This window comes from Cavia porcellus, unplaced genomic scaffold, assembly GCF_034190915.1.
Source record: "Cavia porcellus strain 051 isolate PalLab524CR breed Dunkin Hartley unplaced genomic scaffold, mCavPor4.1 scaffold_6, whole genome shotgun sequence".
Lineage (NCBI taxonomy): Eukaryota > Metazoa > Chordata > Mammalia > Rodentia > Caviidae > Cavia > Cavia porcellus.
In genome coordinates this window covers 60,871,048-61,150,940 of record NW_026947489.1, presented here as the reverse complement: position 1 = coordinate 61,150,940, position 279,893 = coordinate 60,871,048, and the positions used below count along the sequence as shown (strand labels likewise).

The 279,893-nt window shown below is 43.7% G+C and overlaps 4 protein-coding genes, 3 long non-coding RNA genes and 1 pseudogene across 13 annotated transcripts in view; 4 read left to right on the top strand and 4 right to left on the bottom strand.

Moving 5' to 3' along the window:
- The first annotated feature begins 47,761 nt into the window (after positions 1-47,761).
- Positions 47,762-50,293, top strand: LOC134476267 (uncharacterized). Its single transcript, XR_010047849.1, has 3 exons — positions 47,762-48,861; positions 49,024-49,184; positions 49,960-50,293. It is a non-coding gene; the product is annotated as an uncharacterized LOC134476267 (long non-coding RNA).
- A 3,553-nt stretch (positions 50,294-53,846) lies between these two features.
- Positions 53,847-58,439, top strand: Mnx1 (motor neuron and pancreas homeobox 1). The gene is made up of 3 exons (XM_063250838.1): positions 53,847-54,728; positions 57,052-57,212; positions 57,695-58,439. The coding sequence occupies exons 1-3, from the start codon at positions 54,092-54,094 to the stop codon at positions 58,013-58,015; spliced, it is 1,119 nt and encodes a 372-aa protein (XP_063106908.1). The 5' UTR covers positions 53,847-54,091; the 3' UTR covers positions 58,016-58,439.
- Positions 58,440-68,378: 9,939 nt separating this feature from the next.
- Nom1 (nucleolar protein with MIF4G domain 1) lies at positions 68,379-84,303 on the bottom strand. Of its 4 annotated transcripts, XM_013152289.3 has the most exons (12): positions 83,353-84,303; positions 82,977-83,104; positions 80,969-81,164; positions 78,384-78,410; positions 78,087-78,281; positions 76,781-76,891; positions 76,076-76,240; positions 75,108-75,229; positions 73,317-73,449; positions 72,764-72,895; positions 70,958-71,067; positions 68,379-70,364 (listed from the first exon to the last, which is right to left on the bottom strand). In XM_013152289.3, the coding sequence occupies exons 1-12, from the start codon at positions 84,301-84,303 to the stop codon at positions 70,190-70,192; spliced, it is 2,445 nt and encodes an 814-aa protein (XP_013007743.2). In that variant the 3' UTR covers positions 68,379-70,189. The 4 variants fall into 4 exon arrangements, 3 of the variants coding, with proteins under 3 accessions (XP_013007743.2, XP_003469485.4, XP_013007744.2); XM_003469437.5 differs by having other exon boundaries at positions 78,087-78,410; XM_013152290.3 differs by lacking the exon at positions 78,384-78,410.
- Positions 84,304-84,339: 36 nt separating this feature from the next.
- Positions 84,340-107,707, top strand: LOC106027683 (uncharacterized). The gene is made up of 4 exons (XR_001201267.3): positions 84,340-84,483; positions 85,378-85,424; positions 85,857-86,710; positions 102,913-107,707. It is a non-coding gene; the product is annotated as an uncharacterized LOC106027683 (long non-coding RNA).
- Positions 107,303-110,203, bottom strand: LOC134476462 (uncharacterized). The gene is made up of 2 exons (XR_010048142.1): positions 110,109-110,203; positions 107,303-109,782 (listed from the first exon to the last, which is right to left on the bottom strand). It is a non-coding gene; the product is annotated as an uncharacterized LOC134476462 (long non-coding RNA).
- Positions 110,204-110,238: 35 nt separating this feature from the next.
- Positions 110,239-253,160, top strand: Lmbr1 (limb development membrane protein 1). 4 transcript variants are annotated; one of them, XM_063250834.1, is made up of 18 exons: positions 110,241-110,489; positions 136,115-136,187; positions 138,558-138,625; positions 139,755-139,794; positions 149,587-149,726; positions 171,092-171,195; positions 194,728-194,854; positions 195,792-195,860; positions 196,625-196,689; positions 200,754-200,826; positions 212,075-212,155; positions 214,657-214,733; positions 215,353-215,430; positions 229,929-230,002; positions 230,241-230,331; positions 231,558-231,624; positions 247,739-247,900; positions 251,101-253,160. In XM_063250834.1, the coding sequence occupies exons 2-18, from the start codon at positions 136,117-136,119 to the stop codon at positions 251,184-251,186; spliced, it is 1,473 nt and encodes a 490-aa protein (XP_063106904.1). In that variant the 5' UTR covers positions 110,241-110,489; positions 136,115-136,116; the 3' UTR covers positions 251,187-253,160. The 4 variants fall into 4 exon arrangements, with proteins under 4 accessions (XP_003469511.2, XP_063106904.1, XP_063106905.1 ...); XM_003469463.5 differs by lacking the exon at positions 138,558-138,625 and having other exon boundaries at positions 110,239-110,489; XM_063250835.1 differs by lacking the exons at positions 110,241-110,489; positions 138,558-138,625; positions 149,587-149,726.
- Positions 178,619-180,530, bottom strand: LOC106027617 (spermine synthase-like; annotated as a pseudogene).
- A 9,482-nt stretch (positions 253,161-262,642) lies between the features above and the next one.
- Rnf32 (ring finger protein 32) overlaps positions 262,643-279,893 on the bottom strand; it is a 23,943-nt gene continuing 6,692 nt past the window's right edge. The window contains exons 4-9 of the mRNA XM_003469436.5: positions 278,219-278,361; positions 276,614-276,646; positions 275,962-276,086; positions 275,696-275,804; positions 263,611-263,778; positions 262,643-263,101 (exon numbers count right to left, since the gene is read on the bottom strand). Of these exons, the coding sequence (XP_003469484.1) occupies positions 262,880-263,101; positions 263,611-263,778; positions 275,696-275,804; positions 275,962-276,086; positions 276,614-276,646; positions 278,219-278,361 (800 nt within the window). The 3' untranslated portion in view covers positions 262,643-262,879. The remainder of the gene's footprint in view (positions 263,102-263,610; positions 263,779-275,695; positions 275,805-275,961; positions 276,087-276,613; positions 276,647-278,218; positions 278,362-279,893) is intronic.

The following is a 279,893-nucleotide window of genomic DNA, read 5'->3' as shown; positions in this document are numbered from 1 at the left end:
AGCCTACGATGCCCTCGAACTTGTGGCAATCCTCCTGCCTGTCTCCTGAGTGCTGGGATCCCAGACATGCACCAACACATCCAGCTTCTGTCCAGTTTCTGTGTGATTCCAGACCTGTCCTCTTCCCCAGAACAACTTGTTCTGTGACCAGCAGGCCGCCAGGGTACAGTTTTTAGCAATACATATCCAGCTTTGCCTCAAAGGGACCTATAAAACTTTTTTGTTTACTCGGGGAAAAAATGCTGTAAAACACGCTGATGTACAGACAATAATGTAAAGAGCACTTCGCTTAAGTAGTTTCTGATAGTTAAACATCAGGGCCACAGATGCTGCCAAAGAATGAGGACATTTTATTTAAAATTACACTGGCGCTAGACCATCAAAGCACCCTTAACATTTTCATTAAATTGAGATACAGAATAGTTAGGGTAGTAAATCTCTCCCCAAGCAGGAGTGCCTCAGGGAGCCAAGCCTCAAGACAGCAGTGAGCCTAAAATAATCACCGCTGCCCAAGCCCAGAGACATCGAGGCCTCATCCAGACCTCTTTGTGCCTGGCCAAGTCACACCGGCAGCAGATGGTGGCCCGACAGGACCTCCGTGGTCATGGCTATCAGAGTCTCAGAAACTCTCATCAAAGGATAGATTTAGGGAGCTGTGAACATGACAGTCCCTGTCAGCAGCCACAAAGATGCTGCCACATCCTGCCTGCACCTCTCTCAGCCCCTCCCATAGGAGAAGCAAAGTACCATGGAAGTCAGGAGGACACCCAAGCAGCCCCCCAGAGAGCGAGAAGAGTGTAGGCATTCTGGAAAGGAATGCATCGGCACCACTAAGTCCTACTTTGATGCAGACAGGCTCCACTAGTTATTCAGTAGAAGGGCAAGCCAGGCATGGCAGCACACACTTATAATCCTGGCGCCTGGGAGGCTGAGACAGGAAGATTACTGCAAGTTTAATGCCAGCCTTAACTCCATAGAGAGACCCAATCTGAAGAAACCAGAACTAAAAACCAAAACAAAAATGACAGTTACATCTGGCGCTTGACCTGTCGTGGGTCTGGGTGTCCACTATGTGGCCACAGCAGTTTTGGCTGCTGGACTGCAGCAGCTGCACTGTCTCCATGCAGATGCCTCTGGTCTCCTTGCAGGGGACAAGAACATGGAGGATCCTGGCTGTGGCAACCGGTGCTTTGGCTGAAAGACGCGCATGGTGCTGCTTCTTCTCATGGCCTGTGGATGGAGATCTGCCTCTCGGGTCTGGCAGATTCAGAAGTATAGCCATCCCGGACCCAGGGAAGAGGACCATAAAGAGATGATGGCCCAGGGCCCTGCTGCAGGGACCACAGGGCCTTCGGCTTGGCATGGCTGGAGCTGAGGGTGTGAGTACAAGGTCCCTTTCCACACCATACATACCTACTGGCTCCTCCTCCTCTCTCGTCATCATCCTCATCCTCCCCCTGCTTCTCTTCCTCCACCCCATCCTCTTTCTCATCTTCTTCCTTTCCCTTACTCCTTTCCCTTCCCTCCTCCTTTGCCGAGCAAATGTGGATGACTGGGGCGGGGGATTTAGCTCAGCGGCATAAGCACCTGCCTGGCAAGCGTGAGCTCGTGAGTTCGATCCCCGGTACCAAAAAAAAAGTGTGGATGACTGATGAACACATCTGATAAATCCTGTCTAATGGAGCAAATACTCTAGAAATGTCTCGGCTAATAGTTAAGGTTCCTAACGACTCTTGCTGCCTAGGGCCATTATAAACTAATTGGAAAATGAGGGAAGGGATTGATTTTTTAAAATTTATGATGAAATACTCCAGACACACAAAATGACTAAAAGGATAGAATATCAAGTTTCTCACACCCATTACCCAGGCTAAAAATAAAACAGCGCCTCCCCAGCTGCCTCGGCCTCCTTTCTCCAGAGCCGCAGCCACGTTTGGCTCTGCAGTGCTTACCAGGCCAGAAGTCACCTCACTGCCTGCAGGCTGCGTGCTTTAGTCTCCCACCCACTCCACCCCCATCCCCAAGTACCAGATCAGGTGTGGATACAGGTCACACATAAGGGCTTGCAGGGGATCCAGCCCTGGCCTAGCTGTGCTCTGGCTACAACTATGACACAGAGACAGCTAAGCTTGCCACCCAGTCATGGCTCACTTCTTACAGCCAAAGGAGTTAGCTGAGAGGGACTTGGGGTCAGGGCCACAGAAACTTAGCTTCCAGGTGCTCCACAGGACAGGGATGCCATATGTTTCTAGTTGAGATCTCAGCCCTCTCCTGCCACCATAGGGTCACATGGCCATGCCCAGCCAATGCTATTGGCTAAGCAAATGCCATACCCTGATAGGTTGGGCTTAACCTGAAGGCAGGGGCTCCCTGCAGTGGGGCTGAGGCTCCAAGCCCCCTCCAGTTCTAGCTGCTCAGTGTAGGGGGCACAGGCACCCTGTCCACTAGATTATGTTTAAAGGAAACATTCCTCACGCACCCGCAGTGTCAACTTGGGTTATTTTTTGTTTTTTGTTTTGAAACAGGGTCTCACTGGGTATCTCAGGCTGGCCTTAAACTTACTATGTAGCCCTGCCTGGCTAAAAATTCATGGTGACCCTCCTGCCTCAATCTTCCAGTGCTGGGATTACAGGCATGTGCCACCATTGTTACCTTTAAGTGTAATTTTATTTAAGCATAAAATTCTTCCCCAAGGCTTAAAGCCATGGTGCAACCATAAAATTAAATTACAAGTTGGAAAGGAACCAACCTCCTGAACCATTACACTTCAGATTACCAAATGGCTGTGGCCTGATATGCTGATTTGGCTAAAGCAAGATCAAGGCCACATCATGCGTGGAGCCACCTGCCAGGGGCAGCCCACACACACACACTCAGTGTCCTTGTCGATGGCTTTTCCCTTCTGCTCCAGTCCATCCCTTTGCTTCCAAATGGCTAAATGCAGTTATTCCTGGGGAGCCTGAAGTGGCTTCACCACCAGTCCCGCCACGAAGCTGTCTTCATCAACCCAGGGTGCCAGACAGGTCCCCAAGAAATGGGTGTCCAACATGAGAATGAAAGAGAGCCCCCAGCGGGTCCAGAGATGGTTCTGTGACTTTCCAGGAACAAAAAAGCAAAAGATGGCTGCTGACATTCAGTTTCCCAACAGCTGGACTCAGGCTGGGATGGTAAGTGTCCTCACTGAGGTCTCACATATAGTGGCACTGGAACCCAGAGGGATGGAGTGACTCCTTCAGGCTGCCACAGCCGGTGGAATGATGAGACTGTGACTCTAAACAGACATTCTGATGGACTGTTGTGCCCAGACCCACTGCTTCTCAAGTGCGTCCAGCTCAGAGCACCATCACGCTGTGGTCAGTGGTGATAATTGGCAGCCAGAGAGCACAGCCTCAGAGGTGCAGGGCTGAGCTGCGGGGGGCTGCCCACGGCTTCAGGTTATTCAAGCACAGCTCTGTGTGTGCGTGTGGCAAGGCCAGCCACCCATTCCCAAAACGTTTCTGTTTCCTCTTCCGAGGTTGAGCGACCCATTCGACGCTACCTCCTCACTCTGCCTCCCCCACCCTTCAGCTTTCTCTTCCGGAGCAGAAACTGTCACCCTGATTGTCAAATACCTCCCTACAACAGGCCTCCTCCATCCATCTGTGTCTTGTCGTTCCAATTATATTTGGTAAGTAGGTTTGTGATTATAGTTTTCCTGAGGAAATGTGATTGCTTTGAACTATTTTATGCATTTTTAAGGTACAGAGAAGGAGACACAGATATAACTAGATCAGTGTTTAGTAGAACAAAGATTGATGGCTATGGACCTTGTCCAGCCCCCTCATTTCACAGATTAGAACATCTGAGCTCAGAGAAGCAAGGAAAATCACCCAAGTGGATGCAATTTCCAACCTTCTCTACTTACATCAATAATGTGGTGCTGTTTATGATCCTGAAATCATCTCAGTCAAATTTTGGAGAACTTTCCCCTAATTTTCTGAATTGGGGGCTGCTTAGCTGAGCACCCCAGAACTGGCCCCAAGGTGGTCTCTCTTTCTTGCTTTTTGCTCCAACAGGGTCCCTGTCTGCCTTCAGAGGACATCCTGCTGCTGCCAAGGGTTCAGAGTCAGTCCTGCTCTCCCCAGCCAGTGGTCGGCATCTCTTTGGGATGCTGTGCAGTCCTCTCTGTCCCCCAGACTCAGCCGCAGGACTGGGAATGAGTGTCAGTGGTCACAACTTGTCATACCCAGGTCACGTCATTGAATTTTCGAAGTTTCTTTTTTAACAAAATAATGGACACATCTTCAAATTAGAGAGATGGACTGCAGATGTGACTGGATGGCAGAGAACTCAGCTGGCACCCACACAAGCCCCTGGGTCCATGCTAGTTCTGAGGAAAGAGGGTGAGAACGGTGAATCTCAGGGTCCCCAGGAGCTCTGGCCAGTTTTAGTTTAGAAAAAAATAACTCAAACATTAGCAGCTTTTTCTTAAAAAAAAAAAAAAAAAAACTAGTACATTATCACAGGGAGAGAAGTTAAAAATAATGACTTCATTCATCAAATAGCCAGTCAGTGTTTGAATTTCCTGATTGTCTAAAGTTTTTTTTACTGTGTTTGAATCAAGATTCAAATAATGTGCATTTGCTTCAATTTATTAACGTCTTAAAGTTCACTTGAATCTCTAGGTTTCCCTCTATCTGCTTTGTTCATCTAATTTTTACCTATTTTAAAATTCTTTAATGGTGACACAATTGTGTTTATTGTGTAGAACATAGTGTTGAAGTGTATGTGAAGGATGATAAAAAAAATGCTTAGGAATGTGGAAAGTTTTAACAATGTGTCACAGTGAAAGCTACATTGTCGTTAACTCCTATCAAAATCTTCTCCCCTCACCACACGCAGGGTCCCATGGTTCTTCCCCTTTCTGCAGTTCTGGAAGCCTTCTTCCCTAAGTGCCTTTATTATATTGATTTGAGTTGGGAATGGTTTCCAAACACTTCCCTTTCCTGGTGATTTTGACTCCAGGGAGAGCCAGAAGCCATGCTGTGCAGATCTAGTGAGAAAGGTGGGTGAGGACAGTGCCATTTTTCTTTCACCCTCTGCCCTTCCCTTCCACGGCACTCGGTAGCAGCATCACCGTACACTCCATCACGGCTGTGTGAGGATGCTCAGGTGCTATGCCCCTGCGGTGTGGTGGGCGTCAGGCCACGGCAGTGGGGAGTCTGCTCCCGAGCATCTGCAAGGCACACCCTCCTCCTGGAGTCAGGTTAGCTGCTGACAGGGAAGACTCTGGCCCACAGGTCTACTCACAGCCCCTTCCTCCAGCTCCTCCTTCCTTCCTTGGGAGGCTCAGTATCTCAGGACGCCCTGGGCATAAACATAGAGCAACATGCTCTGGGGCAGTGAAGGACTTCGGCTTGGCACATGGGTGTGTTCTGGTCACCTGGGGCCTGGGCCACCCACGTTCCTCATCCAGCCTGTTGCCAACTCCAGTGTCTCCCATCAGTTCCTCCATACAGAAGGTGCTAAGCCCGTAGGTGGGGAAGGCTGGGTGCCTCTGGGGGCTGGGGTTGGGGCCCTGTAAGTCATTCTTGTGCAGACTTCCAGTGAGGGCCTGGTCACCAGCTCTGCACGCTTGCAACCCTGATACCAGTGTCCAGAATGCTGGACCTTGTCCTTCTCAAGTCCTGGGCAGGGTAGCCCATGGCTCCCCTTCTTTCTGACCCCAGCAAGTGCTCCAAATTCAGATTCTTCCACTGTGTCACTCTGGATTCCAGACACACATTTGACAGCGGTGAGAGCTGTGAGCCAGGCATGGTGGTGCCCATCCATGAACCCAGCTACTCAGGAGGCTGAGGCAGAAGAATCACAAACTTTAGCACCACCTGGGCAATTTAGTGATACCCTGTTTAGAAATTTTAAAAATATTTTTAAAAGGGGGCTAGAGATGACACTCAGTTTGAAGTAGTACAAGAAAAAAGAAAGACAGGAGCTGTGTTCTGGGTGTTCATCTCCTTGTTTTGGAAAAAGATGTTTTGACTAAGGCTGAGGTAGAAAAGTCATCCCTCCATCTTGAAATTGTAAGTGTTTTTGCATTTTATAAAGCTCTCTCTCTCCTTCTCTCTCTCCTTTTTGAGACAGGGTTTCACTGTGTAGTTCAGGCTGCTCTCAAACTCCCAGCAATCCTCCTGCCTCAGCCTCCCAAGTGCGAGGATTACAGGGGGTGTGCCACCACACATGGCACTACACATCTCTCTGAAAAGTAGTTTATTTAATTAAAAATCTACACATGATATCTGACCGTGGTATTCTTTTGGACTTTCCTTTTTGGAAAGATTTAAACAGAAGAAGCACGTGCTTGGTACTGATCTGGTTCCACCCATTCGGCCTGGGGTCTTTGGCTGTCCTGAAATTGTGTTGCTAGGTTGGGCTGGAGTTTTTGGGAGGGGTGGATGTGAGGGGCCACAGAGACTCGGGGGGCTGGCCTGGTGTACTGGGCTGTGTGGCCTCCCTCTGTACCTCAGTGTTGGCAGATGGGAGGTATTTGCTCATGGAAAGTTGTTTTTGCCCCCCCACTGCATGCTCTGAAGATGTGAAGACCGTGGTATACAAGATGTACTTCACAAGCAGGGGTTCTGAGCCCACACCAGCTGTCCTTGGTCCCTAACATCCGCTAGCGAGGGGAGGAATCCTCACATAGGGAATCATCACACATCTTGTCTCTTAAAGATTGGGAAAGAGTACACTAGTTTTGAAAGAAGAAGAAAATACCCACGGAGGGCACGAAGGACAACCACAGCCAGCACCTTCTGATAATGGCCCTGGTGCCTGTGTCTTGGAAGGACAGGGCCATAGCAGATGCCCTGGGAATAGCACAAGGTCATCGGTGCTGGACCCTTTTGCCTGGTGAACTATTTGTAGGTCCTTAAAATTCAACCAACATCTATTGCTAGCCTACTATTTACATAGCTGAGGAGTTTGGATACATGCTGGGGATAGGGTACATATGTGTGAGCTTGTCATGAGAAGAAATATTTTTACCTCGCTAATATTGTCTTTTAAAGATTGGGAAAGAATAAATTAATTTTGAAAGAAAAAGAAGATACCTAGAGCTGTTGCTGGCAGGGCCTGGATCCTCCTGAGCTTCAAGATAAGGTCACTGACCCTAAAAAGAAATTCATTTTCAGAAATTATTTTTAAAAGCTATGAGCTTCTCCAGGAGTTTTGAAGCATAAATCACACCTTTCACAAGAACTCATAAAATATATCCAGTCTGTGAGATGAAATGAAACCCAGATCAGCCTAACCCTGCAACACCAGCTCTGTTCTCTGCTCCTGGAGAAGAGACCCATAGCTCCAGCAGTGACCCCGAAGGCACTGTCTACCCAGCAAGCATGTTGCAGCTCAGGGCTGGCCTGTGGGGAAGCCAGGATGACCGTCTTTCTGATTCACACACTCAGGATGATTCATTCGGATCTACCTTATAACAGTTTTTTAAAAGGTATTGAGCTGTTCCCAGCCCTATTTGTTCTTTGGGACAGGATCTCACTAATTGCTAAGCTGCCCAGGCTGGCTTGAATTTATAATTCTCCTGCCTCAGCCTTCCAAGTGCTGGGATTATAGGCCTACATCACCCCACTTGGCTTCTTTATAACAGTCTTAATACCAAAGTAGCCCATATTTGAGACACTTTATCATACAAAACTGATCAAGAATGGCTGAAGAAGGTGTGAAGTCTCTAACACAGAATGAGTCCCAAGATGCAGCCCACAACAGAACCCTGGCTGGGACACCAGGATGACAGGGTCTGAGCCCAAGGGAGTACAACTCTGCACCTGTGAGAACACCAGAGCCCTGAAACCAGGACAACTCCCAACTTTGAAATAGATCTTATGCTTGGGTGTAACAGAAAGTCCCCATAGTGGGTGCAGAGGCTGAGTGAGCACATCGAGCAGTGGAGTAGAGATGGGCAGTGTAGGTCCTCCAGTCCCAGAGAGGCTGGCCTGTCTACTCGGCCTATGACATGGTCCTATTGGTTATGCACTGGCTGCTATGGCACCAGCCCATTAGAGCCCACCTGTTGCTGTGGCCTCAGGGTCACCATGGAAGGAAGCGCCATAGGAAAAGCTCCCCCAAACCCCCCCAAGCATGGTGGTGCATGCTTGTAATCCCGGCACTCAGGAGGCTGAGGCAGGAGGATTGTCATCAGTTCAAGGCCAGCCTGGACTATACAGTGAGTTCAAGGCCAGCCTGAACTACATAGCAAGGCCCTGCCTCAGGAAAAAGAAAAAAGAGGCTCCTTCAATGGCATAGACCCAAGTCACCGTTGTCATAGGAAGTGGCAGAGATGCCCATGACAACCGACTTCTCCTTGCAGCAGGGAGGTCCTCACCTCCCAGCAGCCGTAGATACTGGCCGAGCAGGGCCAGACCATCAGTGGGTTGTGGGAGCCTGGCCACTGCCCTTGGCTCTCAGGAGCTGCCACATTCCCAGCTTGGGTAGCACCCTTCAGCCTCTGCTTCCATCTCCTCCTTGTACCCTTCTAGCGCTCACACTCAGGACTCGGACTGCTCACACCTACTATGAGGACTTGTGAAGACTCTGGGCTAGTACAGCGGATCTGGGGTAGTGTCCCCTGCCAACGTCCTTAATTTAGCCAGCCACAACATCCCTCTGCTGGGTGAGGTGACAGAGTCACAGGCTAGGATGGGGATGTCCTGAGGCCATGATGCTGCCAACAGCACAGATGCCTAAGTGATCTGACAGATTGTCGTACTGAAGAAGGGTGGGGGACTGAGGATTGCCGGAGCAGTGTAGTCAACCAGTGATGCCACTTCAGGTTGCTCCCTGCAGGTTGTACATCTAGGCAGGAGGTGGTGAATGGCTCCACTGGATAACCCTTTGCAGTTATCTCATAGAAATGTATCACCAATGACATACTGAGGGCCTCTGAGACCAGAAGCAAAAGCATCCATTCACTCCCCTGAGCAAAGCTATCTGTCAGCAAAGCACCTACTGTGTGTGTGGGACTGCAGGAGCCCACTGTAGTGAGATACTCTCCCAGGAAGCAGCATGGACTTGCACCTGCCCACCCTGAGGAGTCCCAGCAGGAAGGATGTGGGGATGGCAGTCTGCAGCAGGTACTGGACTAGGGGAAGCTGTACAGAGAAGGGAGCGGGAAGGTCTGGGGTCCTGGCTCCTGCACCCCTAGGAGACAGTGGCTCCATCCAAATCTTCTCTGCAGAACTTCTCCCTACACTGGACCTGTAGTGGCCATGTGGTCTCAAGTCTGCTTGCCCTTCTCTGCCTGCAACCTCTGGATGCTGTCCTTGTCACTCTAAGTTTGTAAATGTCCCCAGGATACAGGTCTCACAGTCACTCCCTGGCTTCAAGAATGAGGTTGCACACTATGTTCTCCAGCAGCAGGAAACCTCACTGTCCCTTAGCACTAAGGGGTGGTGGGTGCCGAGCCCCTGCCTGCTAAGAAGAGCTCCTTCCTTCCCTTTGCCTGGATACCTGGTATGACTCAGAGCCCATTTTTCTACTCCAGAGAAACCACAGTGGCTAGCAGTAGACCATATTCTCCTTCCAAATAGATCCCCCTACTGAGACTCACAACTGAACATCCAGGTGCCTGCCATCTGAAATCATCAGAAAATTTCCAAGTGCCATGGAAAACTCATTTTAAAGTAAATCTTCAGGAAGTGCCCTCTCATGTGCCAGCAGTAATTGTGGGCTGGCAGGAGAAACATGAAGCACCCTTCCCATGAGCCAGTAGTGACTGTGGGCTGGGGGAAGAAACAAGATGTGCCCTTCTTGTGAGCCAGCAGTAACTGTGGAGCAGGAGGAGAAACAGGAAATGTCCTTCCTGTGAGCCAGCTGGCACAAGGGCTGGGAGATAAGAAGCTGAGTCCCCTTCCTCTACCCCATAAGCAATGGGCTGATTCAGAGAAACACAGACTGAGTTGATAGCAACTGAGGCACAAAAACAATTTAATGCTTATATTGTTGGATTGACTTTGTAGGCCTAAAGCCAGTAGTCTGAGCATCTATTTAGAATAACAATATGCAGTACAGCAACCATGAGGGATTTTCTTCTTTCTTGTTTTTGAAATCCAATATTGTTCTGGTTTTTTTTTACTCCATTTTATTGTTATGTTTTATTCAATGCTTTGTTTTTTTGGTTCTATTCTGTTTTGTTTTGTTTGATTTTATTGTGTCTGATGATATGGGTATCAACTTTGAAGATAACAAGAGGCATTATGGTAGCATGGTTGATTTCCTATTATCTTGTTTGAGGACTGGTATCACACTGTTTTGTTTTGATTGGCTTTATTCTGTTTATGTTGTTGGGATTTGTTCTCTTTAAAATATATAAATAAATAAATTTTCACCAGCAGACAAGAAATGAACACATATCATTCCTTGGATACTGCAGGCTGAGCACCATGGAGCATAGAGCCCCATGGAGCCTCCTTCCTTCTGTCCCTGCCAGTTCCGGGCCAGAGCCTAGAGACAGCCTGTACGTATCTGGAACTTGGCAATTGAAGGACCCTCTATCCCTGTGATTTTGGGCACATGTGTGCTGCCTTCCATTTGTGATATAAATCAATACCCTTTAAGAACAAAGACTGCGTGATTGTCAAAGCCATGAATTAGTTTGTGTGCTACCCGGGGATCACAAAAGTACAGTAGTTACAATTAATGGATTTAATTTTAAATGCATAGGCCTCCATATCAAAGTACTAAAGCAGTCCATTCTGGCATTCTTATTACTCTTTAATTATAATTGATATACCTGGGAAGGATGTCAGCTGTGTCCAGCTTTACACAGGTGTCCACCCCTCCCTACTCCCCAGTCCTGCTGGCCATCACCAGTGATAGGCAACATGATTTTGATGAAATCCAAATTTATTAGGGTTATTAAAAGTCATTAATTACTTGGCACAATCTAGATTTCATTTGCTTCATCCTTAATGAAAACTGACAGCTTTATATTTTTAGGTTTAAAAAGTGGGATTTAGTTTTAAATGTTTCCTGTTCTGCTCACAGGGCGACAGCCTCCCCAATCTTTCCCTCTACCCTGCCCCAGCCTCCATGCCTAGTATTGATTTTTGCCCTTTCCCTTTCAAACATCAGATCATTTGTCTCCCTGAGTGGAAACTCCCAACCAAGCCAAGGACAATGGTCTCGGTGTAGGGGGACCTCTGTGGGCTGAGGCCAGTGACCCACAGAAGATAGAGCTGTCACCCAAGAATGAGCCTGGTCTTGCCACCTGGCTCCACCCAGTGGATGTGCCTCAGGTGTGTCCACCTGTAAATGCTAGCTCTGGGCTTGGCAAGAAGAGATAGATAACCTCAGGCCTGTGGCTCAGTCTCCGCCAGGACAGGAATAGCAACCATGGCTGTGGGCCTGACCTCCTGCTGGACACTTCCCAGGGTGCCGAGTTAGGTCACAAGCAGCCACTGACCTTCACATGCTAAGCTCAGACCCTTTATTCACATGAGCTACTTCTGGCCATGTCTGCATGCTGCCCCCCAAGGATGACTGATTGCCCTCCTATAGCTCTACACCCTAGTCAGTGTGGCAAGAGGATGCAATTAAAGATGCCCTGCGAGGTATTGCCCATTTAACTGGAAAGGGAGAGCAGCTGAACAAGAAAACTTAAATCTTGTCTAACTCCATAAGAAGTCATTCTTTTACTTACAAGTGGTAAAATATCTACCAAAAATACTAATATAGTCAGCCAAATTACTGGCATTATTGTTTATGCAGGAGATAAATAGGTAGATAGGTGAATAGGATCTAGAAAGACACAGATACAGCAAAAGAATAGTTTCAAAGGAAACAAGTTTCCCCCTGCTGTCTACACAGAGACAGGAAAATGAAGAACGGAGCCCATCTGATATTCACAGCACTGAGGTGGAGGCTGCGGAGACTAAGAAGCATGTTCAACTTGCAGTTGGGGCTGCAGGGCTGAGTGCCCATGGGAACACATGGCTACTATCTGAGGCTTAGAAGACAAAGTGTCCTAAGAGCAGGTCACACAGAAGCTGTGACCCCAGGCTCCTCAGGCTTGGCACTGGTGACATTTTTTCCTTTCTCCAGGTGCTCAGTATTTAAAGTTTATTTTCACTTTTTAAAAACTTATTTTCCAGGGCAATTTAGATTAACATGCACTTCTCGGATGAAGAAACACAAACAGCAAATGAATACATGAAAAAATGTTTAACATCATTGGTAATTTGAGAGATGCAAATTAAAACAACACTGAGATTCCATCTCACTCCAGAAAGAATGGCTATCATCATGAAATCAACAAATAACATATGCTGGAGGGGCCATAGGGAAAAAAAGAACCCTTTTCCATTGCTGGTGGGAATGCAGACTGGTACAACCACTATGGAAATCAGTGTGGAGATTCCTCAAAAAACAAGGATTAGGAGCCAGGTATTTAGCTCAGCAGCATAAGCACCTGACTGGCAAGCTCAAGGTTCTAAGTTCGATCCCTGATACCACAACAACAACAACCAAAAAAAAAAAAAAAACCACAACAAAACAAAACAAAAAAGAGGATTAGAGGTCCCACTTGATCCAGCTATTCCCCTTCTGGATATTTTCCCAGAAGAATCAAAAACATCATTGCACAGTGATATATGTGCATCCAATGTTTATAGCAGCACAATTTGTAGTAGCTGAATCTTGGCTACAACTCAAATGCTCATCAACTGAAGAATGAATAAAAAATATGTGGCATTTTTATACAATGGAGTATTACTTAGCCATAAAAAGGATAAACTGGAGACTTTCAAAGGTAAATAAATACAACTTGAGACGATACTCATAAATGAACTTAATCAAACTTGAATGTGTAAACATTGGATTGTCTCTCTAGTGTAAAAAAACTGAAAAATAAATAAGATCCAAAATCTATAATAGATGAAAATGAAAGGGGAAGAAACTGCTCAAAATGAAAGAACATCGGGGATGGGAGAAAGGAGAAAAGAAGAAAGGAGAAAAGAAGAACATCGGGGATGGGAGAAAGGAGAAAAGAAGAAAGTGAGTGAGTGGGGGATTTAGCTCAGCGGTATAAGCACGTGCCTTGCAGCGTGCAGTGGTGAGTTCAATCCCCGGTAAGGGGGGATGAGGGGGTTATTATATTATTATATACTATATATCCATAAAAGATAATTATACTACTAATCTCCACTAGTTGATCAAAAAGAATGGTTTGTGTTTTGATTGTTTAATCAGTTTTGCATGCTTGTAGCTTGTAATCTGAGCAACTGCTTTGAAGATAATACACAATATGGTAACCATTGTTGGTCTCCTATTATTTCATTTTGAAATGCAGTATTGTCATTTTTATTTTTTTCTTTTTAAAATAAAAATAAGTAAAAATTAAAAAGAATCATACAAAGTTAACTTCAAAAAATAAAATACAAGGGGCTGGGGATTTAGCTCAATGGCATAAAAACCTGCCTTGCAAGCAGGCGGTTGTGAGTTCGATCCCCGGTACCAATAAAAAATAAAATACAATAAAACAAGACCTTATCTTTGATTGACAATAATGACATGTATTTGAGGGGAAGCTGAAGAGGGTATTTAACCAGACATGGATGAGACTCGAACATCCTCTAGAATTGGGGAGTCACAGACAGACAAAGATGGGAGAGTCCTACTTTCTCTGTGGCTGCCAGACCCATTTATTTTCAGCTCTTTGGGTCAGAAAATGCAGAATTCTAAATCCTGAGCTTCTAAGGCACAGGCTTTTGGTGCATGCAAGAATCGACAGTGATTTCCTTAACTGTAGCTGCTGTCCAAGCAGGTGGCATTTCTGAAGGATGCGCAACATCCAGTCATGAGTGTGGCGGAAATTTTCCCCCATGAGAGCAGATGCTGGCCACCAGGAGAAGGCTCTCTGGGAGGTGTCCGGTCCCACTCTCTGGCTGTGGCAGCCTGCCAGGGTCAGAGCCCCTCCTTTGATCTTAAGAGAGTTCCCTGCAGCCCTCTCATGGGGTCACCAACACAAGAACTCCCAGAACTCCTAAATGGGACATGTGAGTTCTGGCTGCTGGGCAGGGTGGCATGGTAGAGGACCGCTGCTCATGGTATGGTGGCCAGTGAGCGGAGAAAGTAAGTGGGGGAAGAGGGAAATGGAGTCTTGTAGTCCTCGGCCCCAGTGACCCACTAACTCCAAATCAAGTGCACCTTCCAACATCATATTCAGACAAAAGCTCACCAGTGGGCCAATCCTCTGGTTAGTACAGAGTCTTCATGGTCCTGTTACCTCCCCAAACTCCACCTCAGTGGGGACACTAAGATAAAAACCTACATCAAAGGTGACATCTAAAGATGACTGACATGTAAACCTTACATCTGGATATAAACCAAAGCCACACTGCAAAGCAGTTTGTTTGTATCCATGTCTACACTTGCTCCTGCTCTGCACGCACCCACACCTGCCTCTCTCACCTGCTCGAATCCCTGGGACTCAGCCGGCCCTGGCTGGAGGGAGACGTGGGGCCCAGGGCCGCAGGGTGGTGTCTGGAGGTCCAGAGTTTCAGAGAAGCTGTGAGTTCTGCTAGCACATCCGTAAACATTAAGTAAAGTACAGCTCTACCTCGCTTACACACACAATGCCATGTTCTCCAGACGTCTTCCATACTTACTCTCCTGGTTTCAGTCATGACCCTCTGAAGAGGCAGTATTACTCCCATTTGCATATGTCTGGTAGACGCAGCTTCACAGTCAGGTGACAGTAATCTCACAGCAGCAGGGACGACCTGACATCTGGATGACTGGAAGTGTCACGGAGTGATCTCTGAGGCAGGCCACGGGCAAACCACTGTCTCTTGGGCTTCCCAGCTGGACCTGCCTCTGCCCTACAGCAGCCACTCCTGCTGTAGACCTGCGATGCGGCTTAGTGCATTGAGCCAGACCTTCACACAGCAAGAGCAGCCCATTTCCTTGGAGATAGTCAAAGTCACAGAAGACGCAGACATGTGTGTAGGGATCAGCTGCCGTCGTATTTTAGGATGGGTTTGTGGATGAGGTTTTTTTTTTTTTTTTTTTTTTTGGTCTTTTTCATTTTTATCGGTACCAGGGATCGAACTCACAACTGCCTGCTTGCAAGGCAGGCGCTTATGCCGCTGAGCTAACTCCCCAGCCCCCAAGAGGATGATTTTGAATTGCTAAGTGAAAAAGCAACTCTGTCTTCGTTTGCCCTCATCTAGCAGATGCTAAGCTGAGGAAGGGCAGTGTTGCTTGGGAGCCTCCTGCCCAGCCCAGTGTCAGCAGGGTCCTCGGAGCAGAGTACCAAAGAGCAAGCAGGTTGCTTCCAGGGTCTGGGGGACAGCAGTATGCTCCCCAGGGGGACTGGGGTCATGGTTGTCCTGAAATATACCCTCCAAATACATATCAGCCACCTGCTGTCTCTCACCAGAGAAGAGGAAAGGGTTGGGACCAGAGAGGTGAGCGGGGCTGAGAGCAGCCGACCCTCCTCACAAGTTCACCCCCATTTGACAAAAATTCAGCCTTCTGTGTTGGGAGCACGTGCAGAGGAGCCATGCCCGGCCATCTGGTGATGACGGCTCAGCCTCTCACAGCCACCAGGGCCAGGCAGACTTGTTCATTACAAGCCACATGGCCGTGGAAAGAGAACAGGGGGCTCCTGAGTGGAAACCTAACACACAGAACCAAGACAGCATCGCCTCTCTGTTCTGCCTCACAGGTGGAAAAAAAGACAAGAGCGCTCCCAGTGCTTCAGCTATAAATTTTGTGATAAATAGGGCATCTGTTAAATTAACTCAGTATGATATCAAAGTGATTAGGTTTGCAAAAAAAAAAAAATCATTAGCTGAGTGTGTTCCTGCCAGGGAAGTGGCCCGATTTCCACTGGGGTCACCTGACCGACTCCAGGGCCAGGCCAGAGGGCACAGAGTTGGCTCCAGGTGCCGAAGTGGGTCTCAGGCAGGCAGGAGGTTTGGGAGCAGCACATATCATGGGAGGAGCAAGGCTCCATCCATCATTCTCTGCAGGGACAGTGGCAATTTGAAGAGTTTTAGTACTCTGAAGGTCAAAATTATGAACCGAGTAATTTATTACCACTGATTTAGAGATTAACATTGTGCCAATTAATCAATTACTCAATGTGAAGAATTGACAATTAATTGACATTCTCCTCCAAGCTGGCAAAGCTTTCTGATTTCCACAGTGAATGATATGAGATCTCCAAATTGAAAAGAGAGTTTCCTCCAAGCTCAAAATGAAGAGGACTTCAAAAGGGTGAGTGAGAACACCCTTTTGAACGTTAATATGGGAAACAGGAACCACATGGTTTAGCTCCCTAGCAAAGCAGTTTCCCTGGATGGTCAGGCTTAATGAGCACACTTTCTTGCTGGCAACTTATGGGTGAAAGCCTGCTTTATTCCTTAAGCAAACTTGCTACTCTTCACAGACACACTGCTGGAATTAGGTAAAGTCCTTACAGCTGAGAGTAGAGAGGCTGTGTCTCAGCGCAGGCAGAATCTGCATGAACATCCACAGGCAGGATTTCTAAAGGTGACTCACAGGCCACCAGGTCCCCTGAACAGCACTGATGGGGTTCACTGGGCTCAGGATCAAGCCACGATCAGGACAACTACACTGGCACTGTTCCTCCAGGATGGTAGGAGTGCCCACGGTGGGGATGGGGACAGCAACAGAGAGACCAGCTAAGGTGCAGCGAGGGGTAAAGCAAGGGGCCCAGCACAGAGCACCCACAGACACTATGGGGCTCAGCAGGCACGTCTCAGATGGTCATGTGTGGAAGGAGGAACAGGGAGAAGCCTGCAGTTAGGAATGGCTCTTAGCCCTTCCCCAGTCTCCAACTTACTCTCAGTCACCATTGTTCCTGCTGGTCTGGCAGTGCCAACAACCTCTCCTTGCTGGGTTGGCAGCCTCTGCTTCCCAGCAAGCACTCCTGTCTTTCCATCTTAGTCTGGGCTGTCCTGCTTTGTGGGAAAGATAAGACACAGCCAGTGGCACCAGCTTCTAAGAGTACCCTGTGAGGTACAGTTAGGAAGAGGGAGCACCCATGCCACGTTGGGAAACTGAAGTCTTAATAAAAAAAAAAAAAAGTATGCATGTACTTGGAAACTGAAGTCACAAAGACAGTTCCAAGCATGCTTTGGAGCCCACAGACTTCCTCCTGCCCTCACAGCAGCTCCCTAAGGCCAAGAGGAATCCAGCCCTGGATCTAATAGTCAGCCTTCCCCTCCCTCATGGTTACAGTCAGGATAGTGCTGGAGAGAGGCTTCCAGTCAAGGTGAAGTTAAGAGACAGAGGTAAAAGTCAGAAGACAGGGGAAGGCCTGTGGAGGAGGCTGCTCTGCCAGGGCGGCCCTGCATGGCCCTGTCCTCCACAAGCCATGGCATGGCCACTGCATGTCCAAGGTACAAAACACCATCTTCATGAGGAAGGCAACCTGCTGCAAGGCACAGAAATCTGGGGGCCCTTGGTCCCAGACTATAAGGGCCGAGGCAGGTGGCTCGCCACGGGAGCAGCTCAAACCAGCTGCTGGTCATCTGAGCCTTTCTACCTCTGGGTCTGTCTTGTCGGGCTCCATTCTCATACTTTCTGCCTGATAGTGGCAAGGTGCAGGCATATCTGCCCTGATGCTGGGCAAGGGAGAAAAAAGACCCAAAGCAAAACAGAGGAAAGGAGGAAGGAGCCCTTTCAGTTTTGGGCTGGTGGAATTTTGCAGACACTGTGTGAGCGCGATACCCCGCTCCTCTCTTCTCATTGGTCAGCACTGTGTCACATGGCACTTATCCTCTCTTCTCATTTGTCAGCACTGTGTCACATGGTACTTCTCCGCACATCATACTGGTCAGTATTGTGCTACCAGGATCACCTAAACAATTCTAGAAATCACCATTGTACTTCTGCCCCCACATCTCATTTGTCTGAACTGGATCACGTGTGGGCTGAATTCCCACACTGCCCAAAATGGTCACAGGCCTGGCAGGGATGTAGAAAAGTCTTTGGAGAGCTGCTTTTAGTGGGCATGAACCCCCTTCTCCAGCTTCGCATGGTGACAGACCTGGGCCTCAGAACTAGTACATGGCTGCGACTTCAGTCCTAATATTAGGGGATCCCTTGGATGGAGGTGGGAAGGGGTGGCTTGATGAGGAGAAGGAACTGAGGTGTGTGCGCAGGCACAAGGCACCCCATGCCACGCCAACTGCGGTGACCTGGAAATCCCGGTTCCCCGGAACGCACAGCTTTCAGGCCAAACTGTTCTAGAAGTAAATGACAGAGGAGGCCAATTGCATCATTTCTCCTAATTAGCAAGCAGATCCTCCCAGAGGCCGAATCCAGGGGCTAGGTCTGCCCTTCCCTGTCCTCTCAGCCCGCTGTCCCAGCATGCAGGGGAGCTGTGCGGTGAGCGCACACACAGACTCACGCATGCATGCCCTGGGCCACACAAGCCCACCCAGAGAGGGCCAAGAGCCCCAGAAATAGCACTGGGGCAGCCTGGGATGTCTGGGAACCTTAGCCGTCCTGCACAGCAATAAAGCAGCCGCTCTGGGGCTGCTGGAGCCCGTCCATAAGGAGGATATAATGGAAAGGACTGCCCGAGTGTGCGAGTATAATATAGTTAATGTATTACTTCTTTTATTATTTTATCATCTTTCATTAATTGCTGGCAGCGCGCCTGTAGGAGCTGGTACCATGGAAAGGGCTTTTAGTTAAATGTCTTCCACAGAACGGCCACTTAGAACCTGTGAGCAAGGTTGAACCAAGGTTCACTCAGCTTCAGTAAATCTTGTCAGAGGGATTCCATGAGGGGAGAGGAGGACTCACTCTGGGACAGTCTGGCCATGCAGGTGCTTGGAGGTCAAAGCTGTTCAGAACCAACTGCCTCAAATTCTAAAGTATGGAATTATGATTTTTGAAGGAAAGAAGAAGAAAACTTCCTGCATTGTCTGTCACTACCAGCCTGCTGTGTGGCGCTGACCAAATGCCTGGCAATCTCTGAGCATCAGCCCCCTCCCGGCACCTTGCTAGTGGTCCTCCCTGGCCCCAAGCTAATCACCTAGTGATTGGGGTCAATAGGCTGATGAATGAAGAGGCAGGAGGGCTGTGAGCTATGGCTGGAACCAGGGCTGCTGTCTGCTCTTTTGCACTATTGCGGGGTCCAGTCACTCCTGTGTGGTGTCTAATGTCCCAAACTGCCCTTCCACTTCACCTGTGCCCCCTTCCTAGACCAGAGAGCATCACAGGACTGGGCAGGACCAGGTGCTGCCAGTCTGCAGAAAAGCACCAAGGTCTGCCTGCCTGCCATCTACCCTGGCACAGAGCCACCTCCTCTCCACATTCACACAATCCCAGGTCCCAGGCAAGCACAGCACATGTGGGCCAAAGAGAGGCGGGTGCTGTACCTGGCTCAGGCCTGGGTGAGCTGGACCGGGTGGGAACCCAGGACACTCCCAGATTGCCCTCTGGGTCTGCTAGGCCTTTGCATTTGGGCCCAGATTGATACCAAGATCACCGCGCCCCAAGTCTGACTCTCCTTCCAACACTAACCCCCTTCAGGAGCGCTCTGGCTTTCTCCCTCTCCAGCCTCCCCATGGCCTCCCATCTAGTTCTTTATCACCATCTTAGCAAAAGGGCCCAGCACCACTCTGAGAAGGTTTGATGCACACACGCAGATGCTCCGCTATCCTCCACAAACTGAGTGACAGGAGCCCTGCCTCGGCTGCTCTCTGTCCCTCTCCCTCCCTCTCCTCCTGAGTCCCCTGGCTAAGGAGGATCCTCTCCAGTCACTGTGCACACTGCCACCTCGAATCTCCTTCCATCATAACTGTCCTGGTCAGCTCTTCATGTTTCATTTGACTCTTCTGTGACCGCACTGGTCAGTTTGTTAGCTGCACTCTCTGGCTTATGCCATCTCCTCTGTAATCATTGCATAGAGCTCGCCTACTTGAGTGTGACTTTTTTCTCCAGTTCAGGTTCACTCCAGACTCACCCACACTCACCACCCACCTGCTGCTCTGCATAGAGACACTCCCAAGCTCCAGGCCCAAGCATACCTCTGCCCAATCCTACTTTTCATCAGAATTCTCATCTGGCACAGGAGCCAACTACCACTCTCTTCCACTGCAGGATTTGGACCCTGGGTCCTTCCCCATGACACTGTTGAGATGGCAGGGGGTGTTCAGGAAAGGAAGGCAACCCAAAGGGGCTTTCAACTCAACCCAAGGGGGTTACAGTTCAGGGAAGTCTTCTGGAGGAAGCAGGATTGCATCTGCAGTGAGAGAAGTGAAGGACCATCATTTGGGAAGGAAGAGAGAAGATAGATCAGTTTGGAGGGGCTGGAGCTGGTGACTTCAAAACTGAAGGGGGTCTAAATGAGGAAAAGATTTAACTGTGAGGGGGAAAAGCCCAGAATTATGGTGGCCCCTGCTTCTCAAGAGGCTGCATGAGTTCCAGCCACCATACCTGTACTCTGAGAACCAGGAAGAGAAAAAAGGATACACCACTTCCACCAAGTGTCTATTTTAGTGACTACAGAAATCCCCCTTAAAAACCCAAATCCCAAAGACACTGGAAAAGCTTTCTTTGCTCTGAGTTGCAAAGAAGAATCAAGGTCCCTGTTACTAGAGAAGACAGAACAAATCTTGGGTGGAAGAGGTATGGGTCTTGGACACAGTGAAGCAGGTTGAGGATAATAAACTCAGAGGACTTTGACAGAATCAAAAGGGTTTCCACTCCTCTTTGAAGCTTACTGTTTATTTACATTGACCATGAGCTGAGCCTAGTTTTAAAATGACTTTTAACTTTGCAATAATTATTGATTTGCAGGAAGTTGCAGAGAAATGTGTAGAGTTCCTGTCACCCCACTCAGTGCCCCATGTTAACTTCCTGGACAATGTAGCATCCAGACCAGGATCCAACATTGGCACAGCCCATGCACTGTATTTGATTTCACCCCTTACACATGTACATGCGTGTGTGTGCATGTGTGTAGCATTCTACAAACTTTTGAGATTTGCTTTCACATCCAGGGCGAGGCACAGCCGTAGGGCCCATCAAGTGCTACATGCAGCAATGATTTGTCACTGCTAAACATTTGTCCTTGTCATCACTAACACTGTTGCATGCTGTGGATGTGCCTCAGTTTACTTGATCACCCACCCAAGTGATGCCTAGGTGGTTCTTGATGTGGGACTCCTGCAAATGAAGCTGTCATGTGCATCCCAAGCTTTTCTGTGAATATGTCTTCATGTCTTGGGACAGCAATGAATCCAAGGGCTTGTTGGCAGGGCAGTGCGGTAAGCTTACATTTCAAAGGGATTGCTAAACCCAACCCCTTTTGGCAGGAGCAGTTCACCATTCCCAACTGTGAGCGCTTCCCTGTGTCTTCCCCAGCACCTGGAGTCATTCCTACTTTTTTTTTTTTTTTTTTTTTTTGCCCTTCAGATAGCTGCACAATGGCAGCGTGTATCGTGTTTCCATCTGCAGGTCTCTAAGGAGTGATGCTGTGTTGTGACACCTCCTGTATTCAGCTGCTGCCTCTGTATCAACATCAGGTGGTCTGGAAAGATGCCGCATCCACCGAGGCTGCGTGTGCCTTTCCCACTAAAGGAAATCACAGAACTCTCTGGAGAAGCTGCAGTAGAGGAGACCCCTGCCTGGGGATGCCTGGCCTGGAGAAGGTGTCTGTGCTGTCTCCCTTGCACCCCAGGCAGGAGGGGCTATGTCCCTGGGTCCTGACACGTAAGAGGTCACTGTCCCCAGGCCAGCTGACCAGCTGGGAGCTGCAGAACTCACTTCCCTACTTTCCTCTAGTGGAGGGAGACACTGAGGTGAGCTCAAGCTCAAGGGCAGAGGTGAAACCCCCTCCTTGGGGGAGATTCTGTGGCTGTCCTGTTCCACCTTTCTTGGCCATGCTGCAGAAGGAACCCAGGGCCCCGAGGTGCCAGGTGTGCTCCCCACTGAGCTTCACCCAGCCCTACTGCGGGGGGGGGGGATGTTAGTGCCTTACCCCTACATGCACATTGGCGGCAGCCAGGGAATGCAGGATTAAGGAAAGGCCTGCACTGTGAGACAGAGCTCAAAAGAAAGATGAAGAGATCTCAAAAGAGAAGGATCATAGAGGACAGAAGAAACTAAAATCCCAGCCCCATAATAATAAATACCCTTGAAGAAGAAAAGGTGTTGGGTGCTGATCTAAGGAGGGAAATGGTTGTCTGTTGTCAGAGTGATTTCAGGTACTGATCATACAGGGAGCTGAAGGAAATGTGCAGAAAGTTTGGATAAGAATGTTGAGGAAATCTCTAATGAAAAAAGTATTAAAAGACAAGGAGATGGAGTAGGAGAGAAATAAGAGATGGGCTAGGCCTGGTGGTGCACTCACACCTGTAGTTCCAGCACCCTGGGGGGCTGAGGCAGGAGGATCACAAGTTTGAGATCAGCCTGTGCAACTGGGTGACTAGGTGAGAACTTGTCTCAAAATACAAAATAGAAAGGGCTGGGGATGCAGCTCAGTACGAAGACCTTGGATCCAGTCCCCTGCACACCAAACCAAACCCAATCAAACTGCTAGAAATTACAGGACCAACTCAAAAAGTAGAATGTTAGGTGAACTGGAATTCCAGAAAGGAGAAGCAGTGAAACAGATCGAGCCCTTCCCAAGGGTGATGCTGGCTGCTCGCTGGCGGGTGGGCTGGACCTGAGGCTCTGGGCTGAAAGGGCATGATGCACGTGCTGTATGGTGCAGTTCTGAAACAGACTTCGCCAGTCAGAGGAGGTTCAGGTTTGAAGATGGCTAGCAGAAGGTACAGAAAGTGGACCATGCCCAAGAGCACCCTTGCCCTGGGGTGTGCTGGGGGTGCCGTCACACTGTGCACCTTGAGGCCCAATGGTTCCCACAGCCGCATGGGTTCCGCTGCTGGACAGCACTGAGTTCACATCTGTGTCGTCATGGCATAGTTACGTAGCTGCCTCCTGGTGGCCTCGTTTCTGTCCTCAGCTGTTCTCCAGCCCGTTGGGGCCCAGGTGAGAATGCAAAGCCTGCTCCAGCCCAGAGGCTGGGAACAGACTCTTCACAGCCGTGTGTGTGTATGTGTGTGTGTGTGTGTGTGTGTGTGTAAGATGTAGGATGTGAATTGTGTACATAAAGGCATGTTCTCTTTTCCCTATCCAGGTTTGCTTTTCTTCTTCACTGATGGATGTCTTGTCCACTGGCTGTCACCTACGGAAGCCTGGGCTTGAGGACGTGCCCTAAGTTGTGGACCATGCCCAAGAGCATCCCAGCAGCAGCTCCACATGCCGCCCCACAGTGACCCCAGCTCTGAACACTCTGGAGCTCAATGGAGAATCAGAATGTCCAAGTCACCAAGGTGACTGGGTCCCTTCCAGGCAGTGGCTTCACTGAATGACCCTGCTGTTTCTTTGCCACACGTCAGCAGTCAGCAGCCACCAAGCTATTTCTTCATGACAGTCACCCAGGTGATTTCCCATGGTAGCTGCTTGAAAGACCCCAAGGCTGGTCTAACGCTGGTCAAGAAGAGACTTCACACTGGAGTCAGCCTGACTCCAATGCAAGGTCAGTCCCTGAAGCCACCCGGCCTGAGCCAGAGCCCCAGGTTGTGACATTTCTGCAGTATCCGATTTGAGAAGCCAGAAACAGAGGCAGCTCGTGTGTCTGTGTGGTGCCGAAGGCTGGCAGTTAATCACAAGGGTAAGTGGAGAAGTCACCCTGCTCATTTGCAAATGGAAATCAAATGAGAGCTGCCTGGGCCAGCTCTTCACTTCAGCTGCAGGCCGTGGGGACAGCCGACCTTGGGCTGCCCGGCAGGCACGCAGCCACGGGCTGTAACAAGCGTCTGGGTCAGCCTAGGGACGTCCTGGACTGGCCTGCTTACCTGGGCGTGGTCCTGCTTGGGTAGCTAGCGCTAAGTGTCTACAGAGGCCAGGAATGCTTGTGCACAAGCAGATTGCATTTTTCTCTTTTTTATTGCCTCCCAGGGACCACATCACCATTCTACTTTGGTTGAAGTGCCAGCAAATCACACTGAAATCCTTCCAAGAGCCGGGTGATGTGTTTATAAATCCTCTTGGCTGAACTGTTGGCCCAAGAAATTTTATAATAATAAAGCACCGGCATGGTGGAGAGCTGGATGGCTCCTTCCTCTCCACCCCATGCGTGGTGCTTTCTGTTTATGGGGTAGTTTGTTAACTCTGCCTTTTATGCCCGCCGCCCACTGCGTGAAGTCCTCAAGGAATGGCCCTGTGGATCAGATGGGTAATGGATTGCTCCCCACACGGCGAGATTCATTACTGTGATTTATGGATGTTTTAATGTACACAGCCTTTTTAAACAACTTAAAGTTGATTGTTCTGGAACTAGACCTGGTCCAAGATATCTCTGGAGCAGTGCCACCATGCAGGAAGTTGCCGGTGTCCCTGAGGAGGTAAACAACCTTGGAGCAAAAAGTGCAAATGAACCTTCACTGGCCCCTCAGAAGAACAGCAGAAGTGCCCAGAGTTATGGGGAAGCCATCCCTAGGGAAGGGCAGCATGGCCCCCAGAGGGGGTGTCCTCTGAGTGCTTATGCTCACTTGGGGTACATCCCCATTGCTTCCCTGATGAGGCTTCCTAGACCAAGGGACAGTCCTCTGTCACTGCTGGTGACAACCTGTGTGACTTCCTTGTGGACTCACAGAATTCTAAAATTAGAGAAAAAATACTAAGAGTTTTAAGGAGAAGTAATAAGATTTCTCAGTTTTTACCAGCAATGATGTACAATATGCAATGAATTCAAGCTTTAAAAATCAGAAAGACAGCCTGGCATGGTGGCATGCACTGTAACCCCAGCACTCAGGAGGCTGAGGCAGGAAGATCACTGAGAGTCTGAGGCCAGCCTGGGCTGCATAGTAAGACTCTGTCTCAAAAATCCAAAAAGAAACATTTTAAGCCTAAAATTCTCTAGCACATGAACAATTAACCATATGGACAATTAAAAAAATGTTTATATGTTGCACAGGGTCTGGCCATAGTCCTCTAGCAGAATGGAAAAAGAATTTACAAAAAGAGATCGCAGGAAATATAGGAATCTGGGCCCTAAATAGCTGTCGTATAGTGGCCAGGAGAGCACGAAGCAGGGTTGAGAGGAACGAAAAGGAATCTGCACACATCAACCTTGAGACACCAGCTCGAGGGTCACAGACAGAAGGGGGCGTGACAGAGAACAACAGCACTGATGCTGGGCACACAGGTGCAGACACAAAACACCTTACACTTCCTAGCCACACTCGGTGTACAAAAATCCACAAGTAAAGCTCTGGAGTTACACACAGCAGATGAGGTTGGGGGTGGGCGAAGAGAGCGAGCTTTAGTTTTTATTTTTGTTTTTTTGGGCCAGGGTCTTATTCTGTAATTCAGACTGGTCTTGAAATTACTATGGAGCCCAGGCTGCCTTCAAACTTGGGCAATCCTGCAATCCTCCTGCCTCAGCCTCCCTAATGATGGCATTACAGATTTGTAACACCATGCCTGGCTGCAAAGCTGTTTCAGAATTTTCTATCTCTAAAAACTTTGTAAGAAGCACACACACACACACACACACACACACACACACACACACATACACACACTATTGTAAAATTTAAACAATAAAAATAGCTAAAGCAAAACACTAGCTTGCCTGAGCATAAGTGCAATGCCAGAAAATAATTTTAAAGGGTCACCTAGCCCGTAGCATGTGGAAGAGTCCACTTGGAGCAGCCAGGCTGGGAGAGCAGAGATTCCTTTCATCTCTATGCTTGCAATCTTACTATTGCATTCAGAGTGTATAGTATTCACATAACTATAAAATCATAAACATCTTTTTGGGGGGAGTCATTTTTGAGACAGGGTCTTGCTATGCAGTTCAGGCTGCCTTGAGCTCACTTTGTAGCCCAGACTGGTCTCAAACTTGCAGCAATCTTCCTGCCTCAGCCTCCTGAATGCTGGGATTATAGACATGTGCAGCTTAAAATTATAAACATCTTTTTAAGGCAGTTTCATGGGATGTAACCTATGTACCACACAATTCATCAATTTACAGTGTATAGTTCAATGGTTTTGGTCTGTTTTGAGTTGTGCAGGCCACTCTGAACATCTCAGTCAGCCCACAGAGCCCCCCATTACTCTCTGGTAGCCACCCTTGTACTGCCCAATGCCTTGTCCTCCACCCCACTTCTAAGCACCACCCACCCACCTTCTGTCCCTATAGGTTCACCTTCTGGGCTCATTTCCTATAGACCCATACACAACAGTCTGTGACCTTTAGTAAGCACTTCAGGGTCAGCCCATGTTGCAGTACATTGTAAGAGCTGCGTTGTATTCCACTGTGCTGATGGACCACCTCTGTTCACTCCCTTGCTGGACACTGTATTCTTTCCACCTTTAGGGTATTAGGAACACTGCTGCTGTGAGCAGTTATGTCCTTCCATTGCTCTTGGGCTTTTACTCAGGAGTGGACTTCCTGGATCACAAAGAGATTATTCAGCTTTCTGTGGAGCTGCCAACCTGTCTTCCAGAACTGCGCCATCTTTCCTTCCCGGCAGCTGAAAATGCATGGTCTGTTTTCCCACATCCTCACTGACCCAGGATGGGCCCATCCTCCTGGTGATGACAGCCCAGGACAGCAAGCTTTTTAGATAGGTTCACCACCACTGGCCTGGGGGCAGGAGGCAGTACCTCCCCAGATTGGATTCACTTTCCCCAATTATAAGGGAGCCTGGGGCTGAATTTGCAACATACGTTACCAGCCCATTGGCAAAGCAGTAAACACAATAATTACAGAACCAAAGGTGCAGAAGGGATGACTAATAAAAGCAGAAGGCAAATGGGAGAGAAGGACAGCAGGAAGAACTGGGAGAAGGGACAGCTTTCCCCAAGAGCCTGAGGAGTTTGAGGGGGTAGTTTGAGGAGTTTGAGGAGAAGGCTCCCCAATCTTCAACCCACTTTCCTTGTCCCACATGGAGGGCGGGATCCTTGGGCCTCAGCTTGATTTAATTATATTTAAGTTACATTGTGTCCCAAATCATGTACAATGTAGCCTCTGTTGTTAGGGATTTTATACAGATTATGAATAATAACCAGAACCACTCAAGCTGTTGTGAGCTGTTAACAGTGGAGTGGGTTTGGAGGGGGGATTGAGAGGTGAGACCTTCAAGTTTGATTTTAACCAAAGCCTAGGAAAGTCACTGCTGTGCGTTTGGTTATTGCAAACATGCGCTAACCACATGTGTATGAACAGAGGCTTGTTTGTGTACACGCAGAGGAACACATGACAAACTCCACACAGTGGCAGGGTTGGGTGTGGTCCTTAACTCAATCCAGACTGAGACAGTATCTAAATATTTTGCTCAGAAATAAGTTCTCTGTGCATAAAAGTACCTCTCTCCAGGAAAAAAAGAGAAAAATTCCTCTTTTGTTTCCTTGCCACTGTCGTTTTGCCGAGGGACGAAAGCTGAGGAACACTGCCCTGTCATCCCACAGTAGAACCCTTGGTCCCTGTAAAGAAGACATAGCGGGTAAGCAAGGGTGGCACTTGAAACACTTCAGAACCGGTCTGACCTGGGTGGGAGAGGAGACAGTGGGAGAGGACACATGGGACGTGCAGTGACCACCAGATGGGAGACCACATGCTGTCCTCTGCATGTGGCTTTCCATTCCCACACAGAATAAACTCGAAAGTACAGCGTGTGTGTCTTTAATAACCTCAGAGTAGGAAAGGCACTCCTGCCATAACAGACAACGTGGAAATCATAAAAGAAAAGCCCTGGCTGAATAATAGTACCATATTTTCACAAAGAAAAACCCACAAATCAACAGACCAGAGACAAACTAAGAATAAATATTTGTAACACATACAATATGCTGAGAGCTAATTTTCTCAATTTGCAAAGAGCTCTTACAAATCAGTAAGAAAAAGACTAATAAGTCAGGAGGAAGAATGGGCCAAGGACATTCACGGATGGATGGATGACTCGAAGGGTTCCCAGCTGATGCCATGCATGTGAACCGGCCCCCACCCTCCTCACAATAAAGGATAAATGCGTATTAAGAGTCCATTGGTGAGTGGTGGTTCTCCTCTCCTGGCCTTCGGGGTGAGGAGTAGAAAATCAAGCTGTTTTACACACGGCCTTGTCCAGGGGTAAACTTGTGCGGCCTTTCTCAGCGTGCAGCTTGCACGATCTATCACACTCTCAGGTGAGCACTCCTCTGACCAAGCTTGCTGTGTGGATCGCCTCATTCGCGCCCACCAAGACATCTTTATACAGCTGCCCGCACAGCACAGCATTGTGGAGTGGTCTGAGGGGCTCTGCTACTGGGCAGAAGATGTGTACTCAGTAAATATTTAAGTTATGCAGCCTGACATTGCCTGAATCAGACAGGGAGGGAGTGATAAAAGTAGACCTGCAGGGCACTGAAGGCAGTGTCCACCTTGCTCACAAAATCACAGCAGCGAGTGTTATGGTTTAGATCTAAAACGCCCCCCAAAGTGCACTCATAGGTGCAAGGCTTCTGCAGGTGACTGGATCATAGAAGCTGAGGTGCTGTGTGGAGATGGGGCCAAGTTGAAGGAGGCGGATCACAGAGGTGTGAACTGGCAGGATTTATCTCCCTCCAGCTCTTGCTCCTCCTCTCTTCACTTCTGCTTCCTGTGAGCCACACCTTGGGCAGCTCTTCCTCTACCCAGGTCCTTCTACATGCTGCTCTTCTTTGGAGCCCGGTGACCACAGACTGAACCCGCTACAGACTGTGAGCCAAAATAAACCTCTCCTTCTTTCAGTAGTGGGTGGTGGGCGTTGTGTCAGGCATGGAGTAAGACCCAACCCTGCCATGGTCATAGCACAGCAGTGCCCAGACTATGAGTTATGGAAGAGCCTTCAAGGTGACCTGGTCTTTAAACTCATCTTCTGCCCTCCACAGCCATCACTAGGTCACTCACTCACCCCAAAAATCTAAATTCCAACTATTTGAGGTTCTTGACTGCAAGAAACAGGAGGTTTGATTAATTCAAGCAAAATATGAATTGATTGGAAATACAACAGATATCTCTGGACAAATAGATTGGATAACAATGGACAGGTGTTAAGCAGCAGGCTGAGGTGACAGACAGCTAGCTCCATTGGACCTGATCCCATGCCATAGGCTTCAGGGCCACACAGAGGTGCTTTGTAGGACAGAGAGTGGAAGCAACCAACAGGAACATTTCACAGGGAAGGATCTGCTTCACAGGTTTCCATCAGACTCCACCACTCCGACCCTCACCCCATCTCTCTGAGCCTAGAGTTCAAAGCTGCTCTTAAGCCCGGGAGAACTTGACTCACAAGTAGTTCCCGAATCCTACTGTGCTCTGAGATGCAAATGGAGATGGTGCTTCTGCTTGGAGAAGCTCCCTATTTCCTAAGAAATGCTGCATACCCTGGCTGGATTATACCCCCTAAATTCATACACAGGGAGCACTAAGCCCCAGTTCCTGTGACTGGCACTTTTTTGGAAATAAGCCTTTGCAGGTATAATCCAGTTAAAATGAGGTCATTAGGATGGGCCCCAATCCAGCACGACTGTGTCCGTATGCGCAACAGGGCTGTGGACTGGCAGGCAGCTGGGCACAGGGTTGTAGATGTTCGGGGACAGGGCTACGATATCCCTGTTGGGGAGGAACACTGAAGGTCACTTGCATGGAGGAGCCCTGATTGCACACTTCCTCCCTCGACCTTTCAGGGGGAGGTGGCCTGCCCACATCCTTCATGCACTCTTCCTCTACCCCGGAGGGGAGCCAGCCTGCCCACACCTTGCCCTGGGCCCTCCAGATCATGGAACAAGATGTGTCGGTTGTGTGTGCAATGTTTTGTTTCAGTAGCCCTGGAAAAATAACAGCAAATAACAACAACAATAATAATAATATGAAGAAGAAGAAATAATATTATCATTATTATTAGTAGTAGTAACACAGCTCCAGAACCAGACTCCAGGACCCTGTGAGTAATCTGGCCAATGGAGGATCTGTGTGCATAGCCATGATGATAACTTCTACCCTTGACCAACCAGTTCACTGAAGGAAAGCCAAGGAAATTTGGCTGAGCTGCAGATTTCACAGGCTTCCTTCTCTCTCCCATCAGCAGTCTGTCACAGCCAATAGAGTCTCAGTGGAGGAGCATTTCTGGCCCCCGGAGCCGTGTTGGGCAAAAGGGTCCTTCCTGTGGGGACGGCTGGGATAGAGAGTGCCAGCTTCCCCCCCTCCTCCCAGGAAAACGTCCATCTCTGTGACCCAGTTCTGAAGGCCGCAAGGCCAAGGATGCGTGCGTAGGACTGCATTAGGGGAAGCTGCCCACGCTGCACTGACTAATGGTTTACTTAGGGCCAGGAAACTGTCTCCCACGAGGAAATATATTATTCTATAATTTCCCTAAAATATTAAAAGTGGAGTTCTACTTGGAGACCAACCCGCTCTCACCCCTCTGAAGAGGACAAAGCTGAAGGGCTTTGGAAGTGCAAACCCAGAGGCTGTCCTGGGAGAGTCTCATTTCTGCACAGCCAGCCATGGGCTCCATGAGAGTAGCTGGCCTCAGCCAGCAAGGGGCTTTAACTTTACACAGAGCCAAACACAGAGTGGCCAAGAGACCACAGGGGTCACTGAAACCCAGTGCCCACGGGGAAGACTTCCTTGACATCCACTGGATGTGTGGGGCTTCCGAATGACCATGTTAATCCAATTTTGGAGACTCTTAGGAAGTCTGTGGAAAAAGTTCAGGAATCTAGCTGGAAGGAGAAATGATTCTATCTTTATTTTCATTAACCCTAACTTCAAAGGGTAATTGAAAAATATAGTGAATGTTTAGGTTTTTAAAAATATATGAAACACACATTGCTGCAAATTCCCCTCGAGACACTGCCCCTCACTACTCATGCTACTACTCACTTCTCCCCTCTTCTTGCCACTTTCTGAAGCAGTTCTGGAAGTGCTTTTTCCTGAGCATCTTTATAAAGTGTGACAAAAACAGAGAGTGTGGCTGCCAAGTGCCATCCAACAGAAAGGCAAGCTAATAAAAACACGGCATGACCTGCCGTGTTTAGCAGATCTGGATGTGACTTTCAGCTCTTCCCCAAAACCAAACTGGTCATAAAAGCGAAACATTTTGGATTGATCCAGGACACTAAAGTAGGCAGGACAGCACAACTAAAACAGAGGTCTTCCAAGGCTGCTTCAGAAGGTGATGAGGATGACGGGGTAAGCGTGTTCCAAGTGAGGAAGGGGATTCGAGGGGTTTTGTGGCAATGTGTCTGCACCATAATCATGTTTTAATTAAGCATTTGGTTTATTTTTAGGTTGCAGCTTTGAATCGTGAATGTGAGCAGTGACCACGGCTATGTCAGCTTCCCTCACTCCTGTCCCATGGCCATAGACATCTGCTCCAGGCTTCTCAGGAGATCCAAGAGCCTTGTCACCCACAGGGCTCCCCGAAAGCAGTGGATGTGGCCCTCCCAAGTGCATGTCACCTGCTGTGTTGATAGAAGTGCCTGTGTCAACCTGTCACACACTTGTTTCAGTGGGTTCCTTCCTGCACACTTTTCCCTCCACACCCATGTATTCTGCCTTTGTTCTGAAAGACTCTCGAAGAGTCATCCCTGGGCCCCACCCGATAGCCCAAGCCATGCCTGGCACCTTGGTATCCCCAGATCTGGGGTTGGGGAGTCAGGAAGGAGAATAGGATCCTTAAAGAAGACGACACAGAGGGCATGGGGCAAGGGCTGAGCTGAGAAGCTGAGATAAGCTGCAGCCCAGGGCCTCTGCATCCCGACAGGCTTGGAACACAGGGAGTGGAGATTGCCAGAGGCGGAGGCAGCTCAGCCAGCGACCTACCCAGGGGCCTGTGACTCCCCTCTTCCTGGCTCAGCACCCCAAATCCAGTGCTGCCTTACGACCCACATGGTTAAGAGGGATGACGCTGAGTAACAGTGCTCTGGTGGAATTGTGCGTCCACACAGCATGGTCAGCAGCACCTCCAGGAACTAAAACCATCGGACTCATGCCAGACACACGTGGTACCTCAACTGTGGTCAGGATTAATGTCCTGGGATTCAGACTGCCCCTCATTTTATCTATTTTACGAGTGGGCTCTTTGCTTTTCAAATTTGTTGTCAAATTTGCAGTTTTACAAGCATTACATGTCCATTAGCATTGTAGACCCTCGTGGGGCACCAAGGGGCTGCAGACATAGGCGGTCAGCATTGTCTCCCACTCATTATGCTGACTGCACTGGGTAGCGGCCCTTGCAGAGGTCCACTGGGTGCTGCATTAACCAGCAGTTGTCCTGTTCCTTCCACCACAAGTGGCCTCCTGCCGTGTTTGCCCAGGAGACCTGCTCCTCACCCCCGCATCCCTCCTCCATCACAGAGCCCGAAAGGAGGCTGCCCCTCTGCTTGGTGATCACTGCCCTTCCACTCTGCCCTCAGAAAGTGCTGATAGAAACGATTACATAGAGGGAATAACAGCACACCCTCACATCCAGAACTCGTGTGCCACTTATGTTTGACACCTGTCTTGCTTGTCCTATGTCTCCATCTCCAGTGGCTCTTGTCTCCTATGACTCCAATGAATTCTAGACATGAATATAAAGGCAGCTGAACAGCTAGCTAGGCAAGGTGGCGTGGGCCTATAATCCCAGCATTTGGGAGGCTGAGGCAGGAGGATCACTGCGTGTTTGGGGCCTCCTTGAGATACCGTAGTGAGGTCAAGGCCAGCCTGGACTGCATACTGAGATGTACTGAGATGGTGTCTCAAAACAAAACCAAAAGCATACCACAACAAAAGGATATAAAAATGGGGGCTGGGGATTTAGCTCAGCGGCATAAGCGCCTGCCTTGCAAGCAGGCAGTCGTGAGTTCGATCCCCAGTACTGATAAAAATGAAAAAGACCAAAGGGAAAAAAAAAAAAAAAAAGGATATAAAAACAACTAGTCACCAGTTGGTCACCAAAATGGCCCTGCAGTGAACTCTTAAGTAGCATACATTTGATGTCCTCCTTTCTTCTCTTGCAAGCCAGAGGATCAGGCTGCCCCTGTCCAATGTTTCCCAGAAGCAGTGTGTGACAGCAACGGTTGTGGCCTCAGGATGTGCCCTGCAGGAAACACCATGTGGCTGAGTGGCAGGGGGAGGGTGGGGCTCTGGAGGTCCAACAGGCGTGGATGCCACGAAGGCCGCCTTAGGCTGGCCCTGAGATGGGGCTGCACCATCAGCTACCCCTGACCAGGCCGGGCCTGCCTTGAGGTGAGGTCACAGTCCTTTGTTCCCAGCTCTAAAATGCTAGCGGCCAACACAGCAGACCTGGGTGCTTAAGCCAGGTGGCCAGTGTCCCAGTGGCTGAGTGGCCACATCTATCCCATGAACCATGACCATTTCCCTTCCCTGTCTGTCACAATCTTGCTGGAGCAGACTCCCCAAGCCTTCCAAAACCCCAAGCTCTGTTCTTCCTCCTCTACCTGTTTAGTTCTCTGTCAGCCTCAGGCTGAATCACCTAATTAATCATCTTTCCACTGTATTGCATGGTCCTTTGCTGCGTGCATATTAGATTTGCTGCTTCTACGCACTCACAATTCCTTGGTGTGGTGCTATAAGTGGATTCATGTCCTCCAGAAAGATAAGTTGGAATCCTGACCCCGGACCCCAGATGTGACAGTGTTTGGAAACAAGGGTTGGTGCGGGTGTGACTGGTTAGCTCGAGGTCACTTGAAGCAGGGCAGGTCTCTAACTTGATGGGACTTGAGTCCTTTGGAAGAGATAGACACCAAGTTGGAAGATGTCATATAGTGACAAGGACGGAGAGCTAAGATATCCCCTAGAGGCCTAGAGAGGTGGCCCGGGACACCTCAACCTAGGAGTTATGACCCCAGAAATGCAGTGGAACAACTTTCTCTTGCTTTAAGGCTTCGTTTGCAGGACTTCATCATGGTGGCCCTGGCAAGCTGACTGAGTTAGGACTGTGGCTGTCACTGAGCGAAGTGTTGACATTTGGGGTCCTCCCAGCCACTCTGCCTCTGCCATCCCACAGGGGTGCAGCAAGGACTAGTGGTATTTCCCACCTTCTGTCAGGCCCAGATTGCCTGGGCCCTTCCAAGTCTGTGCACTGAGTTGATGAGCAGGTGACCATGCAGCCACTCAGCTGAAACAAAGGTCAGTCCCGTGGGGAAGAAACATCTTCTTGACAAAAGGTGCTGAATGACCTAGCATCCATATGGGAGAGAATGCACAGAAGGTAAAATGGATGGCAGAACCGGACTGGGGGCACACATCTGTAATCCCAGTGAGGATAGGGGAGGAGGAGCATGCATTCTAACCCAGCCTAGGTACTTAGTGACTTAGGCTGACCTTGTCTGAAAAGAAGAAATAAGTCTGGTGCAGTGGCACACTTGTCCTACCCTTCGTGCTACTTTCTGAAGCCATTTCGGAGTCCTCTTTTCTACATGGGAGAAGTGTGCTCAAAATCAAGTGAAAGTATTTCACGGGAGGTTCATGGCAATATATCTCTTGCCCTAACACAGTTTAAAAAATTTAAACATGGGGCTGGAGATTTAGCTCAGCGGCATAAGCACCTGCCTTGGAAGCAGGCAGTCGTGAGTTCGATCCCTGGTACCGATAAAAAGGAAAAAGACCCAAAAAAAAAAAAATTTAAACACATGCTTTGTCTTCTGATCACATCTCCCATGCTTTGCTTAAGAGAGTACAAAACAGAGAAGTCACTCTGAAAACTCTTTGTAGCACCTCAACGTGTTTGTAGAAACTTCATGCTTAGGTATGAACTCTGAAAGCTTCTGTGCACACAAAAACTTGCCCATGAATATTTAGCCCCTCTTCCATGACAACTAAGAGATGAAGGGAACCCAGGCCCCACCAAACAAAGAACAAATAGGACACATGGTGTTCACACCATGGGCTATTGTTACTCAAGCAGGAGGAGGGCTGAGCTGTGTCACAGGCTGGATGAAGCCTGGTGTCATGTTGAGTGAAAGAAGCTGCACAGACAGAAAAGCTCACACATGGAGACTGGCCTAGGAGTGCACACCAGTAATTCCTGCACTCAGGAGACTGAGGCAGGACAGTGTGTTGGAGGCCAGCCGGGTCCACTTAGCAAGACCCTGTTTCAAAATAAAATAAAATGTGCATGCTATGTGAATCCATTCTATAAAATGTGGAGAACAGAGACCTCTGTGGAAATGAAAGCATGCAATGGCTGCAGGAGCTGTGAGGTTGAAGGGACATTAGGGATTAGATGTTAGGGATCAGGAAGAGAGCCATGCAATGGCCCTTGAGGACAGCAAGGACGTGCATGGGCTATAGCAGCACGGCAAGATGTGATGTGACAGGTGTGAAGAGCCAGCCCAAGTGGCTCCATGACATCCAGCAAAGGTGTAGACACAGAGAAGCTCAGAATAATCCAGTGGAGCATGACAGGGAAGAGCCCAAAGCCCAAGGGCTGAGAGTAGGAAGACATCCTTACAGCTGCAGCACTGCTGGGAGTAAGAGACTGGACCTCCTTGGAAACCATGGAGAGTCATTCCCAGCTTTCCTCCTAAACTCCCGTCCAGTACGACCAGCCACTTCTCAGTTTGCTTTGCATTTTTTCCCGATTCACCAACTCCCAGAGAGGGGAGAGGCCCCTGGTCATCCTGATGAAAATGACACCCAGGCTCTGGACTTGGACAGCCCAGAGATCAGCTCTATATCTTTTTGGCCATTATGTGATTAAAAATTAAGCTGCAAATAAAGATTTGGGATAAATACATGCAAGATATATGGTAACTAAAAGGTGAGCTTTTCCACGTGTAGTGATCCTGTATAAATTGGTGAGGAAACGCTGACCACTTATAGGGGAGATGCAAGAAAACTAAGGAAGTGTTACTATGATGGCTTTTTCAAAGGATGAGAAAGAGTGGACATCATGGTGGAACCTCAACATGATTATTCTGGTGTGAGATGGCAAAGCCGACTCCATACGTGATTTCATTACATAACACCAGAAAACGGGAGCTATCAAGCAACAGAACGTGGGGCAGGGATTGCCTGGGAGTGGGGTGAAAAGCGAGGCAATCCATGAGAGAAGAAGAAATCACAGAGGAACAGGGAACTCCGGAGGGGGAAGCACATACTTCTTAGCATGACTTCAGGGCTGATTTTGTATAAACTGAATATTTTAAACATGTGTGCAAATTGTGCCCATGGAGATATTACAGAAGAGTGGAATTATCTAGGCAGAAAGACAAACGGCCAAAATGCATACTTTTTTTTTTTAAAGATAGGGTCTCACTATGTAGCCCAGGCTGGCCTCCACCTCACAGTGATCCTCCTGCCTCAGCTTCCAGAGTGCTGGGAGTACAGGAGTGTGCCACCATGCCTGGCAGGGCAGAGATCTTTATGACATGGCCTGTCCCCTCAAAGCTGCTATTTGAAGTAGAACTGATACTGAGATTCCAGCTTGGCCAAGTGACCTGCAGGACCAAAAGGAGTCCCTGTGTGGGGACCCTTAGGCTGCACACACAGGGTTGGCACCGTGGAAGTTGGCTATGGGGGCAGCAGATGCTACTAGAGGTCACAACTCTGCCAGACCTGCTGGGCTGCTGCCAGGGAGGAAAGGAGCTCATGGCAAGAGCATGGCTAACCTGCCAATGTGGCATAACCTGCCAACCTGGATAATGGAGACATGACAGAATATCAGTCAGAAGCCACATATGTACTGACCCATCACAAAAGAATGGACAAAACTGGGGGCTGGGGATTTAGCTCAGCGGCATAAGCGCCTGCCTTGCAAGCGTGTGGTCATGAGTTCAATCCCAGGTACCAGAAAAAAAAAAAAAAAGAGTAGACAAAACTGCGCCGGTAATGATCTTCAATTGTACTCAGACTTCCCTGCTGAAACTGTCGATTAAGATAGTGCTCAGAGAGAACTGTGGATTCCCATCAGCCTGAAAATGACTTGGAACTAGCATCTCAAATCTCAGATGCCAGGTAACTTGCAGATGGCATGTGTCCAGGTAGCAGCTACTGACCAACTCCTTACCCCAAATGATGCTATCTGGAGGAGATGCGGACCTTTCGTCCTTGCCTCTCTGCTGCCCAGGGACCTGGACCCTTCATGGCTCTGCTGTGTCAGATATATTCACATGCCCAGTGCCATATGAATGGCCACAGCAACTGGTCCCATCGGAAGAGCTGAAGGTCAGGGAAACAGCAAGACTGCAGATGCTCCTGGGGCCAGAGGGGACATTGGGTAGTATCTCTTTGTCCTGATGTGCTGTGCTGGAGCTCACACTTTAAAGGAGATGCTGTAGATGCTTGGAGCCACATGGGCACCATCCTGGGCATGTGCATTCCGTTCTGTGACAGGGCATAAGGCTCCCAGGCTGGGACCCATACTCCACCACCATCCATCCCCAACTACTGCCAAGCCCATGATCATAATTCTTACAGCCCTAGACTCCAAGGGAGCCAAGAAAATCCTCACTGAGAACTGGAAGTGGCCTGGTGCAGACTCACAGATGTGGCACCAGCCTGCAGCTTACACAGCCAAAATGCATGTCCTTGTGGTCTGTGGGCCAGAAGTCAGGATCACATCATCAGGGCCACGCTCTAGCCATGGTGCTCTGGAAAGAGCTGACCATGACCTCTCTCCAGCAGCTGGAGCTCCGGATGGCAGTAACCTCTTACCAACCCAAGCACAGTATCACATCCGGAAGTGCCCCATCTCTGTGTCCAAATTTCCCTGGTTTGTGAGGGCATCTGTCACACTGGATTAGGGCCTGCACTGATGGCTTCATCTGAACATGATTCATAAAAACCCCATGTCCAAATACGGTCACAGTCCAAGGTACTGGACCTAGGACTTCAACTGGCGATCTGGAGGGACCTGATTTAGCCCACAGGCAGGACAAAGCAGAGGTGAGCCAGCAAAAGGCAAAAAGTGAAGAAGTTTATCAAAAAATACAACATTGTATAATCCAGATACACACACCAGGAATGAACAATCCATGGCATCTGTGGCAACCCAAAATCAGCATGTTGCACAGAAATATATGTTCCTGTCTCAAACACCCCAGATTGATCTGCAGAGAGTACGTATGGACAGGGTAGATTTACCTCCTTCTCTCCCCGACAGTTTGCCTTGAGGACCAAGGCAATGGATGAAATATACAGCTCGGGAAAGCTAAGTATTAAACTGTCATTTTGTCAATAAAACGTCATTTCATCAATATAATGCCCGTGTGCCTGAATGTTTCTGCATAATTAATTCTGCTGATGCATTATGGAATGTTATACACAATATTAATCAAAAAGTAGTGTCAATAGTAAGGTAATATATAAACCCAGATATAAGGATTACAAACCTCTTTGAAAGCTGTATTCCCACCGAGACACTTCTCATCTAGAAATATTCGTATTTTTTTTCATAAAACTGCAATTTAAAAAATTAGTCAGTCAAGGAAAAGCAATTAGAGTAATATAGAGAAACCTCCGGGGAAATTAATTTTTTTACAAAACATTGTTTGATAAATTGCACTTAGTGTTTGGAAAGTCCTGGACAGATGAGAACAGCCATGTCCCCAGTGCCCATGGATGATTCCGCCACCTGTGAGATGCGGTTGTCACTCCTGAAAGCCCTCATGTAATCGTTACATTGCACAGCCAGCAGCCAGGAGGGACCGGTGGAGATGTGGGTGTCTTTACAGCCACTGGGGTGTTCTGGAACCTCTGTGACCACCTTCCACAGCCAGGCAGGTGCTGGGAGAGCAGATTATCCTGTCTTCACCACTTCAGCTCTATCCCCTGCCCTGGCCTGTTTCAGGTTTAACTCTTAAGCACACACAGATGCTGTGGGGCGACGGATGCTCACCTGGATCTCAGGCAGCAAGTCCTCTGGGAGCAGCGCAGCAGGTGACAGTCACTACACACCTGGGCTGCCGCCACACACACACACTCTTAGGTCCCAGTGTTGTCTCCTCCTCCTCCTGGGATTGACAAACATTATCTCCACTTTACAGATAAGATAAGGACACTGAAACCACAGGGACTAAGTGACATGCTGAGGTCATACAGTGACCTGGGTGAGAGGGGCCACGACCCCAGCCAGCCAGGCCACAGCCAGGCTTCCAAGTGGCGTGGGCTCTTTTGGAGGTGCATGTTGCAAGTGGGGTGTAGCAGTGGGTTTTCTGAACTTCAGAAACACACTAACTCACATGATCCTGTCCTGGAATGCTTCCACACTGATTTGGCAACCTCTACAAGATTCCTAAATTTCTTTTTTTACTTTTTTTTTTTTTTTTTTTGAGATAGCATCTCACTATAATGCCCAAGCTGGCCCTGAACTCCTGGGCTCAAATGACTACCCTGTCTCATGTTCCAGAGTAGCTGGGAATAGAGGTACTGAACAATCTTGCCTGGCTCAGATTCCTAAAGTTTAAAAAGCCACATTTTATGGAAAAGTATATAGTACAGAGTCGCATTTTTATTCACTACGGTCAGATGAAGTTATTGTTGTGAACTGTTTTACATTTTTCCTTTGATATTTTCAGAGATGACACTTGAATGCATTTTAATATAAAGGTTAATGTTGCATTAATAAAGGTCAGATGGGCACTCGATTGTAGATCACCTGATGGACTCTTTTAAAACCTCTTTAGCTGGCAAGAGAGATATTATTGCCTCTGTATATCATTAAGATGCTCCCGTTTGAAGCAAATAGTCCTTATTAATTTAATTATTAAACCAAATTTGCAATCATTACAATCCCTTTCAAAAGAAAAATTGTATTATCAATATATTTCCCATCAAGTATTCCTAGGAGCTTACAATTGTCTATAGATCTATCCCTGCTCTGAATGAGGTCCTATGTGTTAAATATTTTATCTTCTTCTCTGATACCCCTTATCATCTAAAAATGTTTTATAATAGTTTGGGGAAGGCAAGCCCGGTCTCTTAAATTATAGGCCATCAGTGAAATAGGAGGCTATCTTGATGTACTTAAGTCATGCAATAACTCCTACTTTTCATCTGTGTAACAGGCAAGCAAGCATTGCTCCCCTGTGGCAAGATAAGTGTGAAAGATTCACTAACTAGAAATAAGTACGGCTCCATAGTCACTTAGGACAATGAAAAGGTGACAGGGACGCAGACTGGGAGAATATTAATAAAATGTGTACAGATTGCTCTTTAAATCAATAGATTCCCACAGCAGGGCTCCAGTGCTTGCTGGAGAGGCCACTGGTGGGCTGAGGTGGGGTATGGTGGGCAGTATCCTTTACATCATGGCTGCATTTTAAAAGCTTAAGTTCTCCCCACCCCATGTAGTGGCCTTAACTGGAGTCTTCAGGGTCTCAGCTTGGAACTGGGATTATTTAACCCACTCCCTACAGCTCTGCACAGTTCTCTGTCTGTGTCTATGTCTCTGTCTCTTCTCTGTCTCACTGTGCTGTGGACTAAAAGCTCACTACGTACTGATAATTTTAAAGAAAGCAACGCATTGTGTTAAATACAGTTTGCTATACTAATATAAGGGGGAAGTGGTACAATGCTTAAGAAGCAACCAGCTACATATAGAAAGGTTATATCCACCTAAATCCACTTATTAAAATAGATTCTAGTGAACAACAAAATGCATAGACGGCTACTTCTTATAACATGGCTCTTTACTGAAGAACAAGGAGGCCAGAAGACAAATTCACAGACACCAAATAGAAGTGACAACCAGAAGTCAGCAAATTGTAGTTGTCCCTGTTCTAATAAGTGACCACCTGCTATTTAGAACACACCAGTCCACACTTAGGGACTGTCACAAATCAAGAACGGTGCCCGGTTCTCATCCACAGAGATTGGGTTCTAACTGCTTGAGAACTGACATGACGCTTGGCCTGGTCTCTGAGGTCCTGTCTGTCTTCTCTCCCCACCACTTGCAGAATGAAGGACCACAGTGACAGCAAACCTGCCTGTGTCTGTGAGACCAGGCAGGGCGCATTCAGGGCAGTGTGGCTGCAGACTGCCTGTGTCTATCAGAGCCTGAAAACTCCCCCACTTCCTCCAGACACATTCCTGGTACAGAGCAAGGAACATGACTTTCAGGACTCTGTAGGAAATCATGAAAGGCAGCCGATTATGCCTGACACAGAGCAAACCAGGCCTCCAGCAGGATGAGCCTTCTTTCTTATTCTACAGAAGCCAGAAAATCCAAAGAGTGAGCGTCTGCAGAGATGTGCTGGACTGTGTAGTACTCTACAGCTTCCAAGTAGTCCTTGGATTTCATCTACATGCTGACCACCGAAAGCCAAAGAGCAGACAGCCAGCCATTAGCCCCAGACCGGCACCTTCACTGGCTCCCTAGTGAACCCCCAACTCTAGGTGTCTGGGTCCAGTGGCTTTGGGAAAAGCAAGGTCGAGCTGGGTTGATTTAGTGCATTATTAGCTGTTTATACAGTACTGAAGCGGCATATGACGTATGAAAAATGACTTTCCGATCCTAGGGAATAAATCAGGGCTAGCAAGTGATTCCACTTAATACTTAGCTTTAGCCAGTAAAATATTACACCTGCTATTACTCAGGGCAAACACAGCCCCTTCCATTTGTTTATTGAGGCAACCATTTATTTGAGGACATTTAATTGCAATAGTGAAGCCTGACTTGGGGTTAATCCCAGTTTATCGATGCAATTAAAAGCAGTGTGTGCTGGGTCTCATATTTATTATCTCAAGGTAGAATGTTGACACGGCCCGGTGTCATGCTGGGTGTGCTCAAGGGTATCCGAGCTGTGCAAGGTGTAAGGTGGGGTGGCCACAGGCAAACAGCAAACAGGCTGCGTTCTGTGACAGCGTTTGCATAATCTAACTGGGGAAAGGCTTCTAATTTGATTTTACTTGGAGCAATATGAGTTCAAATTGTTCTATAGCTCCAGCACTGTTTGATTTCTTGTCAATGATTCTTGTCAATGATTCATGGTATTTTAATGCTCACCAGGCAAACACAAAAGCTTCTCATGGCACATTCGGCAGCATTCCACAATTGCCTTGGCCTGAATTCCACCCCCTGTTCCTTCCTCAGCTGCTAGATCCTTGCTTCCTAAACTGCAGGCTTCCTAAGCTCAGGTCTAAGTCACCTGCTGGGCATCCACCCTGTCTCAGCTCAGCAGTCCTGGCCTCTTACCTGCTCGGCTGAATGGTCTGAGCGGGGCATGGATCAGTCTGCAGCCATCCTGTCCCAGCTCCACGATGAGACACGAGCAGAGATGGTGACTGCAAAGGTCATATAGATTACTCTCTTTTAGGAAACGCCTCCCAGCTCATTTCACCAGAATTACATGGACTCCAAAGCCAAATACAAATACTAAAGGAGAGAAAAGTCCTCAGGAAAATGCTGGAAAACTGAACTCAAGAACACATGAAAAGGATCATTCACCCACCATCCATGGGATGCAAAGGTAGCTTAACAAATTGATAGTGTGATATGCAACTTCAAAGGAAAAAAGGACAAAAAATACCCTGTATTATCATCTCATTAGAGACATAAAGATATTTGACACAATTTGGCATCCTCTTTTGATAAAAACACGTATCATACAAAGTTTACAAGGACTATGCCTCAAAATGGAAATAGCTGTATCTGACAGATTCCACACTAGCATCATCGATCAGTGACTAAAGCTTTTCCTCAAAGCTCAAGAAGACAAGGACATCTGTCCTCTCTCCCATCAAGCATGGTCCTGGAGGCTCTAGCCAGGGCTATTGGATGAAAGAAAGCTTTCCAAATTGGAGACAAAGAAATAAAACTTTCTGTTCACAAATGACATGATTTTAAATAAAGGTAACTCTAAAGAGTCTACCCTTCTCTCCTTCCCTCCCGTCCCCTCTCCTCCCCTTCCCCCTCCCCCCCCCCAAAAAAAAGAGTCCACCAAAAAATGTTATAACTAATAAGAAATTCAATGTAGTGACAGGCTATAAAACCAACATAAAAAAGCAGCGTTTCCATACACTAATGGTGAATTGTCTTGAAAAGGAAATTGTGAAATAATCTCACACTAACAGTAAAGAGAGTAAAATACTTGAGTACAAATTTAAACAAGAAATTGAAAAATATGTGTATTAAAAACTGTAAAGCATTGATTAGAGAAATTGAAGACTACAAATAAATGGAAAAGTATTCCCAAGTTTACAAGTCAGAAAAATTAATATTGTTAAAATGTTCTTACTATCCAAACAGATCTATAGATTCAACACAATCCCTGTCAAATTCCAGTGCACTTTTCACAGAAGTAGGAAAAAAAATCCTAAGATTCATATGGAACTACAACAGACTCCCAAAGAGCCAAAATCATTTTGAGAAAAAACAAAGGACCCAAGCAGCTTCCCACAGCAGACAAGCAAACCTATCACAGGTCCTCGGAAAGGTGCCTGCCCACAGCAAGAAGCTCCCACCTCACACCCAGGGGAGGGTTGTTACCCAAACGACCAGAGGCAGGAGCCGACAGCATGTGAAGCACGGACTGGGGGTGCACTGTCGGCGAGTGTGTAAACCAGCACAGCCATTACCAGAAAACATTAAAAAAAATTTAAAATGGAGTCACAAACGGTCCACCAACTCCCCCACACACGAGGGGCGGGGGATGGAGTCAGGTGTCTGCATTCCAGCGTTTACTGCAATGTTATTCAAAGCAGCCCTGCAGTGGACAGATCTTAAGTGCTCCCCATGGGTGAACAGAAAGAAAATATGATATATGCATCAAGAGACTGTCAGCCATGGAAAGGAAGAGCATGACACAAGTGACAGCAGGCTGATGAGCTTGCTTGGGATACTCGTTTCACAATGCAGGCCAGTGAATTACTGCATTTTCACCTTCCATGTATACGATTCTGATTCTTTTTGTCAATTACACTTGAACAAATCTGGTAAAAACCTAAACTCGCTCTTCTTCTCCTTTGGTTATGGTTTTCATTTTTCTGTTTATATTTCTATAGCCTTTATTTTGGCTTTGAAGTTTCTAGCTCTGACTGTGTCTGCATTTAACATTTGCCTGCCAATAGTGGAGACCATCTCCCCACTAAATTCTGCTACCTTCATACAGGAAATGCCACAGCAGAACAACTTGTGGTCTCTGGTCTCCTCCTGTGACCTCCTTCCCCAACAGCATACAGCTGGCACCACCTGCTCCATCCCCACAAGCAGTCACTGGCTTGTAGTGTCCTTGGCCATCTCCCTGCTGCCTTGTCCCAGACAGACAGGCTTCTGGGTGACAGAGCCCTGCCTGGACAGGACGTGGAGCTCCAGCTGGGGGTCAGAGAAGATGGGGCTGCAATTCTGTCTCTGCCAGTTGCTGGATGTGCGATCTGGGGGAAAATCAATCAACACTCTGTGTCCTCATCTGTAAAATGAGAGCCAGGACATATAAAGCAACTGCACTGGGTTCTCAGTCAACTTAACCCACCCTTTTCTCCACTGAGTTTTGCTGTTTTAGATTGGGAAAAAAGATTTTTGTTTTTGGTTCTGAGGATCGAACTCACGACTTCATACTTGCCAGGTAGGCACTTGTGCCACGGAAATAAATCCCCTGCCAGTTTCTGCTGTTTTAAAAGTCACAGATAAAAGGGGATCCCTTGTACTTGAGTATCCAGTCCCCTACGTAATAACTCTTCAGGATGGCAAAGCACATTTTCATAGGTGATGAAACTGAGGCCCAAGGAAATTAAACAAATTGCCAAGAGGATCAGTGATACATCCAGGGCTGGAACCAGGACCATCATCCTGCTGTCCGGTGATGCAAGGAATAAGGTCCTGGTGCTGCTGCTTAGCATTCAGTGCTGTCTTCCTTCTCCTGCATTCATTGGAGAAAAAAATCTCAGATGCATTCAATGCCATGCAACTCCAGGTTCAAGGCTGGTTTTCTCAAGGTGCGGCTTCCTCCCCATTCCTGTCCTTCCTCAAAGCCTTGGATGGAGGCTTCTCTCCTAGTTCACACCTGAGTCCTTCCCCTCCTCCACAAGCCACTGTTAGCCTCTGGTACCAAGCTGCCTTAGTGAGCACTTGCTGTTTGCATCATGGGAAGCACCATGCCTTATGCACAGCAGGTGTGGGGAGGTGGCAGGAGTTAGAATGGCAGGGGTCGGGGTTCAGGGTAACCTCAGTGCACCCTCTTAGCTTGGCAGGTCTGCTTTGAGGACCAACCTGAGCCACCAATCCGATGCCACTTAGAAAGGCCCTTCTTCTGCCTCTAGTTTCCAGGGGCCACCCCCATGCTAGGGGCTGTGCAGATGTCTGCAGATCTCCATCAGCCCTGCTGTCTGATCGCCAAGGATGTCCCGTTCCACTATCAAGGGACAGACACAGCTGTCAGCTAGAAAGTGGAGAGGGCCTGCCCTCTACATATCACCAGAGGAGTTTACCTGGGCTGCCCAGCATGGGGATTCCTGAGATGCCTGTGCCCCTGTCCCTCTGGTGGCTGCCTCCTCCCTACACCTCAGCAGGAAAGGACTGCCAGGCCCAAGGACCTGACATTTGCATTTTCTGTCCTAGGACACTGTCTTCAAGACACCAACCTGAGCTGAGCTGTGGAGCGGTGGGGAGGTCGTCTGATTCTGTCTCCCAGCCCAAGGAGGGCCACAGAGACCCTGGACAAGAGCAGGGAGCAGGGCAGGCGGCTGTGGCTCCAGATCTGTGGGTGGTGGAGCCCACACCCCTAGACCAGGACCTGGGTGAGTATCAGGGCATTGCCCAGGGATCCTCGTGTACCCTGGGCCTGAAGAAAGGCAGAGTCTTCCCTTCCCAAGCAGCTGGGGCCTCAGTCACCTCACAGGGTGGCGCAGTTGGCTGGAGAGTGCAGAGTCTGCGGCAAAGGTGCCGGCCCAGGCCAGGGACACTTATTTAGAAAGTGACCTAAGGCTAGGGTGGTGGAACCAACCGGGAGGGTGGGGCAGGCACTACCCTCTGTTCCTCTGCCGGCCAACCATCCAGTCAGGGCTGGAACCAGGCTGCGACAAAGCCCGGAAGATGCCACCCACCTGTTGGGGTGGTGTCAAGCCCCCGGCCAGATGTTGAAACAAACTGATTCCTACAGTTTTGCCGGCATAAAACTGTAGGCGCCTGGCCCCTATATTCAAACTGAAACGGACTCGGACTCGAGGCGCTTAAAATATTGCAACGTCGATAGGACTAATTAATTGGAAATAAGAAACGAAAGAATACAATTAAACGAGAAGAGAATCATTTTCTAATTTAATAGAGGGACATTTATAAAGATCACAAGCTAAAAGGCATCGAATGATTCTATCGACATTGTATTAAATCAGCGCCAGCCGTGGGCAGGAGGACCCCGAGAGGATCCCAGCGTCCTAGTCCCGCTGGCCCGCCGCCTCCTGCTGCAGCCTCCCTGGCCCTGTCCTGCCAGATAGGACGGGGTCTGCACAGTCCAGTCCCCAGTCCGCAGATTGGGAGCGTCTTGCTTCTTGAGTCCCAGGGCACAGATATATTACAACCAAATTACTAATTGCAAAATGAAATTGTCAATAAAGCTTCCCCCTTGCGTATACAATATCCTTAAATATTAAGATATTTTATTAGACCCATTTCCTAACAATAATTTATTGCAATAAAACAGACACTGCAGGTCCCCTGAAATTGTCTTTTCATAATGAATAAATTCAAGTGTGCTAATTAATATATAAACTAGCCCGATTTGTCAAGTTGATTTGTATTTTAGTTAATTGTGAAAGTAATTACCACATGGTCAAATTAACAGCTTTCTGGAAATGACCAAGCCTGAGGTTTTATTTCCTTCCTGGGTGAAGAAAATTCATTTTTCCAAGCTCTTGATGTGATGAATAAAAGTCATAAATCTGGGTGATTGGTGCAGGCAGAGTCTAAATGGCTTCATATTTCATTTTAGGTTTAATAGAAATATTCATGCTCTGTTTTAATGAAATTAAATTGAAGGGGGATGGGGCTCTGAGGCAGCGGGTGGGTGGCCAGGCCCTTAAAGGGACCGTGCAGATTTTCCTCCCGCCCAGGCCCAGGTGCCTAGGTCACCATCTGTGACTGACCTGCTCCCTCCCTCAGCTGAGACCAGGTACATGAGGGTGCTTCCGGGCCTCTCACCTGGAGTGCAGATGGAGACCCACATGGAACCCAGGTCAGATAGACTGTCTTGGCTCCTCACACCTGTGTCATGCCCTTGAGGGGTACCCCCAGCAGTCAGGATGGTCCTGGGTGGTCCTGGGTAGGGGTATAGGGATGGCCTGTGTTCTGTGGGTGCTCCAGTCTCACTGCCATGGCCCCTCAGCCTCAGGGCCCTGGAACCTCTTGAGGACCGAGGAGGGCTGTGAGACCTCGATGTTGCCCCTCAGACCCTTGAACCCTCCCCTGCTCTCTTTCTTCCCAAGGACTGCAAAGTCCCCAGGCCCAGCATCCCCCTCCCCAGAACAATGCAACCAGGTGACCCCAGCCAGATCAGGCACAGAGGCCATGGGGGGTGGGGGAGTCTGAGACAGGAAAGCGCCCTAGACTCAGCCATGCTGCATCCTCACTGTGTCAAGTACCTGAGTTTAGGGGCCCCCGATGTTGTGCCGCTGGGGCCAGCATGGACCTGGCCAGCCAGGCCCCTTAATGGAGCTGATCTGTGACTTGTTGATTTCCCCTGAGCAAATCAGGGTTTGATGCAGTTCAGCAGGAGTGGTGAGCTGATGAATTGACAAAAACTAATCAGCTTTATTGGGAAACAGGTTAAGGGCACAGGCGAGCCGGTCACCCCCAGCCTGACCCCCGCGTCCATTAGCCAAGCAGCTGATTGGAGTAGGGAGGCCTCTCGCTGTGTGCTCTGAAATTGCTTTCATAAACTAACCATTATTAGCAGTCAATGTGGGCAGCTAATTTAGAGAAGACATCCCAGCACATCACGTCTGTCATCCAGGTTTATGTATCATTATCTCATTTACAGAATGTCGCAGTGTAATATGTGTTTTTGGCAATAGGCTTGGACCCATGTGGGGCTCTTTTTAGTGACACAGCAGGGACCCCCTCGAGTAGCCACCTGGTACTCTTCTCTTCACTTCTGTGGGGCCTGGGATCACACGGATCAGAGATCTGGAGCCCCTTGCACACACACACTTACATACATGTATCAAACTCTTGTGGGCACACACAAATGTACATACACCCACCCACACATGATATGGGCTCCCAGCAATCTGCACCCCCTGTCTTGACCCAAGGGAAAGGTGCCCTCCAACCTGGGAGCTAGGAGTGAGTTCTGATTCCTGCTGGCACCCACTTTCCCCAAGTGTGGCCTTGAGGTGCATAAACTGCTCTCACCACCCCCTCCGAAGTCTGAGGAGCCCCGGCTGCCCCATCATGCACCCACCGGGGATGGCCCATTCCATCCCAGCAGCACTGGCAGCCTGACCTTCCAGCCCTCCGGCAGGTTGTGCGCTCCTCCTGCTGGGGCTCCAGCACAAATGCGCCCAGAGAAGGCCACCTGTTCGGTGGGTAATTATTTTAATGTGAGGGGCTCAGAGTCACAGACGGTGGCTTGACTACAAGGGCCCCCAGCCTTTCAAAGGAATTTCCCAGATGGGCAGGGGAGGAGACTAGGGCGGGTCACCAGGGGCCCTTTAACGAGTTCATTAGCCAAATGATCTCCCACAGCCCAGGGCAGGAAAAGTGCAAGAGGGGAGGAGAGCTGGGCGGTCCTTCCCCTTGAGCTGGGTCTCTGCGGGAGCTGGGAAAGAAAAGGCTCCCCTTGTGCAAGCGGGGTGCGGCTGGCAGCAATGTCCCACCAGTATGAGCCTCAGTCTCAGCCACTCTGGAGAAAGTGGTTAGTATCTCAAAAGGAGGCGAGAGTAATGTGGCATCTCAGGCTTCATCCAGGAGGCAGCTCCTGGCCAGGGCTCCAGGACTAAAGTGGAGCCTGTGGGTTCTCAGCTGCTGGGGCTTCTCTAAATGGGGCTTCTCTAAGTGCGCTGCCGCTTTGTCACAGGTAGGTGTGTGAGGGGAACCAGAGGAAATCTCCAGAGAAGGACTGTCAAACACCGGAGTGCGGTACATCCCAGCTGGCTCAGGAGGGGTTAGAGTCCTTCTTAAACGTGTCCACCTCCAGCACTGGCTGTGACCCTGGCTTCCTAGGCCACCCACTCTCAGGTAACTCCTGCCCACCGGTTCCAGGGGTAGTGGGCAGAGGGCCCTTGATGAGACCAGCTCCCTTCTGCCCGGCACTGCACAGCACAGCACAGCACAGCACAGCACAATCCCAAGTGGAACAGAGGTGGTACGGGGAGCAAGGGCAGAGCAGCTGCATAGGAAAGAAAAGGTGCCCACTCCTGTGGGCAGGAGTCCCCTCCTGGGGTCCCAAGGCTTTGGCCACAGACACCTTGTGCCCAGTGGGCACAAGGGGCACAAGTGGGCGCTGTGGCCCTCCAGGGTCTCTCTCCCACTGGTTCTCCTCCCTCCCTTCCTCTCTGCCGCCAGCAGCCTCGGCTTCTGCCATCTCAGCAACTCCTAAATAGACCAATTACCCGGGACTTCCTGCCATTATCTAACAAGGATTTGGACATTAATGCTTACTATTCTGCCGTAATTTCAAGTCAGAATGCACTAAAAAATTCACTCACTGAAGCATTAAAATGTTCCTGGACAACATCTGCCTTTGTGTATTTGTGCTTCTTCCCTGTATATTTCACCCCTTCTGCCTTTGGGTCCTACTCAGTCCAGGAGTGTGGTAGCCCGTGGTGCCCTGTTTGTCAGTGTATGTTTGACCTGGGTGGCAGAGGGGTCCTGCAGTGTGACCACCTCCTCCTCCTGCCTGGGCGGGTTAGGCAGATGGGTGGGTTAGAGGCGAGCACATTATGCTACTGGACAATTCCAAAGAGCCTTTGCAAACCAAGTCTTCAATTACTCAACACATCTTCTTATGCAGGAGCTGCAGGAGCTGAGAGCTGGGTACCACTGTTTTGGCCTTCAAACGCAAGCACCTGCTTGCAGGGCTCACCAGCAAGTGGCCAGGTGCTGGTGCTCTTTGGAGGGACAGCAAGCATGATGCCACATGATGCTCACCATGTGAACACCTGCTGTCCACTCTGTCCTGAGCCTTATGACCCTATGATGAAATGAATTAAAACCTTGCAACAAAACCACAGCTTCCAAGCAGTCTTTCTTTTCTGCTGACAGTATGGTTCTCCAATAGTGCTCAGGTGACCCCCACCCCCATTTTTTCTGTTCCAGGCCCAAAACTTCGAATCTGTGCCACAGAAGCCAAGAACACTTGGGTCAAGAGGAGCAGGCAGGGGAGCTGGAAGCTGCCCATGCTCAGGGTGGCCTTAAGCAGATAGCTAGATGCTTGCAGAAATTTCCCAGAGGCGGAGACCCAGGAGCTACTGGGCTGGACACATTTGTCTGCAGCAAATGTGTCTCCCTAAACTTTCCCAGGCCCAATGGTCTAGCTGCTTGCAGTGACAACATAGGGCCCAACATAGGTGTCCCCAGAAAGGTAAGGTCAGGGATGAGGGCTACAGGAAAGCCACCTGTGCAGAGAGAAGCATGGGAAAGGCCAGAGCTGTGGCAGACACCCTTGAGTGGGGGTGGGGGATTGCAGGTCCTGAGTCTGCTCCCAGACCCCTTTAAAGGCTGCCTCTAGAGGTCCAGGGGGAGATCACAGATCAAAGCATGGCACTAAGAACTTGGTGCCTTTGGTCCCTGGCTCTGCAGAGCTGAGGTGAGTGGTGAGAACTGATAGATCTTCTGCCACAGCTCACCCTCCAGTGACCCCAGCTGTGGCTGCTCCCCCATGCACTTCAGCACAGCTAAGGAGGCTGGAGGGAGTCTATCATGGGGTGGGTCTAGCACTCACCTCCTCTTCCTGCTCCACTGCTTTTCCAACAAGTCCCACTGCCACTCAGTCCTGTGTCCCAGCCTCTAGTCTGGTCAGTCACACAAAACCCCAGCCAGTCTTCCTGGAGGGAGGAAGCCTCTCAAGTGCTGACACTGGAAAGTGAGTTATATCCAGGGAGATACACAGGACAAACCCTCTTCTCAGGAGGCCCTGGATTTCAGGTCTTCAGCAAGGGGAAGGTGGCAGGTGCGCAGAGGGACCAAGGAGAGCCACCCTCTTCCCTGGGTTCAGCCTTGCAGAGGCTCTCCTGGTGCCTTACATGTTTCACTGCAGGGAAGAGTGGCAAGGGACCTCCTACCTCCCAACTCTACTATGCGAATATCTAGGCTTTTGTTCCAAATCCTTGAGGTTGTCTCAACTTCATGCCTAAATCCAGAAGTGAACAGCCATGGATTTACTGCCGATTTGATTTTTCTTTTGCAACTATTTGTATAAACCATGAAGCTCTCACCCAAGGAGCAGCAGGAGGCACGGCTACAGGCCAGTTATTTGGTGACCTGACCCCCCACCGCCTACCTAAGAAAGAAACTTTGAGTTAGGTGAGAGGGTGGCAAGGGACACTAGGTCTTCTGTCTCCATGGGGAGCCAACTCACCAAGGGAGCCCCATCCCAGCAAGGCTGGGTGCAGCAGGTAGGGCTGGCTGGAAGAGACCTAGAATGCCAGCTTCACACCTGTAAACCACATAAAAGATCAGAAACTTCCAGAGGTCCCTCTCCAGCTGCCTCCCAGCACAATCCAGAAAGCCCTCCACTTAGAATTCTGAGCCTCAAACACAGGCACTTCAGGACCTTGTCTGATCCAGTCTGTCTGGCTTCTACTTTTCCAAGGAGAGGCCTGAACTCTGACATCAGGGGTCACAAGCAGGCCCTGACCCTGCAGCAGAGGCCCCACAGTATGGCTCAGGTCAAAGCTGGGGTTCCCACGGAGCTCTTTCTCCCAGTGGCACTCCCCAAGGACCTGGCAGTAGGTGCAGGGCTGAGCCATTTGGGAGCACAGTTCTGCAGAAGAGCCCTGTGGAGTCTGAACGCCCCCCCCACACACACACACCAGGAGCCCTGGTTTTAGGTCTGACAGGTGGGAGAGCAAGTTCCGGGTCCATCTCAGGAACATCTCGGGAGCAGTCTTTGCATCTACTCCCTTTTTCCCTCTTGGGCACCTGTCCCCAGGGTGAGGTGAAGAGGGTGCATCCTGAAGGAGGTGGGGCCTGGGCTGCCCCCTGCCCAGGGGGAGTGGTAACAGTCTCTGGCTTCCTGTCCAGAAGGGCAACCCAGAATTTCAGCCTCCTCTGCCAGGGGGGTGGATAAGGCTGGCAGTTAGATTTGTCCTAACCCATCTGAGACTTTCCTGTCCTTGAGGCCAAATCTCAGTCTACGAGCCTGGCGAGCCTGGTGTGGTGGCTCACGCCTGTAATCCCCAGCACTCGGAAGGCTGAGGCAGGAAGATCGTTGTGAGTTCCATTGTGAGTTCGAGACCAGCCTGGGCTACAAAGTGAGCTCAAGGCCAGTGTGAACTGCAAAGGGAGACCCTGTCTCAAAAAAGACAAATAAATAAATAAATAAACAAGTCTACGGAAGCCTGAATCCTAGAAGACAAAGATGACAAAAAATTCTTTTTGTGTCACAGTGGCAATCAAGGATGATGATTGTAGGTGTGTACACCTGTGATCTCAAGACTTAGGAGGCTGAGGCAGGGGAATCCTTGATACTTCGAGACCAACTTGGACTACACAGTATCAAATGACAGTAAACAAGAAACAAAAAAGAAAAGAAAGCATATGGCACAGAGGAAGGGTTGAGGACATACAGTGTCCCCACCCTTCAGAGGCAGACTAAAAAGAAACGCCCTTCTTGACAGCAAAGCCCGGGAACCGCCTCTCACCCTGCACCCGGCTCTCAGGCCTGTGGCGCTAAGGTTTCCCCTACAAGGTCTTCCCTTGTCCCGCCGACAGCCCATCCTTCTGGCCCCCTCACCTGCACAGGAAGCCCGCTTCCCACCGCTTCCCACTTGGGACGATCACTCTAATAGAGTTGTTGACACAGCGTGGTGCTGCTGGTGGCTGCTCTCCTTTCCGACCTGCCTGTGGTTTCTTTCGGCTTCGAGCAACCCTTGGAAGTGATCATACTGTAAATATTTGATGGGAGTGAAGGGGTCTGGATTCTCTTCCACTGCCGTGCCCAGCCCTTGGAAGCCCTTTCCTCCTAATTCCCCAGGCTGCTGGTCGCCAAGGAGCCTTCCTCTACCGCCCCCCGTTGAAGTTGGTGGGCCGCCTCCTACTGCTCACTGGCCACCTCCACAGGGAGGTCCCCAGGACCAGCTTGGTGGCACAGGGGCCAAGTCTCCGAGCTGGATCGAGTACTACGTCTCCGAGTGCACAGCCTCTGAGCTCCTTCTCTTGATCGGAGGCCAGGAGAGAAGTTCCCCGAGATAATCCGTGGACGCCAAGGTCCCACGCACATTCACACACGCACACACACACGCACGAGGCACACAGGGTTTTTCAGACAGGTACGCAGGCTTAATTTTTAAAGGCTGGCGACAAAGAGAGTGCCCGGGTGAGCCCTGGAGATCTAGGAGCTCGAGGCCTGGACTGCCCGGCTCACTGAAATACTCGTGGACAAACTCGGAGGCCCCTGCCCTGAGGGTGGTAGACAGAGCCCTCCTGCATGTCGGGAGCTGGACTCCAGTGTGCAGGCGCCGGCTGAGTCTCTCCACCCGGGCCCCTGACCCTAAGTTGCGGGCTCGCAGCGCGCGCCGGCGTTTAGGACCTGGCGGCGTAGGGGTGGGGCAGCGGGCGCGACGGTGACAGGTGCGGCGCTCGGCCAATCGCTGGCCCCGCGCCCCTCCCGCGCCCCCGCCGCGCGCGCCAATCCGCGGCCTTGCTTCGCTTCAAGTGCGCAGAGGGGCGCGGGTCTGAGCGCAGCGGCTTCGGTGCTGGAGGCTGCTGCAGCACAGCCTGCACCGGCCAGACGCCCGGCGGCCGCGTGGGAGGCGCTGCGGGCGCGAGTGGGCGCGGGAGGCACGGTCCACGCGGGGCCGAAACGGGGAGGCGCGGGCCATGGTGGCGCTCGGCTGAATCCGGCGGGGACTTCGATTCCCGGGAATTCGGCGCGGTCGCACTTTGAGCAAGGCACCGACGCCTCGCATCGCCCAAGCGCGCCCATGGAAAAATCCAAGAATTTCCGCATCGACGCGCTATTGGCCGTGGACCCCCCTCGCGCCGCCTCAGCGCAGAGCGCGCCGCTGGCCCTGGTGGCCTCGCTGGCCTCCGCGGGCTCGGGCCCGGGCAGCGGGACGAGCAGCGAGCGCAGCCCGGGCCCCTCCGAGCCGCCGGCCGCTCGCGCGCGGGCCGAGAGCCCCGAGCCGCCGCGCCTACCAGCTGCACACTGCGCGCTGCTGCCCAAGCCCGGCTTCTTGAGCGCGGGCGGTGGGACTGGGGCCGGACCCGGGGGTCCCTCTCCCCACGCGCACCCCGCTGCCGTGGCCGCCGCCGCTGCCGCCGCCGCGGGGGGCCTTGCGCTGGGGCTACACCCGGGAGGCGCGCAGGGTGGCGCGGGGCTCCCAGCGGCGCAGGCGGCGCTCTACGGCCATCCGGTCTACGGCTACTCGGCGGCGGCGGCGGCGGCGGCCCTGGCTGGCCAGCACCCCGCGCTGTCCTACTCGTACCCGCAGGTGCAGGGCGCGCACCCCGCTCACCCCGCCGACCCCATCAAGCTGGGTGCCAGCGGCTTCCCGCTGGACCAGTGGCTGCGCGCGTCTACCGCGGGCATGATCCTGCCCAAGATGCCGGACTTCAACTGTGAGTACCGAGCCGCCAGTCCCCAGGCCGCGCCTCCCTTGAGCCCTCGGCCCTCGCCTGGGCGAGCTGGGGGAAGTGTAGTGCAGCCGCCGTCTCACGTTCTGCGTGGGTGGGTGCGAACGATCAAAATGGCCACGCGCAGGCTGGGCCTTCTCTTCCTCTCTTAGCGGGAAGGGGTAGCAGGAGGTGTGAGACTGAAATGTAATGATTAACCTGCAGGCTGCAGAAGGAAGTGGCCAGGAACGGAGGCGTGGAGCACCCTAGGAATGAGGGTCACGGACCGCCCCCATACACACAGGCGTTCATCTCAGGGAAAAGGAGTCGGCCTGGTCTGGGCTTCCGATCCTTCCCAGAAAAGGGAGACTGCGGGCCAGCAAAGGAGAGAAATGGGCTGAGAGAGGTTCACTGCCGCCAGGCCGGGCCAGCAGTCCCTGGCCCTTGCCAGAACCCGCCTTCCTGCGGAAGGTCATGGGGTCCCCTGCGATGCCCAGCAAGGCCTGGCTCTCAGGCCGAGCAGCAGGTGCCTGCATAGAAGCCAAGCAGAGTGAGGTACTCTGGAGGATGGGGGCCAGGAAGGCAGAGCCCGAAGCCAGAGTGGCTGAGCTGCGGGGAAACCTCTTAGAGGCCTGGGTTTGGCTGTCTAGCTCATCCTCCCGCCTGCCTGCGCTCTATGCGGGTCGGCTGCCCTCTGGTCACTGGGGAGCGGAAGATGTGTAAGGCTTTATGCCTCCAGCCGCCCAACATCCAAACAAAGAGACCCCATTGTTTCCGTCTGAGTGGATTTGTTTAGACTGAGGAGATGCAAGTCTAGGAAGGAAAAAAGGCAAAAGAGAAAACAGAAATAAACACTTGCCAGAATTCAGATTCCTCTGCTAGAAGCCGAGGTTGTGACTAAACAGAGAAAAGCTAAGACCCTAGAGGGCTGGAGAAATCGCAAAGGGGTGAGAGAATCCCCACGGACCAATGTTTGCCCACCAGCACCCTCAGCTTTTCTCAGGATAGCTCAAAGGAGACCCTACTGGTCTGTGGCCCTTCCCCACTCACTGTCTGAAAAGAACAACGGAGGCTCCCCCAGCTGGGACATCTCCCTAGCTTTCAGATCGGTGCCCCAAAGCCAGGGCACCCTGCAGAGTGCTCCTAGGAAAGGAAGCCACCCAGTGATCTGTGTTCCCTGGACCTGGGATCCTTAGGTACCCATGCAGGGGCCCCACGAAGCAGGACGGATTCCCAGCCCACCCAGGTCCTTCTCAGGGCCACGGTAGAACCCGAAGTGGACGAGGGATCCCTTGGCCACACACTTTATCCACCTACAATTGCTGATCTTGCTGAATGAAACTGCAGTGAGCTCTCAGTTTGGGAAAGGACTCTGAGGCCCGTCACCCTGAAGAGCTGTCAGCAATGCAGGCCCCGTTCGGGAATGTGCATTCCCAGGCTCCTCTCTCCCCGAGGACCCGCTTGGTTTCCTTTAATTGGTTGTCTCTGCCTGTTGGATGGCATTTCCCAAATGGCCCCTCCGGAGCCAGTGTTTTAATTAAAGTTCTAATGTATTGTCAAGTTGGGAATTCAGGGCCTTGTTTGACTAAAGCAGGGGGCGTGTGCTATCCCATAAAGCAGATTGCCCCTCCCCAGGGAACCCGAGCTCATCCCGGCTGGGCTGGCCTCCTTTCTTTTCTCTGCTTTTTTCTTTTATTGTCTTAACACTTGTCAGACTCCTGGGAAATCAAGGGAAGTCTCCTTTTGAGGTCATAAAATTCTCTGTGATGTAACCGTGCGAAATTATGTAAATAAAGCCACCAAGGCCTCCGGGAACACACAGAAAGCCGGATCCGCCCACGCCTCGGCCTGTAATTTGTGTAATGAAGTTCGTCCAGAGCAGGCTTCCCATCTCCTCAGCCATGGCACCCCAGCAAGGGAGCTTGTCAAGAAGTCCAGCTGAAATGTGGGAGATTCCCAATGAGCATATTCAGTCCTTCTCCTTCCTCTTTTCTCCGTTCCCCTCGCCCTTTCTAATTTAAGGAGGGGCACTGGGAACCACATCCAGAGGAGCCCTGCTCTCCCCCAGCTTGTAAGCCTAAATTGGGAGGTGAGGGCCGAGGTTTAGTATCCCCAGCGAGCACTTGTCTGGCTTCTGCAACCCGGTACTTCCCCAAGCTGACCCAGTGCAAAGCCAGAGAGTGCGCCAGGCAGAGAAAGCAAAGTCTCACTGCGCTTGGCTGCCCCTGCTCCCATAGCCCTGGGTCTGGAGCGCTGTTCCCTGTGTGGGGTGGGATGGGGGCACCCTGAGCTCCCCCACGGGGCTTCACGGCTCTCACCCCACCCACAGCCCAGGCACAGTCGAGCCTCTTGGGGAAGTGTCGCCGGCCGCGCACAGCATTCACCAGCCAGCAGCTGCTGGAGCTCGAGCACCAGTTCAAGCTCAACAAGTACCTGTCGAGGCCCAAGCGCTTCGAGGTGGCCACCTCACTCATGCTCACGGAGACCCAGGTGTGCCGCCACCCCACGCCCCATGCAGGTTGGCCTCCAAGGATATGTGGTCACCACTACCTTCTTGGGGACCGGAGATGAGCCTCTGGACTCTGGGATGCAGATGGAGACTCCAGGCGAGGTTCACAGCCTGCGCAGGGAATCTTTAGGAGCACCCAGAGGGCTGGCTCAGTAGCTAGGCTGGGACGGGCAATGTCCCTCTCTAAGGAAGGCTCCACCAGCCTCGTGCACTTCGTGCACTTCGCTCCTGAGAGGAGGAGGGGACGCTCTGGCTTTTCTGTAGGTGGAGGGTGTGGGTAGAAAGCTGAGCCCATCTCTGTGGACCCTGCTCTGGGGATGTGGTCTAGCCCAGAGGTGGGCAGCTGCATTTGGGGGGCGGGAAGCAGGGAGGTCCCGTCCAGGTTGCCGCTTTGCACCCCTCCAGGGCAAAGGCACCTCTGGGGCCATGTGTGAGTCCCTCACGCTGCTGCTTGTACCTGCAGGTTAAGATCTGGTTCCAGAACCGGAGGATGAAATGGAAGCGCAGCAAGAAGGCTAAGGAGCAGGCAGCACAGGAGGCCGAGAAGCAGAAGGGCGGCCCGGGTGTGGGAAAGGAGGACAAGGGTGAGGAGGAGCTGCTGGGGCCGCCTGCACCTGGGGACAAGAATGGCAGCCGCCGCATGCGGGACTTGAGGGACAGTGACCCTGAGGAGGAGGACGACGACGATGATGATGAGGACCCATTCACCTACAGCAATGGCGCGGGCGCCCTGGCCGCCTCATCTGACTGTTCCTCTGAGGATGAGTGTGCCCCGCCGCAGTAGGGTCTCCTCCGCTGGCCACTGGGCCACCTGAGGGACAGAAGGATGGCCTGGACCGGCACTTTCTAACTCAGTTTCAGGTGGTGCTGGCAGGAGGCTTAGAGAAGCAACGAGCTGCTCTGACCCGGGCCCCTCCTTCTGCACTGGCAGCGACTCCACAGTGTTAAAGTGACCTCTGAAACTTGAAACCTCTCTGGAAATGCCATTCTCGGTACAAAGAAAAAGGGTTTTATGCTTCTGTATCTTAGGGGGAAAACGTATGTCATGAGCATTCAAACTGCTGGAAATCTCAAAACTGTACTGTCTTTATTTTTGTATATTGTATTTATATATAAAGAAAGAAACGTCTACTTATGCATGCTAAATTATTATTTAGCTTCTCCCATCTCCTAGGGTGGAATGTAAAATAAATTGGTTTTTTAATGGATGCAAGTGCAAATTTTCTGTAGGTGCTTGAGGCGGGTTTTTGATTTTCGATTGATGAAAGGACTCTCAGAAGGTCTTCCCCAGTGCCCAGACTTAAAGGAAGTCACTGAACTCAGCGCCACTGAATTCCTCTCCTTCTGGGCCCCTGTTGAAACCTGCTTTTCGAAGTTGAGGGTCCGCAGTGTCAGATGTTAGTAAAAAAAAAAAAAAAAAAAAACCTGGAGTGTGGGAGATATTTAGCTCAGCAGCACAAGCACCTCCTGGCCATCCCCAGGGCCAAGTTGTGAGTTCAATCCCCAGCACCAAAAAACAAACAAAAGTACCTGGGGTCAGTGTCCGAATGCTAGTGCCCAGCTCATACCTGTCCCTCAACAGGAAGCTTGGCCCTCCGTGGCATAACTTTGGACTCAGTGGCTTTATTTTACGCTTTCCTTGTTGGGTGTTGCTTCTTCGACATTCCAGAGTGGAAATAACAATATTTGAACGTTTCTGGAAGTAAGCTCCAAACGGAAGCATTTGTGCTCCCAGTGACCTGAGGCACTGCTCACACAACAGTTCCTGTAAGTGCATGGAATTGCATGGGGCTTCTTCATCTTCTCCAGGCAGAGCCTTCCGAATGCCAGCCAGGCATGCTTGTCTTGGATCTTTGCAAGTGTCTGAGAGGATGGTGGTGCTAGTGCTGAGACGCTCCATGGGACAGGACAGTAGGGGTTAATCACCAGCTGGCCAAACTACGTGCCAGGTGTGGGGTACATGCTGGCCCTTAGGGTGGGTCCTCCTCACCTGGGGCTGTTCCTGCCCCCTATTGCTGGCCCAGTGGCCAGTCCTGGGCCTGGCTGGCTGGAGACACAGTGTCTGTGGGACCATAGCTCTTCTGCCCAAAGTCTCTGCCCTTCCTCTGGCTGTCACTTTCCAGTAGCACCCTGGAGCTCCCCACCTGTTCCTCCTTGCCACCAAGGAATAAGTTCAGAAGGGCCCAAGCATCTCATTTGGGTGATTGCTGGGGCAAACAGGGCACCCTTCACCTTTGACAGGGGAGATTAATATCCTCATTGGCACTTCACTATCTTCCGGACTCCCTGCTTAAAACCCAACTCAGCGAGGTGCTGACAGCTAGGCAGACTGACTGCTGGGCAGGCAGGGCTCTGGCTCACAACAGGACTGAGTTTGCAACCACTGGAGAAGGGAAAGTGCCCAGGAGAGAGTGGGAAAATCAGAGAGGGAAAGAGAAGAGAAGGAAGACAGAGCTTTGGGGACTTAAAAAAAGCTGGCATCAGAGTACATATCTTTTTAATTTCTAACCTATTGGTAAGGTTCAGCCTGCAGCAATATCTTCCTGGCTGGGCCCACATCTGTGGTTATTTCTTCAAAGCTTGGCTGGCCTGGCCTCACCACCCTCTGCAACACCTGGGCAGCAGGGAAGGGGGCCAGTGTGGAGAAGGGGTGTTGTGGCACCCTGCCAGCTTTGAATGCCAAAGCTCCAGTGAGGTTTGCCCTCCAGCTCAGGGACAGATGCCCCCCAACACCCGGACAGAAAATGAAGAGCACTAAAGACTCAGCCCTGAGCCTCCAGCCCTCTGGTCCTGCTAGCAAGGCCTGGGTCTGGCACAGGGACGGTTGCTGGCCCCAGCATCTCCAGCCAGATGCTTAATCACAGTGGAATTTATCTCACTAATAAATTTAATGATCAATTCGTTCTTGTCACAATAGCTCTTCCCCAAATCAATTATAGCAAATTTAAATATAATCACTGGTTCATCCTCACCCACTCCAGGGCACCTCAAACAATTCATTCTGCGTAATGGACGGTCACCAGTTTGTCTCTGTTCAGACTGGGTGGGCCTCAGGGTACGGCTCTGTGCTGCAGGAGTCTTTACAGTCCCAAAGACTGGATGCTCAGGACCCAGAACCACTCCGGTCTACACAGCAGGAGGAGGCAGGAAGATTCTGGACCTGGTTCCTTGGCAGCCCCTTCACCCTAAACCCCAGCAGGTGTGTGCCCTGCCCTGGCTCTGTGACAATAGGACTATGGCAACAGTAGGACTGGGTCCTGACTGAGGTCCCCACCCTAGGATGATCACCTCTGGGACCCCAGCCCCAGCCCAGCTCTGCTCCTCCCAAGGCATGACTCTAGGATGGAGGAGGGGTTCTCAGAAGGAGGCCGATCAATGCCTTCCTGTAACTGGAGGAAATGGCAAGGCCTTTCCAGCCCCAGTGCAGGTGAGAGGCTCCACACAGACAGGTGAGTTCAAGGTCAGGAAGTGCAGAACAAAAGACTGGAAGGAAAAGGGAAATGGGTCTGATTCCTTGCGCTAACCTCTCTCTTCCTGGGTGTCAGGTCAGACTATGCTTGGAAAGAGCAGCTCTAAGATTCATGGACTTCAAAATCCCAGATAACAAAATCAAAAACAGACAAATGGGCTACATCAGATGCCAAAGCACCCCATCCCAGAAGTTTCCTGGGAAAGGAAAAGTGTTTGACCACCATCTTCATCTGGTGATAGGTTAACACCCAGAGCACATAGAAAGCAACGACCAGAACCACAGGATGTAAAATGTGCACAGAGGACCCGAGCAGACAATCCTCCCCGGGAAGACAGACAGATGGCCAACAGGAACAGGGACAGACAGCGCGCGTTAATCATCCCAGCTAATCATCCCACAAGTGCTGGCACGGCTATGGTGAAACCAGAACCGGCCCATGTCCCTGGGTGGGAACCAGACGGAGTTTCCACAAGTAAGCCAGGAAGGGCAGGGTCTCACAGTGTGGGAAGCAGGACTCCCAGGTTCTGCTGTGAACCCGAGAGGATTCTGAGCAGGGCCTCAAAGCGGAGCCCGCGTGTCCAGCTCCTGGGTGCATCCAAGCGAGAAACAGCGGTGTGCATGTGCATGCCCATCAGAGACCAGGAGCAAGCAGAGTGCGTCCTCTGGGTATTACTTGGCCTCCGCAGAATGTAACTGTGCCATTCGCAACGGCAGGGAAGGACCTTAGGACCTCGTGCTAAGACAGACCAGCCACAGAAGGACGGAGCCCGCAGGACGCCCCTTCCGGGAGGTACTGCTGGGCACCAGAGTTAAGCCCCGTATAACGCGAATGGAGGTGCTTGGGGCTGGCAGAAGCCGACTGGGAGCTCCTGGTTAACGGACTAGGGTCTGAGAAGGCGAAGCGTGGCATCTGGCCGCTGGCGGCAGCGTGCAGAAGCAGCCGCGCTCCCCGACGCTTGCACGCCGAGGCTGCCTTCCGCAGATCGTTTTTCTTTACCTTTCTTCTTTTCCTCCTCTCCTCTCCCCATTCCTCCCTCCTGCACGACTGCGCTACACCCCCAGTCCCTGCAGGCTTGCCCTTTCTCCTTCTCTGCTCTCTCTTTCCTGGTGCCCTCCCAGTCCTGGAAGCCGAGGACCGATGTCTAGGAGGGGCGCAGTCCTGCCGAAGACACCATGCGCTCCTCCAGAGGTCCCCCGGTTATCCCGTGGGGCTGGGCCCTGGGCGCGGCGTGGGGAGGCCTGGGCCGCTGGGCGTGGGCGGGGTGGGCGTGGGTATCAAAGTCCCCGAGCTGAGCGCGGCGTCTCCCTCCATAAAACTAATCCCTGGAAGGTGTGACCGCCCGAGAGCGCTCCTGACTACAAGGGCAAATATGTTTTTCAGATTTAGATTTTATGGTAGGATTAGAGTTTATTTTCCATAATAGGACACCTAATAAAAAGCGCAGGGCCGGCCGGGCCTACAGCTGGTGGCCTCGTGTGACACTTTCACTTCGTAAATCACTCCGAGGCGCCAGGTGCTCCGGCGCGGGCCCGCGGAGGGGCCGGGGCCCGGGGTCACTGCCGGGGCCGCGCACCGAGGACCGCTCCGCTTGGGCCGCCATTGTCCGGCGCGGGCGGGAAAAGGGTCCCCACCCACCGCCACTGGCCCCGCAGGAGGGCGCGCGTTTACCCAGCTGGGCAGGAACAAAGGCGTGCGCTTATCTCGCCGCCCCGCCCCGGCGAGCTCGGGGTCAGGTGGGGGGCGCGGGGCGGGAGCCCGGGTCCGGAGCCCAGGTAGCGCACAACCTCCGGGCTCTGGGACAAGCCGCGCAAGTTACGGCCCCTGGGCACTCGGGGAGGCTCCCGAGGCTGAGGGACAGCAGGGGTGGAGGCCTGCGGGGCGTGAGATCCTCCCTCTCCAGAAGGAAGGAAAAAGCAGCAAGCTCCTAGAACGCTCCGCGGGGAGTCAGGGTGTCCGGGAAGGAAGGCGCGGGCGACAAAGGAGGAGCAGGGCCTGATCCCAGCCTGGACACACCCTGGTTCCGCGGTCCTTGCTGTTGGGTTTTAACGTTCCTGGTCCTCCTGATTTGGATCCTTCCTCCGGAGCATCATTTCCTCTTCTGTATTGAGGAAGAGAAACAGAAAGGGAGGGTAGTCCCAGTGGAGCAGGGAGGGTGCCCCTGCTTCCTGCGGTTCCCGGGTTCCCCAGCCAGGTGCCTGCTGAGCGCTCTGCACCTCCTGGTCCTAGAGATGAGACTCTGCCTCTGGAGTCTTGAGACTAAAGCTGAGCAGGAAGCTCTGGGGTTTGTGCAGTGTTTGTGGAGCTGGGGGCAGAAGCCTGGCCCCCTGGATGCTGCATCCACCCTGGGGTAGGTGGCCTCAGAGGAAGGCTGGCTGTCCCTGCCCTGCGGTGTGCCCACGTGGTCATACACACATGGGACAGTGTGCCCGGGGCTCCCTGATGCCACCTGTGTTCACCCCACGCCTGTGACAAGGCACCCCTGACCTTGAGTGATGGCCTGTGTCCTGGATGCTTTACACGGACAGTGGAGATGGTGATGGCCACCTATCCAATGGGCACTCAGTGGGGTTTTTAGGGCACTCACCCACTACAGGCCACACAAGCTCAGGCACTGAGGACAAAAATGTCTCCCATTCTGGAGTTCAGGGAGACAGTGAGGAACATACCCTAAAGGAGTCTGCACAGGGACACAGACGGGGTTTCCCTGTGCATAAGGGTGCAGCTTACTAAGCTCAAGGCCACCAAAATGGCACATTTGGTGCTGCCCCTCACCAGGTGCTGCACCTGAGCCTGGCCAGTTGGCCCTGGGATCAGCTCTGCTGCAGGACTCTGGTGGGAACGGGACCTAGGGTTAGTGAGCAAAGAGAGGACTGGAGACCTGGAGAGGACATTTTTCCTGCAGCCACACTCACTCTTGTGTGGAAAGACTCTCCAGAGGACAGAAAGGCTGTGTGATAGAGGTTGCAGCAGGATTTCCAAATGTTAACATCTGATCCACAGGGAGATAATGTCTCAGAAATACGATGCAAAAGATGCCTGACTGCCTTTGTCGAGGTATTTCCAGGCCATAGCAGACAATGCTGCCCACCTTCCCAGTGCAGTGTCCACCAGCAATCACTCCCCCAGCTGGATGCAGGCTTACTGGGGTGCTGTGTAGCCTCCAGGTCTGCACAGCCTGCCCTCACCTTTGCCTTCCCACATGCTTTATGGGGTTTCCCTGTGCACAATTGCAGTGTGGCGTCTTGGAGTACGTCGACAAGGGTCCGGACCCTCTGCAGGGCAGCAGATGTTTTCACCGTGGGATCCACATCTGGGACATGGGGACATGCACAGTTCCTGTCCTTGGGTAGCTCATGGTGCCACATCTAGCTCACTGAATACTTCCTCATAAGTCAGTTGCTTACTCTGCCTGCCCATTGTACCTCCCCAGCCCCTGTCTCTGCCCTTGGGACCTGGCCTGTGCCTTCCCTGGGGTCTGTGGAGAAGCAGCCTGAGCACCTGAAGCCACACCTGGAAAGGAGGCCCTGTGAGGCATGCACAGTGAAATCAGGCTCCAGGAGGGAGTGTGGAATAGCTCGCTGGTGGCCTTGGCCCTGGAGTGTACCTCTTGTCCTCAGTTCCTGTGTGTGCAGTGGGTATTGCAGCACCTGTGTCCTGGGCAGCTGTGGAAGGTTTTGGGACCTCAGGAAGGGAAATTCTGTCTTACATGCATACATGCACGCGCGTGCATGTGCACACGCGCGCGCACACACACACACACACACACACACACACACACACCAGTGCCAGGGGTCCTGGGCCCTTCTGGGTGTACTGCTGGGTCACAGGCATTACCCCCTATCCCCCTGCTGGCCCCAGCACTGAGTCTATCAACACCTGTGCCCATGCCTGGTGATCTGACCACAGAACCTCGAGATCAAGCTGTAAGCCCCATGGTCAGCCCCAGGCCTGGTCCTGTCCTTGGGTGTCACTGTGTACATTGGACAACAGGACATTTGCAAATGTGAGGAACTAGAGCTGTGGATGGGCTTGAGAGGTGGGCATGGTGGTGAACATCTGCAGCCCCAGCACTCAGTGAGAGTGAGGTGGGAGGGTTATAAGTTTGAGATCAGCCTGTCTTGAAATAAAAACATAAAGGTTGGAGATGGTGCAGTGCAAGGGCCCCAGGTTCAATCCCCAGTGCTGCACCCACACTGTATTTGTGATTTCAGTCATCTCTGAGGTGTGGCCCACACTGAGCATGCCCACGGTATCATGTGACCATCACAGCCCACTGCAGCCTAAACCCTTCCTCACTTGGCACCCTCTGTGATGCAAAACGCATGCATAGGCCTGGGTAGCCTTTGCTGTATTCTGCTTCTGTGTTGCTCCCTGTCTAGTGCCAGGTTCTTTCCTGACTTCATCCAGGCGGGGCATCTGGTTACATGTTACAGGGACACATGAGTAAGTGATGGGGACTTGGTCCGTGCTGTATGGCCACAGCACCACTGCCAGCACGTTCCCAGGCTGAGCTCAACCTCACTATGTAGGGTTCTGAGCGCCTGGCACAGGAGAGACACAGTGAACTGGGGGAGCAGGGCTCTTCTGTCCCTGCCACAGTTTCGACTATGAGACATAGGCCCAAAGCCCAGGAAGCAGCCCCAGGCAACTGGTACCCTGGCCTTGGTCTCCACAGGCATGGGAAACACCCCGAGTTCTGACATTGCCCTACACCCACAGGGTCCCAGGGCCCTAGGCTGCAGGTGGACCAGGGGCCCTGTCACCATGCTGTCCCCCCACCCCAGCACCCCCAGTGCACACCTCCATTCCCTAGGCTTTCTCCGCCTATCTTTGGAAAACAAAGTAATTCCCTTTTAATGACCGCTGGTGTTTTCCTTCCTGCTTCTATTGGGGCAGATAAAGTCAGGGGCCTCCCCATGGGTTAAACCACTGTGACCTTCATAATCAGAGAACAGAAATAAATTATGTTTGCTCATAAATGTCACCAGGGCCCAGCCGACTTCTCACAGGTGGTGATAAGGTGCTGCTTTTATCAGGCCTGGGTGCTCAGGTGACAAAGTGCTCCTTTGTGCTGTTGCTGGTGGAAGCCTCAGTATGGCCCGCTTTCCCACCGAGGCTGTGGTGACGGTAACTTGCCCACTGGGGAACACTGAACTCCCTGGCACCTACCTGGGGTGTCCTGTGAACCCCTGAGGCCTTCAGACCCGGGCAGCATGGATTTAGTGCTGATGGGGCTGCCCTTGCATCCACACTGGGCTTGCTGATCTCAGGGTTCCTGAGGGACATGGCATTGTGCAGTGGCTCGGGTGGTACCCATAACCCAGAGGGCTCTTCCTGGGACCGACCTGGCTTCAGGGTGGAACCAGTGTTCCCAGCCTGCCTGGCACAGTCCCCATGACATAGCTACGGCTTCTGCTGCCCTTACTGCATGGGGCTCAGTCTGGGAGGACTTGGTGCTGGGGTGGCAGCAGTGTGGCAAGGGACCTTCTCTCCAGGTGCAAGGATGCCTCCCAGAAGCCCAGAGGTGACAGTAGGCCCAGAAAGCAACTACTGTGGAGCCTCCCTGCAACAAGGGACCCTGGCAGATGGCAAAATGATGATGCAACTTCCTACAACCTCCCCAAGGGCGTGTCCAGACTCTGAATTGTTTAGAACCTGCTGTCCTGACAGTTGTTTTTATTTATTTATTTTTTATTTTGAGGTAGGTTCTTGCTACACAGTTCAGGCCGACCTCAAACTTACTATGTAGCCCAGGCTCATGGTGATCCTCCTGCCTCAGCCTCTTGAGTGCTGGGTGAGCTATTTTAACAGAACTGCTTAGGCTCTGGCCTTGTCCCCATTGTCCCCTCCTGCAGGTGGCAGCTCCATCCTTCTGCTGCCTGTTGGTCCCCACCCCCACCCCAGCCCCAGGCTTCTCCCCTGGGAGGTATGAGGCCTCACTACCACCAGAGGGTGATTTATCAGCATCTGTTCCTGGTGGCTAAGTGAAAACACAGACTCCGAGGGGCCTGCCAGATCTGACCCGGAAAACTGAGGGGGCTTTAAGTCCTCCCTGCCCAGCCTGTCCCGTCAACAAGGGCCACGGTGCAGGTGACCGTGGGGAGGCATAGCTGGGCCGGGCGGAAGTGTGTTTCCTTCATTAATCAGACATTGGCCAGCAAGGCCGAAGTAAATCTCAAATAATCACATTGTATTTTTGCCGAGTTAAGTAAGTGTTTTATGCCTGGATAGGGGAAGCTGCCTTTCTGTGGGTCGGCTCTGGAGAAGCACTTACCAGGTTGCTTGCCCCTCACAGGCGATGCCGCCTTTGGGCACATCTGCTCAGCTGAGACTCTCTAGGAAAGTGGAGTTGGGCCACAGCTGTGCAAAATTAAGTGCTAACACTGTGGTCACGCTGCACTGTGGATTGCGGGGGGGTGGGCACTGGCAGCAGCGTCCTGCATGACACTAAACTGCAGAGCCAGACTCACCTTCGGGGCCTCAGCTCTCAGCCAAAACTTTCTAGGGTCTTGCTTTAACCCCAGACTAGTTTTCTGCTCTCAGCAAAGAGATCCTGGGCCATTCATCTTTTAAGAACCATGAAGCAGATTCTGACACAAACCCTCTCGATGACATTCGGCAGGTCGGGACAGGAAGAGGTGGGCTCAGCCCCCTCCCACTGCAAGGTAACCAGTTCAGCCCCAGCCCAAGCCTGAGCCAGCTTGGTGTCCATAACCCACCTGCAGACGGCACAGACACTGACAGCAGTGGAGTGGGAGTGGCCCCTGCAGCCAGGCTGGCCAGCAGGTGAGGGTGCCAAGTCGTGGTGGCTGTGGACAGATACACAGTCCCTGCAGCTATTATGGCTGCCATTTGTCCAGGAGCCCTGCTAGAGCTCAGCAGTACCACGCTCTCGCATGAGTGGCCACAGCCTGGGATCCAGATACCCCCATGTGAGCCCTGGAAACCTGGCTGTCAGATCAGCCGGGTCAGGGCTCACCTGGCTTGCCTGTTGGCAGTGTCACAGAGCAGCTGGGGAGGGCCTGCCATCGGCAGCCTGGTTTCGACTCAGCCCCAGGGGCCAGGTAGACGGGATGCCCAGGACACTGAGCCTGCACAGGGAATGATAGTACCTCCTGCCTTCTCAACCTGCCAGCCCTGCTCAGAGCAGCAGGAGGGAGGCCAGGCCAGGTAGCCAGGACAGGACCCCGCTGGCATTGTGCAAGGGACAGGTAAGTCAGCTTCATGTCAGGGAATGAAGGCTGGAGTGTTGTGTTCTGTTTTGGTTTTTGGTTTTGAGACAGGGCTTCACTGTGCAGTTCAGGCTGGCCTTCAACTCACTATGTACACAAGCTGGGCTCAAACTTCTAGCGATCCTCCTGCTTCAGCCATCTATGTGCTGGCATTTTAAGTATGGCATTACCTCACCCAGCTCAAAATATTTTAGATTTTGGAAGAAAAAGTCCTGAATTACAGAAAAGTCATATGGATACATTTCCCCTGTGTAAACTTCACCCATCCCCATCTCTGATGGAGAACCTGCCTCCTGTCTGCCCTTGCTTAAGACAGGGTTGGAGCCCTGGGCTCCCAAGCAGGCAAGCACTGTACCTCTGAGTTACTTCCTGGCCCAGAGGAAGATGTAGACTGTGTTCCAGTGAAGCTCTGCTTTCAAAATAAACTGAAACTTACACACAATGTAAGAAAATAGATTTTATTTACATCTTAGCACTATGAAATCCCACACAGAAGGCTTTAGTCACTGTACATAGCAGCAGTTCTCCACCTGAGTTGGAACAAGTTCCCAGATGAACAACACACCAAGCATCACCCACCCAGCTGGCAGCACCATCAGATGCGGGTGTCACTAACGTATTTAAAGCCGTTTCTTTACGAAGTTAAGCTCATTGGCATGTTGGGGACACAAAACGATCCCATAAGGAGTAGGCCCCTGTGCCTGCTGTGACTGATTCTTTTTATAAAAATCCCCATATTTAAAGCAACTCTAAACCACAGGCCTCTTGGTCAGGATGGATATATCGGCCACACTGGGGAGTGGTGAGCATCACACAGTGACATGTGCTCCATGCACACTCACAGGCAACCTGCCACCTGTTGCACATGAGGCTCAGCCACTGGCAGAGCCGCACTTAGGGTGCATGGTGACTTGTGCTCTGGGCGGGGGGGGAGGCAGTGTGGATGTAGGGCTGTCTGGGTGCAGCCTGGATTCACTGTGCCATGTGAGGAAGCCGCCTGGTGCCATGGGGCTCTCTTGACCCTGGCTACTGCCAGTGATGTCAGTGCTGTTGACCTGAAGTAGGCACGGTGCACAGGCCACTGCTGCCTGTGAGCTCCCCAGGGAAGAAAGGGGGCCAGACCAGCCATGCCCAGTGGTGAGGACAGGAGGCTCTGATCAGGCCCCCGAAAAAACACTGTTGCCCTGTATCCACATTCGGAAGTGGTGGGAGGTGGGTTTCACTCTGGCTCCAAAGCCTGGCTGCTAGAGCCGGTTTTCCACATTGCCTGTGAGTGCCCCGCCCCGAGACTGGGCCTGGCTACTGGGTGACCTGTGACCTCTAACTCACATCTGAGCAGCCATTCCAGCAGGTCACTCCACTGGCAAGGCTTGGGCAAGTGTTTGGATCTCAAGCGCTGGCAAGCAGTGAGCACAGTGTGTCTGCTCCTCAGCACCCAGGCTTCTGTTCCAGGTGTGTGCATTTGTGTTTGCTTCTCACACACGTGCGAGCTCCAGTGTGCAGGTGACACCTCCACGACCTGTTAGAATCAGGCAGCCGGGGCCTGGCAGCAAGCGGCACCAAGTGTCCATTCCTATTTGGAGACTTCAGAGTTATTTAAGCAAACACTTCCCATGGGGAACGGATGGGTGGGAAGGTCTGGAGATCTCCAGAGTGCTCCCGCCCAGCAGCACAAGACACAAGAGGACTCCCAAGGGCTGACAGCAACTGACTGTTCAAAATCCACCTGTGCTCCGAGCAGTAAAACAATCAATCAGACATCCTGCATCAAAAGTAGCTGATTTGTTTTAAGCTCATGATTTTTAAACTTTAAACCAATATTTAAAAAAAGAAGAAAATTAAGTCAGGTGTGGTGGCACATACCTGTGATCCTAGCTATGCAGGAGGCTGAGTCAGGAGTATCTCAAGTTTGAAACCAGCCTGGGCAACTTAATGAGACTTTGTCTTATATAAAATTAAAAAAATAACAAAACAAAAAAGGCCAAGGTTGTAGCTCAGTGCTTTCTAACTTCAATCTCCAGTACTGACAAAAATAAAGTAAATTAAGATTACAAATCAAGCCTTGCTGTGTGAGAACACCATCCGTGCCCAGCCCTGCCCCTCCACTTAGGCACTTCTTGATCTATCTAAACATGACTGGAATGCAATCCAACATCCAACGGAAAGTCACCCCAGGGCCAGGGACACTGCTCAGCAGCGCAGCGCCTGCCTGGTAAGCACAAGGCCCTGAGTGCCAGTGCACTCCGGTTGCAGCTATATCCGTGGAGCAGCCCTGCCCTGCAGAGCCTTGGTGGCGAGCCCCGCCCTCTCTCTCAGCATGGCAGCCTCTTCGGGGCTCCGCTGGGCCTGTGCGGGCCTTAGGAGGAAGTGGCTGATGAAAAGCTTCAGGCCCTCCCTCAGCACGCCCAGCTTCGGGTTGTCAGACACCCTGCAAGGGAATCACATAATGTCAGGCCAGGTTCCTCGGTCCATGCGTGGGGAACCATGAGCAGTAACCTCATTGATTTTTATTTCTCATTTGTTCTTTGTGCTGCTTGGGATCAAACCCAGTGCCTGGACCAGACCAGGCCAGGCCAGGCCAAGTGCTCTATCTCTGAGCTGTGGCCCCAGCCCCAGTGTCCTCTGAAACTACTTTTTTTGAGTGAGGGTCTGTGTCCCTCAGGTTGGTCTCAAACTCCTGGGCTTGAATGATTGTCTTCCCTTGGGGCTGGGGCAATAGGCCTGTGGCACCATACCTGGTTTCTTTTGCAGCAGAATTCTAAGGGCTGGGTATAAGTGCCTACCTAACGTGCATGAGTTGCTGGTTCAAGCCCCAGCACTGCAAAACCTCAGGATGTCATTACAAATCGTTGTTAGTTTGCTATCCAGCAAGTCTTATGGTTTCTAAAGTTAATGCCTAAGATTAGCTTAAAGTTAAGGTTGAAATGACCAAGTTACCCATAAAGTAAGCCACTGCTTTTACAAACTAGGAGCGGTCTCTTCTCCCTGTTACCACACAGTAAGAACAAGCTTGCTACATACCTTGAAAAAATCAAACTCAAATCTTCAACCTCTGCTTCCATCAGCAGCATGGTTAACACTCTGCGTAGAAAGTGGACTCGGGGCTTGTCCAGTTCACTGAACTCAACCACCTAGTCATCAGGAGACAGAAGACAAAAGCACACTGTTGGACCGACTCTTCCAATGACTTGAGCGCAGGTAACTTGAGTAACCTAGGCTCTACCCTCTCCTCTATCTCCACTGGTAAAAATGAGCAGCTGTGGCCACTGGGAACCCCCTCCACGTTAGGCACTGGTCTTGCAGCTCCAGGACACACATCTGCCAGCCAGGATCTGAAACATACATTCTTTCACTCCGCTGGAGAATGACCTGCTGCGTGTGAGAGGCTCCCCACGTTCAGAACAGAAGAGATGCGTCAGGCAAACCCACTCTCTCCTAGAAAGCTGCACCCAGAGCTAACTCAACACTCTCAGTGGAACTGGTCCACAGCCTACACTTACTAGTGAACGCTACATCTCAGTGATACAGTCAGAAACTACAGGCATTAATGTGGCTAATTTTAGCCAGGTGTGGTAGCACATACCTTTAATTTCCACACTTGGGAGGCTGAGGCAGGAGCAGTGTTGTGAGTTCGAGGCCAGCCTGGGCTGTACAGGGAGTTCAAGACTGGCCTGAACCACAAAACCATGCCCAGGAGCGAGGACACATGCAGGGGGACACATGCAGGGTTAAATGGCAGTGACTCTGTGTGTGTGTGTGTGTGTGTGTACAGTAGAGCCCAAGGTGTCAGGGTTAAATGGCGGTGACTGTGTGTGTGTGTGTACAGTAGAGCCCAAGGTGTCCCCATGAGTAAGCTTCCAACAGCTCCCTGTTGCCTGGGGTGGCTGGTAGCCCGGCCTGTTCCATGCTGTGCTCTGCATACCAGTGAGAGGAAGGTAGGACTTAGTCCGACGAAGAAAGGACAATCTACCTTTTTTTCTTTCTGGTCTTCAGGAGACAGGCTCTCACTATGTAGTCCAGGCTGGACTTGAGCTCACTTTGTAGCCCAGGCTGGTCTCAAACCCCCAACAATCCTCCTGCCTCAGCCTCCTGAATGCTGGGATAGGCGTGTACCACCACACCCAGTGAGAGGACAATTTTTCATGCTAAAAGTTGTTCCAGCTTTCAGGACATGGTATGAAGAATGAGCACCCCTATGGTCAGCACATGGCTGGGATCCTAATCCCAGCATACACTAAAAGACTTGAGGAGCTCCTGAGAAGATGCTCTGATGAGATGTGGAAGGCACAGGGCCACATCCATGGCCACCAAGCAGACTACTCCTTGGGCCACAGCCAGTCCTCTTGCCACCCACCTTCAACCCTCCGAGTTCCCAGGATGCCACTGCCCAGGCTGGACTGCTTGCCTCGAGCCCACTTCCTGTCTCACAGCTCCACCATCCCCTTGTAGGATACTGGGAATCTGCAGTTTCTGGCTCTGAAGTCTCAAAGCCCAGTGAGAGGCAGGGACATCATTTTAAAATACCCTACACTAAGACCCTACAACATGTCCTGACCATCCTGCCTCACTGTATTCACCCTCCCAGACCCAATCAAGACCTCAGTGAGGGACAGTACACTGGCCTCAACCCAGAGGATATCCATTTGGACCAGCAAAAGCTCTCACTGGTGTTACTTCACAAGGTCAATTCCCTCCATGTGAGTTTCTACACTGGCTGCCACTGGAAACAGTTTTCGACATCTTGGGAAATGCATTTTTAAAAGTACAAAATATAAGCGATTATATTAATATTTCATTGCTCTAAATAACTTCATGCATCATACAAACCTTTAAGATGGAAAGTGGAAGTGACTTTGTCTTCAACAAGTGTGCCACCAAGTGAACCAAATTTAAGAATTTGGTGTCCGGTAAATTTTCTAAGTCCCGAAACTTGTCCCATATGCTGAACTGGAAGGTCATCTAGTGATCATTAAAAAAGTTAAAGAGCAGCAATCATTAGAACGGACCATTAAGAATGCAGTCCACTAGGATCACACTTCTTCCCCTTTCCTTTTACTCATTTGTTTCTAGTACCCTAAAACCACAACTGTCAGGTAAACGAACTGCTCTGTCCTTTCCCTGGACAGGATGGAAACAGCTTTTCCCAATGGGCCTCTTGCTGGCGCCCCTTGTCACCAGCAGCTGAAAGAAGGCTTCCTACTCACTACGGGGCTCAGTGCAGTGACAGCGCTACAGTCTACCTCTCCTGACTTGTGACCTGCCCATGTCTGTGACAGCACAGTGACCACTTTCTCTGTCTCCACCCCTCTCGCTGGTGGGCCTGGCTGCCCCTGAGGGCCCACAATGCCTGGTGTAGGTACCACACCGTGCCCCAGGTTACCTGGAATCTCCTCTCGTAGCCACAGAACTTGCTGGCCAGGAAGGCATAGAAAGGGTTGTAGCTTTTCTCCTGCAGGCAGCAGTCCATGAGCACGTGGACGATCTCTCGCTCCTGCTGGTCCTTCAGCCCAAGCCTACACACAGGAGCAGCTGGCTGAGCTGAAATCTTTTAGAGACCTTCAAAGTGAGCTGGTTATGGGAGTTGGCAACAGGAGCCACAGACAGGGCCACAGCCCTGACCCCATCTAGCCTGGTATCATTCATTCCATAATACAGTGAAATACTGGAAGGCACATGACCCCCAAGTTATGAATCAGCCACAGAAGCCATGGCCAGGACTCTCCCATGTGCACTTAAAACTCAGGTTCTGGTTGAGGCAATGACGCTTTTAGTTTAGTACCTGAGGTAAAACTCACAGTGAAACATGCTCTGAGTGTGCACCAGCCACAGGGTCAGGAAATACCATTGTAACAGACACACCAAACCCAAGCCCCTCTGTGGCCAGCATTTCCCTGGCCACCCTCAGTCTGCCCTCTGTCTCTCCAGCTCAGCCACTGCCAGACATAAACAAGCAGCTCTTGGCACACGGCAGAACACAGGTGTAATCACCCATGCCAGGGTCCTGGGCCCTCTCGCTGTAATATAGTGTGAGTGCCCCTCCACCCACCAAAGGGGAGCAGCTTGGATTCTTCATCCTCCCAGTCAGGCACATGTGGGGTGTTCGAAGTTTCTGATGATTAGAAGTAACTGTTGTTGGGCTGGGGATTTAGCTCAGTGGCATAAGCACCTGCCTTGCAAGCAGGTGGTCGTGAGTTCAATCCCCGGTACCGATTAAAAAAAAAAAAAAAAAAAAAAAAAAAAAGAAGTAACTGTTGTGTGTGTGCTGGAGATGGAAGCCAAGGCCTCACCCACATGCTAAGCAAGTTGGCTGAAGATGTGGTGAATAAAAATGGGGAATGGCATTGTTAACAGACATGGTGTTTTGTTTTGTTTTGAGACAGGGATTGGTCTTGAACACATGGTGATCCACCTACCTCTGCCTCCCAGGGAGCTGTGAAAGGAGGACTTCCTGGCACACAAGCTGGATAAAGCCACACTCTCCGAAGTGAAGCTGTACCAGGCTCACCAGGACCCAGGAGTGTCAGCCAACTGCCAGGTCCTAGCCCACAGAGGACTGTAGGTTTCCAGCCAACAAGGTCCTCCAGTTGAGAGGGTCCCCACCCTACCCTAACTTCAATGCAAACCCCAGGAAACACAGAAAGGAAAATGAGCTGATATCATATTGCTTAGAAATATTTTGTAGAAGTCTGCAGGTATTTAAAAAAATGTATCACAACTAACTGTAGAAACTAAAACGTTTCAAACTAAGCATCAGAAGGTCAGTCAGGCATGGGAATGCATGCCTGGAATCCCAGCACTTGGAGAGGCTGAAGAGGAGGATCAGGAGCTCAAGTTCAGCCTGGGGAACTCAGTGATTTTAGTAGAACCTCTCTCAAAATAAAAAAACATGCAAGGATTGGGAGATAGCTAAGAGGGAAGGCCTTGGGTTCAATCCCCAGGACCACAAAAAAGAAGCAGAGATCAGAATGCTGATTTTAATATGAGGGTTTCCACATCTCCAAGCAGCTCTAGATAACCAGCAGCCCTTGGGACAGTGCAGTGACCTACAGCAGTTCAGCAGGGATGCCTGGCCTTCCATAGAGGGGACAGAAAGCCCTGTTACCCAGGAAATCCAAACCCACACACAAATAACATCTGACTGAGAGCTACAGACATTCCCACAAAGGCTCACTTGAGCAGCTTTTCAAAGGCATCCAAAAAGTCCTCGCTGGTCATCACTGTGCAGAATATGTTCCTCCTGACATCTGTGTTCATCCTCTGCTTCCGGGCAAGTTGCAGCATCTTTGCGCTTACCTAGGAGGAAGCAGTGTGGGCCCCACCAAGTCGGGACTGATGCCTTTGGAGGAGCACCATGCTGGCCCTGGCTCTGCTCAGTACTCACGGCTGGACCAGCCTCATCCCAGGGAAAACGACTGGACAAAAGCCCAAGGGAAAAAGAGCCCAGCCTGGAGACTGCTCAGAGGGCAGCTCGGAGGTGAGGTCAGACGAGTGTGGCTGTGGGAGTGGGAAGCTACAGCCACCAAGCATGACAAGGCCAGGCCAGGAGGGGCCAGGAAGGGAAGAGGAGGACATCTGGGCCAGGTGCAGACACTGGCTAATGGACTGAAGCCACATCCCTGGGCAACGACACACATCTGCATTTCAGGGATAGGCATCAGGAGACTCACACCATCCCCCACTCCCTCTACTCTGAGATCTCTGGGACCTTAAAGAACTCTTTAAGATGTGGGGTGTGTGGTGCACACCTGTAACCCCAGTACTTGGGAGGATGCGGCAGGAGGACTGCTCCAAGTTTGAGGCCAGCCTAGGGTACATAGTGACTTTAAGGCCAGCCTGCCTATACAGTAGACCCTATCTCAAAAACAAACAGAACTCTTTAAGGAGAAACGACAAAAGCTGAGGTAAACATATCTTTTTGTGTTAACATGTTGCATAGGGTGGCCTGGAACTTCTGGGCTTAGGTGACATTCTGCCATGGCCCAAGCAGCACGGATGCACACAGGTGCCCTGTGCCTGTCTTTACATTACACCTGACTCACTAACACAGCCACTTCTCCGAGGCCTTTAGATTGTACCGTGCAGCAGCAACATTGCGCTCCTGCAGGGAGCTGGGACCGATGAGAGTAAGGGGCTCCCTACCGTCCCGAGTGGCTGCTGTGGGGCTGCACGATGACAGCTGTCAATCATTGGGGCCCCGCTCCAGGCGGAGCCCACGATCCACCAGCGACCTGTCTGCTCTGCATTCAGGATGCTGTCCCAGGAGACTCGGAGTTGTGTCTCGGAGCCGGAGCCAGCACTGCGTATCTGTCGAGGAGAAGCCCTGGTGAGAGTGCCACTAGTCACTCTGTGTGCCCACCGCATGCCTTGGTGTCCTGTGACACTTCTCTGCCATGTGATGGTGGTGAGGAGTCCCTGGATGTTGGGCTAAATGCCAAAGCAAACAGGAAGCGCCAGCATTTTGTTCTTAGGGCCTGAGTCTCTCACCATGTCTGCGGAAAACTGTCATTAAGGGACCTGACAGCCACCACAGTTTTGGTGACAGAAGCCTGGCTATGCAGAGCTGATGCCAAGTAACTCAGGCAGAATGAGGCCCACCCCAGATGACCTCCTGGGCTCAGATGTGCTGAGGGCCCCAGGGGACCTAATGCACCATCGGTGTCCGGCAGCTCACACCAAGCTCTAGTGCAGGCAGGAAGCGAGACCGCACCAAGGAAAACCCACCGCTTGCCGCTCAGGCTCCTATACACAGGATTGGCCCTGCCCCAGGCCACACTGTGCCTGTGTTTTCTCAGGACACCCACGTGACACAAAGGCTGGAGAAGGACCAGAGTAAAGGTCACTGACCAGCGTCCTCTGCAGCTTCCGCAGCCTCTCCACTGGTTCGGGGTCGTAGCCTGGGATCTTGCGCATGTCGTTGTTCTTTAATGCCAGCATCGTCTCCAGCATAAACCGAATCTTTACGGAAAACAAGGAGAAACAGGACCTGTCACCCTCCATCATCTAACAGTGATGACCCCACCCAGGTGCCTTGTCTCACTATTTCAAAAGCAGAGTCCGATGCTTCTGCAGATCTGTACGGCCGCCACATGCCCTCTTGTCTACTGAAGGGTGACTTGACCTTTGTCTTCCTTTAGCCTCCTCTCCACTATGCTGGGTCACTTCTGACTCCTGACCCATGGCACTGTCTCTATACACACATGCACTTCCTGTGTCCCCAGATCCAGCAACACTCCCACCTTCCCACTGACCAGAAAGGCCACAAAAAGGGAGCGGTCACAGGTTGAGCACCAGCCAATACCTCCAGATACGCTAAACTCTGCCCGCCCAGGGGTCCCCACGACTCTCCACAGCTGTTCCTGCATCGTTCCTCAACAGCAGCATCTCTTCTTTCCTTGGGTATATCCACATCTCTCAGCCTCAGAACAGCAAATAAGGTTGGAGCCGAGGGGCACTGTTTTACAGAGGGAGAAACTGAGGCCGGCAAGATGCAGGCAAAGCCATGAATCCGGACAAAGTCACAGCCTGACATTCAGGCCACAGGCACTCAGGGCTCCCGCCACAAAATTTTCTGAATGATTGAATGGTAAGTAAGCTGACTTTTAAATGCATAAAATAATGCCAGGCATGGGGGTGTAAAACTGTAATCCCAGCACTTGGAAGGCTCAGGCAGGATTGGCACCAGTTCACATCCAGCCTGGACTACACAGTGAGTTCAAGACCAGCCTAGACTACACAATGAGACCCTATCTCAAAAATAAATAAATAAATAAGTAAACAAATTCACAAAAATTCCCATAGATTCTCAGTAATAAAAAGGTGAGCCCATAGGTTAAAGATGACTACCGCCAGGTGTGGCAGCACACTTGTAGTCCCAGCTATTTCGGGAGCAGAAACAGGAGGATTAAAAGTTTGAGTGTAGCCTGGCTACAAAACAAGACCTACCTCAAAATAAAAAAAGGTCTGGGGATACAGCTTAGCACAGCCTACGTTCAATTCCTGCCACCCCGCTCCCCCAAATAAGGATAGAATCACAGAACTAGCTAGCTAAGGCCACGGAGACCCAGAGTCAGTAAGGAAAGAAGAGGAATATTTACCCTAAACACTGATTTCTAAGCTCTGGAAAGTCTGTGGCAGGGAAGTGATCTCGTACCCTGGTCTGGTCCTGAAACCTGCTGCCTGCAGCGCTGGCCTTGGCCTGGGCCTCGGTGATCAGCTCTTTCAGTGACAAAGCGTTGTCTTTTCGTAACGAGAAGCCCACGTTCTTCAGCATGAGTAGAATCAGCTCGATGTCTTTTTCTGTGAAAGTTTCTACCAGTTTCTTCAGAATGTCAAAGATGAGCAGGGACTGTACCACGTGGAAATTGTACAAGTGAGCGACGATGATGAACAGGTTGTCACACTCCTTCCCCTCACCTCCATTCCGATAGACATCATCAAACTTCCTCACCACGGCTTCCAGGAAGCACGCACCAACCTAAAGGGGCAGCAGAGCTGTGCTGTCACACTGTCTTCAGGACCTCCTGCTTTAAACTGCTAAGCGCCTCCAAAGTATCCCAAAGCATGTACATACGGTGACCACAGGACACACGCACCAAGAGCACAGCCTGCGGCGACTCCAGCATGATGCAGCGGGCACAGAGCATGAGCAAACAGCAGCAGCGTGGGTGCCTCCTTGGTACTCAACCCACACAACCTGGACACGTTGGAGGTCAAGCACCAAGTGGGACTTTCTGGCCAGCAGCCATTGTGGTTGCTTGGAAAAATGAACTTAAAAAAATTTTTAAACGCTGTCAGAAACATCCATGTCTCTAATAATGCTCTCTACCTAACAACACTTATTTTGCAGATAACTTTTCCAGTTTTCCTCTCAGTCAGTTTCCTACACGGAAGTGATAAAAGTGAAATCCAAAGTACAAAACCACAACATACCCTTGAATGGCAACCTCTACTCCAAACAGGCAGGTGACTTCACCCTGAGGTCACATGCACGGCACATGAGCTCTCAGCTCCACACAGGGAGTCCACACCCTGCCACACGTGTGTACTCTGCAGAGACAGAAGGGAAGCTTGCCTGCGGCTGAGGGAAAGCAGGGGGGTAGCATCCTGCTGCTGGCTTTGTGCTGCTCGCCACAGTCTGATCCGTGTCCCTAAGTATTGGGGCTGACTCTGAATCGGGTGGTCCTGGGCAGGTTCCATCTTTTCACTTTGCAAAACTGAGTCAAGGAAATCCAAAAGCAGAAATGGTAATTGTTGGCTTTGCTAGTGTAACTGTCACGTCATTGTTTTTCCTCTAATCTCAGCTCAAACGGAAATGAGAGAGAAGAGACAGCAAAGGGACACTGGTGACATGGAATGATGTGGACAGTCCAGCCGGGAGACAACAGCCTGCAGGGGTAGCCATGATGGACTGAACATACAGAGCTGGGACCCCAAGGAGACTGGCAGGGTATGGCATGTCACTGGACATGGAAGAAGTGCCCCTGCTTCCCACATATTCGGTCTGTGCCATTAGGAGACACTCAAGGAGAAGCAGGTTAGGGGGCTGACAAAATTTGCTTAAGTCTTATTGGCTTTGACTGAAGGACATTGGGTAGGATGGATGGAGAACTATGAACAGTGATGGGCGTCTCAGAAATTAATGTTAAAAGAATCTAGAAAAGGCCACCAGAGCAGCAGGGGCAGTTGACTCCCTGGAAGCCTGCTCCCAAAGACTGGACATGCTCTTCTTTACAGGTTAAGTGAATGTAACCTGCAAACTCCCAATTCAGGGCTCTTCATTAAATATAAACCCAAAGATGCTAACTCCTAGTATGCTTATTGTATCAAGAAAATTCCCCCTTTGTGGGTCCTGAACGATGAACCCAGGACCTCATGTCTGCCAAGCAAGTGCTCTGCCACTGAGCTAAGCTCCCAGATCACTGGCATTTTCAACATATAGATGGAATTATACCAAAATATTAAAATTCTGTATGATGATTCAAAATTACACATCACAGTACACTAAAAATATGAACATTCACACTGCTAAAACTGCTTAAGTATGTATATTAATTGTGATGTGTGAACGTTGATCATAAATTTACATAGATACTTTTAGTGATTCAGAGAAGCAACCCAGCAGAGGCCATGGTGGCTTTTTGTGCTTAGTTTTTTTCCTGTGAACTCCTCTGAGGCTATTTGTCTCAGTATAGCATGAAAGGAATTTAATGGAACTGACATCCTGAGAGCTCATCACGTCTGGCAGAAGTTTTAGTGGCTGTCATTAGCTAAGTACTGTAACGACTTCCCCTCGGAACAAGTCATCTCACTGTCCTTCATGCTATTAGCAGAGGTCTCAATGAGAAGTAGGACCAATAATTTGTGTTTTCAAATCAAGTAAATTCCTGATGTACTGTAGACAGTCAGGGTCTACGACTTTCCAATCCTTATTAAAACACTGCCTATAATAAAACCATGTTAATTATTAAGTCACTGAAGTGTGAGCTGAGAGGATGAGGATGTACTAAGTTGGCCACACAGCACTGAATTACAGCAATCACATGCACCAGGAAATCTGTCCAGGCTTCCATTATGCCTTGTAATGGCCAGAAAATGGACTTGCATTTGTGTGGGAAAACCAGAAAAAAATCACTGCCAAAGGGAGTCCCACAGCAGCCGGCGCAGATTTGCTACCACAGAGCTCACAAGGTGGCTGAGGAGTGCTGTGACCATTCACCCTGGGCCTAGACCACCTCCCTCCTGCCCTCAGGTTTCTGTCTGCAGGTCTCAAAGCCTCTCATCTTTCTGGACATTACCATAATAAGACTACTGCTACGTAAGAAAAATGTGGTGTAGGCTAGACCCACAGCTAAACCTACAGCAGGGGGAAAAGCTGGCCACCAAAGCAGGGGATGACCAGAAGTTCAGCAGGAGCATCTCCTTCCCCACTAGAAACAGTGAATGCCTAAGAAACTGTGAGCACAGATGGTGGGCGGTCCCTGCCCCCACACCTGCCACAGCTGGCAAGTGACAAACCGTGCGATGTGCCAGTACCTCAATTCCAACTGTGTGGTGGAGAATGCTGACCAGGAGGACGTGCTCCATCATCAGGCGGCTCGGCATGGTTGAGGAGGTGACGCAGGCGTCCATGAGGGTAGCAGTCAGTGTGTCACTCATGTCCTTCCTGCTGTGGGCCATGTACAGCTCCTCCAACTGTCCACTTATGAATGCCATGTTGGGCTCACTCAGCCTGCAGAGGGACGTGAGCAGAACAGGGACCATTTTCTAGCTCATTTAAAGGGTAAGAACTTATTAATATTTACTAATATTCCCTACGTTATGTACTTTTGACCTAGAAAAAAACTCTCACCTTGCCACAATACCCCAGGGTACATTGCCCATCACCACTTCATACTTTGTAGTCACTAAATACCTGTGCCTTTAGCTGACACACAGCCAGTGAAGCACACCCTGCATTCTCAATCTGCAAGAATGTATACGAGGGTACGCTCTGGATATCCTGATCTGCTACCTCCAGGGGAAAGGACTATCTTTAGGTTGTGTTGCTAGCAAAAACACTAACTTCCCCATTTGTCTTTTTTTTTTTTTTGGTCTTTCTGACACAGGGTTTCACTGTATGGTTCAGGCTGACATCAAACTCTTGAGTGGACTACATATAGGCCTATGCTACCACGACCAGCTTCCCATATCTTAAGTGGCACAAACATCTTGGCTTCTCACACTGAGCAAAGGCCATCTTATTTGCAGGGTAGGATGAGAAGATGAGAAAGATGACTCGAAATATCTCCATGCTTATACTGAACCAACTATCTTAAACAGTATACCACTATGTGGTAAAATTCCAGCACATTCCATGAAAAGCATGTTTGGGTATTAATTAAAAAGAAGTAAACAGCCAGGTCTGGAGGCACATGTCTGTGATCCCAGCACTCAGGAGACAGAAAGGAGGACTGCTACCAAGTTTGAGGTCAGTCTGGGCTACAAAGTGAATTCAAGATCAACCTGAACTGCACAGTAAAACCCTGTCTCAAAAAGACCAAAAAAATCCCACAAAAAACAAAAATCCCAAAACAAAACACCCAAAAAACGCCAAAACAACAAAGCAACACAGGGGAAAGGAGGACCCATGACAGGTAAAGGGGTGGTGTAAGAGCCTGACTGTGGTAGCCATTACACAAATCTTCACATGATAAAGCTACACAGGATTTTATGCACACACAGAAGCACAATGAGACCAGAACCAGAAAAAGTTCTGGAGGGCTGTGTGTCACCTCCTCACTGTTTTTAACTGTATGCTAGCCACTGAGGATGTTACCATCTGTGGCACCCAGATAGGGACAGGAGGTCCTCACTCTGAACCTGGAATCATTTCTGAATCATAAGTTAACCCAAAAGGAATGCAACTTTTTGGGAAAACCAGGTAAGGTGTTGGAAGTCAGGGTAGTGGTCACCTTGACGAAGGTGACGAAGGGCTTGACGAAGGGGCTCAGGATTCTGAAGAAGGTTAATGGAAGACCTGCAGAAGGGGATTAGGGAACAAGGTCATGTCTAAGCAGCATGTCCAATCAAACTCTTAGACAACAAGAAACACAGACCTGAATAGTGACCAGAGGGATGGAAGATCACAACGCCCATCAGTGAGTCTGGAACTTTGGCCAGGCCTTCTCTGGCTGTTCCTGGGGTGACACAAATGCCCTGCCCTTTTCTTTCATGCCCCTCACACTAATGAGGTGAGCCCAGGGGGTTGCCTTCAGACACCAAGGGGACTCCCAGTGCTAAAGGGCCAGGCATCATCTCCTTCTTCAAGTATGAGTCTGGATGCATCAGACCAGGAACACGAAGGATCCCAACACGGCTAGTCCTGTGATTCTGGACCAGTATCTGCATTTTCAGAAGCAGACAACCCACTGCAGTGACAGAACTATGTAAAGTTACCTATTTTTTTTTTTTTTAATTGGTACCGGGGATCGAACTCACAACCGCCTGCTTGCAAGGCAGGAGCTTATGCCGCTGAGCTAAATCCCCAGCCCCGCAAAGTTACCTATTAATGAGGCCTTTAACCTGTTTCTTCAGTCTTTCCAGTTCCAGCTTCTTGTGGACGTCCACCGTCTCCAGGGCCTGTCTACCCTGAGGTGGGATGTACTTTTCACTACTTTCACAAAGACTTTCCTTGAAAAAAGGAGAATAAATGGCAAATAATTGAAGCTGGTCAAATCCCACTTTTTCTCTTGCTTTATGCACATTTAAATAATAAAATCCCAAGAACTCGCGGTTGCTTTTTTTTCACCATTTCTGTTTAACAACATGAGAGGTCTCCGGAACACTCTGCAGGCTCTGAAAGCTCATTTCTACCCCACCGCCGACACTGTACTGTGCTCAGCTCCCCACTACTTTGAAGGACCTGAAGCTGCCTGTACCTGTGGAGCTGTGTCCTCATTCTTTGAATTCTCATCTTTCAAATCTTCATCTACAAAACGGACTCTCTTCCTCCCCGTCGTCTCCTGCGCTCCGCTTTCCACATCCTCATGGGCTTCCTCATCCTCCGCCGAAGGCGCTTGCCCTTCCGCGTCGTCCTCGCTCTCGCTCTCGCAGTCGCCATCCAGGTCGCTCTCGGGCAGCGTTTCGTCCTCCTCCCCGCTGCTCTCGTACAGGCCGCCGCCGCCTGTCCCGGGCTCCAGGGCCCCCAAGATGTAGTCCAGCCCGTCGCGCGTGAAGCTCAGTGGCACAGAGCTGCTATCGCCCTTCTTCTTGCGCTTGTTCAGGCCGAGGCAGCGCTCCAGCTTCCGGATCTCGCGGTCCTCCTCCTCGTTGGCCGCTAGCAGAGCCCGCTTCCGGGCGGCCGCAGTGGCCGAGGGTCTGGCCTTGCCTGGGCGACCCTCAGCCTTGAGAGGAGGCCCGTTAGTCCGGGTAGCCTTGGCCTTGCTGTGGGCCGAAGGCGCTGGGGCTGCGGGAGCCTTAGGTTTGGCCACGGGTACCTTGACCTCGGCTTTGCTGTGGGCCGGGGCGGCCTCGGCCTCCGGAGCCCTGCTGACTGAGAAGGCGCCACTCTCCTCCTCGGCAGTCCTGAGTCTTCCAGCCCGCTGCAGGCGGCGCGCCTTCCGCAGCTGCAGGCGGCGCGCCTTCCGCAGCTGCCGCTTCTCCCTCCGCAACTCCTTGCGGCTCTTTCTTCCAAGCGTCCTGGAGCGCTGCGAAGCAGCGCGTCCCTCATAGCCCCCGGGAGCCTCGCCCTCAGAGTTGGTCCGCACGAAGCCCTCCACGGCCAGTTTGAGCCGCTTCAGGGCTCCTTGCCCGCCGGGGCCGCCACCGTCGCGTTTCATGCTGGCCCCACCTTTACGGCCAGATAGTGCCAACTTCGTGGGCGCCGCCATGTTTGAAGGAAGTCGGTAGCGACTTCCGGTGGGGCGGAACTTCCGGGCGAGCACGGCGGCGGGGCAGAGTGGGGCGTGCGGTGCCCCCTGCTGGCTGGAGGGTAGCAGTAACGAACACCGCTACAGGTTCCTGGGAAAAAATGAACCTCTTGCAGACCTAGGTGGAGACCTGACCTGAAGGTGTGTGGCTGCTGGTCCGCGTGCGCCGCTAGATGTGTGTGCCAGCGGGGAAGCATCTGTTGCTGTTGCCCTGGAGGTCCTACGGAACCTTCATCCCCTTGTTAGAGACCGCAGCACCGCAGTCTATCTGGACCCCAGTCTGAGGCTGATCTAGATACGTTGTGGTTTCCAGAAAAGCGGGCTGAGTCAGGAGCCTCAACGCAGTTACCCGCGTGGAGGTGGGATGCCGTGGCCGCGAGCCCAGGGAGCCAGGCAGAGGCAGGGTACCAGTTCTGTCAGGGAATCCTACAAGGAGCCAACGTGCCGCACACTTTTGGATTTCTGGCCGTGAATCAGAGATAATATCGTTTTTTCCTCCTTTTCTTTTTTTTGTCTGTTTACTTGCTTATATTGAGACAGGTCTTGCTATAGATTCCAGGCTGGCTTTAACTTGTGGCAGTCCTCTTGCCTCAGCCTGCCAGACACTGGACATATAAACATGTGCCACCATTCTGCACGTGTCTATATGTGTCCTCCCGCCTCCCAGCCTGGAGACTGTGCTCCCTTTGTGCTGCTCTGTTACTGGGCAGTTTGCATTAGGACAGGACTGCAGCTCACATCTAATTTGTTTACTTGCTCAGTTTCCAGCCAGCCCAGGTCTGTTTCCCCCAAGGCTGCTCTGCAACTTCTCAGAAGCCCTCCCTCCCCAAACTTCCAGTTCTCCAGGCTTGATGTTTTAAGAATGTTTTGATGTCTGCCAACTTGTAAGCTCCAACCGGTATCTCATTATTTTAATTCCTCTTGAAAGCATCAAATATTTTAGATATCCAGTGACAATTTGCGTTTCTTCCTGTTTCTGGTCATGGCCTATGTTCCTTATATAATTTTAACTTTTTTTTTTTTCTTTTTTAACAGGAAATGTACTGTGCACTCAGAATGCAAAGGGAGAAAAGAGATGTAAGGTAAGAGCCAGCCTGCCCTATCCCAGCTGCTGTGTGCCAGGTTCCCTTGGGGAAGCAGCAACATTATGTCCTCAGCCATCTCCTAACAGATTCCATGGTACTCTTCCCTGTTTCATCATAAATGCTGGCCCACATCTGGGGGGCGGGGGCTTAGTTTTGTTCTTGTTTTCTGAGTGTTTCACTCAAGGATATGCCTTGGGAATGGCCCGAGCACAGATGGGCTGACAGCGTGCCTTCCTATCTCACTGTCTCCTGGGTTGGTGCAGAGTCCTCTGTCACGCAGCAGCCATGGTGACACAGCATCCTGTCTCATTGCCAGCTCAGGAAGTAGAGGGCTCCTGCCTTTGCCACCCTCCCCATGTTGCCGTTCTGATCCTGTCCACCTTCCTCTCCTAATTCCCTGGGTTTCTGACCCCAGTCTTTGTCTTTTAGGGGAACAATACTGCCACCCCATGCAAGAAGTCACCAATCCCTGGTGCCCTTGACCCCCATCTCTGTGGCTCAGACTACCTCCGTGGCCCTGCTGTGCGCTCTGACTCTTCATCACTGCAAGACAAACTGCACCAGAGCTCGGACTTCTCCAGGGGATGTAACACCAATAGTGCAATTAGGAAGTGTGGAACTGCTGTCCTCTACTTACCTGAGCCTGGTCATCACCCCAGGACCAACCTTTCTGACTTTGGTCCTAAGGCCCGCTACCTTGAGACAGGGATAAAAATAGAACTACCCCAGGAAGTTTCAAGTTCCAGACCAGGAGGCATGGATGCCAGACGTGCCAGCGTGACCTACAATAGCCTTCCTTCACCTGGAGCTCCTTGAAGGTTCCTGCATGTGGATGGCATCACAGGCACCCGATTATAACAGAGTGAATTCTGGGAAAGGACATGTGCAGTAGCCTCAGCACTCTGATGGTCACACTGTGCATCATGCCCTGAAAGACCCAGTGGGCACCGCCTTTCACCTGGCACATTCTAGATATTTGTACCCCCCCACCCCGCCTTCAGTGCTTCCTGCTGGAGTGTCCTCAGAGCGTACCATCATCTTATTAAACTCTGCTGCTGTTCCCTTCCTTACCTTTGCGGGCCACTTCTAATTTTTCACCCCAAACACTTGAGCCTCAAACCCGTGAGCTAGAAACCCATTTGCGATGCATCGCCTGTGGTAACACCAGAACAGTATGCAGCACCCTCTGTAGGACTGGCCTTGGGGTCAGGTGATGCACAGGAGCAGGAGTTAATGCACACGGAGAGCACACACCTGACTGACCCACGTGGAATCAGTGTTCAGTAAGTGTGTCCTTGGCTGCCATTGTTAATATTGGTATTAGTTAAGGCAGTGGTCCTGTTTGGGCCCGGTGGGGCTGGGAAGATGGAAGAGGAGGGCTCCGTGTCCCTGTGTAGAAGAGAAATGCTGTGGATTCTGGAGGACAGAGGGGCCTGTGGGGAGGATGGAGGGTGTGCTGCCATGGCTGGGATGCGAACATACTTTGGAGGCTGAGGCCGATTCTGAGCCGTTTCTGTGACAGACTGAGAGAGAAGGCCTCTGGCTTCCAAGCCTCTCATCCTTTAGCCCTTGCCTGTCGTTCCAGCAGGAACATCAGTCTCTCAGGAGCTGCCCCCGCTGCCCTGCTGCCCCTTGCCTACCCTGGCCCTGGGCTGTGTGCTGTGTGCAGGGAGCAGCCCAGGGTGAGTGTGAAGGCTGGAGGGAGAGTAGAGGCCTCCCCCACCCCCACCTTAGGCCAAGGCCTCAGGCTGGGGGCGGGCATTGCTGTTGCCGGACTAAAACACCTAACACCCCCAACTTAAAGGAGTTGAGGTTTCTTTGGCTCCTAGTTTCAGTGGTTCTATCCCTGGCCAGCTGCTCAGTCTAGATGTCTAGATGTCCCTCCCAAAACCTAGTGTGATGTTAGGTGGGCTTTTTCAGAGGTGGCTGGATCTTGAGGGTGTGACTGATGGGCAGCAGTGGTGGCTGGATCTCTGTGCAGATGTGGCTCCTTGTGTGGAAGTGCATTGGTTGTGATGCTGGAACTTCCCAGACCTGTTGAGGAGCCACCATGTAAGGGAGAGCTGGGGATTCTGCTTTTACTGCCTTGGAGACCTCCCCACCCAACCTGTTGTTGCAGTTCTGGAGTTCAGTTGTTGGGATGATCTCAGGTAAAGAAATATTTCTATGGTCCTGCTTGAAGGGGCTTGGGGAGGAGGCAGGAGATTTTTGTCCCCCTAGTTGGCAGGATGAGGAATGCCAAACTAGAACAGCCCTGCGGCAAGGGTCCAGGCTGCCATGCAGCCTGAGTGCAAGCTTGAAGGGCACATGCAAGGCATGGGTGAGTGACGTGGGCAGGGCCAGTGGGAACAGCCAGGTGCCCATGCTCCCTGTGCCCTGAGAGCTGAGTGTTGCAGGTGGAGGAGTGGGCACAGTGTGGGCAGTGACATTAAGGTATTCTTCAGGCTCCAAGCAGTCAAGAGGGTGCCTCAGACTAGAGGAGCTGCTGGCTGGTCCCTGCTGAGACAGCTCTTCAGAAATGATAGTGCCCGTGACCTGAAAAGAATACGCCAATATGTAATTTAAAATGTGATTTTTAACTCAGGCTCACAAACTTTTTTGTTGGTTTCAATATATCAGTTTATTGACTGTTTGCTCTAAAGTGTTGCTTTTTTATGATTGCAAAAATGACTCCTGCTCACCACACAAACTGAAATGCTACAGTTGATGTAAAACATGAGGGTGTTGGAGTCAGAGTTTGCAAGTGAACAGATTTAATACATCAGCTAATTTACAGGGTTGTTTTATAATAGTCACCCAAAAAGTCAAATGCAGAGAGTGCAAGAGGTCTATCCATGCACCACAGACCCAAAGAATCTAGCTGAGGGCCTGGATTCCACAGCAATGTCCTGTACAAGTCCAGCCAGAGGCCTAGAGCCCGCGGCAATGTCTCATGCAAGTCTATATCGAGAATCTGCACTGGGAAGGCCCAAAGTTCAGTGTGAAAGCTAGAAAGTCTGTGCCGGTGGAATAAAGGCATCAATGCCAGCAGGCTGAGGGATCTGTGCTGGAGGCAGGAAGTGAAGCTCAAAGTAAGGACCAGAGCTCCCTTGATAAGAACCACAGCCATCCTCAGGGACAGCGAGGACCCAAGATCCTCTGACGGTTAGAACTGCTGAGTTTGCTTCAGGAAAACTAGGGTGAGGAACTCCTCCAGGATAACCAGCAGCACCCAGCAGCTCCCCTTTTATGCTATTGGCAGCAATCCTCAGGTGGGCCACTCACACCCACCATGCTGACTCCGTGTTGCAAGCTGACTAATCCATCACAGAAGGAAAGTCTACCGCAAACTCCTCCTCCAGAAATATATCCTCTGGACCTTGAGTGATTACATTACCTTCAATTCTAATTTACTTATTTTTGTAATAGGACATGCGTGTTGTTCTGCATTTCCTGTTCTTTCCACATTGCCCATCTGGGCCCCAGCTACTTGCACTATGGTCCCCAGGGCCACTACCAAAGCCCATGTGGATTTGGTGACAAACCTTCAGGCCCCTATCCAAACTAATTTGTTTCTTGGCCACCTCCCTGATGGCCGTGTGCACATGAGATTCTGAACCCTTCATTCTTTTCAGTGATGTAATTTATGTGACCGATCCACGTATGGTGAATATTTGATTCCTTCCTTCCTATTAAAAACATATTTTTTGCACTATTAAGAATGCTAAGCCTGGTATGGTGGCTTACCTGCAATCTCAGCACTCTGGAAGCTTGAAACAGGATCATGAGTTTGAGCCCAGCCTAGGTAACTTAGTGACTAAACTGTCTCAAAATAAAAAAATAGGGGGCTAGGGATTTAGCTTAGTGGCATAAGTGCCTGCCTTGCAAGTGCGTGGTCATGAGTTCGATCCTTGGTACTGGTAATAAATAAATAAATAAATAAATAAAACAGTGGCTAGGGATGTAGCTCAATATGAAGGCCATAGGTTTGCCCCCAGTATTCAAGGAAAAAAAAGCTGTAGGAAATAAGCATGTGTATGTATCCACAGTTGTGCAAATGTCTCAGCAGGATTTCATGTAGAAATTGCTTAGGAAAAGTGTATGGATTCTTTAGGCTCCAAGCAGTCAAGGGGGTGCATCAGACTGGAGGAGCTGCTGGCTGGTCCCTGCTGAGACAGCTCTCTTCAAGTCTTTTAGAGCTTGATGGGACAGCCGAGTGTGGTGGTGCATGCCCAACACTCAGGAGGCTGAGGCAGGAGGATTGTTGCACGTTCGAGATCAGCCTGGGCTATACAAAGTGAGCTCAAGACTAGCCTGAACTTCATAATGAGACCCCATCTCAAACACACACACACACACGCACACGCATATATACATACATACACACACACACACACACACACACACACACACACACACACACACAAACTTGACAGGTAAAGCCATATTTCCAACCACAAAACTGCCGGTCTGCACACCCAGAGAGAAGGTGCGCCTTCCCTCTTCCCCGCCCTGAGAAAGTCTCTAGCCTTTTCATCTCTTCCCACCTGCTCCAACCACTCCCCTCACCTAGCCTGCTGGAAGAATGAGTGTCCTTCAGCCTCTCCAGGTGGGCACCTCCACCATCGTGGCCTCCAGGACTTTTGGATGGCTGCCTACAATCCACTGGCTGCCACACTCTTTCCTGTCACTCCCAGCTTCATATCTTTAGTGGCTACCTCTGTGTCACCTATGGAAGCACAAAGCTCCAGCTGAGATGCAGGGCCCATTGTGTTCAGCCCTAAGCCTGTGAGTGACGGGACAAGTGTTCTGTGGCCTTACAACCTCTTCATGTCCCCTGGCCACCTTTCCCCATTTGCAATATGTGGTGGTATCTGGCATCCCTGGGCGGTGGGGCCTCCGACTGGATGACCACTTGAGAGACTTCTGTGGACTCTGGCCCAGCTGGGGTCTCCACTAGTCTCTCTCTCCCATGCTGGACTTGGAGGAGAGCACAGCTCAGATTTGGTCTCATCATTCAACTTCCCACAGCCTTTGACATTTCTACCCCAAGCTCCGTCACTCCCAGCAAACAGTGGGCACTCAGACATTGCTGGGGGAGGGCAGGAAGGAAGGAGGCAAGGAAGAAAGAAGCCAGGAAGGGAAGAAATAGAAATAAGGAGACAGAAAGATAGATATAAAGGAAGAAAAGAAAGAAAGAAGGAACAAAGGAAGGAAAGGGAGGAACAACCTTCCCTGAGCAGCCAGGTGGCTCCTTCTGGGTGGGGAGGACTCTTGGAGGATCTGCCCCTACCTTTCCTCTTAGAATATTAACTACCCCAGGGATATCTCAGCCAGGAGCTGGGTTCAGTTTTCCCTCCATGGAGCCTGCAGCAGTGGTCGAGTGAGCCATGGAGAAGGACCCTTCAGGGAAGAGGCCTCTGGGGACACTTGGGTGACTTGGCTGAGTGATCAGCGGGGACCGAGGCCATGGTCTATCAGGAGACAGTAGCGGTGGCTCATCTCCCACAGCTCCGTCCTGTCCCTCGGATGAATAAGGAGCTGGCCCTGGACTGGTGGCCTGCACTGACATCCCTTGTGCAGGAAAGAAAAGAGAGAAGGGCCCCCCGTCATGTGTTGTGACTTCCAGTATTTTTAGTTTACAAGCCAACTCTTTATCACATTAGAACACTATCTATAAATAAATTTGAAAGCAGTAATACATCTGGGCCTTGGAGGCTCAAGTTGAGGCAATGATCTGTACATATATTTGCCTCTGTCATTGATCCCTTTATTATTAACACTGCGGCTTTCACTATGCTCATCAATCTCGCCCCTGATTACCAAAGTCCTCCCAAAACCTCTGTTCCCCACATACAGCCGGTTTCTTGCACAAAGTCGGGCTCATTTCTGGCTTTGTGTGGGATCCTTCCATTCTTCCTATACATTTTTCTCCATTTCCTGTGTAGTTTCCTATTCTGTAGAGGTTTTCTATTTGCTGTAAATATTACCCAGATGCCCTTGAATTATGGGGAACAAGATTTGGACACATGTACGCGTTACCTTCTCAGTAAAAGTTACACCTACGTGGTTAGTTATAAAAGACTTCTCACTACTTGTAATTACTTTTTTTAGTTCAAATTTTTTTCTTGAAGCTGGGTGTATTTTAACCAGTTATTAAAAATAGAGTAATAGGCAGATGAACATATAAGAAAACCTAGAACATCCAAAACAGTTTCAATAAATCAGAATGTATTCTTACATGCATTGGCCATGCTGGAAGATAATGCTTGTTTTTTAGTTTTAGGTTTAAAACTAGAGGGCTGGGGATTTAGCTTAGGAGCATAAGCGCCTGCGCGGCAAGTGCAAGATCATGAGATCTATCTCTAGTACCAAAAAATAAAAATAAAAAAGGTTTAAAACTACAGTCTAGTCAGAAGTTTCCTAGGTTTTATCAGTTAGCAGTTTTTTCTTGTATAAGTCATAACTGTATTTACTGTGTTAAACTACTCTGAGTACCTTTTTTCCTATAGTAATACTGTAGACATTGTTATTATTTTTTGGTACTGGAAATGGAACTCATGGACCTCACATGTGCTCATCCAGTGCTGTGCTACTGAGCTATATCCCTGGCCCAACACTAGAGACTTATAAACAATAACAGCGGGGGACAGAAAGAAGGCTGTCTGATTGCAGCTGGGGTCTGTGTTCATTTCCAGCTGCCCTGAGATGCCTGTGCCTGCATCACTACAGAGTCCGAATGTTGCATTGTTTTTGTTGCTTCTGTGCAAAGCTTTCTTGTCACATTTTACACTCATGCTGGATAATCTTGTGTGTAAGCTGTTTCCCGTTAATATGGCTCTGCAAGACAGCTGGTCTCAGTGCCTGGTGTTTACCGTCTGCTGTTATCACAAGTACTCTAAAAGTCCTTGTCTTTCTGAGGCCTACCCCAAACTATCAGCCTTTGAATGTGGCTCCTTTAAATTGACCTTGCCGCCCGCCAAAGTCACCACACTTCAAAACTACTCAGAACATACGCTGAATCCTAATGTGGTCTTCTCCATTCCCAAACCCTGGCGCTGTGACAATATCAAGTCACATTTTATTCTTTCTAAATGGAAAGACTTTCAGTTTTCTTTTGTTTTTATTTATTTTTGCCTCGTTTTGTTTTGTGACAAGGAGTTCAAAGTGAGACTTCCAGACAGGTTACAAGTATGGAAGCGAAGGCTGCAGGTGCCCCATGTCACCGGTGCACCCAACACTGCAGGGTCCCTGTCCCTGCTTCTTGCCCTCCAGCGTGCTGACTGTCCTGGTCCCTGTTGCCTGCGGGTGAGGGTCGTCATCACCCCAGCTTGTTGATGGAGACTTTCTGTTCTGTGTCAGTTCCCGCCACAGTGGGCCCTGGGTCAGTCAGCTACACAACCTGCAGAACAGTCTTTGTCTGCAGCTTTGCTTCTGGAAGAACCAGTTTAACATAAGAGTGTAAAAAAAAAAAAATCCCAACCCTGTAATAATAACTAGGCGATTATGCACAAGTAACCTTCCAGAACCCAAACCAAATTTCCTCCTTCCTACCCCACCCGTCTCCAAAATAGGAAAAGAGGAGGCTTCCACCCCATCTGATGGTTTCCTGAAGCCCTCCCTGCAACCAGCTTGTTGGCAAAGACCCAGCCTCAGGAGGATGCCTGAGTGGCAGTGGGGCCGAGAGGTGGGAATCAGGATCCAAACCCAGAGGGATGGGTTCCCTGGAAGGGCAGGAGGGCTGATGAGCAGTGACTTCGCTGGGCTTTTCACATGGACTTTATTTTCTCCACTGGATGCCCAGTGCTACACCCATGCTTTGCTGTCACCACCCCTTAGAATGTCCCTCTGCCTGAGCCTTGGCCCCCTTCCATGCCATCCACACTTTCTCACCTCTCCTGTCCCTGCCAGGTCTGACCTCTGTGACATGGTCCTCTGGTCCCCACTGCAGGATTCTCCCAGTGCCTTTTTGGTTCGGCTATGACTTCCTGTCATACCTCTGTGACCACCTGGCTAGGTCTTCATGCGTTTGTCTCTCACTGGCATCAAGGCCTTTAGAAAATATGTTTGCTAGATGATTGAACCAGAGATGTTTTCAATTTTTGCAAACATCCCTGAAGTTGGGAATTCTCAATCCTGTTAGTTGGCTATCAGGGTGCATGTGGGAAATCAAGTGTTTGCTTTGATTATCCTAGTTAGTCACACTGTAACATTGTAGATTCTTGGAAAACTTTAGTATCTCCTGTAAGTACATACATTATTTGCTTGTACTACCATCTTTAGCCTTAAGCTGTCTTGCATGTTATCTTGCATTAAGCATCTTTACTGCATGGCAAACCTGGTTATAATTTTGTTTTTCTGTGCCAAACATTATGAGAAGTGCTCATGTCCCTTGTGTGTTTATCAGGAGCTAAGAAAGAGCTTATTTATCTAATGTCCTCCTACCGCAGGTGGCAGCATGGGTATGGGGTAAAAGAGCTGCAGGGACTGTAAGGAGTAGGCTCGGTCCCCCCAGCCAGGAGCACAGAGAGACACACACATGGGCCCACATTGTTAGCCTGTGCTGTGGGCTCTGGGGCAAGTTGATTTTTTCACTCTTGGCTCAGGTTGCATTGCCCACAACTCCTGCTGCCAGAGGACTTTAAGGTGCCACCTAGGAGCACTTGTTGCAAGATCAAGAACTGTAAGAAGGGTGTCATGCTGGGGACAAGAGGCCCCTCTGAAAAAAACTCATGGTTGTATTGACCCAGGAAGGCTGTTACTATTAAGAATGTTATTTAAATGCAGTGCAGTTTAAATTACAAATGTAAGTCGAAGAAGTAGCAAAAGTACCTATCAGAAAGCCAATATCCATTACCTGACAGACAGATGTATTGGAAGGTGACTCTTCAGGGGCTAACCTGAGATCACAGATAGGTTACTTTTCTTATTAGCACCTAACAAATCTTTAGCAGTGACCAAGCAGTGCCTAACATTAGCTTTTAAATGATCTGTGCTTTAAATAGCATGGTTTTAAAATACACAATAATAAATTGGAGACCATTGTAAATTAAGGTCCCACATTTCTGAACTTTGGGCCTCTTTTGTGAGATGTTTGATTGATCTTTCTGCTGCCAGGAAGCTGATCCTACCTGTCTGCAAGACAGACAAAAAATACTTACACTGCTAGCTGGGTATCAGCTAGGTCAGTGAAGGTCAGTAAGTGGTCAGCAAGGTCAGTGAAGCATACTGCGTGCCTGTGGTGGGGACCTAGGGAAGAGGTGCATGTTTAGCTGAAAGGCCTCCCAAGATGGCACTTGATCTTGCTGCCTCCTGCAGTGTCCCTCGAGGACATGAGGGAGCTGCCAGGTTGTGTGTACAGGGCTGAGCCATACAGGCAGAGGCTGGATGTGTGCAAAGCCATAGGGGCGGGTCACTGGAGGAGAATGAGCAGGTGACCAGGCCACAAAGGGAAGGCCAGGGTACAAAGGGTTTGACCAATCAATCACACAGGGGACTTTGTTGCAGACTCTGAAAGGGCAGGAGGCCTTGAGGTCTGTGTAGGAGTATTGGGGCGGATGGGCTTAGAGGACATGGCAGGGCTTTGGTCAGATCAAGATGATGGCTGGCAGCTGGACCAGAGGGTACAGGGGACCCATGGTCAGATCTGTGTCTTGCAGATGAGGCTCCAACCCCTCCCCCCCCGGCCCAGTACTGGAAATCAAACTTACAACCTCATACTTGCCAGGCAGGGGCTTATGCTGCTGAGCTAAATTCCCAGCCCCATGTATCCCAAGGGGCTCCACATTCTACAGAGATGTGAGTAGCAAGAGCAAGAAGTTGGGTGGCCTCTAGGTACCTGAGGCAGAGTCCCAGCTCTGTGGTGGGTGGGGGAGGGAGGAGGGTTGGGGTAAAGGCTGGATCCATAAGGAACTGAGTTGGGGCACAGCTAGATAGAGATGCTGTCCTGAATCCACACTCAGGTTGGAGCCTCCCAGGTCTGGGAACCCCCAATGCATCGCTAGGGAAGGAAAAGGCAGAGAAGTGGGGCCCTGACTGAAGCTTTTGTTCCACAGTGTGGCTCATTGTCTAGGCTGGCACCTCTCAAACCTGTCCCAAGATGTGAGTCCCTGAGCTCCAGGCTGGGACCTGAGGAGCTGCCTTTCCAGGAAACGCCAGATGGTGGGCACCTTGCTGCCACCTGCTGTGCACAGATGGACAGGGATCCTGGGGCTGGAGGGAAAGGAGAGGCACCCACAGTGACAGAGCAATCAGGCTCATCAGTGTGGCCATTTTCATGGGGGACCACTGGTGCCCTCTAGGGCCTGATCCTGAATCCTTAGGGCTTCTCTGGAGGGGAGGGCAGAGACCAGCCTGGAGAGACAGCAGTCCCTAGGAGAAGGACGGAGGACCCTCATAGCAGCTAGCTCAGGTCCTGGGAACCTGAAAGTACTCCTGGGTCTCTAATGGATGTATCCCCAGGGATGAATCAGACATCTACGTGAAGATATCACATAAGTGGGAAAGGTGGGACCATGTTTAATGCAGCAACTTGGCTGGAGATGAAGGTGTCGCAAGTGGGTGGCACCAGGCACCCTGTGTACGTCAAGCTCCCCAGGATGGGAATGGATGGGGAGACTGAAGCTGGGGTGCAGCCTGCATAACTCAGCCCGCAGAATCTCTGTCCCCCTGGAAAAAGCAGCAGTGAGGATGGCAGCTGGTATTTACCCAGGTTCCTTGAGCACTGGATATTCTATTTGCTCCCACCACCAGCCATGCAAGGCAGTGTCCCTGTTCAGTACTATGTTGGTGAAGGAGGAGGGTCTCTGCTGCTGTCCCAAAGTCCTGTCCTCAGGATGAGTGCTGGGTCCTGTGGAGCAAAACCAGGGTGGGGGTGCAGGTCGCCTGTTGCCCATGATCACAAGAGCTGCTCGGCGTCTCTGTATGTGACACAGCACCAGGTCCTCTGCAGCCTGTGCCCAAGTGTTTTCCTGTCTACTGTCACTGCAGCAGGAGGAGCCCAAGGCCAGGAACTCAGGCTGGACCCAGTAGGGGCTCCAGAGAGGAGGACCAGGGATGCTCCTCACCAGGGTAATTTCTGGGCTTGTAGTGTGAGGAGCCCCATGTTCCTGTTACTGGGAAAGAAGGAATCCAAAGACATGTCCAGCTGATCAGGTCTGTCAGCATCAAGCACTTCCTTTAATGTTCCCTGAAGCTGGGGACATTAAGAAGCTGGACTCTGTGTTTCCAAGGAGCATAGTGGGTTTTGATAGGGGTGCTCAGGCCAGGCACTTTGGGCCTGAGGACCAGAGGCCTGAATGGTGAGCAAGAGCCAATTCTTTGTACTCTTCTTGCTTTATGTCAACAGGTTTATGAGCATTTGTTCTGTTTGGCAACACATAGATCTACTATATTTGAAGCTTGAAATCTTCACTAGAGGGTCTTATTTCCCTTTGAGACCGGGGCTCATTAAATTGCCCAGGCTGGCCTTGAACTCTCAATCTTCTTGTGTTAGCATCTCAACTAGCTGGCAACGACACCCAGCTGAGACAGTGTACAATTTATCCAGCCACCTGGCACAGCAATGAAGCTGTTCCCGAAAGGCAGAGGGCTGGCTGAACCTCTCCAATTGTCCCTGAGAACTGTAGTGCCGGGGGCCTCCTCTCTGGTGGTCGCCATGAGCTGGGGTGCTGGCTAGCCATCTTTGGCTAGTATCAAAGTCAGCTTCCCTCAGAGGCCAGCAAGCAGATGGCTCATATCCCCAGGCCCTATGACATAAACCCGTCACGAGCAGTTGTCTGTTGGTTTACTGCAAGGCCTTGCTGAGCCATAGGTTAATATATTAATGAAGACAGTGGCTGCTCCCCTACATTAAATAATGACTGTGAATGATTGGAAGAAAAACATCTTCACGTCCCCCTGCAGGGTGCGAGATTGATGAGAATGGATTGCTCTGCCAAGAGCCTCAAAAATATTACAACCTTTTATTCCTCTGCAGCATGCACAAGTGTGTATTCATTTCTACGTTATTACAAAAAAACCTCTTACAATGATTCTGAGCTAAAAACACATTAAATCATCACTTTAATTCTACTGAAACAGTGGGCTGAGATTCTGTCACTAATCTCGTTTAATCTTGGCATCTCATCTCCATCCAGTATTTTATTTCTGTTTGGGTCGTATTAGTCAATTGGGTGTAAGTAGCAGTATTTATTTATCTTACTAGTTTATTTTTGTAAAGTAGTAAATTATGATAGAATTACACTACTCCCTCAGTTTGTAGGTGTTTCACAATCACATAGTAACTTGATACTTTGAAAGGTGTCTGAATTCAATATTAACATTAACACTTCCACATCTCTGGATTTTTCTCTGAGTGTTTTATTTGTGACTTTACTCTTCTGTGCAAATGGAGAAAGAGCCGTGCAGTGTGTGACAGTGACTTTCAGGTTGAGGAGAAGTGCAATGGGCCTGGGATGGTCCAGGAGGGTGGCGGGGACGGGGCTGTGTGCACACGCTTGTCCCCTGGCCTTGTCCCAGGGAGGTGCCTGAGCCGGTGAGTCTTCCTTCTGCTCCTGCTTCTTCCCTTCCCATCGCTCACAGCCTGAGCATGTGCACCTGGCAGAGGCTAAGGCCAGCAGGCAGGGTTGGGAAGTTTTGGGGCAGAATCCTGACTTAGCAGTTCTACCCTAGTTTACATTCTCTTTTAGGTTCAGAAGCCCCACAGCACCAGAGACCTACAGCCCTGAGTCAGGAGTCAACATGTGGTATCCAGGATCAGGAAAGTACTGATGGAAGTAGTGTGGTCTGAGTTACCTTCAACAACATGTCTGCAGAGCCGAGGTGCTGGGGTTGCTCCCTACACCCCGCTCCTGTCTCCTGCACCCAGATCGCACTGGAAGTTTAAATACCATCAAGGGTGTCCTGGGTGTGGATTTAGGAAAGGAAGTTAGCTGCCTTCTGTGCCAGATGCCACTGTGCCAAGGGAACTTGACACAGGACAGCAGCATTGTCCTGCCAGTGGCCTCAAGGGCACATATGCACCAAAGGCGTCTCTTCCACAGTGCCAGCTGAGGAAGCCTTGAAGTGCCTCAGTGTGGCTATAGTGTGGAGAGCCCGGATGACTCTGCCCAAGCCCACGCTGACATGAACCCCTTTTTGATCAGTGTATTGATGATCCAGATCTATTACTGTAGTCTGTTTGTGTTTTTCAGGAGAGCCCTTCATCTCCCCATTCTGGCCTAGAACCCACTGCCAGAATCATGAGTTCCTTTATCCACAGCAAAGAAAAACATGACTTTCTGCTAAAGGCAAAACTGCTGTATACCAGTCTTGCAGTCACAGGCCAGCAAGATGTACCATGTCAACTCATTTTATTTCTTACCTTTCCTGGTGGTTAGGGTTTAGATCTAAAATGTCCCCCGAAGTCTCATGAATTTGTGATTCTCCTGCCTCGGCCTACTAGAGTGCTGTGATTACAGACATGTGCTACCATCCCTGGCTCATCTTAACTGTTTTAAAGAAAATTCTCGACTTTTTAAAAATTGAATTTTATTGGTATACTTTAGATATAAATAATGATTACATTCATCTCATGATTTTTCTTGGGCTGCCCTCAAAATTTTGTCTTTAATTTCCTGCAGTTGAATGACAATGTGACTTGGTATGGATTTCTCTTGGTTCATTCTGTTTGCGATTATGTTCTGCTTTCTGCACCTGTAGATTTGTGTCTTTTAAGAACCTTAAGTTTCCAACATCATTTTTCTGAAGATTCTTGTTCTCCTCTGTCTTTGTCACTGTCCCACGATCCCTGAATCTCTGCTCACTCTTCTTCTGGTTTATTTTCTGCTGTGCTCAGGGGAGTAAATTCTATTGAGCTAACTTCAAATTCACCGCTGCTACCTCTGCCATCTCTGTGTTCTTGAGCCTATGCAGTGAGTTTGCTATTCTGGTTATTCTATTTTCAGTTTGATAATACTGGTATTTTTTTTTTTTTTTTTTGTACTGGGAGTTGAACTCAGGATCCTGTGCTTGCCAGGCAGGTGCTTGTGCCACTGAGCTAAATCCCCAGCCTCACTGGTTCTTTTTAAGCAACTTTTTTTGGCCCAAGTTTTTAGGTTTTCATTTGTGTCCAGAGAACTGGCAGTGCTCATTGAAATGCACTTATTTTTTCACTTACTTGTGTTAAAGATGGAGCTGCAAACACCCTGGGCAAATGCTTTTCCACCGAGCTGTGCCCCAGCGCCTTGAAGCAGTTGTGTTGTGTCTACTTTCAACCTTGTCTGTTAAATCTAACATCTGATTAATCTTGGTGATGCATCCGTTGATTGGTGTTGCTTCTCCAGCAGTGATTTTCCTGGTTCTCAGTCCGATAGGTGAATTTTTATTGTCTTGTGGTTACTCTATCTGGAGACTTTCGTCCTATGTAAATCTTGCTTTTGCAGTCATCATCCTGTCCAGCCTGAAGATCCTGGCCTACTTTTGCAGAATATGGGTCTAGTGACCATTTAAAGTTCAGAGTCTTCATGGTGCCAGGCTTGTCTGTGGGTTCATTTGTGCTGCTCTGGTAGGCACATGTGCTACATGGCACATGGCTGGTGTCACCTGTGGGCTCAAGGAGCTTCCTCAGTCACCTGTGTGCTGAGTGGTAGGAGAGCTGGGGCTCCCTGGGTGGGGGAGGGGGTGTGTATCACTGGTCACTTACTGTCCAGTGTGTCTGCCAGGTTTCCTGCTCCTGTGGCAGAATCCCTACGTGGACCAAGAGAGGAACGGGCAAGCCCTCTGCTCTAGGCCGAGCTTTGGGAGGCACCTGGTTGGGTCACCTGTGCCCATGGAAGGGGAATCAGAAGCTGTCCCGCTGCCTGGCTGAGCCTCCAGTCTGGGTGCCCTGCTACTCATTTCCTCTTCCCTTTTTGTGTCCCTCCAGCCCTGGCCCTTAGACTGCCTACCTTCCTCTTTTATCTTTCTGTCCCTTGGTTCTTCTTTCAGTCTTTCGTGGTCACCTAATCTGTGCTTTACACCTCAGCCAATTAATGCCCTATAATGCATTTCTTAATTATTTGGTCTTTTAGTGAATTACTACATTTGTGTCTTCCTTCCTGGACCCCTCCCGTGCAGGAGTGTGAGTCTCACTAAGGTCTCACTAAGGAGAGTCAGATGTCCCTTCTTATTCTCACCAAGGAGATGCCATGCAGTTGGGATCACTGTGTGCCCATGGCTCAGACCTTGCTCCTAGCAAAGACACTGAAAGGGCTGAGCACAGTTGGCCAGCTGGTGGCCTGGACTGTCCCCCTGCTGGCCCCGCTGCTCAGGTAAGGAGTCAAGAGGAAGCTCTTCAGGGGCCTTGGCCACTGACCAGGTCAGTGGGTGGCAGAGCTGGAGAGAGCTGCTACTCTCAACTCCTTTTCTCATTCTCTTTTTGGGAAAAGAAAAACAAAGGAGTACACATTTTCCAACTGACCCAGGCACTGAGTCTGCGGCTTGTCCTTGAACAGCACCAAACCTGTCTACTGTATCCGTCTGGGCACCTCACACCAACCTATTTATTTCTGCTAATGAGACAGAAGTAGATTAGGAGTTTTACAGTGTTAGACATTATGCTTTGTTAAGTCATTGTAAGTCAGTGGAGTTAATTAATGTCCAGGCTCAAGGCTTTCACCACCACCACCCAATTTGGTTTGATATAATGAAGCAGCATTTAAATTCAACTAGAAAAGAGCATTCATGACTTCAGAACAAAGCTCAGCCCTGACAATTCTGAAAATGGATCTGATTTACTTCATGAAGATTCCCAAGGCTTCTGAAACGAGTCTCTCTGAATAGGAGTGCTGTGTGGCTTCTTGCCAGTGACCTGCTACAGAAGTGGATCCAGTACCTTCAAAGTGGTAACGGAATGCTGCATATTTATTTGCCTTTCCAATTTCAGACTGACTTGTCCCTCCATGCTGAGCCCTACTCCAGACACGAGAAGAGCTGCACAGACAGCATTGGAATGAAATGTCCAGGACTCAGTATCGCCTGCATCAACATTTACTTTTGGAGAGCCTGACACTCTGGGAGCTCAAACAGCAGGACTGAGTATTCCATTTAGTGGCATAATCTCTTCTCTAAGATTATCACTCACACAAGACTAGCATGTGCATACATATACATGTGCACATGCATGCATGCATGCACTCTCAACCAAAGGCTGGGCTGAGGGTGGAGTGAGTTTTGAGGCTTCTGCCGTTAACTGTTCATTTGTTTATTTATTTTTGAGATGAAGTCTCACTAAATTGCCCAGACTGGCCTAGAATATGCAATCCTCCTGCCTCAGTCTTCCATGTAGCTGGGATTACAGGAATTACACTGTGCTTAGCGTTCAACATTTTTTTAGCTACAGTGTCTCACTACATGTAGTTCAGGCTGGTCTTGAATTCACTTTGGAGCCCAAACTAGCCTTAGACTTTCAGTGATTCTCTCACCTCAGCCTCTAGAGTGCTGAGATTATAGGCGTGTATCACCACGCTCTACCATCTTTCAATTTTTAAAACAACTAAATGAAAAACCAAAAGAGACATTTTAATAATAAAATCACAACATTGAAAAGAATAATTACCAACTGAATTTAGACAGTTTAGATGTATCATTTTAACCCAAATACTCGATCTTTAAGTATCTATAATTTTTTTTTGTCTTTTTCTTTTTTGTTGGTACCGGGGATTGAACTCACGACTGCCTGCTTGCAAGGCAGGCACTTATGCCGCTGAGCTAAATCCTCAGCCCCGAGTATTTATAATTTTGTATAAATCTAAAATTATACAAAGTTATTTGCCTATATTGCAGCTATCCTTATAGTCTCAGAAAATATAAAGAACATACTGCGAAGGAAGAATGTAACATAGCACAGGTAATGCAACACAACACTATACACCATAATAGAGTGGTGCCAGATGAGGTGACCTAAGGTAACACATCTTGGCACAACTCTGTAATGCAATGTGATGTCATGACTCTAAAAGGGCCTCTTCTACCCATGCAGGTCCTTTCCAATCTTCCTGAACAGGCAGAAGCCTGAAAGTACATGGTGAGGTGCTGGGAGCAGGTGCAGGCTAAGGCAGCCCAAGGTCATCCCTAATAGTACAATGGTCTTTTTTTGATACCAGGGATTGAACTCAGGACCACATGCTTGCCAGGCAGGTGCTGTGCCACTGAGCTACATCCTTGGCTTCAATAAAGTCTTTACATTGAGAAACCAAGCAAAGCACAAGCACCTTTGTGTGGGTGATAGAGCCATGCAGTCTTGATAATGTGAGCCACAAGCATGAGGCAGACCAAAGGATGATTAAAAAAATGTTTTTCAAATAAGTAGTTTTCACAGTGTTCACAGTCAACATTTATCAAGGCAGTCAGCTCATAGAAAAACCTCAGCATCTACTTAGAATAGCAGAACATGTTCCACAGCATTCTGAATTCATAAATCAAGGTTGGATGTTTTTCCACATTCTGACTTGGTATAACTCATGCAGCTATTTCTCCTTGTGCTTAGAGCGCTCCTCAGAAGTGTGCTTTACATGGATGTCAGGTGGGATTTATAAGAATGAAGATTTCTGCAGGTGGTGTTATTGATGGCTGATGGAGGATTCACCAGACACTGGGAATTGGAAGTACTTCTGAAAATCCCTCTCTTCCCTTGAAAGCACTATAAATTTACAGGTAATCTTGAATTCACAAGCAAGCCTTTTATGCAGTAAGTTGATAGCAAATACATAATTGAAGAGACATATAATTACCTTAAAAATCTACCACAGTAAGAAATGTGTTACAGTGGCTACATTATCATTTAATTTTATGATAGTAAAAATATCGTAACTTTTTCTTCTTTATTTTCTTCCTTTGAATTTTATCTTGTATCCTCATGTACAAAAGAAAAAACCAGACTATTTGTAAATAAGTATCTCAGACTGTGCAGGAAGCCCCAAAGTTTTCTAGTTACATAAAAATCAGATTTTGATGAGCAAGAGAAAGGGGAGTTTTAGCGTTCCTTTCTGAACACATGGAAGCAGCAACCACGGAACTGTCTACCTTTGAGGAGAATAGGCCTGACCTTTGTGGACTCCTCTTGACCAGACCTGGATAGGAGAGGATGAGCCGGATCTGAGCTGCATAGACAGGAGCCTTTCAGCTGTAGGTTAGTTTTCAGCTTGCCCAGTTCAAGGGTACTTTATGTCTGTCTCTGACTCTTTTCAGTATTTACATCTACCAAGCAACTACAAAACCATGTATCTATGTCTGCACCATAGCTATATTCATAGAAAGAATGATATTGCAGTATCTCTAACATCATAGCCATTTTTTACCCCTAATCCTTTTTATTTTTAATGAACTAATTATAAGTAAAACAAAAAATAAACAAGTTTTTTTTTTTGATAAATGGAAAGGGAGGGGGCCAAGAGATGGAGGGAAGTGAGGGGAGGTGGTTAAAAGTTAAGATGCATTTGTACATGTGCTAGCTCCACATGAAGAATGTGATCATTATGTACTACAACAAGTTGTAATTAAAAAAACTGGAAAAAGATTTTTAAAAATGGATTTTGTGGTATTAAGGATCAACTCCAGGGCCTTTGTATTGAATTATATTTCCAGCCCTCTTTTGGTTTTTTATTTTGGGATAAGGAATTGCTAAGTTACTTGCCTGGGTTTGAACTTGTGATTATACTGTGTTAGGCTCTAAAGTTGCTGGCATGTTCAGGCCAGCATCATAGCCATTTTGTAACTATTTTGTCTCTGTATATCTACATAACCTTATGTTTATGTCAGTATCTGTAACTACATCCATGTCTGTAACTCTCTTATACACATAGCATTTAATGCTGAGAATCTTTCTGGTGCTGCTTTGCACTCTGTCTCTCTCCTGTTGAATCCAAAAGGAGCGGAAAAAGAGCGCTCTTCACTTGAAGCTGATGTCTGCAACTTGCAGTCAGCTGTGCTATTTATTACCTGTGAAATCCTGGATATGCTATTGGATCTTATTGTTTCTTCATCTGTAATTGTGAATTTACACAACAGATCACACGTGCAGTGTGGTTCCTTATCATCTGTTCACATTAGGAGCACCTGAGGATACAGGAGGAGGAAGGAGTCTGGCCACCTGCTCTCCAGCTCTCAGAAGGCTGTGCATGGATGACTGCTAAGTGTGCATGGTCTCAGAGCCTCTATTTTCTCAACTGTAAGGGTGTCAGTCCACTCTACTGGAAGACATAGCCTTAGCCAGCCACCAGGAGGCTGAGGTAGAAGGATCGCAAGCATGAGACTATTCTGACAACTTAGATCCTGTTTCAGAATAAAAAATAAAAAGGGTTGGGGATGTAGCTCAGTGGTCAGGTGCTTGCTTGGCATGTGCAGAACCCTGGGTTCAATCCCCAGTACTGAAAAGGAAGGACGGAAGAAGGAAGGGAGACAGAGCTCTAAGATCTGTATCAAATCCAAATCCACAGTTAAAGAGAATTTTAAGTAGGACTTAAAAGATCACCTTTGGTCTTAAATATTTTGATACTCTAATATATGACCGGCAGCTTCTCTGAGCTTCAGTGTTGCTGTAGCGCCCCCTGGCTGTACTTGGGCTCACAGACATCATCTTTCTGTCTCATTCTGTGACAGCGCTGGTGTAGCCCTGGTTAAATAAATAATGCCTTCTGCACAAGCTATATTTCCCAGCAGGCACTATCTGGGTGGCTTCTGCACTGGTGTTTCAAGTGTGCAGGGTAGAGTGCCCTTTGCTTGATCAGAAAACTTCTTGCAGAAGTGACAAGCATCTGTTGGAAGAGTCATTTCCCAGCACCATCTACGCGAAGTTACAGTTGTGACCTCTGCCCTTCCAGAATGACAACTGAGAAAGACAACAGAACTCCCAGTGTGTAATGTCACAGGAAGAAATCAGATACAACACTGGGTTCTATATTTGTGTGTGTTTGTCTTGCTGCCTTGAACAGTCACAGAAAACTTCCTGAAGGTCACTCTTCAGCAGTGAACCAACCCTACCTGAGCTAGTGCTTTTCTGACCCTCCCAGGTTGCACGACTTCATCATGTCCCATGTCAGATGTTCAGATCCACTCCCTGAGCGTCCTTTAGGTCCTGGAGGTTTGTTAACATGTTTATAGTGAGCACAGGGCAGTGTGCTGGGCATGCCTGCAGCATCTCCTGCTTTTGAAGTCTGTTGCAGTAATGACTCCGCAGACTTCCTGAGTGGAATGGTCTTAGCATGCTCACTGGTAATGGGTTTAAAATGCTGTAAAGGGACAGGATGGTTAGGAGCACCACAGTGCTGGTGCAATCTTTGGTGTTTCCTCCCCTTCCCCTGGAAGTATAATTAAAAAGCTGGTGTAAAAAGTTTGAGTCCAGCCCCCATTTTAGAGCCCTCATTCTCTCCTAGGATGGTTTATGGACAGCTCCTCACTGGAACAGTTTTCTGGTCAGTTTCTGAACTTGGCTTTGGGCCTCTCACTTCAAGGGGACTGAGTAGTGCTGGGACTTCTCCATCCCTTCAGGTTAACAACATGACAGGAAGGGTTCATTGCACCCCTTTGGTGCTCACAAGGAAAGCCAGGTCTGCAACTCCTGCAAGACATATCTTCTGTGCTGTCTGACACATTCCTCCTGCTGCCTCCTTGATACTGTGCCTGCTGGGGCCAATTGGTTCTGCATCCTTTGTTTTACTTCCTGCCATTCACATTCAGCATACCACCAGCTAGGAAGCTGATCCTCTGGAAGTCAGATTTTTTTTAAAGACAGGATATCACTAATAGAATTTTTGGCGCGGCCAGAAAGGTAAGAAATATGAAATAAAAGTGGCCTTTATTTTAAGAATGCGGAAAGAGACTCCATGACCTCAGGGGTCTGGCTTTCTCTCTGCTGGACATGTGTGGGGGCATACATGTAGCTTGGGTTTGGGGTGGAGCCTAAGGGGCATTACTGATGCACAGGTAGCCCATTGGAATTCATTTCATGCCACAGGTAAATTACTTAGGGATGGGAAAGATGACCTTTTGCCTCTCAGTGCCACCTACCACTACAGCTTCTCATTTAGGGCAAAATCCTTTCAATCACTACATAGCCCAGGCTGGCCTTGAACTCGTGGCAACCTTTACCTTTCTGCCTCGGTCTCTCAAGTGCTGGGATTACAGTATTCACCACAATGCCTGACTAGAGGTGGGTTTTACTTTAAAAAATTATTATTTTAAAAAAGACTAAAATAAAACAGAATAAAGCCAACCAAAATGAAACAGCATAAATGACAGAGAACCTCAAAACAGGAAACCAACAATTGTTGCTATGATGCCACTTGCCATCTTCCAAATTGCTGCCCATACCATTAGACACAATAAAACCAAACAAATCAGAACACTGAATAAAACAAAACAGTAAAACAGAAAAAGACAGTGAGAATATTTGATTTCAAAAACAAGACAGAAGGAAATCCCCCACAGTTGCTGTATTGCACATTGTTATTTTTTTTTTTTTCATATTGTTATTTTCTTAGACTACTGGCTTTAGGCCTGCAAAGTCAATCAAACAATATAAGCATCAAGTTGTTTTTGTGCTTCTCTTGCTAACAACTCAGTCTGTGATCCTCCAAATCAGATTGTTGCTGGGGGGAGGGTGCTTGTCTCCCAGCCTGCATCCCTGCTGGCTCATGGGAAGGACAAACTGGCTTCTTGTTTCTTTTCCTGGCCCTACCTGACTGCTGCTGGCTCACAGGAAGGGTGCAGAAGGTAGATTCTGAATCACAGAATCACACTCTGGGAGGAGTTTTTGAGTTATGCTGGTGTGTGTGTGAATGATGTCTGAATACATGCCTCACCTTGACGCTGGTGTGATCTTGCTCTTTGCCATAGTTACTTTTTTCTCATTACTGAGACAAAATACCCAACACCCAAAGTTAAAGTGGGAAAGGTTTATTTAGCTTACAGAAGACAGCAGAAGCAACAAGAGCAAAAGGGGAGGAGCAAATCTCTTTTACTCCCTTATATTGCAAGCAGACTACCCACCTTAGGATAGATGTAGTACTCACATCCCCCAATCCTAGTATTAGGCAATGAATCAATTGCAAACTCGGAGATTTAGTGTTTCCAAAAAGCCCACACCTCGTGACATGAGGCTTTGAGAGGACATCCAGACATAAACCATAACACTCTCCTAGACACCTGGATGCACTGCTGTGTGTTCTGCAGCCACAGCTTCTTGCCATCAGTAAACTGAGCCAACCATAGCCATACCATGGTGATAGACCTGGGTTCTAATCACACACCCGTTTTTTTTTTTTTTTTCTTTTTTTCTACAAAAATCTCAATTGCAAGTTCCTTTACACTTCAAGTTAAGGATAGGTGAACTTTATACTGCTAATCCTCTGATGAAATACTTGTTAAACAACTGGAGGCAGTGACCCATGGCTGAAGGGGACACCAGGGGAGGTGGAGTTACTGTGTGTGCCTTTGGATTCTCTGAGATGGCCTGTACCTCGGCCCAGTGAATCCCTCTCCAGTCCATTTGTTCCCTCTGATTAGATCCTTGCAGCTCCACTCTAATGTGTACTTCAGTCAGTATATTTTCTTACAAATTAAAGCTTGCCTTTTTCATTTTAAGTTCTTGCCATGAATTTCTTTGAAATTGTGACCATTTTGTATATATACCTCACCAAGTGTAAATGTCAGCACAACTCATGCTCAGTTCTGGGTTTTTTAGATGGTTTTCATCCTTATTTCACTTGTGGATTGTGTCACTTAGCTATAATAGCCTTGTCAGGTAAATGTCTCTAGTTTTTCCCATTTTACAAACAGGAGACCCAGGTACAGAGCAGATAAAAACCACCACATGAGAAACGGTGATGCTGACATTCAGATCCAGTGCTCTGATTCCTCAGACCATGCTCTTAACAACTCACCAAGTATTGTTTATCTAATAATTTTTACAAGAGCTGTTCAGGCATCTAACACAATAGGGTGTTGACCTGTCCAAGGCACCACCAAGCAGTGGGGTACTGGTATCTGCATGTAGCTAAATCCGTTAACAAATGAGGAAATCACGCTACCTGGAACTCATGGTGCATTTCCTGTGTCCACTCCTCTGTTCCCTACCCCAGGAGGCATCCTTTTCTGTTTTCCTTCCTAGAATCTCAATATCTGCCTCTTTCCTTTGGTGGTGGACCTTGTTGTTTGCCCCTGAGAAGAGAGGGACAGTCAGTCATAGGAGAGCTCTCATATGCTCCATTACAGCTGAGTTGTGCTCCCCCAGAACCCCACAATGTGTCCATTTTAGAGGACACAGGGTCTAAACAGAGATAAGCAAGTTAAAAACAAGGTTGTCAAGGTGGGCCTCATCCAACAGGATTGTAACCTTAGAAGTGATCAGGCTTCAGACACACAGAAGGCAGCCATGCATGGGAAGCCTTAGTCTGGAGGCCAAGTAGAGAGGCCTCAGGAGGCGGTGCCCTGAGACACTGGAACTTTCAGCTTCTATACTGGCTGGTCTGCAGTACTTCACAGTTGCTAAGCAGATGAGGAGGATGGTGTATCTCTATGTACCTCCTACACTTGTCTATACAGTCTTCTTCCTTAACTAGAAAAAGGAACTCTAAAAACCAAGAAGTCAGGCATGGTAGTGCATTCCTGTAATCCCAGCATTAGTTTGAGGCCAGTCTAGGCTACATACTGAGTTCAAGGCCAGCCTGAACTACACAGTGAGGCCGTTTTAAAAAGACCAAACCAAACTAAACCCGACCAAAATGAAATAACAAATGTTGGTGACTGCATGTGATTTGTGTGGTTTTTGGGCTCAGTTTCACAGATCGAAAACTCTTTTCCTCAGGAAAATCCACTCTCTGTAGAACTCCCTTGTCTCACCTCTGCAAATGCCTGGGGGGCCCAACCTTTCCATTTCCGGTCCATTTAAGGTACAAACCTAGCAAACCCCAACCGAAGGACCTGGGGATTTAGGACGTGTCACTGGTAGTGATGCAAGGTTTTGCTTCTATTGCCCAAGAGGAACCAGTGGAACTGTGAGGACAGCAGATGTTAAGGAACCAGATGAATCTAGGTTTGACTCTGCACTGTGTAGACCAGGTCAGGTAACTTAACCTGAGACTTGGTGTCTTCAATAGTACAAGGAGCTAACCATACCTATTTCACAGTTATTGTAGTGATTAAATAACGCAGGTAAAGTAGAATATAGCAGTTATTCAACCAAAGCCAGCTCCCCATTACCCTGTCTTGCTCATCTGCATCTTTAATTCCTTGTTTATCCAACAAAGACAATGAGCTTCTATAATGTGCCAGGCACTGAATGGGGGTCTGTAATCCCAGCGCTCGGAAGACTGAGGACTGCTAGTTTGAGGCTAGCACGGACTGCATAGGGAGAACCCATCTGAAAAGGCGAAACCAAACAAATTTTCGGTTTTGTAACAAAAACAAATGAAGACAATATGGGACTGGGGTGAATCATTATGCTTGGCTATCTGGCGGTGCAGAAAGCATTTTGTAGCCGCCTAGTCCCCCGCGGGTTGCGCAATCCGCGCCCTCCAGGGCCCGCCGCGCCCTTATCTCCCGCAGCCCGGCCCAGCCTGATCTGCACCTGCTCGACGCGCGAGTTCCCACTGAGCCCACAGCCTCCCCCGGGGAGGGTACCGTGAAGAGGAACTCTCGTGGGAACCGCGCCACCAAACTTCGGCGCTCCGGGGGCACAGACAGTACCTCTGGAGTGTAGCCTTGCGCTGGACGCCATCCACCTTCCCCTATTACTTCCCCGTCGCCAACCCCCTTCCCTCGCCCACCACCTTCGCGCCGGCGCACTGCTCCGACGCGCGGCGCTCGCGAGTGACGTATCCGCCCCACCCCGCCTGGCGCCCGCCCGCCCCCTGCAGACCGAGCGGCTTAGCCGGGCAGCTGAGGCGACTCTGAGACGACGACTTAGCGACCCCTCTGTGCGCTACACCGGTCCCAGCCCGCGGGCAATGGTGCGGCGGAGCTCGCGGACCTGGGCGGCGCGGCGGCGAGCATGAAGGGAGGATGGAAGGTCATGACGAGGTGTCGGCGCGGGAGCAACACTTCCACAGCCAAGTGCGGGAGACCACGGTGCGTGTCCCCGACCGCTTCCCCGCCCAGGCCTCGGCCCTCAGCCCTTGGCCCGCACCCACTACAGGCCACCTTGCGTCGTTGCCCAGCCACTGCACCTGCGCTGCCCCGCGGTCCGTGTTCCCCGCCTTCCGCCACGGCCGCGCAGGTGTGATCGGGAACGAGGGACCTGGGGGACAGCGGGATCCGGGGGCCAGAGGGTCGGAGGACAGGAGGAGTGAGGGATCGAGACAGGGGCCCGGATGATCAGGGCACAGGGAGACGGGTCAGGGGACAGGGTGGGCAGAGAGCTGGGGAACAGGGAAATAAGAAACAAGGGGACGGGGGTGGGTGCTGGGGACATGCGGATTAGGGGGTTGGGGGATAGGGTGACCGGGGCTTGGGGGACAGTGGACGGGAATCCAGAGGGTCAGGGGGGTGAGGAGTGCTGGAGGACGGGACCAGAGGACAGGGAACAGAGGAATCTGGGGAACAGGGTGGGGGATGAAGTATGGGAATTCAGGAGGCTGGGGACAGGGGGCCTGGGAGGCTGGAGGGCCAAGGCACCAGCCCTCTCTGGGTGCTGAAAGAATTCTGACTTAGGATTCACCTGCTTTCTGAATCCCCTACCATTCTTGTTTTTGTGGAGGGCCAGGTGGTGGTTTGAGAGACAAGATTTCACTGTGTTGTCCAGCCTGGCCTCAAACTCATGAGGCTGGCATTTCGGGCATGTGCCACCAGGCCCTGATTTCACAAATTGAGAATCAGCTTGCCAGCCAGACTTTGGAAGGTTAGATGCACAGAGAAGTATGCACATCTTTTGTGCGTGTGCGGTGGTGGGTCCAGTCTGAGAAACTGTTTCCCTGCATGCAAGAGAGCCGTCCTTGCCTTGCCTTTTCCCGGTATTCTTGAAGGAGAGTGATCACTGTTCTGGCTGTAACTCCTTGGATTAGTATCTGCTCATCTTTAAGCTCAGTACAGATGGGATCTTACAGTATGCACACTTTGTGTATTGTGTCTTTCAGCAATGTTTGTGACCTGTCTACTTAGCATGTGGTTATAGTTCATTTTCAGTATTCTACTTATGTGACTTTAACACAATTTATTTTTCCATTTTGCTGTTGATAGGTACTTCAGCAGTTTCAGGTTTTGACAATGAGTATTTTTGCACATATCTTTTGGTGACCTTGGGTGTCATTTCTTGGGTATAGACCCAGGAATCAAATTACTGGGTTAGATTTGTGCTAACACCAGTGGCTAGTTTTAAATAGTTTCTAAAGTGGTAGTACCGGCTTATGTTTTCCTCAGCACTGCATGAGAGGTTCACTTGCATTTCATCTCTACCAACACTTGATATTTTCCATCCATTTTTAGTTTACCAACCATGTCATAGTAGTCACTAAACAAAGCACTTGAACTTTCATTTTTCTAATGACTGATAAATTTAAGCACCTGCTTATATTTATTAGTCATTAGAAACCTTTGGAAAGTGTCTTCAAAAGTTTTACCCCACTCTAAAATTACTTTTTTTTTTTTTTTTTCAGTACCTGGGATTGAACTCACGACCACACACTTGCAAGGCAGGCGCTTATGCCACTGAGCAAAATCCCTGTCCCTTATACTTTTTCTTTTTGATACTGATTTGCAGGAGTTCTTTATTCTAGATACAGTGCTTTGCCTGGATGTATGTATTGCAAATATTTTTCTCACTGTGTATTCACACTCAGTGATATCTTCTGATGAACAGAATTTTTTCTTTTTTGAGACAAGCTCTCTGCACTTCAGACTGCCTTGACTCACTGTGTAGCTCAGGTTCACTTCAAACTCACAGCGATCTTTCTGTCTCAGCCTCCTAAATGCTGGAATTGCAGACCTGAACCACTGTTTCGGGTTGACCAGAAATTCTTAATTTTAACACAGTTAATTTAAAAGTGTTTTATTTTTTTTTTTTACAGTAGTACTTTTTGTATTTTCGTTAAAGCAATCCTTGCTTACTTAAGGTTATAAGCAAGGATTATACTTTTTTCTAAATACTTTGTTGAATTACTGTTCCCATTTAAATTTACACCCCATCTGGAATTTACTTGCTATGTATAGCTTGAGGTAGGAATCATATTTTTCTAATCCCACATGAATGTTTCATCACTGGCACCATTTATGATCTTTGTCTCAAATTAGGTAACTATGCATGCACGCAGCTTATTTTGGACTCTGTGCAGTTCCTTGGGTCTGTCTGTCTTTGGCTTTCTTTCTTTCTTTTTTTCTTTTCTTTTCTTTTTTTTTTTTCCCTTTCGCTTTATTTCTAAGTGATTTAGATATTTGTAATTTGGGTTGAGAATGGGTGTTTTAGTAGTCCAGAGCTCTGTTACCTTTGTCTCCTACCCTGGTGAAAACTCAATTTTGGCATAGAGTTTTTTAGTTCTTCCCCTCCTCATCCCCATTTCCCTCAATCCAGCATCCCTGTGTGCACTCCACCTTACACATAGCCAGTGTAGACAGGGACCAGGTTCAGTAAGTTTCCTGTTTGGCGTTTCTTTCTCATATTAGTCACATGTAGAGTAAATATAAATATTTGCTTTTTCCCTAGGGCAGACACATTTTTAAAAATTATTTAGCTCTTTTCATTTTTGCCATATAATGCTATAATTTTTGTTTAGCTTTTTTATTGTGACTAACATACAGTTTACCTCTTTTTTTTGGGATCGAACTCATGATCTTGTGCTTGCCAGGCAGGCACTTATACTGCTGAGCTAAATCCCTGGCCTTAGCATGCTTAAATGGAGCATTGAGTAATTCACAGAGTTGTGTAAACCATTGTCCATCTCTAGAACTTTTTCTTCCCCTCAAGCTGAAACTCTTCTAGTAAGCAGTTCCTCCTGATTCCCTACTCTCTCTAGCTGCTGATCACTACTGTGGTACTTTCTGCCTCTATGGATTTGGTTATTCCACATACCTCTAGTGAATTGAATCATTCAGTATTTGTTCTTTGTGTCTGGCTTATTTCACTCATCATGTGGTCTTCAGGGTTCATCCACATTGTAGGAGTTGCCTTCCCTTAGGCTGAAGAACATTCTGTTTTTGTCTATGCCATGTTTTGTTTATCCATTTGTGTCCATGTGGATTGTAGAGGTACAGTATTGGAGTTTCTTCTTGCAGTGTAGTACTGTATACCTGCAAGTGAGATTACCGGACTATATGAGAATCATATTTAAGTTTCGATGAACTGCTGAATTGTTTTCCACAGAGATTGCACTACTTTACCTTTAGAATGTGGAAAGGTTCTTATTTTTCACCAACACAGATGTGAAGTGACATCTCATTGTGGTTTCAGTTTGCACTGTCAGTTTGTCTTTTTTTGAGAAATGACCATTTATTAGCCCTTTTTTAAACTAGGTTATTAGTTGTTTTTACTTTTGAGTTACATATGTACATATATATGTATTTTTAAAAATCCTTTATTTAGAGGTACTAGATATCAAACCCAGGAATGTTGTTTCTGAGCGATATCTTCAGCCCTTTTTAAAAATTATAGTTTATTAGTACATGTGTGTAGTTCATAGTGTTTATATTCCTGTGGAAAGTTGGTATTAACACATCCCATTTCCTTCTTTTCATCCTTACTCCTTCCCTCCCTCCGCCCTCTCTCCATCTATTGATTCCCTTCCTCTTTGGGAATGATCTATCTCTCTACTTTCCATTATCTTTTATTTTGGCCTTTGATTTGTTTATACTTTGGATTTCTCATATGAGAGAAACCACTTGATATGTAGGTCTGTGTGTCTGATTCATTTTACTTAACATTGTGATCCCCATGTGCAGTCCTTTTAGTTTTTGTTATAATACACAGTCTGCTAAGCTGCCCAGGCTGGCCTCCAACTTGAGTCCTCCTGCCTCAGTCCTGAATACAGGGATGCACTACTGTGCCTGGGTTTTGTATATATATATATATATATATATATATATATATATATATATTTTTTTTTTTTTTTTTTTTTTTCCTCGAGGTATGGTCTTAGTGTGTGGTCTAGGCTAGTCTCACACTCTTAGACTCAAGTGATCCTCTTGCCTCAGCTTCCTGATTACTCTTGTCTACAGGGATGTGCCACTTTCCTCTGTTTCTTTATGTTTTGGATATTAAGTCATCAGCTATATGGGAATATTTCTCTCCTGTTCCTTAGGTTGCTTTTATACTCTGATGATTTCCTACTTTACTGTTTAAACTTTTTAATTTTATGCAGTTCCACTTTTTATTTTTTTTTTGGCCTCTGCCTTTGGTGTCTTATCTATAAAGCCATTGCCAAGACCAATGTCATGAAGATTTTCCTCTTGGAGCTGTATTTTAGACCATAACAAGTAAATCTTTAATCCTTTTTGAATTGATTTGTGTATGATGAAGCCCAATTTCATTCATTTGTTTGGATATCTATTATTCCCCAGGATCATTTGTTGGAGACCTATCCACTCCCCATTGTGTGTTCTTTTTTTTTTGGTACCAGGGATTGAACTCACTACTATGCGCCTGCAAGGTAGGCTCTTATGCTGCTGAGCTAAATCCCTGGCACTTTGTTCTTTAATTTTTTTTTTTTTTAATTTTAAAGAGGAAAAAAAACCAAGGAAAATAAAACAATAAAATCAATCAAAATAAACCAGAATAAATGATATAAGACTTACAAACCTTTTGAAATCAACAATAGTTACCACAATGCCTTTTTTGTCTTCACAATAGCTGCAGATACCTTCAGACATAGTAAAAATTGAACAGAGTAGGATAGAATAGGAACAATAAAAACAAAACAATGAATGCAATAAAGAGCCTCAAAACAAGCCAGTAGTAAATACATAATGGCTTCCATAGCATGTCTTGCTATCTTTCAAATAGCTACTCATGCCATCAGAGTTAACATATACAAAACAAAAGAAAATAAAAGCCCAACCCAACAAAACAATGAAAATGATACCCTCAAGGTTGTGGTTGTCTCCCTCCACAGTCTGCAAATGAGGCTGACTCACAGGGAGAGGCTTGGGGCTGGCTGGCCCCATACCTGCAATGCCTACGCATGGTGCATGGTGCATGGTGCATGGCGCTGGTTTCCAGGCAGGGATCTCCTCCCATGGGGCTTGGCTCTCTCCCTCTGCAATTGGCGAATGATGCTGACTCACAGATTGAGGCTTGGGTTTGGCTCTCTGCAATCCAGTGGCAGCCTACCCCATTGTGTGTTCTTTGTATTCCTGTTTAAGATTTGTTGACAGTGCGTAAGTTTATTTCTAGGCTCTTTTGTTTTTTCTTTATTTCAACATCATAGTGTTTTGATTATTGTAGCTTTGTAATATGCTTGGAAAGCAGGAAGTGTCATGCTTCCACTTTGTTATTCTTGCTTAAGATTGATTTGATTTTCTGGGATCTTTTGTGGTTCTCTCTTAAGTTTAGAGTTATTTTTTCTGTTTCTATGAAAAATGCCATTGAGGTTTTGATACGAATTGCATTGAATTTGTAGACTGCTTTGGCTATTATGGCCATTTTAGCAATGTTAAATCTTCCACTTTATAAACATAGATGTCTTTCAATTGGTTTGCCTTATTTCATTCATGTTTTGTAGATTTCAATATAAAAGCCTTTCACCTTGATCAAATTTATTCCTATGCAGTTTATTCTTTTTTGGTACTATTTAAATAGGACCATGTACTAATTTCCTTTTAGGCTAGTTTATTTTACTTTCATTTCATTTTATTTATTTTTTTTTTTGGTACCGGGGATCAAACTCACGACCTTACGCTTGCAAGGGAGGCACTTAATTTGCTGAACTAAATTCTCAGCCCATTTACTTTTATTTCTTTAGAATTGTGGTATATAGGCAAGGCTGGCTTCAAAGTTTTCATCTTTCTGCCTCATCCTTCTGAGTGTCAGCATTAATTCTTTTTTTTTGTCTTTTTCTTTTTTATTGGTACCAGGGATTGAACTCAGGACTGCCTGCTTGCAAGGCAGGCGTTTTTGCCGCTGAGCTAAATCCCCAGGTCAGCATTAATTCTTATTGTTACTTTTTTTTGAGTACTGGAAATTGAACTCATGACCTTGGGTTTGCCAAGCAGGGACGTAAGCTGCTGAGCTGTATCTCTGACCCCTGAGTATCAGAATTAAAAGCCTATGCTACAATGCCTGGTGAATGGTTTTAGTAAGTTGAAATGCAACCAATTTTTGCATGCTGACTTTGTTTCTTGCAACTTCATTGAATTTGTTTAACAGTTTTTTTGTTTTTGATTTTTTATTAGTACATGTTTACAGTACATAATGATTGGATTTATTATTGGAAATTGGTACATGTATTCAACAAATCTTCCCTTCTTTCCCTCCCTGATTCTTCCAACTCTTTACTCCCTTCTCATTTGCAAAAGCTCTGTTTTCACCATTTTTTCCCCATCAGATCTTTTTGATGAGGGTGTGTGTGTGTGTGTGCTTATTTTTTTTTTACTTTTCTTGTGGTACTGGAGATCGAACTCACGATCTCAAGCTTGCCAGGCAGATCCTTTTGCCACTGAGCTAAATCCCTAGCCCGTATGTGTGTTTTATATCTAAGATCATGTCATTTGCTGAGAGGGACAGTTTTACTTCTTCTTTTCTGACTTCAATACCTCTGATTTCCTTTTCTTGCCTAATTGGCCTGGCTAGGATTTTCAGGGATATGTTAGATGGAAGCCATGAGAGTTGGTATCCCTGCCTCATTCCGGATCTTAATGGCAATGCTTTGTTTTTCACCATTATGATGTTAACTGTGGGATTTTCATGTATTTGTATAAATAACCTTTATTATGTTGCGGTAACTTCTTTCTATTCCTACTTGGTTGAAAGTTTTTATCATGAAAAGGTGTTAGATATTTTTGAAGTGCTTTCTTTCTTTCCTTCCTTCCTTCCTTCCTTCCTTCTTTCCTTCCTTTCTTTTTTTGTACAGGAGATCAAACTCATGACCTTGCACTTGCCTGGGAGGCACTTAAGCCACTGAGCTAAATCCCCAGCTGAAGTGCTTTTTCTTCGTCTGTTGAGATGATCACATTTTGTCCTTTATCTTGTTAGTGTAGGACATCATATTTTCATAATGTTGAACCATCCTTGTACCCTGGGGATAAATTCCATTTGGTCATGGTTTATAACTTTTTATCTGTTGTTGGGTTTGGTTTGCTAGTATTTGCTGAGGATTTTTGTATGTATATTCTTCAGTGATATTGACCTGTAGTTTTTTCCTTGTGGGTCCTTGTGGTATATTTGGCTTTAGTGTCAGGGTTATGGAGACCTCATAAAATGTGTTTGGAAGTATTTCTTCCACTTCAATTCTTGAAGAGTTTGAGAGGCATTGGTATTAATTGTTCTTTAACTATGTGATAGCCCTCATCTATGAGCTCATGTATTTCTGGTCTTCTTTGTTGGGAGTTTTTTTTTTTTTTTTTTTTTTTTTTTGGTATCAGGGAGCAAGCTCACAACCTTGCACTGGTAAAGCAGGTACTTATGCCACTGAGCTAAATTCCCAGCCCCTGTTGGGAGCTTTTGATTACTGATTTAACTTTTGTACATCTGATAGACATGCTCAGATTTTCAGTTTCTTCGTGATTTAGTCTTGCTAGATGTATATTTCTAAGAATATATCTACTTCTGGGTTGTCCAGAGTATTGTATTGTAATTGTTCCTAGTATTCTTTTTTTTTTTTTTTTTTTTTTTTTTTGGCGGTACCAGGAATCAAATTCACGACCTTGCACTTGTCAGGCAGGCGCATATGCCACTGAACTAAATCCTCTATTTTCTAGTATTCTTATGAGCCTTTTTATTTCTGTGGTGTGAGTTGTAATGTTTCCTTTTTCATTTTTGATCTTACTTATTTGAATCTTCTCTCTTTTTTTGGTTAGTATAGCCAAGGTTGGTGAATTTTATTTCAAGAAATTCTTCTTAGTTTTTTCTGACATTTTTCTAACTTTCTATTTCATTTACTTTTCCTTTTTCCAGTGCCTTATGCTAACTTTTGTATTAGTTTTTACATTTCTAGTTCTTGAGTTGAGCAGTTAGGTTGTTTATGTGAGAAATTTCTTGTTTTTAAGTATATTTATCACTATGAACGGCTTTCTGCTGCTATTGCTGCATCTCATAAATTTTGGTTTGTGGTATTTATCTTTTTTTTGTGTGTGTGTCTTTTTGAGACAGGGTCTCGCTTTGCAGTTCCAGCTGGCCTTGAGCTCACTTTGTAGCCCAGGCTGGTCTCGAACTCACAACGATCCTCCTGCCTCAGCCTCCTGAGTGCTGGGATTACATGTGGTATTTATCTTGAGGTACTTTCTAATTTCCCTTTTGATTTCTTATTTGCCTAGCAATTATTCAAGAATGTTTTAACATTTCTGCACATGCATGAATTTTCCAGGTGTCCTTCTGCCGTTGCTTTCTAGCGTTGCTCTTTTGTGGTCAGGAAAGGTATTTGGTGTCATTTCCAGTCTCCTTACATTTGCTGACTCATTTCGGGACCTCACGAGTGATCTGTCATGGAGAGGGAGTTCATATGTGTTTGAGAAGAAAGCGTATTCTGCTCCTGTTGAGTGGAAATGTATTCTCTTTTTAAAAACCTACATCCATTTGATCTGTCTGTAGTATTATTCAAGTTTTGTTTTTTTTTCTTTTTTTTCTTTTTTATTGGTCCTGGGGATGCAAGTTTTGTTTTTTTATTGATCTTCTCTCTGGATGCTTTGAGAGTGGTGTATTGAGGTCTCTAACTATTGTGTAGTTTCTCCCTTCAGTTATGTTGGTTTGTATTTTAGGTAGTCTTATGTTAGCTGCATATATTGTATCTTTTTGCTGGATTGATCCTGTTGTCATAATGTTTTTTAATACTGATAATAATTGTTTTTGCATCTTGTCTCACTTTTAAAATTAAATATAGATATTCTTGTCTTTTTAAAAACATTATCACTGTATGGAATATCTTTTTTCTGCTCCTTTACATTTTGCCTTGTATCCTTAAGTCTTTAGTGAGTTTCTTATAGATAACATATGATTGGAATTTTTTCCAGTTAGGCATTCTGTGCCTTTTATTAGAGAATTTAATCTACTTATATAAAATAATTATTGATAGAGAAGGACTTACTATTGTCTCTTTTGAGTTGTTTTTCATTACTTTAAGGCTTTTTGTCTTTTTTTTTGCTGTCTTTTTTTTTAGTTGATGTTTTTGTGTGATGGATTTGTTTTTTCTCATTAATGTAAGTCCTATAGGTACATTTCTTCTTAAATTACTGTCAGAAGTATATCACATGAAAAGTATGGGCATCCAAAAAAACTCCATTTTTTCAGCGTGATTTCTAATGTTAGTCTTCCTTTTTTTTCCAAGCCAAAGATATGTGTTCAGGATGTGAATCACTGAGAGCGTTAAGCTTTTCTTTTGTTCTTAACAGTGTCTGCAGTAGGTATTTTAGATATTCATAATGACCTTAGGACTTCCGAGAATACAGTCTTAGACTTTTACAAGTTTAGGAAATGGTGTTGGTGGCCACAAATAGACTAATTACAAGTGCATACAGTAACAAAACGATATAGTCAAAGCAAATAGATAGAGAGCAGGTATTAAATGGCAGGACTGTCCAAGGTTTTATTGCCCATTTTATTTTATATGTTTAAAGTCCAGATGCAAATATGACTGCCTCTTCCAACCAGGTTCCACCTCCTATGAACATCACTTTTAGCTATAGTGCCCCTGTGATTCAGTCACCTTGTAAAAGCCCCACCTAAGAGCCAAGAGACCCCAAGAGACCCTTGGGGGACATCTAGGTATAAACCGTAACAGTGGGCATAATGGAAAAAAAATGAACATGTGAATTCCTGTTGTGTAAAATGCCGTTTATAGACAGTCAGTTTATTGTAGAGTAGAACTACTAGGATGCCATTGCAGCTTAAGTCTCCCATGGTGCTTTGTTTGAGCTCTATTCCCTACTCTCAGAAAGCTATGGTTACTTCCAGATACTGAAAAATCTAGTCCAGTCTAACAGAAACTTTCACCTTTTCTTCATTTTGGAGTGTCTATCCTTTCCCCCATCAGGTCTGACTGACACCAGGGAACTAGCAGTGAGGAAGGAAATATGATTTTCTGTTTTGAAAAAAATTGTGTAGGTACAGTACTATATGCAGGAAGATTCAACAGATGTGCAAGATAGATTCTGCTTGTGTTAGTGTCTCAGTTAACATACCTAAATACATAAATAGTTGTGGAGACGTGTTTGTGTGTGTGTATTTATGTATGTGTATACATAAGTAGTTGTGGAGACGTGTTTTATTTACATGAAGCTAATAGAAATCAGTTGTGCTAAAATTTGAGCTTTCATAAAAGGAGAGACAGGATAGATTGGCTGTGATTGGGATATAGAGCCATGTGACAGTGGGTGACACCTGCTGTTTGCTACCTTGATTCTTCTCCTCCATAGGGAGGGCTGTCATTTTTTACACTTTGCTGGAGCACAATCTCAGGAGGGATTTAAAGAACATTTTACTGGCGACTTGTAGTATAAGAAAATGCAGAATCTGAAACATTTCTTTTTTTTTTTTTTTTTTTTGGTGCTGGGGATTGAACCCATGACCTTGTACTTTTCAGGCGGGCACTTATGCCGCTGAGCTAAATCTCCAGCCGAGAATCTGAAACATGTCAAGAAAAAGTAATAAAATAATAGTGATGATGATATCAAGGAATCTGAAATTTGCTATAATAGTCTTGAAAAATGGGAGTATTTATTTCTTACCAGGGGTCTCAGTGTTAGCTGTTGTGGGAAGTATTATTTTATTGAAGCAAATTTGAAAGATACAACATAGTTTATGAAAACAGTTCTAGTAATTATTAGAAGAGTAGATATTACATGTGTTTTGTACTTACTTTAATTGTTCCAAAAATAGCATTGGTAATTTTCATTTTGATAGAAGGGTGGTTTGTTATAATTAAAAACAACAGAATAATGAACATCTTTGTATGTACATCCTTGTGTGAATGTACAAAAGAACTCTTTCAGCTACAAGTAAAAAAACAAAAACAAACAAACCCAATGTATTTTTAACCAAATTGGTTTTTTTCCCCCTAATTTGTCTGGAGCAATAAAATACTGATAAATGCTACAACATGGATGAACCTTGAAAAATTACGCTATGTAAAAGAAGCCAGAACCAAGTCATACGTTGTATGATTTTGTTTATATGAAATATCTAGGAAAAGCAAATCTGTCGAAAAAAAGTAGATTGGTAGTTGTGAAGAGCTAGGTAGGTTAGGAGGAATGTAGGGTATTGAATTTGTTAAACACATTTGTTTACTGGAGTAATTTTATTTTTTAATAGGATTTTATTTTTCAGAGCAATCTCCAGGGAGCTAAAGACAAAAAAGATTTTCTGTATCCCCAGGCTCCACACATGCATAGCCTTCCCCATTATCAGTACCTCTCACCAAGTGCTTCTGGGCTCCCCCTATGTCTTTGTCTAGATCAGTGTCCTAAAGCATCATTTAGTACTTCCCTGTGTTTTTCTTTTAGTTTCATAGTTTTGGGTCTTACATTTAAGATGTTTGATCCATTTTAGGTCTGCTTTGGTCCATTTTAGGTTTATTTGCTGTCACTGGTGAGAGAGAGAGATGTTTACATTCCTAGCACCAATTTATTAAAGAGACTTTTCCTTTCTCCACTGTATGTTCATGCTGCCTTTATTGGAAATCAGTTGGCTGTAGATATGTAGATTGATTTTTCTTTCTTTTCTTTGGTCTTTTTTTGTTTTTATCGGTACCGGGGATTGAACTCACGGCTGCCTGCTTGCAAGGTAGGCGCTTATGCTGCTGAGCTAAATCCCCAGCCCCTGTGGATTGATTTTTGGGTTCTCTGTTCTGTTTCATTACTCTGCATGTCTTTTTGATGTTAGTACCAGAGTGTTTTGGTTACAATCTAGCTTTGTGTTTCAGAGTCAAGTATTGTGGTACTCTTAGCTTTGCTCTTTTCACTCAAGATTGTTTTGGTTATTTGAGGTCTTTTTTTTTTTTTTTTTTTTTAGTCCATTTGATGATTGTGATTGCTTTTTCTAGTTCTATGAAAATATAATTGATATTTATCAAATACATGTCTCTGATATTTTGGTAAAAGTTACATAGATTGTAGCTTGCTTCAAGTAATAAGGACATTCTTAAAAACAGTATTTATTCTTCCAATTCAGGGACATGGAATATCTTTTCACTTTTTTTTTTGGTGCATATCTTCTTTAATTTCTTCCTTCATCCTTTTAAAATTCTCATTGTACAGGCCATTCATTTACCTTGGATTTATTTAAATTTATTTATGGAATTTTATTTTTTTTAAAAATTTTTTTTGTCTTTTTTTTCATTTTTATCGGTACCAGGGATCGAACTCACGACCACCTGCTTGCAAGGCAGGTGCTTATGCCGCTGAGCTAAACCCCCAGCTCCTATTTATGGAATTTTAAAAGCAACTAATGAGATTTCTCTCTCAATGTCTTTTCCAGCAATTTTATTACCTATGTATAAAAAGCTATTTTTTGTTTATTAATTTTTGTACCATGCAACCAACTGAATTTGTGAGTTCTAACATTTTGTTTTGGTGGAATTTTTAGTTTTTTCTATACATAAAGTGGTAGCATCTGAAAATAGAGATAATTTGACCTTCTTTTCCTCTTTGGTTGCAATTTATTTTTCTTTTTCCTTATTGCTTTGGCTAAGTCTTCCAGTACTGGTGAAAGTGGACATCCCTTGTATGACATGAAGTGAAAATTCCTGGTGTGAAAAGAAATGACTTCAACTCTTTCCCATTCAGTATGATGTTGACTTTATGTTTGTTAGATATAATATTTATTGTTGAGGTAAGAGTCTTTCATACCTAATTTTTTTAGGGATTTTTTTATTATGAATGTCTAATTTATTGAATATTTTTTCTGCATGTTGAGATAACTACATGGATTTTTGTCCTTCATCTTTTGATGTGTTTTGTTACTTGATTTCATATGTTGAGCTATCCATGTATATCCTTAGGGTAAATTCTTGTTGATTATGATGTACTATATCATCTTTTTGATGTGCTGTTGGATTCAGTTTAGTAATATTTTATTATGAAATGTTTTCATTACTGTTTATCACGGGTATTGATCTGTAGTTTTTTTTCATTTTTATCTCTCTTTCTTTTTGGCAGTGCTGGGAATTGAACTTAAGGAGCACTCAATTAAATCTCTTGCCCTTTTTGGTTAATTTGAAACAGGATGTCTTGTTCAGTTGCCTAGGTTGCCCTTAAGTTTGTGATCTTTCTGCCTCAGCCTCCTGAGTCACTGAGATAACAGATGTGTGTCACCGTGCCCAATTGTAGTTTTCTTTTTTTGTTTCTTGTATAATTTTGGTATGAAGAGAATGCCGGGCTGGTGGGATGAGTTTGGGGTGGTTCCCTGTCTTTGAGACTTTGCAATAGTTTGAGAAAAATTGGTATTCCTTTTTAAACGTTTGGTAAAATTCAACAGCAAGGCATCAGGTACTGTACTTTGCTTTTGTTGGGAGACTTTTTATTATTGATTTATCTTGATATCTGCTATTGATCTTTTTAGTTTTTCTATGTCCTTGTCATTCAGTTTGGTAGGTTTTATGTCCAAATGTTTATCATTTTTTTCTATGTTTTTCAGTTTGTTGGCATATTTGTTTACAGTAGCTCCTAATTATCTTTTATATTTCTGTGGTATCAGTTGTAATATCTTATTTTCATCTGTGATTTTATTTATTTGAGTCTTCTCTGTATTTTTTTCTTATAGCTAAAGGGAGACAAAAATGATATTTTTAGAAAACTTAGCTTTTTGTTTTATTAATCCTTTGTGTTTGTGCTTCATTGTTGTCACTTGATTTCGTTTATTTTTGCTCTGATCTTTATTGCTTCCTTATGCTAATGTTGAGTTTGGTTTGTTTTTTAGAGTTCCTTGAGTTGAACTGTTAGACTGTTTGATAGATAGGCCTTTACTGCTATAGATTTCTCTCATTGTATTGTTTTTACTGTATCCATAAGTTTTGGTGAATTATATTTTCATTTCATTTTTATGGAAGAAGTTTTAAAATTTCTATCTCAATTTCTTTCTTGATAAAACTGTCATTGAAAAGAATACTGTTTAACATCCATGTATCAATATAATTTCTAGAATTATTCTCGTTAATTTCTGGTTTATTTCATTGTGGTCAGATAACATACATGCTATGATTTTTCTTTAATTTTTGGAGATTTGCTTTTTAGTTTGTCCAGGAGAATGTTCTATGTGAGAAGAATATGTATTCTGCAACTGTTGGAATGAAATGTTCTATAAATATATGTTACATTTGTTTGACCTTTAATAAAGTTGAGCTGCACCTATTCTTTATTGATTTTTTTATCTAAATGACTTGTCTATTGATGAAAGTAAAGTGTTGAAGTTCTCAATAATTATTGCATTAGCATCTATCCTTTTGGATCTAATAATGTTTTATACAATGGATGATCAAACATTATGTATATATTTTCAGTTGTTATTTTCTCTTCTTTAATTGATCCTTTTATTATTAAATAATAAATTTCTTAGTCTTGCAATAGTTTCGATTTAAAGTTCTTGGTTTAAGATGGCTGCTCTTGTTTGCTTTTGGTTTCTGTTTGCATGATAATTTTTCCCCATCCCTTCACCTCAAGTTTTATGTGTCATTATTGGTAAAATGAGTTTCTTATAGGCAGTATATTGTTGGTTCTTGTTTTTTTCTTTCCTTTTTTTTAAAAAAAAGTTATTCAGTCATTTTGTTTCTTTTAATAGAGCAATGTAATCTATTTAATTTAAAGGGTGTTAGTGATGAATATGTACTCCTATCTTTCTGTTATTTTTAAAAATACCTATTCCTTTATTTTTGTTTATCTTTTTGACTTGTTACTCTTCTATGTTGATACATTTTGATTTTATTTATTTATCTTTTTGTTTATCTGTTCTAGTGTTAGTTTTTGTACTTTTGCAAATTTTCATGATAGTAGTCACCACCCTCTTGATTTCAGTGTATGGATCTTTGAAGGATTTGTTGTAGGGCTGGGCTGTTGGAGATGAATTCCTTCAGTATTTACTTGACCTGGAAGGACTTTATTTTTTTCTGGAGCATAGCTTTTGGGGTGTAGTATTCTTGACTGGTAGTCTTGTTTTTTAACTTTGAGAACTCTGGTCTATCATCCCATATTCTCCAGCTCTACATATTTTCTTCTGAGAAGTCTGTTGTTGGTCTAATAGGAATTTACTTATAATGTGACTTACTGCTTCTGTCTTACTGTTTTAAGAATTTTTTCTGTCTTTTACTTTCTAGTCTGGAGACTGACTCCAGGGTCTCATGTGGGCTAGGCATGTGCCATACCCTGAACTATGCTTCTAGCTTCATTGTCTTGTACTTTCTTTTTGTCTTTTGTTTTTTTTATTGGTACTAGGGATCAAACTCATGACCTCATGCTACCAGGGAGGCGCTTAAACCACTGAGCTAATTCCCCAGCCCTTTTTTGTCTTTTTGAGACAGGGTTTTGTTATACAGTTAGGCTGGCCTTGAGCTCACTTTGTAGCCCAGGCTGGTCTCAAACTCACAAGGATTCTCCTGCCTCAGCCTCCTGAGTGCCGGGATTGTAGACGTGTTTTACCATGCCAGACTGTTTTGTACTTTTGAATTGATTATACTGTATTTTTTAAATAATTGGTAGCTTTACTTCTACTCTTAAATGAATTACTTTCCATTCATTTTGGTTCCTTGATTTCCTTTTGTTCATTAACTTTCATGCTGTTTCATTTCCAGCCTTTTGTCTTTCTGCACTGAAATTTCTGAGACTATTATCCTCTACTTTTAGGCACTAATTTTAAAGCTTAAAAACATTCTCTGATCAAAACCTGCTTCCAGCTTCCTTAGCCAGCCAAGTCCTTTAATTGCAGCTGCTCCTCTACAGTGAACTTAGTTGACTGACATCTCTGCTCCTCTTGCCTGTCAGTCTATCCTTAGTTTTACCCACCCCCCGATCTTCTTAGGTTTCACAGGCAATCATTTTGCTTTCTCTTGCTGTTATTCTAAACCAGAGCTTCTTCAACTGTGGTCAAGGGGTTCTGTGGGGTGGAAAGTTAGAAACCTAGGAGTAGCTGCTGTTTCTACAGAGAGCTTGTGGGATGCCAGCAGAGGGATGGCAAAATTCATCCGCGGAGCACAGTGAAGAGTAATGAATGTGTAAAGGCTGGCTGGAAAAGAGATAAAAATGAGAGAGCCTGGGAGTAAAATCAGACAGAAGTTGACAGAAGCTGCTGCAGAGAGACTGAATAAAATTAGGGAGTAGAATTTGGCTGTTAGGTCATTGCTAGTGCAGAGCTTTTGAGTTGGCTACTGTGTGTGGTTAGAAGAGTGGTGAGGAGAAGGTAAGCGTCTTAATTAAGTACAGCTATTATTTTGAATAGTTTGTCTGTAAATGGAGAGAAAGTAGGTGTGACATTTCCTGAAGATCTCCTTGCCTCTGAGAACCAGGCTGTTGTGTTTCATGGCATCATCAGCTGTGGGTGTGGCTGAGAGGCTGGCTCAGCTTGGAAAAGTTTTTTTTTTTTTTTGTCTTTTTCCTTTTTATCGGTACCAGGGATCGAACTCACGACCACCTGCTTGCAAGGCAGGTGCTTATGCCGCTGAGCTAAATCCCCAGCCCCAGCTTGGAAAAGTTTTAAAGGGTATTTAGTTTTGGTTTGTCTAACGTTCCTGTTGTATTTTTCCATTTTCCCATATGACTTACATATTTTCTCTTCTCTGACCCTTCATGTAGAGCTCAGGTTTGAGAAACTTGGTTCTGAGACAATAGAAGCCAGCAAAAGGTTTAACAATGTCTGTATGTTTCTGCCACCCATCCACTTACCCACCTGCAAGTGAACTCAAATATTCTATTTCCTTCACTTCCTTTTTGCCTTGGATAAACTTTATATCACTCATTACTTAAGTACGTCTTTCCTCTTGTGCTTAGAATTTTTTCTCCAATGGAGTTTTCATTCCACTTTCTGTACCTTTTCTCATTTTGTAGAAAAGCCTCTTTGCTTCACATTTCCTTTGCTTCCTTACAATAACACTCTGAAGAAACACTGCTTGTCTTTCCAGTTTCCACTTGTAATTCACTTCAGTTAGAGCTTTGCTTCCTGACTCCAGAAAAACCACCCTTGTCAAGGTCACCAGTGCCCTCTGTGGTGCTGAACCTAGTTGTTGCCCTCAGTTCTTGTTGTGTGTGGCCTGTCAGCGCCATTTGACACTGGTAATTCCTCTTTCCTTCTTGGAGTCCTTGGACTGTCTCGTTTGTCCCTGGCCAACTGCTGACTGCTGCTTCTCAGCAGCTTTTGCAGTTTCCTTCTGGCATGTTGACTTCCAAATATTTGAGGGTCCCAAGGCTCTGTGCTCAGACATCCTGGCTGTGCGCACTACTTATGATGAGCATTTGTTTAGTCCCAGAGTTTTCAGTGCTGTCTGCTGCTGATTTTGTTTTTTAAATTTCTAGCCTGCCCCCTTCTCCTAAGCAGTATAGATTTTATATCCTGTTGCTCATTCACCTTTTCCATTGGAATAAATAATAGGTGTCTTAATTATTTTTTCATTGGTAAGATAAAATATCTGATATCCAAAGTTAAAGGAGGAAAGTTTATTTCAGGTCACAGTTTGCAGAGGTTTCAGTCCATTGTGGGCTGACTCCAAGGCAGGGTGGCATGGCAGAGGGGCATGGAAGATGAGAAACAGTTCATGGCAGTCAGAAGGCAGCAAAGTAGGGGGGCTGGGGATTTAGCTCAGTGGCATAAGCGCCTGCCTTGCAAGCAGGCAGTCGTGAGTTTGATCCCTGGTACCGATAAAAAGCAAAAAGACAAAAAAAAAAAAAAAAAAAAAAGAAGGCAGCAAAGTAGCAAACAGAACGCTGTAAGTAACAAGCAGTGACCCTCTTTCTGTCCCTTAGATCCTTTCCAGAATACCCACCCTTGGAACAGGTAGCACTCACACCCATTTCATAGGCAGCTTTAGTCCTAGCGTAACACCATGAATAATCCTAGCGTCACATCCTTGATCCTACATCACAAATCCCAGATCCAGCCACCTCTAAGATCCCACCTATGATGGCATGAGACTTTTTGGGAGGCTATCTATATATAATTCATAAGAACAGGTATTTCAGGCCAACTGTGCCTCTTTGTGTCCTCAAACTACATCTTTTGTAATCATTCTGAATCAGGAAGTGGGACCTCTGTCTTTTTGGTTTCTCAGGCTGAGAGCTTTGTGTTCATCATTGCAAAATAGTCAGGTGTGCTCTTAGAACAGATCCAGAACTCAGTCACTTCTCACACCTCCACTGTGCAGGTCTTAGTAACATCTCTTCTGGGTTGCTGCAGTACATTCTTTTGCCTCTTTGCTTCTGCCTTTGTCCCTTCTAGCTTATTTTCTGTGTAACAGCTAGAATGAGTTTTTGGCACTGTGTCTGGTCATGTCACTCATGCTCAGAAGCCTTGGTGGATTTCTCTCTACACAGAATCAGCTCTAACACATTAGTTACTGTGCATGAAAACCAGCACTGGTACAAGGTCCTGTGTGAGCTGGACTCCTGCTACTCTCTGCCCTTCCTGAGGGGAGTAACTTTGTTCTCTGTGTGTCTTCTTATAAGGATGTATGGTGTCTGGGAGCCCACAGCAGGTAAGTTGGATGAATGCATTTCAGTCAGCCTCTGTCATACATATTAATTTTGTCTTTTGCTTTCTCTGACATGAGCCTTATAATTTACTCCACCTTTTTCTTTTTTTTTTTTTTATATTTTTTAAATTTTATTTTAAAGAGGACAAAAAAACCCAGAATGAAACAAAGCAAATTAGAACAGGAAAACGCAAGCAAAGCAGCACTTCACAACAAAACAACTGGACATCAACAGTAGCTAACATAATGTCTCTTTTCTTTGACATAGTTGAGCATATCTTCACATACAATAATATCAAACATAACAATATAGTAAAAAAACATTCAAAATGAAAGCATTACAGGACTTCAAAACCAAATAACAGGAAATGAACAATGGCTGCTATAATATCTCATTTTCTTCAAAAAATTTGTCTGTAACATCACACATAATAAAACCAAATAAAACACAGCAGGATAGAACCAATCAAACTGAAGAACAAAAGCATGGTAGGATTTCAAAACAAGATGATAGTAAATCAGCAATACCTACCACAATGTCTTGTTTTCTTCAAAATAGCGTTCATACCATCTCACATAATAAAATCAAACAAAACAAAATAAAATCAGATCAATGAATGAAAGCATTATAAGATTGCAAAACAATATAATAGGAAACCATGATTACCATAATATTTCCCATTATATTCAAAATAGCCCTTACCATCTGAAAGCATAAAATCTAACAAAAGACAGAACAAAGCCAAACCTAATAAAACTGTGTAAACAATGCAAGAGTTCAAGATAAGACAATAAGAAATTGACAGTAGTTTCTACCTTTCCCTCCCTTTGCTCTTTTTTTAAACATTTTATTTAAGGAAAGACTAAACAAAACAGAAAATGGGTAGAAATAATACATACTTTTAAAGAAAGAATAAAACAGAAATGACTAGTTGATATTTACGTATTGTCTTTTTACAAATAGTTATTCAAGATACAAAAGTGGAACATACAAAGTGGGGTTTCAAACAGCAAGACTGCAACCAGTTCTGTTCAACAAAAAAATCACTCCGAGCAAAGAATAATAGTATTGCTGGGTTTCACATTATGATAGACCTGGATCAGCACTGGATACTGTAGTGTCTTTTTCCTCAAAGTATTTGTTCATTTCATCATGTGTCATAAGATCAGTCCTCATAAACTGTTTATTGGTTCTACGCATGCATAAATCTTAACATATTTCTGTCCTTTCTATTTTAGAGGGAAGAACAAAACAAAGCAAGACAAAACAGAACATATTCCTATAAACACATGAAATGAAAAAGACATATAAGACCGCTGTACAAGGAGTTCTACCATGGTTATTGTGTTGTCTCTTGTTATCTTCAATAAAATTGGCTATATCATCAAACATAGTATAATTCAATATATCAGTACGTTAACAGTATTAATAAAAACACACTTTTGTATGTAGTATAAAACCTCAAAAACAGGTAGTAATCAAGCCAGAATGGATATTGAAGTGAGTCTTGTCATCTTCAGTGTAATTGCCTAAACTTTCAGACCTGATACTATCAATCATATAAGTTTTTCATTTTTTTCCCCCTTTTTATCGGTACCGGGGATCGAACTCACGACTGCCTGCTTACAAGGCAGGCGCTTATGCCGCTGAGCTAAATCCTCAGCCCCAATCATATAAGTTTTGAATAAAATCTGTCAATACCAAGCAGCAATCAAACAACTAGATTTAACTAAGATCAGTCATGATAAAGCAGTATAAGTCATACAGGGCTCCAAATTAGGTTAATAGAAAATTAAAAATGATTACTGTGCTGTATCCTAGTGTTTTTGGGATAGCTGTCTGTGCCCTCAAATCTAATGCAAGTAGACAAACTGGTACAGAATAAAATCTAAGCAGAGTGGTGCGAGTAATATGGGTTTTAATTCTTGACACACTATTAACAGTATCTTCTGCCATCTTTTTTTTTTTTTTTTTTTTTTTGTCTTTCTCATTTTTATCGGTACCAGGGATCGAACTCACAACTGCCTGCTTGCAAGGCAGGCACTTACGCCGCTGAGCTAAATCCCTGGCCCCCTTGCCATCTTTTTAAAGATCATTCCTCCCCTTTCACATTCCCAGGGTGCACCGCGTATTTTTGGGTCTCATCTAGACCCTCGGTTTTAAATTGGCGGGGGGGGGGGCAATCTGCTATTTACCTAAGTGACTTCGAACCTTCTCCCTCCTGGACTTGATCTGTAATTATATTCCTTTACCTATTAAAGCTTGTCTTTCCAACCTATCCACAAATACTGGTCTAGTTGCCCCTGTTACTCTCTGGCTCCTTGTCCCATAGAGCACTGTTTTCCCATATTCGATTTTCAGTCCATATACCCTTTTCCGGTTAATTATATTTCCTATAAAGAGCATCTCAGTGAACCCTATCTCTTGATCTACTCTACCTGTGATTCTCCTTTTTTTAAAATTTAGTGTATCAAGACCATCTATATTAGAGATTATATCAACCTTATCTGTCTCATTTCTGTTATGCTCTTTGTTGGCCATTAGTTGTCTGCTTGTCTTCTTCATTCTACTTTCTGTTCCTGGAATCCTGGTACTTTTCTCTCTCTCTAGAATGCCCTACAGTATTCTCTGCCGAGTTGGATTGGTGGTAGCAAGTTTCCCCAGTTCGTCTTTGTCTTGGAAGGATCTTGTTTCTCCATTAATTTCTAGAGATAGTTTTGTAGGGTATATCAATCTGGGCTGGAGGTTATTTTCTTTCAGGACTTGGAATATTTCTCTCCAAGCTCTTCTTGACTTGATGGTTTGTGTTGAGAAGTCTGCCATAATTCTGATGGGCCTTCCTTTATAGGTGATCTGTTTCTTATCTCTAATAGCTTTTAATATTCTGTTCTTACATAGAATTTCTGGGATCTTGATTATTATATGCCTGGGTGTGGCTCTGTTTTGGTTTAGGTGGTTAGAGTTTTGTATGCCTCATATATCTGAATATCATTTCCTTTTCCTATATTTGGGAAGTTTTCCTTAATTATTTCTGTGAATAGCCTTTGTAGTTCCTTTGTTTGTACCCCTGCTTCTTCTTCATTCACATTCTTTATTCTCAAGTTATAGATCCTCTTGTCATCTTCTAGCCTTTGTATTGATATTTCTTGTTTCCTTGTTATTTTAAAAAAGTTTTTCCTTTCATAATCCTACATTGCAAACCTGTCCTCCAGTTTGAATAATCTTTTTTTTTTTTTTGTCTTTTTTTGAGACAGGGTCTTGCTATGCAATTCAGTTGGCCTTAAGCTCACTTTGTAGCCTAGGCTGGTCTCGAACTTGCAATGATCCTCCTGCCTCAGCCTCCCAAGTGCTGGAATTACAGGCGTGAGCCACCATGCCTGGCTCCAGTTTGGATAATCTATCCTTAGTTTCTTTCAAGCAGTTTTGCCAGCTTTCAATGGAGTTTTTAATTTCCTGGTAATCTGAATCTGCTTCATGTATTCTATATTTTCTTTATATTCTTCATCAAATGGTTCTCTCCTTTGTGTTCTTCCATTCTTCTATCTGTGTCTTCTTGAGAGGTGATTAGCATTTCTTTTATTAATCTGTTTATATCTTACTTTACTTGGTTAAATATTTCACTTTTGAACTTGTCTATGAGGTCCTGAAAATATTTCTTTATGTCCATTAATGCTGTGTCTGATATTGCATGTTTGCTGTCCTCAATCTCTTTTGTATTTACCTTTCTTGGATCTATGTTCTCAGGGTTGGGGGCTGGGGGCTTTTTCTCATCGCTTCCTCTTCTCGTATTTTTTGTTTCTTCCATACAGGCATATAAAGAAGGCCCCAATCTCTTTTTTTGGTTGATTCTGGTTCTTCTGAAGTGCGCTGCCTAGGTGACCCTGCCTATTCCAGTGTGCAATTGAAGTGCAAATAGGGAGGGCATATGTTGGCCCCTTCCCTCTGGGTCAGCCCACCTGCCGAGGCCTTCACCATGCCTTAGTGTGCGCAGCATGTAGGGAAATGGTCTGGGACACCCTACTGGTTCCCAACCTGGAGGTGACCCAGGCCAGGCACATCTCACCAATCCCATTTGGGAAGGAAACAACTGACTGAAGTCTCTGCAGTACCTTGTTTCTGCCAGTCCTGCCGGCTTCCAAGATGTCCTTCCGTTTCCCATTGAAAGGTTTTATTCCTGACACTCACCGAGGGTCAATGCAGGTCCCCTACTGGCTCCACTCTCCCTTGGTTTCGCTGATCCCGACCTCAATGCCTCCGCACCCTAGCCGGATTGTGGCTCTGGCCAGTCGAAGCAGTGGAAACCCAGGCAGTTCGCTGAGTCACAGCCGCTCAAGTTTGAGCACACCAGCCAGTGTACTTCTCTGGTTCGCTGCTCCGTTTTGCCTTTACATCTCCTCACCAAGGTCTTCAGGCTTGCCCGCCACCAGCTTCTCTGTGCCCATGTATCTCCGGGTTCCAACAGTGAGAGCACCACCAGCTACCGCCTTCTTCTGTTCAAGTTTTTCTTTTTAAAAATTCTTCCTGTGGGCTTCAGTTCTCACTTTAGTTTCTTCTGGGTCAAGGGGAGCTATGTCTTTCCTGCTTTTCCTTCTCCAGAATGCTATATTCCAGCATCTGGGCTATTTCTCTCAGAGAGGTTTTTTAGTTTGCTGCTTACTGTTCCGCCATCTTCCCAGACCAGTATTTTTTTCTACTCCATCTTTTTCTGCTCCTTCTTCTTTCTCTATTGCTCTTTGGCCCTCCTCAGACTTCCTTTCCACTTTAGACCATTTCCCCCATATCCTCAGTTTTTTTTAGAAGCCTCCTGCCCACTTTCTTTCTGTACCAACAACTGAATACTGTCCTAACAAATCCTTAGGCTTTCCGAGCAAGTGGTCTCGAATGCTCTTGGCTCTGGTCACTGTCACTGTTGTCTTCTGTCATTCTCCCATGTGTGCTCTGAGAATCTTGACAGCTGGCTCATAGACTTGCCTCCATTCTTGCTAGAGGGGAAGGGGCCAGCTAATCATTTGGCAGCTGATTTCATTGTGTAGAGAGTGTTTACTTCCTGGATCCAGAGTCTTTCTCAGTCATAAGGTCACCAGCTCATCATCAGAAATCCACACTTAAGTGCCTCTGGGTTGTGTATTTGAGTCTTTGAAAATTTTTTCCCATGATCCACAAGCTGTAGTAAGCTTTTATTTTATTATATGTGGTCTTTTACTGTAAGATTTTCTGTTCTTTAATCAATTCTGCTTTGCTATTCTTTAACCTATCCTGTTTTGTCCAGATCTGACAGAAACGAAATGAGACTTAAATACCATGAAATGAGACTTAAATACCTATCCTGTTTTGTCCAGACATGATAGAAATGAAGTGAGACTTAAATACCATGATTTAAAAATGGGCAGAGGATCTGACTAAACATTTCTCAAAAGACATAGAAGTAGCTAACAGGTATAGGAAAATGTATTTGACATAATTCATAATATGCAGAATGAGATGCCACCTCACACCTGTTAGAATGACTGTTATCAAAAAGTAAAAGTACTGGTGAAGATGTAGAGGAAGGGAGCTTTTGTCTTTTGTTGGGACTATAAATGAGTTCAGCCATTATGGAAAACAATGCAGAGGTTCTCTCACCTCCCCCAAATCAAAAACAGAACTAGCAAATGATCCACTTGTCCCACTACTGGGTACATCCAAAGGAAATAAATCAATGTGACATCTGCACTCAACTGTTTACTGTAACAGTGTTCAATCTAGAGTCCATTAGTGGCTAATGGATAAAGAAAACAATGCAAATGTCCATTAGTGGGTAAATGAGTAAAGAAAATGTAAGTTTATACAATGAAATGCTCTCCAGTCTTAAAAAAATGAGGCACTCTCTTTTGCAACAATACAGATGAATCTGTAGAATATTATTCTAAGTTAAATAAGCCAGGCACACAAGACAAATGTGGTATAGTCTCATTTCTGTGTGGAATCTAACAAAGTTGAACTGCTAGAATAGAGAACAGAATGACAGGTGTTGTCAGAGGCTAGAGTGCGAACCAAAGGATGGAGTAGAGACTAGACAAAGGATATAACATTTCATTGAAGCAGGGTAGTAAGTTCAAGAGCTCTATTGTGAAATTACAGCTAATGATGTATGATATTTTGAAAAAAAATTAGATTTTAAGTGTTCTCATCACAGAAAAAGATAAGTATGTGGTATAATATGCATATTAATTGTTAATTAGCTAATTGAACCATTCCAGGATGTGTGCATAGCTCAGAACGTCATATTGTATATAGTAAGTATATACAGTTTTTGCTTGTCAATTTTAAAAATGGAATTTAATTTTAATTTACTATTTTGCAAGATCCTTCGTTCAACTTCTGTTTATTTTGATATTGTGATATATATATTGAAAAATGATTGTATTCTCCTCCTGGCTGATTTGTGATACTTTTTAAATTTTTATGGTATGGTATCTATTTCATTCATCTGTTTTTGGTGTTAGCATACTAAATGCTACTGAGGCTTTTAGTATATGTTTCAGTATTTAGTCGGGGTAGTGTTTTCTCACTGACTTAATTTTTATTTTTATTTCTTTATTTCTTATTTATTGGTACTGGGGATTGAACTCATGACCTTGTGCTTACCAAGTAGGCACTTACTTTGCTGAGCTAAATCCCCAGCCATTCATTGGCTTTATTTTCAAAATTTTTCGTGATGTTTTGGTTCTTTACACCTCTATGTAATTTTGAAAAACCTTTAATCAAGTTATAAAAAGAAAAATCTCCATTGGGTTTTTAAAAAATTTTTCCTAGGAGAGTATTAAACTGGGCTAATTGATGAGTTCAGTAAATTAATATTTATCAAAACTTACTTTTTAATAGTTTAAATTCTTTTTTACTGTGAATAACAATGATGTATCTTCTGTTAGAAAAAACAAAAATGTAAATGATCTGTTAAATTTGTTTTGTTTCAGATATGTTTTCTTCTTTTTGCCATTCTCTATGTTGTTTCCTACTTTATCATCAGAAGATACAAGAGAAAATCAGGCAAGTAGACACATTTTAGTTAAAACTTTTATTACAGTGCCTTATGACGTAGACACAGTATAGGGACTATGTCAGTGTCCTTTAGAGTGGCGGGTATTGAGTATGCTGGATTGAAATCAACAGGATGCCTGGTACTAAGCACACTAAAAATAACTTTCCAGATTATTTGACTTCTCATAGGGTCACCCTCTTACTGCAGTGTCCTTGTTTATCACAATTCTTATGTCCAACTAAGAATAGTGCTGGGCTACGTAGTATCTGGGAAATTCCAGAGCTTATAAAGATAGTCAGTTCCTTGTGACTGGCTCTGGCTTTTGCCCCCACACTCCCTTTTCTGACTACTAGACTATTTTTTTTTTTTTTTTTGGTCTTTTTTCGTTTTTATCGGTACCAGGGATCGAACTCACGACTGCCTGCTTACAAGGCAGGTGCTTATGCCGCTGAGCTAAATCCCCAGCCCCTAGACTATTTTTTCTTTCTTTATAGTAGTGTAGAATTTACAGTCTTCATAATGATCTTGATATTCATTATATACTATACTTTCATTATTTTGTGTTATCCTGACTTAGCTAGAAAGACCTTTTTTTCCCTTTCCCTCCTCCCTCTCCTCTTCCCTTTTCTTTCTTGTATTTTGTTTCTTTGTTTTTTTTTTTTTTTTACTTCTGTCTGTCTCTCTCTTTTTCTTTGATTTTTTGAGACTGTTTTTCTGTGTATTTGCTTGGCCTTGAGCTTACTGTGTAGCTCTGACTTGCCTTAGATTCACAGTGATACTCTTGCTTCAGTCTCCTGAGTTTATTCTTTTTGAAGAATGAATTTTGTACTGATTAATTAACAGATTTTTTAGGCCAGTGTTTAATAAGAATCAAAGTATTGTCTTTTACCATCTTTAATGCAAGCTATTTTTTAAGAAATCAGAAAATTTTTTACCTATGATACTGAGCTGGTAGTAGATGCTATATGATGCTTAAAGAGTCCATGTATTATGGATTTTTTTTTGCAATTATGCTATTACTTTTAACTACTATCAAACTTTTGAGACGAATGAGATACTTCTTGCTCTATTGGATCACTTTAATATTGTTATTTAGCTTTATGGGTACAGTACTATCTGAGTTTTGTAATTTCTCAAAATTTTGAACATATGCAGATCCAAACTATTTTAAAAGATATTTTAGTGTAATTTCATACACTAAAGGCACAGAAAGGGAGGCAGAGAGTGAATGAACAGAAATCCATTGTGTTAGGGATAAGTGGGGATGATGAACAGGAATATTGGAGATTTATAGGTTATTTTTATTTATTTATTTATTTTTTGTAATTTTTATTTTAAACAGAATAAAACCAAGCAAAATAAAACAGAATAAAGCCAATCAAAACAAAACAGTGTAATTGATACAGGACTTCAAAATAATAGGAAATAAAACAATGGTTACTATAATGCTTCTTGTTATCTTCAAAATAGCTGCCCAGACAAAACAGAATAAAACCCATCCAAACAAAACAATGAAAATGATATAGGACTTCAATATAATAGGGAATTAACAATGGCTACCACCTTCAGGAGAGCCCACATATATGCTACATTGGTTATTTTCTGAATAGATGATCAGACTACTGGCTTTATGCCTGCAGTCAGTGAAACACTAAACACTATGTCTTGGTTACTTTTGTCTGGTTGCTGGGACAAAACAGCATACACTCAAAAATGAAGGAAGGAAAGGTTTATTCAGCTCACTCTGCAGATTTTAGTCTATAATCAGTTGCCTCTAAAGCAGGGGAGTGTGGCACTGGGGCAACACTTTAACGCAGCAGCCAGAGCAAAAGAGGGAAACAAACCTCTTCTCCTCCCTTTTAGGGTACACAGGCCACCACCCCTGCTCCAGGGCAGGTGTAGCACTCACAAAATGTCTGTGTATCCTCTTGCCAGGATGAAGATATTTACAAAGTAAGGATCCTGGCTCCCTGCTGAGTCTATTAGTTAAACTTCTAAATTTCTCAAGTTGATACAGTGTATCAACCATAACATACTACAAGCCTTAAGTTATGTTTTACCTTAGTAGCTATCATTGCAGCCTGTGTTTCTCTGGATCAACTGGTCGCTAACAGGGGTAGGTTGCTAACAGGGGTAGGTTGCTAACAGGGGTAGGTCGCTAACAGGGGTAGGTCGCTAACAGGGGTAGGTCGCTAACAGGAGTAGGTCGCTAACAGGGCTAGGGTATGGGTGGAGGTAGAGATGGTGGGGTGGGCCTGGCTCCTCTTGTCTCCTAGCCTACAGGTCAGAGGGGGCTGGCATCTGATTCTCTCCCTAGCAGCCTGTGCATGGTGCCGACTCACAGGGAGGTCTTGGTTTCTTGTTTTTCTTCCCTGCAGTCCACAAATGCCACTGACTCATGGGAAGAGGCTGACATCTGGTTCTCTACCCAGTGGCCCATGCATGGGTACGCTATTTATTTATTTTTTTATGAGATGATTTTTATGGTAATCCAGGAGTGGTGAGAGTGAGGACCCTGGATCTACTTGGTAGAGTGTTGGTAGTAGCATTGAAGTTGATATGGAAATGTTAAAATAGTCTTTCAAATTTAACAGTTGATTGAGCTCTGGGCACAGCAGCATAAAAACTGTGTCCATGTTTTGTGGGCTTTGGTTGTAAGACTTATGGGAAGCCAGTAATTAGAGATGGGCTCTAGATTAGCAACATCATTGGCATTGTGGCAAGAGGATACCCCGAAGTCCATGACCTCAGGAGAGAACCTGTGCAGGAGGTGTGTGAGGGACAGGAAGTGCAGGAGGGGCCCAGTGTACTTTTCAGTATTGTAATTTTTCAAAGACTCTTTGGCTGGTGAGATTCTGTGGGAGGCAAAATAGATAGTGGCTAATAGGTCTGCAAGAGGAAGAAGGAAGAAGAATATCAGAGGAAGCTGTGTTTCCTAAGAGAGATACAGAACACTTGGTATTTTCCTGTCTGTGCCTTAAAAAATAGTTCTGAATTATTGAAGCAGTAGTATTTAAGGTAGTTTAGGATGTTCAAGAGAACCTCATTTTTACCTTTACTAACGACAAACTCAATTTAAAGAAAGCTACAGATTTTATAGGAAAAACTTGTTGGATATTAGCAGAAAATTTCATTCAGTAGCAATTTTCCCTTAGTATGTTTAACTGTATATTTTATATGGTACTAAGGTTCAACTGAGTTTTATTTTCTTGACTCAAAATTTGAACAAATTTAATTTATATTTGGTAATCAGGACTTTTAAAAAAAATCTTCATTCTCTAATCCTAGCCAGCCTTTTACATAACAGTATAAGGAAATGAGTCTCCAAGTAATCAAAGTCATAGTAATTGTTTTGGATTCAAAGAGAGTCACTGGAGTTGTCTCTCACACCATCCTACCAGATTTAATGATATTGAATTTGAGATCTTTGCTTAAGTAAACACAATGCTCTTTAAAAGTCTTTTCCATTAAACTAATTGCTTTTTAAAGTTTATATTTTGATACATTTTAAAATAAATTAGTGAAACATTTTACTGGAGGATAAAAGAATATTAATATTGTAAATATTTTTGCAGATGAACAAGAAGATGAAGATGCCATAGTCAACAGAATTTCGTATGTATCCTCAAATTCTTCTGTTTCTGTTTCAGAAGTCAGATTCTGAAAACTCAATTCTAAGTTTTGGACAGAAATATGAACAAGTTTCCAATGATTTTATCAATCTTAATCGTTTTTTTTTGGTACTGGAGATCGAATTCATGATCTTGTGCTTGCCAAGCAGGCGCTTATGCTGCTGAGCTAAGTCCCCAGTCCCTGTTAATCTTAAGGAGCACGTTATAAGCAAATAAGCATGTATAATTGAGGATTGTCTCCTTTTAAAATTTACATAGTTAAGGAGATGTTAGTTTTATTTCTGGAGGCATTAATAAAAAAAATGGACTTGTGCTTGGGAACATTGCTGGGTTTAAAGAGGAAAACTGTGCTGTTTGAGTTGTCAGCTGAGAAGGCTGTGCTGTAGTGAACAGGAGTAGAGGTAGATTAAAAAGAGCCTTATCCCATGAGCCACTGGAGAAGTCATGGATCTAATGCTCCATTTCCTCATGTGTAGCTCTTATAAGCAGTGCACTCCCCTATAACCTGCCAGGTGGCCATCAAAGTAATGAAGCTCATACTGACGCAGTACACGTTTACCAGTTGTCCCAGGAGTGCTTGTTGTGGCAGAAGGATTGTTTCAGAAACATGTGCTGTACTTAGTTGTCATGTCCCTTTAGTTTCCCTCAGGTGTGAATGCTCCCTCTGTACTTTTTAGACTTTGCTAACCATGACACTACCCAAGGGTACTGGTCAGTTGTTTAGTTTTTATCTGATGTTTCTTCCTGCTTACCTTCAGATGATGTCTCTTTTGCAGAGGGGAGAGGTGAGAAGCTGAGGAAAGGGGTAGAGAAACAAACAAACAAACAAGATCCCATGTGCTTACACACACACACACACATACAGACCCAGGATGGAGTAAGAGTTGGCCAGAAAGACAAGTGAGGTACTGATAAGAGAAATGAGGTACTGAAAAGTGCTGTAGGGGATGCTGATATATACGTTTACTTTTTTATTATGTTACTTTTTTGATTGCTGAGACAAAATAACCCAACACTCAAAAGTTAAGGGACAAAAGGTTTATTCGCCCCCAATTCGTAAAAGGTTCAGTCCAAAGCTGGCTGGCTGTGAGGCAGGGTGGCATAGCAGAGGGCATCACAGAAGACATACAGCAGCAGCAATAAATGATGAACTGTGACTACAGCTCTTCCTGTCCCTTCTATGATACCAGGGCTACTCAGCTGGGGTTAGGGTGTAGCACTCACTCCTTAACCCTGACATCACACTGTGAATCAATCCCAGTATCACATCTCTGATCCTAGCAGCTCAAGTGCTAATGCAGCCACTTCCAAAAAGCCCCATCATTGACTGCACGAGGCTGTAGGGGGACATCTGGCTACACACCATGACAGTGAAAGAGCTGTAGGAACACCAAAGGATGCAGGAACGGTCTCGTGACATAGGACTCCATCTGTAAGAAAGCTGCAGAATAGAGACATCAGTCACAGGCAGACTAGTGGCACTGTGCTGAGGGAGAAGGGATTTGAGGAATGGTTGCTTCATGATTTTTATTTGGTGGTGATAAAATGTTTGTGGAACTGGAAAGGATTAGCAATTTACAGTCTTGTGAAAGCACTAGACACCACGAATTGTTCACCTAAAGATAGTAAATGGTATGTGTTGTGAATTTCACCTCAGTGCGAAAATAAATAGCTGCAGACAATAAATGACTTGAATAAATTTGTCTTAATTCATCACTGAAATATGAATATAAACATCCTATCAATTAGATTTGATCATTTGTATTATTTTAAGTGCCCTTTGGAGGTTGGATAAGAAACAGAAACAGTTGCAAGTTCAGTCTGGCTATTCTTGTTCCATAGGTTTAAAATAGGCACAAACTTTGGTGTTTTAAATTAGGATTATTCAGGCTTGGTGGTGCATGCCTGTAATCCCAGCATTTGGGAGACTGAGGCAAATGAACCTGAACTGCAAGGGAGACCTTGCCACAAACAAACAAACAAACAAGCAAATAAACAAATGAGCAATGCTAGGATTAGGGCATTTTAGTTTTGTTTATAGCACTGTGACATTTGTGTACATTCTTTTTTTTTTTTTTTTTTTTTTTGTCTTTTTCGTTTTCATCGGTACCAGGGATCGAACTCACGATTGCCTGCTTTCAGTGCAGGTGCTTATGCCACTGAGCTAAATCCCCAGCCCCATGGACATGTAGGTGATCATGATTCCTCTATATAAATTGCTGCTCCAATAACAATAACAATGCATTGCTGTCATTTAGAGGGAAGCTTCCTGGAGAGGAGTCACTCTAGACAGAAAGTGCGGTGCCTCACCTAGGCGGGGCCTTTGGGTACTAGGGAGAGTCCCTGTGAGGTGTTGGCATCACAGTGGGCTGAGGATGGGGCCATGGTGAGGGGAGACCCGGCTTGGTGGGAAGGGTGGGGATCACCTGAGCGGGAGGCGTGTGTCTGTGTGAGGTTGAGGCAGTGTGGGAGGTGATTCATTAGCTGTGGGGTGGAGGGTGCATTCATTAAAGAGAATGGGCACCAGGTACCATCAGGGGAGAGAGAGGGAGCAAAGATACTGGGTTATGGGTTCAAAATGTGCATGTCAGCACACACCTGGAGAGTTACAGGGCTCGACATAGAAACAAGTGTGAGTATGTGTGCGTGTCACACAACAGAGCACACCTGTGCTGCTGGCTCTGGCCGGTGCTCTGCAGCACTTGCAGGGGAAGGTTTCTGGTGGCACCCAGAGCTTCCTGCCCAAACACAGCCTTCCACGGAATGGAACAGGCTTCTCAGAGGAGAGGCCAATTCAGGGCTGCAGAAGGGGAAGGCCCAGCCTCATTCATTGTGCCTGGTGGTACAGAACACACGTGAGTGCTTGAAGAATGATGGGGCTATGTTGAAGGGAAGCTGAATCCTAAGGACTCGCATGCCAAACTGGGGACACCTTGAACATCAGAATAAAGGAGAATTATAAGGAATTGCAACCCATTGGATATAGTAAAACAATATTGAGTCTATATTAATGAAATTGATAAATGGAAAGTTTGACAAAAAGAGGCTATTTTGCTCATTTTAAACTTCCCTTTTCACAGAATACTGATTTTTTTTTTTTTTTTTGAGACAGGGTCTCATTGTGCAGTTCAGCTGGCTTTGAACTTAGTCTGTAGCCCAGGCTGACCTCCAACTGGCAGTGATCCTCCTGCCTCAGCCTCCTGACTGCTGAAATTGCAGGCATGTGCCACTATGCCCAGCTTCACAGAATCATTAAAGGTGGCTTTAGAGTGGAAGTGTTGGCCAGGGGTCAGCAGGGCATGTAGTAACCCTGAGCCACCTGCAGGCCTGCTGGGAGGAGCTGAAGCAGTGTTTCTGTGGTGTGCCTGCCTGGTGGATATGTCTGTCTCCACATTTCCTAACTGAGGTCCTCATTTCCCCTTCGCTTTGCTCCACTGGGGCTCTCTGCCTATCAAAGACATCATTCTGTTTCTGGATCCGACATGAAGCCTTGGAGTTACCCTGTCTTTCTGTTTCTTCCTCCTTTTCCCTTTCCAGCTCCAGGCCAGGAGTCCTGTTTCTCTCCATGACTGCCACAGTGGCCCAAGCCCTCTGCACTGTCCTTTCTGAGGATTTAGATAGCCCCCAGATTGCACCCCTCCTCTGCTCAGAGCTCTGCAGGGGCCTCATGGCACTCAGAGAAGGCCACAGTGCTCATGGTTGCCCAAGGGATTGCTCGATCTTCCCCGTGACCATCTGGCCCTTTTTTGTGTCAAGTCTAACCAGCTGCGAGCTAAATGTGCTTTCAACCTGTTTGATCAGTGTGTCTTTTGTCAGCGGTCCCATTCTCTCATCTCGGTTTTGTTTTTGCTTTGTTTTTTTTCTAACTCTTAACTTTTTGGTGGGCCTTGGTCTGACTGCTATATTTCTTAATGAATCCGTGTGTCCTTCTTCCCATTTCCAGTCCTCATTAGCATGCTGTATTTTTCTGTAGCACTAACAGCCTTTATTATACACTCACACATTTAATATTTATTTTTGTCTAACTTTTCCTCTACTGTAGGCCCTGCAAGAGCAAGAACATTTGGTTGTATTGTTCATCATTCTTATCTGCCCCCAGCAGTCTTGGAACAGAGTCAAGGACTCCATGGACACCTGCTTGGTCAATGAGCACCACCAAAGACTCTCTGAGTCAGGGTCTCTGGTGTGCATACTTGCAGAAGTCCCAGAGGTGATTCTGATGTGCTAGTGGTTGCCCCACAGTGGTCTTGATGGGGTGCTGGGTACTCCGTGGGTGTTCTCATGATCTCACTGGTGAAGAAACACTGATTGATAGTGAGGGATTGGGAGGCTGACTTACACATACAGCATGTGTTCAGTGATTAGCTAGGAAACACCAACCTTTTACAGGTGAGTAGAGTCTCACAGCAAACTGTTAGGACAGAGGCAATTTTGCAGAAGTTGGGGAAAGAATTTCAAGGAGGAAACAGTGCTTGTAACCTTGAAATACTGTAGAAGGTGAGGTTCAGATTATGCCTGAAGAGTGTCTGATGGCTCTGATCACAAGGAGAGCCTTCTCATCACTATGGTGAGAGCAGAAATCCTATTGCAGTGGGTTAAAATAAGACATTGACATGGAAGTAAGATATGATGTGTGTCTTAGTTACTTTTTATTCATTGCTGAGACAAAAATACCTGAAGCCCAAAGTTGGGAAAGGAAAGGTTTATTTCTTACAGTTTTTGGAGGTTTCAGTCCATACTCAGTTGGCTCCGAGGCAGGTTGGCATGGCAGAGCCACAGTTCATGGTGGTTGCAAACAGCAAGGCGGAAACCAGCAAGAGAGAGCAAGACACGCCTTCTTCCTGCCATTACATCACATCCTGGCTCCACCCCTATGTGGCTGTAGCACTGACACTGTCAGTCCAAGCACTATACAGTGAACCAATCACAGATGCATAATGTAAATGCATGAGGCCTGGGGGCAAATGACATAAACCATGACATTCCACCCCTGGCCCCCAGGACTCACGTACATCTTTTATACAAAAGACATTTAGTCCACCTCCAAGAGTTGCCAAAGTCCTAACAGTTTCAACATTGCTGAAAAGTCCAAGTCCCAAGTTTCCTCCAAGATCTGTGGCAAACTCTTAACCCCCTGTATACATGAAACAAGCTTAAACATTTCTGAAGTGCAAAGGCACAAGATAAACATTACCATTCCAAAAGTTACAAACAGGGGAATATAAAGCATTGGAAACAAAGCAAGTCCAACATCCACCAGGATGAACATTAAGTTTTAGAGTTTTATGCTCAGCATCTGAAGCAATCTAGTTGTAAGCTCTATAAGGCTTGGAGGCACTGCCAGGGATGTCAGCTCCCGCAGCTTCTCTCTTAAATCCTCTCTGCTCACTTGCAGCTTTCCTTGGAAGATCAACGTTCCTGGCTTTTCCAAACTTCTGGGGTCTCCACTGCACCTTTGGCTTCACCCTTATATCTTTACAAACTGCCCTCTCAGGGGCACACTGCTTGACCTTCCAGGCCCTTTACAATCGAGGTGGAAACCATCTTACCCTCAGAATTTGTGCGTTCTCCTTGCACCTAAAATTAGCACCATGTGGATGCCACCAACATTTGTTGCCAGCTGTAGCAGTAGCCAGGCTTTTCTCTCTCTTGGCTGTAAGGGTCGATTGCCTGGATCGTTGGGCTCTGTGAACCTGATTGTGAAGAAAAGCTTCTCTGTGTTGCTGCCATTCTGGAACCTCATATGGCCTCTGTTGCCATTCTGGAACTCTGCAGCTTTCTCCTCTGAGCAAATTCTTTCACTTTTTTCAGTTTTGAGGCTGCAAAGGGTAGAGACCCACTTCCTGGAATGCCGAGGCCATATTTCTTATCTCTCTGTTTCTCCTCAGCAATCAAAGTCTCAACTCTGTCTTTACAATCCACAGCTTTCCTAGAATTTTCCTTCTGGCCAAATTCACAGTATTGTAAATTATCCTGTTGGGCTCTTAGCTCTTGATTTGCAACATAAATCTGGCTAAAAACCGGCAACAATAGCCATGCCACAGCCTCAACATTTGACTGCTTTGAAATTTACTTTTCCAGGTTAATCAGTCTATTCCCCTTAGTCTCAGTCTCAGGCAAAGTCCATACTCAGTTGGCTCCAAGGCAGGATGGCATGGCAGAGCTGCAGTTCATGGCAGCTGCAAACAGCAAGGGAGAAACCGGCAAGAGAGAGAGAAACACCTTCTTCCTGCCATTACATCACATCCTGGCTCCAAGCCTAGGCCAGTGTAGCACTGACACCATCAATCCAAATGCTAGGCAATGAACCAATCACAAATGCACAATGCAAATGCATGAGGCCTGGGGACCACAGACATAAACCATGAACTAAGAGAAATTAGTAGTATAACTATCTTAACTACTATCTGTCTATCTATCTATCTGTCTATATATTTGCTTTTCCCATCTCCCTTTCCTCCTTCCCCCATCCCAGTTTCTCTTTCCTTTTGAACAGTTTCTTCTCACTTTACAATATCTTTTGTACATTTTGGATCTTATTTACTCTTTCAATTTCTCATACTAGGGAGACAATACAATGTTTGCACATGAGGGTCTGGTTTATTTTACTTATGAGTATGGTCTCAAGTTGCCTCCATTTACCTATAAAAGCCTCCAGTTTTATCCTTTTTATGACTGAGTAGTATTTCACTGTATAAAAGACCACACGTTTTTTATTGAGTCCCCATTTGGGTTGTTTCCAAAATCTAGCTATTATAAATTGTGCTGCTATAAACATGGGTGCACATATATCTCTGTGGTACAGTGTTTTTAAATCTGGGAAAATGCCCAGAAGGGAAATAACTGGGTTGAATGGGACCTCTAATTCTAGATTTTTGAGGAATCTCCACACTGATTTCTACAGTGATTGTCCACACTCCTACTAACTGTGGAGAAGGGTTCCTTTTCCCCCCACAGCCTCTCCAGCATTTGTTATTGGTTGATTTCTTGATAGTAGCCATTCTTTTCAGGGTGACATCAAGTCTCACTGTTGTTTTAATTTGCATCTCTTTGGACCAGTGAAGTTGAACATTTTTTCATATATTTATTTGCTGTTTATATTTCTTATCTGAGAAACTTGTGCTCATCTCAGATGTCCATTTTTGAATTGGGTCTTTAAATTTGGGAGGCCTAATTTTTTTTGAGTTCTTTATATGTCTTTGATAATAATTCTTTGAGGAATAAAAAATTTTTTCCCCCATATTGTGGGTTTTCTCTTCACTCTTTGCAAAGATGCTGTGTAGAATGATCTGGAAATGATGGGTGTGTTTGCACCAGTTGCGTCCCACAGCTAAGGGCTGGCTCAAGTTAGCTCATGGAGATGAGAGGAGGGCCTACCTTGTGTGTTGGATTGGGGTGAGTCACAAGTGTCAGGTTTGGAAAGGCACTTTTGATTTTGTACCACCACAGTGACAGAAGTTACATTGCTCTGAAGGTATACTTTTTATAAGATACTGCTTCTCTTTAGAAGGTGATGTTTCTGCAGCTCCCTTTCCTCTTCTGAGAGGGCACTTTTCTGGCTGTACTGATAGCCTTTTAAACTTAGGGCCATGTGTTAAGCACCCTCTGCTAGTGTTAACTCTATTGTGTGAGCCTTTTCTGAATGGCTCTTCTCATAGCTACTGGGGGCAGCAGATACAACTTTCTGATCTTCACAATAACTAAAGAAGAACAGATTCTAGTAGGGTCTTTTTTTTGCTGAAAAAAGCAAGCATTATAGTTACGGTAACCATGTATTTATTGTTTTCTGGTCACTCGTGACTTTGGTCCATATGCTAACTCCTTTCATCCCAATTTTTGACTGGGAAACTGTTGGCCTTTGTTGCCAGGTGTGTGTGAAAGTGAAGAGGAACTGATTTACAGAGGGCAGCAAGAAAGTAAAAGCCGAGGAGTGCTTCACAGGGCAGAGGGCATTAGAGGTCTGCTGGAAATCTGTATGTGATTTTGCCTTGTGGCGTATATGGAGAGTGCTCTAGGGAGAGAGCAGCCTGTGCAGAGAGGTGTTTGACCTTGAAGTTGCATTTGATGTGTAGGACATGAAATAAGTGTGCACTGAAATTTGTCCCGGCCAGTGGAGACTGGAAAGGATACTAGGAGAGCAGTCCAGGACCTGGAGTGGTGGGAGTTTGCATTTGGTTCTGGCTTTGGCATTGGAAGCAATGATAGTGATCTGAACAGTGTCATTTGCTTGGAGAAGCTTGCTGAGACCACCGCCAGAGCTGGGCCTGCACCCGATGCAAGGGCCTGGCCACTAGCTTTTTCAGGACAGTGTCATCTACTCAGCAGGACTGATTCATAATGCTTCCTTGTTTTTGAACGCAGAAGGCTTCCCAGTCATTTTGACTTTTCTATAGGAATACACTTCTGTTCATTGCCACAAGATGGCGTGGGCCTCAAAGTTACTCCAGCAGTTTGGGATGGTTAGTACAATTTTTCCCCTCCTGCTCTTCCTTAGATTTTCTTACATTACTTTTACATTTTTCCAAAACCTAGTGGAATGTATATTAAGGTTTTACCTTTAAACTTAGTGAAATTTTCTTTGCCATTTTATTCTTTTATTGTTTTTTTAAAAATTAAAATGTATTATAACATTTTAAATATTTCAGAAAGGTATAACTGAGGAAGTGAAACCCCCTTATTGTCCCACTGTCCTGTGGTTTGGACTGTTACAAGATAATGCTGAATTTTTTTGTGCTCTTTTCTTAATTATATACATGTTTAAGGGAGTAGGGGGGGCATGTTTTATGTTTATTGCCCATGTTTTTTCTTCAGTTTGGTTTGTCTTATTTGAGATATTTTTTCATATTTGAACTACCTTATTTTAAAAGTGACAAAAGTAGCATTGTTAGTATTGTTTTAATATTACCATATTGTTAGCAGCTCCGTGCCATTTGCCACTGTTATTTAACCTTCACTCCTTTTAACTGCTAACTGGCCAATGGCTTCCCTTCAGCACCTCCCTATAGCCAAGTTATTTATTTAAAGGAAGAATTTTTTTTTTTTTTTTACTGGTACCAGGGATCGAACTCATGACCACGCACTTGCAAGGCAGGAGCTTATGCCGCTGAGCTAAATCCCTAGCCCCCATAAAGGAAGAATTTTTTAATCAACAATTTTATCTTTTTAAATATTTGAATGGTAAAATAATAAATGATTTTTTATATCTTCATTTTGATCATTTGTAGTTCTTTTAACATGTATTAATTGTACATATTAATGGTGTTCAGTGTGATAGTTCAATATATGTAAAGTATACATGGATCCAGTTGGGTAGTTGGCATTTTCCTTTCCTTGTCATGAAGTAACCATTTCAAATCTGTTGTCCCTACTGCTTTCACAAGTGTTTCTCTGTCTGAAGCAGTTGTTGCAATGTTGTCACCTACCTTGTTAAGTTGCCCACTCAGTGCAACTGTGGAATACACACTTAGGTGAGGAGTACACCACTGCTACAGCAATCTACAGATTGCATGGAGAGCCGTGCCTTCAGCATGCATGCTTTCAGCACATGTGTCTTCTAGTCTCTTTGTCAGAGTTAATGGCTTTGTCTTGGGGTAGGAGGGTGAGAGTATACACACTTAACTCCCTGATTACATCTGACCCTTGTCTCCCATCAGCGTATATTTAATGACATTCTAATATGCTTTTTTAATTAAAAATTGGAAGAGTTCATGCTCTTTGCTCTTTTCATGTCTACTGCTTTTCTGGGTGCAATGATCATGGCTTTTCTCTCTTCCAGGTTGTTTCTGAGCACCTTCACTCTCGCCGTGTCAGCTGGGGCTGTGTTGCTTTTACCCTTCTCAATAATCAGCAATGAAATCCTGCTGTCTTTTCCTCAGAACTACTATATTCAGTGGCTGAATGGCTCCCTGATTCATGGTTAGTATATGTTGCTTAATGCTATGATTCATATTTTAACTTTTTTACTGCACTATATTTTTTTATTTTTTCTGTTTTTAGTTTCTGCTTTTCTCTTGTTGCTAGGACAGAATACTGATGCCCAAAAATTATGGAAGTGAAGGTTTATTTAGCTCACAGTTTGTGGAGGTTTCAGTCCATAATCAGCTGGCTCCAAGGCAGGGTGGCATAGCACTGGGTAACACTTCAGGGTAGCAGAAGACAGCAAAAGCAGAAAGAGCAAAAAGAAAGGAAGGGCAAGCCTCTTTTTGTCCCTTATATTGTAAACAGGCTATGCCCCTTGGGTGAGAGTAGCACTCATACCATCTTCTTGCCCCTCTTATGCACAGGCTGAGGTTGTTAACAAAGTAAGGACATTGGCCCTCTGCTGAGTCAGTTAAACTTTTGACCTTTTCAAATTGACACAATGAATAATATCCTAGAGAGGTAACTAACTGTCCTTTATACCTAGGATGAAGAGCTGCTGAGTTACTTAGTTAAGCTTTTAGACTCCTCAAGTTCACACAGTGTATCAACCATAACCCTTTCCTTCATAGTTTGCAACTCCCTCCAGTAAACTTTGGGGACCCTTAGTAGAGTGAGAAAATTGGATTTGACTATTCCTGTTGTTAGTTATGAAAAACTTTTCTCTTTCACTTCATCAAGAAGTAGTTTTTAGATTTACTATAGTATTAACAATACATTTTCATACAAATACTTAGAGAATTCTGTTTATGTCAGAAAACCGCATTCTTCATTGAAGACCTGGAAAACCAGAGGCCATAGTTCCTATTATGTTTTCTATTAGATTCCTTCATCTCTTAAAATATGTAATAAAAGAGAAAAACATCACTTCATCAAGTACAGACATTAAGATTTAAGAAAAATAACAGCTGACTTTGTGTGGATGAGATTTGTTGCTTTGAAGCCAAGTAGACCTGGACTCCAGCTTTGGCTCAGCCATTCTGTGACAGACTGGGAAGTCATCTGTTACTGTCTGTATCAGTTAGGGTCATCTACTAAAGGAACAGACTTAATATAATATGTATAAAAGGTTTCCTATATAGGCTTACAGTGACCACCTGCAGAGTCAGGTAACGAAGAATGCAGGAAGACTGTCTGCATTCTGAAGGCCCTGGATCCCATGAGAAGTGTAAGGCCTGAAGCTCACTGCAGAGTCCCATGCAAGTTCCTGTGAGGAACTGGAGGGTCTGCACTGCAGGCCTGGGAGCAGATGTCCAAAGACGATAGTGCAGACCGGAGCTCCTCTGAAGAAGCAGAAGTGAGACTTCCCGCTTTCCCTTTCATTCCATGCAGGCTGCAAACTTTTTTATTGATTGGTACACCCACACCTAGGTTGATCTTCTGTTTTCAGTATGTCTGTCATCTAGATACTGTGCTAAACCAATCAGCAGGGTGTTTTTCACTCAAGTTGACTATAATTAACTATCACACTGTCTGACTTCAGTTTCTGTTCTCTTAGGATCAGTAAAACTCACTTTGCTGGTTTGTTTCTAGGAATAATCTAATATAAATATCTCTTAATAGGTATTTAGTAAGTGGTAGCTAGTATCATATTTATCTAGACTGGGATGGTTTTTTTGTTCTGAAAAATTTTACTATTTTTTATGTATTAATTTAGTTTGTATATACTGAACCCTTCTTATTTAGAACATACTGGCATAATTTTTTTTATAACTATCTGTTAGCATTGATTATAGCTTTCAGGATTTTTATATCTTCCTTGTTCATCTTTCCCATACTGTCTCCATTTTTTTAGTGTTGATTTTTTGTTAGTTACTATACATATTAGTTACTATACATGTCATTTTATTAGTGTCATTAGTTATTGGTGTTATTAGTGTTAATCATTAATTTTATTACAGATGCATAATTTGACAGGTGAATTAGGTACTATTTTATTTATTAATATTATTATTATTATTATGATTATTATTTTGGTTCCAGGGATTGAACTCATGAGTGTGCGCTTGCAAGGCAGGCGCTTATGCCACTGAGCTAAATCCCCAGCCCTAGATTCTTTTTTAAAAAACATTAAAGACAGGTGACAATATCAGGGGATTTCATTTCTGCATATTTTCATATGGATCCAACTCTTTTTTCTCCATATTGATGAAGAAACATTTTGTTATGAATCAAGACAATCTTGAAAAATAGTTCTAGTATTTGATATGTATATATTTTAATTCTTTTATGCCATTTTATTTATTTATTTATTTATTTATTTTTTGTCTTTTTCGTTTTTGTCGGTACCAGGGATTGAACCCACGACTGCCTGCTTCCAAGGCAGGCGCTTATGCCGCTGAGCTAAATCCCCAGCCCCTTTTATGCCATTTTAAAAGGAAAGTTTGTGCTAATTTTTTCTTCTTTGAGTTAAAGAAAATGTCCTCCTTTAATAATACTTAGCTAACTTCCCATTTGACTTAAAAAAATATATCAATAGTATCTTATTTCTGCTCAGTTTGCAGTGGAGGTCATTGTATTTGGAATTCCAGCATTGACATAAAGAAGTGGAGGAGCCTGCCTGTGTGGTTTGGCCAGGTTGTGAAAATCTTTACTGCCAAGATACTGATGTATCTTGTCTTTAGATGATGCATGTTCTCGATATAATAATCCAAAAGAACAGGGTAAAATTTCAGGGATTGCAGTTGTGGGTGAGGCAAGAATGAATTTCATGTCTTCTGTTTGAGAAGTGCAGAATGTATTTTCGTGGGTGACACGCCTTACGCTCTTCCCTCTGTTGCTGGGACTGTGGTCCTGCAGGTTAAGCACAACAGCAGCAGCACCAGCCATTCCACTGTTTCTGTCCTGATTGTGGAAGTAATATGTGCTCATTATGGGGAATGTAGAATATGCTAAAATGTACAAAGTCTACTCTTCAGTGTACATTGTGAGTGTTACATAGCACATACAGTTTACATAGTGAATGTTTTCCATGCTGGTCAATGTTCTTTGAAAACATTTCAGTGGCTGTAACATGAGCCTGGCGCATATATATATCAACCTAGGGACCTTCAGAGGCTATCTGATTGATCTGAGGAGTGGGACTGTTTAGTCTTCCAGTGACTTAGTAATGAATTTTTTTTCAGATCTGAAGTAGACAGTGGCTGAGTTGTACCTGGATACTGAGTGGCTTCCTTGTCTTTGTGGAACACTTTACTTAACTATCCTTCTGTTTTGAATACCTAGAGGGCTTTCCACTTACAATTATGACTTGGGTTCTGGTAATTTCCTTAGATGGTAATTAGGATGAAAATTATCAGGCTAATGAATATTTGTGCCAAAATATTTGCTAGAACTACCAGTTTATATTCTAACCGAAGATAAAGGTGCCTTTTGACTTTATCACAAACTCAAGAACATTCAGTATTAATATCTTTAAAATCTTTGTGAACTGTATGGATGAAAAGTAGTTTCTCATCATTTTAATTTTTAGAAATTTTTAGTGTGTGATTGGACATTTTAATTTTGTTTTGAAAAAGATATAAAAGACCTATTACATATATGTATAAATGTGTATTACATATATCTACACACATATAGGTATATTACATATATCTATATATATGTCCATTATCTCTTACATGTATAATCAGCTTTCCCTCCAACTTCTGTAAATGCTTTTCTAGTTGTTATTTTGCATTTTAATTTTATTTACTCTTTTTATTTCTTCAGAAGTTTTATATTTTTATGTTGTTTGGTCTTTTCTTTGTTTGGTTTGCCTAATTGTCTTTGTGTTTAGAAGATCCTTTCATAACTGAGACATGATAGAAACTCACTTTTTTCTCTTCTTTGTAATGGTTTTATTTACTCTTTTTTTTTTTTTTTCTTTTTTTACGGTACTGGGGATCGAACTCACGACCGCCTGCTTGCAAGGCAGGTGCTTATGCTGCTGAGCTAAATCCCCAGCCCCATTTTATTTACTCTTAACTGTTTAATACATCCGAAGTTTATATGTGTAACTAACTTTTCTTTCATCCCTTTCCCAAAGTTAGATTATCGTCCTAGTACTTTCAGTTGAATATTTCTTCTTTTTTCTACTGTTCTTTATGCTGTATTTTTTAGTTAGTAAATTATTACATTAGAGTTTGTTTCAAGTGAATAGTTTTTAGTGTCAGATCTGGGTTTGAAATTCAGCACAATATTTTATTAGCAGCAACTTTCAGCAGTTTTTTTCTGTCAGTCTTTTATGTATGCATATAATAAAGCCTAGTTGTCAGGATTTTTATATGGAGTGAATACAATGTATATGTAGTGTCCAGTTCCTGTCTAGTCTAATGCCTGGTCTAGAGGAAGCAAGAAACAAATACTGGGTCTCACTTCCTGTCCCTTACCATTGGTTTGTCTGTCTGTAGCTATGCCCATGGCAATATTGGTTTAAACACTGTAGTTCTGTAGTATGTTTTAGGTGTTAAGTTTTAAGAAGTTAACCCCTTATTTGAAAGTTTTCATTAAGTAATACATATATTCTAATACATTCTATCTCTGTTGTATGCAATCTGGAGACATGATGATGCTAAGGAAATTTGTTCTTGTTTCTTATAAATACAGCCCTAACATACATACACATACATGTGCATGTGTATGTATTTGTCAGTGTTTAAAGAAAGACATGTTTGAGTTGGAAATTTGGAAACCCCGAATCGTAGTTGGCAGGTTGATCTCAGCAGTGGCTATATCCTGGTTGGCTCCATTGTGTGGAAGTCCATGTTAGTGAGCCCATGTTTACCCTCCATTTCTGCCACCATGGCTACTTTGTTCATCAGCCCACTAGATGATGATGGGCTAACTGGGGAAGGAAGTTACTGGTGTCTATAGTCCTCTTGTCATTTTGGGTCATCCTGTCTTCTTGGCTATTAAGATCCTCCTCTGTGAAGGGAAGTATCCCTTGGTGAGCATTTACATGGAACACAAGTATCTTCACTTTTTCTTTTGCCCTTTCAGAGAAGTGTATCCACATCACCTTTGTATCTGATTTCCTTGTTACCAATTTTCCAATTATGTTTCTTCCAAGTCCTAGGCCATCTAGTCAAATAACTGGGCACAGCCCATTAATTGGTATATAAATTGTGTATTCTCTGTCCAAGTCTGCTACCAGTGTTCTTAGAGATCTTCCTTGGCCTCTTTTCTGCAGGACTGCCCTGGAGAGTGGCCATAGTGCTGAGCTGTACTCTTTCAGGTGCTTTCTGTAACCCAGGCCCAGGTGTGCCCTTCATCTGTCATCTGACTTTAGGGGTCTCCTGTGAAACCAGTAAATGGGGAGGGGAGAGAGAAAGTAGTGTTGTGGGAGTGCATGCCATGGTCTTTTGGGCCACTTCCTCATGTGCTTCTGGACCTGTTCAGACCTGATCGCATTGACATCATTTCTATAGATGATAGAGTACTGCTGGCATGTTCATGTCTGTGGATTGGTGAGTCATCAGACACCCATTTCATGCTGGGCAAATCAAGGCTTATGGAAACTTGGCCCATGGGTAAGTATTTAGTCTCTACTAGAGTCCAGCACCAGGCTAAGAGCTGTTTCTCACAAGGAGAGCAGTTGTCTGAAGAGGATGACAAGGCATTCGCCAGTGCCTCCAGAGAGCTTCCTTGTCTGTCACTGATACTTCAGGTGTCATTGGATCTACTTGATCATACAGCCCAGGGCCACAGTAGCTTGTGGGTGCACCTGTTGCAGAGCTGCCTTGTCTTTTGGGCCCACTCAAAACCAACAGCTTTTCAGGTAACTTGGTAAATATGCTGTAGTGACACAGCCAGGAGTGAAGTGTGTTGCCTCCAAATCAAGAGGCCAACTAGATGTTGTGCCTCTTTTTAGATGTAGGAGAGACTGGATGCAACAATTTGTCCTTTACCATAGAAGGGATATCTCAAAATACTCCACGTACATACAGTGAATCCCTCAAAATTGCAGAGGTAGAAGTCTCCTGAATTTTAGCCAGTTTAATTTTTGCCCTGTGACACATAAATGCCTTTCCAGTAAGTTGATTGGTTGCTGCCTCACACTGCTAGGTTCAGCCAGCATGATGTCATCAGTGTAATGGACCAGTCTGTCTTTGTGAAAGGAAGTTGCTTCTGGTGGTCCTAACTGATGGGCATGGAGAACAGGCGTTTGCCAGATGAATAGCTGCATACCTGATACCTAGAGCTATGTTAATCTGCTGAAGCACTGGAACCACATCTAGCCCAGCAGTTGCAATTGGAGTTGCTCCTTAAAGTGGTGATAGTTCACTGTCGCTCTCTAAGATCTGCTCTGTGTTTTACATGAGCCAAGTAGGCAAGTCGAATGAAGATGGGGTGGGAACAACCACCTTGGCATCTTTTAAGACCTTTATGGTAACACAAACCTCTAGAATCCTTCCAAGGATGTAATATTGCTTTTGTTTACTGTTTTCTGAATAGATGCAGTTCTAGTGGCTTTCATTGGCCTTTCCCACCATGGTGGCCCTCACTGCACAGGCCAGATTCCATCAGCTGCTGAGCACATCTGTTCAAATAATGCCTGCTGAGCACATCTGTTCAAATAATGCATGCAGTACTGAGGGAATAACCACAAGTTAGGGCAGGGACCTACTAGCCTGAGCTAACATGAGTCTAGCCTGAACTAAAATTGCAGTAGTCCGTGTTTTAACTGGAGGGCCACAGAAGGTTTTGGGTCTCCTCTGAGATTACTGTCATTGCAGAGTCAGTGTCCGTTTGTCCCTGAGAGGTCTGATTGTTTCCTCCTCAGTGCAGTCATATCATCCATATGTGTGTGTTAATCATTTATATTTTATGACATCTGAGGATTCTTTGAAGACTTGGAAAATTTCTCAGATCCTTTTAATCTGCCCTGGAGTTTCTCTTCTAGTACTTCCACACTGAAATTGCTCAATAACTACTTATTGGTTGAAGGGTTAAAAGTTATTAATTGTATGATTAGGAATACTTTGTTAAGGGGCTGGGGTGTAGCTCAGTGGTAGAGTGACTGCTTAGCATGCATGACACCCTGTTTAGTCCCCAGCACTCTCCCGTAAATACAGTAACAAAACTAAGGAGTATTTTGTTCAGAATGAACATAATTTTAAAAAGAATTCAGTGGTTTATCCTATTAAATTGTCAGTATGAGTTTTTGGTCATTGAGCTTTTAATATGTAAGTCATATGGATTAGAGACTAAATGCTTTCATGTGTATAAATATACATACTGTTGATGTGTTTGTACAGCATTGAAAATGCTTTCTTGTGTATAAGTATATTAAATCAGGCTTAGCTACAGTTTGGTTTTGGGCACACAGGTTTGACATGTTTCATGTTAGTCATAGTACCTGGGATTGCTACTTAACTTCTCTGGGCCAGAATTCAGTAACATACATAAATAAGTTACTAACCTTAGTTTAAGACTCTTTATCAAATGATGAGATGTCTCTGATGAGCATCTAAATCAGCTTGAAATGTGCATGCTGGAAGAAAATGACACTGGAATCCTAGGGTGGGTGGATCCTTGGTGCCTGGTGTCAGAGTCTAGCATGGTGCGGGGACTGCATTCCACCTTTCCTACAGTGTGGGCTGCAGCGTGGCAGCAGCCACAGTGCATTGTGGGGTGGAACAGTGTTGGAGGTGACAAAGTGCTATCAAAAGTCAGTATGATTAAAAATGTCCTTATTATTGGTGTAATTGCAATAGGAAAAATGCATCTGCATACACTTTCTGTGTCTTATACACTGTTTAAGAACTAGTAGAAAAACATGGAAGCTCTTTAGTTCTGTAAATAGAAAAGCAGTGATACAGCTGCCTGCTGGCCTCCTTCTGAGTTGAAATAAATGTCCTGGAACTGGACAGAGATGGTGGTGGCACAGCATTGGGAGTAAGTATGCCAAGGGCCACCAAGTTGTTCACATTGAAGTGATTGTTTTTATGTAATGTGAATCTGAAGTTAAAAACCAGCAATGGTAAAACTTGAATGATGGAATTATGGAATGATGGAATTAAATTGTAGCCTTAAAGTCAGGAAACCTTAATCTTTTGAAGCTTTTTTTTTTCCTATAGGGAAGCCCAGCTTTTGCTTCACTCGATGGTGTCTGACCAGACACAGAAACACCACCTTACCACCCGACTGCCCAGCTCATGATTCAGTCTGTTAAAAATGAACCACAGTGAATTTGACTGGTCTTTGGAAGGACTGTGTGCTTTGCTTTGATTTGTTTTCAGGAATCAGTGATATGTTATTTTGGAATAATACAAAAAACCATCTTTTAAAAACATCCGTTTTTAATTTCCAGAAAAGGTCAAAACACAATTTTAGATTCAAAGCAATCAAACTTAAGATACTTCCTTGTGAAGTTATTAAATAATAAATCTTTTTAATTTTTTTGTCTTTTTCCTTTTTATCAGTACCAGGGATCGAACTCAGGACTGCCTGCTTGCAAGGCAGCGCTTACGCGGCTGAGCTAAATCCCCAGCCCCTTAAATAATAAATCTTTAATAAATCTTGTTATACCATTGTTAGTTAAATGCTACTAACAGTTACTTAGATAATTTTTGTTGGTAATTTAGTCATTTATTATAATGTACACTGATAGTTACTGGATATTGAGGTATTTGATTTATGATATTAAAAAAGTAACCTTCTGAATAAGAAATTAACTTAATTAAATTTTGGAAGATCCAAACAGTAGAGTGCTTTTCCGACCACTATAGATGATGATGTAGATGGATATCTGTTAATATATAAAGATGTCTGAAAAAAGCATATTTATAGTTTGGTAAATTCACAGTTTGATTCCCCTTTGGAAGGAGGAAAAAAGTATATAACTTGTGTAGGAGCATAGAAAAATATCTTTAACATGAATACAAGGATTTAACAGTGTTTTTCTCAGCGTGGATGAAAGGACTATGAAATTTTATCTTGTAGCATTGTATAACATTTCTAATATGAACAATATGTTGTTTGTTATAAGGAAAAAGTTAAAGTTTCAAAACTCATTGTTCAAATTATTCATTTTTTTCTTGTAAGTAGATAAGCAGAGGTTCTCTAATTCTGAGGTTCTCTCAACACTGAAAGCATGCTTATTGTCCCTTCCAGTGGTCACGCATTCTGTGAAGAATTTAAAAAAATGATGTCACTTTTTGATAGTTGAATTCTTCAGTTCATCTGGAATAGTGATTTCAATTTAGTTTTGTTACTTTAGAAATTGTCAAATGTGGTTTAATTCTAATTTTCTAATTTAAATTCATTAAGTTTTTGTTCATACGAGGAAAGATGATAAATTACATTCTTTATTGAATTGTATGTTGTATTTTGAAATAATTTGTGACTCCAGCAGATGGAGCTAGAAGTTAATGAATCCTGTGGCAATCTGGCCGTTCAATCTTGTTTTGTTTTGTTTTAAACTAAGTATTCTAGGATTATTAAATAACCTTTAAATTCAAACCTCTTTTGAAGTTTGACATTAAATGTCTGTCATATAGGTTTCCCTTAATACTGCTTTAGACAAATTACCACGTTTCTGAATTTTTAAAATTTCTGTTATATCGAAGCATTTAATTTTAGCTTTATTTTTTTGGTACCAGGGATCGAACTCATGACCGTGCATTTGCCAGGCAGGCGCTTATGCTGCTGGGCTAAATCCCTGGCCTGATTCTAGTTTTTTGAAGTAGAGATTTGACTTCTTTATTTTATAAATTAATATAAAGTGATGCATTAAAAATATATATGTATTGACCTTAGAAGTGATGTTCAATTTAAGAATGGTCTATCAGAATTACTGAAATCATTAAGGGGTATTTATACATGTGTGATATATGTAAGTTGAATGGCTAGAAATTTAGTTTTGCAAAATTGCCAAGAATATAAAAACTACTTAGCAGTGTATATTAGATACATTATTGTATCTGTACATTAGTCTTCTTATGCTGCCTTTAACTTTCTTTTATGTCACAGATTTTATAATTAGATTACCATAAGCATAGCCTGAAACTTATTTACATTTACTTATTGTGGTTAATAAACTTAAATTTTTACTTTCAATTATTTAGACTGAAAAGACTGACATGTCAGTATGTGAAAACAGGCTTTTGACTTTATGACAGACTAAATTGGTTGTATTCAGAGCTTTTCTAATAATCCGAATCATATTTTGCAGTTGTCCAGCAAACACTGCTGCTTGTTGGTAAACTGTTGATGGTACTGAAGATTTCTTTATTTAGCTTCTAATTACTATCTTAGTTTTAAGTGAGTACATTAGTTAACATAGGTACTTTTTACTTACTTGTCAACTTTTCCCTAAGGTAAATTTTAATTTTTGACTTTTGCTTTTTCTTCCTTTTTTCCCCTTATAGTAAACTGAAAGTAGTTATTGAACGGTGTAATCAAACCTTAATCCAAGTGAGGCTTTGCAGTTATTTCATTATTATGATTAAAATATTTCTAGCAAACTATTACTTGAGTAGACTGCAGTTTGTAAATGTATCAAAGAACATAATAGAAAGAGTGTGGAAAATGGAATAAAAAATAAGCTTAGTGTATTTATAAAATATCCCTTTCGGCACCCCATTGTAGAAATGCACACTGGAATAGTTAATTTTAGGAATATAGGGCAAGAGAGTAAAAAGAATTGGTATTTCACAACAGGGAATAATCTAGTAAGAGAAAACTAAAACATAGATGTGAAGGTTTATTTTTTATATAATGAAGATTTTGTTCTATTTTTCTGTTATATGTTGAAAAAAACCAGGAAAAGGAGCAGAGATATTAATATGTGTCTGAAGAGGACACCTTGAAGTAGAGAAGGTAACTGCTTAATAAGAAATAGGTTTTTTTAAAAATTACTTTATTTGTTAATATTAAGAAGAAAAGGTAAAACAAATTTTCACAACAAAATAATGAAAAAGTAACAATTGTTGATAAATTACACATCATTATCTTTAGTCACTCAAGTACAAAATATGGGTATAAAAATTTCTTCAATCAATATTAGCACAACCTTTCCTATTGAGTGAACTAAGTGACACTAGTGGTATAACTAACTTGCATTTTTTTCTTTTCCCTTCTATCCTTTCTCTTTTCCCCTATCTTAGTTTCTTCTTTTTATTGAACAGTTTCCTCCCATTTTACAGTGACTATTGTATATTTTGAACCTTATGGTTTCACATATGTCATTGTGGTATGATGTTTTTCGATCCTTCTGGGAAGATACACAGAAGGGGAATACCTGGGTTGAATGGGACCTCTAATCCTAATTTTTTGAGGAATCTCCACACTGATTTCCAGTGTTTGTACTAGTCTACTCTCTAGCCAACAGCTGTAAAGGGTTTCTTTTTCCCTACAGATCCAGCAGCATTTTTTATTGGTTGATATTTTTTTAAAAAAATTAAATAATTTTTTAATGAATAAGGGAGAGGATGAGATAAAAGGGGTATAACAACATAACAATACAGGTTAAAGCATGACACAAGAAATAGGTTTTTAAAAAAATAATAAATCTATTAGGATAGATTGCTGGTAAAGAGTAAGCATTTTCTATTGCAATGTTTTGTGCATAGTAATTTTCCTATATTTTACCAAGAACTAAACCTTAAGCTTGGAGCAAGAAAATTAAGATTATCAGTGTTAAAATGGTTGGTAGAGAAACATTTTAAAAGTTAAATATAATATAAGATGGCATTTAAGAGGGACAACGTTTTCAAGAAAATACTGGTGTTTCTTGACTCAGGATGCCCTAATAAATCCACCCTAAGCTGAAAATACAGAATTGGTGGACACTGCATTTAATGCACTTAACCTGCCGGACTTCATCGCTTAGCACATGGTACTAATCCCCCTTCCTTGTGGGGGATGCCGACTGGAGCTGCAGCTCATGGCCACCGTTCAGCATCGTAATTGTATTGCTGTGCAGGTGGGGAGCCCAGGGAAAGCCCAGAGTTTAAAGTATGGTTTCTGTAGATGTGACTGCCATTGTACCACTGTAAAAATCCTGAGTTAGGAAGTGTAAGTGTAGGCTGTAATCTCTCAGAAATGGGAAACGAGATGAGATGATGCTGGAGAGGGCACCAGCCTGCAGTTCAGAGAAAGGACTGTGGCATTTGCAAGGTGGCATTTGAGAGAGGCCACGAGGGCTGGGGTCTCCCAGGTAGGGCACTGGAGAACAGAGATCTGCACAGAGACGCATTTTGCTTTCCGTTTGATGCAGTTTGTCCCCCAGAAGGCTTGGTGCCATTGCGTGGTGAAAGGAATCTAAGTGTTCCTCAGGTCATTGGGGCTGTGCCTTTGAAGGGGTGGTAGGGGCTTGGCCTCTTCTTTTTCTTCTCTTTCCTATCCTGGTCAAGAGGTGAGCTGCTTTTGTTTACCACATGCTTTCTATGTCCAACTAACCTCATACAAAAAAAGCATTAAAAATTACCCTGAAGTGTGTCATCAGATTGGTTAGAATCAGTGAAAGAGAAGAATCTAAAAGCCTCTGCTATTTGAAAGTCAATGTGTAACATTCGGTACCTGTTAGAATGGAAGATTTTAAATCAGTTTTTGTGAATTCTACCTGGATAAATTGTATTTTGCATATTAATATGAAAACAAGAAGAAGCGAATTCTGAGGAAGAAATGGGAAAGATGAGAGGAGAAATTAGATCAATAAAATTAAAAAATGGTTCTAGTCTGATTAGTGCAAAAAAAGGACACATTTTCTGAGATAGTAAGAGATGACATCATTGCAGATTCTACAGCTTTTGAAAATATCCTATGGTCACCTTTTGTAGTAAATGTACAGAAATAGACAAATTCCATGAAATGCAAAAACAATTAATGCTTTTGTAGACATTGTGAGACTGTTACAAACATTCTTACAAGTGAAACTCTAGGCCATGAGGGTCTCATTGTCATTTTTACCAGGTGGATTCTGGTACTGTGGACTTTTCCAGAAAATTGAAGTTGAAGGAATGCTTTCTAACTCATGAGCCAACAATAACCTGGTATCAAAGGCAGACAGAGACATTACATGGAAACTATAAACCAGTATCATTCGTGAACACAGATGCTTAAATTCTAAACAAAATTTAAGCAAACCCAATATAACATTATATAGAAAAGATTATGCTAGCTGGGTGTGTAGTGCATGCCTGTAATTCTAGCACTTGGGAGGCTGAGTAAGGAAGATTGTTGTGAGTTCAAGACGAACCTGCCTTACAAAATGAGCTCAAGGCCAGTCTGAACTGCATGGTGAGACCCTGTCTCAATAAGACCAAACAAAACCAAAAGATTATAATCATGACTTTTGAAAAAGCAGTCAATATAGTTTACTATATTCACATGAAAAAGATACATGCAGCAAAAGCATGTGGCAAAATTTAATAGATGTTCCTGATAAAATCAGAAAATCAGACTTTTAAAAGCAGTGTTCCATCCTAACCAAAAGCATCTATGCAAAACCTGTGGGCAACATACTCAGTGGTGAAAAGCAGAATATTTTCTTCCTGTGATCAGGAACAATCAAGGAAGGCTGTTCTGATCTTTTATTCAATATTTTGTGGAAATTAAAAGGACACCCAAGTTGCAGAAGAAAAATTGCCTATATGGCCTTTGTTGTAAAGCCTATTACAAACAGCAAGTGAGTTTTGTCAGGTTGCAGTATACAAGACTGACATACAGATGTGATTGTAGTTTTTATATAGTCAGTGAATTTAAAAACCCGTGCCACTTAAACATCAAAGATATGAAATATTTAGGGATGTGTGAGACCTATATGTTGTAAACTATAAAACATTTCAGAGAGAAGTTAAAGTAAAGTATAGTAAATGAGATGTTGCTGTGGGTGATGGATTCCAAGTGGATTTTTAGGTTCTTCTGTATAATAAAAGAATAGGACATGGCACATGACATGAAAAACCTACAAGGTTTAATGAAGTTTAGGTGACAGTATGCTCAGAGTGAGCAGGCTCACACTGGCAGAAAGCAAAATGACATGAGTGTGAAATGTTAGATTTAAGAATTAAAATATTGCACTGAGTCTTGAGTGCCTCCCATTGGGTCTTTCAGAATGGTGATTGGCAGCATGATTGACAGGGTGCTGAGTCATGTCAGCTGTGTCTACCACACATCTTTTCCCATAGTTCCCATTGGATATATGAGATGCAGTCCATATGCATAAATCTTTAATAAGCTCGAAGTGCAGAAAGATTATGTAGTGGCAAACCTATGACATGCATGCTGCAGAGGGCTGTTTGTATCATTGAAAGCTGTTAAAGGTTCGGCATAACTGTGGTAGGTCATCCTGGCATGTCCTATTTGGGATTTTAGAATTTTCCAGGAATCTCTTATCTCTGCCTCCAGATAGAGGTCTTAGGACAAAAGTCAGGGAGGTTGGCTTTGCTCAAATTCAGGTAAGTGGAGAGGAGCGATTCAGTCAGCCCCTATTGCACTCTGTATATTGCACATAGACTGTGGTTCAGATGGCAGTTATCTGTGTTAGTTTGGGCTGCTGTGATGGAATGCTGTGGATGGGTAGCTTTCATGAAGCTTTAATAGCACACATCTGTTAATAGCACACGTCTCTAGTTCTAGAGTGTAGAAGTCACTGGACGGCTCTTCCCTGTTTCACAGGCTACTGTCTCCTGTGTCCTTGCACAGTGGAGAGCAGAGAGGAAAGCAAACTTTTTTTTTTTGTCTTTTTCGTTTTTTTCGGTACCAGGGATTGAACTCACGACCGCCTGCTTGCAAGTCAGGTGCTTATGCTGCTGAGCTAAATCCCCGGCCGAAAGCAAACTTTTTCCAGGCTCTTTTCTAAGGCACACTGCCCCATCATGAGGCTGTACCCTCGTGACCTGACTCACTCTAAATCCTATCCCTGGAGCCCAGGCTTCCTTTCTGTGAATTTTGGAGGACATTCTGTCCATGGCAATATTATTAAGGTATCCCAGTTTTTTCTAGATTGTTCTGTATCTTCAATAGAGTGCCAATCGAAATCATAATTGGCTTTTTTTGGGTAGAAATTGACAAGCTCATCTAAAATTCAGATGGGAATTTGGTGAGTTTACAAATAACCTAAATAACTTTGAAAGAGAACATATCCTTTGGTGAACTTACCACCTAGCTTAAGATTATTTTAGGTCTGTAGTAATCAGGACCACGTGGTAACAGCATAAAGACAGACTCTGTACAGAGTCCAAGAATAGATACACATGTATATTGTCAATTGATTTTTTTTATTTAAAGGAAAAAACAAAACAGTATAAGGGTACACAAGTAATACAGAATTTCAAAAAAAAACCCAGAAATCACTAGTTAATAGATTACATATTGTCATCTTAGAAATAGTTGTTCAAGTTACAGGATTAAAGCATACAAAGTGGACATTCAAACAGTGAGACTGCAAACAGTTGTGTTCAGTGATCCAACAAAACTTAGTAGTATGGTCATCTATCTTAACATACCTAAAAACACTTGCAGTTGTATCCTTTAGAGCACTTTTTTTCCCTCTCTTTTTTACAACAAAATTTACACATTTTGGGTTTTATTACTCCCATAGTTATTATTATTTTTTGGTAGAGAATAAAACCAAATATGACAAAGCAAAGCAGTCAGTCAAAACAAAGGATAGACGTAGCACATGATGTAAAAACAGAATACAAGTTTATCAACAATGGTTACCATAATGCTTCTTGCATATGGTAATGCATTCTTAAAAAGAATTGCCTATGTCATTAGGTATAATAAAATTGAACAAAACAGTATAGAACAAGACCAATCATTGGAAACATTATAGGACTTCAAAAGAAGATAATAGTCAAACCAGAATGGGCATCACAGTGAATCTTATTACTTTCAAAGTAGTTGCCTGTACCCTCAAACTTGATACTATCAAACAGACGGAACAGAGTAAAATCAGTCAAAACAAGATAGTGGGATTAATACAGGGCTTCAAATCAAGTTAATAGGAAATAAAAAAATTACTATAATATATCCTGCTAATTTTTTTGATTTTTTCCCTTAATTAAAAAAATAATAATAAGTTTTTTAGAAAAGAAAAAGGAGGAGATTGAGATAAAGGAGGAAATAACAACATAACAGTATAGGTCAAAGCATAACAATTTCAGCAGGTCAATTGATTTTTTTTTTTTTTTTTTTGTCTTTTTCATTTTTATCGGTACCAGGGATTGAACTCACGACTGCCTGCTTGCAAGGCAGGTGCTTATGCCGCTGAGCTAAATCCCCAGCCCCAGGTCAATTGATTTTTGACAAAGGTGCAATGACAGTTTAGTGACAAAAAGGATATTCTTTTAAGCAAATAGAACTGAATTATTGGATAGTCCTAGGCAAAAAATTAACTTCAATCCATATCTAGCACTGTAATAAAAGTGTAACTCAAAAGAGCATAGACTTAAATATAATTCCTAAAACTACAAAACTTATAGAAGAAAACATAGGAAGTCTGTTATATTGGGATAAGCAATAATTTGGGTAAGATTTCAGAATCACGATTCATTGATAAATTTGATAATTTTATTAAATGTTGTTTTTTGAAAGACAAGAGAGTCCTCAGATCGGGTGAAAGTATCTGTAGGTCGCGTACTTGATAAAAGACTTGTACTTAGAGTATAAAAAGAACTTGGCAAATTTAGCATTAAGAAAATGATTCACTTATATAATGAGCAATAGACCCGAGACATTCTGCCAAAAAAGACATAAATAGTTAGCAGATAAATATGAACAGATTTACACATCCTTTATTATGAAATGCCACTTAAAGCAGCAGTGAGACACCGTGGTGGATTTGTTGAAACAGCTAAAGCCAGAATGCGGATGAACTCAAAGTCTGCTGGTGGGAATGCGAAGTACAGTGGACCTCTGAAATTCATGGGTGTTACATTACTAGAGTACTGCAAATTGTGAAAAGCTGCAAATTTCAGATATGGTCAGAAAAATGCCTATAGATCCCTATTTTTATATTTTAGACCTTAAATATGCATGTTATATAAATTTAATAAAATACTATATTAATAAAGCCTTAGAAGCTATAGTACATGTTGGTGGTATTTAGAGATCTTAGGACATTAAGAAGAACAAAACTGAAAACACTCAAAATAGCTATAGACAATGTAGCACCCTGTTATGGTGCGGGCACGCTGCTGCTTCTGTGGAAATGGTTTACAGGGCAGTAGCTAGTCAGCAGCAAGGAGAACTGAATAATGCTTTTGGATTGGCTACTTGCAAACCTGCCAAAAAGCCAAAGCAAAGCAAAGCAAAGCAAAGCAAAGCAAACCAAACCAAACCAATCAAACAAAAACAATTGTGGAGGATATTTGCAGGAGTTTCAGGGAACAATTACTAGTTTTAAGGAAAGATCAGCAAAAAACTGAGCTGAACTCTGAACCTCTATTTCAAAGGGGCATACCAAACACCATTTTGGAAAATATGCAGCCATTTTTTAAAATGTTACACACATGCCTGCCATGTGGCCCAATGATTCTATGTTCACATACCTACCCAAAAGAAATGAAAGCGAAAGTCCATTACAAAGACTTGCATATGAGCATTGGCAACAGCTTTGTTTGTAGCAACTGCAAATGGTGAACAATGGGGGCCAGGGGTATAGCACAATGACACAAGTGCCTGCCTGGCAAGCACAAGGTCCTGAGTTTGATTCCCAGTGTCCACCCCCTCCCAAAAAAAATCGGTCGCGAACAATTCTAATGACTGTTTTCAGGTAGTACATCCCTGTAACAGTTCAGTCTGATTCGTGCTACGTTGAAAAATCCCTTATCGTGATTGGTGACAGAAGCAGGCAAAAAGAAGAGTGTAAATCGTACCTTCCATTTTATATAAATGTATTTTCCAAAGTGCAGAGTCAGTGGCTAACTTCGGTTGGGGTGAGGTGGGGAATGGCAGGAGGCAGGGTATGAGGAACCTCAGGGAGGATGGCCATGTCAGATAACCTGATTGTGGAGATGGTATTGCTGGCATGTTCCTCTGCTAACACTTACCAGCTCATAGTTGAAGAGGTCCATGGGCATGGTTCCCCCCACATGATGACAGAAGAAGAGTAGCAGAAAGGGAACTAGCCACATGTGGAAGGTGCCACGTGCATGGGACACTTCTGTAATACCTGATCTCAAGAACTTCTGCTAGAGTGGGATATGCTTCCATGACAAAGGCATTCATCCTTTTAGAAGGTGGCACCACCCTCAGAATCTTGTCTCCCACCAGGCCCTGCTTCTTTTTTTTTGGTGGTACTGGGGGTTGAGCTCACGACCTCTTGCTTGCCAGGTAGGCGCTTATGCTGCTGAGTTAAATCCCCAATCCCCTAGGCCCTACTTCCTAAAGTTTACACAGCTTCAACATTGCTGTGGTGGAGTGTGGGCTTCCGGCACCTGAGTTTTTATGGAGGACACTCTTGAATTTTATCTGAGCCATAGCATGTCATGCATAGTTTATTTCATGTGAGCTATAGCTCAATAAAGCTGTCAAATTAATATTTTTATTTTTTTGTGCACACTTATTTTCTTCATTTTGCACTGACAATTGGAAGTTAATTCTAAGGGTATTCCCATAGTCCTTGTGAACTTTTCCACGGAGAGTGTTGCCCTGTTAACATTCAGCAACTCTTGCTGTTGATTCCTCAGTACTAAAACAAACATTGGAAGATCAAAATTGAGGAAGAAAAGTATGTACTTGTGTCGTGGAACTTATATTTAGAGATATCTAATGATAGATTGCAGACAAAGGATCAGGTGGTACTCTGCTGTGTCAGCACAATACCTGCAATGTTAGGTATTTAGCAAATAGTAGATTATGTTTTTATAGTTTTGTGAAAGAACTGTACGACATTTAATTGGATTAACACTATCTCATGTAGATTGTGATCTTTGACAAGATCACCTTTATTTTTTATAACAAAAATGACTTAAAGCTGGCATCTCTGTTTTCAACCACGCCTAAACAAAGCAACATATCAATAGTCCCCAACTTCTTAAAGAATAACGATTTTTGTGTGTAGTAATTCATAATACTAATTATTGTCATGCTTCATCCATGTGGAAAATGTATCTGGAAACCCTAAAGAAGAGAAAATCCTGTCAAGCAGCCAAAATGGAAGCCATAGACCCTGCCCTAAAGTTTATGAACTGGTCCTGGAGGGCACAGCTTTGGCCCAGACCTATCTGATCTCTCTTTGGATACCTTGCTGTATGTATGAACCCATGACCTCCTAGCAGGAGGGGATGTTAGTGAATGGACACTTGCAAATTTCTAGTAATAAAAACTAAGAGTTGATATACCTGATGGGAAGAAAAATAAAAACAAAACTAGGAAGTGAGCTTGGGAATTCCAAAAGATAGAAAGCTTGGTATGGAAGCTGATAGAACTGTATTCTAGTAACCTCTGTGGAGAAACTCTTAGTGAAAACAGAAAACCATTAAAGACTGATTTTGTGACAGTCACTGTTGCAGTTATTGTACATATATTATTTTGTTTAATACTTGGCAACACTTGTAGACATGTCATTGAGCTTCATTATAGAAGGTGCACTTGTGATGTAGCAGGGTCTCTGAACTCAGGGTGTAAATTTAACCATTACTCTATATGCCTTTCCTAGTACTGGCACAGTAAAATTATGGACTCTACTTATAACCCTTGTGAATAGAGAAATGGATGAAAGTGTTAAGATTTTTGTGTTTTTAAGAGCCAAAACATTTTATAAAATTATTTTAGAACAGTTTTTATTCTAGTAAGTTCAAATTAGTTTTGCACTAAATGATGTTAAGATTATTGTTTCCTAAAAAATTTGTAGGGCCAGGGGATTGGCTCAATGGTACAAGTGCCTGCCTGGCAAGTGCAAAGTTGTCATGAGTTTGATCCCCAGTATCCAAAAAAAAAAAAAAAAAAACTGTAAAATGTTTTCTTCTTTATGAAGATAAATGCATATCACAAATTCATTACATCATTGAGTTTTTTGGCCAAGAAGTGATACTTGTATCAATTGCATAACCTTCTCTACCAAGAGAAGCAGATCTTTCTCTAAAAACTATGCAAGTGCTGATGAATTCACTGTTTAGGCCCCAATGATTGCTTGTAGCCTCACTATTCCAAAGGGATTGGAGCTACTGTAAAACTCTGTGAGTTTGTAAGTGAAGTACTGCTTAGGGAGAGATGTTTTGACTCTCTTCGTGCTCTGAGAGCGCCTGTGTAGACCCTAGATTCTAGCACAGGTGATGTGGGAAAAGTGCTGTGGTTGCTTCAGCTGCATTTCCAGGGCTCTAAACACCATCAGAAAAGGGATGTCCATTTTAAAAACATTGAATTAATGTGCATGCAGTGCCCTGAATTTGTGCTTAATGTAATTTTTATCTTTGGATCATGATTTTGTAAACTTTCATAGAGATGATAGCTGTCATTTTGAAACTTGGTGTCCTGTATAAAATGGGCAGTGTTGGGCCATACACTCTACCAGTGCACATCTAAGCATCTCTTTTATCCCTTCTGCTCTGATGTTAGTGGCCATATATTGTGGCTTTATAAAGGCACATCGGATGGGCCAGAGAGGGAAATGGCCATGTGAGCTTGCTTGCCTCCATTCCTTTGTCCTTTCCTTTTGGAATTGTTTAGTGGAACTTTTGTGGTGTAGTGGTTTTCTAGATCCCAGGCATAGAGAGAGGCAGCTCTGCCGTTGTAGCCTCTGCTGCCTGCTTTCGGAGCAGGGCTACCAGCCTTGGGGACCATGTGAGGAGCAAATGAGTTTATGGGAGACCTGCAAATCACTCAGAATGGTGCTTGGCACATAAAGCTCAGTAAATGCTAGTTAATATTTTTAGAGTTTTTATGAGGCTTAAATTAAATGGGAATATGCATGTGAAAGGCCGAGCAGAGTGTCTGGCATTTATTAAGTGCTCAATAAAGGCTGGTGGCTCTGATTTAAATATTCTGGTGCCTGTGTGTCTAAAGAGCCATGTCTTTGAATCTCTGCACATGTCATCTCCTTAGTTAGTATGTTTTAGGCCATGAGGAAAAGTCACTGCTTTCTATTCTGACTTTTCCTGATAGAAATTTCAAAGTCAGAAAGTTGAATCATTCAGTCAATCAATCAATCAATCAATCATTATTTGATTTCTAAGTTATAATAATACTGTTTATTATTCAAGTTTATGTTTACTTTTACTGTCAAAAGTAAATCTTGGAAGGGGAAATAAAAAGACTTAAGATGTGTTATGTGTGTGTACCAACTCCTCATGGTCACATAATCATTATGTACTGCAAACATGTGCCCAATTTTTTTAAAGGATAGGTCTTGACATCACAGTTTCACTAAAACTTGAAAAGACTTGTCAGTATGTAATCTGATTTTCTTCTCGTTATCTTCTTTCCAGGTTTATGGAATCTTGCCTCTCTCTTTTCTAATCTCTGTTTATTTGTGCTGATGCCCTTTGCCTTTTTCTTTCTGGAATCTGAAGGTTTTGCTGGCCTGAAAAAGGTAAGTAAATTGAGTTTTGGAGTTAAAATTGTTACATTAAGAAGTAAATACCATTCATATTGAATTGGAAGAAGTAGTTTCAGCTAACCATTTGAATGGAATAGAAGAAATTTAATTAATAATTAATAATGTTAACATATTGTTAACCTAGTATAACCATGAATAATATTGCATGTTGGATTATTTTGTATGTCTATGGAAGGAAGGAAACCAACTTCTAAACCCAAGAATACCTGTTTTTGAGGAGTGGTACTGAGAGTTTACTTTTCACTGAGCTGTATCCCCAGCCCTTTTTTTAAACTTTGGGGCAGGATCTCACTAAGTCACTCAGTTGTCCAGGCTGGACTTGAACTTGCCACCCTCCTGCCTGTCTCCCAGAATGCTGGGATTACAGGCCTGGGCCACCATGCCCGAGTCCCATTTACTTTTATGGTGTGGTTCAACCTAATATAGCTGCTACAATAGTTATTACTTTTTTATTTGGGTATCTCATTTAGTTCAAAGCATACTGTGAAATTTTAAAAACCTTAAAATATGTCTTGATATAGAAGTTATTTCATTTTCAATATTTGCAGGATAGTAACACATTACAAAGCCAGATACACTGCATTGCTAGCCTAGGAACTTGAGAGGGGGTAATGTTGGGTAGTGTTGAGAGCTTAGAAATGGGTAGAGTGGGAGACTGCACAGGCGTGTTTTAAAAGCTGATCAAGGCTTTGTACAAGAGGTGAAAACTTAATTTATCCCTAAATGCAGCATTGTAAAGCAAAACAAAGCTCTGTTTTGCTTTAGCCTATGTACCTCTTTGCCATAAATTTTTGGGCTATAATGCAAAGATTTAAGTAGTTATGTTTTGAGTGACTTGAATTTGAAGAAATGAGTCCTGTGTTATGCTGAGGCGTATTATGTCTTCCTAGTTGTTAGTTTGATTCATGCTGTGATATAGAGAGTTCAGTTGCCTGTTTATCTTATTGTTGAACAATATTGTAGTGCCAATTGAATGGATGGCATAAGTTGTAAACTGTGCATGAATTATTTTTATCTAATGTAACTATGTGTTTGGCACTTTGACAGCTCTTCTGATTTTAAACCTTAAGTATCACATATTTTAAACCATGCCTTGAAGGAGGCAGTGAAAAAATCTTTGAGAGGTGATGCTTAAAGTGTTGCTTCTATAGATTCATCTTGAGATTTTTGACTGGGATTATAGGTGTGTAGCACTGAGACCACCTTATCCTAATGTATTCTTATAATTAAATGGAAATTACACAACATGAAGAAAGAATTGTATGGTTTCGATTTAGAAAGCTGTTTCAAGCTGGGTGTGGTGCTGCACGCTTATAACACTAGCACTGAGGCAGGAGGATTACAAGTGTGAGGCCACTGTGACCACTTAGTGAGACCCTGTCTCCACAAAACAAAGCAAAGCAAAGCAACGTGAGGCGAGGCGAGGCGAGGCGTGTAGCTCATGGTAGAGCACTTGCCTAGTAGGCCCAACGGCCTAGGTTCAATCTTTCGATTTCCCTGTATGATAAAAGAAAAAAAAGGTGTGTGTCACTATTTATAGTTTCTTGGATACACTGCACAATAAAGGATTCTTGCTGAAGGGTTTTTGTTCTAAGATGTAGAGGCATTAAATAGTGTTGGATTGTCTCAGGACCACAAGTGTAAAATACTAGAACTAAACCAAAGTGCAGGGCCATTCTTTTACCTTTTACCATTCTGAGGACACACACAGAGCCAGCAAGGAAGATGAGAAGCCCAGCAGTGGGTGTGGGCAGAGCGGACAGGAGGACAGTTTATGCTGCAAGGAATCTCCTAGAAGCCAGAGGACAGAGGACTTCTGGCAGAATGGACAGTAAATTACTCAGAGTAAAAGATGGATGAGAAACAATGAACAGCCAGAAGAGGAGAGGCCATTGGAGACACTGGCAGTGGTGGCTTCTGTAGAATTTTGGAGCCAGGGCTTTTGAGGTGTGTGCATTCACACGTAATAGGGCTTTACTAAGTAATCCTAACTGCCAGAAGTTTGCTATTACATGAGCTTTCCAAGGACATAGAAGAAGTAATAGGACTGTAGCCTTCATGTGACCGATACAGGAGACATCAGAGGTGGAAAGCATTGGGTGCAGAGTAGTGGGTGATTATATAATGGACGCTGAGGAAAACACTGAAGGAAGTAGCTGTCCCCATCTGATGGGGACTCGGGACAGACTGCTGGAGGAGGGCAACCTACACTGAACTGGGATTTGAGGGTTGTAGGATTTGCCAGAGTGTGGCATTCCAGGATCCAGCCAGGGCTTGGAGTTTGGATCTAGTTGGGGGAGTGGCCAGGACACAACTGGGGTGGTGACCAGTGAGGGTGTCCTCATTGTCAGATCCCTGAACCCTCTTTCCTCTATCAGGTGGTTTGGATTTTATGTTACAAACAACATGGGACTGGCAAAAGATTTTCTAAAAAGGATTTGTACAGCTACTCTTTAATTTAGGTGTAGAGGTTAGCCCACATTTTAGAGCTTCTTTATGTCTCATAAGGATGACAGTGCCAAAGAGTACTTGTTTCACAGTGCCTAGCCCTGTGCCTTGGCAGCCAGTCAGTCATACATCCAGCTCTGCTAAACAGAACGTGGTGACACTTGTCACTAAAACTGCCAGGCGATGTTTGCCTAGACATGTACAGTTCCTCCTCTTCCTACTTCTGCCTCTTGTGTACTATTGCCAGACGCAAAGAACAGCGAAGTTTAAATGTGTATTCATCTTTGGAAGTTTGCTATCACAAGATAGCTGCTTAATTTATGCTTGTGAAGATTGTGTACCATCCTTCGCCTCCACTCTTCTTATGAACTGAGCCTTCTTGTGAACTGGTGAAGCAGAATTAGCAAGTCTTGAGGACTTAAAGAATATGAGAAAAAGCCTAGTGATATGTTGCTTAGCTCTTCATAAAGTGAAGGTCAAAGAGAAAACCAGCTAAATAAGGAACCAAGAGGTAGTTGGAGAAATTTCACATCTATACTTATATAGTTCTTCCTCTAATTTAAAAAAAAATTCCTATCTTTCCATTCACAATTGAAAGCATATTCTTTTCAAAGCACATCTTTGACCATGTTAGTGCCTTTCATGAACTCAGATGGACTGTGGTATGGAATGTTTGTATAACATAGGTATCGTTATTAAACCAGGTAATCCCCAGACTCAAAAAAGGATTCAAAAAGAGGGCACCGAGGCCAAGTCCAGCTTGGCTGCCACTGGACTGACAGGGAATGACTAGGGACCATGGAAAGCAATGTTAGGTCTCATATTTTAATGCTGGTGAAGGAGGGAGAGGCCAGTGAGGAGACATAGCTGTAAAGTGGGCTCTGGGTGCCGGTGTGCTAGGGAGAAGGCACCAGGGCATACAGGCTGCAGTACAGAGGCAGATAAATCTGGCTTCTTAGTTGAACTGCTGGGCAAGTTGCTTCATGGAAATCTCAGATTTTCTTTTGTAAAATGATTATAGTAATGACCTTTATCTTTTTTGTATTATTTGATGATTTAATGAGTTGAGATTATTCATGTAAAGCACACAGCCCAGGACTTCAGTAAATATCAGCTGTTATTACACTATCATTATCCTTGTGGTAGTCTGTAAATGCATTTGATTACTGTTTTCTTATTACTTACTAATGTTATTTGTGATATTAATGTTATATTGGATTCAGAAAGCAACCAGATAGAGAACAGCTGGCTCTCAAATATTCACATTTTATTATCTCAGTCAAATCACTTTCACATTTGAAATGGCAGAGACTAAAGCAGAACAAAGTAGTTCAGCATTAAAGGTGACTTAGAAAAAAAACTTAGGAAAAAACCTAGGAAAAAAACTTTCTTGAAGATAAGGTGCATTCTCCACCAAAGGAGAAATGAAATATCTTAGGACGCTTCAAACTTAATTGATGAAAGTATTTTATTTTAAAAGACTCATGTTTTTCAGTTTTAAAATAAGTTACATGACAGTTGCAAGAGTTACTTTGTATAGTTAGATCTAAATGTATAAGAAATGTATTTGAATGTGTCATTGTGTCTTTGAGTAAAGTAGTACCATTTAGTGCACTCTTGTGCAGATTCCAGGTAGTGTTTCTCAGGATATGTAGCTCTTCACACAGCACTGTAAGCCATATTGGGATCATGAACTTCGTTGGTTTATTGCAGTTAATGTTATCACTAACCGTGTGTGTGAGGTGTTTAACAGAGTTAGCTAACAAGCATATATATATTCAAGTATACTGTCATAAAGATGTTTGCTTATTGAGGATGTTTGACAGATCAGTTTGTGATGCACACTGGGGAGAGGTTAGAAACATCTCCAGTGGTAAATGCGGCTCGGGGATCAGAGTCCTGATGAACTTGCAGTGTGGCTAGGTTAAATTTCCTTTCCCCCATGGCAACCCTCCTGGTGCTGTTTTACTGCATCTAAGTCTGGTGTATTCCCTGGATGGCACATGGCCCACCATACTGCTGTGGATTCCCCTGGGCAGTTGATTTTAAAACAGCTCCTTGCATATTGTACTTAGATGCGGAAATTGGCCACTAGCCATGGACGGATGCAGGGCTTGAATTGAAAATCAAATTAAGTAGAATTCTCTACTTAGTTTTTAATTAAAGCACTATGTTAATTCAAACAGGACATTTTAGGCCTGGGGGGTTGACCATGTCCTTTTAAGGGCCTTAAATAACCTTTCTTCTCATTCCTTACTGTGGCGTATGTTTCTGTTTTATTGGACCCATCCCCTCGCTGTTCCCTTTCTTCATTAATTCTCAAGTCTACAGGAGTATAAATGGCTTCGATAAAATAAATTTTTAGCAAGAAGGTAGTGCCTGCTTTGGAGCTTGGGGTCTGTGAACAGTTAAGAGTTTTCTATATGCGTGTTATTTTGCCATCTCTTGCTTGTCCTGCACTAACTGTGCATGCTTAGTATGCATGAATCCGGCTGTGTCTGCATCTGTACTCCCACTCTGGAAGAAATATGTGTTGGTTGGACTTGTTTCATGGTAGCAATGGCTTTTGAAAATTTGACTTCAGTCATACATGATGTATGGGTCTTGGGATCGTCTTACTGGCTAGAGTGCTGCCGGGGCTATCGCAGCACTGATCAGCAGTGTGTTTTCTCTTTTTGCCTCAGAGAGGAGCTCCAGGCAATTTGTATTAGTGTCATAAGATGTTTTCTGATTTTCTAGTGAACTCTAGAGTTTAACTTCTAGCCAGTGTTTTAAAAAGTTATGAATATTTTTATTCATTTTGTATTTCATTATCTTACTTTGAATTAAAATGTTAAAAGAAAAAAATTGGGAAACAGATTTCACCTTGTGATTATAATTTAATGAATGATTATAAGTTTAATGAATTAATAATAAAAAAATTTTCAAGTAAGCATTTATATTTTGCTTCTCTAACATCTATCTTTGATTTGAAGTCCTGGCATAAAATTTAACATAAACAACAGCAACATCCTGACCAATTACCCAAGCCATCCAGACATCCCAGAATGTCCAGAACCTAGCACACAATCTGTAGGATTAAGAGGTTAACTCCTGTAACTTCAAACAGAGTACTTAATAATAAAAGAAAAAAGTACAAAATTTGAGGTAACTTCCTTTCTTAATTAATTGCACTGACCAGGTGGAAGCAGTGCATTCAGTGCTGGCGCTGGGAATGTTCATAAAGCCAGGCAACGTGACAGCACGATAGAAGAGGAACAGGGTTTCCTTAATGTGTTCCTATCCTGTGTCACAGTTTGAGATTGTCCTGGTTTATGTCCCTCTTGGCAAACTTACATAAAACTGACCTTATACTGTATTTTATGACCAGATGACTTTTCCCCTCAGTGGCTAATTTGTCTCAGGCCTCCATGTTAAAGAGCAGTGAGTAGGAAGTCCAGCCTCTGTCTCCGCGAGCTTTCATTGCATTCTTTCATTATTTTTGCTCGTTTTTGCCACTGATGATCCATAAATTGTTGGAAATGAGTGATTAAGGAAGTGCTGCTTAGTGTTAGTGGCACATGCACATATTTGGCATGGTTCTGGTGGGTGAGAGGAAATCACAGAGAAGAGGAAGGCTCCTGCTGGGAACTCTGCAAGGAAATTTAACGTGGGCATGTTTTGATCATGGTGTTGATTACAGAAAATGAAGTCATATCTCACTGACCATTGATATGTGTTAATTTGATTCTCCCAACACCTGTAAGAAGAAAACAGTCATGTATTACTAGAAATTCTCCCAGTTGAGAGCATTAGTTTCTTTTCAGAAATAGCATGGATAAGAAAGTTATTTTCAAAACATTTTTCTTGGGCCAGAAGCTTCTGGTAGCCACTGTGTCCTGTGTGTGGGCCCCTCTCACCTGGTGAAAGCAGTGGTCATGTCCCTGTGGCTGGACCTTTCAAACATCGAGCCTCAGGACAACATGCAGGCGCTCAGAGGAAATACTAAGCATGATCTTGAGGAAAAGAACAATATACTTACTCTGTTTAAAAATTATATGAGTTTAAAGAGATTTTGAATTAATAGATATTTAGCTCTTTTTGCGGGGGAGGGTACCAGGGATTGAACTTAAGATCTCGTGTTTGCCAAGCAGGCACTACGCCGCTGAGCTACACCCCCAGCCCTTCCTTTAGCTCTTGAGATAACAGTTTTCTCACTCCTTGTTAGTATGTCTTCTCATGGAAGAAATAGGGTTATAGCTTCAGTCCTTTATAGTCGCTAGTGTTGCTGAGTAGTCACTGTTTTCTTTTTGACCATCACTCAGTTTTCATAAACCTTGTGTTAATATAGTACTTTGCGTCATACCATTGCTTCCAAATTTGTTTCTATCGACCTAAAAATGAGGGATTTCTACATTTAAGATTAGATTGTCTGTTTGTATAATAATGTAGTGGCCCCAAAAAAGGCGATGGTAAAGAGCTCAAGAAATGGAATAGGCAGGAGTTATCTACACGTGCTCACTGTGTCAAGGGTATAGAAGCTGTTAATGAAATGTCAGGAGAGTTTGCTTAGAGTTACCTTTTTCCCTTTTTTTATAACTTTAGTTGAAGCATTGTTATTCATTTTTAACTTTCTTAAAGCACCAAATTTTAAAATCTAAGTCATTTTTTAAAAAAAAATCAAGAACCTCCTTCCAAAACAAAACAGTTATGCTCATTCTTCTGAAGGTTCAAATTCAAGTTCTACCAAACAAAATGAAAAACCCACACAGAAATAAAAAGTAACAAAAATCACATTCCAGAGAGTCAATGCATTTAGCAGTCTCTGCTATGCTAATTGTCCTTCAGCTGATTTTCAAACAAAATAACTAGCTCATCAAAATTTACATTTTTCCATTTGCTTTTTAAAATTAAAAATAATATTAAGAAAAAAAAGGTTAAAAAGTCACAGTCAATTGCCTGGCTCATTTTGATGGCATGTACAGCATGTGGAGGTCAGGAAGGCTATCTGCAGAACGTCATTGGGTTATTCATCTTCAGGGTTAGCTTTCCCCCAAACAGTGTAAAACACCCTTAATTCCAAGTGTGAAGGGACAAAGCTGATGTCCTTCCAGAGTTATACAGAATAATGCAGGTGCCCAAGTTGTTCTTCATAGAGCAGCAAGGCTTCTGTCAAATTGACATAGTTCCCCTGAGTAACATATTTCCCATCCTGTTTTAGTACTTTCATTGAGAGATCAAGAGTCAGTCTGAGAAACTCCCATGTGGAATCTTCTTCTGGAGACATGGAGATTCAAACAGCAGTCAAATCATCAGGGTTATCACATAATCAAACGCTCTCTCTTCTTTGGCATACTTCTTCATTACTGGAATCCAGTCTTCTATTAGAACCTGATAGCAGTCTCCTTTGAGATGGTCTAAGATGTCACTACATGTTTTCCGCATGTCTGTCTTTCTTTTTTTTCTTTTTTTTTTTTTTTACACCGGATACTGAACTCATGACCTTGTGTTGCCAGGTAGGCACTTAGACCACTGAACTAAATCCCCGGCCCCACATGTATTTCTTACATGCATCAATCACCACTTGGTCAGCCTCTATCATAGTGACCATCTTTGGTTTCAGTTTGACTATTTCTCATAATATTCCTCCATCTCCACCTCCCAGAATCAGTAGGTCTTTGCCAGTGTAATCTTCTTTGCCACTGCCCATGATGGCCCCGGGTATATGCCAAATCTCTCTCTGCCAAATTAACATCCCCACTAAGGCTGAGAATATTTCCAAATTGCTTCAAGTGCAGAATCTTAACATTCTGATAGGTGCGTCTTCATCGTGTACTACTTTATCTATGTCGTACTCAACCAGAGGCCCACCAGCTATAGGCCAGGATCTGTCCACAACCCAACCTTGAACTATGGTTGGCAAATACTTCACCAGCCCAATACTGACCTGATTCAGTTCTTTCATTCTCTCTTGTACTTTGTTCAAAAAATTATCAATTTCTTCTTTACCCTGGGGGTCATAACTCTGAAGATCCAGCAACACCAATCCATGCAGATAATTTCTTAAATTGGCAAAACTGCCATTTTTGATTATTTGGGTTGCTAGGGGGCCATGGTCCTGCCAGGTATGCACTGACTCCACCATGCTCTGTTCCTGGAAAATGGACTGTAGACGTTTTAGAATGGTCTCACCATCAGCTTTGGTACCGAACATGAGATCAAGTGTGCTATGCAATGCTGTGCTGCTGCCATAGTGAGGCCAGGCCCTGTGCCATGCCTGGGGGAAGGGACCGCAGGATACTGGGGCCACGCGATATGTCAGGCTGTGGCCAGGGGTGTGTGTGCTGTACTGGCAAGTTACCATTTTGTGTCACAGCACAGTGACATACAGTGTAACACATATTGACAGGATCACCTTTTGTTTATGTATCTTTTAAAATAAGATCTATTTTATCTTACAGCAGTACAACTGCAAAAATACAAGCCTTGTATTTATTTTTTTAATTTTAAAAACAATAAAACCAAAGTAAAAACAGAATAAAGCCTTGAATAAAACAGAACAATACAACAGAGCGAACAGTGAGAACAATATTGGATTTCAAAAACAAGACAGAAGAAAATCCCCCATAGTTGCTATATTGCATATTGTTATACTCTCAGTAGGTACTTAAACTACTGGCTTTAGGCCTGCAAAGTCAATCAAACAATACAAGCATTAAATTGTTTTTGTACCTCAGTTGCTATCAGCTCAGTCTGCGTTCCTCTGAATCAGCCAGTTGCTTACGGGAGTTGGGGAGAGGTGTGGAGGGGGTGCTCAGCTCTTCTTGTCTCTCAGCCCATGCACTAACTGGCTCAGAGGACACTTCTTGTTTCTCCTCTTGGCCCACAGTTACCACTGGCTCATGGGAAGTGTGCTTCCTGTTTCTCAGGCCTTATGTTTAATAGGGAACTAAACTGAGAACTTTATTTTAATGAATCATGACTGATTAGACTCTTTTCCAAAACTTTTTCTGGGGAAATTCAGAACTACCCACCCTTGTTTGGAATGAACTTTTATTTGAAAGTAAGATTGCAGATTTAATACCAGGAGACTTTGTAAGGAATTACGGTATCACATGCTTGCCCGAGAAGTGCTCAACAATGAGGCTAGAGTTTAGATTACTAAAGTCTTGTTTATTTAAGCTCAGTTTGTTTGTCTATAAAATCATTTATTCAGCATATGATAGTGGTGACCTTTGATCTCTATGAATATTTGCCAATTTATAGCTGAAACTTGGTACAGTTTATTAATTTATAATTCATTTACTTGGTAATTAGTATGACAGAAGTCGAAGTTTATATTCAGACACATTAAAGATAGTAAGATTGACAGCTTGACTTAGGTAATATTTTAAGTTATATGATATTTTAGATTTGATATATCTACTTTTCTTAGAACTTAGTCACTGCTTATATTATGCTTTCTGTTAAAGAAAGGAAATTCTTTAGAAAGATAAGGTTGCATTGTTCTGAGTGATGGAATTTTAAAGCAGCTGAAATGTTAAATTTATATATATATATATGTAGTAAAAAATTAGAATAAAGTGTATTGATTAGTTTTATAGGACACATTTCCTGTTTTGCTTGGGTTAGAGAGAAAAAATATTAAACAGTTTTATAATGCAGAGTTTAAATATTAAACTTTATTTTAGAATTTCTTATTTGGGATTACTTAATATTTAATATTGATTACATATTAATGAATTTTTTATTAGTATAAGTTTGTGGGACATGTTTACATTTCTTGTGTGGCATTGATATATGTACATAACACATCTTTTTTCATTCCCTTCTGCTCCCTTCCCTCCTCTTCCTTCCCCTTCTCTCCGTCTCTCGATCCTTTTCTCATTTGAGAGGGATCTATCTCCCTACTTCCTATTATCTTTTATTTTGCTGTTCATATTTTGAGTTTCTTGTATAAGAGAAACCATGTGATATTGAAATTTGTGTCTGATTTATTTTTATAAGCAGTTGATTTTTAAAAGAAACAGACTTGTGAAGGGCTTAATATTTTTCAGTCTTTTTTTTTTGAGATAACAGATTGATTACTGTGTCTTAATTAACTTGTATCCTTTTTTGAATCCATAGAATGCAAGGTATATTTATGGTGTAGTTTTTAAAGAAAAGACTTAATGAAATGTCACTTAGGTTGTGAGGAAAACTTGTTGCATTATATGATTTAAGACACTTTGTTCATACTTAGAATAAGGATTTTCTTTGCTTTCTGCCATTGCATTGGCTAAGGCTTCATAATTTCTCACTTGACTTTTTAAGCTAGTCTGGTTTTTCTGTGTCCAGTCTCATTTCCAAATAAAGTAAACTCTGTAGTACCTTCTACCATTCTTTTCTTAGAAATATGGTGTTTCTGTAAAACCTGTAATTGCCAACAGAATGTCTGAAAGCTAGAGTACCACATATGAATCTTCTGGAAATTGGTTCCTGGCTATCTTTTGAGCCACATTTTCCTGAGGGCGCTGCTTGTCCACCTCTCCCAGGATGCACAGTCCCCTGTTTTAGCTGCTTGACTTCCTGTACCTTGTCCCCTCTGCCAGGAAGCGATCCCTGCTCCGCAGCCTGCCAGGTCCTGTTCTGGACTGTTAACCTCTGGGCAGCCTTGATATCTCTAGAGTGGTTTTCTGTGATTGTGATTGCTTTGTTCTCGTACAGTATGTGATGGCATGACTGCTGCCTGATGTGATGTGCTGCCAAGTGCTTGGGATGTAAGGCCACCCTTGTGTAGGAAACAAATATGAAGGCTGAGCACTCTCTTATTCCGTGCACTTGCCAGACAGAGGATTGCACATGCTCCAACCCCATGTGGCTGGGGCTGTTGGCTCCTCTAGTCTTTAAGGATGTGGTGTTTTAAAACCTCAGTACAAAAGAAGGCCATGAAACTACATTGTTTTGGTGGAATTTGCATGGCTGGTTCGAAGATTTATAGACTCCTGACCATCTTTGGCTTTGTTTATGGGATTGAAACCCTTCCCAGAGCCGACCCTGGCTTTTCAGCTGGCTGTGTAGTTCTAGTGTTTGATGTATCTGGAAGGACACCAGGTGTGCTCTTTCCAGAAACCCCTAAGCTGTTTGCCTAGTTGATGGAAGTGGACCTGGCCTCCCCCAGCTCTGTTTCCTCCATTCCCTGTGCTTTCAGGGCTGTACTGTCCTGTCCATTTGGTGTTCCTTCCTTCTCGAGGGCCTGCTGGGTCTATAGGCTCAGGGATGGGATCGTGTCTGACTCTGATATCAGTGGTAGTTTTTGTTAGACCGTAGGTGAAATTTAAATTGTGAGAATACTTTTAATACAACTCACCTAAGATGTTATGTGGCAAATCCAATTTTTACATCAGCTAGACACTAGATCTTTTCCTCTACATTCAGATATTCCTAAAGCCTCATTTGTTTTATATTTTGTTTTAAAGCATTTTCATGTCTTTCATTTTAAGTATGTGAGAGGCAACCAAGGTATGAATTATTGTACAAATGTAGATAATATCTTGAAGTCTTAGTTTTCTTATGAAATTTCCAGGACAGGTAGTCATCAGCAGAGTTGGCAGTAGAACCCCAAAACTCTTTTTACCCTCTTGTGTTACTATTCGTAAGAAATAGTTCTCAAATCTTCTAAAAATTATAAAAGAGTTCCTGCAGTTTAATTCTATTAGATACCTCATTATAAAGAGATTTACATTTAAAAAAACATTAGTGTTACATATATTTATAAATCTTACATGTTGTACATTTTTTCCTTTAAAACACACCCATTGTGACCCTGCATATATGTGGCGGTGAGTGTGGCAGGTGTGTTAAACTCAAGGAGTGTGCTTCTGCTTCTAGAGCTCGACTGGTTCCTCAGTTGAGCGCCGAAAGCCACAACAAGGAGCCTGAGTATTATGTTTTCTTTTTTTAAGAATTCCTGGTCTGTACTGCTTACTACTCATAGTGAGTGATTGGTTAAATACTGTGTGTATAAGGATCACCAACGTTTATATGCAAGGTAATAAGAGTAGGCTCTTAGCAATGATACAGATAATGATTCTCTTTTCCAGTTTATTTGCACTGGAACAGTGTTCTGTATTTGACTGATCAAAACTTTTATATAGCACATCAAGATGGCCTGAGAACTTCAAAAGTTAATACTAAGCAGGGAAAATAGAGTATAAATTTTATCCAGTTTATCTTTATTTATTGAAGATAGTTTGCAAAATACTTGCAGATAACTACCTAATATCCTATCTTTTCATTTTTAAAATATTAGAGTTTCAATAATACGTAATAATGCAATACAATAATACGTCATAATGGAAAGAGAAATTTTATTCTTCATATTTATATATCAAGGTTTGTTTGGGTCCGACTATATGACATTTGCTCTCAACTGATGAATTTTCTTACATAGCTAAAAGGAAATTAAATAGCCTGTGCCATTGTTAAACAGGACCATGTTAAAAATTATACTCTGGGGCCAGGGATTTAGCTCCATGGCATAAGTGCCTGCCTGGCAAGTGCTAGGTTATAAGTTCAATCCCCGGGTTAAAAAAAAAATTAACTCTGTAGCAAGGATTGTAGACCATGAAGTACATAGATAACTTCTTAAGAGAGCAAGAAAATAACAAACAGGAATGACAAAACCAAATAGAGAGTGAATGGGTGGTGCAGAGATTTCCCAGTCTGGCCCAAAAGAGATGACACTGGGCCTGCAATTTTGAAGAAATGGGCCAAGTCTTCTTGGAGCCTAGGTGTCTGCATGCAGGTCGATACTTTGCTCTGGCAGAGGAAGGCTGTCAGTCTAGCTCTGGGCAGCAGGAAGAGAGAGAGAGAGAGAGAGAGAGAGAGAGAGAGAGAGAGAGAGAGAGAGAGAGACAGAGAGAGAGAGAGAGACAGAGAGAGAGACAGAGAGACAGACAGAGAGACAGAGAGACAGAGAGACAGAGACAGAGAGTGTCCCAGTTCCCCCAACCTTAACCTCCTAAGTTTGGGCTGGCTGGCTTGCTGTCTGTCTTTCTTTCTTTCTTTCTTTCTTTCTTTCTTTCTTTCTTTCTTTCTTTCTTTCTTTTCTTCCTTCCTTCCTTTCTTCCTTCCTTCCTTCTTTCCTTCCTTCCTTCCTTCCTTCTTTTGACAGGGTTTTGCGATGTACTGAAGGTTGGCCTTGAACTCACTTCTGTAAGTCTATGCTGACCTCAAAATCACAGCAATCCCCCTGCCTCAGCCACATGAATGCTGGGATTACAGGCCTACATTCTCACACCTGGCAGGCTTCAGTATTTACTACCTGTATTATTAGAAAACTTCAAACTACAATTATTTCTAGGATGACAATATGTAATCCATTAACTAGTGATTTCCTACTGTTCATTTTTTTTCTGTAAATCTGTATAACTTGTACCCTTTCTCTGCTTTTTTTTCTTTTCTCCTTAAATAAAATAAAGAAAAAAAAACTTCAAACTGAGAAATCAGCATAAAAGTTACTGAAGAATATTACAGATCATTTCATCATTTTAATCTAATGCATAATGTGTTTAAGTGTTTTAGTAATTTATAGGACTCGGTTTAGAAAGTTGACTTAATGTAATTAAGATGCGTAGTATGGTTACATGTACATTTATGACATGTACTGTTTAATTAGTTAACTATGTGAGAGAATTTAGGACTTGACAGCAGTATATAAGCCAGTCCAAACAAAACCTGATTTTATTTTCTCCAAGCTTTTTGACATTTTTATGCTTAATTTCTTTCTTTGTAATTTGATAGTTTAGCTTTTAAAGTGTGGTTATCACCTCCAGGTGGGGATGAATGAAAGTCTGATCTGTTATAGCTACTTTTTCCATGAGGTTTTTACAAAAGGCCTAATATTTTAATGTCTGTAACTAAGAGGTGATTAAAAAGTATAAACCTAAATCAACTTTTGTGCATATTGCAATTCAGTTCTAAAAATATGTGCAGTAATATACATTTGCGTGTAGCTATTTTTTTTTTTTACTATTCCTCAGTTTTTTTTTTTTTTCTTTTTGGTGCTAGGGATCAAACTCATGACCTCGTGCTTGCCAGGAAGGTACCTATGCTGCTGAGCTAAACCCCCAGCCCCTCTTAATATTACATTAAAGTCTTACCTATAGTTAGACATATTTGGGAGCTTCTTTGCACTGTGAACTTGTAGCACTTGGAATCATTGCTATTGGATCCTTTTCTTATTTTTATTATGATTTTAGTTTGTATTTTCTGAGATGGCTTTCCATAGATTTGACCATACCTGTTTTCTATATCTTAGAGGTTCGCAGTGCTGCTTGTCTGCTGATGGCTGACTTGTCTTCTGGTGATATTAGATCATTCGACTAACATGTGCTGACCACTTCCTGTGTGGCAGTGAATGTTGTTTGCAAAGGGGCAGAGTGGTTATTTACTATATGTTTTCTTGTATTTGGTGATAATAAGAGTGGTGTGTGTGTGTACCATCATCTTGAACCAGTGTTTCTGACTCCTGTAGGTTTTTGGCCTTTTACCTGAAACATAGAAGTAATGACATTGTTTTGGACTAAACACTAGCTTCGTTTCCAGTTCTGGAAAGAGTCATGGTTTCTGTTTGAATCTGCTCAGATTTCTTCTACAAGAACGAGTGTAGGTCTTTCTTTTGGCCTTTCCTCCTTATATTTCTAGGTGGTTTGAGTTCTCATGACCTTAATGTTCTTTTTAAAGCTCTTTCCCAATATGGTATTTATAGCATCCTTAAAGTATCGAGATGATTATCTACAATTTGACAAGCTTTTCTTGAGTGAATCTTTGTTCAGATTCTCAGCGTTTACTTTTCCTATCTCTTATTTGGCTTGCTTGAGCACACTCACTAAGCAGATTGTTTTGGTGACTCCTTTTGTACCTCAGGGCTTCTATTTTTCATTAATATTTTGCTTTGAATTTTAACATTTTATAGAATACCAGCTGACCTCATCTTGTTTTATGCATCAGTCTAAAGTACCTGTGAACATTTGTCTTTGTATTACTATGTAAATATCATTACTGTGTGCATTTATTTTAAGGCCTTCTCTTATTAATAATTTATTTTGTAGACACTTACTTTCCAATGCTAGGAAGAATTGTCTAAAATTTGGAAAAGGGTAATAGAAATCCTGGGGAGCTAACATGTAGGAAATTGAAAACAATGCAAATGAATTTTGTCTCATAGGGACACACTTGAATTTTGCTTTGTATGATATATAATCCCAAATATTTTATCTTTCTGTCCCAGAAGATGTTATTCAGTTTTGCATCTGTTAGTAAATTGGTTGTAGTGGTTCTGATCATCTTTGTGTTTCTGTGGTCCTTGTGTTCTCCTCTGACCTGTTTTTAGCAACCAGGCTCTGCTGCTGATGGTATGAGAACAAAGCACAGAATGTTCAACAGGGAGTTGTATAGTCAGTCAATGCAGTAACCACTGCCATGGGGCCCAGTGAAGAGTGCATCCTGGCAAGGTGGAAGCTTACCTGATGTTACCTGATGTTACCTGATGTTACCTGAAGGCCGCAGGGCGCAGGCCTTCCGGCTCAGAGAGCCTGGCTTTCCCCTCTGAATCCACCACATAAGAAGCAGGAGGTGACACAGAACAGACAAACCTAGATTTGTGAATCGAAAGATGAGCGGGGAATCAAGACAGGACCAAACATTTGAGAAGAGAGAAAAGTAGACAGAGAGTAGATTTCTGGGGAGATTTTAAATATTTTCTCTAGTGTTTGAGGTGTTTTTCTGACCAAAGGACTTACTAAGGCTCTACCAGTTCTTCTCTTATATATCTAGGTCTGGAGTTACCATTGTGGAATCAAAGGCAGTATTACAGTGTAGTACTTAGAGAAATATTTTTTATGTGCTGTTTTCTTGATGATGAAATTAATAGGCTCTGTTCTGCCTTTAGGAGCTGTTGTGTAGAGGGGATAGGATAAGGTTAGTGGTTTGTGCCATGTGGTACCTGCATGTGTTGTAATGAAAGTCTATTTTTAAGAATTATGTTTAACTTGTCAAAACAGATTCAAGAAGTAGAACTTGAATATTTTGCAGATTATTGACATTGAGTCAGAATTTGTTTTCCTACAATACAAAAAGTCCATGTAGTTTCTAGCATCTCTACCAGACTTCAAAGAGCTAGATGACTTTCTTAAATTTTGTACAAACTGTCTTGTATCTAATTCTGATACTGAAAACCTATGAGGATAGTATGAGAAAGGAACACTATATATCTTTTTTATTTGTGAATGCTCATGAGTCGGAAAATGTTAAACTAAATCTAGCTATGTACACAAAAATCAAAAAAATATTTGCCACATATGAGGTAGCTTTAACACTACAGAATCTGTGATTATAATTCAAATTAGAAAAATAAATGATAAAAGTGGACTTTTCAAAGTAGACACAATATAGTCAACAGAGTCAGTAACTATTCATGATTAAAAAGCAAAGTAGTAACAAAAGGAAATTTTAACTTAATAATAGATATCTACCTTGAATGTACAACTGACATAATAGTAAATGATAGAATGTTAAAAATTCTCATTTTAAAATTGGGTTGTCAGGCTGGGTGTGGTGGCACATGCCTGTTATTCCAGCACTTGAGAGGTTGAGGCAGAAGGATCACTGGGAGTTCAAGATCAGCCTGGGCTACCTAAGTGAGCTCAAGGCCAGCCTGAACTACATAGCAAGGAATAAATAAGTAAATAAATAAATACAAAAATGTTTTTATTTCTGCTAATTATATTATACTTGAACACTTTATAGTAAGACCAAAAAGAAGAGGAAAAATTCAGATGAACAAGCAAAATAATTATCATTAAGAATATAAAATCTAAAGGTCATTTATTATTTTGAATAAAATTGAACAAGGAAGCTACATATAGGATTAATATGTAAAATCAATAAATACCAATAATACAGAAAAAATGAATTAGAATACACGCTGTAGTAAGACAGTCTCAAGTATGTTGAAATAAATCTTAAATAATGCTTAAAACCTTGATAGAAACAAAAAACCTTACTGAAAGAAAATAAGATGACATATGTGGGTGGGTATTCTATATTAATGATTTTAGGGGCTGTGCTTGAATCAGTAGGTAGCCCAGGCTGGTTTCAAACTTATGGCAAAGCTCCTGCCTCAGCCTCCCAAGTACTGAGATTATAGGCATGTGCCACTATGTCTGGCTGGTGGTTGTTTTTACCTTGTTTTTCCTGGGTAACAATTTTATGGGAGAGCAAAAAGCCAATAATTTTGAAGAATAAGGTGATGAAACTTACTCTTTCAAATATTAAAAGCAGGCAAAGGCTTTTGAATAGACATTTTCAAGTAAAACATATAAATGGCCAATAAATACATGAAAAAATGTTCACATTGCTAATAACAGGGAAATGCAGATCAATGCTATGATGAGATGCTACTTCACACTCAGTAGGATGGCTTCTAGCAGAAAAACCCAGAAAGTAGCCACAATAGAGAGGATGTAGGGAAATGCAAAGTTTTGTGCATCATTGATGAGAATCTAGAATAGTCTAGTTGACATAGAAACAAATATGGTGGTTCCTCAGAAGATGAACAGTAGGGTTAGGACTGATCCAGTCATTCCTCTTTGGACGACTGTGCTGCCTAGTTGGAAGTGGGGCCTCCTGCAGACGTTGCAGCCTCATGTTTGTGGCAGTGTTGTTGACCTTAGTGAAGCAGTGGAAGTCACCTGCTGCCCATGGGTGGAGAAGGAGGTGAATGGCACTTGATGGGTGGTTCAGGCTGGGGAGAGAAGTTCTGATGATGTGCTATGGTACACCAGAAGTGAACCTGAGACCTTGTGCTGGCTGAAACTAGCCAGTTCCAGAGAATGGATCCCGTGCGATTCCATCCAGATGAGATGTCTGGAAAGTCGCATTCACAGAGGCAGGAAGTAGAGTGGAGGTCACCAGGGGGAGAGAGGGCAGAGCAGGGAGTTACTGTTTAATGCCCTCCAGTTGCCACTGTGAAGACGGGCTTCTGCAGATGACACTACAGTAGTGTGAATGCACCTGCTGCCACCAAACTGTGCACCTAAGCAGGGCTAAAACGGGGGACTTTATGTTAGATGTATTTACTGCAATTTTTAGAGAGTAAGTAAAGGTGAATGTGGTAGTGTTTTGTGGTTACTTTGGGTATGATAGTACAGAAAGTTGGTGTCCCACTGAAGGCCACTTGGATGCTACAGTGGTCATAGTAATCTTTCAAGTTGGATGGGATACCAATAGGTATTTAATAGACACACAGCTAACATATGCTTTTTACTATTTAAACATAGAAAAGCAAAAGATTCACTTCTTAGTTATGGACTCATATTAAACCAGGCAGCAGCTAATAACACACAACACAAAGTGATGATGGATTATCAGTGGGAAATTGACGTGGACATGCCTGAGTATACATATGCATGCTACCCAAAGTCACTGTCATTTTAGAGAGGCTTAGGACACGGGAAAGCTATTGTCATGTGGCATGGTTTTATACTCTAAACTTTAAGTTTTTTTTGCTTTGCTGCAAAAATGTGATGAACAAGAATCCTGATGAACTCTCATCGTTTCTTTGTTGGAGTTTCTGACTGGCATTTTGTGGACTGAGTAGCAGTGCGCTGGCCACAGTGCTCTGTTGTATTAAGTTGCCTTTACTGAGCAGTAAGTTTAGTTTGAGCTTGCTGTTGTGGAACTGGAAGTGTATATCTGGTAAAAGAAACGGTTAAGTTCCTTACTAAGCGGCCTTTGCTGAAGTTACCGTTCTGTCAGAAGTATGCTTTAGCACTCCTCCTCTCTTCCCTATTTCTGTGTTGTTTTATCTGCATTTTATTTTTCACATGGGGAGGTGGAAGGCAGGATTAGAAGACTGGCAGGCCTGCATTTAAAGTTAGTTCTGCTGGGCAGTGATCATATAACTGCAGGCAAATTAACTCTTTTTAGAACTTCCTTGCGTGTAATAAAATTTACTTTCTAATTTATTGTGAAGACTCAGCACAAATAAAGCAGCTGGCAGACGCTTTTTAAATGTTAGTTCCCATTTCTTTGTCACATGACTTATAGCTAAAGACTTCTCCAGTTAATTATTTCAATGTAATGTAGAATGCTGAGAAATATTTTTCACTAAATATATGATTATATTTAAGAATTTAAGATTTAGCTTTTTTATTTACAGGTTAAGAACTTGTTATTTTATTTATTATGACCTGGATAATTTTTGTCCAATATAATGGGAAATGCCTACTCATAAATTTTAATACAATGAAATAGCAATGTTAGTTCCATGAACTAGTAGTTGTAATTTTTTTTTTTTTGTACTAGGGATCAAACTCACAACCTCATGCTTGCCCGGCAGGAGCTGTAACAGCTGAGCTAAATCCCCAGCCCAGTCGTAATATTTTTAAAAAATTAAATTCTTTTAGTTGAGTGAAATAGCAACATTAGCATTTTTTTTATTTTAACATACTTAAAATTCTATAAAGTTTTAATGGCTAGCACATCTTAGTTTTAATTTTTCTGTTTTGTGTAGGCCACATTAAATACGCTTTTAAGATTTACTGCACAGCATATGAATATTCAGAAACATCTTACTGTCTCACTAGAAAACCTAACAAAGCTTATTACAAAGCTGTTTTCCTGGACTTAAAATCAAAGCCTGTTTGTGTATATTCTTAGTGACTGGTTTGGGGGAAAGAGGAATGTTTGACACCTTGTTTGTAGTTTTTCCTGTTTAAAAGCCTTGGTACTTGTTTTGATTGTCTCCTCTCTGTTAGTGCTCCTGTGGATCCCCACAACTGTATGCTTGTTTGGTGCAGTCTTAATGCCATGCTGATCAAACCTTATGCTAATGTTCCTAAGAGACTCTTTTATGATTTTATACTTGCTTCAAATGTTCTGTGAGTGGGTTTACTTAGGCTTTGCTGATGGGTAGAAACATCGTGAAAAGAGTGGTATTTACCTCTCTTGCAGGACTGTAGGGTGTCTAGCAAAACTGTGTAAAATGTTCATCACCATGGAAACATACCAACTTCTGGGTTGAGTGTTTTCAGTACACTGTGATTTTCACCTTACTGAGTGCAGCATAGAGCAGTTAAACGGGGCACTGGCCATCAGAGTTCAGGGATGAAGCAGCAATGACGTCAGTGTTTAGACTGTCTGCTCAGTATTTCTAAAACAAAAATCTATGTGTCCACATGTGTTGTCTTCACTAGCATATTAGAATTTTATTGATTGATTGACTGATTGATTGATTGTCTTTTTGAGACAAGGTCTCTCTGTGCAGTTTAGGCTGGCCTTGAGCTCACTTTGTAGCCCAGGATAATCTTGAACTTATAGTGGTCCTCCTGCTTCGGCCTCCTGGCACTGGGATTACAGGTGTGTGCCACCATGCCTGGCTGTATATTAGAATTTTATTTAAAATTTTTAAAATTTTAGTTTAAAGAGGATAAAACAGAATAAAACCAATCAAAACAAACCACTGTAAAAGATTACAGGACTTCAACAAAATCAACAACAGTTACCATAAAGCCTTTTGATGTCTTCAAAATAGCTGCAGATAATTTCAGACAGAGTAAAAGTCAAACAGAACAGAATAGAATAGAAACAATAAAAACAAAACAATGAATGCAATAAAGGATTTCAAAACAAACCAATAGTATATCCAAAATTGCTACCATAATATATCTTTCTTTAAAATAGTTCTCCTGCCATCAGATTTAACATGATCAAACAAAACAAAAGAGAATAAAACCCAACCAACAAAACAGTGGAAATGATATAGGGCTTCCAAAACAAGACCATAGGGAATCAACAATGGCTGCAGCCCTCAGGAGGAGACCCCCCCTAGATACCACACTGTGTACTGCTGTCATCTTAACCTATGAGATCAGACCACTGGCCCTAGGCCTGCAGTGTTAGTGAAACACCAAGGCACTGCAGGCATCCAATTGCATTTTACCATGATAGCTATCATCACAGCCTGTGTTTCTCTGGATAAGCTGGTCACTTATGGGGAGAAATAGGGGAGGATGACTGGTACTTCTTGTTTGCTAGGCCATGCGCCAGAAGGTGCTGGGGTCTGGCTGTTCCCAGGCTGGCCATGGTCTGCCCATGGTGCTGGTTCCCATACCAGGTTTGCTTGCTAGTGTGGCCTTGTTTTTTCTCCCCCCGAGTCTGCAAGTGGCACTGACTCACGGGGAGAGGCTTGTTTCCAGTCGGGCAATGGCTCACACATGGCACTAGTTCTCAGACTGGGCTTGTTTTCTGGTATCTAGAATTTTAGAAACTAGTTTTTGGGAGCATGTTTCAGATGGTTCCCACTGTTTAGTTCCTGTATCATAACCCAGCACCACTGCACTGCTTAGCTCAGACAGCCTAACACATACACCATGCGTGTTGTGTGTTGGGAAGCCCTGCTGGTTAGCTCATATTCTTGAGGGCCAGCTGGGGACTGGGGAAGACAGAATGGGAGTGTAGTACATCCTACCAGAGCACCCCCTCCTCTTATCTTATTCCACTTCTCAAAATGGTTAATGTGTAATAAGACTATTGCTTAGGAAAAGAGGAAGAAGGAGAGGAAAGGGTGGTGGTTGTGTTTTGGTCTCCTGAATGGTTTGGAAGCTGTGAAGTGAAGGATAAAGGAGTCTGCACTAAAGTAGCAGTGTGTGGCCGCAGCATGTTTGGGCGCAGTATGTTCTGTGATTGCTTCTGTCTCGCCTCCTTGAGTGATGCTGCCTGCCAGCAGAGCTGACGTGTTAAACTGCAAACCTGCTGCTTTCTGGCTCCCTGGTGTCCTGCTGGCGCCCTCACATCTCTGGGAGCATTCCATGTTCCCCAAGGCCAGCCCTGTGGCAAGAAAGTGCCACTTCCTCTCTGAGGCCTTTGTAGAGCCTGGAGCGCTTCTCTGGAGTCATTTCCTTTCTGTGTTGGATTTGCTGAACTGGGATGCTATGGTTAGGTGCACTGTATCCTTGCAATTCATATGTGTAAAAGAAAAGGACCAAATCAGAGTGAGTGCATGTGTTGGATCTTTATAACTTCCATTTTTAAGCTATTGTAATGTGATATGAAAAATATATGATGTATGAGAAACACAGAAATACTTTTTGTTGTGTTAGGTGCTGCCATTACAAAATATCAGTATAAACTTTACATTCAGGTGCAGAAACAGTCACACAATAACTTTTGGGAGTATAAGGCAGTTTCTCTTTTTGTCTTGTAGGAGAATTATTATATTTAAAAGTCTGGCCTCTAGTTTGGTCCTGAGGTTAGAATTTATTTTACATTTAAAACATGTATAATGATTATGTATTATATATTCCAGCTTCATGAATTTATGAAAATTATATCTCATAAAAAAGAGAAACCTAAAATATAAATGAATAAAGGAGAGATGGTAGGAAGCAAGGGAGATTTTGAGATGGACTGTTATAAGGGGAGTGAGAAGACGAGAGGTGAGAGAGGAGGAGAGAAAGGGATTGAGATTAACCAGGGTATCAGGTGCTTACAGTTCTCACAGTAAGCACCGCTCTTCTGTATTGCAAATATATGTGAATAAAAGGAAAAAAAGAGCGCTGTGTAATTGAGATCTGCCTGTGGCATTCATGACGTCGGACTGCGTGGGGGAATAGTTCTTTAGCTGCCCGCTAGAGGGCTCCGGAGGCTGGGAAGAACTGGCGGAATGCGCCCTGCCAGCCAAAGGCACCTTGTACGTGGCCCCACCTGAGCCCTCAACTAGAATCAGAGAAATTCATGAATCAGCTTTCTCTGTGGAAGATATGAGGAAACTAATCAGTTGTTTAAAAAGTGCTGTAAAATATTTTTATGGATAATTTTGAAAACTATTCCAAGCTTAAAACATTTTCTATAATTTTGAAATCTAAACGTAAACTATAATCATTTAGTGTTTTTCTAATAAGTACAAATTTAATTTGATAGTTATAAACATAAATTTTCTTCCCTCTCAGAGATTATTTTATGCTTTCTTATAGACAGAAGTCTAATTGTTTATAAAGGAAAATATTAAAATTTTATCTCCATTACATTTTTCAGGGAATCCGAGCCCGCATTTTGGAGACTCTTGTCATGCTGCTGCTTCTTGCTTTACTGATTCTCGGGATAGTTTGGGTGGCTTCCGCACTGATTGACAACGACGCAGCTAGCATGGAGTCTTTATATGGTATAGATGTCCTTGCTGTAACCAGTGCCTGTCCAGGAGACCATGGGATGGGGCCTAGTTACCTAGGACTTTACATCTTGGTATGCCGAACCCTCAGTGTTAATTCGCAGAGTTGGGAAGTCTTTAAATATATTCAGTAAAGGAAATTAATGTTTGTTTCATATATGCAGAATGGTTAAGTAACAGTTTAGATTTTCTTTTGACTAATTGGCTTTTGCTTTTAACATTCCATGGAGGCATTTTTTTCTTCTGAATAGGTTTTGCAAAAGGTTTATTTCCTGTTCTCATGTTTTAGATCTTTTTATTTTATAATTTAGAAATTAGATGATTTAATTCAGTCAAAATACGCAGTTAACAGCAGCACTTAATACACATTTAATGTACAGTATTTTTTTCCAAATCCATTTTATTTCATGGAGAAAAATAAAATGAAATAAGATAAAAAGAACTAAAACAAAACACATCAATCAGGGAGCAACAATGGTATATTCATTGTGCATTGTCATCCCCAAATCATTTAATCAGAGCATAAGACATCTACATTCAATCGTCTGAACAACACTGGCACAAATCTTTCTCTTCAGTGAACTCAGAGAAGTGGAGTATAACTATCGTTAACTATTTTTTAATATACATATATATTTGTTGTTTCAGCTTCTCACTAATGAGACAATATGATGTTTATGCACGTGTGCATTTTTTATTTCACTAATGAGTATGTTCTCAAGTTGAATCCACTTACCTATAAAAGTTTCCAGTTTATCCTTCTCTTTGGCTGAGTAGTGCTCTGTTGTATAAAAATACATCTTTTTTGTCCATTCCTTAGTCAGTGGGTATTTAGGTTGTTTGCAAGAGCTGGCTATTATAAATTATGCTGCTGTAAACATGGAAATGTGCAGTATTTTGAACTTAATAAAATGTATTTATATTTTTATAGATCTCTGGGAGTTCTACCTGCCCTATTTATATTCCTGTATATCATTGATGGGATGTTTGTTACTTCTCTGTAAGTATTTTTCTGATTTAGTATTGACAGGAAAGTAAAATTGTCCTATATTCTGGAAAATTATGTGAAAGTGTCCTGGTGAGATTCCTTAACAACTTGAAGATTGTTTTGAGTTACCACTATTTTTTTTTATTACTCAAATTTTGATAAACTGAAGGCTTGAAATAATAAAGAATTTTTGTTGTCCTCCAGAGAAAGTCTTTTCCACTGAGTTGGGGAGTGAGAGATACCCTGCTACTCACACACATACACTCAACATGCACATCTGTGTACAACATGTCCTGTATCCACCCTGCTTCCATCACAAGACTCGAGCCTACATAATTACTGGATGGCTTTATTTCAAAACTTGCTTTGTCCTACTTGAGGCATCGCATCCTGTCTCAAGGGTGCTGTGAGGCATAAAACACAGTTCCAAGGATTTAAGTCTGTATGTGTCTATTCTGATTCTCAGTTCTAGTGCAGTCTGCTGTTTTTCTTTTAAGAAAAAGTATTTACTGCTACTCAGCTGCTAGACTCTTCACTATCTCAAGCCTTCTTTCATCTGCACATATCTTTTATTAAATGTGGTAATGCCCAGCCTCCTCACACTGCCTGCTAGCTTCTCTATTGATGAAGCTGGAAAACCCTCTGACAAAGCCCTGGGAGTCTAACTGGGAGACTGAGCACACTTTAAGATCGTGATGCGTGGGTTACTGTGTTTCCCTGTGGGCTGGCAGTCTCTGTGTCTGAGTCTGAGGTCTAGTCTGCTCTCATTCCTGCAGTGTGTACACCAGTGGGCCTCTCCCGCATGTTCACAGTCATGGGTCAATTGCTGGTGAAGCCAACAGTAAGTACTTCATTATAAATTATTTTGTTGGTTAAATGCATATGTTCACACTTGAACATTGCTTAGATGTGAATTAGCACTTAGAAGCAAGAGTATTTTCTTAGGTTTGTCACTCAAATTCTTACTGTTTTTTTAAAAAAAATTCTTGTATTTTTGGAAACTAGATGTTTTTGCTTTTAAAATACAAAAGTCACTTGGGTAAAACTTTGTCTAGCCAATTTTAAGGTAAAAATTGCTCTTATTTACAGGTATTTTAGATATTCATTGCCTTATATCAAATAATAATTTATTGCATCTATACTTTGATTTAATAGAACAGATATGTTCCTGAAAAATGTGTATATTATCTCTTCATTCTTTGAATTATACTTTGCCTTTTGTCTCAGATATACTATCTATTCATTTTTAAATGATTTTCAACTAGTAATTATTCTAATGATTATTCCTAAATTTCTTTGGTCTTTATTTTGTCAAATACTTAATAATGTGAAAATAACTTTTTAGCTGTACCTAGGAAATTTGTTATTTAGATTATTTTCTTGGATTCCCCCTTGCCTACGGACTCAAGTTTGAGCTACTTGCATGCTACAGGCTTTCAGAGACTGGGACCTCCACTGATCCCCACCTAGCATGGCTGCACATCCCCTTCCTGGGTGGCCTCTACCCCTCCAGCGTCTTCTTCGCTGAACTCTAGCAGCATCTGTAGTCACTGAGTCTTGTCTCCCCTCTCTAGGTACATGTGATCAGATGCTTCCTTCCCCTTAGCTTGTATCATTAGCAAAACCAGGCCTCACATCATTTGGGTGGTGGGGGTTGTCTTCCCTTCTGTGGTGATTCATAAGGAAAACACTGAGGAGTGTTACAATGGTAATTTTTAGTAAATGCTTGTTTGAATTTGAAAGTTATGGTTTTTTCATCCTTCTTTTTAAAATAAAACCTGATGTCTTACTTGCTAAATAAATTAAAGCACACTCAATCCAGCATGATGCATGCACAAAGCCTTGAAATTTGCACCCTTCTTAAAAAGATTTTATAATGCTGTGTTTATTTAGTTTCTTCCTGTTTCTTTGTTTTTTTTGTCTTTTTCTCCATGTCCATTTCCTATAGAGATGCTTATGGTTCTGTTTGTGATCTACCATTCAGTTACTACCCTGCTCTGGACCATCTCTCCATTGCCCCTCAACGTCCAATTCTAAGAGACCTATGGTGCTATGTGTTCCATAGTGCTGTGGATTCCTCCTCTGTGAAACCAAACTGTGTATTGATATCTGTTCCCCAAGCTTATTTTTCTCCCAAATATCTCTCTTATTAACAATATCTGCAAAATCCTCAGTTATTTTTGTCTCTTTTTCTCTTCTTATATCCAGTAACAGTCATCAGTTATTGTCTGCCTACCACATGTAGTGATAAACACTTTCATTAGGCACCCAGAATTTTATATGACCCTGAAGAAGACCTGTGAGTGAGGTGGTTGTGTTCTCATTTGCTGGCTGGGTTCACTTCAGTGCAGTAGGTTGGGTAGCGTATCCTAATTCACAGAGTTGTACTATGGGGCCGGTCTGAACCCTGAGGCTAACTCTAGAGGCCAGACTGTGGCGCTCTGCTTGTTCCTCTGCCTCCAGAGCAGTCTAACTGCGTTCTTGTGTCGGGGGCCCTGCATTTTTCCTCATCTGTGTTCTCCTCTGGCTTCCTCTGCTTGCAGTGCTTGCTCTCTTCTTAGTAATACAGGCTCTTGGCGGAGTTCTGCAGCAACCAGGAATGCCCGCCAGACCTTTCTCTCCCCTACTAGAAGTAATCTTTGTGCCTCTGATGTTTTGTAACATTTTAAGACTCAGTTTTGACATTTATTTTAATCCTATAATTAATTTTTAATTAATCTTCTCTCTTCTGGTACCACTCGAGGTCAGGACTGTGCCTTACCTGCATCTAAGCCTGTATTAGTCACAGTGGTTACAAAAGTAGGCCTTTTGGGAGGCTTCTGTTTCTTGGAATACAAAGTGATGATGACAGTCTGTTTCTCACAGTCGTGGAAAGCAAGAGGAGTGATGTTCCCAGGCACTCAACACATATCCCTGTGACATCTCAAGTTGTATCTGTTGTCATAAGTAATTACTTGATAATTTGTACTGTGAGATAAATGTCCATTTGACAGCTAACCATGGTCAGTTTCCATCAAAGCAGCAGAAATGACAAGAAATGATGAGAAAGAATCTTCTTTCATGGCCCACAAAGATAGGGCCCCTGTTACTTATGTGTAGTGACATTGTTGAGGGCTCCTCTACTTTTAATTGTTATCCAGTCAGTCCTGGCAGTGGGTCTCCATCCCTCAGGCCTGTCACTTGTTTTGCCCACATGGCTGGCTTGTTTTGTTGCTGGAGAGGCTTTTCGTTTTTCTTCCTCTCCCTTATCCCCCATAGTTTGAGTATTCTCTGTTGTTACTCTGTTTGTGTTAATTTATTCTTACTGTTTGTTCTCTCTCTTAGGTTTAGGCTTCCCAAAGGTAGAGATAGTATGTTGGCCAGAGATTAGTAGAGTGCTAGGCCACAGGGGACCTCAGGTATTTGTTGAAAGAGTGGAAATTTTTGGATTGCTTGATATAAATTTCACATGAACGGTATAAATTTGAAGCCTGAAAAGGGACCATGTGATTTAAGGCTGATTAGGCAGCTGAATGGGCACATGGATGTATTTTGCTGAGAATAAGATGTTAATATTTGAATGATAGAGAACATTAAAAGCAGCTCTTGACTTCTTTAACATTCTCCCTAGTGCTGGGAAGACAGAGAGACAGAGAGACAGAGAGACAGAGAGAAAGAGAGACAGAGACAGGGAGAAGGAGAGGGAGAGGGAGAGAAAAGAGAGAGAGAGAGATAGAAAGGGAAACAGAGACCATTCATAGAGGGATAGCTGTATTAGCAAAGTGAGAGAGAGAGAGAGAGACCACTCATGGAGAGACAGCTGTATTAGCAAAGAGAGAGAAAGGATTCATAGAGAGATAGCGGTATTAACAAAGCTAGAATTGAACAAATTTAGGTTTTATCACTTTTGAAAATAGTGTAGATAGTACCCATATAACTGGTGATTTTTAGTGAGCCCCCCCCCCCCAAATAGCTTGGTAGTGAATGGCTTATTTATAAACACACCATTTCAGTAGGATTCTGTTGGCTGACTTCTTGGCTTTTTATTTTTATTATTTTTTGGTTCTCAACTTATTTTTAAAATTATAACCTTGAACCCATATTAATTGTACACATTATGGGGATTACTTTGATATTTCTGTGCATGCATATGTCCTACATTGGTCATGTTCATGCTGAATGGTTTTTATGATTCCATTTATGGAGTACCTCTAGTATATAATGATGAAGGTTCTGCACATGACTGATGTACTTTGCAGATTTCTTGTCATGTGTCATTGACTACACAATTGGCCTAGATTAGATAATCTATTCCTTTTATCTCAAAAATAGTGGCTGGGGCATAAAGATAGCTCTTTCTTTCTTTCTTTTAAGCTTTTTGGCTATTTAAAATTTATGCATTTGTTTGCCATTGAGAAATTTGGAGAATTTTTTATTTTAATCCTTTAAGCTTAAAAGATACCCAGTTTATCTGGTAGTACAGTCCTATAAACCCAGCATTCTGGGAGGTTGAAGCAAGAGAATCACAAGTTCAAACTCAGCCTGGGCAACTTAGTGAGACTGTGTCACACACACACACACACACACACACACACACAAAAATAAAAAGGGGGGGAGAACTAGGGCAGTAACTCAGTGCAAAGGCCATGGGTTCAACTACTGTTTCCCAGTCCTTAATTTAAATATATGTAGATTTTCAGATAATCAAGTTTTGATGTTTAGTTATATATTAAAATAGGAAAATATTAAATATAAACTCAGGAAAATATACTTAATTATGAAAAATAGTTCAAACATTTTTATGTTGAGTTCTTAGTTATTTCAGTGAATACAGTATCTAAAATGATAGACCAAGTAACCTAAACATTTTTATAAGCACAGAGTTTGTAATGTTACATTATTGAATAGTTTTATCCTTAAATTTAGATTCTTGAAGACCTGGATGAGCAAATTTATATTATTACCCTAGAGGAAGAAGCACTCCAGAGGCGGCTAAATGGTATGTGTATATTTAGACCAGGCTAAAAGAAAACTATTTTAATCAAAAGAGACAAATAATTGAAGGGGAAAAAAAAAATCTAAACCTCCCAGAGACTTAAGGGTAACAAAGAACTTTCCTGTGAAAGGGTTTGCTTAGAGTCTGCTAAGGATGAACTATGACCAGCAGGACTAGCTCCCACTGAGACTGCGGCCGCTGGGTGCCAGCAGACCTCCACCACCAGCTCTGCAGACACTTGCAAGTGCAGAGACGCAGCGCTCAGGCCTGTGCTGCATTTCCTGTGTATTTGGACCTTAAGGGAAGTATTGCAGGTTTCTTTGGCACAGAGGGGCCAAATGTGCCAAACTGTCATTTAGCAACCCTTTTGTTTGGCAGTATTGTTAATTATCAGAGTTAGCATGTCGAAGATTGTTTAATTTTAAGTTACTGATCATTTTTGCCTCCAGTGAAGAAAAGAGTAATGACATAATTTAATAGAGAAATAACATAGTGTAGGTAAATTAATTTGCAGTAATTTTCACCCTGTACTTTTTTATACAATCTTTAAGAAAAGCGTCAGAAAGGAACCATCCCTCACCAAAATCGGGTTATTATATTTTCAGAATCATAATTTTAAAGATTGCATAATTTTAAAGTAGGTATAAAGTAGTAAGTTATATTAAATATGGACTATTGAGAAATAGGAAATGTCTTTCTTTAATTGCAAGCAATACATTAATCCAAAAGAGCTGATAAAATTTACAGCTTTGTCCTCAAATCAAAAAATTCCAGTTTGTATCTGTTCTAGAGAATTTTTTTGTGGGGGATACTGGAAATCAAACTCAGGGCCTTAGGCTTGCCAGGCAAACTGTGCTTCTGAGTTATATTTTGTTGGTAACATCATTGTAGCGGTTGATACACTGTGTCAACTTGAGAAGTTTAAGCAGTTCAGTAGGGGCCAGGGTCCTCACCTTGTAAACACCCTCATCCTGCACAAGAGGAGGGCACTGAGATGGTGTGAGTGCCACACACACCAAGAGCGGACAAGCTGTGTACAGTATGAAGGAGGGAGAGAGGCTTGCTCTCCCTCCTTTCTGCTCATGTCATTTTTGCCATCTTCTGCTGCTGTGAACTGTTGCCCCTCACCAAGCCCTCCTGTCTTGGAACCACCTGATTGTAGACCGAAACCTACACAAAGCTAAATAAAACTTTGCTTCCTTAATTTTGAGTGTTGAATATTTTGTCCCAGCAGAGAGAGATAAGTAACTAAGCCAATCATGTACAGATAACTTTAGAACTGGAACTATATATCTTTTATTCTTCTAACTTTATTAAAGCTACTTTAATATTTAAGCTTATTTAATGTCAGCATTAAAAACTGTAGTCCACAATGTTAGTTTTATAAAATTTTGTTAAAGTAGTAGATATTGAAATTAATTTGTCTCATGTAGAAGAGCATTCCTGAGTTGCAAAAAGTAGGTGTCAGTCTGCTTCCTGTACTGTGGGATTATGTTTTTGGCTGAGGTACATGCTGTTTCTGTCTTGCAGAACAGAAAATGGAAAATACGGTGCTTTATGAATTAAATGATTTGCATTAAGTCTAATCAAAGTAAAATGTAGCCTGTTCTTTTCCCATCCTGCAGGAAGGAAAGTTCCTTTTAGAACCCATTTCAGTCCTTTGACTTAAGATAGTTCATTATTTGTAAAGAAACTGAAGGAGAGGTACTTTCTAGAGAGGAAACCAAGCTTAAAAACATCCCAATCAGTATAGGAGATGGCTTGGGTTCAGACAAGATTGGGGGTTTTAGAGTGCTAGGTGTTTCATTGTCGTGGTCAGCCGCGCAGCCATTTGCAGCTGTTCTGGTGGCAGGTTGTCCTTAGTCTCTTCAGGAACCCTCCTTAGTGTTGATTATTATGATTTTGCTGTTTGCTGCTGATCAGCCTCTGTGGATGACTTCAGGTACAAAATAATAGGCTAAGCAGTGTATGCTTGTTATATAAATGACTACAGCAAAACTGACATTGTGACCAGTGGATTAAAGATTGTGAGCTTCAATAGCATGCACTGATCAGTATGTGCTGAGGAACAAGATGCAAAGAGAGCAACGTTTCATGATTTACTGGTTTTAAAGAAAGTGCAGAAAGAAGTTAAGTAGGATAAACCATTTCTATGGATTTTATTTAATCCAGAATTATGGCAAATGTATGTTGTCATAACAATTATTTAAATTTTAAAACAAAAAGGAAGTTGTATTTTTTTACCCTTGTATTGAAAAGAATTGCAGAATGAGAGTAAAATACTTTTAAAAATATGCGTTATAACGCTAATTCATCACAACATGCGGGGTGGTGTTTTGCTAATTGCATGCTGTGTGTGTCAGGCTGTGCAGTGCACAGTATGGGAGCTGTGGGAATGTGTATGGTTGCCTTCCAGCTCAGTTTCACATCACCTGAAAAACATGGTAGCCGAACAATGACAAGAGGTGGTTACTGTAGGAATCACACTAATTTTTTTCAAGACAGTGGCAGTGTAGCTTTTGGCAATTATTATGTGCTGGGAATTAAATTTTCATGTCCCATTTAAAAAATAACAGTGTGGTGGGATGGCCCACTGTGATTTTCCTCTTGTTCTTAATTGACATTTTGTGGTGCCCTTGGTTTAAGACTATTAATATTGTTACTATTTCATAAAATATTTCAATAAAATGAAGCAAAACTGTGCACTGCACTGTTGATTTAGAAGCCATGCTATCATCCACCTGCCGCTGCTATCTCCACTGTGTATGTGACCCATGTTCTCAGCAGCAGATGCAGTGCAGATGAACCACGGCACTGGTGTTTCAGGATGTGGAAGAAGGAAGGGTAAGAGCGTAGCGAGACACATGAAAAAGAAGGCAGGCACTCAAGCGTTGGGAGGGGCTCATGCAGCGCCATCTGGTCAGCTGGAGGCATGGAGGGCTCTGTGTCCCCGCCTCCTGTCCGGTCTCTCAACTGTGGGACTCTGGGTGCCCTGTGTGGTGTTCAGGCTCCTCATTTCTCTGTGTTCCACTTCTGATGCAGTTTTCCACTTTTCTCTGGTGCCATATTTTCTGCCTGTGCCATTTAGAACTGAGAGCCCCTAACAAACATTGCTGGATTTTCAGTTTTTTGGTCAAAGAAACGTGGCTTCCAACAGCACCTTGGCACTGCCCAGAACCCTCTTGTGTTGGACTGTGTTCTTCCCAGAGTGCTCCCTGCTTCTGGGGTTCTGGTAGATGTCCTCTTCTTCCCCCAGTGCTCTCTAACCCTTGGACTCAGTACTACCTCCTGTGCTGGCCCTGCCCTCTCTTCTCTCAGGCTGCCTCACCCCCTTTCTTGACCCCTTGCTTGAGTTCCATTAGTGGTGTATCCCTGCTTATGTCCTTCCCAGCACTCTGGGCAGTTCCTTGCTCTGTCTAGCTGCTGCTTTGTGTGCCTGTGACGGAGCCAGGCCTTGCCCTCATCAAGGACTCGAGTTTTTGTATGTCTCCTGTCGGATCACACCCTGACTGCCACCTGTGCTTCCTCACACCTGTCATGCACTCACTCGTGCAGTGCTCGTCCCCTGGGGTTCTTAGATCACAGACCCAGCTCTCTCTGGCAAGCCTCTCAGCTCCTTCCTGCCAGCCTTTCTTCATTTGCTCTCACCATGTAGCTGCTGTTCAACCTTGATTTGCATGGCTGATAGTTCAAGTCTGCTTTAGATTCTCCTGGGTGATGTTTCATTCTTCAGCCCTTCACCTTTTTCATCTCAGCTGCTACATTGTTTCTCATTTTCTGGAGAAAATGTTTCCAGAAAATGGTTCCCAGCTGGTCCACCTCCACACCACTGTCCTCTTGCATGCTGCCTCTTGTCCTTCTCCCTGATTCGGGGAGCTGACTTTGACCGTTTTGTGCTCTGCTGCATGACTGGTCCACAGACATATGCTCTGCTGTTTCCAGAGAGCTGTGGGTTCCATCTTACCTGTCAAGTGTAGCTCTGCCAAGTTTCAGAGAGCTGTAAGAGGTGGGTTCTCATGGGTGCAGCTCTGGCTTTATGCTGCTTATTTTTGCTTCTGGTCCTCTCCAGACTGCTGTTGTCAGACTGGCCTGTGACTCCATAGTCCTCATGTTACTCTCTTTCCTCGTTGAAATATTTTTTATTCCACTTGGTTTTCAGTTTTTCAGTTCACTCTTTCTTTCTTTGTCTTTTTGAGACAGGGTCCCACTGTGCAGTTAAGGCTGGCTTTGAGCTCACTTTGTAGCCCAGGCTGGTCTGGAACTTACAACTGCTAGGATTACAGGAGTGCGCCACCATGCCTGGCTTTAGTTCACATTTTCTTGTTCCTTTTATTATTACTTTAGATGGAGTTATGCTATATTATCCAGGTTAGCTTCTAACTCACGAGCCTCCTGTCTCTGCTTCCCAGAATAGCTGGAATGTCAGAAGTGTACCACCATGTCCTGCTCCCTTTAGAGGCTTATCACACACTTAATATCTTTTCCTAGACTTAACAGCCTGCTTCTTCTCAGTCTGTCTACTGGATTTCCTGTGTCCAAAGCTGCTTTAGCCTGGCTTGCCTTGTGCCTCAGTACTTGCCCTTGGCTGGTTGCACACACTCCCTTGTTAACTCCTCTGGTCTCGTGTCATTAAATCCTGTCTGTAAGCTCATGATCTGTGCTGAGTTTGAGGATCCAGCTGTTAAGTAGTTAGTTGCACCTGGGCGTTCAGTAGACATTTTGAACATCACCAGCCAGATCAGCTCATGACCTCGATCACTTCTCTGCAGGTGGCAGATCATCTCTCAGGTGATAGCTAAGTGGTCTTGTTCCCTTCTACTCAGATCCCTTCAGCAAGCTTGTTTCTCTAGCTTTAGGGAAACTCTAGAACCTGAACGTGCCTGACACTGCCTTGTACCACCTTGGTTTGAACAGCTGGCACCTCTTGGTGAAATTTCACAGGAGCTTCTTGTTTCTTTCATGTATGACTTTGGCCTTGTGAATCAGATCTCACTTAGTGCCTCATAGCTGTCCCCCCACAGGACCACTTGCTCCCTGGGGGTGTTTATACTGTTTCTTTACCAGGTCCTGGCCTCAGAACTTCTGTCTTAGTCTTCCCAAACTTTGGGTTTTCAATCCATGGCACCAGAGCAACATTCTAGCCTCCTAACTTATCACTGTTACCTGTAGAAACTATACAGGCACAGACACTCCCCAGGGTCTGGGGTGGGTCAGTTTTCTTCCCTGCTTTGCCCTTGATTAGCTTACACTGCTGATGGGGTAGGATGGTAGCAAATATATCCTCTAGGTAAGATAGTAGATAAAACACACAGACAGAGAACTGCCATTTCACCATAGGAATGAGGAAAAAGGGTGAATTTGGTGAGAAGCTAAATGACAGTCTCTTGAGAGTGTGTAGAAAGGCTACAGAGGGTTAGGGGCAGAGGGGGACACCCATGCTGGAACAGAAATGGGGTGGTTTCCCTGCTGCTGTGGCCACAAATAGGAGCAATCAAGAACCATTTCTACTTCAAGACCCTGAACAAGAGCTCAACAGAAAGTCCCATTACATTAATTGTAGAAGAGAATCTTTTGTAATTCCTTCCCAGTGTTGAGGATACATATATCATTAACATGTTTAGATGTTTAAGTAATGCAACAGTGTTAATTGAAATAATTAGCTTTCGTGTGTGTAGCCTATGGGTATACCGGGTAACTTTAGAAGTACCATAATGAATGGAAATTATTTTTTGTTGTTTAAGTTCAAAACCTCCACAATTCTTTTAATGTAATTTATTTTAAAATATTGTAGCCTTTGAACTTAATTCAACTCAATTTTGTTAGATACTATTTTCATCTTCATGATAAAAATTGAGTGTATCATTTTTGTAGCAATTACTTTACTGCTTGGTTCTAATCATCTTAAAAAGCCTTTCTCATTGAAACCTGTAGTATTCTAAAGAGCACAGAAAAGGTAGTTTTTTCATTTTTGCTGAGTACCAGGTTGCAATGCCTTTGTATCCTGAAAAATCCAGGTATTAAAACAAGAGGACCTTTCCTATCCTACCTTTCCAGGAACTTGGTGATCTCTCAACAGCTCTCAGGCCATTGTTGGTCCTTGAGTCTTGCTGCTTATGACTGAGTTGAGATTGTAGAGAGTTATAAAAATGTCATGGCTTGGTGCTGCTTCTGGCTAGTGTGTCCATCAGAGGTGTTTCCCTCTGTCATGGCAGCATGGTGATGGTCATGGCTTACCCATTGTTCTTCATGTAGCACACTTACAAGGAAGTTCTCTTCAGATTTTATCACACTCCTTTGCACTACTTGGCTTTCTCTGCATTCCTCTAGGTTCTAGCAGTGGTTGTAATAAGAATATGATGTATGTTCGCATCACTGAAAGGAGACTGATCACATACTTTTCAGACCTGGGCCACTGTAGTCAGCCTGATAGTGATAAAACGTCAGCAAAAATCATTTGCATATGAGGGGCTACAGCAGTGATAGACGTCTCATTATAATTTATTCAGCTTATTGGGCCCTTCACTAATTACTTGACCATGAAATGTGGCCTGAACAAGTTACTTATCTCAGCTGAACTGAGGTTCTTGTGAGAGCTATAAGCTATTCTAATGTGAGTGGCTGAGGAATGTTTTGCAATAATGAAGTAGAATGGGAGTCAGTATCATATTCTGTGACATCTAAAGAAGTTGTATAAAAATGATTCACATTTGTTTAAAAGAAGATAAATTTAATATTCATGAGCTAGTTTTTAAAGCACAATTGACAGGAATTGTAGTGTTGCTAATAGTGTATATAAGTCTGAAGGTTGAAGAATGATCTTAACTTCTTACTAAGTTTAAGTTTACTGTGCTTATATCTAAAATAGAGAAAAGTCAAACTATTACTTTAATTTTACATAGCATAATATAATATTCCTAAAGCTGACTGTTTAATTTTTCTGTCTCCCTTGCAGTCATTAATAATGTAAGTACATTTGCATTTTCGTAATTGTGTTGTCAGAAGGTTTTTTTTTTTTTTTTGTCTTTTTCGTTTTTATCGGTACCGGGGATGGAACTCACGACTGCCTGCTTGCAAGGCAGGCGCTTATGCCGCTGAGCTAAATCCCCAGCCCCCGTGTTGTCAGAAGTTTTACATTGCTAGGTTCATAATTAGCCATTTTTCTGTGGCTGTGTCAGAAATAAATAGAAACTATTATTTTAATAAATATTAGCATCATGAATGGAATAGACATACAAAGAATTTCTGTCTCCTTTGTAGGTACCAACAGCATTGCTTCCCCCCCCCCCCCGTAAAATAGACACTTCAGAGATTTGGGGTGCAGTTTCAATTTATACATGCTTTCTGGGGGATAGCAAGGTCCATCTGGTGGGGCATAAGAGACTATTTGATCTAGAGTTATTAAGACTCTTGGGCTAGAACAACAAATTTGTTTGCCTGTGTGATTGGAAATAACAGTACTTGAGTGATCTTCCATTCTTGAGGATAGAGATCACATTGGTCAAGTCATTTTTTCTAAAAGTTATAAAAATAAGATTTTCTAACCAAACTTGTTTTGGTTATATGCTTACTTAAAAAATTAAATATAAAAAGAATTTTTCTTGTAGGGGCCTGATACAGTATTTATTATGAGTAAATTTAGGATATTGCATTAAGATATTGAATTGTTTAGAGAGATAATTTTATTGCATCAAATTATTTGAATTATTTATATATCTAATTGATAGTGTGCATTTGTTTTAAAAATACAATTTATATTTTAAATTCAAGAATTAGCGTCTGTCTTTTAACATATGAAGGCTGTTGTATGCATTGTTTCTGTCTTTTGTATGAAGAAAAGGCATAGTTATTGAGGAAGTGCTGGACTTTCGGAAATTGTTATCTTGGAAGCAAAATATTTTCAATACCACATTAGTTTTTCAGCTTAAGAATAAAGCTAGGAAAATTTGCCTTCAGCTATTAGTTTTCCTGAATCCAAAGAGATGGGTGGGGCAGGATCAAAAATACTTACTTGATCAAAGTTATTGGCTCTGAAGGTATTCTTACCTATGTAAGAAAGATGAAAGGTATTGTTTTTATTGCATGCTAGTAACAGTGTAATTTCGAACTAATTGGTGTTGAACTGCCAATCACCTGGGGGAATGCAAATAGATACTCTTACAATTTCCTTTGAGGTCGTGAAATCCTATGTCGGGGCTGGAAGAAAAACAGAATAATACCGTTAAATTGACCTTAAATGAGCTGCTTTGTGGTTTTGTTGGAGAATCCCTTTTTATTTTTTATGACTTGTCTAAACAGGTTTTGTCTACCAATTTGACTTATTGACTAGACAGTGCTGACATTGAACATTTTAGATTTGTAAAAATAATCGTTTCCCAGTTTTGATGATATTTTCATTTCTTTGGTACAGCTTAAATACTATCCAAGTATTTGTTTGGAGCGTGTCATACTTTCTCAAAACTACTCTTTCCTTCTGATCACTTATATAATGAAACATTCTGTACTACAAAAGCTTACATTTTCACTTAGGTATTTAATATATTACTATGTAACAGAGGATGGTAATGTCCTTGAACACTGTATTATTCTAGAAAAATCTAGTCATTTAAGAAAAGGATGGTTTACTTCAGGACAGTAGGAGTGTAGTTTTGATTTTTGTATGCTAATCAGTATCTACTAAGTACTCATTGTGTGGCTAGAGTTGGGTCACCTGAAATAAAAGCATTTCAGAAATGTCACTTCAGTATTTTCTTTTGAAAAGTCATACATTGAATGGTCTAAACACTTGTATTGCGCTTTGTAAACATACCCCAAAGTAAGCATTTATGTCTTTTCACTTAATTTCAAATTGGCATCAGGACTATTGTCTATTCTGATACCCATTTCCTTTCAAAATCCCAAATACTCACCATATTAATTTTTCTAGCTTGGGCACTGGTTACTAGAATAATACTTTATGAGTACAGAGAATGAAGTGTGTATGGTTTTTAAGTAATGAAATGTAGGTATTAAATGAGTGATAATTACTGATATACACTATATAATTTATAAGAATTGGGATTAAAAAGTAAAATATAACACTTTTGTATTGTTTAAACTTTGATTCAGAGACATTTGGAAATCTTACATTGCTATATCATTTTATCTGAATCTCCTAATTATATGAAAATGTCCATTAATTTTGTAACTCAATTGCTTTTCCTTTTGGTTTGGTTGCCAGAAATTTAAAACTAGATTTGTAGTCCAAGTTTAGCAGCTTGGAGTCACATTACCTGAGTATCTCTGTACTATCTTTACTCCCACTTTTTTGAAAATATCAATTATATATTAACAAGTAAAATGATTAATGAGCTCTGAAAATACTGTAAAACATTTCTGTGCATTTGAGACTTCAGGTTCTCTAAAAGAGAGGGTATTAGGTTTCTTTCTTTTTTGCAGTGGGAAATGAGAAAAGAGATGCAAAAGGATAAAGGCCACTTCTATTTCTAGAAATGTGTCTATGTTTTGTGATTCCCCAAGGCGGCTTTGGAAAGGGGCTTCTGAGTTTCCTTAGTGCTGCAGGGTCTGTCTGGTCCTACTGAACTTCTTGTATTGGACTGAATTCTTTCAGTCTTTCCCTTGAGAAGGGATCACTGTTTACACCTGCTTCTTTCTTATAGTCAGTTTTTCTCAACTGTTGGTCTGCGGTCCCCAAGAATAGGAATTTCTGAACCTTCCAACTGATTTGTTACTGTTTGAAAGGCTAACCATGTGTGAATAGCAGCAGACAGAGAAGGCTTGCTACTCATTTAGGGGTCTCTTCTTCTGGGTTCCAAGGGCAGCAGGCAGCCCTGACTGTTCTTGTTTTCTGGCTTCCTCAGCTTTCCTTCCTGTAAGCTTTCCTGTTGGTCTAATATTGCTCAAATTTCTTTTCTGGTTTGTATCGAGTCAGTTTCATTTGCTTATAACCAATGAGATAGATGTTAAACCTCAAATATAGGTTGATCTGGATAAAAGACAAGAAAAGGAATAGTAAAAAGAAAGGTGCATGTATGTAAATAAACAAACAAGACAAATGAAAATGAAAAGTAGAACTTAAAGTCCAAAAAGCAGAATTTAAGTTGTAGAACATTAGCGATAAAGGGAATCATTATATCATATGATAAAAGATATGACTCATAGGAAGATGTTAGAGTCTTAGCGGTATAACAACAAAGAGAAAGCATAGACAAAAGAAATTCATAATGACAAAACCTTTTTAAAAACTGAGGAAATATAATCAAAGTATAGCTTTATTGGAGGTTTCAATTTATGTTTCAGACTTTAATGAATAAAACTGAATGGGATACGATATACAAAACCATTAGAGAAACAAGCAAAAATATGAATAAGGAGATTCCATGTGATAAATATAAAACAATCACATTTAGCGAAATGCATATGAAAGTAACAATCAGAAAACATTTTTCACTCATCATATTGGAAAACATTGTTAGGTTACCCTATCCAGTGCTAGGGAAAATACTGAAAACTAGGTACTTTCAAAAGCTATGAATAGAAATTTAAATTATTACAGTAAATTATAATATTTTGGGAATGTAACCTTTAAATATCTCTTAAAACTAAAAATGCTTCCACCCTTTCACTTGTCTGAATTTTGGAACTAATGGATATAAATACAAGAATGTTTATTGCATCCTTGTTTGAAGTGCCAGATAATTGAGGAAAATCTGAATAATCACAAGAGGAATACTTCTGAGTAAAACTTGCGCATCAGGTTATGGGAAGTTATTCACTATTGTGGAGTTGGGCCCGTCTGTTAGTATGGAGGCATCACTGGCACGGAGAACAAGTGGCCAAGTAACATGTCCGATTGAATTCCATCTATAAAATACATCGTGAGACATGTGTGTGCATAAATTTGCACATGAGGAAGGACATGAGTATATCAGCCACACTGGTGACAGTTGTCTCTTTCAAGAGATGGGGGAGAAGAGGACGTGAATTCCATTTCACTGTGTGGAGGAAGTGTGTAATGCTTTTGTAATCAATCAAGAACTTTACCAACTTAAAAAATCTTCTTGGAGCAGTTTTTAATGCTTAAGGACATGGTTTTAAATAAAGTTGTGGATATAGTTTACTATGAACCATGGCAGTGCTTATTTTGTTCTCAGTAATCTGAATGTGCAAAGTTATTTATTTTTCAATTAGAGGATTACCTCTTCAGTAGGGTTAGGGGCTCTGTTTTAATTCTAAATATTTTTGTATTGAATAGGGACGTCTTCATCAGTGGAGTACGACATGATGGAGTTGGAACAAGAACTTGAAAATGTAAAGACTCTTAAGACAAAACTAGGTACTATACTTTTTTTTCTTGGTGTGTTTGTTATTAAAGACCTCACTATAGTCTGAAATATTAAAAAGTTTATGAGACCTTAATGTTCATTGATAAAGACTATTTTTGTTTTAAGGAGAGACTGTTTATTCACATTTAAATCTTGTGTTTATACAGAATGACTTTTCAAAGATGGTAATATTCAGAGGTGTCGCTCTCCTATTTGTTTTTACTTGCTTCTTTCTGTTAGATAATCTCCCATACTTTCAGTGTATCTTGTTTCTATCTGCTTTTTAGGACCCTCTTTACCATTGGTTTGGTGATTTGATGATAATATGCATTGGAGTGCCTCTTGTTCTTTGCTTCATGGAGTCTCTTAGATCTGAGAGTTTATATTTTTCATCTTATTTGGACAGTATTTGGCTATTGAGTTTTTGTTTTTGTTTTTGTACAGGGAATTGAATTTGCCAGGCAGGTGCTATGCCACTGAGCTATATCTCTGGCCCTGGCCACTAACTTTTGCAGCTGTTTTTTACTTTTGCCACTGTGCCACTCTTGGGGATTTCAGTTACATGTAGCTTGAGCCCATAGTTCCAGGATGGTAGGATGATTATTGTAAAGTCTCTTTCTCTTTCATTTTGAATAGAATCGTTGTCATTTCCACTGCTCTTTTTGCATGTGTAATGGGGCTTCCATTCCATTGAGTGTGATTTTTTCAGATAGTGTAGTTTTCATTTCTAAGAAGTATTATTCGGCCTGAATACTTTCCTGCCTCTACTTAGCATATCAATCTATGCCCTCCATCTTTTTGAAAAAAAAATGGAATACAGTTATGATAATGCTTTAACATTTTAATCTGGTAATTCTAGTACCTGTGTTAATTCTTAGTAGTTTTGATTGATTTCCGTCCTTAGTGTTGGTTGCATTTTGTGTTGCTTTGCATGCTGGTCAGTTGTAAGTTTTTCCTTGTTGGGTGCTGATGTTTTATATTTCTGTAAGTGAGGCACTTTGCTTTACAGTGCAGTTCACTTCCTTGGAAAGAGCAGTGTTATCGGGTTGGACCTCAGGACTGTTTAGGCTAAAAAGGGCAGGCCTGTGTCTGGCGACAGTTGTCCTCATTTCCCTCTCGCTGGGTAAGGCACCATTCTTGACCCTTTGTGGTTGTCAAGTGCTATTCCCTCCTGTTTTTTTGTGTTCTTTCCTCAGGCATGTCTTGTTTCCTCACATGGCTGAGCTGGTCATTACTGTGAATGCTCCAGGATGACTTTTGCCCATCCTGATAATTCTCTGGGCCACAGTCTTCTTTCTGTACTTTGCTGCAAACTTCAGTTGATTTAGACTCTTCAGACTGCAGTTTCATGTCCTGGACTCAGTGGTCTGGCCTCTGCTTGGGTTCCTCCTGACTGAATGCTAGACTTTGCTAACATGCAATTGTAGCCACAAGATGGTACTTTCTTTTTATTAGCAGTGTTTGTTTGGCTTCTGCTAGGCACATAGAACAGGGACATAGCAGCTTAGTCTGTTTGGGCTTCTGCTCTGTCCATTTCCAGTTTGGCATTAATCTTAGTGTAGGGTTTTCCCTTGGTCTTAACGGCAAGTCTGGCTGTTATGCGCAGGCTTCTTAATGAACTCGTTTATAACTGTTCGAGAAACTGGATTCTGAATGAGCTTTGCAGAGCTTCTCAGTTGTGTTTCTGCTTTTCCCAGCCTCAGCTGCTGAGGCCTCAGGGGGAAAGAAGCCACTTTGCTCTTTCTTCTCTCTGTGATTATCACGCCTTGAATTCTGGCTGTTTTGGTAGCCTCAAACTCCAATTTGTCTCTCTGGCCCTATCATGTTTGCTGAATGTTTTTTTTTTTTTTTTTTTTTTTTTTAAAGCACCCTTGCCTTTGACCTACCAATTTCTGCTTGATCTCTCAGTCTGGGATCTATGCCAGCTACATACTAGAACATACCTTGCAGGGAAAAGTGTCACACTGGGGGACTGAACTCCACCATTTTGTAGAAAACAACCCCTTAATTTTTATAGTGTTGGTAGCTCTGTGATATCTTAATAAAGTCTTTTTTTAAAGCTTAAGTCATTCTTAGTGGTTCTTAGCGTGTAGCGAGCTGTGGTATGGGGCAATCTGTGGTGGCTGTAAGTGGAGGTTTGCTTTCAACCTTTACGTCCTTGCGACATGATATTAGATATCTTATTCATGTCACTTGATTCCTTCCGATGTGTAACTACATTCATATGTACATCTTCACCAAATACAGTTACTTCTGTATTTTCACAGAAAGCCGCATATCAATAATAAGGTTTCCTTAAAAACTTTATTGTCTTTACAGAGCTGAAATTTAAGCTTCACAGGATTGTCCTGTTAATGTAACAAACTGATTTTCATGATTTATGGAGAAAAATGGGTAATTCGTTTTTCAAAAAAATTGCATTAATATTTGTAGCATAATGGGATGAAAACATGAATCAGGAGAAAACTTTTGGAAATTACTGAAATTTTTATTTTGTTTTTCCTTCTATTAGAGAGGCGAAAAAAGGCTTCAGCATGGGAAAGAAATTTGGTGTATCCTGCTGTTATGGTTCTACTTCTTATTGAGACGGTAAGATTTTATTTGCCTATTAAATAAACCATATTATATTTTTATCTGCTTTAGCATTTGAGTAAGGCAGCTCTGTTAGCTAAATGATTTCCAGTGAACTAGTTTTCTTTCAACAGAATTAAAATCCATCCATGCTTTTACTTGTAAAAATTCAATAGAAAGAAATGGAAATGAATGGCAATTAGAAAAAGTCCTCAAGATGATCTGTTTTCTCATAAAAGCATAAAATTCAGGATTTGTTCCATTTAAAATTAGGAAAGATAGGGTATTGCAGATACTGTGCTTTAAAGGCTATAAAAACTGCCTTAAGAAGTTAATGCTGATAATATTTTACTACTTTTGAAGTGTGTGCAGTTGTGGGTTCCAGTTGGTGAGACTACTTAGTAAATGGATCTATTTTACCATCTTTTGTCACAAGCTTTGAAATTTTAATAATTTCTTGGAATTTACTTTAGAGTTTTTATATAGTTTATTTACTTAGCTCTGTATGTAAAATTTTGATCTTGACTGCTTTTCTTTTATTCTGAAACATGCTTTGTTACTTAGACTTTAGTATTTGTATATTGCCAAAGAAATCTTTGGAGTTGAGAGCTGACACTTTGCTTTTTTTGTGTTGTAGTCTATCTCAGTCCTTTTGGTGGTGTGTAACATTCTTTGCCTATTGGTTGATGAAACAGCAATGCCAAAGGGAACAAGGGTAAAGTAAAATGCTTTCGGAGGTTTTGCTTTTTACATTTCTTCATACATATACCTGTGTGTTTCAAGTAAGTGAATGCAAACACTACCTTTTTACTTGTATATACTTCACGTTGTATGAATACCTTAAATAATGTCTTTTCATAAATAATGTTCATGAACTGTAATTTTTTTTACTTTGGATTACTATGGCCTTTTTTTCAAGTATATGAATTTTTTCCTGATTTTGTTTCAGAGTTGTGATTCTCTAAGACAATGCATGCTTTAAAATAGAGATATATTTAAAAAGTATATCTCATCGACTTAGGGTCCTTATAAAGTCCTTATAAAGGACTTATGCTTCAGAAGTATCAAACATTTGATGAATGTATATCAAATATAGTTATTAGAGTAGACTTGGTTGTTCTTTTCATGCATTAAAATTTTTTCTCCTTTTTTTATGCCACTGAGCTAAATCCCCAGCCCAATTTTTTCAGTTAAAAATTGATTTTACTAAATTTTATGAATTAGCCTATTTGAATGTATTTTTATATAAAAGATAGTTACCACTGAATATTCATCTCTGACACACTTTTTTTTTATGTTTCTCTATAAAATTTTGGATACTTAAAATGGCATTTACATTTTGACACTTTGTTATGTTTTCCCTAAGTCAGCAGCTTTTGCATTCTGCATAGCAATGACTTTAAAACTGTCCAGACTTACGATTCACTTGTCTCTCTCTGAACCAGATGATAGTCTTTTTCTCTCATAGAAAAATGTCAGTGTCTGTTTTTGTTCCGTCCCTGCAGTCTGAGTGAAGCTACTCGTTCTTCCAGATACTAGCTCCTTTAACCGTTTTCTGGGTTTGCCTAGCCACCATCCTGGCTGGAATTTGAACCATCTGCTATCCCCTTTCACTCAGCTTTGTGAGCCCACCACCCCGCCCCCAACTTCCCACACACTTCACTCTGCAAACAAATCAATGACACTTGTCCTCCACCTGGTCTAGTGTCTGTCTTTTGTTTATACCTGAATCTTCAGGTGGAACAGGAAGTGGCTCCTGCATAAACTTCCTGTTGACTCTTTAACCCACTGTAGTGTACTACTGAAACAGGTGAGTCCCATACCTTTTGGTTTAGTTTTGTACTGGCTCCCTTAGTGCATGGTAAAGAGTGCCTTGTACTTTGAGGGGTTGCATGTGTGGCTATATACATAGATTATATTAATCCTGCTTTAGCCTTCTATTTTATTAAAAACGTATTTTTATTATTACCTATTAATTTTATAAAATGCTGGGTTTCAATGTAGCGTTTCTGTGTAGGCATATGAAATATTTTGATCATACCCCCAAATTACTCTCCTTTTTTGTCCTTCCTCTTATTATTCCTTTCCTCTTGTCTAATAATAGTTTCCCTTCTATGTTCATGCCATCTACTTTTTTCTAAATAGATTCCACCTGTTAGGCAAAACATGTGATACTTGTCTTTCTGAGTCTGGCTTATTTTGATTAACAGCATGATTTCCAGTTTCACTTATTTTTCTGCAAATGACATGATTTTGTTCTGTGGGCTCCACTGTCTATATATCCCATTCTATCTGTTCCATGTCTTGCTGTTGTGGATTGTGCTGCTGTAAACATGGGTATGCAAATATCCCTGCAGTACACTGACGTTAGTTTCTTCTGTATACCAAGGAATAGTCTAACTAGGTTGACAGTAGCTGTCTTTTTCATTTTTGATGAATTCCCATGCTTATTTTCCTAGTGGCTGTACTAATTTACATTCCCACCAGCAATGTAGAAGAGTTCCTTTCCTGCCCCATCCGTGCCAATGTATTCTTGATGATAGTTATTCTGTTCTGGGGTGAGTTAGAATCTCAATATAGGTGTGCTTTGTTTTGTTTTGCTTTGTGACAGGGTCTCTATGTAGTCTGGACTGACTTTGAACTCACTGTAAAACTGAGGCTGGCCTCAAACAGCAATCCCCTTGCCTCAGCCTCCCGAGTGCTGGGATTACAGGCATGCACCACCATGCCCGGTTTCAATGTTGTTTTGCTCTGCGTGTTCCTAATGGTAGAGATGTTTGAGTTGATTTTGGTACAAGGTGAAAGATAGGAATCTATTTTCAGTCTTTTACATATAAATACCTAGTTTTCTCAGGACCCTTTATTAAATAGACTGTGTTTTCTGCAGTACATGCTTTTGGCTCCTTTGTCAAGAACCAGATAGCTTCAGTTGCTTGGGTTGGTTTCTGTGTTTTCTGTTCTACTCCATCGGTCTACATGCCCCCTTTTGTGACTATACCACACTTTTTGTTACTGTGGCTTTGTATGTGAAATCAGGTGTTGTGATGCCTCCAGTTTCACTCTTGTTGCTGAGGATTGCTTTGGCTACTGGGTCTTTCGTATTTCCATTTGCGAGTTTTAGGATAATTGTTTTTATTCTGTGAAGAATATCATTGGAATTTTGATGGAAATTTCACTGAATCTTTTGGTAAAATGGTCATTTCAACAATACTAATTCTGTCAGTCTATGAACATGGAGGTCTTTCCATCTTCTACTGTCTTCTTCACATTCTTCATTGTTCTGTAATTTTTATTGTAGAAAATTTTCACCTCCTTGGTTAGATTGATTCTTTTTGAAGCTATTGTGAATTGAGTAGTTTTTCTGGTTTCCTTCTGGCAAGTTCATTTTTGGTATATAGAAAGCTATTAATTTCTTTTTAATGTGATTTTGTGTGCTGCTACTTTGATGAATTTGTCAGCTCTAGAAAGGCTTCAAGTGGGCATCTTTGTCTTATTCCTGATTTTAGGAGAAATGCTTTTAGTTTTTCCTATTTAGGATGATGTTGGCTATGAGTTTGTCATACAGAGCTTTTATTATAGTGAGATACATACAATGCTTTTATTATGAAGGGATATTGAAGTTTGTTGAAAGCCTTTTCTTTATCAGTTCAGATGATCATGTGACTATTTTTATCCTTGATTCTACTTGTATGATGTATTAAATTTATTGATTTTCATACGTTGAACCATCCTTGTATCCTTAGAATAAAACCAACTTGGTTATGGTGTGTGATTTTTTTTGATGTATTGTTGAACTTGGTTTGCCAGTATTTTATTAAGTGTTTTGCATCTGTGTTTATCAAGAATGTTGATCTATATAGTTTTCGTTTTTTGTTGATATTATGGTTTAGGTCTAAAACTACCTCCAAAAGTCTCGTGTTTAGAGGTGTGGCTTTTGAAAGGCAATTGGAGCCGGGCATGGTGGCGCACTCGGGAGGCTGAGGCAGGAGGATCCTTGTGAGTTTGAGACCAGCCTCGGCTACAAAGTGACCCCAAGGCCAGCCTGAACCACATAGCGAGACAAAACAAAAAAAGGCAAAACAAAAAAAGGCAGTTGGGCATTGGAGTGCTATCATCACCCTACTGGTTGGTTAATCCATTGATGAGTTCATAGCTGAGGTGGGGCTTGTGTAAAAGAGGCACATCACTGAGGATTTCATGTGGGAAGGTGTATTTTTGTCTGTGGCTTTTTCCTTTTCTCTCTGCTTCTTGGTTGCCATTGAATGAGCAGCTTTTATCTGTTCCTTCCTTTATGCTATTTCTACCTTGAAAACAGCTAATCATAGATGGAACCCTCTGAAAGTGTGAGCCAAAATAAATCTCTCCTCTTTTAAATTGTGGGTGTCAGGTAGTTTTGCTCTGGTGATCGGAAAGTGACTAAAACAGTAGTCTTTGTTTTGTTTTGTTAGCAAGGTGATATTAGCTTCATGGAATGAGTCTGGAACCATTCCTTTTCTTTTTGTTTCATGGACTAGTTTGAGAAACACTGATTCCCTTCTTCTTCTTCTTCTTCTTCTTCTTCTTCTTCTGCTTCTGCTTCTGCTTCTGCTTCTGCTTTTTCTTCTGCTTCTGCTTCTTTTTCTTCTACTTCTTGTCTTCCTCTTCTTCTGCTTCTTCTTCTTCTTCATCTTCGTCTTCATCTTTGTCTTCCTCTTCTTCTGCTGCTGTTTCTGCTTCTTCTTCTGCTTCTTTTTTGGAGACAGTGTCTCACTATGCGGTTGTTCTGCTTCTTTTTTGGAGACAGTGTCTCGCTATGCGGTTGTAGGCCAAGCTGGTCTCAAACTCATAGTGATCCTCCTGTCTCAACCTCCCAAGTGCAGGGGATGCAGGCATGCACTACCTTGCCTGGAGTAGCATTGGTATTCTTTAAAGAACTAGTAAAATTTAGCAGTGAATCCATTTGGTACTGGGATTTTCTTTTGGGGATACTTTTTATTACTGCTTTGTCTTATTGTTTGTTATCACTATGTTTTTATCCTGTCTAGAAATTATATCTATTTTTTTCTAGATTCTCCAATTAGAATATAGAAAATAGTGCCCAATGATCCTTGGAATTCCAGTGGCATTTCTTGTAACATCCGTTTTTCCTCTCTAAGTGTATTGGTTTAGACCTTTTCTTTCGGTTAGTTTGGCTAAGAGTTTATCAATCTTGTTTATTTTTTAAAAAACCAACTCTTTGTTTTGTTGATCTTTTGTATTGTTCTTTTAGTCTATTTAATTAATTATAACTCTGAACCTTATTTATTTTCTTCTGAGTTTGGTTTTTTTTTTTAATTTTATTTAAGGAGAAAAAAGAAAAAAAAACACAAAAAGGATACAAGTCATACAGAATAAACAGTAGGAAATCACTAGTTAATTACATATTGTCATCTTAGAAATAGTTGTTCAAGTTACAAAATTAAAGCATATAGAGGGGACTTTCAAACAGTGAGACTGCAAGCAGTTTTGTTTAATGATCCAACAAGACTCAGTAATATGGTTATCTATCTTATACACTTAAATATTTATGCAGTTATGTCCTTTAGAGCACTTTCTTTTCCTTTCTCTTGTACAATGACAATTACACATTTTGGGTTTTATTACTCCCACAGTTCTTATTACTTTTTTTTTGAGAAAGTAAAACCAAATGTGACATACCAGGACAGAGTCAGTCAAATCAAAAGGATGTACATAATACATAATGTAAAAACAAAATACAAAGTGATCAACAATGGTTACCATAATGCCTCTTGTTATCTTAAAAAGAATTGCCTATATCATCAGTTACAATAAAATTGAACAAAACAGTAAAGAATAAGACCAATAAAACCAAAACACTGGAGACATTAGAGGACTTCAAAAGAAGATAATAGTCAACCAGAATGGACGTCACAATGAATCTTATTGTCTTCATAGTTGTTGCCTATACTTTCGAACTTGGTACTATCAAGCATAACAGAATGGAAGAAAATCAGTTATAACAAGATGGTGAGAGCAATACAGGGTTTCAAATCAAGTTAATAGGAAATCAAAGTGGGTTACTATAATATATCCTGCTATTTTTTATTTATTTTTCCCTTAATTAAAAGGATAAAAATGAAAAAGTAGATAATAAAAAGGAGATTGAGATAAAAAAGAGGGCATAACAACAAAACAGCACAGGTCAAAACATAGCCATTTAAGCAAAATAGTGTTTCACCACAAGATAATCTCAACATACTAGTAGTTACCATAATGTCTCTTCCCTTAAAATCTTTGGGTATAACTTCGTATACTGTAGCATCAAACATATCAAGACAATGTCAAACCGTTCAAGAGAATGACAGTATTACAGGGTATTTAGAATCAACTAACAGAAAGTGAACAATGGTTTCTGTATAATCTCCTTGTCTATAAAAGTTTTTGTTTATATTATCACATATAATAAAATCCAATAAAATACATCAGGTTAAAACCGATAGAGACAGAAGAACAAAAGCTTGATGGGACTTCAAAATAAGAGGATATTAAATCAGCACTACCTATTAGGATGTCTTGTTTTCTCCAAAATGGCTGTTCCTACCATCCAACCTTCTTTGCCTCATTTCTGTTGAGCTCTTTTTCTATCATTAGTTGTCAGTTTGTCCTCTTCATTTTCGCTTTCTACTCCATTCATTGTGGCCTCTCTGCCACTGTTTCTGGAATCTTGGTATTTTTCATTTTTAGAATATCCTGCAGTAATCTCTGTAGAGTTGAATTGGTGGTTGCAAATTCCCCTAGTTCCTCTTTATCCTGGAAGCACCTTGTTTTTCCATCAATTTCTAGGGACAGTTGTGCAGGATATATCAATCTTGGCTGGAGATTGTTACCTTTCAAAGCTTGAATTATTTCTCCTCACACTCTTCGTGATTTGATGGTTTGTGCCGAGAAGTCTGCTGTAATTCTGATGGGTGTTCCCTTGTAAGTGGTCTGTTTCTTGTCTCTGATGGCTTTTAATATCCTGTTCTTATATTGGATTTCTGGAATTTTGATTATTATATGCCTGGGTGTGGCTCTGTTTGGGTTGTAGGTGGCTGGGGTCCTGTATGCCTCATACATCTGAGTATCTTTACCTTTTGCTAAATTAGGAAAATTCTCCTGGATTATTTCTGTGAATAGCTTTTGTAATTCATTTGTTTGTGTCCCTACTTCTTTTATGTTCTTAATTCTTAAGTTATAGATCCTTCTCTTATCATCTTCTAGCTCTTGTATTATTGCTGTTTGTTTTCTTGTTATTTTTAAGAAGTTTTTCATTTCATTCTCCCACCTTACAAATCTGCCCTCCGGTTCTGATAATCTATCCTTAGTTTCTTTCAAGCTGTTATGCCAGCTTTCAATAGAGTTTTTAGTTTCCTGGTAATCTGTTGAACCTGCTTCACGTATTCTATGTTTTCTCCATCAAACAATTCTCCCCTGTTTTTCTGTTCTTCCATTCCACCATCTGTTTTTTCTTGGGCAGTGCTTAGCATTTCTTTAAGTATTCTACTTAATTCTTGCTTTATTTCATTAAATACTTCATTTTTGAATTCATCTATGAGGCTCCGGAGATACCGCTTTATGTCTATTGGTGCTGTGTCTGATATTGCATATTTTCTGTCTTCATTCTCTTTTGCATTTCCCTTTCCTGGATCAGTGTTCTCAGGATTGGGGACTGAGGACCCTTTCTTGTTGCTCCCTTTTCCCATACTTTTTGTTCCTTCCATACAAGCGTATGTAGGAGGCCCAGTTTTTTTTTCTCTTTGTCTGTTACAGTTTTTTTGAATTGCGCCGGCTAGGTGTTCCCGCCCACTGCAGTGTATTAGGGAGACACAAACCTGGGCAGCCTCTGCTGGGCCCGTCCCTCCAGATCAACCTAGTGAAGGTTTCACTGCTAGGGTGCACCGCCAGGTGCAGGGACCTGATTTGGGCTAGCCTACTGGATCTTAGTCTGTGGCGTCACCAGGCCAAGTGCTCTCCACCAATCCTGCTTGAGGGGAATACGCGACTAAAGTCACTGCAGGGCCCTGTTCTGGCTAGTCTTCCCGTTCCCAGAATGTCCTTTGTTGGAGCCTCCTGCTCTATGAAAGGGTCCCCATTTCTCTCACTTACCGCAGGTCAATGCAGGGCTCCCTGCCAGTCCCACTCTCAACGCCGTTTGGTTCGCCGCGCGCGGCTCTCTCCCTCTCGCTGCTGTGCGGAATGGGATGCAGTTTGGCAGCAGGAAATTCAAATCGTGGCTTCCAATGGCGCGGGATCCAGCTTCCACTCTGAGATTTTATCTTTTCCTGTTATAGCATTAGGATTGCATTTCCAGTTGATTTCTCTCAGCTTAGTTCGTTCCTGGGTCGGCAGGGTACATCTCCCCTCTCTTAGGACTCCTCACATGGCATCGCTCCTGGATTCTAAGCTGGTAATCTCAGAGAGCCTCCATGGCTGCTGTTATTTGTCCACCATGTTCTCCTGGAAGTCGCTGGGTTTGGTTTTGATTTGTTCTCATTTTTCTAAAACTTTGAAATATGTCATTAGGTTATTTATTTGCAGTTACTATGATTTTTCAATATAGCCAGTCATAGCTTTAAACTTCTCTCTTAGAACTGCCTTTGTCATATATGAGAGATTCTTGTATATTGTTTTTCCACTTTTATTTGAGAATTTAAAATTTCTTCCTTGATTTTATCAGTGACCATTGATTGTGCAGAAGTGAATTGTTTGATCTCCATGTGCTTTATAGTTTCTCCTTTTATTGATTTTTAGTTTCATTCCATTTGACCAATTAAGATGCAAGAAATTAGGGGCAGGGGATTTTGCTCAGCAGCATAAGCACCTGCCTTGCAAGCAGGCGGTCATTGAGTTCGATCCCCGGTACCGATAAAAAGTTAAAAAAAAAAAAGATGCAAGAAATTATTTTATGGACTTCCGGGAGAACATGGCGGACAGACAACAGCGACTACCGGAGGCTCTCTGAAAGGCTCGGCTCAGAAGCCAGGAATGATGCGGACTAAGGAGACATGAACCGGTAGAGATATGCTCTGCTGACTCAGGAACGAACTGGGCTGAGAGAAATCAACTTAGAATACAGTCCTGGCGCTAAAATAGGAACAGAAAAGACTTGGTGTGGAGGCTCGACCCCGCGCCATTGGAAACCGCGATTTGGGTTTCCCGCCGCCCGGCGGCTGGCTGCCTCCACAGCGGCTCGGCAAGGAGAGACGCGCAGAAGCTCTGGGAACGGGAGTCTGCGAACGGAGTCGAAAACAGGATGGACAAGGAGGCGTACACGAAAACTGACTGGTGGCGAGGTGAGTGAGAGAAACTGACCCCCTACCACAGTTTGACTCCAGCGGAGGACTTTCTGGGCTCAGGCAGTCCTGTAAGAGCAGGGCGCGGCGGTGACTCCAGCCACACATTCCCCTCTCGGACGGGATTGGTGAAAAGTGCCTGGCCTGCATGAAGCTGCGGGCGGACTCAGTAGGCTGGCCTAACCCAGATCCCAGAGCCTGACGGTGGCCCGGAGGAGCGACTGACTCCCGCGAAGGCTGCCTCCTCTGCAACTCCCTGGTGCGCAGCGGTGGGCGGGAACACCTAGCCAGCGCAATTTGATCAGGCTGTGGCTGACGGGCAGGGAAGCCGGGCCTCCTATGTAAGCTTGCATTTTATAAGGAACAGAAAATATGGGGAAGGGAAGCAACAAGAAAGGCTCCTCGGCCCCCAATTCTGAGAAACAGGCAATAGTGGACACCGCACCAATATACATTAAGCGCCATATAGAGAGCCTCATAGACCAATTCAGGAATGAAGTTATCAACGACCTGAAGCTAGAAGTATGCAGAATAGTTAGAGAAATGCTAAGCACCACCCAGGAAAAAACAGATGGTGGAATGGAAGAACAGAAAAAGAGGGGAGAATTGCTTGATGGAGAAAACAGAGAAAGCATTGAGTATGTGAAGCAGGTTCAAAGGGACTATCAAGAAATTAAGAAGTCTATCGAAGACTGGTATAACAGCTTGAAAGACACTAAGGACAGACTATCTGAACTGGAGGGCAGACTTGTAATATGGGAGAATGAAATGAAAAACTTCTTAAAAATAACAAAGAAACAAACAGCAATAATACAAAGACAAGAAGATGATAAGAGGAGCCATAACTTAAGGATTAAGAACATAAAAGAAGAAGTAGGGACGCAAACAAGTGAACTACAAAAGCTACTCACAGAAATAATCCAGGAGAATTTTCCTAATTTAGCAAAAGGTAAAGATACTCAGATGTATGAGGCATACAGGACCCCAGCTACCTACAACCCTAACAGAGAAACACCCAGGCATATAATAATAAAAATTTGAGAAATTCAATACAAGAACAGAATATTAAAAGCTGTAAGAGACAAGAAACAGACCACTTACAAGGGAACACCCATCAGAATTACAGCAGATTTCTCTGCACAAACCATCAAATCACGAAGAGCATGGGGGGAAATAATTCAAGCTTTGAAAGATAATAATCTCCAGCCAAGATTGAGATATCCTGCACAACTGTCCCTGGAAATTGATGGAAAAATGAGGTGCTTCCAGGATAAAGAGGAACTGGGGGAATTTGCAACCACCAACTCAACCCTACAGAAAGTATTGCAGGATATTCTAAAAAAAGAAAAATACAAAGAACCCAGAAATAGTGGCGGGGAGGCCACAACGAATGGAGCAGAGAACAAAATGAAGAAGACAAACTGACAGCTACTGACAGAAAAAGAGCTCAACAGAAATGAGACAGAGAAGATTGGATGATAGGAACAGCTATTTTGGAGAAAATGACATCTTAATAGGTAATACTGATTTAGTATCATGTTTTGAAGTCTCATCTAGCTTTTGTTCTTCTGTCTCCAATGGTCTAAACAGGTTGTATCTTATTGGATTTTATTATGTACGATAGTATAAGCAAAAACCTTTTAAAGACAAGGAGAATATACAGAAACCATTGTTCATTTTCTGTTAGTCGATTCTAAATACTCTATAATGCTGTCATTCTCTTAAATGGTTTTACATTGTTTTGATATACTTAATGCTACAGTATATGAAGTTGTACTCAAGGATTTCAAGGAAAGAGACAATATGGTAACTACTTTTAGGTCAGGATTATCTGGTGGTGAAGCACTATTCTGCTTAAATGGTTATGTTTTGATCTGCGCTGTTTTGCTGTTATGCCCTCTTTTATCTCAATCTCCACTCCATTATTTACTTTTTTATTTTTATCCGTTTAATTAAAGGGAAAAAATAGCAGGATATAATATAGTAACCCACTTTGACTTTCTATTATCTCGATTTGAAGCCCTGTATTATTCTCACCATCTTGTTTTTGACTGAGGTTCCTCTATTCTGTTTTGCTGGATAGTATCAGGTTCGAAAGTTTAGGCATCAGCTGAGAAGATAACGAGATTCATTATAACGCCCATTCTCGTTGACTTTTATCTACTTTTGAAGACCTACAATGTCTCCAATGTTTTGGTTTTGTCGGTTTTGTTCTTTACTGTTTTGTTCAATTGTATTACAACTAATGATATAGGCAATTCTATTAGAGATAGCGGGAGGCATTATGGTAACCATTGTTGATCACCTTGTATTATGTTTTTATATTATCTATTATGTCCACCCTTTTGACTTGACCGATTCTGTTCTGTTATGTCACATTTCGTTTTACTCTCTTCCAAAAAAGCAATAAGAACCGTGGGAGCAATGAAGCCCAAAATGTGTAATAGTCATTGTACAAAAGAGAGGAAAAGAAAGTGCTCTAAACTATATAACTGCATGTATATTTAAGTGTATAAGATAGAAAATGATATCACAGAGTTTTATTGGATCATTGAACAGAACTGTTTGCAGTATCATTGTTGGAATGTCCACTCTACAAGCTTTAATTTTGTGACTTGAACAATTATTTCTAAGATGGCAATATGTAATCCATTAACTAGTGATTTCCTACTGCGCATTTTTTTCTTCTGTAAATCTGTATAACTTGTACCCCTTCACTGTTTTTTTTTCTTTTCTCCTTAAATAAAAAAAAAATAAATTAAAAAAAAAAAGAAACTATTTTATGGTATTTGTTAAGACTTGCTTTTTGGCCTAAAATATGTTCTATTTTGGAGAAATATGATCTATTTTCACAAGTTGTTGAAAAAATGTGTATTTTGTTTTGAGATGGAATGTTCTATGGACATTTTTTAAGTCCATTTGATCTGTAGTGTAGTTTAACTCTGATGTATCTTCATTGATTGGTTGGAGTGGATTATCAAACTTACCAACTAGTCGTGTATTGGAACCTATGCATCCCTTTGTATTGAGAAGTGAATGAGGTGATACTTGGTACATATGTTTCACAGTTATGTCTTCTTAGTGGATTGTTCCATTTACTAATATGTAATGGTCTTCTTTGTCTCTTCTAATTTTGAAGTCTGCTTTATTAGATATGAGTATAGTAATCCTTCTTGTTTTTGGATTCCCTCGTGTAGAATATTGTTTTCCATCCTTTCAATTTCTATCTGTATGTGTTTTTTAGGGAAATGTATTTCCTACAGTCACAGAAGAGTTGGGTTTTGTCTTTAAATCCAACTTGCCAGTCTGTTGCTTTTAATTGGAGAATTTAGACCATTTAGCTTGGCATGGAAGGAAGCACACCCCTATAATCCCTGCATTTGGGAAACAGAGAGTGAGGATTGCCTATTTGGTGTCAGCCTAGGATACATAGCAAGAGCCTGTCTTGAAAAAAAATCATTTATTTTCAAAATTATTATAGAAAGGCACTCACTACTGTCATTTGTTGTTGTGGGAGTTTTTTATGTTTGCTTCTTTGTTAATTCTCAATAGCTGTTCTTCATACTTTGAGTGGAGGATTACCTTATCTTCTACAGCGCTGGCTCAGTGGTCATGAATGTCTTTAGTTTATGGCTATCTTGATAAGTCTTTATTTCTCCTTTGATTTTGAAGGGTAGCTTTCCTGAATATAGTCATCTAAGTTGACAGTTATTTTCTTTCAGGGCTTGAAATACGTGCTCTCCTGGCCTTAGGGCTTCTGCAGAGAAATCTGTAGTTGCTCAGATGAGTTGGCCTGTACAGGTGACTGGCTGTCTATCTCTTGTAGCTTTTAGTATTCTTTCCTAAGTCTCCTGTACCTGGATGTCCATGCCTTTCCCATGACTAGGGAAATTTTTGTTATTATTTCATTTAGGAATTCTGTGTTTCTTTAGTTTGTACCATGATGCTCTATTCTACACCAAAATTTATATGTTTGGTCTTTGAACCTTGTGTCAAGTTCTTAGATGTTTTATTCATAGTGTCTTTCCCCCCCCCCCCCGCCATTAGTATCTGAGTGTTAATTGATCAGCTTTACCCTCAAGTCCTGAAACTCTGTCTTCTACTCGATTCTTTTGATAAGGCTTTGCACTGAGATTTTGATATGACTTATTATACTTTTCATTTCCAAGGCATCTTTGACTCTTTGTTATAATCTTTCTCTTTGTTGAATTGCTTCTTCATATACTGAACTATCTTCATTCATTCAGCTGTTCATTTGTATTCTATTTGAAGTCACTGATCATTTTAAAAACCCAGTCTAGAATTTGTGTCCAGCCTTTCATCCATTTGGCTGTCTTTGCATTTAGTTACTGCTGAGTTGTGGACCTTTGGAGGAGTCATGTTGCTTTGTTGCATCATATTCTTGTTCCTGTGTTGAGATTTGTGCATCTGTTGGGATGGATTGTGGTTTTCTCTTTAAGACATGGAATATTCTGTAGTAGTCTTCATTTGGCCAATAGGCCTTTGTAGGGAGGAAAAATATCTTTCTCACTCAGCATAAGGTTCAAGGCTAAGGCTCTTGTATGAAAAAAGATTAACAAGAGAAAAGTGGATAGATTTATTTAGTAGTTTCATATGTTATAGGAGCCTTCAGAAATGAAAACTGGAGGAAACTATAAAGTCTGCGTGTCTGTCTAAGAAGTCTGATTGGCATGATTAGACGAAGAGGGTGTTTTGGAATGTGCATGCCACGCATACGTGCCTGTGTACCCGTGGTCAGAGACGAAGCTTCTTGTCTTCTGAGTCAGGGAAGGTGCCCGCCAGTGATGGTCTCTGCTCGGTTCAGAGGAGAAACTCCGAGGCAGAGCACAGCCTGCCTAGTTTCCTCATACAGAGTTGCTAGGTTTGGGGGTAGCATGTCCTTAACTCCCCCATTTCCTTTTCAAAAGATTGTCAAAACTGTTTATACATGAAATTTCGATCACTTCTCTTACTTCCTTATTCCAAAATTAGAATGTATACAAAGTGTATGATACTATTGTTTGATTTTTATTAGGTTTGATTGAACATTCTTATTTGTCTCTGGTGTAACATAAGTTGGCTACTAGAAGGGTAATTCATATTTAGATAGCTTCTTTAATCTTTAATTAGTAAGCTTTTAAAATGTTGTTTCTACTTTAGTAGATAATATGTTCGCTTTCAGATCTCATTATAAATGTTGCTTTTTCTGTTTCAACTCTTTTAAAGATTTAGGTAAAGTTTTGAGATAGACATAATGTTTAGGAAAAATTATGCATTATGTTATAAAAATCTGTATTAAATTAATAATCATATTTTTTTAAATTTTCTGAGTTCCAATGGAAGATTTGGGGAAGCAGAATGTGCATTTACTTTCTTCCTAAGGTTGGCTTAAATCTGACATCCTTTTTGTGATCTTTTTATGTTGCCTCTGCCTTTAGACAGGTTTATAGTCTATTCCTCTCACACTAATCTATTTGAAAAGGACAGCTGAGTGTGGTGGCACATGAATGTGATCATAGCTACTTGGGAGACTGAGGCAAGAGGCGCACAAGATCCTGTCTTAAAATTAAATTTTAAAAAGTTCCCCCCAAGAATATTCAGTATTTTTTTTCAATTAGCAAATGATTCCATTTTATAACAGTAAACATAATGATATCATTTTGACAAGTAATTTAAATTATATCTGGGGTAAATCAGATTTTTGGAGCTTGTTTACCTTGTTCGCATGGTAGCTGACTTTACTATCACTTTAATGACATTTTTTATTGGCCTTTGAGAGAGTCCATGTTATTTCAAGATATTAAACACAACTAATTTAAAGTATTCTATGCGTGAAACAGTTTTAGGAAAATCAAATATAATGGTGTCATTGAATTCTGAAAAGCGCTTTTTTCTCCCCCAGGGTCCTGGAATAGGAAATGCTTCCCTCTCTACTTTTGGTTTTGTGGGAGCTGCACTTGAAATCATTTTGATTTTGTATCCTTTCTTTGACTGAATGTGCTGTCTGTTAACAAGTTTTCTGTGTAGTTTCTGGGACAGTGCTAATTTACTAAGACACTTGTCTAGAAGAAAAAACAAGTCAGTCTTCTTCAAGCACTCAGAGTGGCTTTTTGTTTTGTTTTGTTTTCCCTGTGGGCCCTAAGACTTTTGGGAGGCTGCTGAGAATCTATGGAAACTTGCATTCTTTTGGAGAGTTTTTCCTTCATTCTCACAGCTATCTTATGGTGTCTTCCGTTGTTGGTTTCTATAGCCTTCGATTTTTTGGAAACTTTACACCTAAGAAGGATGACACAACCATGACAAAGGTAAGGTAAAGTCTTAGGTGACTGAGGCCTCACTTTTTGCCTTCCAAGACAAATGGACTGTTTTATTTAATAATTCCCCTGAATGGTTCATCTGTTGTGATAGATATTTGTTTGTAAGTTGCATAAACACAAACTGCAAGATTTTCAAAATGCGGAATGAGTGGGAAAAGGATGTGCTCTGTTTAATTTGGATGGCGTCCATTCACTTGTAAATGCATAGAACTGCAGAGCTTGTTAACTAGCTGTAGAAGCCTCCTGAAAGGACTCTTTTTTTCCTCCAAAGAAAACGTATTGCTAATGAGTAACTTTGATTGTACTAACTGTACTTCAGGAGCTTGTTTGAAATCTGAAGAACTTAGTTGCTACAAGTAGTAGAGACAAAGTATTTCAAATTTAAATAATTAAAGTAAGACAGAGAGCTCTATTCAGAAACTTTGCTGTCTGGGGCTAATTTGACTTCCTACACTGTGTTCATTGGCTTTAGAATGGCACAGGCTGTTATCTTATATAGTGACTGAACCTTTGTAAAATATTCCCACAGGCTGACAAAAAGCCGCTGTTTAAAAAAAATTGTACATTCCATATTTTCAGCTTATTTACAGGGGAGATATTTTATATATATATATTTATATTTATATATACAAATATACAATGCTTTGACTTCTTTGAAGTCATTGCAAGGTATTAATATCTGGTTTAAGCAATTATACATAGTAATATTTTCAGCTCCTGCTATTTAATGTGAAAGAGTAAGTATAGGATACATTGAAAAAGAATTATAGAGTTTAGATGTTTAGATTTCCAGCATTTCTTAATTAAATCTTACAATAGTTAAACATAGTAGAAGTAGATATTTTATGAGAACTTTTAACCAATAATTAGACTTTAAAAATAGAGTATTAAGTGTAATAATTCTGTTTTACTTGACAGGTAAAACCGTTTGAAGTTGGCAACCATATCAATGTCCAATGTATTATCTACTTATAGGTTAATTTAATATGTAGTCTATAACTTCGTAGACTGTAGTATTTTCTAGAGATCATACATATAACTGTATTTGTAGGAAAAGTGTTTAATTCTTTTAAAATTCTATATTGAACGTTAAGTATCATTAAGAAGTTGGTAGAGGTAGTAACTGTGCTCCACAGTAGCTTTCCAGAATCACGATCACTTTGTGATTATCCACTGTTTCACTGCCCAGGACTCTTCCTGATTTCTCTCCACAGATCATTGGGAATTGTGTGTCAATCTTGGTCTTGAGCTCTGCTCTGCCTGTGATGTCCAGAACACTGGGTAAGCACAAATGAGGCATGTTAACTTAAAATCTCATACTTTAAAGAGGTCTTTTCCAGCCTAACTCTTACCATCTCAACTCCTTCAGAAGATCAACTTGAAAATACAGTGTTTCTTCCCACATCATCCTACATCTTTATTCCTGTACTTCATTTCCATTAGACCCATGCTAACACAAGTACTTTTGTGAAACAAATACCTTTTTTTGTTAACCCTTAAAACATTCCTTCTCTAAATAGACTGGCTTTTGTTTTGTTTATTTGTTTTTTCTACTACATTCACAAGTTAAGCTTTGAAGTCTTCTAGTGAGGAAATTGTGGATTTTTTTTTTAAAAAGTTAGTCTGGAAAATATTGAACTAATTTTTATTATATAACTGTCTCTTTTCAAAGGTAAAATTTTTTGTGTTGTTTTAAAAACTGTAAATCCATAAACTCAGAGGACATCTTTCTGTCCCTCAGTCTCTACCATATGGATTCATACTATTTCCTTCATTATCAGCATGTAGAGATGATTTTGGTCATCTTTTCAGAGTAAGACAGATTCCTACTGTATCACAGGGACAGTTGGGAAAGTATTCATTTGACCTTTTCATCTTGATACAGCGCTGTTATAGACTGTATGTTCAGATCTTGGCTAAAATTTCAGACAAAAATTTCTGTTAGTTCTGCCTGATTCTCTAGACTTAGGCTTTAGCTTAGAAAATGAGTGCTTAGAAGAAAAATGATCTTCTGATTGCATCTCTACAGTTGAGCACCCTTCTCCTGCAGCAGCTGCAGTGCTGTGCCCTTGGGTTGCTCCTGCTTAGGCTTTCCTGTTATCTCTTACTGATTAAGGACTCAGAGCCATCAGGGTGCAGGCTGTGCAAGAAGAGAGAGCTTTGCAGTGATGTGGTTTTCACAAAGAATTTCATGTTTCAATAGAAAGTAGAATTAAAGTTACATTCAAAAGGAACTCTTATTCCACAATCTGACCAAAGCCTCACGTATTGAGTGGTCTTCTTTCAGGTTTGCTCTTTGGGGTTGTTCCTGTTTTGGTACCTGTTATGCTGTGCTAATCTTGAAAATGCCAAAAATATGCACATCAGTAATCTAAATGGAAGCTCAACTTTGTCATATGTGTTACCATAGTCCACCAGACAGTTTGTGCTGAGACAGCTTCTCTGCCATTTTAACACTTAGGAAACTTACTTACCATGCTTTGTTATTTAAGATTAATTGCTAATTGTTAGTATATACTGATTTTATGGCAGAAAATTACATGCTGAACATAGCTTTAATACAAAGAAGACAAATTATGGTAAAATTTACTTTTTGAAGACTGACAAATTAAATTCCTAAGCAGTTTACCATAGAGATAAATAAAAAGAAAGAAAGAAAGAAAGAAAGAAAGAAAGAAAGAAAGAAAGAAAGAAAAAGAAAGAAAGGGAAAGAAAGATGGAACAATTAAAATGCAGCTAACAAATGCCTGGACCCAGCTGTCCAAACAGGATTAATGGAGTGCATTAGGGTACAGTGAGTCATGTGGTGCTTTGCAAAATATCAACACGTACTGCAGTACATGTTATGCCCAGTGGCACTGAATAGATGAAAAGAAATAAATACGTTAAACAGATTCATAGAGGCTTTTCACAGTATTGAAAAAGCAAATTTCTAGTCTAAAGATAAAGCTTTATTTTAGTATTATGGGAAATGCAAACTAGAGAGTTACTTTGTAATTCCTCTATTAACCCTTTGGAATTGAGTCTTTGATTCTAAGAAGGTAAAATGTAGAGAATTGTCGTGAATATTATCTTAGCGTATAGCAGGATTTTGATTTACTAGCTGAAAAGCTTGTAAGCCTGGAATAGAGAATGTGTTTAACAACCAAATTCCAAGCTGTGAAAGTTTTCGCTCTCTTTTCTGCACTTCTCCCAGGGAAATCTGACCTTGGTGTGGTCTCATCTGTTCCTGTGAGATCAGCCACCGCAGCTCATCACTTAGGCAAAGGAAGGCGGTGACGAGAAAAACCATACTTCAACTGCGTGTGCATGCTATCTCTCACTTCAGTGATTTCTTAGTGATGACTGATTTTGACTGTAAATTAAAAATGCTTTCAGTATAATTAATTTGGTGATATTTTTGCTTCAAAAACCAAAATGTTCTGTGACGTTTTTCTTTTTAAAAATTTGCCAACTGCTATTACTGATGCTCCACAGGCACTCTAAGGAATAGCTTTAGGGTTATGTGCATGATGTTATGCAATGCATCTTTAAAGAATTCCTTTTAAATAACTTGTCACCTTTGAGGGTGGAAAATTTTATACTAATTGAAGAATAGCCAGTAAAAATTGTACAAAATATTTCTTACTACAAAGAATTATGTTGCAAAGAATATTTTGACCAAGCATTTTTAGTCAGCTAGCACAAATATATATCAGGTTGTTACTGTTCATGGGAAGCACAGAGCATCTGTTCTTAAAGTTTTTTTTTTTTATCAGAACCCTTTAAAGTAAAGTCATGCCATCATTTGCAACTTGTTTAAGGTTTAGACTTTATTTTGAAGAGTCTACAGATTTGATGTTCATATTTTTAGTAAACAGTTGACTGTTTAATTTACTAGACTCTTAAAGTAATTAGCAGAGATGCCTGCAAATAAGGTAAAAAGAGAACAGAACCAAACTAGTCAGGGGGATATAAATGGATGCCCATTTTGTGGACATAAAATATTTTAAATGTATGTTTTAAATGTTGCAATGAATGTTTAAGGATTTTGTCTGACTGCTAATATTGCTGTTTATTCTGCTTGATCAAGAAAACAATGAGGCATTGCTTTTTTGTTATTCTTTATTTGAAATCTCCTTCAACTAAATGAGATTTTTTTTCAAATGTAAACAGCAGTCTTTGAAATTCGTTTGCTAATCTCTGTTTTAAAGTTATTTTTATAATTGTTTTTTATGAAAGTTTTTTCTGTAGCCTGAGTAAGTTATACAAGGTCCAAATTTAGATTTTTAAAAAGGTGTGTTTATAATATTAAAAATATCCTTTTAAATTAACTGGGCTTTATTTTTAGTATTTCCGCACATTTCTCATTTAGGTCCCATGCAGGCTATCATCTTGCATGAGATGAGATGGATTATTCTCTTTTGTTCCATGATTAAGGGATCTTGCTAAAATGGGTTTTTTTTCTTTTTCTTTTTTTGGAGAGGCCTTTACTTGGGGTTTTGTAAATATACCACTAATCTTTACCCAGGGCTTTCCCTTTCCATTCCTAGTTGTAAAACAAAAATAAATGATGCTTTCACAGATGATTAGCAATGTCAAATGTGCACTAGAAATATAAATCGTATGTTTTCTATTATGATATCTATGTAAAAGTAATTTCATTTTTAAGCAAAAAGTTGTATATGACTTTATATTCAGATGTACTAAAGAAAATAATAACTTTTGATTGAGTGTATATGTCTCATTAGGATTTTTAAGAGTGAAGAATTCTTAAAAGTATTCTGTGCCTCCAATAGTTAGGAGAACCACTAATAATAACTGACTAGAAACTCCTTCCTCGTGTCTATTTGTCTTGTGTTTCTGAAGCTGGACCTGTTTCAGGGAGATGTAAGCCTGCTAAGAAAATGTCATGTTGGTCACATGGATCTAAATTTAACCACCTCTTAGAATACAAAAAACTTAAATTTAGCATGTAATTAAATAACTTTCATATGAAAAGAATTCCAGTCAGATTGTTTAACCAGAAAGAAACATATAAGAGGCCTGTTTGTTTGTTTGTTTTTAAATTGAGACAGTATCTCACTATGCAGTTCAGGCTGGCTTTCTGCTCACTTTGTAGCCCAGGCTGGTCTCGAACTCACAATAACCCTCCTACCTCTGCCTCCCAAGTGCTGGAAGTACAGGCATGTGTCACATGTCCTGGTTGTTTGGTTTTTTGAGACAGGGTCTCCTATGCAGTTCAGACTGACCTTGAACTTACTATGTAGCCCAGACTGTCCTTGAAGTGATCCTTCTGCCTTAGCCTCCTGAGTGCTGGGATTAGCAGGTGTGTGCCACCATGTAAGAGGCGATTTTGTAAATTGTACAGTTAAAATGTTAAAATTACAACTAAACAATTTTAGAAAGGGCCTAATTCATCCTAAGAATAAAGGCCACTAGCCTGAGTATTCTTAGTAATGTATGTGTTCAGTCAACTCTGAAATAGATTGACAGATTATCTCAATTGTAAGAAACTTGATTTTAATTATATAAATAAATGCATGAATAGACAGTTCTTATAAAAATATTAAAAACTACAGATAGGCTAAAATTGCTTATGACCACAACTTTTAAAATTCCCACCTTTTCTTCAAAATTTCCATAATCCACTTTGATTATACCTTTTCAAATCTTGTCTATGTGTGTGTGTGTGTGTGTGTGTGTGAGAGAGAGAGAGAGAGAGAGAGAGAGAGAGAGAGAGAGAGAAAGGGAGAGAGAGGGAGAGAAGGAGAGAGGGAGAAAAAGAGAGAGAAGGATTGTGAACTCTATAGGAGATTTTAACTTTCACCTGCATGTGACTTTGTTTCTACTTCTGTTGGCTTTCTTGTTCCTCTTGTTGACTCTATGCTATCCAATGGGAGTTAAAAGAACTCCATCAGAGCTCAGCATTCTCAAATGAATTTTAAACAAAACACTTAATTATATCTTTATGTGTAGGTCACTGGTGGCTTCTCAGTTGTCTAGTTTTGAGGATTCTGTTTTTTATTTTAATTGTACCATGGCTTTGCTGTATTTAATCTTGCCCCCGGATTGGATCCTATTTTTCTTATCTCTGATCATCATTGCCCTCTTTTTGCTACTCCTGAATTGTATCTTATGCTGCTGTTATGATTTGTGTTCAGATTCCCCGCCCTCCTCAAGCCTCATGCAGTTACAGACGTGGCCGAGTTTGGCATTTGTGATTGGTTTGTTGCCTGGCGGTAGGATTGATGTGAGTGCTGCAGCTGCCCAAGGGTGGAGCCAGCATTCAGTGTAAGGCGGAAAGAAGTCATCTCTTTATCCTTTTCCTCTGTTTCCTCTTGCTCTTTGTGGTGGTCAGTAACGGCCGCCCTGCCATGCCATCCTGCCTTGGAGCCAGCTGAGTATGGACTAAAACCACCAAAACTGTAAGAAATAAACCTTCCTTTGCTTCACTTTGGACATCAAGTATTTTATCTCCACTATGAGAGAAAAGTAAGACAACTGATTTGTGACTGCCCCCATCACTTGTTCTAAACCTTTAATCTCCCTACTCCCACCCGAGCTAAGCTGGCGAGCCTCATTCTGTGCTGCACAAGGGTTCCACTGCCACCCCGCATGGGAGTTGTGAAAGCAGAATCACTGTCTCTGTAGTCTTTGGAACACTTCTGTCCAGGAGGCCAAACCAGAAACTTGCGAGTTATGGCCAACACCTTAGCCATTTTGCAGCAGATACCAAGTAGCAGTGTTCAGTTTCATCCTATCAGTAGTTCTATACCCCCCCTTTTTTACCCGTTCTCCTTTTAAAAAATGAAAAAGAGGCATAAATAGCTGAGTGCATGGTTTTCTTTTTAATATTTCATTGTGAGAGAAATGTTGGTGAAGTAGATTGAGCACTGTGAATTAGAAGCCCTGAAGGTAAACTGAGAGATTTAGGAAGTACTTCATTTCTCTGTGTTGGTGTGACGCCCTGGAGGTGTCTCTGGAGAGTTCCTTCAAGAGGACTGCAGAGGCCCGCCAACTCCCTGGGAAGATGCAGAGGTTCCAGTCTTGGAAAACGAGCTGCTTCTTGGACTCTGACCACCATTCTCCTTCACTGGATTTTATAGTTTGTGCTCAGGTTCACATACTGTAGCTCAGTGGGGCTCCTAAGTTAAATTGCCTTTGGATTAGATAGTGTGAGTTGGTAGCATGAACAGTCATCAGGAAGACTGCAAGCCCATTCCCACCTCATGGCTGTGGCCTGCACACTCCCACAGCCTCTCCTCATGATTTTTCTCTACCTATCCAAGCCTGCACATTCCCTGTGGCTGAACCACATCCTGCCACACACTCAAAGGAAAGATTCTTGCACTTTCAACATAGTGTAAGACTCACGTGTATTGGCTTTTTCAAGAAACATTACTTTTCTTTAAGAACATGACACTGTTTCTGCATCTTTTTGTCCCTTATGGCATTTGTGATACTTGTGCCTGCTGCCTGTTGGTGGGCGGGTTGTCCTCAGAGTCTATAGACTAGGATATCCCAGTTGTCCTCTTCTACCCTATTTTTTTCTTTTGTAGTATTAGGCATTGAACCTAGGACCTTGGGACTGAACTACATCTCCACCTGCCTGTTCCTGCTTTTTTGTTTTGTTTTTGAGTCAGTAGCCACTAAATTACTGAGCTGCACAAGCAGGTCTTGAACTTGTGGACCTGATGCCTCAGCTTCCCAAAGTTCCAGGATTGTAGGGATGCACTGCCATACCCAGCTCATTCCATCTTACAAGCTTGTCTGACATGTGTTGTGGTTTAATTATTTTAAAAGACCCTTATAACAGGAGCCAAAGGTGGAGACAACCAAGCTGTTGATCATCAGATAAATGAATAAACAAATTATGGTGCATAAATAAGACAGAATACAGTTACTCAGTTATAAAAAGGAATGGCTTCCGAGTGAAGTAAGCCAGTCATAAAAAGACAGATGCCTCTGGGTACCTCTTAGAGGTACCTAGCGCAACCCGGTCCTTAGAGGTGGCAAGTAGAACTGTGGGTGTTGTGCTGAAAGGAAGAAGAGTGGGAAGGTGTTTACAAGGCGTGGGGTTTAGGGTGCAGGGTGAGGGAAATGCTGGCTGGCAGTGGACGGTGATGCCTGTGCTGTGTGAGTACGATCACACCACAAACTGCACATTCCTAATGATTATGCTGGCCCATATCATGGTCTCCTTTTCCACATGAGGAAAAGAGGGCCACAGGTTTAGTTCAGTGAGAAAGTTTGCCTAACATGGACGGCCCTGGGTTTGATTCCTGGCAATCCAGACAAAGTAAAAGATGGAGGGAGGTGTTTTACTGGTGTTATGTGGTACAGAATGGATGAATCTTAAAAGCACTATGTTCATTGAAATAAACCGGACCCAAAGGGTTACCTATTGTGTAATTTCATTTATACAAAACATCCCAAAAGAGGTAGAGGAGATAGTAGGTTAGTGGTTGTGAGGGTAATGGGGAAGTGGGAAACTGTTCCCAGCGCAGGCCTTTCTTTGGGTTGGCTCATCTGTATCAGAGTTAGGTAAAGGTGACAATTGTTCAACACTGCGGGTGTTAATGCTATGTGTGTGAATTTCACCTTAGTAAATTAGTTGAAGGAAAGCCCTTATTCAGTAGATATTTAGCAAATACTGTCCTCTTGTGTGTTTCCCGGCACAGCACTCTCCTACCTCCAAGGCTTTGAGTGTCTCACTTGTCTTCCAGGGCAGGAGGGGGAGGGGAGGAGGGTATGTCACTAGTCTGCAGCAGAGGGAGGACCCTACCAGAAGAGCCTCATCTGGTGGCCTCTGCCCAGTCCGGTTGTTATATAAGGGCTGAATTCCAAGGCACTGAGAACTTACATTCAGATTACAGCCAGGGGGCGTAGGTGGGACCTTGGCCATGTATGCCTGGCCGCACCAGCATCACCTGTCCTGCATATCCTGTGCTCTTGTTAATGTAGGCCAGCGGTCAGTGTTGGCAAGCATGCCCCTTGCCTACCTTCACATCTGTGCACCGTGCCTCTCCTGCCACGAGTGCTGCCTGGAGGAATCCAGCTTGTCCCCCATCTGCCAGCTGCTCAGGACTGGGGCTGGCGCCGAGTGGGCAGGGTCTTCCAGATGCCCTCCTGCTGCCCTTGTCTCCCACCCTCCCTGCTCACAGAAGGCCATGTCAGCCTCATGTCGCACTGTGTCCTTTCCCGTTGGAGCAGTGTGCTTGAGGAAAAGCACTGCTTGGGAGTCACTCTTGGTAGGTTGTGTGTTTTGAGAATTCATCCATTTCTTCTAAGTTATTTAATTTATTGGCAAATAGTTGTTCAGAATAGTCCCTAATACCCTTTTTAATTCTGTCATCTATTACAGTGTCCTTACTTTCACTTTTTATTACCCTAGCAAGAGTTCATCAGTGTCTTTCAAAAAAATCAATTTAGTTTTGTAGATTTTGAAAAATGTTTTTTTTTAAATTTCATTTGTTTCTGCTTTAACCTCTGTTATTTTCTTGTTTCTGCTAACTTTGGGTTTAGATTTTTCTTTATAATTCTTTGAATTTAAAGCTAGCTTGTTAATTGAATCTTTTGAGAAAATGTAGACATTTATCACCTTACACTTCCTTCTTAGTACTGTTCTTCAGGCATCCCATAAACTTTATTAAATTGTATTTTCATTTTTGTTTGTCTTGGTATTTTAAACTTTCCCTTTGATTTCATTTTTTAACCTTGTGGTATATTGCCTTGTTTTCATAGTAAAACTTTCTCCCCTGTTTTCTTTCTGTTACTGATTTCTGGTTTCATTCCACTAGAGTGTGTGAGAAGATACATACTTGATATGATTTCAGTTTTCTTAAATTTATTAAAAATTATTCTGTTACCTAATGTAATTTATCCTGAAAATGTTCCATGTGCACTTGAGAAAAATGTGTAATGTGCTGGCATCGTGTAGAAAGTTCTGTATGTCTCTGTTAGCACTGTTTGTTTTAGAATGTTGTTCAGCTTAGCTGCTTCCTTACTGACTTCCTGTTTAATGTCCTGGGCATCACTGAAGGCAGGATGCTGAAATCCGCTGTCACTTGCTGCTGTCTGTTTTCCTCTCAACCTTTGTTGACATGTACTTCGCGTGTTAAGTTTTCTGTGGCAGGACTGCATGTGTGTGTATATGTGTGTGTGTGTTGTGTCTTTCTATTGACTAGAGCCTTTGAGTCACTGATGGTATGCTTTGCTTTTTGAGACATATTTTGCCTTAAGCTTTGCCTGATACTAGTGTATCTACCTCTGCTTTCAGTTGGTTATCATTAGCGTGGAGTATCTTTTTCATCCTTTCGCTTTTAGCCTATATGTTTCTTTTTATATAGAATGAGTTTGGAGGCAGTGTATCATTGGAGTTTGTTTTTCTCATCCTGTTACCCTTTCCCCCCGTTTTTCTTTCTTCTTTTTCTCTCACTTCTTTCTTTTCCACAGCTAGTTGGGTTCTCATGCATACCGGGCAAGCACTTTATCACCTGGTTAGGTTCTCAGTCCCTACCTGCCTCTCAGTTGGGGGGAAGGTTTAGTCTATTTACAGTTAAAGTAATTATAGGGAAGTAGGACTTGTTGATATTTTGTTGTTTTACAGTTCTTTATTCATCTCTTGGTATCTTCTTTTGTTATGTGATTGTTCTGTAGTGATTTGGTGTAATACCTTTCTGTTATCTTTTTTGTGTCTACTATAGGTTTTACCTTTGTCATTCCTGTGAGACTTACGTGAATCCTTTTGCAGTTATAATTGTTTGTTTTAATATAACAACTTGTTTAATGAGACTACAGTACACTTTTCATCTCCTACTTAATGTGTATGAAGTCAGTTTACTTATATTTGCTGTGATTTCATTAGCAAATTTTTATATAATTATTCTTCATACTCTTGTCTCCTAATTTTTACATCAAGATTTAACAGTTTGCTTATAACTGTTACAGTTTTATATTATTTTATATTTGATTCTTACCTTTACCAGTGAGATTTTTATGTTTCATTTGCCTTCACATTTCTCCTTAGTCTTTTTTATATCCAATACAAAGAACTTTTTTAAAGAAAGCATTTCTCATAAGACAGGTCCAAGTAGTGATTCCCTCCATTTTTATTGTCCTTTTTGCCCCTTGTACCAGGAATTGAACTCATGACCTTAGGCTTGCTAGGCAGGTGCTTATGCCACTGAGCTATATTCCCGGCTCCCGATTCTCTCCATTTTTGTCTTGGAAAAGCTGTCACCTCTTCAAGGATACTGCTCTTGGTTGACGGTTTCTTTTTGAGCACACTGAGTGCATCAGCCCTTCTGTTGGTTTACAAAGTCTGCTGAGGAATCTGTCTTCCCCTTATATGAGACGAGCTGCTCTTTTCATGCTGTTTTAAAATTCTCTGTCTTTTTCGCAGTTTGGCTATAGTGTGCCTCAATGTGGAACACGCTTTTATGTTGATCCTGTTCAGAGTTCAGTGGGTTTAAGTTTTCTACCAGTTCTCTTTGTCCCTTCTGAAACAGCTGCTGACATATAGACTTGCTGGGTGGTGTTTTAAGGTCCATGGGTTTTCTTTACTCTTTTTCATTCTTGTTTTTTTTCTTTCTCTTTCAAATGACCTGTCTTCAGATTCACACAGCATTTTCTTTAACAAATCTGCTATTGAAGATCTGTTGAATTTTTATTTCTTCATGGTATTCTTCAGGTCCAGAATTACTGCTGGCACTTTTTTTTATGTTTTCTCTTTAATTTCTCATTTTGTTCTTGTATTATTTTTCTTATCTCATTGAATTGTTTTGTGTATTCTCTTGTACCTTGATGAGTTTCTTTAGAATGATTATTTTGAAGTCTTTGTCAGGCAGTCTGAGGATTTCCTTTGATTGCTCAATTGATTTATTGATTGGAATTTGAATATACTCCTTTGGTGGGGTCACGTTTCCTGGGTTTGCACCTTCTGTATCTCTGTGTTGGCATCTCTGCATCTGGAGAAGCAGTCACGCCTTCCAGACTTGAAGGGCTGTCTGAATGGGAAAGCTCTTCCCATGTGGAGCTGGGGAGAGCATGGGGACACTGGCTGGGGACTGTCGGGGAGCCTGCTGTTGCACTAGGCATAATGGTAGAGAGTACCAAGCCAAGAATTTCTGAGGGCACTGGCTGGGGCCGGGGCCAGCAGTCCCATGGCCTGGGCAGGTGTGGTACTGAGCAGTGAAATTTACTGGGCTTCTGTGTGACGTAAGGGCTGTTGAGCTCTTGGTGCCTCTGGGCCAGAAGCATGCAGGGGCTGGACCTGCTACAGGCAGTTGCACTGCCATGTCAGTGGCCAGCACCGAGGCCTATGGCTGACCCCAGCAGGCTCCCAGCACAGGTACAGCACTGGTGGTGGGAGGCAGGATTATAGGCCTGTGTAACACTCTGCTAGGTCTTAGGGTTGGCACCCTGGGAGCAGCATGACTAGAGCAGGTCTGGGCACTGGGATGGTGGAACCTCAGGCAGCTGTGCCCACGTTCCCAGAAGTCTTGGGCCCTTCAGTGCCAGGGCAGCGGAAGACCTGCCATACTCCGAAGGCTATTGGTCTCTTGAGCTGCAGTACATCTGGGATCTTCCTGGGAGCAAACTCTGCCTGGTGAGCTTTTAGCCTCTCAGAGTATTGACTTTGTTTCTGGTTTTATCGTGATGGTTTCCTTTTGTTTCTTTAGTAATACTGGGGTTTACACCCAGACCCTAGTTATGCTGAGCAAGCATTTTATCACTGAGTGACATCCCCAGTAGTCTTTTTTAAGAAGATTTAAGAAGTGTTTTGTATTTGCTATGTACTGATCACTTCTGCCGTTTCTTACCCTTCATGTCTGTCCAGGTTACTTCTGACCTCATTTTCCCTCTGCCTCAAGGACCCCTTTAACACTCTTTGTTTGCATGCGGGCCTACTGATAATGAATTTTTGCTTTTTGTATGTGTAAAATGTGCTTACATTGCCTTATTTTTGAAAGGTGTTTTTACTGGCTATGAAATTTTTTATTACTTTTTCTTTTTCAGTACTTTAAAACTGCTGCTTAATTGTTTTGTCCTTTGCATTGTTTTAGGCAAGAAACTTTCTTTGAATATCACTTTTGTTCTCTTTTTTTGGTGAGTTTTTTTTCCTTTCAGCAACTTTTCTTTTTCTTTTAAAAAAGTAGCTTACTTTGTACTTTGGTATCACTTTTCTCCAATTTCTTACTTTTTTTGAGTTCCTTGCGCTTCTTTGCTCTGTAAGTGTATCGTTTTTATCCCGTCTAGATGAAGTTCAGCCATTGTTTCTTCCTGTAATTTATCTTTGTTCTCCTTTGGGGACTGTGACCACAAGCACACCAGCCTTGTGCAAGTAGCTTGCAGGTTGCTGGTGCTTCTTCTGTTGAATTGTTTTGCCCTCTGCGCTTCCTCTTTGTTTCTGTAGCTGTGCCTTGGAGTTTGCTAACCTCTTCTGCCAACTATAACCTTATCTACTAGTTTACATTGTAATTTTCCTTTGTAGAAATAAATTTCACGTGATTTTGTATCTTCTTAGTAAGTGTATTTTCTCTTCTAGCCTTAGTAGTATAAGGAACATGATGATAACTGGGCGATCTCACTCTGCATCCTGTTGCTGTGCCTTTCTGGGCTGGTTGCGCCCCTGCATGTGCTCTCAGTCCCCAGGGGCCCTGAGCTGCTGAGTTGTCTCCACACTGAACTGCCCTGTTGGGGCTTCTTTATGTAGCCAGTGGTGCCACTTACGGGGCCCTCTGGATTATTTCTGTGTCTTAGGAGTCACTGCTCTTCATGGCCTGATTTCTAGGGTCTTGAAAACCATTGCTTCATATATTTCATTTGGTTTTTTAGTTTATTCGGGTTAAGAGAGAAGCTGTAATCACTTTTGCTGTATCTTGGTTGCCACTAAAGGTGATACCATATTTCTAACTGATATAATTTAACAAAAATATACTTCCACAGTAAAAGTGAACCAGAAGTTGAAGCCTTTGGTTTAATAGTATCATCTTCTATTCTAGTCCCAAAGTGAGACCTGTATTAAAGTTTTAGACTGACTTTGTATTTTGATAAATAAAACAATCAACGGTAAGCCTATGTACATAAAAGTAACAATGTGTAAAATGATTGCTTTTATTTTTTGTTGGTATCTTTTGGAAACTGATTCAAAAGTCCGATTTAGAGAAGGGAGTTTAAAAGCCTAGTTTTGTTTATAATTTAAACTAACCTTTGAGTCCAGAGACAGAAAACAATCCAAATGATTTAATAAAGACAGTATGATTCATTTAGTTTTGATAACAAGATGTCTGTGTCTGTTGAGCAGCCTGACATCTAAATCATGAGTACTGTATCAGCTGTCTGTCTCAGGGCAGCGTGTGGCACTCCCTGTGAAGTCCCCATGCCTGGCATATGAGTGCTCTTCTGGGACTGTGGGATTGGGGAGGGGGCGTGGCTGTGCGTGCTGAGTGAGGAAGTGGACTCAGGTGGGCAGAGCACAAGTCTGACTCACACTGCAGGTGGAGTAACCAGCTCTTCCTTAGTGTGAGGTTGTGTTCTGCCTATTCTTTTAAAGGTGTGAATAGGAGATTGTCACGCAAAGAATTACACGTGAAACATTTTCTTTTGAACCCTCATGAGGGAGCTGGTGTGCAGCTTGTCATGAAGGATCCCTTACTCCAGTGAAGACCTTGATCACATGACCCCTGCTTTGCTGATGCCTCACTGATGGAGCCTTACCTGGTGCATAGCTTACCTCATACCAAAGTCGACTTCTGAGTGGATACAAACATTTAGAAGTCTGATGGTTGACTCTTTATTACTAGCATTTTAAAATTTACTGTCTTAAGGTTTAAAGTTTGAAGTTTGACATAGGCGTAATAAGTGCTATTAAATTGAGGCTTTGAGTATTGTTACTTTTTGTTAAATGTTAGTACTTTTAGTTTGAAAAGTACTTTTTTAAGATGATAATCCCTCTCAGTTTTGAAATTTATTTTTTAAATTAAATTAAATTTATATTTTTGGTCCTGGGGATTGAACCCTGGTCCTTGTGCATGCAAGCAAGAGTGCTACAACTGAGCCACATCCCCAGCTCCAAAAAGTATGTTTTGTAATTTATCATTGTGGCAAAAACCTCTTGACTAGGAGTTTAGAGAAATGATTGTCTATTCTTTGTAGATTTCAGAATTAAAGAGTTGTGTGAGTTTTCCAGAATAACCTATTAGTTGATCTGGGTAGATTTTGCATCAGTTAACATTGAAATGGCAGTGTCCTCAGAACTAGTCCCTTTGTGTGGTTCCTCTGTGCACTACCAAGAGGCCATGTGTGTCCACCTGAGACTTCTCTAGAGCCCAGGGATTTAATGGCAGCTTGGCCTGGCCTGGCAGAGCGTCCTTGTTGGGACTGGATGCTGACTTGGTTGCCAAGTGTGGAGCCCCTGTGTAAGCTCTGCTGTTCCCCCCATTCCTGTGCTTGCTTAGTGGTCCCCCTTTCTCACAGCAGAGGCACAGGCCATGGCCAGCATTCACTGTGGTTTCTGTGTGGAGTTTGCACATTGCACAGGTCCCTGAAGATGGTCATTGAACTCTGGAGAAAACATTAGGCCTTGTGTGTGCTTTACTGCTACAGCTCCTAAAGTGCTCTGTCTGTTAGTGAAGGGTACATAGGTACTGGCAGTTTGTGATTGTTAAATACAGTGGGTGCTGTGCAGAAGCCTTTGAGAGCAGGCAGGACTCCAGTGGAGCTGTGGGGATTTCTGTTGTGGACCCTGTAGTCTCTCCACAAAAGATCCTGGGGGATGTGGAGGTCAGTGTGCATGTGAGCACCCATACTTTAGCTGCACCAGGCTGTGCAAGGGTCCTTAGCTCTGAAGGTCAGTAAACTGTCTGGGCCCTCTAGGCACCAGCACTTATTACAATAGGATTGTAACTTGCTTAAAGATAACTTGCTAGGTGCAATTAAATGCAACTTTATTTAAAAAATGAAACTTACAACTAGATATCTGTTACTGGCAGCAAAGAAGGTTTGTTATGCTTACAGAAGAGAAACTGCAGCCAGGCTTGTTGCCATCATCTTAGAATGATGTGGCAAGTGCTGTATACTCTGCTGGTGTCTGGGTTTTGACTTTCCTTAAAAGGCATGTTATTCTACATTGTCACCAATCTTTTGTTGTTAGAAATATTCAAGGACTGTTTTCCAGTTCACCTACATGAATCTCCTGTTGGAGGGACTGCAGCAGGTTCTCCTCATCATCTGCTCCCATTCTCTGGCACAGTCCTGGGGACTTGTGAGAGGTGGGGGGTATGTGCCAGGGATGGAGCTGAGCATCAAGTTCAAGCCAGCTGAAGCCATGAGACTGTGTCAGAGGCGTTTGAGACATCAGCTGAGGTCTGCAGTGGTGTTTAGCATCCTACAGTATCCTTGTAGCATTCTGGAGTTAAATTTTAGATGGCACCTGTGTAGCTTTGCAGTCTCTCCCTTGAAGACACTTAGGACCCTCTTGGCCCTTACTCACCCAACCTTCTGAACATTGGGATTTATTCCCTATCAGTGAATAGGAAGGTCTTCTCTCTTATATAATCTGTCCAATGAGTATTGGACCTGGGGCACATGTTCACTGAACAGACCAACTATTTAAACTGTTTATAAAAAAAGGTTTTAAAAAAATGTATGGTGAGTTCAAGTAATTGAAATGTGGATATATGGTGTAATCCCACTGCATTTCTTGCTTGCCTTCTTACTTTACAAGCCTGTAGCATTAAATTCAGATTAACAATGTTTTATATGGAAAAAATTATTATATTTACTCATTTATGTAATAAATATGGAGAATATGTAAGGTGTTGCTCTAGGGCTTTGGAATTATGAGTGGAACGAAGTCACTGTTCTCATAGCGTTTAAGGGAGGGGGAAAGTAGGCAATAAGTAAGTCAAAGAGGAATCAGGCCATGCGCACTACGCAAAAACTTAACTGGGAGCAAGCGCCCTAGAGGGCACACTGTCTGCAGAGGGGACTCAGCCCTCCTTTCCAGGATGCCTCATAGGCAGCAGTGGGTGGCAGGAGTGTGGGCTCAGACAGCCCCTCATCAGGCTCTGGTTTCCTTCGATCGGTCGCAGTCATCCTGCTCCAGTGAGAACGGTCACTCATCCTCCCCTGTGAGAAGCAAGTGGCATGAGTTCCGAGCCACTTGCAGGAATACTTGTGGGTACTCGCCTGCTGTGGTTCACTTGCACCTAACAGGCTCATATGTGAAGTAGATCGGGGCTGGCCAGAGGTGGCCACTGTGCAACAGTGACACAGTGTAAACTAGGGTCATTCATGAGCGCCCTCATCCCAGGAGCAAACCTGAGGTCGTGTGTAGGATTTGATCTGATGAATACTGCTTCATGTCACAAACTGACTTTACTAAGGCTCCGTTATTTTTCTTCAACAGGAATCACTAGGTTTGACCTCCTTGGAGACTTCGGAAGGTTTAATTGGCTGGGAAATTTCTATATTGTTCTGTCCTACAATCTACTCTTTGCCATTGTGACAACATTGTGTCTGGTCAGAAAATTCACCTCTGCTGTACGAGAAGAACTTTTCAAGGCCCTAGGTAATCCTGAGGGGTATGGGTATTTCTGTCTCTTTCTGCTGATTAATGACCATGCGTTGCATTTTTAGTTAACAGTAAGTCTTCATTCATTCAGTTTCTAAATGTGTACAACCTTAGAAGTCAAATTCTTGACCACCACTCATGTAGAATCATGTCACTGATTGTATTCAAACTGTTGGAGGCTGTGAATATATTTTTCATGCTTCCATATTAATGCTAAATGTTTTCAAGTTCCATACCTTAGGGGAACTGGACAATGTAAACTGTCTTGGGGTTGGGGTTTGTAATTTATCATGAAAGTAGGACAGTCAGTGATTTATTATAGAAAATCCTAACATTAACTTATTTATCTTAGTGACATGATTTAAATGCTTATAAAACCCTTGTGGTTTTAACAATTTCAAAAGGCAACTTATTGATTGGTTCATTATGGTTCATAATTCAGATAACTTAAACCGTATGAGCAGTGATCAAGCTTCTCATGCTCCCAATCCTTCCCAGCCTTGGTGCTTGGAAGTGTGATGATTGGAAGGAAAGGAGACTTCAGATTGTCAGCTTTGCTTTGACTGTGCCCTGTGAGAGGGATGACTGATTGGAGTATTGTCATGAAAAGAAAAAGCTACATCTCCTTTCAATCAGAGCCCCAGATAAATTTCGTAAACTTTAATGCCTAGGTTTTATAATGCTGGCAATATCAAAAGCTGCAGGATGAAGTGGGACTCAAGCAGTTCTCTTGTTGGATATTTAGAATTAAGCCTTTTCAGGGCTGTTGTAATAGCAGCAAGATTCAGCCTCCATTATGTCAGATGGACTCCACTCCTTCCCTGCAGTGGCTGTGGCGGCCAGCAGTTGCCAAGACAGCCTGGGGTGCCAGGGTTAAAGGAGTAAAGGGGACCCGGTGCAGGCAGAGCTCCTCTGTGGTCAGTTTCTTGACCACAGAAGCAATGCGATGTCCAAGAGCATGTGAAACTATGTGATATATACAGTTACTTTTCTTTCTAAATGTTTTCCATTGTCCGCTAGCATGTTCTTCTGGGGCAGTTTATGCATTGAAAAGCTTCCTAAGTATAAACATGACTTCATGGAGAGTCATAGTTTGATTCTGAAACTTACTATATATATATATATATATATATATATATATAGTAAGGTTTTTTTTTTTTTTTTTTTTTTTGAGATAGGGACTTACTCTTTAGTTTAGACTGACTTTGAACTCACTGTGTAGCCCAGACTAGCCTCAAAAGCATGGTGATTGGAACTGGGGATTTAGCTCAGCACCATAAGTGCCTGCCTGGCAAGCGCATGGTCGTGAGTTCGATCCCCGGTACCGATAAAAAAAAAAAATGATGATTCTCCTGCCTCAGCCTCCTGGGCTTTGTGATTACAGGCATGTGTTTATATTCTTTTTCTCTGTCTTTTCACTTTTATTATGTTCTCTTTTAGTCTTTTTTCTCTTTTCTTTTTCCCTCCCCTTCCTTCCCTTCCCCTGCCCTCCACTCCCCTTTCTCTCCTCTCCTCTTCTCTCCTATCCTGTCCTCCCATTTCTTGTTTTGTCTTGTTTTAGTTTTCCTAGTTTCCTCTTCTCTCCTTTTTTCCTTCTTGTAGTCTCCCCCACCCCCACCTGCTGCTGCTATGTCCAAGGATTGTAATAGTCTCTATGTCACAGCGTCCCTGGAACATAACAGCTACAGTGAAGGTGGTGTCAGGGAGGTGTCGCTGAACCCTCTGCAGAAGAGGGACACTGTGGTTTTCCAGAATGGACTGTTTAGATCATACTCAGGTTTCAGAAATGAACCCAGCCCATCTTCCTTGACCCACTGTGCTCAGTGGCTTTTCTCATAAGCATGGCTCTAACTGTTCGCGATGAGGCTGTAATTTGTATGTTTTGCTGCTGGGCAGCTTAGGCCATGTGTGGTGAATGCATGACTGCCCCATGCATGATCATATCACTTGTGCCACCAGTTGTATATGCTGCCTGATGGGTCAGTTGTGCAGGTACCAGCGATGGGACAAGCCAGGGGGCATGTGTTAGTGCTGTTTCCCGTCTTGACAGCTGGCTCCTCCTCTGGCCACTTAGTGGTTTGGCCATTCCTGGGGCCAGAACCATTTTTGTTGCTTTTGGATTTTTTTTCCCTTCCCAAATGCCACAGAAAGACTCAATTTTACTTTTCTGTCATTCAGACATGCAGATGACAGAATGTTTAAAGTTCAGAATGCTGTGTTGGTGTAAGGAAATGTGATAGGAAATTGTCTGATAGTCAGGAAGATTATCACAAACAGTCTTTTTCAACTTAGTTTTTGAGGCCTCAATAGGGTCTGAGCCACATGGGAATTGTTTCCTCAGAATCTTCCCTGTAGAGGTGCTGCTTATGGACTTGATTGTCACAATGAATTCTTTCCTGTCGAAGTGCTTGAAGCTTTGTCAGTGTTCTACCTTCTCTTCCTGTGAGGGCATAATGCTGTTCCATGCAGCAAGTGTAAATCAGTGCTGTGAGATAGGAGTTTATGTCATGGGAAAAGGCAGTGATGGTTCTTTTATTCTCTAAATGACTTTGACTTGTGAAGTATTTTTATATTCAGTTTGTTCCTTTGCCATTCTTTATTTTTTTTTTCTGTTAATTTTCCCATTGCTTTTTGAAAAATTACATGCCTGATATTTTGGTATCCTTGCTTACATTTGCCTGCATGTGCATATGTAGAAGTGTCTTTTAAACAAAAATGGGACCATATATGCTTCAGGTTTGGGTCCCTGGGAAGTGCATTTTGGGATAGAAATGAGTTTGCTAGGAGAGCTTTGTCAGAGGAGAGGGAGAGAAAGCGGGAGGGACTATGCAAGAAGAGGCTTGCGCTTTTTAGCCTCAGTGGGCCCTGTGATGCTGATGGTGGTGATGGTGGTGACACTCAGAGGCTTCCTGGGTTGAGAAGAGCCCTACACTCTCACATCTGCTGAGCCATGGTGGCAGATTGTGCGGTGCCTCAGTGATTTCCTGTTCAGCTGCTCCTTTCTGCTAAGGCCATTTGAAAGGAGCTGCTGGCAGGGAGAAGAAATCTGTGTTTCTTCAGTTACATTTGACCAGCTCACCACAACCTCCACAATGAAACTGCACATTCCGCCCGCCAGACTCTTCTCCCCAGCACCCAGCCCTTTCCCGTCACTCAGCAGCACAGCACCGCTCACCCTTTCCTTAACTTTCCTGCAGGGCTGCATAAGCTTCACTTATCGAATACTTCAAGGGATTCAGAGGCAACCAAAGCATCTGCAAACGGGCACCAGAAAGCACTGTGAGACCCCGGCGGCAGGCGTTCTGCAAGCAAGAGTCAGAGGTCCACATCCTGATACCCCACCTGCACATGGAGAGCATCTCCACACTGACCTCGGTGCATGTTTAGGGCCTGGGCCAGCAGTGTCTGCTGTAATCTAAGAATCTGGCTACTGCTGATCTTGTGTTTTAAACTCAGCTTTCAGGGAAACTCAATAGTTTCCCGTGCAGCACAGATTCCTGGAGACACACAGGAAAGTATACTCCTCCGTGGCTCTCGTCAGTGAGGTGTCATCCTGATGTGAAAACTATGTCAGAAATGGCAGAACAAGACTTTGTTCCCATATGTGTCATTCACCATGGAGACACCCACTGCCAGGGCCACCTGGCACCAAGGGAGGTTTGTGGGCCTGCAGAAGCAGCTCACAGAGTCTCTCCCTGCAGTGGCCGTACTGGAAATACAGTAACTGGACATTCATTTTTTATTTCCCTATAAAAAGTGTACTTTCCAATTTAGATTACAGAATTTCCACTAGACTTTGAGCCAAGGAAAAATGCTAAATCCTTTAAGACCTAGAGCCTTGGTGACAAGCTGCAGGAGCGTCTTCTGTGCTTGTTACAGAACGCCCTGTAAGAGCATGCAGGTCATCACGGCTGAGGGCAACGGACCTGTGTGTGGCTCAGTGTTACCTCTCATAATGCAGCTACCAGTGTTGAGCACACTTGTAATTTAGATTTTGCCTTATAGGTTATACATACACTCCCTTTTTAAAAGTATTCTTTTTAAAAAAATCACTTAATTCCCTCTGTATCTATGATGTGTATGAGAAATGTTGATGCTAAATGATAGGAGCCCCTTTTTTCCTCATACTCTTCAGGTTTTGGTTATTTTTGTGTACTCTAAATTAAGCCTATAAGTTACCAGCACAACACCTAGAACTTACAAAGTCGGCATTCTTGATGTGAGACTTAGGTTTACACTATGACATAATCTGCTAATCATTCAGCTGCTACATTGTAAATAATCATTGATATGGTTTCTTGACTCTGAGTCCACTGATCAAAAAACATTAACATATATGCCAGGCGTGGTGGCACACACCTGTAATCCCAACACTTGGGAGACTGAAGCAGGAGGATTACTATGAGTTCAAGACCACCCTGGGCTACAAAATGAGTTCAAGGCCAGCCTGAACTGCATAATGAGACCCTGTCTCAAAAGAGACAAAACAAACAAACAACAAAAAACCCCAGTAACATATGCTCTGCATTTTCACTCATTAGGCTGGACTCCTGAGCACTGTGCATGCAAAAATAAAAGGTTGGCCGCTCTGCACACAGTTCCTAGTCATATAATCGTATAAATGGGTGTGTTCATAGGCACCATGTGCATGGTGATGGGCTGTCTGTGTTCAGACAACAGTAAACAACATTTCCCCCAAATTATTCAATGTGAAGATATTTAGGGGGAAGGAAGAAATGTATAAACAAGCTGTATCTATTGACACAAAAATTTCCACATAGACCTAAACCATAAGAAAATCTAATCTGAACCGTGTAAGTTGCACTGAGTAAACTTCCCATTTATACTTCCGCATTTCCTTCTGAGCTCCACATCTTTTGAAGACACAGCATAGCTTTACAGGAGATGAGTGCTCACTTTGTGACTCTGAGCAGCACTTGGCACAGGCCGCCAGTCTTGGATGGGTGGGTTTCTCAGCGTGTGACCTGTGCACCTAGAAGCTTAACATGATGCCAGCTGTTTTGTAATTTCACTGGTGATTCTATCCACGCTAGTATTAGTGGCAAGCTTTGATTTTTTTTACTGGATATTGGAGTCCACACTTTGAGCCGACTAAGTCCAGGGGAGAACAGAAAGATGCTATGTTCTAAAATCACTTCTATATCAGTGTCAGGGCACATCCAGTGAAAGAGTTCCTGGGCATTTGTAAGCTATCTGAATGTTTTTTAGTAAAATATTAAACTTTTCATTGTCTGTGTCTCAACGGTTTATTCATTTCAAGGTTTCTTTCCTCCCAAGGATGTAAGCCAGGCTTGCGTCAGTCAGCTTATAAAGTGAGTTATAAACATCGTACTTGTTGGACACATCATTACTCTTTTGGAACAGACGGTGAGCATTGGGGGAAGGCTGGGTTCTCCTTGGGGCTCAGGGTGCCCTCAATGTTAGATGTGCAGTCTGCTGCAGCAGCACAGTCCAAGGACCCGTTCCTGGTTGCAGGCTGCACACTGAACTTCCCCTGGGAGAGAGGCCCCTAATTAAGGTGCACTGCTGTGCGTGTGCTGGGCTCTTACTGTGAGAACTACCGCGGTGTTGGCACAGCTGGTGCTGGTGCAGCTGGAGTCCTGGTTGGGACAGTCACCCCAGGGCTTGCCTCTGCTGTAGGGACGGGTGCCAGAGGAGGAAACAGGTGACAGAGGCCGACGGAGTCCACGGGCCCTTTGCAGAACTGTCGTTGTGCTTCTCTTGTGAGGTGCAGTGGTGACTATGTATCTCTCCGCTGTAAAAGGGCACTTTGTGAACTCTAGTTACAGAGTTTGCAGGAGAGACCAAGCAGATTTTTATTACGAATTGTTTCTGCAATATTTAAATAAAATATTTTATAGTTACACATTTTGTAGATTCTAGCATTTGTATTGATTTTTGCTGATTTTCCAGACTATTTCTGAGGCTCAGGATTTACACAGCTATACGTAGCATCTGTGTAGAAGTAGACCTGCTCCAGTAGACTCTGTGTGAACTTGTGCACACCCACACTGCTGTTCCTTACACTACCACGCCCAGGGCTGCTCTGCGGATAAGGGTGCAGTCTTGCCGTCTCCCGTGTCTCTTGGAAACAGACACACATCTGACCACGCTAACACATCTCACACATCTCACACAACTGTTTGTGTAGGCCATCGCTGCGGCACTGGCTGCAGTGTTACCTGCCAGAGACACGGGCTCCATTGTTCATAAGCCTCTGTGCTTGCTCATGGTTGGCACTGTGTTGAACGCACACAGGCAGAGCTACTAGAAGCTTTTTAAAATGTGAATGTCTCTGCACTCCCAACTAGGTAGACCAGCAAATGGCTGTATCTATTGACATAAAAAATTGCCATAAAAATTTAAAAATGTTTGGACATACTGGTAAATTATTTTTATGAGTTTTTTATTTACAATTGATAGTCATTTGTTTCTCTATTTCTAGTGAGACTTAAAAATAGCAATTAAAGTTTTATAAATTAATAGCAATTAAAGTTTTATAAAAAGTAATTTCATATTTGGCTTATAAATATGTCTGCCTTTAGTCCATCGTGGCCCATTAGTCTGCAAATGTGGCTCAGTGGTAGAGTCCTTGCCTAGCATGTGTGAGGCCCTGGGTTCAATTACTAGCACTAAAAAAATTATTATGGCTAAAATTTAAGGGTATTTGTAGGGTGCTTCCATCCAGTTTTGTTTTTGTCTTTTTGAGACGACATCACTATGTAGTGCAAGTTGGCCTTAAATTCACTATGTAGCTGAGGCTGGCCTTAAACTTGGAGCAATCAATCCTGCCTCAGCCTGCTGAGTGCTGGAGTTACAGGCATACACCACCACACCATTTCAGTTTTATGAAGGGCAAGTATTTTGTACTGCCTTTTTGTTGGGATTACTAGCAGGTAAATTTCTTTGCAATTCAAAATAAAGCATTGATATTTGGAAGCATGCATTTTAGCTTACGTATTTAGCTCTCTAAGCCGTTTTTCGGTTTTATTTCTCTAATTTCTTCAATGGAAGAACTGAGTAGCTAGATCGGGGAGCCTCCCCAGAGCTCTGCAGAGACTGAATGCTGTTAGCATGAACCTAGTTAATGTGCTGCAGGGCACACAAGCTGCTGTGGACATCGGTGGCCCACACATTTAGTCTCCAGTAAAGCATACGCTTAGTAACTCAGTTCAAACACACAAATCAACAGAGACTGAACAGGAGGTAGGCTGTTTTACTATGATGATGCGTGCTGGCATTTTCTGTTGTTGTATTGTTAGCTTTATTTTTTGGTACTGGGGATCCAGCTCACTACCTCACTGTAGTCAGGGGCTGTGGTGCCACATTTCATGTTGATTCTGCAGCCATTCTTTCACGGCAAGTTGAAGGCCTCTGGGAGCGCTACTTATGCCAGCCTCGTTGCCTCCCAGCAGCACCTGCCGGGCAGCAACTGGTCCTTGCTTCCCTAGGCTGACACTGGTACAGTCTGAAGAGGGACATGTTCTGTCCTTTGTTTTAGTCTCTGCCATGGACTTTGGAGTACGCTAGTGGACATGGACATGAGGCGGAGAGGTACATGCTCTTCCTCAGGACCACCCTATGACCAGGAGCCACATCCTTATGTTTCACAGGAAGGGGATGCATGCAGAAGGCTGGGGACACTGAGGTCACCTGCGCATGAGAAGGAAACTGGATGTCAGTGCAGACCAGGATGGCTTGGTCTCACCGTTTCCAGGCTCTGGCGTCTGGTTTTTCCTTCCATGTTTTACCAGTGTATATTTGTGGTACATAAACCATCCATCGTGGGGAACTGGTGTATATACACATTATTGTCTTGTTCCTTTGTTGCTGCTCCCTTCTGTTTCCAGATACCACACGAGGCTCTGGCAGCATCTCTTGCCCACTTTAATCTGTGCAGCGGGCCTGAGAGATTACCTGTCTCTAGGGCTTGCACACTCCAGGAACCTCCTGAGGCTCTCTCCTTTAAATGCAGCCAACACTCCATGCAGAGAAGTACATATCTTCATTGATTGTGAAATGACCCGCATCTTACATACACAGCCTGCAAGAGGGGCTCACTGCTTTGAAGGAAAAGTGCTGGTGCTGCCTTATATCACTTACTGTTGGAAGCACTCTTGAGTGTACGCTTGGCCATGCAGGTAAACATGCGACCTTTTCAGCCCTTGAGACAGCTCTGGAAGCAGGTCCTGTAGTGTCACATGGCAGAGGTCTTGCTCAGTTGTTTTGGCCTGTGAGCAGGTGGCACCTGCCTTCACTCAGGAGCCCTCTGCAGACATGGCCCAACCCTGTCCAAGGAGGTGTCTGCTTCCTTTAGGACTCACAAAAGGTACTAAAAGACTCTAAACATGTTTCAGAACTGCTGCCTGCATCTCCAGTGGTGGTTGCTGAGGGAAGCGGGTAAGTTAGAGGATTCCTGGAGACGTCAGCTGGATGGGACAGCCCCTGTACTGTGGGAGGTGAGACCCTGAAGCCAGCACCTCACATGTATGAGCCTCAAAGTCAAGAGGTCGGGTCCTCTGCTTTGGAGAGGCCCAGCAGCTGCTGCTGCTGGCTAGTGGACAGCACATCATGGACTTGTCAGACCCTGACCACTGCCAGCTGAGGCGGTCCTGGCCGGGCACAGCCCTTTCCTGGCATCAGCTTCCCTGGTGCTGCTTCACTGTGCTCTTGGGTGCCCCACCACGTGGTAAATGTTAGTTGCTACTTTAAGTCAACTATTAAATGTTCCCTAACAACAGTTTTCAGGTGATGTGATGGTTAGCTGTAGCAGGTCCTCTAAAGGACAAAAGCAGGTTTTCTCATGGTACTGTTGTGTGTAAAGAGAGGCTGGTCCCTGAAGACACCTATAGCATCTTCTAGGTCACGTGAGACTTCAGAAGGAGTCCTCACTTGCCCTTATGGAAATACTTCATTTGCTGTAACTTCCTAAAATCAAGGTCTCCTAAATTACAGGGAAGATTTTGGCTTGATGGGTAGGTTAAATGCTTGGGACAATCTTGAGACTCCATTTGACATCTTTATCACATCCTGTTCAGTTAAGTTCGGAGTCTGCATGTGTCAAACATTAATTATAGCTTTCTTATGTGACTTCGTCCTTGAAATATCAACCAAGCCCAACAAAAGACTGACTCATTAAAATGTTTCCCTTGATTTGTCTAATTCTTAAATTTCAGTGTTTAGACACGCATGCCGCTATAATTTCACATGGCTGCTGTGGCAAGCCACATTCCCCACAGGATCCTGTCTTCTGTATGTGTGACCTCCTTGTTCACTGCCTCTCTCCTCATCAGGAGGCACGGGCTTGTCCTACCCCTAACCGTGTCACACTCTGCATGTGTGCATATGTGTGTGTGTGTTGTATGTGCACGCACACACACACTGGATGTCAGCCTGATCTTTAGGCAGGCTTCTTTCTAGTCCCTAACTACTGTGCACAGATGCATGGCTTTCTACATGTGTCTCAGCACACTGCCCTGCTTTCCCCTGGAGCTAATTGCGAGTGCAGGGTCAGTACTGAGAGACCGATGTCAGCTGTTCTCACGCCAGTGGCCTCAGGTCCCAGTGGCACTGGACCTCACCAGTATTCTTCACACTCCCGGCCACCAGACAGGCAAATATTTCATTGCTTTTATTTATATTCTAATAACTTATAGAGAGACTTTTTGTTATTTTAGCAGATGTTGATATATCTGCTCTTGTGAATTATCATTTAATATACTTAATGTACTTTTTCCTTTTGGTATTTCATAATTTCCTTATTGTTTTATTAAAAACTGCTTTATGGATATTAGCTGTCACTGTTGTAAATATTTTCCATGATTATTCTATTTTTTAAAAATTTGTTCACAATAATTTTTTTCTATACATAAACTTTAAATTTTGATGTTAAAAATCTGCATTTTTTCCATGCATTTCTTGGTGTTATACTTTGGCCTTTCCCACATCATATTAAAAATCATTTTCCCATATTAATAAAGAATTCACTCATTTTTGCTTCTGACTACTTTGCGATACAATCACATACCATAAAAGTTACTCTTTTAAATTGTATAATGTTGTGCATGCCTGTAATCCCAGCACTCAGAAGGCTGAGGCAGGAGGATCGCTGTAAGTTCAAGGGCAGCCTGGGCTACAAAGTGAGTTCAAGGCCAACTGGAACTGCATAGTGAGACCCTATCTCAAAAAGACCAAAAAAAAAAAAAAAAAAAAAAAAAACCCTGCATAATTCATTGTATTAAAAACGTTCATGGCATTGGCAGCCATTACTCATCTAGTCCCAGAATATTCTTGTCATCCCAGATTACTTTCATAGGCCCATTATTTTTTCCACAGCTCTTTAATGCTCCTTTTGGGTGTCGTCTTAGAAAGGAGGCAGGGGTTGTGCAAGACCCACACTGGAGGGGGTGGCTGGGCCTGGCCCGCCTGTGGTAGGAGCACACCACGCACCTTTGGTACCAGTTTGCTCCTCACTTGGTCCTCAGACTTAAGGCATGTCCTCGTCACCATCAGTGGCAGGGAGCAGAGGATGAGCAGGTCCCTGTGCCACTTGGTCAACATCCCCACTTGGCGGGCAAGGGCAGCTGAGCAGTAGAGGCTGCACCGGCAGGTCAGGAAATAGTTTGCCCTGGCAAAGTTTTCTTTATAGTCTGTGGTCAGTTTTTATAAGGGTTCCCTTATAAGTTAGGGTATTCAGATCCCATATCTCTTAACTTTTTGTTTTCTTTTAAATTCACCAGTACTCATAGCAGCTTTATTCACAGGAGCCAAAACCTCTAAGTGGTCCAAACGTCCACCTCCAGAAGCATGGACAAACATATTGCAGAATGTACATACAATTCAACAGTACTGGACTGAGACTTTTTCATTCTCAATCTGCTTATAGTTTGACAAATAATTCTCCTTTGCCTCTTAACTTCCCATAGCAGCCCCTCTTTTGACCAATGCCCAAAAGCTATACATAAAAGATTCAGGACAGTTACACCCTCACTGTGGACCGAAACCTTGACTGCTAAGAAACACTTTCTGTCCCACAGGCACTGGTGCTCTTGGTGTTCTCTTCCTGGACTTGACAGTGCCTTCTTACTGCCTCCAACCTAGAGCATACCAAGACTTGTGAGGAGTGCTAAGTGTGGAGAGAAGGCCCCAGGAAAATTTGCCACTCAGGTAGCTGCTGCCTGTTGGAAGGGTCAGGGTCATTCTACCACCATGGCCACTGCCCCTGCCAGGACACAAGCAGGGTGAGTGTGCTTCTGTTCTTTCAGTCCTTCCCTGTGTGCTTCTGAGGTGGGTGCTCCAGCATCCAGACAGAGGCTACCAGGACTGTGGCATGACTGTCCCCTGCCTGAGAGCAGTATTGACAGTAGCCACCATCGAAGTCATCTGTGGCCCTGCCACAGGCTATTCCATAAGGAAGTCACCTGGTTTGTAACTGTCACAAGCTGCCCAAGACTCATCCATCAATTCAGGATTTTTTGTTTGTTTGTTTTGTCTTTTTATCGGTACCGGGGATCAAACTCATGACTGCCTGCTTGCAAGGCAGGTGCTTATGCCACTGAACTAAATCCCCAGCCCACCAATTCAGGATTTTTCACTGCCTTTCTTCCTGATAAAGTCCTGTGGCCAATGCCGGACTGTGGCCCCACCAACTTCCCCGAGGACCTGTTGCCTACCATGAGTCACTGATTCCTATGTTGCCAGGGGACAGTGGATTCTGTCCTCTGAACAGCAGATGCACTACTGGAAAAAGATGTGCCCTCACAGACTCAGCAGAATGCCCAGGATGCTGGAGGGTGGGCACAGATGCAGCCTCTCTTGAGCAAACGTATCTCTGGATGTTCCCTGCAGACTGAGGGCTGGGCACTACAGCGAGACCCCCAGATCTCTGCCACATGCCTGTGCTCTGCCTGCTCTGGTTGGCAGCTGTACATTTGCTGCTTGGGCCTTCTGAATGAAACTGGGTTCAGTGATGCTGCTACTCTGCTACTTGTTTAAAATAGCAATCTCCAACTCTTCTGGCTCTGGGGATCAGTGTCACAGAAGACAGCTTTTCCATGGGTGGGGGTGGAAGTAGTCTGAGGATGATTCCAGCATGTTATGTTTATTGTGCACTTGTTCATAATTATACAGCTCACCATAATAGAGAATCAGAGACCTGAACTTGTTTTCCTGCAACTAGATGGTGCCATCTGGGGGTGATGGCAGACAGTGACACCCAAAGTCTGTGGCTTATGTCCAGTTTGTTCTGTAATCTTATTCTGGCCTGCTTCACAAGGATAGGAAGTTAGCAATGGAAGCAGTCTTTCCCACTTGGTAATCTCAGGGTATTCTGCCTTGATTTTAAACTAGAACATATGGATAGTCAAAGTTGTCTCAGACATATTTTTAAGACGTCATTTGTGATTTCAAGCAGTTTATCCTTTCCCAGCACCTACAGTGATGACTCACCTGCCTTATTCACAGACATTCCTTCCCAATCTGGGAGTCTTCTCTGGCTGGGAAGTACCCCAAACTCTTTATAACTGACATAGCTGATCACACCCCAGCAGCAAGAAAGAAGACCCTGGCTCAGTGTCTTTCAAAATATCTGCTAGTGTTTCACACATGCTGAAGATCCCAGGGTTGACCTGTTGCCCTATAAATGCAGTTTGGGTTTGAATGCAACTATTTTATCTGCAGACTCGAGCATGGTTTGTCTTCTCCCCTGAAATGAGACTGAGCTTACTGAGGTTAAATATGACACACAAGCCAGTTTTGAGACCCATTCTGTGTCACTGAAATGTGCTGCCAATGGTGACTGTTTTTTTAAAGAACTCTAGAGTGGCTCTGATAAATCAGAAACGATGGTCAGTGATCTACCTTTAGAGACATCCCATGGGCTGGGGATTTAGCTCAGCGGCATAAGCACCTTCCTTGCAGGTGTGCAGTCGTGAGTTTGATCCCTGGCACCGATAAAAATGAGAAAGACAAAAAAAAAAAAAAAAGAAAGAAAAGAGAAAAAGAAAAAAAGAAAGAAAGACATCTCACGTCTGTGATGAGGAGATGTCCTTGCTCTGTGTCCAGCTCCTACAGAGCTATGTGAACAGATATAAATTAAGGATATATGCTTTAATGTGACTGATAATTACATCCTGCAAAATGTTCAGGTGACATTTCTCAGCTGAGCCGCAATTCTTTCCGGATGATACAGTGTATAGACTCACATTCAGAAGTGACATCTTTGACCTGAGCAGTGACCCCACAAAGCTGTCTGGTTCTTGCAGCCCTTCTGTCCCTGTGTATACAGACCCAGTTTAGTTTTCCTTGGGATCTAACTATTTACAGTTGTGAGCACTACTGTAGCTCTGCTGTTGGTTGACAACAAAGTGAACATTGCAGATACACTGGGTGAAGTGTGGCCCTTGCTAACTGCTTCTGCTCTTTTCTTCTTACACTCCACAGGCTTGTCCTCTAAACCAGTGTGCTTGGTTTGCATGCCGCAAAGCAATTTTGAAGCTTCCTGGTGTCGTTTGGACAGCCAGTGGCCACACGCTACCCAAAGTAGGCTTGGGGAATGTGAATCCCCCATGCCTATGAAACCATAATCTGAGTGAGGCTCTCGATATTACTATACTGGTACATATTTGCCATCATTCGAAATGTTTGAGCCCATCCTAACAGGCGTATTCATTCAAAAACTTTATGTGTACAGAGGAAGACAAGTGCTACGTACCACCAGACCAAACCAGAGTACTATTTTAAAAGGGTAAGATGAACCGAGTTTTAATACTTCTCACGCTGCATAGGGCGCTGTTGTGAACCTTGGCATGTGCTTGGAACCTGCTTGCCTGCACTCGGGGACCTATGCTGTCACCTTCCCTACATGGACAGCACTCACTGGTGAGAACTTCGCACATGCTTTTCCCAAGCAGGTAAGCAGATTTTCTGGTGGTGCAGGAGGCAAAGGAGACTTTGAAGAGCATGCTGCAGTGAGATAGTGCTTGTATGTACGTCTCAGCCTCTTCCCTGGACCCTGTGAAGGATGAGGGGGCTTATCGGTCCTCTCTATGGGTGGTAGCTGCCAGTGCAGCTCTACCCATTGTGCATAACAAAGTACCACCATGGTCAGTCTTCCGTGCAGTCAACTAACCACAAACTGAAAATACTCCAAGAAATGCTATTTGTACTGACTGTGGACTTTCTCTTGTGATTAGTCCCTAAATAATGCAATGTAAACATTATTTATACATTGCATTTCCATTGTTTTAGGTATTATAAGTAAAATCTAAGGATGATTTAAAGTTAGGACTGTGTAGGTTTTATGCAAATGTCACATACAGGCTTGAGCATGTGGAGATTTTGGTATCTTAGGGGACCCTGGAACCAACCCTTTCAGGATCAATCATTAGAAAATCTGTCAGAAACCACCTGATTAAGGAATTTCCACTAACACCTACAACAGTCTACTGCTTCGTTACAAAGTTTGCTTTGCCATTTTCTGACGTTGAATGCCACGGAGTATTTTGTTTTTATTTCCTAGATTTACGCATTTGAAGTGCTCAACTACAACAGGAATCTATCACACAGAAATAAAGTGATGATGCAAAATAAGTACGAGGCCCAGCAGAGGCTGTGAGACTCCTGTGCGTGGAGAACATCTGGAGTGTGTTCAGAATGTTTCCGTTTCCTAGTTTGTTGGCCAGAACTACTAGCTATAGTTCCATAACACTACTCTCCACATTAAGCGATTAAACTCATGATTCTGGAATTCATTTTTATTTTTTAAAGACCATAGACTAAAGGTTAAAACTAGATGGCTTGGTTGTCGGCTTTTACAATATGGTTACATTTTCTGTATGTGATATACCTGCCAAGAGACGTGTCCCTGGAGAACAGAACACATGGGAACCCAAACCCACCCAGTTTCCAGGGAAACTTTTTCCCCTCAAAATTATAGCACTTTTCCTGAGCATCAATTCAAGACTTGAGGATTTTCTTTTGGTAGCAGGCCCGGCAGAGAGGACAGACGTGGAGAGGAGAGCTGTCTCCCAGTGAGAACTCCTCCAAGGCCAGGAGGCAGGTGTGGTGGAACAGGTGTGCACAGGACAGCAGGACTGTGGCTCGGGGATGCCCGCCATCCCCATGCGGCCGGAGTGGGGTCAGGCAGATGGAGCACTCAGAGATCTCACGGTGAGCAGCCTGCGGCACAGGATAGACAAATTTGTGTGTGGGGGGGATGGTAACCTGCCTGTGATAAGCAATTTTAAAGCAAAAATACTTTCTAATATGCTAAGCACTAATAATATACTTTCTGCATTTAAACAAGATGGAAATTTTCAAAATACTTGGCTATGTAACTGCTAAACTTCCTTGGGAAATTTCGCTACTGTGATGTCTTAAATTTTCCCGCATGTTGGCTTTGAGTCTTGTCTTTCTCCTCCCTTCCAAGCTGCTGCATGTGCAAGAGGCAGGCAGCCCAGAGTCGCAGGGAACCTCCTCCAGGAAGGTCGTGGACATGGTCTCTTCTCTCAGGTCTCTGCATTGCTCACAAAACACCCTCAGCCAGAATCCACCATTTCAATGTGAGGGTCTACTCATAGTAAAGGCTCACAGGAGTGTATGCTAAGCAGGCCAGTCCAGGCAGGGTCCCTCTCCCGAGTTGGTGGGGGATGAGCGGTGGTGAACCTGGCTGCCCGTTCAAAGCCTACCTGCACTTGGATTTTCTCCCAGTCCTCATCAGTGAGCTCAGGGCCACACTCTTCATCCAGCTGCTGAAGAACGCTTCGATTTACAGCCAGGCAGTGGTCGATCTCTGCAAAGAGCTCTTCTATGTTGGTGTCGTAGGAGCACAGTATGCGGTGACTGATTTGGAGGAACTGAGGACAGAAGAGCTGGGCTAAGCCACCAACAGGGCACTCTTGGGGAGGGAGGGGGCAGGAGGTGCTTTCCGAGGCCTGAATACATCTTACCAACTTCCTCTCAGTCTCTGTCTCCAAGCAATGTTTTTAGAGAAACAGACACAGGTTATTAACTTAGGGACTAGGGGCTGGGGATTTAGCTCAGCGGCATAAGCATCTGCCTTGCAAGCAGGCAGTCGTGAGTTCGATCCCCGGTACCGATAAAAAGGAAAAAGACACACACACACACAAAAGTTAACTTAGGGACTGGGCTAAGAATGCTTTCCCAAGGTCACACCCAGGCCTTGAGAATGCTCAAGGTGCCTTGCTCCATTCCATGGGTCCCTGAGGACACTTCCCTGCCTGCAGGGGTACCCGTTTCTGTTCAGAGATCATCTTTGCAGGTCCCCTTATCTAATGCCCCGAGCCCCTCCTACTCTGTCTCCTCGGCACTATTGCTTGCACATGTATTTTAACAAGACATTTGATTTGTCATCTCTCCCCACTGCACGCCCAGCCCTGCGCACCTGGGAATGGGTAAATGAGGAGACTGCTGTGTGCATCCAGTGCTGAGGGCAAAGCCTGCACTCAGCAGCCCAGGCCTTCGGAACGCCTCACACAGCCGCCCATATCTCTCTCATGCTGCTGTGCACAGCTGGATTTGTAGGGCAGCACCATTTAGGCTGCCTAACAATCATTTTCACACCAACAACTCACCTTTCTTCCTTAAAAGAAATTAAAAGCCCTTTTAAATGAGAAAAATAATTCCCTTTATATGTAATTAATAAAATGTTTTATTCAATCCAAATTAGATGATTTTAACTTTTATCACTTCTGGGCATTCAGTGGTGAATGACAAAAGAATGAACACAATTTCTGTAGAGGCTGGTTCAGGCGCTGTGCAAGCCCTCAAGATGGAAGACCACAAAAACTTGTTCCTGGGGGCTGGAGATTTAGCTTAGCGGCATAAGTGCCTGCCTTGCAAGCAGGCAGTCGTGAGTTCGATCCCCGGTACCGATAAAAAATGAAAAAGACCAAAAAGAAAAAGAAAAAAAAAAACTTGTTCCTTTACCATTGCCATTTAGCAGGAAGCCAGCACTGACAGCGGAATGTGCTGCTGCTGAGGCAGGAGGGCTGGAATTTGTGCGTTCCTGGGGAGATACAGGAGGTGACACAGAGAGGCAGAGGATGCTGGGCAGTATGCCATGAGCTAGGACCCTGCTATCACCAGAGCCTGGGCTGCCACAGCCTTTGCCCTGACCCTGCCTACCCTATAGTCCCAGTTCCCTTCTTAACACATTACCATGCAGTCTGCCTGATCAAAAACTTCCCATGGCCTCTTAATATTTGTAGGCCACTAACCTTCCCTTTTACTCTCTCCTGTAAGTGATCAACTTGCTTCCTTGGTTCTGGGAAATATTTCTGTTTCCTCCAGTCCTATGAGTAACTACAGGAAACTCCACTTAGGCTCCCACATATACTTCTGGCCCTCCACCTGCTGGCTCATGTTATCTTTTCTGTGTGTATTTCTTATCTCCTCAAATGAGTGCCTTAGATTTGGGGGAGCACCTGAGTCCTCTTTGTAAGGCCCTTAGCATTCAATAAAAATTTAAGTTTGCAATAGATTAGAAATAAGGACAAATACATGCCCCAAATGTACATATTTGAAAGGAGTGCAGTAGAAATTCCTTCTTGAGGCATAAGAGAAAAATTCTTGTCTAGAATCATTTTGACGTTACTTCCAAAACTAAAAATGTTAGCTTATAACCAGTATGCTGATATTAACTTACTAAACATGGTGAAAATTCTTCAATATTTTTTATGGTATGATATCTCTAAAAGTGAAGTGATGTGACTGCTCTTGTAAGTCCAAGCACTCCAGAGTTGGCAAAGGTGATGCCGTGGGGACCTGGGGTGCAGCTCAGTGCAGTGCTCCCTCCTCAGCACCAAAATGGAATTTTTAATCCACATATTGGCCACTGATTGTAGTCAGTTCCAAGCAGCTTCCTAAGTGCAACTACTAGTAAACATCTCTGAAATGTCAAATTCTTCTGTGTGCAGGGTTCTATTTTCCTTTATCTTTCCCCTTCTTTTGATGTGGGTTTGTTTACCTTAGTAGTCGAAAGGGCAAGAAGTATCCAAAAACACTGACAAGTGAGTTCTGGTTTTTACTTATAGTTAATATAAGGAATTCTACATAAACAGGTAAAGCATATAAAAATTAAAAAGAATCAATTTAAAAAGAATAAAGGTCTTAATACAGGTTTCCTTTTAAGTCTCATAATTCAGATATTTGATGAATTAGGTAACTAAGGCTTTGGGTCATTGTTATGTAAAGCAATTACAGGTCATTGACAAGTAACATACTGGCTAAACATTAAAAAAAACATGCTTAACAAAAGTACCCAGGTGAACTTTGTCTACCCAGGAGGCGTCTTAAGTGATCCATCTTGATGTCAGCAAATTGCTTACTAATGTGTTGACTTACGCCACCCTCAAAAGCAAAATGAAAAGCCTGGAATTTACAGCATATCAATGAATCAGTTGATAAGCTTTTACTGGTTTAATATCCTCCCAGTCTTGCTGCCTAGAGCCACTTCAAGTTAGCAACAGAATGTTTGCCATCTCTATGTGATAAAGGAAGTCAAAGGACTGAGCAAACTTGAAGACCATTATGCTGTTTGGTGAGATGGAAATGAAAAAGCCTGAGCAGGCCAGGGGCTGGTGGGCGTGGGAGCAGGCGCCCCTGAAGTTCAGCACAGCATCTGACAGATCACTAACTTCACCTTTGAAACAATGCTTGGGACTTTAGCTGGGCTGAGATAACCTAATGCATTTGAAAAGTTCTAATTGTACCAATAAAAGACCATGCCTTGGTTATATGACATATGCTAGCAGAATTTCCAGATAAGGATCAAAGGCATTCAAGGACCAGTCACTGTGCTCTGGGCAACCAGGGGCTTTCTGTACACAGTGCTGGTGGGAATCAGGCTAACGGCTTCATGGCCTTTGCAGGCTCTTTGATCCGAGTTTTCAAACCTGTGTAAGTAAGTGTACCAGGACCACTGTATCATCCCCAGACAACTCCAACATCTGGCAAAGGCCTTTGAGGCTGAATTTTAATTCTCTGATATTTAAGGATACAAAACTCAATGCTGGGCTTTTCCATTCTTCCCAGGAGACTCTGGCATAGTAATAAAAAGAATTTGCATTGTAGCACTAAGTTATGTGCTGTGGCCCAGACTCGTCAGCAATGTGTCAGATGGCAGGGAAGTTCTCAGTGTAGAGGAACGTCCCTGTGGACAGATGGTCCCTGAAGATTATTAATACCGAATACATACATGAAAACCAAAGGAAGACTTGGGCATCTGAGATTATAGGAGTAAAACCCAGGACCACAGTTCTTTCATAGGCAAAACTGACAAGTGAGAAAAACAGCATGGCCTAAGCTTATCTCAGCTGGGCTATTAAAACAATGTCTGCTCTAACCTACAGAACACAAAGAAAGCAACCCTTCCTAATTTGTTTCATAATACCATCACTGGTGTTTAGGCACCCTTTCCTTTCTTTCCTATTGATTCAACTTCTTTTTCCTTGAAGGTAATTTTTCTTTGATCTATGGCAGTGGTTCCCAAGTACAGCAAGAAGTTTTCACCCACCAACCCACCAAAGGAAAGTTAAGTTCAAAAGAGGGAATTTTTATGCAGTTTTAAGTCCACTGTGACAATGCACATCCCTGTGTGTACATGGGGGCTTCCTACTACACAGGTGTTGAAGTAGTCTTTCTTTTATTAAATGTACTTGTGAGTACATGGTGTTTTGTTTAAAGATCCTTTCCTGGGACCTTGCTGAAACCCACGATTTCTCTTATAGTTCGGTAGACCTCTGAGATCCTGAACTGAAACAGGCTGTTCAAGACAAAGGAAAGCCAGCTGCCTTTCCTTGAATTGACTGACTGGGAGCAGCAGTGGATTCCATATCTATCTATCTTTAACTTTGGAATGTGCCACATCATTATTTTTCCATGTAATTTGAAAGTTTAATTGTTAGATTAAAAATAAAATGAATTTGCATTAATATAAAGTTTCCCAACAGTGAGAAAGGAGATGCGGATTGGAAATGAGGTTGGTGGTTCCACATTTCTTCCAATTTAAAGAACTGGGATTATCCCAGAGATGAAGAATCTGCCACATTCCATACTACCAGTGGCTGCATGTTCTGCCCTGTGAAATCTCCAGGTCCTAAAATTCAGGCATTAGATGTGAGTAGTGCGTTGCAGGATCTAAAGCTGTGTGCACCCCAAGGCTGGGAAGGGTGGTGAACAGGTGAGGGAACACACTGGCTTCCTGCTGGGCCTAAGACCTGGCGTTCAAGGATGTTGCAAATAGTATCACAAGCCAGTCGCCCACCTAAGGGTGCCTGGAGGGAGCCACTGTTCATCTTGGCTTTGGAATTTATTTTTAATGGGTGCTACAGTAAACCTGAGCAGGGACACTGATTCATCAGAAGGTGGACTCTGCATTTCAGTACACACTTTGGCCTGAACCGTCTTCTGGAATCTAAGGTGAGGGTAGATATGAGAACTCAGGGCCAGCAGTTTTATTTTTTGGGTATATAATCTGAGATTTCTAGATTTTAAAGCCTTTACTTACAACCTTATGTTCAACAAAGTATTTCGGTAAGTTTTTAAAGGAAGATAATCAATTTAAACTTTCTTACTGAAACGCATATTTATTTGACAAAGATAATGACTTTGTTTCTACAAGGAGAAGAGCATTTCCCTTTCTTCCTAAGGTACAGTGGCCTGTCAAGTTAAGTGAACAGACCGACAGGCTGCCTCAGCAGGGGTGGGTGCTTGCTACACCAGCACGCTGGCCACACTTGTTGGTAAGCTGTTCTTGTTTAAACTGTGAAATATTTTACTTAATAACTGCAATTTTAACAAGCACAGGAAAACGGTTTCAATCCCTAAACACTAAAATGGGCATCAACAAATATTCTTTTGGTAAAAATTTCATGAATTATTTTACTGACCGTGAAGACAAATGTTTTGCCTTGGCCAGGACAAATGCAGTCCGGAGATCAACCAGACACTTCCTTCCTGCTTGCCTTGGGGGGCAGGGAGCTGCACAGCCCATCCACCTCCTCAGTGCTCCTGCCTGTCAGAGGGGGAAATCCTTGGTCTTTGATGCTAGTGCATTCCTTTTATTTCATTTACAAGGGCTGGGATGTAGCTCAGTGGTAGGGCACTTGCCTTGCATGTGCAAGGCTCTTGGTTCAATTCCTAGCACCCTGTGCATCGTGTGTACAACAGAGTTGAATTACACATAACACATGTGGACCTTTTCTGTGGGGGGTGTTACAAAGCAGTATTCCCCCTCCTGCAGAGAAGGTCTAAATTTCCTAATTTAAATGATTTTCACCACTGACCCAAAACATCTGCACTGCAGTCTGAGAATTCCTGTATCTTGTGATTTTTTCCTCTATTATTTCACCAGACTCTTCGTTCCCATATTTGTATCTTCAGTATCTAACAAGATTCGTTAATTTTTCAGAAAAATTTTCACTTCTTCCTAATTTATTAAACAGACTTAAGAATTAGCTACTCCTTTGGGAATGAAGAATTACATTAAATTTATACTATATGGGGGAAAAGAGACACTTTTATTTATATCCACTTTTACTCAAGCCTTAAAAAAACTTTGCACTAAGGACACAGCTCGCCTTAAAAAAACTTTACTTTGCGCTAAGGACACAGCTCGGCAGTGGAGTGCCTCCCCCAGCACCAGCACCGCCACAAATGTTCTTCTCTTAGTGTGTTGCATGTTCCTTACAAGCTGGTTTTAGATTTTAACTTAATAGGTTTTAGGTTTTAACTTGCCATTGTCACTGTATTTTATAATTATTGCTGCTATGCAGGAAATGATTGCTATATACTTATTTGTAATTTGGACACCTAATACTTGTAGTTCTGCTGATTTTTCCAAATGATTTTGTACACATCAGAAGACACGGCATTACGCCTGTAGCATGTGAAACACAGATCCTTCCACATGGTTTTCCTTCTCAGCGGCCTGGCCAAGTGTTGTGGGCAGCTAGTTCTGCTTCTTTGTGGTCCTATTATTGTAAAACTGTTTTTAGCTTCTTCCACACAGACTTTAATGTGACACAGATTTTTTATCCTACTTTTGGTGCTGCCATGTTAGGAGTGGCTGTTAAGTTTGACATTTTGTCAATAAAAATTGAGATGTTTGTATCATCTTTGCCATTTAATATTTTAAACTTCATGTTTGCAGTGTTATTGAAAGGAATTTCAATTACATTTTAAGCTCTAATTGTACAAAATTTTATGCCGTATTCACATAACCTAATAATTATTTCCAAATACATAGACAGCTTCCGTGTGTGTGTGTGTGTGTGTGTGTGTGTGTGTGTGTGCATGCACGTATTTTACTGGATATTGAACCTAGGACCTTTACAGAAAGCTACATCCTCAGCCCAAAGGAAAAAACCTTTTGAGACAGAGCCTCACTGAGTCGCTGTTCTGCACAGCTGGGCTCAGACTGGTGGCCCTCCTGCCCTCGCCTTCTGCAGTCCCTCGTATTACAGGCATGCACCATGCTGCACAGCTGGCTTCCTGTACATTTCACTGCTTCATCCAAGTGGTTTTAAGCCTGATGAGACTTTATCTTACAGTTTTTATTTTTAAAACTCTAGTAATAAACTTATTTCAAAAGTTTGTTTCTCTGAAATACCAGCTACTGGTTTCATGAGCCAGTTTAGCTTTATTTTATTTTATTTTTTTAAATAACTCACTTTATATTTTCTGTTCCCTACATTTAAAAAAAACTGACGGGGTATTCCTATGTAGTTCAGGTTGGCCTTGAACTCGCAGGCTGGCCTCAAATTCACCACCACCTCAGCCTCCCCAGTGCTGGGACTATGGCATGTGCCATCCCACCTGGCAAGTTCATTATTTTTAATCTTCCCTGCTCAATAATAACTGTACTGGATGCTACTAATTTTCCTCTAACTACAGCTTTACCTATACATCAAAGAATGTTAAGTTTTGTCACAAACAGTAGAATAATATATACTTTAGATTCTGAATTTCTAAAAATACTTTAAAATTGACTTATTCCATTCTGATTATTTTTTCACTCTTCGCTATTTTCCTTACGTTTTTGAGCAAAGCCATTACTTAGAATATTTTGTTTAATTTTATTTGGAATGTATCTCATGAGACACTTTTTTTTGGTATTGGGGATTGAACTCACAACCTCACGCTTGCCAGGCAGGTGCATATGCTACTGAGCTAAATCCCCTTCATGAGCCATTTTTTTTGGGAACACATTAGATTTAAACCATAACATCCCCCCAACTCCTATTTTAGTCATTTTTCTGTTGCTGAGACACAATACCCAATATCTACAACTTAAAGGAAGAGAGGTTTATTTTGGTTTATGTTTCGGTCCATGATCAGTTGGCTCCAAAAAAGAAAAGGCTTGGCAGTGGAGCCTGGTAGAGGAGAAAGCTTGCCTCATGGCGGCCAAGAAGTAGAGTGAAAACAGGGATGCAACACAGTCAGCTGTGTGGCGTACCAAGTCAGCCGTGCCACCCGCATAATCCAGTCACCTTCCACAAGCTGTGTCACTGAGTGCTTGTGGGTTCAAGGAGACATCCAGATATAAACTATAACCTTCCTCCCGTTCCCTGCTAAAACTCATGCAAATCTCTTTGTGTCACATGTATTTACTCCATCTAAGAGTTGCCAAAGTCTTAACAGTTCCAGCACTGCTGAAAAGTCCAAGTCCAAAGTCTCCTCTGAGACTCAAAGCAAACCCTTAGCCGTGAGCCTCTGAAAACAGAAGAAAGGAATCAGGTGTGGGTGTGCACACCTATAATGCCAGCCCTTGAGAGAATGAGCTAGGAAGATTGTCCTGAGTTTGAGGCCAACCTGGGCTACACAGCAAAACTGTGCCCCTCAATCAAAAGAAACATCAATCGTGCCAATATCTGATGGCCTAGGATAAACATATTTACTCCAAAAGGGAGGATGAGGGAGACAGGAATGGGAGCAAAGCAAGAGTGAAAAGCCAGCAGGGAAAATGCTAAATCCCACAGCTCCACGTCTAACACCAGAGTAAGGTGTCTGAAGGGGTCTCAGAAGGCTTGGGGGTACCCACCCCTGTGGCACTGGTGGTTGCAGCTTGAATGGCCTCTCTGGGCTGGCTCTACTTGCTGCCTGTTTTCCTTGGTAGACATCCCACATTCCTGGCATCTCCAACTTCCTGGGCTCTCCAGTGTGCCTCTGACTTCGCACAGAATCACGTACTGCCTCCTTTCTCGGCTCCTCAGGCCTTCCTTTAATATGTGGATCAAATTCTTCCTGATCCCACAGTGACCATACCAGATTGAGCGACAGTCAGGCCCCCTTGGACCATGGCTACAGTGGCCACTGAGTGCTGGGGAAGCTGATACAGTGAAATGAATTCTAGGGAATCAGTTCCCTAGGAGGCCTTCTTGAGCACATTCCCGGAGATGCTCTTCTCAAAAGGTTTATGGTTTTCCATCTTTGAGCCTGTGATGAGTAAGGCCTGGCCAGTTCCTGAGATGCCTTCAAACCATTTTCCTATTGCTGTGATACAAAGTACTGGGCTTTTAAAAAAAATGCTAATCCTTCCAGTAATCATCTCCTTTGCCCCAACTTTGCAGGTACTTACTTATGTTGAAACTTCAAACTAAAAATCATTCATTGATGTGTTCTTTCTCCTCATTCTCACTGTAGTTCTGGCCATAGCCTGAATGTTAGGTTGCCTTATTAAAGTTCCTTCCATTAAATGAATTAGCCCATCATCATTAATCTCAGTCTCCTGAAAAATCTCAGAACCTAGACAAACATTTTTCTAAAGCATAACATGCGTAGGCTCTAGGCTAGTTTCCAATAGGGTCCTCATTTCCAACTGAAATTACCTGAGCCTGGCCTTTACTGTCTAAACTCCTATCCATACTTTTGTCTTCTAAGCTCCAACCAGAATCACTCATCAAGCTCAGTTTACAGCATTCCAGGACTTCTCTAGCCTGCATCTCCAAACCTTTCCAAACTCCCCCAAAACGTTTTCTAAGGGTTTGGAACCACATGGTCAGGTACAGTCATAGCAATCAGCCTACTTCTCTGGTACTAGTATTATTTACTCTCCTGCAGCTGGAACAAAATACCTGGAACCTGCAGTTTAAAGGAGAAGTTTATGTTGGCTTATATTTTAGTGAGTTTAGTGCACAGTTGGAAAGCTCCAAGGCAGAGATAGCATGGTGAGAGAGCCTAGTAGAGAAATGCCACACACAGGTTAGGGGGTATAGCTTGGTGCCTGGCAAGTGTGCAAATGTGCAAGTGTGAGTTCATGAGTTTGATCCCCAGTGCAAAAAAAAAAAAAAAAAAAAAAAAGAAGGAAATGCTGCATATGGCATGGAAGCCAGGAAGCAGAGACCACAGGAAGGAGCTGGGAATAAGAATATACCCTGCGGCCATTTACAGACTATTGGGGAAGAGAACCAGAATTCACCAAGAAGCAAGCCCTTTTGGTGAACCAGCATACCATGCACAAGCCACTGCCGGTGGGGAGAAGCCAGACCCCAGCCCCTTTTGGCATGCCAGCTGGGAAACAAGAAGAGCCAATCCCCACCCCACCCCACCTTTGTAAGTGACCAGCTGAGCTGGAGAACACAGGCTACAATGATAGCTACTCAGGTGGAAAGCAATTTGACGCTTGTGGTGTTTGGTGTTTCACTGATTTTGCAGGTTTAGGGCCAGTGGTCTGATGAGCTATTCAGAAGATAACGGTATGCAGTGTGGCATCTGTGGGGGAATCTCCTTCTGGGGGTGGTAGCCACTGTTAATTTCCTATTATCTGGTCTTGAAGTCCAGTATCATTTGCATTGGTTTGATGGGTTGAGTTTTATTCTCTTTTGTTTTAATTTTGTTATAGCCAATGGCATGGGCAGCTATTCCAAAGATAACAAGATATATTATGGTAGCTGTTTTGGATTCACTATTATCTTGTTTTGAAGTCCTTTATCACATTCATTATTTTGTTTTTACTGGTTCTATTCTGTTCTGTTTGTTTGATTTTTACTATGTCTGAAGGTATGGGCAGCTATTTTGAATGCAGTGAGAGGCATTATGGTAGCCACTGTTGATTTCATATTATTTTGTGTCACACTGGTTTGTTTTGATTGTTCTTATTCTTCTTTTTTTTTTTTTGCTTGGTTTTATTCTCTTTAAAAAACAAACAAACAAAACACCCTGCTAGGTCATACCTCGGTGACCTGCCTCCTCTGCACGTGAGACTTCTTGGGGCCTTTTCAGTCTAAACTATAGCAGCAGGAAAGTGGAAGATTTTTTTTTTTTTTTTTTTTTTAAAGCAGGACTCACAGTAAACAGGCCAGGAGAGGATCCTTCACCAGACTCTAACTTCCCTACGTACTTTTTATTCCTACTTCAACTATGAGGGCCACCACAGCCTTGGAGAGTGTTGTTGTTTCATATTCATGTACAGCTTTGCAGACTATCCACAGCCTCGCCTCTGTGTGTCTGCTTGCCTTAGGCAGGCGGGAGCCTGTGCCAGGCCAGGAGAAGGGTGTCTCAGGCGTCCACTGCAGCAGTCTCTCACCACTTGCACTATGGCTCCACCTGCAGCGTTTCCACGTTTTGCCTATGATGTACTAGTCACTGTCCTATTGCTGAGGGAAACTTGCAGATTTTCCTTTAACTCTGAAGTGGCAGGGTATCGTGATGAGCCAAGGTCCCCAATGACTTTTACACGTGCTTAGAACTGCATTACTTAAGTGACCAGGGTATTAATCAGACTGCTTTATAGTCCAGCCTCAACACTTCTTTCAGGTCTCCTGGGTGGTTTGGAGATAGCCAGTAGAGGCCATTTCCTGGGGACCCATGCTGTCCTCAGAGAAGGGCAGACAATCTGGAACCTATGAGGTGGACACAGACTCAGCCTGCCTGCCTGTGGCCGAAGGAGGTCCCCTGCAGGGAGACAGGGCTGCCCTGGATGGAGGCAGAGGGCTTCCTGTTGCTTGGAAACTAAGTGGGATGCAGCCTAAAAGGTCAATGTGCAGCAAAACATGGCTGACCATGTGCATGGAGCTTCTGTGGAGATCGATGAGAGGACAGCGTGATGATCAGGAGTTGCGACCTGTTGGTCGGAAGCCTCTGAGGACATCCTAGTGCTAGTATAAAAATAGATCACGGAGTACTGCTAAATCTGAAACAATTTATGTGAACATTAACTTAAATCATATTCATCATTTCAGTGCCTGTTGTAAAGACTTCGTTTTGTTCTTGGACCCACAGTGCAGGGCACAAATGATGCTATCACAGAGCAGAAACGATTCTGTCACAGCCTCACAACAGCTGCCACTCCCAGTGCCACCAAACTAAGGCAGGGGAGGTCTGGGCCCAGGACCGGCTGGCTCTTCCCACTCTGCCACACCTCAAGTTCAGGCACAGGAAATTTCTGAGTAAGACTCCAAGAAGTGAAAGTAAAAGACAAGTGATGAAAAGCAAGCGTCCATCTGGGGTACCCTATGGCCTGGACACACACAGTCCCCTCCACACTTAGGCCACACAGGCTGCATTCGAGTACCTGCGCTACAGGCAGTTCCGGATGGGACCCTCAAAGCTTCAAAATGGCCAAACAAAAGTTGTTTTGAACTTACTGTACCATCCCTTTAGGAACAGACTGGAGACCACTGAGCTGAACAGGAGTTCGGTGAGCCTCTCAACCCTTCTAAAAACCCCCCAAATGAAGCAAGTCTCAAAGTCTTAGGGACCCCGAATGATCCCTTCCACCTAGAGACTGGAGAATTTGTGATCTTTACCCACCTTCTCTTCAAAGAATTTCCTGCGTAGCTTCGCGTCAGCGGGAGGAATGATCTTCCTCAGAGCTTGGTACCACTTTCTGACAATGTAACCTCTCCAGCAGGCTTGGATTCTGAAACAGACAGTTGACGGTAACTCCTCATGATGGCTTAGTTTTAAGATATTTCAGGGCTCCTGGACTCCTGTGCTGCCAGGTTCCAGAGGGACACGCCCCTCTCCCCATCACCTTCCTCTCTGTGTAGCCCCGCGGGGCCAGTCGTGTCACCCACCGTGCTGCGCACTTGGCCCTGAACAGGCGGGCTCCATCGTGGATCACGCGGGTTTGGTACTGGTTTCTTCTGCACAGAGGACAGGTTTTCTTATTTGTGAACTTTTCAAAGGCCTGAAGGCATGCCTGAAGAAACAGATTTTGCTTAGAATTTTATGAGTAATTATTTATAAATAACATTTTTACTTCGAATGTAATTACAGTGTTCTTTTCTCTCATAATTATGAGACTCAGTCCAATTTAGATTGTGAAGGGAAGGAGTTTCATCAGATGTTAACACCTTCCTCATGAAACCTGTTCCCAAAGCGATCTTTTACAAGAATGGACATGCAGGGACATCAAAACTTTGGGGCTGTCTGGTGTGGCGGGAGGGCACGTGAGCGCTGCCTCCAGATGCAGCAGGATGAGCAGTGAGGGCTTTGATGTGAGGTACTGACAACAGTCCACTAGACAAACAGCTGGGCCGCCTTTGTTCTGGCAAATTCACGATTTTCAAAACAGGATCAGCACTCCTGTGGCCCCCAGTCATATCCTAACTACACGTGGAGATTAGGGACACACTGAATGGCCCTTCCGGGGACCTGAAGGTGAGCGGGCCCGGCCCTGCGGGGGCAGAGTGGACAGTGTGGGCAGTGTGGGCAGCGGCTACTCACCCGGTGGAACACATGGGAGCAGGACAGCAGCACCTGCAGGAGACAGAGGGTCTGGTCAGGGGTGTCTGCCAGCAACTCGCCACGTGCTGGGGAAGAATCTGCACTGCTGCTTTGAAGCACGAAAGCAGCAGACGGACAGACGGACGGATGGCTCTGATGTTTATCCATGTTTGGTTCAGTTTAGTTCAGCATAAGCGTGTCATGCAGCAGTGAAGTAACACCACTGCCCACAGCCCAAATAACACAGCACACCTGAGATGAGCTGTTAAAACGAGTGGGACAGCATAGGTGCATTTCCAGACAGACCGAGCGGTGGGGAAGGGCAAGGCCACCCCACAGAGGCTGACCAGGGCAAGAGAAACGCTGAGTAAGTACCGTTCTTGGGGCTTTGTTCAGTCAGATGCCTCAAACCCCACACACACCTTCTGGTGGTACTGAGGACTGAACTCGGGGATGCTGTACTACCGTGCTGTATCCCCAACCCTCTCCATTTGTTAAGTTTTAAGACAGGGTGGTGCTAAGTTGCCCAGGCTGGCCTTGAACTTGTGATCCTCCTGCCTCAGCCTCTAGAGTAGCTGGGTAATAGGTATACACCACCATGCTCAGCCAACTACTGTTTTTCCAGACGTAAAGAAAAACAGAAAAGGGTTAGTATCTATAAGCAAACAGCAATATTAGAATTTAATGAGAAACACAAAAGGCAATGGAAGAAGGATTGTGCAGACTGTGCCCTGACACCCTGTAAGATATTTAAGCTTTCATTCTTCACACAAGAAATGTTTGCAGAATAATTGAGAGGTTGCTGAGGCCAAGAAGATTCCCTGTGGCTTTGTTAACTCTCATTACATTAAGGCACTGAATTATAAACTGTCTTAGGTGTGCATTCTGCGGTTCAAGGCCCATGATTTTTCCAAAGCACCTAACCATCCCATAGGTAGGATTAGTTTCTATAGAGAACTGGAAGATAAAAGCACGGTCCAGATCTTCATCTGTGAGTTCACAGTAGCAATGGACAAGTCTAATGATGTGAACCTAGGTGCCGATGACAAAACTTCCTGAGACAAACTTGGGAGTTTCAGCCCAGGTGTCAGTGAAGCCTTGGGTCCCTCGGCTGGGATTCCAAGCCTGGCCTCTCAATGCACAGTGCAGGGAGTGTCATGCTACATGTTGCAGAAAACTGGCAGGGGGCAGCTGTCAGCCCCGACAACTCGAGGACAGTGTCCTTCTTCCCCAGGGTGACAGCTTAGTCAGGTGAAGGCTGCACAGACACAGTCTATAAAACCAGTACCGTCAGCCTTTACCACGGCTTCGTGACTGCAGTTCACGCATTAATAAGCCCGGCTGCATGCACTCTTCATGTGGGAGGCCTCAGCCGCTTCCCTGCCTCTGCTGGCTGCAGTCTCAGGGTGACAGCACCAAGTGCTGGATGAGACTGTCTGGCTCCTCCACCTGCACATTCTCCCTGGTGGTAACCAAAGGGTAAGGATGAGGAGGTGGCATGCTGGGGGCTAGAACTGGAAAGCAGAGGCCCGGGGTCCTCAACCTGGGGTCTGTCTCACCCACTGTCACACAGACTCCCGCCCAGCCCCTCCACATGCTCAGCACCTGTGCATGGAGCTTAAAGTCTTCTTTGCATATGGGGCATGGCTGTGCGGAGTCTCCATGCAGAACGGATCTCTGCTTCACGCTGTCCCACTCGGCTGGTGATAGTGGCAGTGGGGGAGGTGCGAAAAGGCCCAGCTTCTGTGCTGTAGGGCAGATAGCAGCGTGAGTGGAATCGGGACTCATCTGTGACTTCAACGACACTCCCCACTACCAAGGGTTCAAGCAGTGCATGTATAGCTCCATATTGCTTCGTAATACACAGAACGCTATTTTCCCACAGAGATGTGGGAGTCGGTGATAACACCTTACACTTCAACACTGATTTATGATTTTATTGACAAACAACCCCCACATCTCATTTAACATTCACAGAAATTCTACAAGGTAAGCAGGACTGACGATTTTGTGGAAGGAAAAACTGAATGCTGGTTTTTCCAAACTTTCCTCATCCTTCCTTGCTCGATTTAACAATCAGCCTTAAGCACTTCCTTCCCAGACTTCATCCCGCTTCTGCCCCCAGCGACCTTTGTGAACTGCACAGCGATCGTCTGTCTTCCCTGCCACAAATGCCCTATGATGCGACATTTCTGTCAGGACACATTTCTCAGTTCAGCAGTAGCCCTATTCCCACCATGTGTTCACCCTGGGTCAGGCAGGGAGCTCCAGTGTCCCCAAGGGGAAAACTGGGAGAAGCTGTGACACACTGGGGGGAAACGCAGATAGGAGTTAAGTATCACCATCAGGTGTCCCTCTGCCCACCGAGCGGACATGCAATGGTCAGCGCAAAAATAGGTGTCAGCCCACCAGTGGATCTTCCGAGTCTAAAGAGGAACATCACACTGACAACTAGAAGAGGAAGCCCTGACAGAGGAGGAGGGAGTCATGGGCAGGTTCACGGCTGAGTGTGAGTGTCCACTGAAAAGCGACAGGAAAGGTTAACATTATCTCACAGGAAGTAGGCAAAAGGATGCAGCGGAAGACAGGCGGGGACGGGATTGGCCTAGACCTTCGGACACCTGAAACTCAGACACTGCAGAGTGACTACACACATCTGCAATCCCAGCACTCTGGGAGGCAGGGAGATCAAAAATGTAAGGTGAATCTGGGAAATTTGTCTCTTGTCTCTTGTCTCGTCTCTAAATAAAAATAAAAAGCTCTGAATTCAATCCCTAGGAACCTCCTCCCTTCCTCACAGTGAACGGAAAACAAAGAACAACACTTTGAAGAAAACCACCCCAAGGTTCCTTGACCACAGAGACATGGAGTGGAGCCTGAGGGTGCAGAGATCATCGCCAGGCAGAGATGTTTCCAGATGGAGGAACAGAAACAGGGACATGGTGCTGGAAGCCTGGTCTTCAGGTGGGGGCAAGGACCTGGCGGGCATGATGGTGGACATCACTCCCAGAGAGCCAGGATGTTTAGGACTCGCCGTATGACCGAGACTCCACCTTTGGCACCTGCTCCTCCTTGTTACCTAGACAGAGCCTCCTTGTCTGTGCCTGCACTAACCAGGCTGTGGGACTGTGCTAAGTGGTGACCGCTGTGCAATCCTGTGGCACAGCTTCAGTGACAGGAAGCTGGCTCCCTAGAGAAACAGCCATTCTAGGGCTGGGGCAGGAAACAGACCACATGCATGTCTGGGATCTTGTCACAGCAGAAAGAAAAAAATACAAAA

Bases quoted from the DNA above. Each gene is read 5' to 3' on its own strand.
- Nom1 (XM_003469437.5), bottom strand. From the start codon at position 84,303: ATGGCGGCGCCCACGAAGTTGGCACTATCTGGCCGTAAAGGTGGGGCC. The intron at 76,892-78,086 runs GTACGAGATCAC...TTTTCCGTAAAG, and splicing joins GGTTTCAGGACCAGACCAGG to ATTCGGTTTATGCTGGAGAC. The intron at 70,365-70,957 runs GTATGTAGCAAG...ATTCCCTTGCAG, and splicing joins TTGAGTTTGATTTTTTCAAG to GGTGTCTGACAACCCGAAGC.
- Lmbr1 (XM_003469463.5), top strand. From the start codon at position 110,424: ATGGAAGGTCATGACGAGGTGTCGGCGCGGGAGCAACACTTCCACAGC. The intron at 110,490-136,114 runs GTGCGTGTCCCC...GTTTTGTTTCAG, and splicing joins GCCAAGTGCGGGAGACCACG to ATATGTTTTCTTCTTTTTGC. The intron at 196,690-200,753 runs GTAAGTACTTCA...CCTTAAATTTAG, and splicing joins AATTGCTGGTGAAGCCAACA to ATTCTTGAAGACCTGGATGA.
- Mnx1 (XM_063250838.1), top strand. From the start codon at position 54,092: ATGGAAAAATCCAAGAATTTCCGCATCGACGCGCTATTGGCCGTGGAC. The intron at 54,729-57,051 runs GTGAGTACCGAG...CCCCACCCACAG, and splicing joins CAAGATGCCGGACTTCAACT to CCCAGGCACAGTCGAGCCTC. The intron at 57,213-57,694 runs GTGTGCCGCCAC...TTGTACCTGCAG, and splicing joins TCATGCTCACGGAGACCCAG to GTTAAGATCTGGTTCCAGAA.